Below are 288,358 nucleotides of genomic sequence, written 5' to 3'. Positions count from 1 at the left end.
TTTCCAGAAAAAGCTAGTTGAATAAACTCTTTTTCTGTCAAAAAAAAGAAAGCACCATCATCACTGTCATCATCACCGATAAGTGTTCCCCAAGAAAGCCACCCAACTTTCATTAATGACATTGAATTGCAAAAATCCCTCAAATATGGCAAGTTAACGGCCACTTTGGATTCAAAATATGGGCTTATAAAGAGGAACAGCAAAAGGAAACAACTCTTGGAGCTTTGATGCGAAGCATGCATTAAAAAGGTAATTTATTTTTTAAAATGTCTACTGAATGAACTTCAGGATGAAATAATGAATATTAAATTAGGCTTTTTGAAATATTGAAGGAAACTTCAGAGGAACCAAATACTAACTTTTTTTATTTAAGATTTTCTTCTTTGATATTAGCATTTGTTTTAGAAAAGCCAGTTATCTTTAGCAGGGAATCCAAAATTAAATAAATTGATTTTAAAAGAGAGGGTTTTAATAAAATACCTCTGTTCCTGAGGCATTCATATTTCCATCAACAGTGTCCTTACAGAGTCTAGAAGCTGAAGAGTAATTTAGGATTGTACCCTTTCAGGGCCAGGTGAAATAGCAATAATTAATGTAATGGGGTCAGTAGAGGGCCAAATAGCTTTTCCTGAATTAGCATGTAAAAGGGAATGTGGCAAATTAACTGTGTATGACTAAACTCCATTTTATTTGCTGCTGGGTGCCATACTGCTAGAGCAGGCAAAGGACCTGAATAGACATTTTTCCAAGGAAGGCATACAGATGGCCTACCAGCACATGAAAAGATGCTCAACATCACTGATCGTCTGGGAAATGGAAATCAAAACCACAGTGAGCTATCATCTATACCTGTCAGAATGGCTATTTTCAAAAAGACAAGACGTAACAAGTGTTTGAAGGGCTGTGGAGGAAAGGGAACACTTGTGCACTGTTGGCGGGAATGTAAATTGTTACAACCACTATGGAAACAGTATGGAGTTTCCTCAAAAAATTGACAAAAAACTACCATACAGTTCAGCAGTTTCACTTCTTGGTATTTACCCAAAGAAAACAAAAACACTAATTTGAGAAGATACATGCATCTCTATGTTCACTGCAGTTTTATTTACAACCAAGATACAGAAGCAACCTAAGTGTCCATCAATAGATGAATGGATAAAGAAGATGTGATACATACATACACACACACACACACAATGGAATATTATTCAGCCATAAAAGAATGAACTCTTTCCATTTGTGACAACCTGGATGGATCTATACAGTATTATGCTAAGTGAAACAAGTCAGACAGAGAAATACAAAAACCATATCATCTGACTTAGATGTCCAATCTAAAAAATAAACAAGTAAGCAAAAGAAACTGAAAATGAACTCATAGATACAAAGAACAAACTGGTAGTTGCCAAAGGGGTTAAGGTGGATGGACTAAGTGAAGTGAAGTAAGAGGTACAAACTTCCCATTACAATGTATATGTCATGAAATATTATGCATCATAAAAATATCATCAAAAATATTGTAATAAATTTGTATGGGGACAGATGATTCCTAGACTTTTCATGGTGATCATTTCATAATGTATTTAAATGTGGAATTGCAATGTTGTACACCTGAAATTAACATAATATTGTAGGTCAACTATATTTTACTTTTTAAAATGACTTAAAAATCTCAGTAAGGTAAATCAGGGAAGATTCAGTGCTCTTGTAAAGTATTAAATTATTTCTACCTTTACAAGATGAAATGAAATCCACTTAAACAGGTGTATGCAGAAAAACTCTTGAATTTTGCTTGTAAGAATTTCTAACTATTGATTTGGGTATTATTAGATGCTATTGAAATGATGTTTCAGCCTGCAGAACCAAGAGTATCAAGGGATCCAACCCCAGATGAATACTCATTAATGACTAAATTCAAATCTCAAAATTTACTGCTTAAATGTGATGAGGATCCTCTTCCAGAGACAATGGAATCAGACCTCCAGAGAACAATAGAAAATGTCTTTCATCCATTTGCTAGCCAAGATGTGGTGTGACAGAGACATTGCCAAGTCTTTACCAAGCCCATCTTACTATCTTTCCTCTTACACCCCTTTGTAGTTACGCTGAGGCCATGTGAGTTCTGGCTGATGGAAATTTGGAGGTAGTAATATATAGGATTTGTAGGTCTGGCCACACCTTATGTAATGACCAGGCTCTGTGTTGACAATGGTGGTGTCACAAGATAGAAGGAGCCTGAGCTCCTCTTGAATGACTACCAACCACTTTGGACTGTGATGGGAGCAAACAATACATTTTTATCAAATTAAACCACTGAGATCTAAGACTGTTTGTTACAGCAGTTAAGCTGACTAATACAGCTCACCTACATCTTCTGTTACAGATCTTCTTAACAAAGGCAAAGCCAGATCAAGTAGACTTAGACTGTGGACAGAGGCACACCAAGTTGGATTTTAGGGGAGTATGAAATAGGGTGTTATTCTTTGAAGAGCTAAGTTTCATGACATTTTACTTTCCCTCTTTTCATCAACATCAGACTTTTATTTTCAAAAATTCATTCAGGAGTTGCCCTTTCATTTGCTTTGCTTCTGCTTCTCCATCTAGAGCAGTGAAGCTGGACAGTGTTGGAGAAGGGGGAAAAAAAGAGCTAAATAAGTCAAAGAAAAGGGACATTACTTGTAGATGCTAAACCTTTAAACTCCTTTGATAGTCCCACCCCTGGGAAAAGTAGCCCCTTCCATGTGCTGAAATCAGATCACTGGGATCAGTCCTCCTCTGTCTAGGGTAGAAGCAAGCAGTGTGGAAGGACAGCAGGAAAAGAGGACTCATGCTCACTGTTCTGGGGAGCATTGATGATCACTGGGACAGACTGCACTGGTCAGGATCCCCTTCTGTGCACCAAAAACATATGAATAGGCTAAATCGGATTTCACCTCACTAAGAAGAAAACTCTAAAGCCCTTTAAAAGCACCGTTTATATACAAGTGCAAATATGTTCATTGTGGATCACGTTTAGCTGTTCATTAAACCAAATCCCCTGGGGACATTTTATGCCAGTGCTTTGGAAATTAGTCCTTGTTACTTTATGTAATTGAAAACAATAAAGCTAAGTGCCTGTTATACTCTTCTGTAATTTGAAAGAGGGATTCCCAACCTCGTGTCCTATCTTCAGGGCCCTTGATGGCCTCAGAGGTAATGATGGGAATCTGTGCATTATTTTCATTATATCAGAAAATCTTACAGAAATGGGAAATTGAACTTAAAGCTGGATAAGCTATCTAAAATGTCAAATTTCAGTCTTTTGACTGAGATTACATCAGCTCAGAACAATAACTGATTATCTCAGAGGATGATTGATTGATAATTGACTATCTCATCATGCTATTTGGAAACTCTGAATAACAGTCATTTAATGTCTTTAATATAAATGGGTTAATTACCCAGTAAGACTTCCACAAAGAACAACTTTTAAGAAATAAGCTCCATGTAGGAGAAATTACTATCAGTTTAAGAATCCAGCCCCAAAATGGAAATAACCCAAATGTCCATCAACTCAAATGTTCATAAATAAATAAAATGTGGAATAGCTAGACAATGGAATATTATTCTGCCACAAAAAGAATGAAATACTGATACATACTACAGTGTGAATGATATCAAAGAAAATGCTTAGTGAAAGAAGCCAGTCACAAAAGACCATATACTACAGGATTCCATTTATATGAAATGTGCATCAGACACAAATCTTTCAAGGTAGATTAAAGGTTACTTGGGGCTGGGATGGAGGAGAATAGGGAGTGTCTGTTAATAGATATGAGATTTCTTTTTGGAGTGATAAAAGATTATGGTGATTGTTACGCAACTTTGTATGTATATATTAAAAATCATTTAATTGTGCACTTAAATGGGTGAATTTTATGGTAAATAAATTATATCTCAGTAAAGCTGTTAACATTTTTCAGAATCATGAATTGAACTCCATAATTTTCCATTTGAATTTACCCCAAATTTGTCTGAATTAATGGAATCTTACAGCTGGAGAGTAAATTGGGTTCTGGAGAAAGAACAACCAAAGCAGACAATAACTGTATGTCTTCCCTTAGGGAGAAAATGCTAGAACCATAGCCCTGTCTGCCAACTTGCATTGCACCCTGTTCCTTACTCATGGCAGGAGGCTGTGAGACAAGACTGTAGTCCAGGAGAAGCTGTTTCTTCTAGTGCTCCATCCCCATAAAGAACCCAGGGCTCCACACATCTCTTCTACACAGAGAATAAGGTCTGTGACCCTTCAAACACAGAGGCCAACCCTCCTCCTTGACAACTTCCCTTTTCTCTCTGCAGTCAGTTTTACCTGGTACTAAATCTGCACATATGACACTTTTTCCTTTTCCCCTTTGAGGCATTTACAAATGTCTACCAAAGTCATCAAGATGCACAACAGCATTCTCCTAATTATAAGTCGAAAGTCAACTGTAAAAATTTTAGAAAATAGATAAAAGTAGAAAGAAGAAAATGTAACAATTACCTAGTAATAACCTTCATTAACATTTTGGCATATTTCTTTCTAAAGTTATATAATAGATTTTTACCCAGTTGACATCATACTGTCAATTCATTTTGCTGATTATAGGAATCATGTAACTAGTCACCTTATAGACAGTAACTGCTAAAAAACATAGCATCAAAAGCACGAAGCCTTACAACATTCATGTTGTGGATAAAACTCACTCCAAGCTTAATTTTATGCTTTTCTATTCAGATTTCTTCTGTCCTATTTTCCATGTTCTCTTATTTCTATATTTAATCTTGTTTTATCGTACGTATTTCTATAAAACACTCAAAAGCCTTTCCAAAATGGTTTTTCCATCATAATCATTTAAGTGTATACAGTTCAGTAATATTAAGTAAATTCTCATTGTGATCTTGCAAAACTGAAACTCTAGACCCATTGAGTAATAACGCCAATTGCCCCCTCTCTTTACTCCCTGGTAATCACCATTCTACTTTCTGCTTCTATGAATTTGACTACCACAGATCCCTCATATAAGTGGAATTATACGGTATTTGTCTCTTTGTGACTGGCTTATTTCTTTTAACGTAATATTCTCAAGGTCCATCCATGTTGTAGCATACTGCAGAATTTACTTCCTTTTTAAAGCTGAATAATGTTCATTACATGCATATTTCACATTTTGTTTGTCCATTCATTGTTGATAGACATTGGGTTGCTTCCACTTCTTGGCTACTGTGAATAAAGTGACTATGAATATGGATGTACAAATATCTCTGAGACTCAGCTTTCAACTCTTTTGGATATGTAGCCAGAAGCAGGATTGCTAGGTCCCATGGTATTTCTTTTTTTTAAATTTTGGAGAAATACTATACTGTTTTCCCTCATAATAGCACCATTTTACAGTTCCATCAGTAGTGGACAAGTATTCTGATTTCTCCACATTCTCACCAACATATTATTTTATTATTTTTTATTTCATTTTTTATTTTTTGATTTTTTTCATAGTAGTCATCCCAATCAGAATGAGGTAATATCTCACTGTGGTTTGATTTGCATTTCTCTAACAATTAGTTATGTTGAGCACTTCCATATGCTTGTTTGGTTGTTTATGTATCATTTTTAGAAAAAAATGACTGTTCCAGTCCTTGCCTACTTTTGACTGCGTTATTTTCTTGTTGTTGAGATATAGTAGTTCTGAATATATTCTGGATGTTAAATCTCTATTAGATCTCTGACTTGCAAATAATTTGTCTCATTTCATAGATTGATTTTACACTCTGTTATATCCTCTGATTCACAGAAATTTAGAAGTTTGATGTAGTCTCATTTGTCTATTTTTGCTTTTGTTGCCTGTGCTTTGGTGTCATATCCAAAAAATCATTGCTAAACCCACTGTTGTGAAGCTTTTCTCCAATGTTTTCTTCAAGTTTTAGAGTTTAGGGTCTTATGTTTAGGTCTTTAATCCATTTTGAGTTAATTTTCAGTATGGTGTAAGACAACACTTTGACTTCATTATTTGCATGTGAATATCCAGTTTTCCCAGCACCATTTGTTGAAGAGAAGTTCTTTGTCCCATTGATTGGTCTGGGCATCCTTGTCAAAGGTTATTTGACCATATAAATTAGTGTTTATTTTTGGGCTTTCTATTCCACTGATCTATATGTTTGTCTTTATGCTAGTACCACACTGTTCTTATTACTATAGCTTCATAATATGCTCCATTGTTTATATATGCCACATTTTCTTTACCCATATATCTGTCAAAGGACATATATTTTGTTTGTATGTCATAGCTGCTGTAAATAATACTGCAATGAACATGCAAATGCAAGTATCTAGTTTTTTACATTTCTTTATTGAGTTATAGTCATTTTACAATGGCAAGTATCTTTTCAAGTTAGTTATTTCTTTTCCTTCAGATATATACCTAGAAGTGAAATGCTAAATCACATGGTAGTTCTATTTTTAAGTTTGGGGGAAACTTCATACTCTTTTCCATAGCTGCACCAATTTGCATTCCCACCAGCAAGTGTAGAGTGTTCCCTTTTCTCCACATCCTCACTAGAACTTGTTATCTCTTATCGTTTTATAATAACCATTCTAACACGAGGTGATATCTTATTGTGGTTTTGATTTGCATTTCCCTGATGATCAGTTTTTTTCCCTTTTCATGTACCTGTTGGTCATTTGTATATCTTCTTTGGAAAAATATCTATTCAGTTCTTCTGCTCAGGAAATAGTAGAAATATTTTGTAACATTTGTAATTGCATCTGAGTCCATCCTCTGGATCTGCTGTAATTGGCATGAACAGTCCTCCTCATTCCTCTTTTGTTGGCTATTTAGATTATTTTAAATTTACGTTATGAGGAACAATATTATAATGCATATTTTTATGCATGGTTCTTTGGTAATATTTAATATTTTTTCCTTCTGATAGATTCCTAGAAGTGGCAATACTGAGTTAAAAATTATGACTGTTAAGGCTTTTGACAGATTTTTCTAATTTGTAAAAGTATAACTTTAAAAATATTAATTAAAGATACAACATTTGGGATACATTGCATCTGTCATTTGAGAAGTTACATTACATATCACATTTTTAGACAGCATGAAATACACCATTTATGTAGCTTTAAATAAAAGAATATATGAATTATATTTTTAAATAATGTTGTACTCTTTTGTTGACTTTTAAATGTGTTTCCAAATCCTGCCCCTCCTCACTGGGGTGCCAGACAGTCAGAACCGAAGGGTGGGTTCCAGGGGGCCAGGTTGGGGTAGAGTGGCCTACTCTAGGACGTATCGTGTAGGAAACAACCATGAAACTGGTTTTAGACAAAGATCTTGGGGATGGAGGGCAAGGCTGAGGGTGATTTTTCTGAGGAGACATAGAAAGTGTCTGAAGGGCTTGAGATAGACTGGACGGACTTAAAGTGCGGAGCTGTGGTCTCATCTGGTATAGCAGCTGGGGGACAATTGGAAAGAGGAGTGTTTGGAGTTGTCCCAATGATTGGGAATGTACAAGTGGCATTTAGTAGGACAAGGGTAAGAAATGCTGGAGACATTGCATGGCTTGAGGCTATTCTCTTAAAATAATTTTTCAGCCTCTAATGTCAATATCTCTGCCACTGACACACACTGGGCTGATTTTGTGTTGACATATGAAGGGTCACCCCGTATTCTGTTCCTTTAACCATTAAGGACCATAGAAATGTGGGCATTCAGTGAGTGAATAATTTCAAAGTCCCTAAAGGTTGACTGCTGAATGTTGTAAGCTTTTAAAAATGTACATTTCAGTGATGATTAGTTGAGAATAAAAGGAGAAATTTTATATTTATTAAAAACTTATTAGGTACCACAGACTTTATGTATTAGTTGCCTATGGTTGTTGTAACGAATTGTCACAGTCTGGGTGGCTTAGAGCAACAGAAATGTATTGTCTCACAGTTTTGGAGTCCAGATGTCTGAAATCAAGGTGCCAGCTTTTGGAGGGGCTGCATTCCCTCCACAAGTTCCGAGGGAGAATGCATCCCCTGCCTCTTCCAGCTTCTGGTAGCTGTCAGCGTTCTTCCCCTTGTGGCTACTTTCCTCCAATCTCTGCCTCCAATGGCTTTCTCCTCTTCTGTCATCTCACTCTTTTATAAGGACACTTGTCATTAGATTTAGGGCCCTCCTGGCCAAACCAGGATAATCTCCTCATCTCAAGATTCTTAACTAAATATCAAAGATCCTTTCTCTGAATAGGGTAACATGTACAGACTCTGTGGATCAGAACATGGATATCTTTCCATGGAGGGCACCATTCAGGCCACTACACTTCACTTCTAGAATTGTGTTAAGCAGTAGGATTGTAAATTGGTGCAGCAACTAAGGAAAACAGTATGGAGGTTCCTTAAAAAACTAAAAATAGACTTACCATATAATCTAGCAATCCCACTCCTGGGCATATGTCCAGAGAAAACTCTAATTCGAAAAGACACATGCACCCCAATGTTCATAGCAGCACTATGTACAATAGCCAGTTGTGGAAACACCCTAAATGTTCATCAGCAGATGATTGGATAAAGAAGATTTGGTATATATACAATGGAATACTACTCAGCCATAAAAAGAATGAAATAATGCCGTTTGCAGCAACACAGATGGATCTAGATATGATCATACTAAGTGAAGTAAGTCAGATAAAGACAAATATCATATGATATCACTTATATGTGGAATCTGCAAAAAGATACAAATGAACTTTTTTATGAAACAGAAAGAGACTCACAGACATAGAAAACAAACTTACAATTACGGAAAGGGGGTAGGGGAGGGATAAATTAAGAGTTTGGGATTATTCAGATACAAACTGCTACATATAAAATAGATAACAAGGTCCTAATAGTATAGCACAGGGAATTCTATTCAATATCCTGTAATAAACTGTAATGTAAAAGAATATATATATATAAAACTGAATCACTTTCTGTACACCAGAAACGAACACAACATTGTAAATCAAATATCAATTAAAATTTTTTTAAAATTTTTCCACCAATCTTGTGAAGGGGACATCGTTATCCCTTGTTTGTAAATGGATAAATTGAAATTTAAAAAGAAGTACTTGACCAAAGTGCACTGGCGTGTTCCAGAGCTAAGATTCACCCTGAAGCTCCTAAGGCCTGGATGCCGTGTTGGTAAGATACACGGCACTGTCCTCACTAATGCAAAGGCAACCTCAGACAGTAGTGTTCACAGGTGACCTTGTACACTCCACTGGGCTTGGCCTAAAAGAAGTAAAAGTTCTCTTTGCTAAAAGAGCATTCCACCTAATACGAGAAAATACGTAGTCAAGCAGTTAAATGTATTCTATCACAATCAATTCCAAGTAGGTATCAAACTCACCTAAATTTAGCTATTCATGCAATGTTCCAAAAATGCCTTTTTCCTTTTTCTTTTCCCCTGAAAAAAGACACATTTCTTCAGCTCAGTCTAATTTATTCTTTCCACATTTGTTGAGTACCTACTATAATTTATGGTCTAACCTCCCTTGAAATCCTTCTTCCCCTATTATGGACATTTTTATTTTAGAATAAGAATACATTTGAACTTACAAAAAAAAGTCATACAGATATTCTGGCATTCTTTACGTCCTGGATAATTTTTTAAATCTACTTTATGGAATATTAACTTTTTGTTTTACTCTTTTGCTTTGCTTAAATTTAGGATGTTTTAAATAGCATTAAGATTTTACATAACTGCAACTGGTTACTTCTAAAAAAAATTCTTCTTTAAATACAGCTTTTTTTTACAATTTAGATTTAGGAGTGGTTTGAAACAGGTCCGGGATGCACATTCAACCAGGTCCATCAAAGCAATTGTAAAATAATGAGAATATCATGCTGTTTTCAATGATTGCTTGTCCTTCTATCAAGGATGATTTTTTCAACAGATACGTGTTTTGATGTCTCAGGAGTGAAACAGATCACATATTCAAAAAGTTGATAGTTTAGAATCAGAGCACCTTTTAAGGAAGGGATTAATTTCTTGAGAAGCATGTATGTTTAAGGAAATAACATATTTAATGAGCTCACATACACAAATAACATCTGTTATCACTGATTAGGGAAATTTAGTGGAAATGCAAAAAGTGAAATGACATTAATTTGGCCACATTGGAGAGGATCTGCAGAAGAGATTTGTGTTTAGACGCTTTAAAATGTAAATAGTGTCCATCAAGGGACATAGCCTCACTTCACAATAATGGGTTTGCAGATAAGCAAGTAGGGGAAATTTGCACTAATTCTATTGGGGCATAATTAAAAATAATTAGAAAACAAACTCCACATATTTTATAAAATAACTTCAAGAAAACAGACAGAGATGGATTTTGCATTTTCAGAAAGTGGTGAGCATGAAGCATCAGCTTGGGATCTGAAGTCCCCAGTGACGCAAGCTTCCTTCCTTGTGCAAACCTGCGAATATACTTTTTTAAAAGGAAAAGAAAAAAACACTTACAAAGAACTGTCTCTAGGGAAGACAAGGTATGCGTTTAATGACTCAGTCCTTGGCAACCATCAATAAGTATGCTAGTTAAAAGCAACCAAAGAGTATAATATACCTACAGGAAAATACTGTTGTGGATGGATGGATGGATGGATGGATAGATAGATAGATAGACAGATAGATAGATAGATATGAAATGAAATGAAACAAAATGGAAAGTAAGCAGAATGATGGTCATTCTGGCTTTGCTACAGTAGCAAATAATGGCCAAATCACTGCAACTTTACAGACATACATTTCTTGCTCACATTGCATGAGGACTGTAGGTCAACTGGACTTGTGCTGAACCTGGCTGTGCTCTATATGTCTCCTTATTCTGGGACCCAGATAGAAGCAGCAGTCTCTGTCCGGGGCATGCAGTAATCTTAGTGGAGGGCAGAAGTTGAGAGGCAGAGCCAACCCACACTAGGGCACTGTAATTTTCTGCTGAGACACAGCACACTTCTCCTCCGCTCACCTTATATTGGCCAAAGCAAGTCCAAAGTCAGGAGGGTGAGGAAGTATGTTGCACTACTAGGAAGTGTGGTTAAAGTGGAGAGGAATGAAAAATTGTGAACAAATAACATAGCCTATCACACCTGAGATGTAGAAAACAGCAAAATGATACGACCAACTATATACATTTTAAAGAAAACATTATGATTATTAAACACTATGTAATTCCAGTAGAAACCTCCTCCAGTCAGTGGTGGACTCAATTTTTATGGGGCTTAAACATATGCAGACTTTGTGCTCCTTTTTAGGAAAATGTGATCAAATACTACTATTTCTAAATTGGAGCCTTTGAAGGTTAAACTTAATTATTTTCGAGGTAAATTCGATTTTGCCTTCAGCTTGCATATTATAAAAACTCTAATTCCATTCATCAATAAAATTGTAGCAAAAAACATATATCCTCCACTCCAAAACTTGTATCAGCACAGTTTTTTAAAATTAAAATGCAGTCACTTTGAATTGGCAAATGGTCATTTGTTAATTTAGATTCAAGAACACAATGAAATAATCTCTGTCTTACATGTTACTATATACAAAATAGATGAACAACAAGGACTTACTATACAGCACAGGGAACTATATTCAGTTTATTATAATAACTTATGGAAAAGAATCTGAAAAGAAAAAATATATATATGTATGTATGCGTACTACTGAATCACTTTGCTGTACACCTGAAACTAACATAGTAAATCAACTACAGTTCAATTTTTTTTTTTTAACAGATAATCTCTGTCTTCCTGCTGAGGCCACGTGGGTCACAGACTTAAATGGAGGTGAGAATTCCCTGGAGGTCTTCATCTGAAGAAACATTTTCATTTATTCAAAGAACCCAAATTGGCTGCCATTGTTAAATATATTATGACCTATAATAACCCCAAAAGATAGGTGATTGTAGATGCAAGACTTTTTCCTAAGAATTAATGTATTTTTTCAACACCAAAAGTAATTTATTTCTTATAAATTTTCTACACTCCCAGATATTGTTGAGAATAATGAGGGAAATTATAGATGGTTATCAAGCCAGGTGAGTTAAAACTAAACAGAAAGAAGAGAGTAAGTTTGAAATATATTGGAGTGTATGGTGGTAGTCCCAAATTCAGCCAGTAGATTAAGATTTAAAGGTAAGTTGCAAGGTGGAGAGCAGGAAGACTACACCCCAAGTCTTTATCATCCTACTCTTCACTTGGTGTGGTAGGCAAGTTAATGCCCACCCTCCAAAACCCACGTCCTAATCCTCAGAACCTGTGAGTATGTTACGTACTCTGCAGCTATGGTTAACGATACAGACTAGGAAAGGAGGAAATTATCCTGGAATATCCAGATAGACTCCATCTAATGGGATGAATCCTTAAAAGCAGGGACCCTTTTCCAACTCAGAAAGGGATATGATGATAAAGGGTCCATGAGATGTGTAAGGGAGTCTCGACCTGCCGGGCTGACCTCCAAAAGCAAACACAGCTCTGCTGACACATTGATTTTAGTCCAGGGAGATTCTCACTGGACTTTCGACCTACAGAAGTATACGATAACATTTGTGTTGCTCTAAGCCACTAAATGTGTGGCAATTCATTCCTGTAGCAATAAAAAAACGAATACCCTTGGTGAAGCAGGGAAGGGAGTCAGTCACATGATGACAAGTGCAGACGGTGCCTTTCATTACCTGGTGTGATGCTCCAGGAAGATCAGATCCCCCAAACCTCAGCACCCAGCTTTCTGGACTCTGCCAGCTCCGGACACTGCCACTCAGCCAAGGCCCACCAGGCATTTTTTTCCAGCTCAGAAGTCTCTTCTAGTTTATCTCTTCCAGTTTCCTGGGTTTGTGTTTGTGAAGTGACATTTCAGATCCTCTATGTTTGATTAATTCTGTGTGAGTTAAAGTGGGAAAATACACTTTGGCAACCCCATGGGTCGTGTTCTCCAGCGTGATGGAGCTGTTTACAGTGGATCAGGGAAGCGATTTGGGAAGTATGTTCATTTTCTACTGGTACAGTGTTGGACAATTTGGTTTATTTGTATTGCTGACACAGAGTATATAATGTGAAGTTCCTCTGTGATCCTTGAAATGTTTGAACTGTTAAGCTGCAATTCTGATTATATCCACTTAAACCTGGTTGTGATGCATGTCTGTATTTCTGCTTTCTGCTGGACAGACTGCTGTGCAAAACAAGTGTCTGTCTAGCTCCAAAGGGGATATCCAGGAAGAAACCAGAGAGGAAACTAATTAAACACAAAAAGACAAAAGTGAGTCATTTGAGAGAGTTAGAAAGAAATAACTATAGACTATATACAAAGGCAAGGGAGGGACTGATTCTAAAGCATTGTTTAAAATAGTTTGAATGAAAATGGTCATTGACTGGAGGTAAGAAACAGTCACACATAAGCTCTTATAAGTGGTTTTCTTCACACATAAAATAGACTGGGAAACGGATTCCAGCAGCAGTGAAGATGTGTTAAATAAGTGGACTAACTCCACTGAGGAGAAACTGAAATCCTCCTCAGGAAGACACTGTGAAAGAATAAAGCCATTTGCCAAATAATGGACCAGAATGATGAGCTTTGTATTCATGGACATTATGAAGTTATTATATAAAATTTTAATAGACTTTAATACATATTATTTTTCAACATCAAAGGATTTAATAATGCCAAGAAGAGTGTTCAGCATCCTTACAGAGCTTAATTTCTGGATTTCAGCTCTGCATCACTGAACAAACAGAATGTAATATTAATGGAGCATTGCTTTGCCCAGAATATTGACTATTTATAATATACAGTCATTAAAAAGAAGCACCCACTTACTGATACAATTTAAATACGAGAGATTGGCCAAAGAGACAGTTATTCATGTTCCCAAATTAGAGATATTTATTCATGACAACTTTCTTTCCACTACACTGGGAGTAGAAGCAACAAGGCTGTATGATGTATTTCCCCTTGAGACACAGCTAAGTGGAACAAAGAGCGCTGGACCTGGGGCCAGAGCACCTGGGTTCCAGTCCCTATCCCTCTGGTTCTGGCACCGACAATGTGAGGAGGCTTCCCAGAGCCTGTTGTCAACCTGAAAAACAGAGATAATGTTACCTATTTTTGTCTGACTCACAAAATGAGGTAACATGATATACTGCAATATGAAGGTGCTTTGTGAATTTTACAGGGCCCTACACATCAGGGTCCTTACATTAGGCTTAAAATCTATAAAATAGTATATAAATCATTGAAAGGCCAATTCGGCAAAAATACATATTGTTGTGACTCCTGGAAGAATTTTACAAAAATTTAATCGAATGATGGCTTCATGATCTGGTTCTCTTTAAATTTTTTGTGGGGATTTTTGGTGGGGGGAGGGAGGTAATTAGGGACTTTTATAAATTTATTTTAGTGGAGGTACAGGGGATTGAACCCAGGACCTTGTGCATGCTAAGCACACATTCTACCACTAAGCTCTACCCTCCCCGCAGGATCTGGTTCTTGTCATCAACTAGGCTGTGTGTGTTTACAGTGACTTCCATTACACATGATTATTTGGAAAATAAGCATTGCCTTCTCCTTAGTTTTGCCTCAAGCTAGCCTTTTACCTTTATTTCTGAGTTCCCTTGTATTTGCTGACAGCCAAATCATGTATCCATAAAGGTGCCAGAACAAATGTTAAATTCACTGATTTATTGACCAGCAAATATTAATCACTTATTATGTGCACAGCTCTATACAAGGTACTAGTCAGTAAACCTGGCAAAATGAGCGGTTTTATTTTTTTTTCCCTCTTCTAAACTGACTAGCTTACTGTCTGAATTAATCAAATCAACCAGTGGGTTTTTGGCTTCCTGTAGACACAGCTTAAATGTCACTTTCTATCTTCAAGCTGCTATTTTAAGAATTGGTGATGTGTAGGTGGAAAACACTTTACTATTTAGAAATAGAGTACTATGCAGTAAGGCTTATTAGACAGTTGTGTTCACATTGTAGGTTTTATTTCATTTAACTTCTTATTACGGAAAATTTTAAACACGTGCATAAGCATATGGAATGGTGTAAGAAAGCCCCATATACCTAACCCAGTTTCAACAGTTAACTATTCATGGTCAGTCTTCTTTCATCTGTACCCCCACTCAACCCTCCCCTAATCCATATCATTTTGGAGCAAACATCAGAGATCATATAATTTAATCCTTAAACATTTTTCAATATGTATCTCTAGAAGATAAGGATTTGGGGGGAAAAAATCGAACAAACACCACAATAGCATTACTATACCCCAAAATAAACTTAACAGCAAATCTTTAACATGATCAAAAACATTCAGGGTGTGTTCAAATTTCCAACTATTTTATATTATAATTTTTTTGCAATTTGTTTCATTTAGTATTCAAATGAAGCCGACACATTGTGATTTGTTGAAAAGTCTCTTAATTCTATTTTAATCTTCAACGCTGTCTCTTTATTCCCCCTTACAATTTATTTGTTAAAGAAACTGGGTCATTTGTCCTGTGGTCTTGTCTACCGCTTGGCTTTTACTGAGTGCATCAGGTGGTATAGTTTAATATGTTTTTTAGTCTTATTGTGTTTCCTGAATATCAGTAGTTGAAAATATGATAGCCACACGTAACATCTTTTTTAAAACAGACATTTTATTTTAGAATAGTTTGACTTACGGAAAAATGGGAAGACAGTACAGAAACTTCACCCCAGTTTCTCCTATGATTAACATCTGCAATTACTATGGTATATATGTTATAATTAATAAACAAATATTGATACTATGGTGATCTAATATCCATACTTTAGTCCAATGTCCTTAGTTCTTCCCTAACGTTCTTTTTCTGTTCCAAGATCCCAGTTAGGATACTTTACTGCATTTGGTTGTCATAACTCGTTAGACTCCTTTTAGCTGTGACAGTTTATCAGGCTTTCCTTGGATTTGATGGCTTCACAGTGTTGAGGAGTATCACAGAGGTATTCTGTAGAGTGTCCCTCAGCTGGGATTTTCTGATGTCTTTCTCATGGTTAAACTGGAGTTTAAGGGCTTTGGTGAGGAAGACCACAGATGTGCCATTTTCATCAAAGGGGCAAAGGCTACACATGATTTATCACTGTTGACGTTAACCTAGATCACCTCACTGGGATAGTGTTGGTCAGGTTTCTCCATTCATTATAAAGTTACGCTTCCCCCCCCCCACCCCTTTCCCTGCAGTACCCTTTGGAAAAGGCCCTATTCGAAGCCCCTATTTACAGTGGTTCTCCTTTAGGTAGAATAGCTACATAAATTAGTTAACATTCTTCTATATTGGAGGTTTTTCTATTTGTTTATTCAATCATGTATTTATATCAGTATGGACTCACGGTTATTTATTTTATACTTTGGGTTATAATCCAGCAGTCTGTTACTTATTTTGTTGCTCAAATCGTTCCAGCTTTGGCTCCTGTGTCTCTTGGTCAGACACCCATCACTCTGTGTGTGTGTGTGTGTGTGTGTGTGTGTGTGTGTGTGTGTGTGTGTGTGTGTCTTAAGTACTTCCTTACTTTCTGGGACACAAGATACCACAGGCTTATTATGTATATTTCCTGCCCCCATACTAGATTCAGCTATTTCTTCAGGAAGTCCTGGTATCTTCTATTGGAAAATAAAAGATCTGGGCACCAAGTTTAATAAAATATGTGTTTTTCTTTTTTTACTGAAGTAGAGTCAGTTTACAATGTTGCATCAATTTCTGATGTACAGCATAATGTTTCAGTCATACATATACATGCATATATTCCTTATCATATTCTTTATCAATATAGGTTACTACAAGATATTGAATATAGTTCCCTGTGCTACACAGAAAAACTTGTTGTTTGTCTATTTTATATAATAGATAGTATCTGCAAATCTTCAATTCCCAATTTATCCCTTTCTACCTCGTTTACCCCCAGTAACCATGAATTTGTTCTCTATGTCTGTGAGTCTGTTTTTGTTTTGCAAATAAGTTCATTTGCCGGTTTCACTTGCAAAAATTTTCTCCCATTCCGTAGGTTTTCTTCTTGTTTTACTTCTGGTTTCCTTTGCTGTGCAGAAGCTTGTAAGTTTCATTAGGTCCCATTTGTTTATTCTTGCTTTTATTTCTTCTAGGAGAAAATTTTTGAAATGTATGTCAGATAATGTTTTGCCTATGTTTTCCTCTAGGAGGTTTATTGTATCTTGTCTTATGTTTAAGTCTTTAATCCATTTTGAGTTGATTTTTGTATATGGTGTAAGGGAGTGTCCTAGGTTCATTTGTTTTACATGCTGCTGTCCAGTTTTCCCAACACCATTTGCTGAAGAGACTGTCTTTATTCCATTGTATATTCTTGCCTCCTTTGTTGAAGATGAGTTGACCAAAAGTTTGTGGGTTCATTTCTGGGCTCTCTATTCTGTTCCATTGGTCTATATGTCTGTTTTGGTACCAATACCATGCTGTCTTGATGACTGTAGCTCTATAGTATTGTCTGAAGTCTGGGAGAGTTATTCCTCCAGCCTCTTTCTTTCTCTTCAGTAATGCTTTGGCAATTCTAGGTCTTTGATGGTTCCATATAAATTTTATTATGATTTGTTCTAGTTCTGTGAAATATGTCCTGGGTAATTTGATAGGGATTGCATTAAATCTGTAGATTGCCTTGGGCAGTGTGACCATTTTAACAATATTGATTCTTCCAGTCCAAGAGCATGGAATATCTTTCCATTTTTTAAAGTCTTCTTTAATTTCCTTCATCTCCAGAATATATAAGCAGCTCATATGACTCAATAAGAAAAAAATAAACAACCCAATCCAAAAATGGGCAGAAGACCTAAACAAGCAATTCTCCAAGGAAGACATACAAATGATCAAAAGGCACATGAAAAAATGCTCAATATCACTAATTATCAGAGAAATGCAAATCAAAACTACAATGAGGTATCACCTCACACCAGTCAGAATGGCCGTCATTCAAAAATCCACAAATGACAAATGCTGGAGAGGCTGTGGAGAAAGGGGAACCCTCCTACACTGCTGATGGGAATGCAGTTTGGTGCAGCCACTATGGAAAACAGTGTGGAGATTCCTCAAAAGACTAGAAATAGACTTACCATATGACCCAGGAATCCCACTCCTGGGCTTGTATCCAGAAGGAACCCTACTTCAGGGTGACACGTGCACCCCAATGTTCATAGCAGCACTATTTACAATAGCCAAAACATGGAAACAGCCTAAATGTCCATCAACAGGTGACTGGATAAAGAAGAGGTGGTATATTTATACAATGGAATACTACTCAGCCATAAAAACTGACAACATAATGCCATTTGCAGCAACATGGATGCTCCTGGAGAATGTCATTCTAAGTGAAGTAAGCCAGAAAGAGAAAGAAAAATACCATATGAGATGGCTCATATGTGGAATCTAAAAAACAAAAACAAAAACAAACAAACAAACAAACAAAAACAAAGCGTAAATACAGGACAGAAATACACTCACAGAAAGAAAATACAGACTTGTGGTTGCCAGGAGGGTGGAGGGTGGGAAGGGATAGACTGGGATTTCAAAATTGTAGAATAGATAAACAAGATTACACTGTATAGCACAGGGAAATATACACAAAATGTTATGATAACTCAGAAAGGAAAAAAATGTGACAATGAGTGTGTATTATGTCCATGAATGACTGAAAAATTGTGCTGAACACTGGAATTAGACACAACATTGTAAAATGACTATAAATCAATAAAAAATGTTAAAAAAATAATAAGTTCATTTGCATCTTTTTTTTAGATTCCACATATAAGTGATACCATATGGTATTTTTCTTTCTCTGGCTTACTTCACTTACTATGATAATCTACAGGTCCATCGATGTTGCTGCAAATGGCATTAATTTATTCTTTTTTACAAATGAGTAGTATTCCTATATATATATATATACACACACACACACATACATATACATATACCACAACTTCTTTATCCAGTCATTAGTCAATGGACATTTAGGTTGTTTCCATGTCTTGGCTATTGTAAATAGTGCTGCTATGAACATTGGGGTGCATGTATCTTTTCAAATTAGAGCTCCCTCTGAATATATGCCCAGGAATGGGATTGCTGGATCATATGCTAATCTATTTTTAGGTTTTTTTTTAAGGAATCTCCTTACTGTTTTTCATAACGGCTGCACCAAACTGCATTTCTACCAACAGTGGCAGAGGGTTCCCTTTTCGTCACACCCTGTCCAGCATTTATTGTTTGTGGATTTAAAATATTTTTTAAATCATTCTTTTACTGCTCTTTTGTCTGTTTTGGAAACTTTGAATTATTTTTGTTATAGTTTGTTATAATAAACTTTTGATGTTTTATAGTTCCAATTTTCAAAACTCATTTTTTCCTAAAGTGTTTGCCTATATTGAATATTAAGTCTTATTTTAAGCAAGTAACTTGCACAATTTTGTTTCTATATATTTTACTATTAAACCCTGAATCTGAAGACTTGAAATTTTCTACATTGTGCCAATTCAATCAGTTCAAGTGGCTATTTGGTTAAGTGATGCTAAGAGTCTGTGACCTTTGATGGTTTTTAAAAAATTTTTAGTGAATTGACTAAATATTTTGACATCTTATAATTACAAAGTACCTAGAGAAAGTAGATAAAAGAGCAAATATCATAAGGAAAGATTATATTTAGTCCTGTGGAAATCATCCAGTAAAAATTCATGAAGGCAAACCTTTCTAAGGTGAACTTTCTGCATAGCTAGGTAAATCAGTAGCTAAAATTTTCACTGTAAAATTTATCAAATGTTTCTTGAGAAAATAAACAATGGAAATTTTTGTATCTAATATTAGAGGAATAAAAGAAAACATTTTCAAGGAATATCATTTCTATATCAAATATACTAATTACATTTTTTTCATTTACTGGTTAAACATTTTTAAGAAAATAAACAACAGAAGTTTTTGTATCTAATACAAGAAGAATAAAAGAAAACATTTTTAAGGAGTGTCATTCCTATACCAAATATACTAATTATATTTTTTTCATTTACTGGTTAAAGATTTCTTCATATAATTTATTTTTTAAGTTTTTTCTTTTTTCTTTTTTTTGGAAGGGAGGTAATTAGGTTTCTTTATTTAATTAGTTTTTTAATGGAGGTACCGGGGATTGAACCCAGGATGTTCTGCATGCCAAGCATGTGCTCTACTGCTTGCGCTCTACTCTCCTCACCAAGGATAGATTTATAAAAGTTATCTATTGGGATTCCAAAGTCAGGCTTACCTAGTAAGACAACTTACCAACTATTCTACAGTGAGCAAATCAATCCCTCTATGTTGTTTTCTCCTTTGTAAAATTGGTTGTTAAGATAAACTGGTTCATATATGTAAAGTACTTAACATCTACATCTACATGTATATGTAACATGTATGTGTAGCTGCATATATGTATTATATAGATTGACATACATATATACACAAAATGTGTAGAACCCAGCCCATCCAAATTTTCAATAACAGTCGTTCTCCTCTTAGCTTTAATAATATTTTCTTTTCTTTCTACATACTTTTGTATTACTTTTCTTTAGTACTAGTCAATAGCGTAAACATTTTGCTAATTCAGACTGATTTTACCGTTCAGTCCAAATTAGTGGAATTTTGCTGTAGTTAACATGCTTTCTCCAAATCAATACTGTAATGGGAATGTTTTTATATACATTAATGAGTTTTTCTGTTTTGCATTTCTTAGTGTGTGACCTTTGCTCATTCTGCCCAAGGCGTTAGGATTATGTTATAGCTGGAATGCAAAAATAGAGAGGGTTTCAAAATTCAGCCTTTAATATCCAAAGCAGGGGTTTTGAGTTTGCAGCAAGAAAATAATCCTAAAATCCAGGCTTTGTCAAAAGACTGCAATTTTCTAAATTGTTTTAGCTCCCTGTTGACTGTGTCCGTGGAAGTTACCAAATACTAGGGAGAGACAGAATTCAGGATAAGATCTGAGGGAAGACTTGTAGCGTGGCAAGATCACAGAGAAGAGGAAGGAGAAGTTGAGCAATTTCATTTGTCCCAGGGAAGATCTGCAGCAAGAGGAGACATCAGATAGGAAGGAAGACCCATTCCCCACCATCCCTTTGCAGGCAGAAGCCCTACCAGAAGTGTGGTGCCTTAAAAATGCTGGATTAAAAAAAATACTGGGTTAACAAAAAATGCTCGAGAACTCTGAAAGCAGAGGGCTTTTGCTTTGCTCCCTCTGCAGAACCCTTGGAGGAGACGGGGTAAGTGGCCCCACCATAACACTTGGTGGCGAGAAATTATCTAGACCAAATGATCTGATCTCCCGGCTCCCCTGGCCTGTGTGTGTTGAGCAGGGGAATCTAGAAGTGCCTGTGTGTCCTGTGGGGAAGGCAAGTATCCAGAAAGATCCAGCAGATTGACAAGATACAAGGATGAGGCAAAGAGGCAAATGGTCCACAGGTGAGTATCCACACAGTGATTCACAGGCCAAATGGGACCATCAGCAACCTGCAGTCACAAGTCCAGAGACCAGACCAGGCACTCAACTGCAGAAACCAGTGACAGTCCATGGACGTCACCACCTGAATCCAAAGCCCCTTTGCATCACTGCTCTACACACCCTCGCTCCTCTTACAGGACATCATGACTGTGTCTTGGAGCTGAGTGAGAGGAAGAGAAAAATCTTGAGTAAATTAGCATTTTTCCCCAACGAAACTGAGTAGACCACCAAAATCTCAGAGTGAATCTGTAGATATAAAACACACTCACTATCCAGTAGGCGAGATAGAGTAAATCAGTCAGGAGGGGGAACGCTATTGAATTTGCAACCATGCTACACATAGAAGAGGATTTGGATGCCTACCCTTGGCCGGCTGCTGAGTTCAAATGGACAGCGGGTGGGAAGTGACTTTGAAGAGTGAGGGCATTTACTCCGGGTGATGAGGAGGGCAGCTGTGGGCCCGCCTGGAGCATGCCAGGACTGGGACCAGACAAGCAGCCAGCACAGCTCAGCTCTGGGCCAGGAGGCCCCGGGCACAGACAAGAAGCATCTCAGTCCTATCACAAGGCATCAGGTAGAAGAACTCAAGAGTCAAGAGCAGCAGATTAAGCTGAGAAGTTGTTCAAGGGAAGCCAAGTGGCAGCAGAGGACCAGGTCTGAGCACAACCTCCCTATGCAAGGAGACATGGAGGTACATTCTCCAGGAATGACACCTGGCCTAGCCCTACCCATTGTTGTTCTTAATTAAATATTCAGCAAAAGGCTGGATACCTAAAAGCAGGTTCACTGAAAGGATGCGCTGAATGTGGCTATTAGTCACATGGAGAGAGCCTAGAGTTAAAATTAAGAGGGAAACAGCTTTAGTGGTAGAGCTGCATGCTTAGCATGCAGGAAGTCCTGGGTTCAGTGTCCCCATTTAAAAAAAAATCATCTTGTCTTGACAGAGAAATATGCAACGGTTAAATTGTAAGCTAAGTGAGATTGGGATCATTAATTCATGAGAAATCTTTCTCAAAGTTTCAAACTGAGGAAAGCAACTTTGCAAGAATCTGGCAAAAACGAAAAACCAAGGAACAACAACAAAAAAAACTTCAGGAATTCTGAAGGACCAGGTGCCATAACATGAGTGGGTTAATTTATTCATATTTGTGACACCTGGTAGGTACTAGTTTCCTTGGTAATAAAGGCGTCTTTGCTAACTATCCAGAGGAACACAGACAAGGCAATGGACCTTTAAAAGAAACACACAATAAAGGGGGAGGGATGGGAGGACAAAATAAAAATAGGGGGAAGGGCATATTTTAGTCTGAACCAGCCAGTGTGGTGCCTAGTTGATCAGACATCTCAATACAAATTCACGAAGGACCTGCAGCATGGGAGTCTGGACCGGAGAATAGAGAAGTGAGTGTGGAGTGCCAGAAAGGCTTCCTGTTAACAGCAATATTTAAGTTGAGACCTGAAGGAGCGGGCAGTAGTTAGGTGAGCTAGTGGGGGAAGGTACCCCAGGCCGAAGGAACAGCATGGGCAGAGGCCTGGAAGAGATGGATTGCACACCGGGGAACCGCGCATGTCTGAGCGGAATGAGGCGGTGGGGGGATGAGGCGGCAGAGGGAGCAGGGCGAAGAGGATGGAGGCAAGAGCTATTCGGCAAGTGCAAGTGACAGGGCTTGGGGACTGAGCGGACAGCAGGACAGATGAAGAGGAGCTCAGAACCAGTCCAGCTTCCTGGCTTAAGCAGCTGCTGGTGCCGTTTACCCGGAGACACAGCGAACCGGTGCCCGGGGCAAAGGCACACGGAGTTCAGGTGGTGCTTGCTGAGTTTGAAATTCCGATGAGAAATCCAAATGGAGCCCTGGAGAAGCAATGACTGTTTGGGTCTGGGGCTCTAGAATGAGATCTGGGCTGCAGATGCAAATTTGAAAGTGATTAACACAATTCGAGGTGCCAGACTATTGAAAAATAGTGACCGTATCCTTTTCTTTGCCTCAATAGAGCTGTGTCAAATAGTTTTGTGGGTTTTTTTTAACATTGCAAACCCTTAACACAAATTTTCAAAGTATATTTGAAGTATGAATTAGGAATATCATTCCTAATATTAAATAAGTACTTAGTAATTAAGAAAGAAATCAGTTTACTGATTTAACATGTTGGGAAGCTTTTTTGTATGGCTCGTTTTGTAACAAAATTATGAATGCACGTTTTCTTTAACTTATATGTTGGTCTTGTTAGTCTTACAATTAAAATGCTTTAATTTCCCTAATTTCTTCTTAATATTATTGGAGCCTGGGTATAGTATTTTTAAAACTATGAATCAAATTTTAATCATTTCTTGTAGAATTCAATTAATTTGTGAGGTTATTTCTTTTCCTTTAATGTCTTAATATTTCATTTTTTTTTATTGAGATATAATTGACATATCACCTTGTGTAAGTTTAAGGTGTATGTGAGGTTATTTCTTTACTGTGTACCTTCATCCAGGCATACATGAGCACTACAATTTTGATTCTTTCGTCGTCAGTAAATTGGGAAAATACTAGCATGGAACCACCTTGAATTGTGTGCCTGGGACCTTTCTTATAGCTGTGTAGTAACTTGTGGCTTGAGCCCAGCAAGCTGCCAACTGGAAAAGCCTTTGATTTTAAAATGCTAATCATTGTTCTCTCAACAGAACCAGGTGGGCTGAAGCTCGGGCCCCAAGCCGTGAGCCCTGCTGACCACAACCGCTGCCTTTGCCCAAGGCTGGTGCTGCTTGACTGTGAGCCCAGGATCTACAAGGTCAGGCCTTTACTAAAACCCTGCACAACATGCTCTGTGTTCATTGTGGATTTTTTATTCAATGCAAATGGAATAGTTGGAGCTAGACAGAGAGCTGCCTTATGTAAATACCTTAAGAAGACAATTGTCTTGCCATGTATGAGTTTCTGTTTTATCAGAATGTTACAGAACTTCCAAGGGAATTGTGACATAAACTAAGCATTTGAAATCTGTTTACCAGACATCATGCACACAGAGTTCCTGTTTGCCATACATATTCATCGTCTGGCAAAGTCCCAGAGGGTGAAAATTCTATATGAAGGCCAGTGTGTTTGTCACTTGTGAAAGGTGAGTTTAGGCAGCTGTTAAATGAAAATACTATGAAGGAGGTATGGAAATACTAGTTGGAGTTTCAATTTTTAAATCTGGATGCCAGAGAGACTTTGAAATTGTTAAGCTTTATACAGTTGGCAAAAGTTACCCTTCTAGATCCACCAGCCATGTTCATACAACTCTCTGTAAACCAGGAGAAAGTCCCCAGAGAAAAAGAAGGGGTGGAGTTTAGTGACATATTGAGAATGTGGCTTACTTTCCAAAAAAAGACATTTTGGTTTTACTTTCTTCCATTAGCTAGGGATAACTGATTTTTTTTCTGGCTTCAAATTATTTATGAAAAATAGAATATGAAAAGGAGATGCAGAAATCTGTCAGATGACATTGTGGAAATAATAAAATAGAACATTTTCAGGGCTGTAGTCATATAGATAAACATTCGAAACTCACACAGCACTCATTGGGCTTTTCCTGGAAGTAGGCTGAATGCTAGGAAAAAATACACGAAGGAAATAAAAGGCACAGCTCATGTGTCAACACTGTTTCTACAGTTAAAACAACGTTTGATTTAAATCTGACTTTCCTGATGCATTTAATCAGGTATGTGTGTCGACAGCTAATGTGAAATAGAATTTTGAAATCACCCATTTGATTTAATGTAGACTGGCAGACAGTTTAAATAATGTTGTTGAATGAAATTTTTTAGCCCGAATTATCCAGTGTGGCATCTGGTTGATCAAATATCTCATTAATACATATTTACTGAGGGCCTACCATGTGCTAGATTGTTCTAGAGGATACCAAGAAATGCGAACGACTGTCTCTATCTTGGAAGATTTTATATTCCAGCAAGGTAATAACACTGTGTACATACACAACGTCATTTATCATCCGGGCAGGGTATGATAGGGGCCAAAAAGGTTGAAGAGAGAGTGAAGATCTTCGAAGTTCCGAGGAAGAAAAGATATCTGCAGTCATGAGAGTCTAAAAAGAATTTGGAGAGAAAAACTCAGGCTTTAGAGTGAAGATTTTCATCATTTGATGGAATGTAATTCTGTATAGTGACCAAAGAGTTACCTCTTACATGAGCCCTCAAACTTGTTTGTGTTGTGTGGCTCTATTGTCATATTGTATATGTCGTGCTGTTTAATTTTTGATAATTTTAGTGCCTAAATTCTTTCAGTTACCAATTAAAAAACCAACAAAAACCAAAACAAAATTAATCACCAGACTACATATCTCCAGATAATGTATTTATATAAATTCATAGTTATAAAAACTAGTGGTACTAACAAAAGACCCTGTAATCGGACAAGAAATTTTATAACTCTTAATGATAATATTATAACTTAAATCTGAGGAGAAGGGAAATGTGACCAACTGACCTACAATTGTATATTGATATATTTTCCCTCAGGGTTTCTTCAAATTCACAAGATCTTGTTTTTTAATTAGGAATTAGTATGAGCCAGAATCAGTATTTTTCATACCAACAAAATAATCACACTTTTCAATTTTCAAAAGAAGTTTCCTTTTTTGAACCCAAGAAAACCCAAATAGATCAGATATGTTTTTCCCCCAGTTCTAGTCAAGTGTTAATTTCTGGCCAAAGATTCTGTCATAAAGTCTGGATATGGGAGAGATTTAGCCCTAGGGTAAAAAAATAAAAAAGCAATATAAAGGAAATAATATAGCGTAATTTTAAGAAGAATATTATAGCTATCACTATTAATTTATTCTTTTAAATTGCCTCAGTATCTCAGTATTTAGAGTTGGTCTAAAACAGACCAACCCTCCTGCATTTGTACTGGATGACTGCTCAGCTATCACATTCGTGCAGAGAGGTGGTGTAGCATGGGGATTCAATGCTCAGACCCCAGACCTTAGAGCCCAACTTTTCCAGGTTCAAATCCCAAACCTGCTGCATTCTCACAACATTACCCTGGACAGATTGCTTAAATTCTATCATTTTCTCAGCTGTGAAACAGGACTAATAACTGTACCTGACTCAAAAATAAATTGGTACATGAAAAGCAATTACAAGTGTACCTAGCAGGGGAGACGAGATAGCTCAGTGGCAGAGCGCATGCTCAGCACGCATGAGGTCCTAGTTTGATCCCCAGTATCTCCATTAAATAAATAAGGAAACCTAACTACCAACCCCCCACAAAACTGTACCTAGCAAAGAGCAATCACTAAGTGTCAATGCCCTTCTAGTATTCTTCTGTTTTTCTGCAGTGATAACTGCAGGTATGTGGGTTTTTTACTTTTCTGTCTAAAACTTTTCTTTCCTCTCCTCCTGCCACCCCCACTCCATCTCCTCGACTGTCTGTCTTTCATCACTATGGCCATTTCCAGTGCCTAATCCAGTGTCTTCACAAAGGTGCTCAGTAAAGGTTGAATGAATGAATGAATCAAACTCCTATTTCTGTGTAAGTCCCCTCAGAACCGTTCCTGGCCCCCGACCCTCTCCTGTAGTGGGGAGGGGGCCCTCTGTCTTGCTCCCATAAGCCCTTAGGAACACCAGTCACTACAGTGAGCACTGTAGGTTGGGTTGATCTGTATATGACTCCTTCCCTGTTTCCTTTGGGTTTCTTCAAATTCACCAGAACTTGTTTCTGACTTAGGAATTACTTGAACCAGAATCTGTGAGCTTCTTGAGAGTAGTGACTCTCACTTGAATCACCTAATGGTTGGCAAATGATTGACTGATTGAGTGAGTGACTGAATGAATGGACTTGTCAGAACTCCTCAGCAGGGGCTGGATAATCCCCCACCACTTGTCAACCTCCAGGAACTGTAAGCACAGGCCTGTGGCTGCTCTGTAGAGTGGTCCTACCCTGGGAAAGAGAGCTCTGCCTGCTGCCATCCAACCACAGAATAATATGGTCACCAGAACTTTTGTACCCTAATATTTTTGTTTTATAAATGAAGGCATTAAACCTGAGAAAAGGTTCAGTGAGCCAAGATCTAGCATATTAGAGAAACATCTGGAAATATAGTCTCCTGGCTTGTACTCTATACAGATTCAAGTGCAAAGAGATTTTCCATATATGGCTTTCATGTCCCATTGAAAGCTGAGGAGCAACAAGTGAATGGAAGAGGGAAATTGGATGAATAAGAAATGTCCTTGTTTTTCTTATTCATCGTTCTTAATAAAAATCCTTGCTGATTACAATATCTCCTATATGACTGTTTTAATATTAATGATCAAAGCCATATAGAACAATTACAAATAACTGTCACAGTAACCTACATTTTAGAATCTAAAAACATGTATTGCTTTTGCCTGCCCAGAATCTGGCCCCCTTTTTGATAACCACACCTGAGCTTTCCTTTGGAGATCTATGTCTTCCCAACTGCCGGGTTTCTTTGTGGTAATTTCAGGGAAGATGTCCAGATCACCCTAGTCGAGGTGTGGCCTTGTGAACTGGTTGGACAAATCAGATTCTCTCCCCAGGAACCTGAACCCTGAGTAGTGACACTGAGACAGAAAACGGTGAGTGCAGTTTCATTCTAATGAGCTTTCTAAGGACAATATCCACGGATTGCTCCTCCCTAGATCCCTGGAACTGCTCTAGGATCCAGCTGCTTACCACGGTTGATTCTGTGAGCTAACCTGTGTCCTTCCAACTTATTTAGAGCTTGCAGTCAAACTCTACTGGTGTTTGGACTGTAAGTTGGTTAGTACACAAATGAGAAGAGAAAGAAATAAATGTGGAAAAGGGGTGTGTGTGTGTGTGTGTGTGTGTGGGCACGCATGTGTGTGTGTGATCTGCTATGTATGTAACAGCACAAGAGAAAACACTCTGTGCTACTATATATACAGAGGGAAAACAGGCCAACTATGATTTTACCATGGAAATCTGTCTTAAGATGGTCTTGAATTTTAAGTACTTAAATGAAAACTTTCCTTGCATGTTTAAAGTTGTCATACTCTTTTATAAAAATGTACTATGCGATATTACAGACTTCTCTCTAGAATACATTTTAAATTTAGATTCTTTGTTAACTGACATATATTTCTCTTACAATTTACTATTTTAAATAAGCTGCTTTATTTATGTAGATAATAGTAAAACAATGAAACATATGAAATTCATATAAGTTAGAGAAAATAACATATAATTGTAACTTTACTCACATTTATTACATTGAGCTACAAGTCCATTGCACTTTATGAACACATAGGTACATGCAAAGTTCTGTGTAAATCCTATGTTAATTACTGCTGTGGACTATAACTGTTCTTTAATTTTTAATTCCACTTAATAACTTAAACTAGAAAGTTCATAAAAGGTGTTCATATGAAAAAGCATTTATGAAAAGTCTCCAAGAATTAACCCACAAGAATAATCATCTGTGTTCTCTCTGAAAAATAATTATTTTTTGGAAGAGTGTGACACAAAGGTCTTCAATAAATAACACTCAGGAATTTTTACCATCTCTCCTTTTGATTGTGAAGTTTTAAAAGGTATAATCTATTTAACTCTTTCTTGGGTGAATGTATATTTTGCAGGCAGAATGTTATGTCAAGCACTGAAAATAATTCTGAGGTAGTATTTATAATGGTAGCAAAAAATTACCTAAAAATTTGCCAAGAAGACAAAGGACCCCCCTACACTGTTGGTGGGAATGTAAATTGGTGCAGCCACTATGGAAAAGAGTATGGAGATTCCTTAAAAAACTAAAAATAGGCTTACCATATGATCCTGCAATCCCACTCCTAGGCATATATCTGGAGAAAATTCTAATTTGAAAATATCTATGCACCCCCTATGTTCGTAGCAGCACCATTTACAATAGCCAAGTCATGGAAGCACCTCAAACATCCATCAGCAGATGAATGGATAAAGAAGATGTGGTACACATATATTACCCATAAAAAAGAATGAAATAATGCCATTTGCAGCAACATGGATGGACCTAGAGATTATCATACTAAGTGAAGTAGGTCAGACAAAGACAAATAACATATGATAATCACTTATATGTGGAATCTAAAAAAATGAGACAAATGAACTTACTTACGAAACAGAAATAGACTCAGACATAGAAAGCAATCTTATGGTTACAAAAGGGGAAAGCAAAGTGGGAGGGAGGAAGGAATAAACTAGATATTTGCAATTAATTTATACACATTAATAAATATGAAATAGATAAATAACAATTTTCTACTGCATAGCACAGGGAACTATGTTTAATATCTTGTAATAATATAATGGAAAAGAATCGGAAACAGAATATATATATATAAATGGAAACACTTTGCTGTACACCTGAAACTAACACAACATTGTAGATTAACTATAGTTCAATTTAAAAAATGGTTATAAAAATGCGTATGAGGCAACACTAGTTTTTATTTCTTCCTCAGTGCAGGAACTACCTAGATAATATTTACAACTAAGCAGAAAGATTAGAGACATGAGGCTGGTACCATCTATCTTCCCTGATTTAAGGTTGTTTTCCATCGTCTTTCGCACCCTGACCTGTAGAACAGGCTGAGACACTGGTCTTCAGCAAGAGTTGACATTGAGGTTATGTGTGTATTGTTGTTTAGCACACATTCGCTGATAACACTTAGTAAAATGGTCTTTTGTGAGTTGGCGAAATCTTTAAGAAGACAGTCTTCATTTCCATAAATTCTCTGCTTTGTGATTTGTAGAAACTACTAGAAATATGTGTGTGTCTGTGTGTTCCATTTAGTTACCTGTTTGGTGCTGCTTTTTTGTGCCAGTTTTTAGCTGAGAAAGAACTTAAAAAAAAAACCAAGAAATTACTTTTCTGTTATTGGTGAGATAGAAATCTTTACTTTTAAATGTTAAGTACATTTTAAGGTTTGGAAAAAATATATACCAAACTATGAATTCATGGTTACCCTGGGAGAAGAATGTTTTACGGGAGGAAAGGGCAATGGTCAGGAAGGCGAGAAAAAGGAGATTTTTATTTTTTAACTCAAGATTTTTTCTTTTTCTGGTTCTTCAGTAATTTTTCTTGTTTTCTTTTATTTCTTTTTTTAATTACAGTGTAGTTAACATACAATATTATATTTCTTTCAGGTGAATTATATTACAACGTGGTGATTTGGCATTGATATGCGTTATGAACTGATCACCACGATAGTCTAAAAACAGTCACCATACAACTATATTCCCTCTGCTGTACATTACATACTTAAGTATTTTATAACTGGAAATTTGTACCCTGTAATTCCCTTCACACATTTGGCCCACCTCCACCATCCTTCACAACTCTGGTGATCAGTTTGTTCTTTGTATCTATGAGTTTTTCTGTTTTGTTTTGTTTGTTCATTTGTTTTGTTTTTTTTAGACTCCATATGCAAGTGAAGATATACAGTATTTGTCTTTCTCTGACTAATTTTACTTAGGGTAAAACCATCTAGAGTCATGCATATTGTTGCAACTGGCAAGATTCATCCTTTTCGTGGCTGAGTAACATTCCATTGTATGTATATACCACATCTTATTTATCCATTCATCTATCAGTAAACTCAGTGGATACTTAGGTTGCTTCCACATCTTGGTGATTGTGAATAATGCTGCAATAAACATGAGGGTGCATATATGTTTTTGAACTGGTATTTTTATTTTCTTTGGATAGATACCCAGAAATGGAATTGCTGGATTGTATGGTAATTCTATTTGCAATTTTTTGAGGAACCTTTATAGTGTTTCCATAGAAGCTGTAACAAGTTACATTCCCACCAGCAGTGCACAAGGGTTCCCTTTTTCCGCATTCTGTCCAACCTTTGTTATTTCTTATCTTTTGGATAACAGCCATCAGATAGGAATGAGGTGATATCTTGTTATTTCTATTTGCATTTCCCAGATGATTAAAGATGTTGAACATCTTTTCATATGTCTGTTGCCCATCTGTAAGTCTTCCTTGGAAAAATATCTATCAGATCTTCTCCCCATTTTTTAATCAGCTTGTTTGTTTTTTGATATTGAGATGTATGATTTCTTTATATATTTTAGATTATTAACCCTTTATCAGATCCACCATTTGTAATTATTTTTTTCTCAGATGGTTGCCTTTTCATTTTGTTGATGATTTCCTTTGCTTCCCAAAAGCTTTTTAGTTTGAAGTAGTCTTATTTGTTTATTTTTGTTTTTGTTGCCCTTATGTGAGGAGATAGACCCCCCAAACTTTGCTAAGAATGACACCAAAAAGGTTATTGTTTATGTTTTCTTCTAGAAGTTTTATGGTTACAAGGCTTTACCTTTAAGTCTTCAATACATTTTGAGTTTATTTCTGTATATGGCATAAGAAAGTGGTTCAGTTTAATTCTTTTGCACGTGGCTGACAAGTTTTCCCAACACCGTTTATTGAAGAGGCTCTTTTTACCCCATTGTGTATTCTTGGCTCCTTTATCAAAAATTAATTGACCATAAAAGTGTGGATTTATTTCTGGGCTGTCTATTCTTTCTCATTAATATTTGTGTCTGACTTTGTGCCAGTACCAAACAGTTTTGATTGCAATAATTATGTAGTATAGTTTGAAATCAGGGGGCATAATACCTCCAACTTCTTTCTTTCTTAAGATTGCTTTGGCTATTCAGGGTCTTTTGTTGTTCTATACAAATTTGGGGATTATCTTCTCTTATTCTGTGAAAAATGCTACTTGGTATTTTGACAAGGATTGCATTAAATCTGTAGATGCTTTGGGTACTATGTGCACTTCAACAATAGAAATTCTTCCAGACCATGAGAAGATACATGGAGTATCTTTCTGTTTTGTGTTATCTTCAGTTTCTTTCATCAGTGTGTTATGGTTTTCCTAGTACAGGTCTTTCATCTCCTTGGTTAAATTTATTCCTAGTATTTTATTCTTTTGGATGCAATTGTAAAGGGAACTGTTTCTTAATTTCTCTTTCTGACAGTTTGTTATTATTGCATAGAAATTCAACAGCTTTCTATATATCAATTCTGTATCATGCATCTTTACTGAATTTATTTACTGGTTCTAAAATAGTATTTTGATGGAGTCTTTAGGATTTTATATATATAGTATCATGGCACCTGCAAATATTGACAGTTTTACTTCTTCCTTTACAATTTGGATGCCTTTTATTTATTTTTCGTGTCTGATTGCTTGGACTAGGACTTCCAATACTATATTGAATAAAAGTGGCAAAACTGGACAGCTTTGTCTTATTTCCAATCTTAGAGGAAAAGAATTTAGCTTTTCTTTGTTGAGTAATATATTACCTGTGGGTGTGTCATATATAGTCTTTATGATATTATGTTCCCTCTATACCCACTTTGTTGGAAGTTTTTATCATAAATTGATGCTGAATTTTGTCAAATGCTTTTTCTGCATCTATTGTGATGATCATATGATTTTTATCTTTCATTTTATTAATATGGCACATTACATTGATTGATTTGTGGGTGTTGAATCATCTTGCATCCCTGAAATAACTACCACTTGTTCATGGTTTATGGTCCTTTTAATGTAGTGTTGAATTCAGTTTGCTAGTATTTTGTTGAAGATTTTTGCATCTGTATTCATCAGCGATATTGGCCTATAATTTTTTTGTAATGTCTTTATCTGGTTTTGGTATCAGAGTAATGCTGGACAATAAACTATTCTAGTTCACAACTGATACACTACTGGACTTAATTTGCCAGTTTTTTTGATAATTTTGCATCCATACTCTTAAGTGAAATTGGACTGTTTTCTTCTTCACTCCTGTGCTCTCAGCTCCCCAAGCTCTACCCATTATCTGCGAGTTTCTAAGTCTCTTTAGTTTCCCCACCAAAGCCCAGGGAAACTTTATCTAATCTGGGAGGGGCTGAGAAAACTTCTCCTCTAACACTTTCTGCTTTTTTCCAAATATGTCATCTTTGCCAAGGCCAGAGTTTTTGAAACTCAAAAGCAAAGAATTGATCCCTTTGTTCTCTGTGTTCTGCTCTTTCATCCCTCTGCCAAGACAATGGCAGAGAAGTCTGGGGTAAAGGAATGTGCACGTGGGGGAGGGGACCAATCAAATGTCATCTCCACTGTCAGCACCTGCCCCAAGGTGACACCTTTTCTCCATGACTTCTGGATCTTGGGCTGCACTGCGTTAAATTCCCCTCCATGACTAAAGGTTTTATTCTCCCAGGAGCTAGGAATTTTGCTTAGTGACAGCTATCAGTTTTCAGCTCTCTCTGGGAATTGCCCTCAGCTGTAGAGAGCCTCCTTGTCTGGGTTCAAACCTCTTCCCTTAGACATCTCATATCTACGATAAAGGGTGACCCCTTGTCCTAGCCTAATCCTAGGGATTGACTGAGTCTTGTGTCTACATTACAGCCCATCTTAGTTCTCTCCTTCTCTTCCCCCATTAATGTCCATCCCAAAAGCAGTCCCCCATAAATTTTCTGCACACAAATCTCTACCTCAGAATCATTTTCTGGGGGACTTACTCTGCAACACACACCTTTACACTCCTTCTGTCTGTGATTATACATGTATTTTTTTCATCCGTCTATCTCCCAATTTGAGACATCTAAAAATGGTGGAGAATTTTAGGTTGCTTGGAGTCTTCCATCAAACGAGTCACATGGGAAAAGAATTATAGCTTATTTCCTTTAAGTTTAGATTTGGGATCCAGTCAATGAAATATTGTTGCAAAGAGAGGGAAAAGATAGAGGAGACAAAATTTACATATTTCTTTCTTTCTAGATTGCATTGAGAAGGATTTTATTTGTGTTATGTGTGCGTATGTGTGTATATATGGAGACTTGTAGAATTAAAAATAAGAAAGACGTGTAAATGAAAGCTGCTGACAATTTGTAAATACAAGTTATAAAATCTTACAAAATCCTCTAAAAACCAAATTAACTGAAGTAATCTCGAAGAGTAGAGCTGATGTATATATGCAGATTGGGAAAGACTATATGCCAGGTCTTTGAGTGTCATTTGCTACTCACTGGAAAACTGAAGAAAATCAGGTTGAAGGAAAGGTAATACAAAAGAGAGAACTTTCATTGTGTATTTTTAATGCAAAGGAATGATAATATTATCTTTTCCTGAGAGTTGGAAGGATCTTAGAAGTCATGGTCTAAAATCCTGGCCAGTGCAGGAATATTTTTTTCTGTCAGTTATTTTACTTTTGCTTAGAACATACAAATAAAATATTAATTTTATATTTTCTTGTTTTAAAGTTTAATTAACAATCTTTGCTAAATATTAACTTGAAGCTATATGTACCACATTGCTTTTTCTTGTTCCTTGGTTGAGTTAATATTGATGCGTTTACCTATCTTTTGTTTAATTTTGCCCCGGGATCTATTACATTTAGTTAGCACAGAGTGTAAGGGAGACACATTGATTTACTTTGGTTTATCCTTAGGCTCATTCTCCACCTAACCCACGTTCGCGATAGTTCAGGAGGTTTTCCCTCTTTGCTGAAAAAACCTACAAAACAGTGGTGGACAGTGTCCAAGTAATATAGTATAATAACTGTCTTGAGCATCGCCTCATTATAGATAGATTATGCTCCCAGGAATATATCTGTAATTTGTTCCCCTGTGCATGTGTGCATGTGTATGAGGAACAAGAGCTAGAATGTGCCCTTTGCCATATCGGATTTTTTTTTTTTTGGCTTCTTTATGAACCTAGAGCAATTTTATTCAGAACATGGAAATTAAAACAAAGCAATAATGACAGCCAGTTTTCATAGTCCTTCCTATATTCCAGGCACCATGCTGAGTGTTTTACATACATTTACCCCACTTAAGCCTCATAACCCTGTGAGGTAGGTATTTAATACCCACATTTTAGAAATACCAAAAACCTGAGTCCTCAAAAGAGGTTTAACTAATTTTCATAAATTCACATGGCTGGAAAGTTATCATGAATCTTACCTGATTTTTTTAGCCACTCTTTCAAAACTTTTAAAGATTTTTCCCTTCAGACTTTGACTGACTTCTCAAAAAACAGCCTCTGTGCCCGTAACGTTCCCCCTGGGCGTAAGTAACTCAGCTCCATAGCTTTTCCTCCTCTCCACATAAAATACCCTGTCCGCACTCCTCCCGATAGCCGATAGCCGCTATCTTCCCTTCTCCCCCTCACCTCTCACTACTCAGCGCTTTGTCTCTTTGTTACCTCCTAGACCTTGCTAAGTGGATGACTGGCTGCCAAATAAAATCACAGGAGGAAAAGATAAAGCATCTCATCTTTCTCTCTTAAGCCTTTGCTCTCTCCAACTTCCTTGTCAGTGAGTGTTCAAGTTCTCCAGTTTCCGCAGGCAGGCCCAGGGCTGAAAATAGCTCACTCTGCATGGTGGCCCTGGTGGCATTTCCTGGGTTGTGAGAGTCCAAGTGAAAACAACTGGTGAGACGAGATGACCAAATTCTGAAGCGAGTCTAGGGACACCCTCTACCTTTCCCTGCATCCACTGCTGGGATGCTCAGACTTCTGCGAGAATTGGTTCATAGTCGCTCTTGGACGGATCGGATCAAAAAGAACTGGCATATTTCCTCTTCTCCGATGAGAATGGCATAACTTATCATTGTTTCAAGGGCATAATACAATAAAACAAGTGTAATCATTGAGGTTAAAAATACAATTCAAGCCTGTCAACAGGAGGACCATTGTTTCAACTAAGCAGAGAAGTTTCACGAGAAGTAAATGTTAATTGAACTGCTAATGTTTAACAAACATAATTAAACTCATTGCAAATTGTTGGAGAAAAATGTTTTCTCATACACATAATGTTTGGGGGGACCATTTTTAAAGGAAAATTACATTTTTAAAAAAGACTTGCTGCCAGGACAAAGATGGAAATGAAATGATAAAAAGAAAATGTATATAAATCCATACTCTACCCAGCTCTCTTAATATGAAATACCCTTTTTCCACAAAACATAGCTTTCTCATTTTTTTCTGATTTTAGTAATGATGTATGTTTACTTCTAAAAATTCAATCTGATATTAAAGAAGAGAGTAAAAATTATATATAATCCCCTACACTGAGAAAACCAAATTTTGTGACAATCCTCTTATGCATACACGCTCAGTTCTAAGTCCTTCAATTCATTTCCCTCCCCACGGAGATTCAGAAATGCAGCTAGTTGGGGCCAAGGAGGTATGAAAAGAAACTTGCTGAAAGGTTTTTTTCCCTCACTCTAAGAGTGGACCTTTTTGGAGTGGAGAGGGTATCACTCAAGGGTAGAGTGCATGCTTAACATGCATGAGGTCCTGGGTTCAATCCCTAGTACCTCCACTAAAAATAAATAAACCTAATTACCTCCCCACCCCACCAAAAACAAACAAACAAACAAAACCCAAATGAAATAAAATGCTGGCTTTGGGGGAAAAAAAAAATGGACCATTGGAAGAAATTGGCTCTTTTTCTCCTGGCCATTTTCTAGTTTATAGATGTCACTTCCAGAAAAACTGCTGTAGCCATCTTGATACTAGCCTCGAGAAAGACAATTCGAAAAAGAAGGCAAAGATGGGAGAATCACAGAGATTGATTTTGAGACACCGGGTTAAGCCACTCTTAAAGGCCACCCTGCATCTGGACTTCCAGGCATATGAGCCTATAAATTCCTTTATCGTAGAAGCCTGTATGAGCTGGATTTCTCAGTACTGGAAGCCGAATGAATCCTAACTAACATGGGTATATTTTGCCCTAAGAAAGAGTTTAATACTTATATAGGGTCAGTCATGTATTTCCTTAATAATTTCTAGGTTACTAACTTGCTTTGGAAGGTCTCCCCAACAAACAGGTTATATATGGTTCTAAATTTCATCTTTTAAAAATTGTATTTATTTTTTATTTTTTAACTTTTATGACCAACGCAATGTCTCTGTACATCACATCAACTCTGCCAAAGATGCCCTGATCTCAGACTACTAGCCTCCAGAACTGTGAGAAAATAATTTCCTCTGTTTAAGCCTCCCAGCGGGTGGTACGGCAGTCCTAGCAAATAGATCCACTCTTATTCTGAAGGCCAGGCAGTCAATGATCTAGACAGTATCGTTTTAATTTTAACCTTCCTGGAATTTTATGTAAATAGAACCACACAGTACATAACATTTAGATTTTGCCTCTTTTCACGTATGATGTTTTTGAGATTCATCCATGCTGTTGCTATATTCATATTTTGATCCTTTTCAGTGATGAAAAGTTTTCCAGAGTATGCATTAATTACAATGTCTTTATCCATCTTCTAGTGGATGTGGCTATTATAAAATAATGCCTCTGTGAACATTGATATATGTTCATGTGTGGGCATATTTCATTTAGAAAATTGCCCAGAAGTGGGATTGCTAGATTCTATGATAATATGCTATTAATCTTATAAAATACTGCCAGTCTGTTTTCAGAAGTTGGTATCTGTATCATTTTGCATTTCCACTGCAAGACATAAGAATTATTGCTGCTTCCCATGCTTGTAAACATTGGTAGATCAGATATTTTGTCTTTATTCAGTGGATGTGTTGTGAAGTGTGATTATGATTTGAATTTTTCAGATGAGTAGTGATATTGACCATCATTCCATGTGCTTATTTGCCAGACATATCTTTTATTGTGAAGTGTTCAAATGGTCTGTTCTTTTTAAACTAGGTTATTCATTTTCTTATTAATGAGTTTTGAGATTTCTTTATGTATTCTGTACACAAGCTCTTTATCCAGTATGTTTTTCTTTTTTCTTTCTTTCTTTCCTTCTTTTTTTTTTTGTAAATGAGTCGGAGAGTACAAAAGTAGAAACAGAAATATTACTTGAGGTAAATGCAGCGGCCAAGTTAAAATATCTTCTGTTTGTCTAAGAAAATGGTTAAGGAGATGAAGTGACATGAATTGGATTGAAGGACATTAAGAAGTAAAATCAATAGGATTTGGTGATTAGGAATGTGGTCAGAGGAAAGAAGTAATTGTTGAGGATGCTTTCAATGTAATAATTTGGTTAGTAGCACCAGCTAAATATTGGAGTGTGATTCTTTTGGGAATGGCTGATGGATAGCATAATTACTTTTTGGACATCTGGAGTTGATATCTTAGCGAAAATGTGAAATGGGTGACTGGCTACATATGCCTGGAACTCAGGTGAGAAGTAAGTGGGTATAACATTTTGAGAATTATTGACATATAAAAGCGTAAATAAAACTTTGATGCAATAAAAAAGACTAATGCAATGTTTTTATATATCATATGAGGCAGTGGTCCAATTTTTTTTCAAATGAATAGCTAATTATGCTACTTACTAGTATGAAAATAAAATGTGTTCATTTACACAACCATTCCTTCCCCTGTGAAGTAAAATACTACCCTTGTCCTGTACAATGTTCCCACGGATTCTGAATTTCTTATTTTGGTCTGCTAATCAATTAGTCTATCCCTATGCTAATACCCAACCCTTTTGATTATAACTTTTTCTTCTTTCTTTCTTTTCTTAATTAAAGTATAGTTGATTTACAGTATTGTGTTAATTTCTGGTGTACAGTGTGGTGATTCAGTTTTCTGTAGAGTCTTTTGCTCTATCAGCTTCTTTCTGGCACTAACTTCTTCCTATTTGCATTGAATACTGTTGTCAGTCACTTCAACTGTGCTTTGCCAAGCCTCCCTAATATTTTAGAGATCTCCTCTTCACACCATAACTTATTTTCCAAGCCCTTGTATAAGCATAATCATTACTTTTTACTTGCAGCCTGGAAATCACTGCTGTAGAAAATGACGGACGCATGTTGGCTGACTCCACTATAAATGCACGAGCTACAGACCCAGCCAGACACCTCCCTCTGCACTGCAGTTCTTTCCCTTCTATCTACCCAACTCTCTTTCCCCTTCTGTGTAGTAATTGTGCCCTGGCAACTGCTCAATCATTTTATTTCCCTTAATCTTACCACTCACCTTCTCAGCAGAAGACTTCATTTCTAATATCACAGGAATGTACTGGCCATCATGAATAAACCCCTTTAACTTCCTCTTTTCTACCTCAAATTTTTCTCTGTTTGTCCCTCCCTAAACATTCCTATGTGTTTCAGAGGGAGAATTTGCCCCATTTCTCTCCAGATCTCTTAACTTATAACCTTGAATCCATCTTCTGCCTCCTTTGAATTGTATGCCCCATTAAGTACTAACTTTTATTTTATTTTTATTTAAAAAAATTTATTTAAGTATACTCAGTTACAAAGTGTCAATTTCTGGTGTACAGCATAATGTCCCAGTCATGTATACATATATATACATATATTCATTTTCATACTCTTTTTCATTGAAGGTGATTACAAGATATTGAACATAGTTTCCTATGCTATACAGCAGAAATTTGTTTTTTAATCTATTTTCATATATAGTGGTTAACATTTGCAAATCTGAAACTCCCAGTTTTATCCCTTCCCTTCCCCTTTCCCCTGGTAACCATAAATACTAACTTTTAAATTTGTGTTTTGGTCAGGATTCACTATGCTATGCTGCAGTAACAAAACCCCCTAAATTCAGTGATTTAATTTTAAAAATTTTTATGAATTCCTTCCGTCAGATCTACGGTGGATCTGAGCAACCTTCCAGGGCAATAGTCTTTGATGTGGTAGCTCAGGAATTTAGGCAGCTATGATCCTGTGGTTCCCCACATCAATACGAGGCCTCCTTGGTTTCCATTACAGAGGAAGAGAGGCACTGAAATAACATAGGGGCTTTTCACTCCCTCAGCCTGGAAGTAACACATTAAACTTTTGCTCACAATTTATTAGCCTGAACTTTGCTCATGACCTAGCCTAACAGCCAGGGAGCTGAAAACGGAGTTTTCCTTGTGCACAGGAAGGAAAAATATCAAACAGATTTGAGGGCCATGTAGAATTGTTTCTTTCATGGTTTGTATTCATCTATCTCTGTCATTTTGCCTCTATCACAGGTAGCACCAAGTCTAAACCATCCTGAAAAGTGCCCACCCACCATTTCATCTGCACGCCTTCCCTGAAGTCTTCCCCGCGTTTCAGCCACACTGCACTGCTTGGTGTTACCCACTCACATGCCTCTTTGTCTCTCCTTCTGTGATTCCAGCTTCTGCACATGTAGATGCTCCTTCCTGGACCGTACTCCCTACATACCTTGCTTGTGCAGCATCCCTGCTCATTCTCCAAAGCAAGCTTAAATTGTATCTTCTTTCTGTATCTTTCCTGAAGTCCTGTAGACCAAAGGAAGGCTCTGGTATCTACAATTTATAAATAACTCCATTTTAACCTGTGTCATTGTGTAATATAATTATTTGGATGATTTCTCTTTCCATCTAAACTATGAGATCATGATGAGAATATTCACATTTTTTCACCCATATACTCAGCACCTTGCACAGTGGTACCTGGCATGGAGAAGGCTTTTAGTAAATGTTTCGTGGATAAATGACCAAATAAACCAGTGAATAGTAAAATTTCTGAACACTGATAGTGAAAGGTGGAAGTTGCAATTTTTGAGGTATTTATGTTAGAATGCTGTTTTATTTTTTCAGAGAACACAATGAACAATTATTTTTAAAAACTAGTTGGTAGCAGAAGTAGCATGAGGCAAAGAATTGCTAATAATATTATGATGTATTATTTATGCAACATTAAATAAACATAACATGACACAAAATACATACTAAACAAACTATCCATTTCAGAGTTAAAATATGTCTCAATATTTATGATACGATGCCTCGCAATAAAGGCTGGGGTGCCCTGGCATGTCTCGTGTTGGGTGATGATAATGTTTATAATATAAGTAATATAGAAGTGAATTTTACTTCTATATGAAATATAGATGTTATAAATAAACATGTGCCCTCCAATATATAATATTAATGTTGGGAAAGAGTTGACTAATTAATTCATAATAATAAAAAAAATAACCAAATGTTTAAGGAAAGGTCTTTCTAAATATTCTGAGGAAGATTACAATTATTAGTCAGAATTCTTTCAATTTAAATTTGAAATAGATGATAAGGCTTGGGTTATGAATAAAGCTAAAATATTAGGACATTATTTCAACCATTAATTTCTGTAATGGGATTTCTATAATGCCTGTTCACTTGATTATCATATTCTATCATTTTGTTTGAATTGCAGGACACAAATTATTATCTTCTCACTCTGTCTTTTGTTCTAAATTATAAGCAAATAAACAAGGGGATCATGGCCAAATAAAACACTGTTTTATTCATTCTCTCATTATAAGTCATGCCATGTAGGATTTAGCCAATATGGACCTTGCTTTTGTTAGAAAATACTTTCTAAAACTAAGATTCTTTCATTTATTAAGCTCATCACCAGTCCCAAAATGAAGATGATAGATTATTAAGTATGCCTCCAGCCCTTTTTTCCTTAACATATCCTGGTCCAAACTCTGGAACTGGTTAGGGTAGTTGGGGAGGAGCCAGGAAGCCGTCAGGAGGGGTAGCTGAGTGTGCAAATGTTCTCCAAGAGTTTGCCCTCAAATGGGAGCCAGAAGCCCAAAGGAGTCAAGGTGAAAAGCTGAAGCCAAAGATCAAAGGCAAGTTGGGCCCTAATAGATAGAGATGTTGAAAAGGAAAATGAAAGAGCAAGAGGAGGCTAGGTAACCAATGTACTGAGCAAAAAAAACATAGTAAGAGAGAGAATCAAGGGGTGGGCAGAGTAGTTAGCCAGGAATGAATTAGTGCCAGAAGGATAATTCAAAGAGCATGAGTGCTCGTTTAGAATTCTGCTGGTCATCTCATTCTGCTTCCACTTTTGTTTATTCTTAATCTCCCCATCCTGAGGTTTTTTGATCCCAGGCCTTGAAGGCATGAAGAATGGCTTCTGACATTTCAACTCCTACAAACATTTTCTTTCTCTACAAGAAAAAGTGCAAAGGTCCTCACATTTCAAAATCCAAAGGTAAAGGAATACAACTGAGAATTTTTTCTAACGCTGAGAAATTGTTTAAATTTCATAGAAGCCTTTCCCCCAATATGTTGTTTCAAATTCCATCCTAAAAGAGGAAATACACGTGTGTGTGTGTGTGTGTGTGTGTGTGTGTGTGTGTGTACACACATATATACACACCCTTTTTCCCTGGGAAGACAGTAACCAAATACTTGTCAATCATTCTTTATGCTCTATTCCATCTCACAGATTTATTCATCTTCTACTAAGTTGGAATGAATGCAAAGTATTCAAGTCAATTCTTTGCCATTTTGCTTATTTTATAAAGGATTATATCATGCATTAAGAAAAGAACACATAAATCTACACAACTAATGGTCACATCTTGCAGTTACTAACCCTCTGGCAAAATGAAATTTTCAGATTCATTTCCAGGGGGAAACTTGGGCCAAGAATTCTTGCATGGTGGAGGCTTCATGGAATAGTCCCTCCTTCGATAACAAGCAAAACACATCCCAGATGGTGTCTCTGAATGCCTGTAAGCACTGCTTCTCCAAGAGGCATTAAGGAGTAGTGGCTGAGAGCACAAAGCCTCCATTTCCACATCAGTAAAGTGGGATGGGAATGACAATATCTGGCTCATGGCGTTGTTGTGAGGAATAATTGAGATGATATAAAGGGAGTGTTCAGCCCAGAGCTTGCACATAGTAATCATTCAAAACATGTTATAAATTATTAATACTATTAGTAGTAGTAGTATTCTGGAAAGTTCATACATCATTCTTGGATTAGAATTACCAGATGCATATTCTAAAAATATAAAACTCATAAGTAACTGGAAGTTACCCTCTAAACACAACAGTTTGCATATCCCTAATTTCCTGGAGAATTTTGCTTTGTAATATCGACCTTTCTAAGTAGAGGCCACCCCAGATGGAGGATGATTCTCCCTGCCTTGTACTCAAGGTGCTTGATTCTGAAAACATGATTGGCTAGCTTTTGGGGACATCCATGCATGTTTGTCTGAAAGTGTAGGGATCTCTGAGCTGAGTCTGGGACCAAAGGATGCCATTGTTGGCTTCCATTCCCACTGTTAGCCATTAGCAAACTGGACATACTCACAGAGAGCCCAAGAACCCATATCTTTGACCTGTGCATCATTTTGGTCACAGAGCCATTGCATCTAATGAAGACTATTTTAATGATTAAAGCAAGTTAAACAGAAATAATAGGCAAATGATTTGGTTATAATGTATTAAGAACCACTTAGGCTTTGTCTTCATAATTTAGACTAGGTGAAGATACCCAAAGTGGAAATGTAAAATACAGCATGAAATAGATTTATGATCTTTCCAGGGCTGTGGACCTCTATATGTAAGCCAAATAATTGTTGAATAAAATAACTCATTATTCAGACCTGTGTTCTCATAGAGTGAAAGTCCAGATTATATTGTACATCCACAATTAATAGTGGAATCTCATGGCTTTAATGAATAAGCTAAAGTGAAATATTTTACTATCTCCATGAAGCATTCAAATATCATACTCCTACTCAAATTATTTATTATTATAATGATGCTTTTTATAAAGATCAAGTATGAGTAACCTGAAAAAAAAAAAACCTTAAGCTGTTTCTAAGGGCATAACATTTAGAAACAACATATGGTTCTTGTAGTCAAGAATAGGTTCCTTAAATTAGCCAAAGACATTCACAGAGAGAGGAGCTGGAGGAAATAGGATCATGGGCAAGAGGAAAAAAATTGTCATCTCTCTTCTCTCTGCTCTTCATCTTCTTTGCCTGGCTGAATGTGGTTTTCATTTTCTACCCAATTCTAGATGTAAAAATAAAACAAGTGTTGTTAAGTCTCATAATGCAGGGTCTTTGAATGGACTCACCTTTTGTTTAGTTACTATTTTAAGGGTTATTAAAATAGAAAAGTACACCACATCATAAAATGTGAGTATTACAGTTATTCATTCAATCAGCATGCCTCGATGCCATCTCTGTGCCCAGGGCTGGGCTCTAAGGGGCTGTACCTAGTCTCTATTCACTGCTGAAATCTAGTGGCAGGGGAGAATGCTGACCCAACCTGACTCTTACTTTTTCAGTGTACAGAGAGGATCATCTTCCTTATCTGCTGAAAATCCTTCAGCGGCTTCCTATATCAGTAGAATAAAATCCAGACCAGTTACTTTGTTTCATACAGTTCTGTATGATCACGCCTTCGCCTCTCCAGCGTCAGCTCCTGTCAGTATCATCCACTGGCCAGCCTTCAGCCTCTCACATTTATTTGCCTTGCTTTTTCCCATCTTAGGGCTTCACACATCTCCCTCCTCTGTCTGGAGCATTCACACACACGCACATGCACACACTCCGTAGCTAGCGCCTTCTCGTTCTTCAGATTTCAACTTAAATATCACCTCCTGGAGAGACTTTCCCTGAAACTCACATGTAAAATAAGTCACTTGTCATGCTTTTTCTTATTCCCTGTTATTTCCTTCATTGCAATTACTGCAATTTATAATCATATCATTTATTTATTTGTTTTTATGTGTTTTATATTTATTTATTTATTTATTTATTTATTTATTTATTTATTTATTTATTTATTTATTTTTAAAGCAACATTGAGAGGAAGGTACAGAGATTTCCATTAGGCACCCCTATCCCCACACATGCACAGCCTCCCCCATTATCAGTATCTCCCACCACCCCCAGTGGTATATTTGTTATAACTGATGAACTTACACTGATACATCATATCCACCCCAAAGCCCACAGTTTACATTAGAGTTCACCCTTGGTGTTGCACATACCTGTTCATTTATTATGGTATGTTTCTCCCACTAGGTTATACATTCCACGAGGGCTGCCATGATAAGTAATGTGCAATACCTGGACCATAGTAGGTATTCAGTAAATTTTGTTGAATGTATGACTATTGAATGAATAAAACAGGAAATAATTGCAGGGTAGCACTTCCGTAAGCACATGACAGTATAATACTAATTCTAGATGTATATTCTGGGAAAGGCTTGGTCAGAATAGAATGGAATTTGCAGTTAAGATCTTTTAGGAGAAATGAAATAATCTAGTTTGGTAGGTCATATATTTCCAGAAGAATTTTCTTCACTGAGTTCAATGAAATGTAAAGAAAAAGGAAGATCCTGCATGACCACCAACCTGCTCTCTCTGAGTGTGCAAGGTATGGAGGTGGTCTGGGCTCTGTGGCACGAGCTTCAAGTAGGCAGGGCTTATTTTACATGAGGAGGAAATGGGAATTTTCCTTAAGTGACCCCAGTAGTATACCAGTTGGCTAGAACCTAGAACTCAGACCTTCTTCCACTTGCTTCCTGTCTCACTCCCCATGAACCCTGAGACTAGCAAATCGTAGACACCTCACAGACATTTATCTGTGGACTTTCTCATACTTCTTACTTCTTCTACTTTCAACCAAAAATGATTTCCAGGTATCTGTAACAGGGTGTCTTCTATATAACCAGGAAGGAGGCGATATGATTTTTGCTTCTAAATTGTGCATTTTTTAATCAGTCAGAATTGTATTCAGATCCATCAAGGAGACCACCTGCTTTAAAATCTTGTTACTGAGGGGAATCGAATATGTTGACTTCAGACTCAATTCTGAACTACACATTCCTCTGTCTAGCATGTTAGTAAAAGTTATAAAAGTGGAAACATCTGTGTACTTAAAAGTCCTCACATGTCACTCAAGTAAACCACTATTTTACAGATAAAACACACACAAACTGTACATGGTTGCAAATTATCTGTCCTACATGCTAACAAAATTCTTTTGTCATGGTTACAGATTTCCCAGTAATCAAATTTTATTTCTAATTCTTAGAAGTAAGTAGGTAACACAGTTATAATTAAAAAAAATCATTTGAGTTAACTAGGATATTTGCCTCACACAAAGCTGAATTAAGCCATGCAGGAAGTTCCTTTGCATAATCTCTTCAGGATTTTGCATTTAGTTATTTTCAAGCTAACGTAGCTAACTTCTAATGGTAAAGAAATTGTAGACATTAATTTATTATTTTCCCTTTAGAGAACTTTTTGATAAAAATCAGGTTACTTTACTGTCTATTTTAATCTCTCTATAGCAGTGGTCAGAAGTCCCGGTGAACAGCTCTCTCCAAGGGTTGGAGGTTTGGCATCCACCTTTGTAGGAGTTGATTCACTCTGTTTTTAACTAGTTTCCATGTGAGGAATGTGGGGCTCATTCTCTTCACAAACCTAATAATTCTACAGGCATAATGCTTCTCTGCTAGCCTTATAAGTTCCTCCTCTCCTGTTTTTTGGAAGAGCTTGTGCATCGTTTGTATTATTTCATTTTTAAATACTTCATATAAATTGACAGTGATGTCACCTGGGCCTGGAGTTTTCTTTATATGCAGATTTTTAGCTGTAAATTCATTTTCTTTAATAAACACTGGTTATTCCAGTTATTTCTTCTTGAGTAAGCTTTAATATTTTGTGTCTTTCAAGGAATGTGTCAATTTCACCTCAGTTCCCTAATTGATAGGCGTAAAGGTGTTCATAGGTACTAAATATACTTTTAATATAGATGGGAATCTGTATGATATCTATTTTCGTATTCCTGATATTGTTAGTTTTGTATTTTCTCTCTTCTTGATCTGCCTGGATAGCGATTAATCAATTTCATTAATTTTTTCGAAGAATCAACTTTTGGTTTTATGATTTTTTTTACATTGTTGTTCTGTTTCCCATTTTATTAATTTCTGCTATTAACTATATGATTTCCTTTCTTCTATTTGCTTTGGGTTAAGTTTGCTCTTCTCTTGCTGTTCTCCTCATTTCTTTGCATAGATCTAGGGTTTTGCATGGTATTTTCCTTCTACGTGAAAAATTTCCTTTAACGTTTCTTATAACACGTGTCTCTTGGAAGTAATTTCATTCAGCTTTCATTTTTATGAAAAAAAGCGTTTATTTTGCTTTTATTTTTGAAAGTTTTTTTTCCAGGTAAATGTCCTAGGTTGACAGGTTGTTTGCCTTCATTATTTTAAAGGTGTCACTTCCCTGTCTTCTGGCTTGCATAATGTCTGATGTAAAATCTGCTTTAATTATCATCTTTATTCCCCTGTAGGTAAGGTGTATTTTATCTCCTGATACCCTCAAAAAGATTAATTTTTGTTTTTGTACACTTTGAACATGACGGATGTAGGGGTTCATTTTTTGTATACTTTGGGATTTTTTTTTTGTATGCTCTGAGATTCTTAAATCTATGTTTGTCTACGTTGACAATGTTGGCTGCTAAGCCTAATATTGACTGTTCCATTCTCCTGCAATCTGAGTTAGGCGTGTATTAAATCATTTTTTGGTTGCCCCACAGCTCTTTGATGCTTTGTTACATTCTTTCCACTCTTTTTTTCTCTTTGTGTTTCAGTCTGGATAATGTTTTTATTTGTATATATAAGTACATATGTATATATTTATTGAAGTATAATGAGTTTACAATGTATCAATTTCTGGTGTACAGCACCATGCTTCAGTCATGAACGTACATATATTCATTTTCATATTCTTTTTCACCGTAAGTTACTACAAGATATTGATCATTTTTAATCAACTATTTTCAAGTTTACTGATCACTTTCTGTATCAAGTCAAATGAGGCCCTTCTTTATCTCTTTTGACTTTTTAAAAATTTCTAGCATTTTATTAGACCCTTTCTTGTGATGTTCACCTCTCTTCTAAAATTCCCTTTTGCCCATGTATGTTGCCCACCTTTCCAAGTAGAACCTTTAATTTCATAGTAGTTATTTTAAATTCCCTGCTTGATTTCTAACCTGTATGTCATCTCTACGTCTGATTCTGTTCATTGCTTTGTCTTTTAACAATAGGTTGCCTTTTCTTAACTTTTCATGTGTTTGATAATTTCTATTAAATACTAGACTGTGTATGTAGAGCAGCAGAAATCGAAGTAGATATCATTTATATAGTTGACTGTTGTAAAACACAGAGATTAGGGGCACCAACCCTCCATGCAGTTGAAAATCCACGTATAACTTTATAGTTGGCTCATCATATCTGCAGTTCTGCGTTTACACAGATCCAACCAACTGCAGATTGTGTAATACTGTAGTATTTACTATCGAAAAAAATTCCACGTGTAAGTGGGCCCATACAGTTCAAATCCATGTTGTTCAAGGGCCAACTGTATGTGGAAATAGGTACACCCTTTATTCTAGAAGACCATGAGTTTTGGATGTTGGACCAGTCCAGTAAGCAGTTGAACTGGGTTTTAGTTTTGTTGTTCCTATGATTATAGTTCTCTGTTAGCTTCAATTTCTTCTGCCTTACCTGCGGTTAAGGCTGGAGACTCTGTACTGAATGGGTATTTTTTTCCCCAATGTTCCTGATATGTTCTCAGCTTTCAGGGTTTCCTGTGCGACTATGCCACACGGGAGATCTTTCTCCACAATGCTGCCTCCTCCCAGGTGGTAGGCTGCTATTGTTTATTACTCAATGTTTGCTGTCTGGAGAGAGGGCAGGGAGTTTCTCTGCTGTCCTGGTCCAGCACAGTCTCAGTTACGCTCTGTGTGCCTGGGTCTTTGTGCTGGGGCTCCCTCATGATCCTGCCCCTCTTCCTCATGACAGCCAAACTCTGCCTTGTATCCTTCGTGGGCCTTGTTCAGGTGTTTCCAGATCCCCCTCCCCAGTCCTCCATCTGCCAGCAACAGGTCACCTCTGATGCTATAGCTTGACCTAAGATCTGTGTCCAGGACTGCTTCCTGCCTCTCTCTTATAAGCAGAGGACATTCTTCTTTTACGCATCCACCAGCCACAGTGGCACTTCAGATGTGTCTTGGGAGTATCGGGGTCTGCTGCTTCTGCCTCCACGATTTGGGCTCTTATTTTGTAGGACTAAAAGGCCTGGGAGGTGCTTCGTGGCTTTTCCGCAGCAGCTGCCAGTCCTCTTCAGTGATCCTGTACCGATGAAGGAAGCTCTTTCCCATCTCTTGTCCTGCCCACAGTCTTTCTTGTGAGCACCCAAAGGAAACTCATGGAAAAGGGTTTGTGAGTAGGTACAGACTCCCCTCATTGTTGTGGCTCCCAAGGATCTGTACTGTCATGCTAGTCCACACTCAGCCTTTTTTAAATCAATTTCTTGAATTAAAAAAAAATTTTTTTGTGGAGGGAGGTAATTAGGTTTGCTTATTTATTTATTTTTAGAGGAGGTACTGGGGTTTGAACCCAGGACCTTGTGCATGCTAAGCATGTGTTCTCCCACTTGAGCTGATCCTCCCCCCCAATTTCTTCAACTTTTTGCTGAATTCTTCTTACATTCTTCTAAGGTACATATCGTCCCCTTTTCTTATGCTATGCTGTAGATGAGCCAATTCGCACATTCTCTCTCTCCTTGAAGAGGCCTATTTGGTTTTGGATTTCAGACCTCATGGTTGCTCTGTAATCTTATCTCTCTGATGGATTCAGGAAAATGTATGCATTTGTAACTCACTGTTACAAACTTTTTCTCATTGTTATGAAAAAAAAAAACCAGCACTCTTTCCAGCTTTCTACACATTAAGAGAAAGCAGAAGTTTTCTTCTTCATTAAAAGATTTTCAGAGGGAGGGTATAGCTCAGTGGTAGAGTGCTGCTTAACTTAGCATGCATGAGGTGCTAGGTTCAATCCCCAATAACGCCCATTAAAAAATAGTAATAATAAAATTTAAAAACCTAATTACCTCCCCACCCCAAAAAACAAACAAAGAAAAAACAATTTTTAAAAAGATTTTTTCCAAGTATGAAAAGTAAGTTAAAATTTTTTGTTTTCTTTTGGTTTTATTTATTAAATAAATTCCTTCATTATCTTGGGCCTACGTGGTTTCTGAGGAGAAGTCTGCTATCATTTTTACCTTATTTCTTTGAATATAATGTGTCCTTTATTTCTGAATGCTTTTGAGATACTTATCTTATCACTGATTTTTAGTAATTTGATTATAATATGTTTTGATGTGCTTTTCTTCATATTTAAGCTGATATTTATGCTCATTGAGATTCCTGGATCTCTGGATGTATAATTTTCATAAAATTTGGAGAAATTATGGCCATTGTTTTCTAAAACACATTTTCTGTTTTGCCCTCTGTTTCTGGTACTCCAATTATACATTTATTTTTAGACTACTTGATATTGTCACATAGCTCATTAATCTCATGTTTGTTTCATATTTTTTTTCCTTTCTCTTTATTTCATGTTGGATAGTTTCTCTTGCTGTGTCAAGTTCACTAATCTTATTTTCTGCAGTGTGTAATATACTGTTCATCTCAGATCATGAATTTTTCATATCTAGAAGTTCAACTTGTTTTTTAAATACCTTTCATTTCCCTCATCTTCATATTTTCTTTACCTTCTTGAACATGCAACATATATTCATAACAGCTACTTTGACATCTTTGTCAGCTAATTCTACCCTCTTCTCATCTCTGGGTCTATATCTCTTGATTGATTTTTCTCCTGGTTATGGGTTGCATCCTCTGGTTCTTTGCACTTTTGGAAATGTTTGATTGGATGCAGACGGTATTAATTTTTACGTTGTTCAATGCTGGATTTTGTAGTAGTCACTTGGATATTGTTGGGCTTTGTTACTTAGAATCAGTTTGATCCTTTAGAGATTTGCTGCTAAGCTTTGTAGAGCAGATCTGGAAGAAGCTTTAGTCTAGGCTAGTGTGTGCCCATCACTGAGGCACTATCCTCCTCAGGGCTCTGCTTAACGCTCAGATACTAGGCGGTTGTTTCACCCTGACTGATGGGAACACACACTATTGCCTGCCTGTGTAAGCTTAAGGATTGTGTTACCTATTCCTTCCTGAGAGTATTTTTCATAAGCCTCAAGCAGTTCCTTCTGTACATTCATGGGTCAGTACAGTATCCAGCCTCAAGACTTGTGCAGAACCCTTGAAAGATTTCTGAAGCCCCTCCCCTCCAAAAGCTCTCACTGTGCATCACAAATTCGGGCTACCTCTCTGAACTCCAAATTCTGTCTCTTCAACAGAGCGAGGCTGCCAGGCTGTCTCTCACATTGCTATAGCCGGGAAACTCTTTCCAGACAGTCAGCTGGGGCAATCACAGGGCTCCCTGAATAGTCTTCCTTCTCTTAGGGATCCGTGTCCTGCACTGCCTATTGTCTAAATGTCTAAAAATTGTTTTGTCAGTTTCTAATTGTTTCAAGTGAAAATTAATATATTCTTTTACTCTATTATGTCTGGAAGTGGATGTAGCCAACTTAAAGGTTTTAAGGTATGGAGAACATGGGAAAATTTATAGTTAAGTCACTCTGATGGGCAAATGAAGTCTTAAATTGGAGGAGAGTGAGACTAGACGCCAAATCAAGTTAAGATGCTAATAGTGCAAGGAACAGACCACAAGAGTGTGAATTCTTGGCAGTAGGCCTTGGTATGGATAAGAAGTGATGAATATAATAAATATTTAGAGCAATGAGAACTACTGACTGGTTGAATCTGGGAAAATTAAATAAGATAATGAACACAAAATCATTTTCAAATATCCATTTAAACATTTATTGAATAACTTTTTTTTTTCTTGGTTTGTTTTTGGGGGGGAGGTAATTACGTTTATTTATTTATTTGTTGGATGGAGGTACTGGGGATTGAACCCAGGACCTTGTGCGTGCTAAGCACCCACTCTACCACTGAGCTGTACCCTCCTCCTTTATTGAATAACTCCTGTGTGCCCAGCACTATGGTAGGTTAATAGACTATAAATATACACATGACACAGTACCCAGGTGAAGAGAGTTAACAGACTTATAAATATAACTAGAAAACAATATAAGGACTGCCATAATGAAAGTACAAACAAGGCACTATTTTACATAAATAAGAGAGCAACAACAGCTGAGAGAAGTCAAGGAAACCCTAAAAGAAGAGGTCACTTTTGAGGTGGTTCTCAAAAGGTCGGTGGAAATTTTTCACGCAGATAAGGAAAGAAAGGACATTGCAGGAAAAGAATAGTAAAAGTATAGTGATTTCCAGGAACAAAAACAATTTCACTGTGAATGAAGTATAGAACATGTTGGATAATCAGAGTATAAATATGATAAAAGCAAGATATTATTATTGCATCTCCAAGGATTGATTCTCTAGATATATTCACCATGTGAAATGTGTAAATAACTTTCCGTGATGCCGTGGTACTCAAAGTAGGCTCTGCGTCATCTCTTATATAGAACAGAAGAATTTAACACTTATGCCTACTTCCAATCCAGGATACAGCAAATGCAATTACTTAAAATGTCTGCATTTATGTAACAAAATAATGTTCAAACAATCCATGTACTTTAAAAGAAATAGAAATAAATATTTGAAATGGCTCTGAGAAATACAGAAAATTTTATATAGCATTCATTTTCTTAAAGTTCCCTTTATGTAGGCGAATGCCATTGGCAGTCATTGCTAGACATCAAAATTACGTTCTTTTTGTTATTTGCCTCCGTATCCCTATGAAAGATACAGAGCACCTTCTTGATATTTCAGTTTTAGGCATTCTGATGTTAACTTTGACTTAATCTACCTGTTTCGCATTTGGAATTCCCATCTTCAAGTGTGCCTCTCATTCTCCAGTCAAGACTCTCTCTTTAATCCTCTCCAGAAAACAGGCCTCCAGTCCGTTGCTGTGTCATAGAAGGTTAGCCACCTGCAGTGTGGAGTGGTAAAGGAGCCCTGAGGGTAACAGCTTCTCGAACGGACTTTCAGCCAAGTCTGTTATTGCCCAGCACTTACTTCCTCCATCACAGATGCCAGACACCAATCCCTGAGCCTTGGGGGTGGGGGTGGGGGTGGGGACAGGATTCTGAGTCGTAAATCAGGCTGCTTCTTGGCTTTTCCCCACTGCAGCCTCAACTCTCCTGGGTCTGATAAGTTAGTTGCCGTTCATCTTTCTTCTCCCAGCTTCCTATATTCTGGTGCTCTTGTTTCACTCTTGTTCTCTTTGTCCTTGTGGGTTTAGACCTTTTTTTTTTTTTTTAAATCCATTTATTCTCACTGGAGTGGTCTTCAGGAGGGAGCTGGAAAATGCATGTGTTCAATATAATACCTCCTCTTTCACTGGAAGTCCTTCAGCTCATTCTTTTTTAATATTATGTCTGTGTTTTTTATAATACACAGAATATAGTTGTACAATAATACATATTTAATTTATAAATAAAAATCTACTATCACATTGCTCAATTTCAATTCTGTTTTCTTCTTCTTACAGATAATGGTATGTGATGATAATAGTTGGAGGACCACAGCTCTGTTTGGCTTCTAAACAGAGTGGAGTCCTCCAGGGCTCAGAGCTTGGCATCTTTCCCTTTTCCTGTTCATACTCCCCCAGGTGATCTCACCTTGTCCAAATGTTGATGACTCCAAAATGTATACATTTAGCCTTGACCTCTGCTTTCAGCTCCAGAAATCCAGATTCCCATTTGACATCCTCACCTGGAGGTGTAACAGATACATCATATGTAACATCTAGATCAATGCTCTTGATTGCCACAACCCCACAACGTCCACAAACGGCACCTTGCCTAGATCACCAGCTATTCAGTCCAAAATGTGCGTTAAATATCTATATATTGCAAAGCCTGAGAATACAGCACTAAACCAAATGGAAAAGACTGCTGTCACGTAGCTTACATCCTCCAGGTTGGAGGGGTGAGGGAAGGGGGAGGAGACAACAAAAAATTTTTAAGTAAATATGTATCTTGTGTTTATATCTATTTACATTTATACAGGTTAAGTGCTCTTGAGAAAAATAAAGGTAAGTAAGCAGAATGGATATTCTTGTGTGTGTTTTCTGTGATCGCTTCTTTCCAGCTTCCAAAATGTTGCCATTAGTGTGTCCTCTTTCACTCTCTTTGTCTTTGTGAGTTTGTGGGCTTAAAATTCAGTCACTAACTGCTATTTAGTGGAGTTTGAAGAGAGCTCTGGGGGAAAGGCACGTGTTCAAGCCTCAGCATCTTCACTTAGAATATGAAGCGTGTAGAGGAAATGTCTTTACGAGAAAATCATATTCAAGCAGAAACCTGAAAGCAGTGAGGAAGTAAGCCATGTAGATATCTAAAAAAAGAGCATTCCAGATGGAGGGAGTTGCAAGTGAGAAAGGTCCTAACGTAGGAGTGTGCTCAGTGTGCTCAAGGAATAGCAAGGAGTCTAGTGTTGCTGGAGTGAAGTGGAGAGGTGGGACAGAGAGGGAAGACTATTAGAAAAGGAGGGTAGAGAGGTGGCCAGGGGCCAGATCGTTTACTGGAGGCCCTGGTAAGGATTTTGAATTTTATTCAGGATGAAATGGGAAGACCTTGGAAGATTTTAAGCAGACATTATTAAATTATGTTTTAAATAAATCACTCTGGCTGCTGTGAAATCTCCTATGGGAGATGAAGGCAGAAACAGAGACATCAATTAGGAGTGTATGGGCAAGAGATGATGAAGACTTGAGCTGGAATGGTGGCCATGGATGTGGTGAGACGTGGTAAGATTCTGGGTGTGCTCTGAAGTTGGAGCCAACAGAATTGCACTGATGCATTGGGCAACAGAAGAGTCAGGCATATTCTAAGGTTTCAACTTGAACAAATGCAATTATGATGTTACAGAAATGATGAAGGCTATAGGTGGAGCAGATATTTGGGGGCTGGAGTGTCAGGGGGACAGGAGCTCAGTTGGACATGTTAAATTTGAGATAACTGCTAAACAACCAAATGGTGACGTCAAGTGGTTGCTGGATATATGAGTCTGGGGTTTGAGGGAGCAGTCAGGTGGAAGATACGAATTAAAGCTCATCAGTGTATGAACAGTATTTAAAGCCACAGGACTTGATTAGATCAACAAGGAAGTGAGTGTGGATAGAAAAAGTGTAGAGCTCCAGTGACTGAGATGTAAGGGGTTCCAACATTTACTGACTGTGAAGATGAGGAAGAACCTGCTGAAGAGATGGAGGAAACAGTGTCCAGTGGGGTAGGAGGATGAAGAGAGGATAGTTGGTTCCTGGAGGGAAAATGAAGAATGGTTTCAAGGAGAAGAGAGTGGTGGATTCTGTTAAATCTGCTGTGAAGCTGAGAAATACAAAATCTGAGAAATGATCATTAGATGAACAGTGTGGAGGCCATTGAGGACCTTGACAAGGATAATTTCAGTGGAATGGAGGGAGTGAAAGCTTCACTAGAGTGCTGCACATGCTGACTGATGACTCAGGAGAGACAGGAGTTACCTGTTTGAGCAATGTTCACCATTAGGCGAGAAAGAGGGGATGCGGAGTTCAAGTGGAGATAGTGACTTAGGTCGAGGACCAGACAGTTCATCGATTGTAGTGGAAGGAAGGACAGAAAGGACAGTTTTAAGAAGATTGGCAGAGCTACCAGAGGTATGGAAACTCATTTTTCATTGAAATTGAAAGCAAGGTCATTGTCAGCCATGAAAATGACTAATGGAGAGGTAGTGGAGGTTAAAGGAGAGAGAAGAACATATAAAATAGGGTCTAGGAGAGCAGGATGGCGAATTACCTAGGACTTTACAGTAGGATTGCATGGCCAGACAAAGGCCCACTTGAAATCTGAGGTCCCGAAGAGAGCAGGGAATTGGGAACAACCTCTTTGCCCACCACTAGAGGAAGAAGGCAGTGGCTGCAGACTCCTGAACATGACCCAGCAGTTAGAAACAACACAGCTCTTAAAAACATAATGCTTGGCAAAAACGGAAGAAAAAGAATGAGCTCTAGTTATGTAAACACAAAATACATTCATGCAAAGTGACACTCTATTTCCAAAGATTCATTTAAACCTAAGAATATACATTAAACACATTAGAGTCGTTACCCGTTGGGGAGGGGAGGGTGGGAGCAGGAAGGTGATAATGGGAGGAAATCTATTTGAAATTGCTTTGATCAATTTGATCAATGATGATACTGCGCCATCAACCAAAGGGTTAGATTATCTTAACCTCTGCATCTATCCTGCCCTCCTCTAAAAAAGAAAAGAAAAGAAAACAAAACAAAAAAGAAAACTATATATAAGATGGTAACAAACTTTTTGGACAAGAATAATTAGAAAAATTTGCTACCTACCTATTTTATGATTAATCAGGAAAATTAGCCAGAGAACTGTAGAATTCTTGAGAACTGAAAGAAGATCTCAGCAATTTAGCTTTCTTAGTTCCCTGATGGCAAGTATGTCAGCTCCCTGACCATACCAAGATGATTTGTGTCTATTTTTCTTTAGAATAGTCATCAACAAAGGAGACTCCACATCTTCTTTTAATGGCCTGTTTGAATATTTTACAAACAATCCTATCAGTAAATTCTTTCTTAGGTCTGTACAGTTTTTCTTCACAGTTACTTTCCAGTCATCTCTCAGAGAAGATGGATAAACGTTGGTCTACATTTTTCTTAGGATAATGCCTCATGTGTTAGGAGGCAATTATTGTCTCCAGACTAATTAATTCCGTCTCCTTCTACCTGTCCTCATGGGCCTTATTTATTCACCACTTTAATCATATTAAGCTACTCCGAACTTTTCCACTTCATGGCATCCTCAAGGTGAGGAGACAGAAACTGAATGCAGTACTAACTCCACAGTGGCCTAATGTGTGCCTAATTGAGAGAGAAATGACTTCCAACAATTGCTACCATGAGTCCTTGAAGATAATAACTAGTGGCTGGGAAATCTCATCAGCCTTTTTCTTTCTGCATTTTAATTATAACAATCCCTTCTATGTATAAACGTTATTGTTACAAAGCACTGTCTTATTTGATCTTCCGACAGCTCAGTAATAACAGGAAAGCTGTCATGATTCTCCTTGCACAGATGAGTAGTGAAAAGTGCAGGGAGGTTAAAGTAACTTGCCTGAGGTCACTGAGCTATCAGGTAGAACGTCTGGTTCTAAGCATGAGGGAAGCAAGCTTGATTTCAACCATGTGAGGAACGTGAATGGGAGGCAGTATAGAGTAAGAGAAAGAACATTAATTTGTTGCTGGAGGACTTGGATTGAGACTCTAGCTCTGCCACTGGCAGCTGTGTGACCACACAGGGATAATAACAGGGTTGATGTGAACATTACGGTTAAGGTGCACTGAACTCTATCAACTTTGATTTTCATGTTTTCTTTGTTCTGATGATTTGAATACATCTGACTTTAATAGGTTGTCCAAAATAAATTTCTTTTTCTTCTCTTTAAGAAGTTATTCCAAAATAAATTTCCTTTTCTTCCCTGCTTCCACATAACCAGTTTAATTCTTCTTGAAAATATATTTCGTTTTGATGTGTTGATGTTATTCGTTGTTTGGGTTTTCAAGTCTAATGACTTTTTTTCCCGTTCCACCTGGAGCAACATTCTCTTGCTCCCGTTGTTTTTCAGATATTTATTAACAAAATTGGAAAGTTAGGAAACACATTTGCTCTGATACTTTCATCCTTCCTTAGATTGTATAATCAGTCTCAAAATATTAATAGACTATGGACCAAAAAAATGAAAAGCATTAGATATTTGTGCTCTTTTTTATGTGCGGATTTTGAAGCAGTAAAAGATGGAGCACATGACCACAGGCACTGAGGGGAAAATAATCAGTATCATTGTTATTTATGCAAGTCTAATGACTTTTTTTAAATTGAAGTATAGTCAGTTTACAATGTTATGTCAATTTCTGGTGTACAGCATAATGTTTCAGTCATACATATATATACACATATTTGTTTTGTATTCTTTTTCTATAGTAGTCTACTGTCTTTTTAAATTCTTAAAAGTTAGCATTGGGGAGCAAAATTTTGGAATGTGTCAGTGATCCACTATTGCAATACTTTATTGAACATAACTATAGTACTTATACACCAGATTTTTCCACTTGGAGTGTCAGAAACTCCAGGTTCACAAATTATAAGCAATGTGTAAACTTTATTTTTTGCTACATAGAGGACATCAGGAAGTGTCTGATTAACACCTCTCTTCTAAAAAATGCCCTCTTTTCATCCACATAATTAATATTGGTCCAGGGCCTCTGTTCATGTTTCCAGAGTTTCCTGAGACTCGGTGATTCCTGAGATTTAATTATGATTTAGTTGTTCAGTACTTCCTTGAATTACCTGAGCCAATTTAATTTTTCTTTTGCCTTAATGTGGCAAAACGGATACCTCTTTCACCACCCAACTAATACCTGTTACAACTAAGGTTTATATGGTTAAGGTGATGTCTGTCAGATGGGATACTGAGCTGTGTTGGTCACGTGGAGAAGTGTGGAATAGAAGTAAGCGGCCTTTTGAAAGTAACGGTAAAGTGGCAACAAAGGAAAAATCATACAGCACTGGAAGATGCAAAAACTTTACCTAATGAATTTAAAAGAGTACATAGTCAAGGTATTAGCAACACAGTATTGAAAGAATTGCCAAGTGAACTATCTGATAACTGTCTCTGCTTTTATAGACATTATGAGATGTTATTATACAGTTGCCATCGATTATGTTGTAATTACTGCTCACTTTAGCTTTACTTCAAGTCTTGAACCATCTTAATATGCTGCCATAGCTGTAATATTCAAAAGCATGGCAGGAACAGAGAAGGTTTGAGGATTCAGACTGACATACAAAATAGAAAAGAAAAAAGTTGAGATATATCACATTTTCTCCATTCCAGTCTTCTCTCTTCACAGTTAATGTGTGTAGAGTTGGAATATATTTTACAGTGATATTGTCTTAAAAACCGCCAGCTATCAGGGGAAGGAAAAAAAGAGTATGCTGTCATTGTCTGCACATGTGCAAACCTGCATTTAGCAGGAATCTGCTCAACTTGTTATTTACTATTGAATTTTAAGTAAATGAGGTTCTTGTTTATATGAAGTGAAGGCCTTTCACTAAAGCATCAAACACGTATCTGTCAAAAGCTCCCAGCTGGTTTTTAAGAGAAGTAATTGTTAATTTAAAAAAAAAAACAAAAAAAAATAGTGATTTTACCCAAATAGAAAGTACAGGAAAAACACTAGTATTCCTCAGTATGCTTATAAATTCTTCTGTCAAGCCTTAAGATGTTAAATAAGTAAAGGTTTGAGCCTGAACAATGAAATGTAGGGAGTTACCAATGCAGCAGACCTCTTAGATGTCACACTTGCAGAATATTTAATCTCAAATTCTGATTTGCTGCTGAAAGAAAAAATAGTAAATATATGGATAGAAGAGGGATATTGTTGACAAGTTAAAATAAATTATATTCATTTAATATGTTATTTTCCCCTCTTGAAAGTTCCTGTAAAATGGTTGAGGTGGCAATTTACAATTGAAGGATTTATGTATTTTTTCTTCTGTGCTTCTAACAGATTGCTAGTTGTGACTGTTTTTCAAATATGTGGGTCTGAAAAAAAAATGTGGTTGAAATAAATATATCCAGGTCCAATTTGAATTCCTTAACAAATAACTTTATTCTCTTTATCCTCTAAGAATTCCAGGACAAGATTAGTTAATACACTCTGTAGCTTGAAGGTTTTGTAAATTTCTGCCACCATATTTAAAACATTGTCTTTTTTAGAAACAGTTTTAAAAGTTTTTATGAGAGTTTTTCACCAGGAAGTTTAATGAAAACAGTTGGTAATGATTAAATGAGTTTCTTTGCCGCTTTAGGAATCCTTTTTCAGCTCTCATAGAGATCAGGAATTAATTGCGATTGAAACAAGAAGAAATCTCCAACTTTAAAGCATTTGAATGACCCAGCCCTGAAAAAATTGAAAACTATATTGTTTGAGGCTAGTGAAAATTGAGATGTGGGATCATTAGTAAGGCAAATAGTAAATATAGCCAGCCATGTACTGGTTCTTATATCCCCTTGTTTTTCTTCCAGTTATCAACTGACCTTACGTGATCTTTATTTTAGCTCAGAGCTGCAGTGTCGGGACTTTTTATTTTAGAATAAATCATTTAATTGAATTCTATAGCCTATCTAGAATGTGTGTTGTACGACAACAATACATAGCTTCCTTTGATCTTTCCTATTCTTGTTTCCTGAATAACTGTGTCATGATATGTTAATGTTAGTATGACCTTCGGTCAAGCAAAATTTCATTATGTAAAGATGTTTAGTTTTTTTTTTAAAGTAATCGAATACCTTTGTTTTTCAGGACTCTAGTAAAAAGCAGTGTGGATTATTGTAGCTTGATACTAAGAGATCAGATTCAGTGCCTTTGATCTGCTTTAAGTTTCCACAGGGATAGATCTTAAAATAGTCTCCATATGATGCTAAGATATTGCAACTTGTCGCTTTCACCACCTGTGCCACCAACTGCCCACCATTGTTCAAGGAAAACCACATGCAAGCGTCACCAGACTTTATTATATTTATCAGTGTTCTTCTAGTCCATAAGTTAAGAGAATACATTGAAAGCATTTCCTACAATCGTATGCTACATTTGAGACTACAATCGCTGGTGTTAGATTTAGCTTTGTTTTTCTTGAACACTGACGTTTTATATCAATTTTGCTTAGATAAATGATTATTTCCTTTCAGGGAAAAAAATACTTCACCCAACACAATGGGTACAGTGAGCAAACTTAAATAATGATTTAAATGAATAACTTTAGAAAGAACATGTATGAAGGATGGGTTTTCATTTACAAAAAAAAAAAGGACTTGGTGTTTTTTTTCAAATAATCAACATTCACTCATTATAGTTATAAAATAAAAAACACATGTAGTTCTTACCAAAAAAACAGAAAGAGAGATACTTGGGTAGAAAAACTCAGAATATCTAGCTCAATTTATTATAGTGGATAATTGGCAAGTAAGATACATCCTCTGATATTAATAATGCAACAAAATGCTTCAGTGATCAAAGAAAGCGCCTCCCTCTTGAAATATATTTTACTTTGGTAAATTACTGACTCTGTTATTATGGGTAGACTGCTTTTGTTGATACACACTGCTTAATTCTTGAAGAAATCAAAATGAAAAACTGCTAGAGAGAACTGAGTGTAAGTTGAGTCTGAGACATGGCTTGAAAAACAAAAATGTGAATGGATGATGGAAAATTTTTTAAGGGCTGACTTCTTTGTTACCATTCTTTTCATCAGAGAGAAAAAGATTGTGCTTAATAAGCATTATTCCTAAATAAGGAAATGGACTTTCTCATGAACATAAGCTGTTTCCGAGATTTTGGTTTGTGAGAAATGTCATGGATATAACAACACTTCCCCTTTATCAATCAAGATAAAGTGAATTATAATGGTATGATTAAAATGACTGGTCTACATTCTGAGACCTACTGTTGCTTGACTGGAAAGAGAAAAGTAGCAAAGAAATGGTTTGCTATGAGAAAGGATAATGTGTTTTAAAAAAAATCTTTCAAATCTTGATAGATATTGCAATTAATTTAATCAAACTGACTTTATGATATATCATAGCATTGGTAAACTAACACCTCATTGCTTTCACTTGAAAAGTTGATCATATGGATGGGCAACTTCTTTTTTCTTTTTTGGTGTTAATTTCATGGAAATATTTTATATTCTTAAACAAAACTTCACTTGAATATGTATTTATTTATATATTTTCAACATGACAGAAAAAAATAAAAACCAAATATAAGCCAGTTATATTTTTTAAGGCAGCAAAAGAGCTGGTTAGCCTGGTGTTGAACCACCAGCTATAATTTAGGAAATGGCAAAAAATCATTGGGCTGGAAATGTCCACTCTGAGGCCTGAGTGATCTAGATTCTTAATTTATGCTCAGAGGATAATTTAAGAGGTGTCTTTTACAATGGGTCTGATTGTTCTGTTGTTCTACCCTGCTATAGGATTACATGGAGGACTCTTTAAAAAACTCTTTGTGTATCAAAAGTTATGGATTCCATGTACAGAAAATATGAACACATATACAAACACCTGCATACAGTTTCAAGATGGTCACAGATGTATCTGATCCCAGGTTAAGAAACTGTGTTGCAATATCACATAGGCAACGAACTTGCTGTGAGCACAGTCTTTCCTCTGCCACTGAAGTCTATATAACTGTCATGATATTCTCGCTTGCCAGTAAGTATGATGCTTGCTGGAGGATAGAAGAGCAAAGGAGAGGAGCTCTGTCTGTCAGTAGTAAACCACAGAAGGGTACACACCAGCACACAAAAGGAATGAACAAGTTCTAAGTATTAGACAGTCTGTCATCCCTAACGGCCCCAAAGAAGTCAAAACTCAGCTTTGTCTAAATGCTCAAAGTTTAGTTCTTGATTTTATGGTAGATTTGACAGACAAATGTATGCTTTACGTAAGTAATTGTAGAATAATTTATATTTTTCTTCCTTTAAATGGTTTAAAAAATATGCCTTTATGACATTCCAACTAACTAACCCTAGTGGCAAAAAAAAAAAAAAAAAAAAGACACAAAAGAAGACATGGCTGGTTTCCAAGCTTTCGTGCAAAGAATAGTGCAGTGATGAAGAAGAATTAGGCACAGCAGTTAAATCTTTTGCTTAGACTTTTTTTTCTCACAATTAGAGAATGCATTCATCATACAAAGTCTTACTGTCAAATTGATCCCAATAGCTTATACTGAAGACCTTTTATGAAGCCGATGGGTGAAAATTATATGAGTCGAGCACCGAGATGAATACGAAAGTGAAAAGCCTTTTTCCCCCTTGGGGAAAAGCCACATTTTTTTTTACATTGTCAAAGTTTTAAAATATTACTAAAAAATAAGTATGAAGTAGAGAGATAAGTTAAATCTGGGTGAGATATATTAAAAGTTGAAGAATAGATTTCTGCTTTCAGCCAAGATGGAGTAGCAGGGACCAGATTTGCTTTTCTGCCTATAAGAAATTAAAGAATGAGTAAAATACATGAATCATTGGTTTTTAAAAAATTGAACATTAGGAAATGATTGACAGTGATTCTAAAAAAAAAAACAGAAAACAAATGTCTCAATTTATTGCCTAGAAACAGTTTCTGTATCATGACACAGACTGGAAGAATTCAGGTGAAGATTGGACTGTCTCAGTTCAGGAAGCCAAGGCTATTAGAGTCTGCAGGACACAGAGGAGATAACTGTATAAATGGAGATATTCTACACATATTAACAAGGCTCACTCAAGAATGGATAAAGATGGGTGGATAAAGAAGGTGTGATATATAGATATATATGTATATATACACAATGTATATATATTCAGCCATAAAAAAGAATGAAATTTTGCCACTTGCAGCAACGTGGATGGATTTGGAGGGCATTATGCTAAGTGAGATAAGTCAGACAGAGAAAAACAAATACTGTATGATATCACTTATATATGGAATCTAAAAAATATAATCAACTAATAAACATAACAAAAGAGGAGCAGACTCACAGGTATAGAGAACAAGCTGGTGGTTACCAGTGTAGATGGGAGGGGCAATATAGTGGTGGCAGAGTGAGAGGTGCAAACTGTTGGGTGTAAGATAAGCTAAGATATTGTACAAAACAGCAAATAGCCTATATTTTGTAATAACTGTAAATGGAGTATAATCTTTAAAAATTGTATTAAAATAATTTTAATAAAAAATAAATGAAATAAAAATAAATACATAAAAGAAGAAATATATCATTTTAGTTGTCATCTATCTATTAAAGAAATTCAATTTTTACAGGGAAAACTCCCAAGTCCAGATGGCTCTATTGGTGAATTCTACCAAATGTTTTTTAAAAAAATAGCAATCTTATAAAAGCTCTGCCAGAAAATTAAAAAAAAAAAAAAATTTCCCAACTCATTCTATGAGACCAGCTTTATTCAGATAAAATAATCAGACCAACTTTACAGGAAGAAAACTACAAACTAATATTTTTTATAAATACAGATGCAAAAATTATTAACAAAATTTTAGTAATTTAAATCAAAAAGTCGATTCCAAGTGAGGTTTTTCTCAGGAATGCAAGGTTGGTTTAACTTTTGAAAATCTATTAACAAATTCATCATATTAACAGACTAAAAAGAAAGCCATATGATCATCTTAACTGGTGCAGAAAAAGCATTGAACAAAATCCACATCCACTCCTGATTAAAAAAAAAAAAAAACCTCTCTGCAAACTAGGAAAAAAAAGGAACTTCTTTAATCTGATAAAGGGTATTTATGAAAAGCCCACAGCTACCATCAGACTTAATGGTGAAAGACTGAATGTTTGTCCCCTAATGTCAGCAGCAAGGGGATTATGTCTGCTTTCACCATTTCTATTCACTGGAGGCTAGGGTGAGAAAAAGAAATAAAACATATTAAGATTAGAAAGAAAGTAAAATTGCCTTTATTCATAGGCAACATGATTTTCCTATCAGGAAAATTTTGTGGAATTACTTAAAACCTTTTAGAACTACTAGAACTTAGTGAGTTTGAAGCACACAAGATCATTATACAAAATTCAATTGTTTTTCTGTATACCAGCAATAAAAAATTAAAAATTGAAAAAATTTTGACAAGGAAACAAAGGCAATTCATTGGAGAAAGGATTATCTTTTCAACAAACGATACTAGAAAATTTGGATATGCATATGCAAAAAATAAATTTTGGTCAACATCTCAATCATACACAAAAATTAACTCAAAATGGATTGTAGTACTTAATAAAACCTACAACTATAAAACTTCTAGAAGAAACATACTAGAAAACCTTCGGTTGGGCAAAGATTTTTGTAGATGTAATTCCAAAAGCATGGCCCATGAAAGAAATAATTTATAAATTAAGCTTCATCAAAATTCAAAATTGTTCTTCACAAGATGGTGTTAAGACAATGAAGAGACAAGCCACAGACTAGGAGAAACTGCTTGCAAGTAATTAGTAATTATTATATATATCTGATAAACAAATTTCTATCCAGATATTTAAAATTACACCTCTCAGGTCTCATAAATAAGAAAATAATGCAATCTTGTTAAGAAGATTTTAATAGACACTAAACCAAAAAGAGATTTAAGGATAGAAAATAAGTACATGAATGATGCTCAACGTCACTGTCTTCAGGGAAATGCAAATTAAAATTATAAGATACTACTCTATGCCTGTTCAAAAGGCTAAAACTAAAAATAATGACCGTACCAAGTTTTGTTGAGGATATGGAGCAACTGAAACTCTCATACGCTACTTGTAAGAATGTAAAATGGCACAACCACTTTAGAAAGTAGTTTGGATGTTTCCTAAAATGTTACACATATATCTCTTATGCTGGATATCAATCCAGCCATTTGACTGATAGGTATTTATTCAAGAGAAAAGCAAATATATGTCTATATAGCAGTTTGTACACAAATGTTCATAGAAGATTTCTGTTGTAATACCCTAAACTACAAATGTCCATTAACAGACAGACACACAAATTGTGAAATGTCTATTTACAGTAGTTCCTTTTATCTAGTACATCAAGTGTTAAGTGTAATTAAAGAAAAAATTACAAAACATACTAAAAGTCAAAAAACACAATTTGAAGAGACAGTTCAAGCATCAGTATGAAATATAGCAGAGATGTTGGAACTATCAGGATTCCAGGATCTTAAAGAAATATGGTTAATATGATAAGAGCTGTAAAGAAAAAAGTAGACAGAACACAAGAACAGATGGGTAATGTGGGCAGAGAGACAGAAATTGAATTCTAAGAAAGAACCAAAAAGAAATGCTAGAAAGAAAGAAACACTGTAACAGAAATAAAGAATGTCTTTGATGAGCTTATTAGTAGACTGGATATAGCTGAGGAAGAAAATCTCTGAGCTTGAGGATATATTCATAGAAGTCTCAAAAACTGAAAAGCAAGGGGAATAAAGAATGTTGAAAACATAATAGAACATCCAAGAACTGTGGGACAGCTACAAAATGTGTGACATATGTGTAATGGGAATATGAGAAAGAGAAGAAAGACTAGAGCAGAAGAAATAGTTACAATGGTAATGACTGAGACTTTTTTCCCAAGTTAATTTCAGACATCAATCCACAGATCCAGGAATCTCACAGAACACCAAGCAGGATAAATACAAGCAAATAAACAAACCCTATAGCTAGGCAGTGAAGTTAGAGCACTCCCTCACACCATACACAAAAGCAAACTCAAAATGGCTTCAAGACTTGAACATAAGATAAGACACTATAAACCTCCTAGAAGAAAACATAGGCAAAACATTCTCTGACATATATCTAAGCAATGTTCTCCTAGGGCAATCTACCCAGTCAATAGAAATAAAAGCAAAAATAAACAAATGGGACCTAATGAAACTTATAAGCTTTTGCACAGCAAAGGAAACCATGAGGAAAACAAAATGACAACCTACAGAATGGGAGAAAATTTTTGCAAATGATATGACTGACAAGGACTTAATTTCCAGAATATGCAGACAGCTCATATAAGTCAATAACAACAACAAAAACAACCCAATCAAAAAAATGGGCAGGAGAGCTAAACAAATATTTCTCCAATGAAGACATACAAGTGGCCAATAGACACATGAAAAAAATGCTCAATATCACTGACTATTAGAGAAATGCAAATCAAAACTACAATGAGGTATCACCTTACACCAGTCAGAATGGCCATCATAAAAAAGTCTACAAACAATAAATGCTGGAGAGGGTATGGAGAAAAGGGAATCCTCCTACACTATTGGTGGGAATGAAATGTGGTGCAGCCACTATGGAAAACAGTGTAGAGATTCCTTAAAAAACTAAAAGCAGACTTACCATATGATCCAGCAATCCCACGCCTCGGCATATATTCAGAAGGAACTCTAAGTTCTAGTAGTTATAAAAGGTTTTAAGTGATTCCACAAAATTTTCCTGATAAAAAAATCATGTTGCCTATGAATAAAGACAATTTGACTTTCTTTCTAATCCCAGTATGCTTTTTCTTTTTCATTGATTTACATGCAGCTGTCCAACTTTCCCAACACCACTTGTTGAAGAGGTTGTCTTTTCTCAATTGTATATTCTTGCCTCCATTGTGAAAGATTAATTGACTGTAAGCCTGTGGGTTTAATTCTGCGCTCTCTGTTCTATTCCACTGATCTGTATGTTGTCTGTTATTGTGTTAATACCATGATGTTTTGATTACTGTAGCTCTGTAGTATTGTCTGAAGTCTGGGAGGGTTACTCCTGCTTTGTTCTTCTTTCTTCATTATTGCTTTGCCGATTCTGGGTCTTTTGTGATTCCACATAAATTTTAGGGTTATTTATTCTGGTTCTGTGAAAAATGTCATTGGTAATTTGATAGGGATTGCATTTAATTTGTAGATTGCTTTGGGTAGTATGGCCATGTTAACAATATTAATTATTCCAATCCAAGAGTTTTGCTATCTTTCCATTTCTTTAAATCATCTTTGATTTCTTTAATCGGTATTTTATAGTTTTCCATGTATAAGTCTTACACCTTCTTGGTTAGGTTTATTCCTAAGTATTTTTCTGATACAATTTAAAATTTTTTTAACTTTTATTTTCTTATATTTCATTGTTAGTGTAAAGAAATGCAACAGACTTCTATATGTTAACTTTGTATCCTGCTACCTTGCTGAATTCATTTATCAATTTCAGTCGTTTTTGTGTAGTGTCTTTAGGGTTTTCTATATGTAGTATCCTGTCATCTATGTATATTGACAGTTTTACTGCTTCTTTTCCAATTGGGATCCCTTTTATTTCTTTTTCTTTTGTGATTGCTTATACTGGACTTCCAATACTATATTAAATAGAAGTGTTGAGGGTGGGCATCCTTGTCTTGTTCTAGCCTTCCTACTAAAATCTGGTGATGACTTTTTAGCTACAACAACAAAAGTATGTTCCATGAAACAAACAATTAATAAGCTGGACTTCATTGCAATCATAAGTTGTTTGCTCTGAGAAAAACAATGCTAAGAGAATAAGAAGACAAGCCATAGACTGGGAGAAAATACTTATAAAACACACATCTGATAAAGGATTGTTACCCCTAATATACAAAGAACATCTAAAATCCAATAAGAAAAAAAAACAATTAAAAAATGGACCCAAGTCCCTAACAGACACCTCACCAAAATCTTTTTTTACACAAATGACAGATAAGCATTTGAAAAGATGCTCAACATCATATGTCATCAGATAAATGCAAATTAGAAAAATAATGAGATACCACTGTAAATCTATTAGTATGGCCAAAATCCAGAACACTAATGACATCAAATGCTAGTAAAGATGTGGAAAAACAGGAACTCTCATTCATTGCTGTTGAGAATGCAAAATGGTACAGCCACTTTGGAAGACAGTTTGAAGGTTTCTTACAAATCTAAACATACCCTTATTATATGATCCTATAACTGCACTCAAAATTAACCAAAAATTTGGAAACTTACATCCACACAAAAGCATGCACACAGATGTTTATAGGAGCTCTATTCATAATTGTCAAAACTTGGAAGAAACCAAGATGTCCTTCAGTAGGTGAATAGATAAACTGTGGTACATCTAGATAATGGAATATTATTCAGTGCTTAAAAAAAATGAGATATCAAGCCATGAAAAGATAGGCAGGGACCTTAAGTGCATATTTTACTATGTGAAAGAAGCCAATCTGTAAAGGCTACATACTGTATGACTCTGACTATGTGACAGTCTAGAAAAGGCAAAATTACAGAGGTAGTAAAAGGATCAGTGGTTGCCAGGGGTTAGGGGTAGTGGGGTTGGTGACTGTTCCAGATTAAAGGAGACTTAAGAGTTAATGTCATATAAATACAATGTGAGATGTCCAACTGGACTCAAAAAATAATCAAAAAAAAAGAGAAGAAGGAAGGAAGGAAAGGAGGAAGGGCAAGGAATAAAGGAGTTTTGGGGGACAACTTGAGAAATTTGGATATGTATTATATTTAGATTATAGTACTAGTGTAAAATTTCCTAAGGGTGAGTAATACATGGTGATCCCGTAGGAGATCCCCTTCCTCTTGGGAGATACATTCTGAAGAATCCAAGTGTTAACAAGAACAACAAAGTACTCGCTGTTTCTGGAATTCTAGATTTTGTTGAATCTGTGTTCATCCTACTCATTTTCATCCTAACTTTATTATATCCCTTTTCAGTTTTCAAAGGCATTAATATTTTTAGTCAATTTTCTGGCAGCCAACTTTCTATTATTCTATGCCATTTTAATTATCTTTCTCTAGATGGTTTCTAACCTTATGACTGCATGTCTTCCTTGAAATGTGGTGACTAGAACCACAAAATATTTCTACTGCCAGTGCATAGTACCATGAGATAATGCTTTGTATTTCCAGGACTCTTCCTTGTGGCATTTTGCATTAGTTTGTGGTACAAAAGCTTCTCTGGACAGTGTTTTACAGAGAATAACCTAAGATGACTATAGATCCCTCGTCTAGCAGCTCATCTGAGGATCCTGCCACCTGATATCATCAGCTTGGCCCTTTTCTTGCCACGAAAGCATATGATCAACTGAAAATTAGTAACTTTTAATGGGTATCTGTATGCCCCATCACATTCTAAAAATGAAACTTGACTGGCTCCAGTGTTGACTCTGAGGACAGCAGCCATCAGGTTTGGTTCTTCAGAAACTTCCTCAACTCTTCCTTTGCTATTCTTCATTTCCTCTTTACTAAAATTTACTTACCCATCGGTCAAATAAAACCTCGATATTATGTGCCTATGCATACACCTCAGTGTGCTTTGGGTAGAAGAGGAGTAACAAATAAGAGTGTGAGTTCCAATAAGAGTGAAGGCTGGAATGCAGCAAAATGAACGCGGGTTTTGGAACAAGATCAGTGTGTCCCCTCCCCCGCCCCAATCCCAGCTCTGACCAGTTGAACCATGGCAGCTGTCTGGGTGTCTATGGGTTTCCAGGCTGGTTGTAAAGAAACTGCATTATGCTTAAATCAATCAATATTAGGCCTCCTTTTCTTCTTCCATCTGAGAAAGTATAAAAATAGCCATAACTAAACTTATTAAGCCCTGGTTATGCACCTGGGCTGTGCATATTCACGGCACAAGGGTCAGGAGACCGGCTCTAGAACAAGCCTTCCTGGGTTCAGCTCCTGACTTTACCAGTAGCAGCCTCAGGACTCAGGACAAGTTACTCCTCTTCTCTGTGCCTCAGTTCTCTCATCTTTAAAGTGGTAAGATAATAACAGTATTTTTCTTGTGAGTGCTAAGTGAGATAATGTTTGCTAAACACTTAGAATAGTGTCTGACACTTACTACATACTTCATATATGTTAGCTTTTATTATAAGCAGTATTATTAGCTCATTCAATCCTCACAGTAGCTCAGTGAGTTAAGGGACATCACTTTTCTTATATTATTTATGGGGAAATGATGATAAGTGAGGTGAAATCATTTGCTCCAGGACACTCAGTGAAAAGCAGAATTAGGCATTGATTCTTATCTATCTCTGATATGAACTGACCAAATTTATCCTTATTTCTTTCCTAGCCAATTTCTTATGGGGATTGTTTAAATAGTCTGATAGAGGAACTTGTCAAAAAGCTTTTTGAATGTTTAAATATAAATTTTCTCTCTAACTCCCCCTAGTTATGCTTATTTATCCCCTCAAACAACTCTAGTGAAACCAATAAACATCATTTCTAGGGCAGAAATCATGTTGACGCCTCTATGCTAAATTATTCTCTTTCGGCTTTTCATCAACCCTACCCTTTCGCCTGGAACCTCAGAAAGATTGCAAGGCTGACTGAAGTTTGAAAAGGAGGGTGTGAATTTGGACAAATCATTTAACCTCTTTGAAAAGGGATTTGGACTACATAATCTTGAGGGTCCTTCCAGCTCTGCAGTCCTGTGATTCTACGTGTGGCACTGCTGTTAGTCTGGATGCAGTAACAGATCCTCCTTTCCATTTGCTGTCAGGGCCCTGCTGATGCACCATTCCATTTGTTTGGTAGCTTACTTACATGGCTGTTTGTTTTCCCTCTGATTCTTTAGGGCGCAATAGAAGATGGAGATAAAAGACACGTAAGAAAAATGTACTAAAAAAGACAAGTTAAAGTTGAGTGACAAGGGGGAGAAAGGAGATTTTATATTATTCACTTTAGGTCAGGCTTCCTTTTTTTTTTGATCACTGTTTTGGTATTCTGTGACCTGATAGTGACCATTTCATCCCTTCATTTTATATTGAGATAATAGTGTAATAAAAGCTCTGAAGGCAGAGCCAATATCCAAATGTCACATGATATTCTGGTGTTTCTTTAAATATAATGCATACTTTGTATCCTTTCAGTGGGAAAACTATCAACTGTTCCATGTGCCTCTGCCAGCCCTGTGAGATTATGGCAGACTGGGGTCACTGTTAAGAATCATCCTAATATACCTCCAGAAATGACCATAGTTTGTTTATCTGATGAACATATTACAGGAAGAAAAACCCTACTAAATTTATTAAGTGCCTGTTGTATCTTCTGATTGTTGTGTATACTAGGGGTGCAGAATTCAAAAATTCAGAGACCGTCCTAAAAAAAAAATCTTAGTTTAGTTAGTCAGAACAACAGAAAACTATGATATCCATGATATACATGAAAGCTTCTCTATGTCTGGTAGCTGTGCTACCATAGAGACATACAGAAGGCCTTCAGGAAGTACAGAGGATGAACACCTAGCTGTTTGTTTTCTGGGAGGAGAGGTAAACATAGTTCTCAAAGAAGCAATGATGATGAGTGACTTGAAAACTGCATAAGAATTGGTCTGGTTTTTAGATCAAGATTCCAGAAAGGGGGAACAGCATGTGCCAAAAATAAGAGAAAGGCATATTTGGGAAACTATTTCCATTTAGGAGTTTAAAGTCCTCTCAATCCAGTGGGTAAAAGTGAGTGTGGACAGGTTGAGGGGGCAGATTACGAGCCATCTAATTATGTCACACTAAGGATTGTCCGGGAGTACATGAAGCATCATTGATGGGTTTAATCAGTTCAGTGGTATGATCTAATTTCTTAGCAGTTTATATTTCCAATCACAAGAGAACTTCTTGGAAAGGGTCCCAAATGAACATATCCAGCCAATCAATTTCCACGGCTTGATACAGGGTCTAGAATATGGTAGCTGCTCTACAAATGTTTAATATATGAGTAGTAAATAAATGAATCAATCAATCAATGAAAGAATTAAGCTAGTTAGAATTTGCTTCTGGACTACATACCAAATTATCTACAGGGGTAATGATGACATTTACTTTAAAGCAAGAAAGTGGGTAGCTGGGGGAGAGACAGTGTAAGACTTGTGGATAAGCATGAATGCTGGGAATCTGGTACCTGGGGGATCATTTTGTTATTTTCTTTACTCTTTTTGACTGTTTGATATTTTTCCACAATAAAGAGATTTTTAAAATTTGCTTCTGAGTTAGGAAGATTTGATTTCTAGATTCTAAAAATTAGTATCTTATAGCATAAATATCTTAGTTAAAAAGAACTAAATTTTTAAAGACTGATAATATATGTATATAACTTTAAAAAACTAAAAGGAAAAGAAAAAGCTTTGAACACAAACATTTTTGGAGTCAATGCAATTCTTGACTCTCGATATGTAAATTTTCAATCTAATTTTGGCTAGAGATCTTCTTGACTCAAACCTCTTCATAGTTTATATTGTAGAATTGAAACTAATCCGTTAGAAATTAGTTGTTAAATTTTTTAAAAATAAAAATAACATGCTCATTTCAAAAAGTGCTTTCAAAAAATGCTTTCACATTAATCTATATCACACATTTCACAAAATTTTATGTTATTTTGTAGTTACTAGAAATAACTTAGTGGAATTTACTCCTGCTAGTATTTATGAAATATAAATATTTTGTACTAGAAGCGATTAGGTTAAAACAGTCTGTAAGTGCATCATTGTTTCTAGTTCGAGAATGTGAATTCTGTAGTTAAAATTTGAATGGTATGTATAGCCATTGATTCATATCTCTTGCAGTCCATTCAATAAATTATTATTGCTGCTAAATAAAGTTGGGTTTTAATAACTGATAATTTCTGGAGATGGGCCAGACTAGCACTGAAACCTTTGCTTTCCAGATTTAGTCATCAGAGGGGATTTCAGCTGCTCGAGATCAGCTCTCATCTCTACCATCAGCCTCCAGTGAACAGAGAATCTCCATGTGTTAGGCTAAAGTACACAATGAGGGTCAAGCTGCAAGCCAGTGTTTAAATGATGCTTCTTCAGCTAATGCACAGAATGCTGAGATGAGGATACCATTGCAGTAGGAATGGCATATGGAGACAGGGGACAAGGGTCCTTACGCCAACTCAAAACTTTTTGCCCAGGAAAAAGAAACGTGGCTTCACACTGGAACTTGAGACAGAAGTTCTTATTTACTTTTCTTTTTAATATTTAAAAAATAAATTTCTACTAAAACATTCTCTTAGTAATAAAAAGGAGAAAGAAGAGGCCATATGAGAAACTGGCTGGTTGAAAGGGGAAATGACCTTTGTAATTATTATGCAAATACAAGAAGGCAATGTTAACAGGCATTAGGGGAAAATATCTTACTAATGTGCCATGGAAATTTGCCATTGTGTGTTCATCAAGGATTTCTTTTTAAAACATTTTTTAGGCATGATGGGATCTGGCTCTAAAAATGAAGTCAATTTCCATCCTAAATATTTCAAGGAGGTGAAGTTAAGCAGTACTAACCAGAAAGTGGTTTGAGTCAATATAAGTCCTCTTCAGTCAATATTAGATTGGAAACTTTACAAACTAGAGTCTGAAAGATGCATTAATTATTCCAAAAATAATTTTTAAAAAAATCAGTCATTCCTCTTAGAAAATCTCATGTCTAAAGAGGTCACATTTACCTTGACTTTAGCAAAAATGTCAAAAGAGGAAAATTTTAAGAATACACAATTGTGTATCTACATACTTCACAAACAGAAAATGCTTACTGCTTTGCACTTCATTTCTTTCCTTACGGAAAAGTAGAGGAAGGAAGACTGGTTCTTTTGTTCCTCCTTTTCACACCAGTTGTGTAAATTGTTTCTCTCATCTTTTGTATAATAACCAGGAGGCTGAAAATAAGAGATGTGGAAGATTTTAATGTGTGACATTCTCAACTATTAGAAGCAAAGAATAAATTCATCACTACATGTTTAGATTTCTTAGGAGATACTCAAATTAATTACATATCTTAATTCCCACATTTGGTTTACCATTAGAACTAAAGTTTCAGTGATCGAAGAGAAAGAATATTTTATAGAGAAACACTGTAAAAACTGAAAAGGTTTGGGAAAGATGAAACTCATACATACACTTACCCAAAACCCCAAAACACTTAATGACAAACCCTTTAAAACAAGTATAAAGTGGAACATGTGAAAACCAGAAAGGGAAGGATGGCAAGACAAAAAGGCAACATATTTCTTTCTTCTCATGTGATACCACTTACTCAGTATTCTGAAGAAAGATGTTCCTTAATGATATTCAGTGACACCACTTCTGATAACTGTGGAGAGGAAATAACACATATGTTCTTACCAGGAGATTCCATTTAAAGTTATGTTACTTTTTCTATAAATCATTGTCAGTTGGTAAGTTTTGATAAGCATTAAAAAATCCACTATAACCACTTCATGTGCACATTTATTTGTCTGTGCTTAAAGGTAAGCATGAGAAGGCAGTATAGCTCAAATGGTAGAGCACATGCTTAGCATGTACAAGGTCCTGGGTTCAGTACCCAGTACCCTCTCTAAATAAATAAGTAAGTAAACCTAATTACCTCCCCCTAGAAAAAAACTTTTTAAAATAACAATTTTTTAAAATTAAAAAAAAAGGTAAGCATGAAAACTTTGAATGCAGTGGGATTTGTAGGTGTCCTCTCAAAATTAAATTCTAAGGTTTTCTTTTTTTCTTAAATTTTGAATGCACATAACTCAGTTGAAGAATCTATTTGGCATCAATATTATTTTAAATTTTATAACTGTATAAGAGAACCCATTCTTTCTTTGGGCTAGTTAGCTAATCACCATTTCAACAAATGAATTATGAGTATATCCATTAAAGGGAATAAAGCAACAGAGGCATAAGTCAAGGGGATCTTTGCCGTGTGTGTGTGTGTGTGTGTGTGTGTGTATGAAGAAACATGAAGGCACTTTACAAATAAGGTGGTATAATGAGACATGACTTTCTATAGGAAACAGAAAATGGAAACATCATTTTTGATTACAAAGTCAGTTTAAATCTAAATTGGCTTCATTCTCAATTTTGAGTTGGCTCTTTCTATTAGATGTCCAACTCTCTGAGTCTCAGGTCAGACTTGAGGGCACTCTGGTGGTCAAATCTTCTTCTTCAAAAAGATCATTCTCCTTCTTCACCAAGTGTCTACTTTGGTGTCCTTGATTCTGAGTGTTTTTATTATGTAAAGGTTCCTAACTAACTTGTCAGATAAACCTCTTCCTTTCCAATGAATAAAGTAATTTTTCTTCTTTGGGGTTTTTGAAGTGTATGAATTCAGGTACATATAAAGTCAAGTGACTATATAACTTTTGTCCTCAAATTCTAGGTTAAAAATCACATTGATAATAATATGCTTTATTTAATATACCACCACTAGCAACTTTTGAAGCCTCTGTGTCCCTTCTCCCGAGTCTACCTTCTCTCTTCTTCCACTGTTTTCTGTTCAGTCCAGCCCCTTCTCAGCCCATCAGACATCACCATATAATAGAACATGCCTACAGACTTCTCCTTTAAGTTTCCTGCCATCTGGAACAGCTTTTTCTACTTCACTCTGTTGCTCCAGATCTTGGGGGAATATGTTCTAAAATTGGTTTTCGCCTTTAATCTTTGTTAATTGTACCCTTAACTCATGAAATGATGGTTACGTGTGTGTGTATGTGTGTGTATGTGTATACATATATATTCAGTGAAGATACATATTTCTTCTTAATATGCAAACAAAGACTTGCCAAAAAAATCTAAGCTACTAGAATATTTTAATTTGGAGGGAAAAAAAGTTGAGTGGTGAATTATTAATAACATTTAAATAAGTAAGGGATTATATCATTGTTAGTAACCAGCTTATCTTTGTTACAGATGAAAAGGAATTGTACTGTAACTTAAGTAAAAAGGTTTCCCAGTGAGATATAAGGGAGACAATACAAAGTGTTAAATAATGAGCTGGCTTACTAAAGTTGGTTATCTCTGTTCTTTCTGTAGCAGCCGAATAGTATATCTGCTTGTATGGCTCAAATTTGATATATTTATTCAAGCTTTGTGAAGGAAAAAGAATGTGTGTGTTGAGAGGAAGAAAGTCAGACAGACATGGACACCAACACAATATTGGGGAGACATCCAGAAAGAAGAATGTGGTTTGTAAAACAGGACTTTTGTTTTTAGAGCAGGTGAGGATTAAAAAGGTATTTTTTGAAGAAGAGTGTTTTCTACTTTTCCATTTCCACACTTTATAGGATAAAGTTTTTACAATTTTTTTAAAGCATAATCTCACACACACACACAAGATTTAATGTATAGTATTTAAAGTTGTAATTGCAAAGATTCTTTTGAGGTATGGTTTATTTCCTCCTACTAGTGGAGGCAAACTAAATTTCATAAATGTGGTTGAATCTTTTTATTTATAAACTATCCCATCTTGTTCCAGAGAGAACTTGAATGGCAGCTTTTGATTATTTCATTAGAGTAGTAACTTATCACAATCAAGTCAAACTTTGTGTTAGGTGTTTACCTTGTCTCATGTGATGCCAAGTGAAAAGAGGTGATGAATTTCACAGAAATGTTTATGTATTATGAAGTTTGTAATTCTCCTAGAAACTGTAGTATATAAAAATGCTAGTTGTTGGTTTTCCAAAGTTGTATTATTTTTGTTAGCCACCTTATTAAAAAGGCATGAAAATTTTTGAGGTTGACATTTTATTTTTGAAGTCCATGAAAATGTTAAACAAATAGAAAAAGATGTAAATGGAATCTGTAGTATCCTTATATGCAAGAGTTAGCTGAGAATGCATTGCCCTGGGAACTGAAATATAGGACTTCAAGCTAAGATTTTCTTCCCATTTGGTATGTACAGACTTTTTGTGTAAATATGCAGTTAAGTGATGTAATAAACCCTACAGTTAACTGATGATGTCAGAAGCCAGAAATGTGTTTTATGTTTAAAGAAATTAAAATGTTATAAAGGGATATTTGTTACATTTGAAGGACTTAGTAAAATTCAATTTAACATCTATTATTAAAGACAAACAGTTTACTTGGCTGAAGAGAAGTTTTAATTTTTAGCAGTTAACCTGTATTTTCTTTCAACAGGCATTTATAAATTAGTTCAAAGGCAGGGTTACACTATCTTCAATTTAGGTTTGTGAAAAAGAAATTGTAAACACCGTCAAATGTTAGTCAAAATGACAGGAACATCCTATTCAGAAAATTTAGAAGGGAAACTTTCCTTAAAAAAAATTTAGGAGCTAAGTACCAGTAGCATACTTAGGAAAAGCTTCTAAATGAAAAGCATACATGAGATATTCATAATAGCTTTTCATGTTTACATAACACTCACAAGATATATACGGAAAACTTTGCCCAGAGTAATTTTATATTCCGTGATAATTTGGTTTATTTTCCTCCACAAGGATAAAACATCTATTAGTAAGAATCAGACTAATACAAACATTTTAAAACCACAAGATTCTAACTATAATTTTTAGTTCCTAAACTCTGTTTATTTAAAAAACATCATAATGTAAAATACCAAAATTTGAAGACTATAATTATTTGAAGACTATAATACTTTTTTAAAAGTTAAGATAAAACACAAAGCATAAGTCACGAAAATAAATAGAACTGCAAAAAGGAATATTAAATGTCTGTCTTTTCATACCTAACCATCTAGAATCCAGCCACTTCACCTGTAACAGTTAAAATGAATTAATAGCTTTATAAATGCAAATATTTTCAATACTCGAAGGATCACCATTCAATAAGTAACAGTGACTCTGAAAACTAGGCTGCAATAGGACAAGTCAGGATAACTCTCTCTTTTTTTATTTGATTAAGATAGATATAAAAGGCAATTTTTACATCCTATTATTGCAGAGAGGTTTAGGTGTTTTTTCCCTCTTTCTCACTTATACGGTGATTTCTGGCTGTGTCAGTACAGGGCATCACACCGGTGCCGTCCTGCAGTACAGCCCAAGGCAGCTGCAGCAAGTATTACCCACTAGGAATGTACGGAGCTAGGAGGGTACAAGGGTTGAGGAAGCAATCTAGAAAACCAAAAGGCAGCTTGTTGGTCCTTTCCCCACAAATAACCTTTTTAGACCAGATCCATAAAATGCAGTTTATTATCTAAAAAATTTTAAGGAGGATCTTTTGTTAAATGTTAACAAAAGAACGACTATCCTGATTCCCTTTAAAATGCAACCCTTAAAAAAAAAACACCAACTCTCAAGTCTTTTTGAAAAGTGCTTAAATCATCTGGAGATAAATATCATTTGGTGTCCTGGTTTTCTAACAAATGGCTTTTTCCATTGTTTCCATTAATTTCATCCATATTCGTTTTTTTTTTTAAACAAGGCCCTTATCCTCTATCAGCAAAACACAGATGTATGGTTTAGCATATAAAACCGGTAATTACATACTAATTTACGAAAGATTATTTTTTTCTCTTTTCGTCAGTTTTCAAGAAGTCTTCCCGTGATTAACTGTAAACAGGAATGGTTTACACCTCAAATAAGAAGCCATTAATTAGCATGACGAAGTCAACTGCAAGATATACAGATAATTTAAATTATTTAATCACTAATCACCTTGGCTAAAGTGTAGTATTCTCTTTCATTATCCTTCGGTAGGTTATTGATCTGTCACTACATAACCTCCAGATCGCTTAGAGATAAACATTCGCGTTCTTTCCTTTCTCTCAGGTTTACGTTATTCCTTCTTGTAAACACTTAAAAAAGCTTTAAGGTTCTTTAACCCCAAATCCCTAATTAGCCATTTACCAGCCTTTTTGTCACGAGGAAAAAGAGTATCTGAAGTACAGATCAGGAGTTCGCTTTGCCCATGTAACAATAAAAAACATTTTTAAAATGAACGCTTAAGGAAATGGCAGTAATAAAAGATATATGCAGAGGTGGCTTCAGCAAATAACGGGCTTGCAAACGCAAGTGCTTAACAAAAAGCGCCCGAACCTCTATTGCAATATACAGCACTCCAATAAATTACACAACACTTTGCATAGGCTGCAGAAATAACGCAGGACAAGACTTACACAGATGCCAATCCGCAGCATTTATACACATGCACATGGCAAGAGACAGAAACCAAACACTATCATTCAACTCGGGCAGGGTGGCGCGATTCCGAGTTTGCCCAGCGTGAGAGTGCTCTCTGCGTGTGTGTCTGTGCGCGCGCGTGAGAGTGAGACCCATCCTCGGGGCATTTCCCCTCTTTGGGCAGTTTTGCTTCATTTGTTTCCTATTTCTGCTACACAGAAACTAACTTCCATCTCAGCCCCAGCCAGCGCCGCTGAATAGAGCCTGTGCTGCGGCTCCGTGTGCGTCAGATCCCTCCGCCGAGCCGTCCCCGGCCCCCTCCCTCTCACGATCGGCCTCCACAGAGAAAGAGCCTTCTAGCCAACCGGCGGCTCCGGCTCCGACATCTTCGACTGGAATTAAATAAATAAATCGCATCTTCGGCCGGGGAGGGGCGGGCGGGGGTCTCGCCGCGCCGGGGGCGGGGGCGCCGGGGGCGCGGGGTCGGAGGCACTCCTTTTTCCGCGCCGGGGGGCGGGGGCGCGGGCCGAGGCCGGAGCCGAGCCCGGGGCCGCGAAGGCGGCGGACTCCTTTCTGCGGCGGAGGGATCCGCGGCGGAGGCGACGGCGGCTGTAGCCGCTGCCTGAGAGTTGTTGTTTCCTCCTCCTCCTCCTCCGCCTCCGCCGCCGTTGCTTGAATGGTGGAGCCGAGGCTCGGCTCGTGAACACACAGTGACAGCTATAGGGCAGGCGGCGGCACCATCCCCGCTTCCCCTCGGCGGCGGCGTGTCCCGCCGGCGGCCCTGAAGTGACCCATAAACATGTCTTGTGAGAGGAAAGGCCTCTCGGAGCTGCGATCGGGTAAGTCGGGGGGCTGCCGGGGCCGCTGGCACCGGGCGATTCCGCCCGCGGTCCCCCGCCCCCCGCCGCCCGGCCGCTCAGCCTGTGTGTCTCCCCGTTCCTCTCTCCCGCGCAGAGCTCTACTTCCTTATCGCCCGGTTCCTGGAAGATGGACCCTGTCAGCAGGCGGCTCAGGTACGGCGGCGCGCGGCGCGGGCCGGGCCGGCGCTCGCCGCTCGCGGGCGTGGGGGAGGGTGGCGGCGGCGGCGGGGCCGCGGCCCGGGGCGCGGGGCTCAGCTCTCCCCGCTTTGTTGTTGCAGGTGCTGATCCGGGAGGTGGCCGAGAAGGAGGTAAGGGCGGCGGCGGCCCGTCGCGTCCCGCCGCCGCGCGGCCGCCCCAAGGCCGCTGCGCCGCCGCTGCCGCCGCCGCCGCCGGGGCGCGGGGCGCGGGGCTTGGGGTCCCCGGCGGGGCGCGGGGCGGGCGGGGGAGGGGCGCGGGCGGGCCGGGGCCGGGGGCCGGGCTCACGGGGCGTCCTCTCCCCGCAGCTGCTGCCCCGGCGCACCGACTGGACCGGGAAGGAGCATCCCAGGACCTACCAGAATCTGGTGAGACATTCGCGGCGCGGAGCAAAGAAACTTTTCCCCGAGTCGAATAAAAATTGAATTTCCCGCAATTTTTTACAGAGACAAAAACTTGGCCCCAGAACCTGAAAGCTCCAAAGGCCACAGGGAGGGTCGGGAGGCCGGCGCAGGGGCCGCGGGGGGCAGTGGCCGAGGGGACCCGCACCCCGGGGCCGCAGGGGCTGTCGACAATTTATTTGTGATATTTTGTTAATGTGCTAGAAATAAAGATACGTCATGAGTGCTGTGCAGTGCAAGGCCGGAGGAGGAGGGGCCGGCGCGCGCGTCCGTGCGGGCGCGGGGGCGCGCGCGAGGCGGCGGCGGCGGCGGCGGCGGCGGGAGCGGCGCGAGGAGGAGGGCGCGCTCGCTCGCTCGCTCTCCTGCTCGCTCTGCACGCGCGGTCGGCTCGGCTTTCTCCTGCCCCACACAATAGCTGCTGACTAACTGCTCCGAAGTGCTATTAGCATTTCACAAGCCGGCCATTCAGCCGCAGCGGAACCGTGGCAAGACGTTATTATTACTATTATTATTTTTCTTATTGCGTTTCCTTTGCTTTCCTTACATTGGGAACTGGGTTTTTTGTTGTTGTTGGAGGGGTTCAGATTGTATGTGTCGAGGATGGTCGGCCAGCGGCACATCTTGCATTTACCCGAGCTGATTCGCAGAAGTGTAAAGCCGGGAACACCCTAAAGCCAGAAGTTTAACAAGCTTTTTGTTGTTTTGCTAATTTTCGTGTTAGGCCCCCTCGTTATGTTGAAAGCTGCTGTCGGGGGGGGGGGGCACCGAAGAGTTTTGAATTTCACACATATATACTTGCTGTGGAATGGAAATTGGCAAGTAAAAGCTTTTCGGCTTATATTGGGAGGTAGTTTGTTAGTAGCTTGAAAGATAACCTCTTTTTCTTAATTGTGGGGTTTCCAAGTGAATATTTTAATTATTTATGAAAATCGACTTCTAGAAGTGGACCTATCACTTAAGTGTTATGGATAGAAGAGTAAGGTATTTGTGTTCGGGAGTTTTGTTTTCCGAATTTTCTCCTCCCGAACTGATTTAGGTCGTTAGTATGCCTGTGTGTGTGTGTGTGGGGGCAAATCACACCTTTGAAATCTATGCCGTGCATTGATTTTTCTGAAACATATTTGCAACTGATGTTTTGAGATAGTTATAATGTTACTTCAACAGGGCTTCTGAAAGGATTAGGAAATTTCAGCTAGCTTAGAATTGAATGTCTTCTTGAGTTGAAGGCATGACGTGATTTTTGATGTCTTTTGTTTCATTTGCATATAGAACATCTCGTAACTTCTTGTCTGAATGTGTTACGATTTAACATAAGATGTTGGGAAGTGCTCAGAGCTGTTGAAATAAGCCAAGGGTATTTAGATTTACTCAATTTAATGGAGACTTTTAACACTGCGTTCATTGCCATACTGTTTTCAAGTTATGTAGTGATTTAGGCTAGTTTCATTCAATACTTGGCTGAAATGAATGGAGTTTGAAGCAAACGCCAATTTTCGATAACTGCAGTACTTAATTTTTATGTTTGTAACTATTTGACAATCTTAAGTGGATTTCCATGTTTTTCTTGTTGTAAAATTACCAAAGATTAAAATATTCCATTTTTAAGAATTGGGCAGACAAAACTCATCTTGCATCTCTTTTCAAAACTCATCTTTGAATATCATAAAGATCCACAGCCCCAAACCACTGAAGATTGCTGTGTTGGGTTTTTTTTTTTTTAATATGGATACTATTGGTAAAATACTTTTTAAAATGAAGTGATCAATGGTGTCTGTCCAAATTATGGGAATGTCTAATCCTTGTAGGAGTATCGTTTTATTTTCCAGTAAAAACAGTTACCAATGTTTATCAACTTGTTTTGAGTGAATTTCTCATCTCTCAGATATTAATAAGATGAATTTATATTCTTGGTCTCTTTATCAGACTTAGGATGCAGAAGCAGTGTCTTTATCAGTGGGTTCAGAATCCGCATATTTTGTGTGGAAGTGGTTTTTCTTGCTTAGAGTGTTTTCAAACCTTTTTACTAGAACAGTCATATTGGTACAGTCATGGAACAGTTAAGTATTCTCATTAGACTTGAGTTCTCTGGCCCATTTTCTCATTTCATTCGTTCAGCATATTCTCTTTATAAACTGAATCCGAGGCACCATTTGAGGTACTTTCATATCCATCAAACTAAATATCTAGGTGTGTGGGATTTGGTTTAACTTTGACTTTTTGATTGAGATTTAGTTAGCTCTTAAAACATTTTAGAACACTAGGTATCTGGACACATTTTTGCTTAATAGTAGGATCTTGTTATTTGATGGTGAGCTAGGTGAGCACAAAGTCTCTTGTACATTATTCTCTATTGTCTAATTTTTTTCTTAAGAATGAACAAAGTTTTATTTCCTAGCAAATTGAATTTATGTAATATTGGTTTGAAGATACTTTGATGAGTGAAGCCAAAATAACTATTGTTTACGTCCACCTGTTAATTTGTTGCTACTGCTAACTGGTAGTGTTTTAAATAGGAGAATTTATGTGTCAGATTAAAATGTCCAGAAAACTTCAAATTAACAGATATTTAGGATATTTGTACTTGTGAAATTAAAAATAGGTGTAGATCAGCATTTGCAGTCAGACTGCAGATAAAATCACAGTGATTGAGTTTTGACCAAGTGGAAAGTGGAGTTTTAAAAGCAGTTGAAAAGTTAACAGTAAAAAAAAAAAAAATTCAATGCAGTGTCAGTGTCATTGGTAAAGTTATTATAAAAAAGGATTATTATTATTATCTACCTTATGATTTAAAACATTTTTAATAGTGAATGGAATTTGATAGTTAAAGGGTTTTTTTTTTTTGGCTCTATGGTATATGTTTAATCAGATTTTCTATTTTTAAAAAGTATGAGGTTGCTTTTAAAACAAAAGGGCATTTTTTTAAGCTTTCATCAGAATTTTTATTTTTTAAATTGGGTCAAGCATAGGTGGCAAACTTTACATAACAAGAAAACAACTAAGTTTTGAACAAAGAGAAAGCTTTGTCATTTACTGATTTCTTAGTTTGAATAGTGAAATTAGTTGGTTTATTAAGTTTTGTTCTCTAGGTGTCACTTTAAGTAGTGGCATTGCATATTTATGAGATCTTGAGGTGGAATTTTTAAGCATTTTTACTGGATTTGGGACTCTGATTACATTTCTTGCTTTTATAAGATACTATTTTCCAAAACTGTGTTCTTGTTTTGCTAATTTGTTATGTTTATATATTTTGATAGTGGTTTTTGCTTTTTCAAAAGTGATTCTACTTTATTAGAAATCTTCCTATTTGTGGGAAAGGATTGGGAATCAGAAGCTTGTGGATTGTGATTTTAGCCCTGCAGAGTAACCTCTCGCAAGTCTGAAATTTCTCTAGGCCCCTATTATCTCATTGTAGAATAAGTGAATTGAAATTTTTCTGATCTGAAAATCTGATGTTTAACTAGAAGTAGCAATGCATTGTCTTTAAGAGCTCACCTTTTTCATTGTGGAATTTGATTATTCAAAATACTGAAAAGCAGATCTAGAGAAAGCATGCAAATAGAAAAATAGTACAAATGCTTTTTATAGTGCCATTCTTAGGTTGTGAAAAGATGAAGATTTTTGAGACACTAACCAGTTTGTGGAGTACCTCTTTAATTAGTATGTTTTTCACCATGATTTAAGTACTAGTTTTCATGAATTATTGGTGGTCTTAAATTCAGAGATGAATAGGAACCATGCATAAGATTTACTTAAGTGTGTATCTTAAGTATGCATTTATTTAGAATATGATGGTTAATGTGAAAGTTAAGGTATAAAATCTAAGAGACCAGTTTTAGGGAAAAAATAGGTACATTTAAATGTTTTTGAATCAGAGATTCTCCTTCTGTTTTACAGATAATATAGTACTCTGAAAACTGAACCAGTATGATTTTAGACAGGGGTGGTCTGGGTAGTACACTTACCATTTCCTTTTTTAATAATATCAGTGAAATAGTAAGCTATGCTCACTAGTCTCAATAGCAGGGTTTTAAGGTCTCATAATCATTATACTGAAGAAAATGTTAGATGTGAGGGGAATAGAACGTGTTGAAGGGCTTAAGTGGGCAAACTATTCTTTCTTCCACGTGTAATTACTGTGTTGATACTTGTACCAGTATTTTATACAGTTTGAGGCATTTGCAAAAATTTTTAAATACCTGTTAAATTCAGTGCTCTTGAATAATTGTGAAGTGGCATGAATAATACAGGGAGAGTTGGATTATCCCCTCCCTAACTGTGCAGCACTGTTTTATGGTTGTTATGAGGCAGAATAGTACTGATGGAGTCTGTTACCAGTCTGTACTATGGGTTAATAGTAGTTCCTACTTTGTAAGATTTTATCATCACTGACGGGTACAAATCAAGTAAGGGTTTCTGTTTGCTGTTATCATCAGAACTTTAGTAGTAGTAGTAAAGGTTATTCCACTTACAGCTTTATAATGTTGTATAACATTTAAGAAAAACATTATTATTTCAGAAACAAGTATGCATAATTTTCTGAATATAGTGGCTACAGTCTAAAATTAACTTTAAAATTTTAGAAGATACTATTAGTACAGTTACTTTGTAGATTTCAAGGATGAAATAATTAAGCCTAAGATATAAAGTTCAGTAAATATCAAAAAATAAGTCATTTTTAAAGCAATGTGGGTAGACTTCTAGAAAATTTTTGTTGGTCTGTATAGTGATTCTAACTGATTCTATTTGTGAAACAGTTAACATTAAATATTTGGATGGTTGAAATTTTCAAAATTGATTAGAGGGTATATGAAGCTCTTTTGGTAATAATCAGATAGCATTTAGGAATACATGAAGGGAGCTTGGCTGTTGGATCTGGTTCCTTCTGTACAGAGATTTTGTAATTTAAAATCACAATAGTTTGTATTCTTTTTGGAAATTGTCAGAGAAGAGAGACTTTGTTTTATAAATCTTGCTTAAAGATACGTAGTTTTAAGCAGAGTTTAATAAAGACCTTTTTATATGAATTTATCCGTAAGTGAGCATTAAGTTAAATAAATCCTAAGAATGTCAATTGTTTAGTCCATACAGAATTTCTTTGTCAGATAGACCAGAAGTTTTTGTTTCTCTCATCTAGAAACTTCTCACCTACTGCAACCATTTTTCTTTTTCCTAAATTTTGTGGTTATCATGTCACTACAGAATTGTAGCAAATAAAATTGTATCCGAAACAACTTACTTTGTACAATACCAGACAGGTTAATTTCTTTCTTATTAGTAGTTTCCACATATAAATTTTAGAATTCGTAATTTTCTATGAAGGTATTTCTATACAGATATTCTTATATCTGTAATGCTAGGCAGAGTGGCCATTAGTTAACAGAGTACTAAGCATATAAATTTAGAATAATTTCCTATCTTAACATGCTTTTAATTGATTTCAGGAAAGTCAAGCATTAAATTAGTGTATTAGAGAAAAAAATTTTGACAGTAAATTTGTTTAGAATATTTAAGTTGTTTTTTTAATTCTATCTAAAAATGGTGAGGCAATTATATAATAGGAACCAAATAGAAAATTCTAGGAATTCTAAATGTGTAAAGTTTCTGTTTTGTTTATGAGAAGCTATGTTGGTGACATGAATAATTTGTGAAAATAAATTATTTTGGGATTAAGAAATATGTTATTGGAGCATATGGAATATAGAGGAGTGTAAGTATTTTATAACAGATTGGGAAAATGATAATTTTTTTTTCATTATGACATTTTAGAATTCAAGGTACTGAAAAATCAAAAATTGTGATATTGAACAGTGAAACATGATTGAGAACCTTTGGTCAAAACAAGAGAAAACTGATGTGAAGCAGGTTCACCTTTAGTTACTTGTCTTACACACACACGTATACATATACATGCACACACACACACAAGCAGCTTTATTTGAGCTCAGGGATCACAGATAAGAAAAAGGATGATTGGATGAGAAGTTTTTGATACTAAGAAAATTTGGGTAGCAACATGGTCTGATGCACCTTCTAAAGTTAAAACTAAGTTGTGAGAGGAATGAGATTTGTGTATAAGACTTAGGTTATTCATGGCAGCATGGATGGCGGCAGCCTGTTGCGAAGGAAGCACATAAAGAATCCATGTATTCTGGACTCCAGATGGCCCATGGTCACGGTACATGACCCATTTAGTATCTATCTGGATAGAGAACAGGCACGTACCCTGTCTCAGCAGAGGTTATAGTATAAATGGAAGATATATTTACCTTTACTTGTGTCATTTGATTCTGATTTAGTTTTGGGGTGTGAAAGTACTAAATTCTAGTCAACTTGGAGAAATAGACGTTTTCTGAAACAATTTTATACTGTCATTATATGTGTCATGTTAGTTATTTTGAGTTCAGGGTTTGAAACTGAAACATTACTAAAAATGAAACTGGTTGTTCTCTTAAGATTATTTACATTGGCATTTTAAGAATAAATAGTTAAAGAAATTTCAGTCTTTAAATTAATGGACAATAACTTTTTCTACAGAACCATAGATTTGAATTTTTAATTATACTTCACCGAGTAAGTAATATTTTAAAGAATATTTCTTATTGCACAAATTTTGCTTAGCAAATATGACTTGATTTTAAAACAAAACTTCAGAATGTTATTTTTTAAAGTTAAAGTTTGTCATTTTGTTGTATTTTAAATTAATTTTTATATAGCATCCTTTTTGGTTTGTGGAAACCTCAATTTTGGATAATTTTGTTCTGTATTTTTTTTTAACAAAATATAGTTAGATTGTAGTGAATAAAATTTGGAAGAGCAGTATTGCATTTTATTTAAATGACAAATGTATATTGATAGTTGTATTGATTATACTACCTTAATTATTACCTAAATGAATTCGTAGGTGGTTGACTAAGTTGTGAATATGACAGTCTTTCAAGCATGTTAGTAAATAGACCAACAAGATTAATTTTGACACTTAGTAAGATTCTATATTAATTTTACTCTACTCTTAATTACAAAGAAATCATAAGCATATAAGAGTTCTAAGATTAGTTACTCAGCTTAGAGCATTTGTCTTGAAAAATGGTTACATGGGTTCTATTAAGTTTATAATCATAAAACGTATGTGATAATGGTGGGAGGGAAAGTTTTGAGAAGGAAACTATAATATAATAAAAATAACATTGAACTTGGAATCAGGAGACCTGGGTTTGATTACTGTTTCTCCTACTTTCTAAATATGTGACCCTAACCTTTGAGCCTCAGTTTTCTTTATCTGTGAAATGAGGAAAATTTGCTTGTGAAGATAAATAGATTTTGAGGATACTTGGCACAAAATAAATGTTCCATATATTATGTGGAGCTTATTACAGTGAGGGAAAAAATACTCAGAAAAGGTAAACTTGCTTTAAAGAATGTAGGTGTAATTTAACCTACACTTTGTAATAATGGTAACAGATTCGTAATTATGAGTTTAGAAGTTTTGAGTTTTAGGGGTTGGGTTTTGGCTTTATTTAATTTTTTTGGTGGGGAGGTAATTAAGTTTATTTATTTATTTTAAAGGACGTACTGGGGACTGAACCCAGAACATGCTGAGCACACACTCTACCACTGAGCTGTACCCTCCCCCTGGGGCTGGGTTTTAGTAATATGCCTTATAGAGTGATTAAATACTGAATAGAATTTTTAAAACATTTTTGGTCCTGTCTATACCAAAATAGGCCTAAAAATAAGAACTATATTGTATTAAGCTGACCTTTTAGAACTAAGAACTATAGTAGAAAACAGAAGCAACTAGCCTTTCAGATCTAAAAAAATTGTAAGTAAACAGGTGTGAGAAGATCTGAAAAACTGTTTTAGAACCAATCAGGTGTTCAAAATATAGGGATACTGTGAAGAGCCTAGTCAAATCAGATCTTATTGGGTGCCAAACATTAGGTGGATCTTATTTTCATAAGTACGTCCTAATTACATGCTAGAGGAAGGACTGTCATTTCTAGGTTTCACAGGTAGTTCAGGTAGTTGGTATGAATGTGTTTAACTTCACTTTGAAAAAGATCCTTAAAAAGATACCCAATTTTTTTTCCTGTTTAGTTCTAGAAGGATTTTTCCCAACATGAAAGGTTAACATGTAATACGTAATGAGGAGTGTTACTCAGATAACAGTAAACTCTTTTGTCAGGTACTGTGACCAGCTCCCAAGGTGGTGGCTACTGCAGTCCCAAGTCTTGCAGATGAGGACAGTCAAGACTTAGAGTAAATGTTTCCCCACACTCGGTTAGCAAGTTTAAACCTAGGCTCTTTACTTCAGAGCTCTTAACCCAAACTACTGACCTTTTCTTGAAAAATTGGGTAGAGAAGTTCTTAATCACAGTGTGGCTGGTGGCTTCCAGGTTCTTTATGTTCTCTTCCTACTAATAACGCTTACCCTTTAACTGGTAGTGGCAAAATTCTCTTGGCTAAAACAGGATGGCCATTTGTATGCAGTAACATACCAAGCAGAAGCAGGCTGGTGTAGCCAAAGATGCAGGAAAATAAACCCAAAGAGCTCAGTTTCTTTCCTGGTTCCTTTTTTGCTGTAATACACAGTTGCAGAAAATGATCCTTTTGTTCAAATTGTAATTGATAATTCTAGAAATATTTTACATTTGTAATCTGAAAAAGAATGATAACAGGTTCATGATTTGGGCCAGGAGGGACAAGGCAAGGGCAGAATTGCCTTTGTTTCACAGAATTCTGTTACCCCTACTGCTGGAAACTATGGATCATTCTTTAGATCAGGGGTGGGTAGATTATGGCTGCTGTGGGTAAATTGTGCAGGAGACCTGTTTTTGCAAGGCCCCTGACCTAAAGTTACTACATTTTTAAAGAGTTGTTAAATACACATGTATACATATATACATATACACACATACACACACACGTGACAGAAATAGTATCCCCCAAAGGCTAAAATATTTACTGTCTGACTCTTTACAGAAAATGATTGCTGACCTGTGCTCCAGATAGTATAACATGATTTTTATAAAAAAGGATATATTTGTTTAACGCTGGTTTTAACTATTAATTATGGACGGTTAATCAAAGATTGTTGTTACCATATCAAGTGATTTTCAATTGGAATTGGAGGTGGGGTGGAGATATGAGAAGTCTGAAAAAGCTCTGACTAGCCCCCTGATTTAGGAGTAAATTTCAGTAGGGTGGCATTAGGGTTTATATCCATATAGCAGGCTTTTGTATTTTAGTGGGAAAGTAGATGAAATATTTATTCAAAAGAGACATAGATTTTAAGAAGTGGAGCACTACTGATAAATGTGCATTAAAATTTTTTTAAAATAATAATTATACATTTTATGATAACTCGTTGTTTAATCTGTTTATACCTTGCTTCTAACTTTAAGAGTTTAAAATTTTAATCTTAGAAATACTGAGAAAAGAAGGGTTGGTCACTTTGATTTCCTTTAATCATTTTGGGAGAGAGTATTTAGGGTTGTCATTATTGTATAATTGTAGTTTTATCTTATATTCTTAGATTTTTAAGTATTCCACTTTATAGGAATTTATGCTTTTGTGCAAGTTTGCTTTGTAGTGAAAGTGTATTTTTAAAACATTTCTTTCTGGCTCAGTTTAATGTGTGTGTTGAAAACTATTCAAAATGGTAGCCTATAGCTTTCTCACACATTGATATATGCATACATTTGAGGCAATAGGTACTTTGCAGAGTGTGCAGTATGACTGTGGCTCTGGAGTTAGACTGCCTTGGTTTGACTCATCTCTACCATCCACTAACTGTGTGTGACCTTGTGAAGGTTGTTTTATCTTTTTGTACCATCATTTCTTTATTAATGGGAATAATAGTAGAACATATCTCTTAGGGTTATTAAAATCATTAACTCAGCTTTTACATGTAAAACAATTACCACAAGGCCTAGCATTTAGTGTGCAGCCAATGTGTGTTAGCTGTGTTAGTATTATTAGTATTTACCACACTTAACCTTACAACTTGGTCATACTTTTTATGTGCTCAATATCTTTGAGAGCTTGAAAGCAGCTCTGGTCATGAAAAATAATGGGTACGTTAGAATTGAGAATGCAAAGTTTTGCTTTGTTTTGTTTTCCCAAATAATAGTGTGCTGACAATTACTGAGAATTTGAATATAGACACTTTGGATATGGGGTTTTATTACAATAACATTTCAAGTTTTTCTTTTAATTACTGGTAAACTAAAATAGAAGTTCATTCAAACTAAAAAGCCTAAATTAATGTTAGAGATAAAAGGTTCTTATTTGAAAAGTAAAAATCAAATATGTATAGCCATAAATGAGCTATTTTAATTAAAAATTAAAAAACATTTTAAATATTGACCATATGATGTGAATTAATATCCACGAAGAAGAATATTGAGAAAAGGTGGCAAAAATAATTTTTATTTATTTTTTAAAATATGTTTTGGGTATGTGTATATGTGATGTATTTGGCAACAAAAAGTTCCCTGTTCTCCTATAGTTTATGGTGAAGCTGAGAAGAAAAGCATTAAATTGTTCTGTCATTAAATGTATGATCATGAACTGGTACATGAGTTAAGGAAAAGTCAGGGAGAATGTACAACCAAGATAACATACTGAGACTGAATAGGGTGAAGGAAAACAAAGGAAGTTACATTGAAGGGAAGATCTGAAACAAATAGAAGAGTTGTCTGGGCAAGGGGATGTGGAGAAATGCAGAGTGTACTGCATGGGAAAAGCCTGACAGGCAAAAGTGCAGGTAAAGAATTTGAAAGAAAGCCTACACGTTTGAATGTGGAAAGTAGAGGCTGGAGGTTGTAAGCCTGGGAATGTGCCCAGAGAAATAGTAATGGAATTCAGTGCTCGTAGACCATGTGAAGGATTTGGAGCTCCAAAGAGCATACCTATGAATTGTTTTAGGTAGATGTGACTTGACCAGATCTGTTTTGGGTTTTTTTTGTGTTTTTTTGGAAAGAGCATTCTGACCCAATTCAGGGAATAGATTTGAATGAGGTAGAAGGCATAAGTGGATGTGGGAAAGATGAGAGTTTATTGCAAAGATGATTTGAACTTGGATTGTTATTAGAGAGATAGAGATAGGTACATAGGTTTAAGGATAGGAAGGAAAAAAATTGATTGGACTTGGTGCCTGCTTGGATATTTGGAATGAGGTGGGAGCGGGGAATGAGAAGTGTGAAAAATAATGGCTTTTTGGCTATTGTAAATAGTGCTGCTATGAACATTGGAATGCATGTATCAACTATACTTCAATTAAAAAAATAATTCTAAGAGCCTCTTACTAAAAGTTTATGTTTCCCATTTGGTGTGTACTCTGCCTCATTGCAATGACTATTAAAGTCCAAATTGTTCAACTCCAGAAAAACATAAAAGGGACTCTTTGATTTGAGGTTGGATAGGTGGTGGTGCCAGTCACCAAGGTAGGGTCCTTTTTTTTGTTGGAGGAGGGGGTTTGGCTTGAGTATCACGAGTTCAGTTTTGGATATGTTGAGTTGAGGAGGCCTTGGGACTCCAAGGAAAGGTGTCTTTTAAGAAAGTGTGATATACAAGCCTAGGCTGTAGATACAAATTTGGAAATTTTTGGCATAAAGACGGTCCAAGGAGAGAGTATAGAGTGAGAAGGAAAGAGAGTCTAGAACTGGGCTCTGGGATCTCAGACCATAAGGAACCTCACTATTTAATGGCTAGATAAAGGAGAAATCAGTTTTTTTCTACATATTTTTATATATTCATTTATCTAATAATTAAGCACTTAACTGTAAGTACTGCGTTACTTACTAGCTGGACAGGTAAACAAGATCTAATCCCTTGTGTTCTTAGGTAGGACATGGACAAAGTAAATTGGCAATTTTAGTATCATGCAGAGTCTTATGAATGCCCTAAGCAGGGCAAGATAGTGGTAGGACCTGTAAGTGTTTGCAGAGGAAGAGGATCCTAGCTATCATTAGATTTCTCCTGAGGTCTAGGTATAAAAAAACGTTAAGAACAATTAATGTGGTATGATAAGTACTACAGAGTGCTGGGAAGTGAGGTAAAGGAGTGTTTGGAAGGGAGTTTAATGTGCTGTGGAAACACAAAGAGAATGTCCAGAAAGAACGGGCAGAGGTCGTGTAACAGGTAATGGAAGGCAGTGAGGCATAAACTAAGACCTAAAGGAGAACGAGGTGTGGAGATGTGTGTGCCAGTAACAATTTCCAGCAGAGGCTCAGCTTGTGTAAGGTTTCAAAGTCAGGAAGCATGAAGAGTTTAAGAACCAAAAGTATCTCTTCTAACTTTAAAATGAAAGTTGATTTTGGAAAGTTGAAATATGCTAAATCATTAAGGAAAAATTTAGTTGGAAAAAGTGGAATCATAATATTTTATTAAAAAGATACAGTTCTGCAATAAGAATTTTCAGGTTTACTACCTGAAATGTATTTTGCAAGAAGACCCTAAAGCAAGATCATCTCAAAACTGAAGTTAATAAATAATGAACTTTCTTGATAAAGTAAACACTTTTAAATAAATTTTGATCAGTTAAAGAAGTCACATTAGAATAGTTACCATATACAAGTTTAAAACTAGAAAGGACCTTAATAGTCTAGACTTTTACTAAATTTTTAAGTAAATTATTTTAGGGAATATTAAAGTATAAATACAGCCTAAAATTTTATATTTTGGTATATTCTGAATGCTTTTTCATGCTAGTGCTTGAAAAAGTATGTTTTGAGTCAAGATGATATTAGGGAAAAAAGGATTCTACAGCTAAAGGACTTTGGGAAATTGTGTGTTAAAATTAAATAGATTTATATCAGGATTTTTCAGAGGCTTTAATGTCATTGTGCTTTTGTGAATCTCCAAAGTAGAAATGTCGTATGTATAATTTGTATTAGAACTTCTTTTCTAGAAGTATTCATTCTGCCGATATTTACTGACCATCTACTGTTTGCCACAGTCTGTACTGTTTTAAATGATCAGAGTGTGATGATAGGGCTCCATGTTGTCTATATGACAGTGTATTATGATAAAAAGTAAGGTAGGTTCCTTATAATTGGCTTCAGCCTAGGAGAATGAATATCAGCTTACTTTTGAAAAATGTCATTCATGGTCTTCTGTAGTTAAGAGTGTAACAGACATGGCAAGATAGAATGAAATGATTTAATCCCTCACTTCCTCCCAAATCTATCTTATCATAAGGAGTTCATATTAAAATCGCCATTACTGAGTGAACTTTTTAAAGTTGTCATGTCTTTTTAGGCCCTTCTTGGCTATGACAGTTTCTCAGACTTTACTGGGGGTTTTTTTGTTTGTTTTTAAATTGAGATGAAATTGACGTACATTATTTTAGTTTCAGGTGTACAACTTAATGATTCAGTATTTGTATATATTGCGAAATGTAGACCACAGTAAGTCGTTAACGTTGTCACCATACATAGAATAAAGCATTTTTTTCTTGTGATGAGAACTTAAAATCTCTCTTTGCAACTTTCAATTACGCAGTACAGTATTATTAACTACAGTCACACTACTATTTCTTATGTCCTCGTGACTTATTTACTTTGTAACTGGGAAGGTTTTACCTTTTGACTCTTTTCATCCATGGGAGCGGACAAAGTGGGTAAAAGGAGTCGAAAGGTACAGCCTTCCAGTTATCAAAAACCAAAAAAAGAAACCTAAGTGACCTTCAGTAGCAATTGTCAAACTTCATCACCTCAGCACCTCTTTACATTAATACAAATTATTGAAGTTCCTTTTGTTCATGTGGATTATAATCTATTCATATTTACCATTTTAAAATTAAATTTTAAAATATTTAAATATAATAAACTCATTTCATGTTAATGTGAGTGAAATTTTTTTTATAAAATAATTATTTCCAGAACAAAACAAATTTGTAAGAAGATGGCATTGTTTTACACTTTTGGGAATGTTTAATGTCTGGCTTAATGGAAGACAGATTCTTAGATATGGTATATTCAGTCTTCTGGAACATCATATCATGTGTCTGGAAAACTCACAGTACACTCATGAGAAATTGAGAGTGAAAAAGCAAATAATGATAAAAATATTAATATTTCATATTTTGGTTTTAAATGCTACATAAATTAAGCAATATTTTGAAGTTGTTCCAAAAAGTGCTCAGACTTTTTGTGATTGATACATTTATTTTATAGTCAAACTTGTTTAACCGTTGGAATTTGGCCTTTCTGTCTATAAGGTTTTTGGTAAATAAATTCTAAAATTCAGCATAGAAATTATCTAAATGTTTTTAAATTTTGTAATGAGAACATGAACTATCAAGTTTCTTTAATCCTGAACTATTTTGGAGTTGTTTTCTTTTTAATAATACCAAAGATACAAAACATTTATTATATTTGTAGTTGGATGATTTTTTTGTTTGAAGTTTTTGAAAATTAAAGTGTTAAACTGAAACATAACCATTTTAGGTTATAATGCTGTATATTTTTTCATTGTTCAATATTTGCATTGACTAACATCTTTTAATTTGTAACTTGCTGTATTTAGGTTACATTAATTCTTTAACATTTTCCTCAGTGGGTTAAATGATGGTTGGGTGGCTATTTTATTCTGTGGGTGAAGTGGTTTCACAGAATAAATGTGAATTTCTACCCCAAGTAGAATGAAATGTTGACTAGCCAGAACAAATCACTGTTTTTTAAAGTATATTTTATTTACTATAAAGAATTACATTACTTTATTTAGCAAATATTTTGTGTCTTTCACCTAATAGGTGAAGTATTACAGACATTTAGCACCTGATCACTTGCTACAAATATGTCATCGACTAGGACCTCTTCTTGAGCAAGAAATTCCACAAAGCGTTCCTGGAGTACAGACTTTATTAGGAGCTGGAAGACAGTCCTTGCTACGCACAAATAAGAGTATGAAAATTTTCTTACAAAACTCGACATTCTTTTTTTCACTTTTTGTCTTTGTGTCCTATCTTTGTATCCATTAAAAATACATGTGTTTAATAGGCTGCAAGCATGTTGTGTGGAAAGGATCAGCTCTGGCTGCATTGCATTGTGGAAGACCACCAGAGTCACCAATTAACTATGGTAGCCCACCCAGCATTGGTGAGTTGTTTGAGTTCATTACCAAGCTGATATCCTCTTGGTAAAGAGATTTTGAAAATAAAAATATTTTTTACTTACTGTGAAGTCAGAGAATTTCATATTATGTACATTAACATTCAAGAGGAAAAAGCTGTCAGATTTTTTTCTTATATGAGTAATCTATAGTGAAGAAGTCATATTAATGTGTAATTGTGGATTATATTTACTGTACCTATCTAGGCTGATTAGCTCATTGGTATTTTATTTTTACAAAAACTGTTTACTATGGGATATATCATTAGGTTGATTTAGTGGACAACTGTATCATAGTATAGATTAGTTATAATGGTGGAAAAGAAATAGTTTGGTTATTTTTATAAAGCATAGTACTTTTTTTTTTTTTTTTTTTTTTGCCTTTAAAGTTTCAAAGAAGGAGAACTGATGCAGTTAGGTCTTCCTCTTGAAATGTCTCCTAGATTCATCCCTTTCACTTCTGCTATCAGGCCCTTGTCTTACTGTAGCATCCTTGAAACTAGTCTTCTTCCTCCCGGTGTCTTTTCCCTCTCTTCTTTTCAAGTCCAACTGTGTAACACTAATATTAATCTTACTTATTTCTACCTTTGCTATGTTGTTCTTCCGCTCAAGGCAATATAAGAGGTGATTTAAAATATTTTAATGGTGTCTATACGTTTGATTTTCAGAGACTTTCATATTTTAATCATCGCCTCTTCTCTTAGTCCCACCCTCCTGCCTAGCCAGGAATGTTATTCTTTGTCTTTCTTCTGCCTGTCCAAATTCTGCTTATTTCTTCCTTTTCTGGATACTTAGACTGATTGTCAGTATTACAGTTTTATATAACTTTTGTTTAATGTTTATATAGTACATTTTTGTCCATTGTTTTACTTTTTATATCGTTTTATTTTCTGTATCACTTAGAAATAGCACAGAAGTAGCTTTTAAAAAATATAACAATTTTTATGTTTTGTCTGGGGCATTTTGTCCTTTATGTATAATTTTTGATATATTTGGGTTTAAATCTAACTTGCTCCTGGAAAGATGATCTCTTTCTGGTTGCTTTTTTAAGATTTTGTCCCATTGGTTTTCTGCAGTTTGACTTTGATATATCTTAGTATCAATTTTTTCTGTTTATCAAGCTCGAGATTTATTAGGCTTCTTGAATCTGTAATTTTTTTATTGGCATTGGAAAATCCTCAACCATTATCTTTTATTTAAAATATCATCTCTGCTCCATTCTCTTTCCTCTCCTCTGGGATTCAGTTAAACAGATGCTAAACTTTCTCACTTTATCTTCTTTCTTACTCTCTCTTTTATGATTTACATCTTTTTGTCTCTGATGCATTCTGAATTGTTTTCTCTGACCTGTTTTCCAAAGGTATGGTAATGATGGATGCTGATTTTTTAACATATGATTGTCCTGGTTAAATAGTGATTTCTGTATATTCTTACTAGAATGAACAGCTATTAAAACAACAAAGGATTTGAGACACTAGAGTATATTTGCGTTTAGAAAATTATACTAGCGGGTAAAACAGTTTACTTGAAAGAAGGAGAGGGTAAATGTAATAGGAGCTTCCCCTCTAGGGAAAGGCTTATCCTCTCTTTGGAAAAGATGCAGATCCATATAGTAAGGGCGCTATGTTATGTTGTTCTTTCAACACACTGTCAGGCAACCCTGTGATAGGCAGTGAAAGTGCAAAAATGATTGGTAATAAATAGCTTTACTCTTAATATTGGCTATGTGAGTAATGACTATGTTCCTGGCACTACTTTAAGCATTTTCCATTTATTTTCTCCTTTTAAAACTTAAATGGTCTGTATGTAGGAAGTATTCTTAATTTACAGAGAAGGAAATTCAGGCATGAAAAAGTTTGGTGACTTGACCAAGGTTACACATTTAGTGAATTGTGAAGCCAGGCTGACTCCCATTATGCTATGCCTTATTCTCTTTTTTTTTATGTTTTCTAGGTGACTTTATTTAGTTTTTTGGGGGGGAGGTTAATTAGAGGAGGTACTGGGGATTGAACTCAGGACGCTGTGCACGCTAAGCATGCACTCTACCACTTGAGCTATATACCCTCCCCCTTATGCCTTATTCTCAATAAGCTAAACTTTCAAATGGTAAAACGGCTACTCAAGAAAGTTGATATTAGTCACTTGTTACAAAAGGATATCAAATATTTATAAAATCAGATAAAGTATTTTAGGCCAGGTCATTAATGGTCAGATAAGTAAATATTGTGACATGGGTGTAGGGGATGTAAATATGGCAAAAATACTATGAGTTTTGTGTCTCATCAGAGAAATGCAATGGGTACGTATTCAGGTTAATAGAATTAATTACCAAGCATGTAACTGTTTTCTGAAAGACTTTTATTTCATTTTTAGGGTTTAAGATAAATTATTTTTCTTTTATTAAAATTTTCAGGAAAATATTAGTTCTTTATTTAAAAAAAAAAGCTGTACTATAATAATGCCAATTTTACCTGCTTTCTTTTTTTTTTTGTATTTACATATAGGTTTTGAAATCTCTATAAAGAGAAGCTGGACTAACCAAAATGACTCTGCTTATTAATAGTCATAGTTCAGTGTCATGTCTCATCAGTTCACCTTGATGACAGTCTTGAATGTCTTGTCATTGCTGTAAAATTGTGACTAGGATGGTAATGGAAAGAAAAAAATCATTAGGTTTTTGGCAGAATAGTTTGCCTGCATAGTGATGCAGTGTATCATTTCGAGTTATCACAGAGTATGAGTCAGATTTCTTTTAAAAATATGAATGTTTGTAGTACTTGACTTATTTCTTCTTTTGTTGATTCCTCTGCCATTTTCTGTCTGGCTGCCTCTAAAGATTTTCTTTGCTCTTTTCCTTGGGCAATGTGGTATTACCAAATATGAATGTAAGAAAAAAAAAAGCTTAGCATTTTAGCTTTTCTTAAAATATAGATTGAAATGATTAATCTGTAGAATCCGATATTTAAGTTTTGATACATTTGGGAAATACTTTAAAAAAACAAACTTTCAATTTTGAAATAAGAGATTACTTATTGAAAAGTTGCACAAAGTGCTCCTGTATACCCCTTACGCAGCTTTCCCTAATGTTACAATCCTACATTATTTGTTATATTTCTCAAAACTACTCTACCAACATTGGTACATTATTATTAACTAAACACCAGACCTTATTCATATCTCACCACATTTTCCCACTAATTACCTTGTCCTGTTGCAGAATCCATTCCAAAATACCATACTGCACTTAAGGTTTGTTTATGTTTTTAATTGAGCTTCTTGCTGTAACTCAGAAGATCATTTAAGATCAGGGTGATGGTAAATTGGATTTTTCTTTCCTAGATTTTTTCAGTGAGGCCTGTGTATTCTGTTCTAGTCTTTTGAATCTGTTTTCCTTTACCATTGTCATAGCTGCATGTTGGGCCTTGGTACTTTTGCCTGGAGCTCATTCATTCATTTACCAAGTAAATATTGAGTCCCTATGTTATATCTGACACTAGGGTAGATGTGGAGTTGCAGGATAAAGGAGAACATGGCCTCTGCTCTTTTAGAACTTACAAGTTGTCTGATCTGCCTCCAGTCTTATTCCTCTACCCTAGGATTTGGCTGTAAACCAGGGTTTCTTAACCTCAGCACTGTTTACATTTTGGACCAGACAATTCTTTGAAGGTAGCTGTCCTGTTCATTGTAGAATGCATACCAGCATCACTGCCTGTACCCATTAAATGCTAGGAGCATCTCCTCTCCTGCAATTGTGACAATCAAGAATGTCTCCAGACATTTCCAAATGCCCCTGGGGTAAAATTGCCTCCCATTGAGAACCACTGCTCTGAACTTTCTCAAATGTAGATGTGATCACATCATGCCTTTTCTTCCCTGTGACTTTGAATAGTCTCAACCCTGTAATGTACAAATCTGACCTTTTCCCACCTTTTCCTCATCTGTACCTTGTGCTACCATTTGGTAGTTCTTAAAATCAGTCTGAGTCTTCATTCCTTTGTCTGCACCTATTTTATTTCTCTCTGCAGTGTCCCTCTCTTTTTTGTCCCTTCTGTGAACATTTATCTATTCATCTTTTAAAACCTAAATGTAACTGGGTAGAATCAAGTGCTTGTATTTGTCTCTACTATAGCTTTTATCACATAGTCATGGCTATTTATTTACTTTTGTTTTTTCTACTATACTGTTAGATCCTGGAGGTTAGAACTTATGTTTTAGTGCTCACTATAAATCCAACTCCTCATCACTAGTAAATATGAAATAAAAAGGCAGTAGGTAATTGATGTAATTGATGTACTGCCGTGGGACAAGAAAAATTTAGAAGTGGGTAGAGAGTGAAAAACAGAACAGATGATTAGAAGAAGAGACTTGTTCCAAGGATAGCTTTGAGGTAAGGAAAAACCCCAGGAACTGATTTTTAGGAGATTAAGATGTATCAGTGAACCGGGTTATCAATACATTATACTTGGAATATTAAAACCCATACCTGTATACCTGTATAATTTCAAAACCAAGTCTTGAGTTTATCTCAGTGCTTTCTTATCCTGTTTTATTTTGTCATCTGCTTGTAAATCCTGACAACTTTGTACCTCCTATTAGTTGATGTAAATTGTGAAAATTGAACTAGAATTCAGTCTCAGGGCAGGAGAACCAAAGTGGTCAGCTTCTTTCCAGCCCTTTAATAATGTTTTCAAGAGCAAAAACCCTGAAAGAGCCCACTAATCTGTTGTTATCACTAGCTTCTAACTAATTTTCTAAAAGTTACGAATATGTACTTCGCATGGCAGTATTTACTTTCAAAGATATTAGCAAATCTCTGATACTGTCCTTTCTCTTTTACTCACATTATGCCTGTTTCCAGATACAGTTTATTCTGTACTTATTTGCCTATGATAAACAACCCTACTTCAGTAGTAAGTGACATAGACAGGGGCAGAAAATAGGAAAGGAAATACTTAGATACATACATTAAGGCTGCTTTTAAAGTTAAATTTGGAGATTCATTTAATGCATATTTATCCTGTGAAAAGATTATATTAAATTAAAGCAATCTTTTGCTAATTGTCTTGTTTGCATTTTTCTTAGACTTACCATGTTAGCAAAGTAGATGTTTTATCTCTAGGTTTTCCATTTTTCATCTTTTTTGTTGTTTTGCCTAGGTACTTCCATGTCTTTGTTGTTTTGCTTCTGCATCAAGGTTGCAGTTTTGGTAGGTGTAGATAAGAAGTATTGGGGAACCCAATTGTTAAAAATACGATTGTAAAGAAACAGTTTTGCCTTGAAAAACAGCTTTACTACACAAATATCCAAGTTAATGACCAAAAAATCTTATACAGTGGTTCCCCCTTATTCATGGTGGATACATTCTAGGACCTCCAGTAGATACCTGAAACCACAGGTGGTACTGAAACCCTGTATACACTATGTCTTTTCCTGTACGTACATACCTGTGATAAAGTTTAATTTACAAATTTGGCACAGTAAGAGAATAACAATAATAACTAATAATGAAATAAAACAATTATAACAGTATGCAGTTGACCTTTGAACTGTACAGAGGTTACGGGCACTGGTTCCCCGATCCTCTCAATTGTGTAGAACTGTAGAAAGTATTTATTGAAAAAAATCCTAGTGTAAGTGGATCCATGTTCATGGGTTGTCAGCTGTACTGTAATAAAAGTTAAGTGAATGTGGTCTCCATTTCTCTTCTCTCTCAAAATATCTTATTTTACAGATATAATGTCTTTTTGTTTTTACCTTAACTAAACACTTAAATGCAATGTGATAGTAAGTTTTGAAGTTTGAAGTGCAACAGCAAAACTGGCACAAATTCTTTTTCTTCTTCACAATTTCACTGATAGAATATTCATTCTTCCCATAGATTGTAGGAGCATCAGCATAGGATTTTTTTCCTTTATCAGTTGAGAACTTTCACCTCTTCACTTAAAGGAAGCACTTTACAGCTTCTCTTTGCCTTATCAGAATTGCCCGCATCACTACTCTTGTGCTTTGGGATCACTATTAAGTAAAATTAGGGTTACTTGAACACAAGCACTGCATTACCAGGGACAGTCAGTCTGATAACCCACTTGATCTGATAACCCAGACAGCTACTAAGTGACTAATGAACAGGATGTGCTAGACAAAAGGGTGATTACATCCTGGGTCGCTTGGAGTTGGAGGGCACAAAATTTCGTCATGCTGCTCAGAATGGTGTGCAATTTAAAACTTAGGAATTGTTTATTTCAGGAATTTTCCATTTAATGTTTTTGGACCGTGGTTGACCATAGGTAACTAAAACCTAGGAAAGAGAAACCATGGATTAGGGGGGACTCATGTACATTAAAAGATGTCTTAGATCTTGTCCACATTTCTAGTTTTCTCTGAGGAAACTAGCTTGAACAAAGGCAGCAAGTACTCGCTTAAAATTAGATATAAATCTTGACTCTGCTTTTGTCTAGATGTATGCTCTTAGGCAAATTGTTTAATTTCTCAGCCTCAGCATCATCATCTGTAAAATGGGGATAGTACCTACTATATCCAGTTATTTGGAGGCTTAAATCAGATAGCAAAATGAGACACAAAATAGACAACAATAAATGTTACTTTCTCCGCTTTCTTCCTGTAATTATCATTTAATGAATTACGTTGCTAATAAATCTTGACTATGTTTTTAAAGAGAAGGTTCCTTTCCCTTCTCATTTTCACTGTTATATTTTGCCATATTTTTAAAACTATTTGACTTACTCTGCAATTGGTAATTTCTTAACATTATCTGGCACTGGGCTAGGATCTGGAGTTGTAGGGTTAATTTTTTCCTTATGTGATTATATTTCTCACATAAATTATTAGATTGTTTAATATTATAAATCTTTGAGGTTTGACATGTAATGTCTAATTTAACATTTTGCATATAATTCAGTAAGTTACAATGTTGTAATAATCTGCCTTCTTTACTGTTCATTTATTCTTTCCCTAATATTTCTCTATTCAGTCTTCTACTTCTTCCTGCCTTCTACTCAGTCCATACTTAATCCTTAATGAGGTATCTACTCATCACTTATTTGAATATGTTTATTTTCATCTATCATTTTCTCAGTAACCATTTTTTCTTTGAGAACTCATTTTCTTCTGCTGGTTTAGTCTTCTGCTTTTCTAGTTACGTAGTTTTATAATTTGTGTTGTTCTTTAACCATTTCTGACTTAATGTGTGTGCATATATGTATATATATATATTTTTGGTTTTGAATTTTGTTTTTTAATCTGTCCCCTGAATGCTATCCATTTATTTACATTTGTTTTCTCTACTATATTGTTAGGGCCTGAAGGTTAGAGGTTATGTTTTATTGTTCTTTATAGACCCACCTCCTCAACAGTAGTAAATATTAAATGAAGAGACAGCATATAATTGATGAACTGGGGTGGAACAAGAAGAGTTCAGAATGATATTCATATTTTCACTTGTCATAGATTTTTATTTTTTTAAACCTCTCTTCTCCCTGCCCTCTCCTCTGCCGCCCCTTCCTTCTTTTTTTTTTTCTTCCTAAGAACAGGTAGCTGTGAGAGACTACTAAAATATATTTGCATTTTTGTTTTTTAAGGGAAATAAAGCTAATATTCATTATGCCGAAGTACCGAATATATAAAATAGACATTATTATTTACATTTTTTCTTTTGCTTAAATTTCTTTTCAAATTATGGTTGACCAAAAAAAGGGAGGCACTTTGAAGAATGACAGTTTCCTTGGGTGAGTTTAAATTGTTGCTCTTTTAGCTGTATTTTCATTTCTTTTGTAAATCATAAGATGAAATTTGTTTTTAGGTTTTAGATGTAATGAGAGGTCTTCTCCCCCCGCCCCCCCCAGCCCCTTGTGCTGTGTCTGGCAAGCAATTTCAGTAGTAATTAGGGAGCACTAAGCATTCTGTTTTTAGTTTGCATTGTATATTTTTCCTGATTGATTCTTGGGTTTGATGTTAAATTTCTTAGCTCTGTTAAGTGAAGCAAATTATCATGTTTTCTTTGTAAAGTCTCTGACTTTTTATTTTGAATTTCTTCAGGGAACCTTTGAAGTTAAGGATTAAACATATTCCTAGACATCTTGAAACTGGGAAGTCCGTGATCAGGCTGAGTCGATATTTATAAAAACAGAACAGCAATTTGTTCAGCTCATTAAGGAAGATGCAAGGGAAAAGTGATCTCCCACAAAGTTTTTAAAAAAGTAAAAGAAGAGCTGTTCAGTAAGATTTACTTTTATAACATACGACAATTTGACTGCTTAAGGACAGTCAATAGATATTAGTACATAATACTTTTGAGTTTACAAACATTTTGTTTCATTTGCTTTTCAGTGTAATTCTGGGAGACCCCCTACTTTATTAATGAAAACACTGAAACTTAGGTAGTAACTAACTCAATTATGTCCCTGGTTATTTTGTTTCTGATCTTATACATTTAACTTTATATCACATTTATATAGCACCTTTTTGCCTTCTCTGTGAAATTCTTTATCCATTAGTTTTGTACCACATGTGTCCATTTATTGATTTGGGTATAGGAGCCTTTTGAATTATGCCCCAGTATATGAACTCCGGAAACAAAACATGATGTGTTCTTTCAAGTTTATATCTTGCCAAATAGATACTTAAATTTGAGAGAAAATATTCAGTTCCTTGTGGAAGCCTTAGTAATCTTGTTGGCACACTGATTAATTTTTTCTAAAATGAAATTTTATTTTTTGAACCCTCTGATTTCTTTTGTAAAATTAGCTTTTGCTTTTCTTTATATATCTTTGATCTATTCTCATTGTAATTAAGAGGTAAAACTTCAGTTATCCCAAAACAAATCTTTTATTATATTACCCCTGATTCTTTTCCCTAAAAAATTTCAGCTTATTGTCCTTGGGAAATAGCCCAAAATATATGACATAGCTTAGAAAGAAAGCACTCTGCAGTCTGCCCTGTACCTTCTCGGTCTCTCCTTTTGACACTTGCTTCTTGTGCTCTGTGTGCTAGCCGTACCTTTGTTGCTTGAATGTTACGCTCTTTCCAGCCTCAGACCATTGCACATGCTCTTCCCTCAGCCTAGATAGAATATGCTTCCCTCTCACCTACATTCTTTGGCTGTTTGTTTTTTAGGACTTAAACAGTGTTAATTTTTTAGAGAAGTCTGCCTGACTCCCTGATATCCCCCCACCCCATATGTTTAGGACCCTCTGCTGTATATTTCAAGATTGTCCTGTACCTTTTATTTGATGCACTTATCCTTGTAAGTCCTTGTTTCCTGTCTGTCTTTCCTGCTAAACTGCATTCTCCACGAGGGTAAGTACTATGTCTTTTCTTTTTCTCTGTTATATCCTTTAGCCCATACTTGGCCCATATAGGTGCTCTATAAATGTTTGTTGGCTCACAATTGAATGATTAAAATGCTTGAAATAAAACTAACTTTAAAAAAATTAATTTTCATTGAATTATAAAGATATTTTAAAATATTTAAAATTGAAAATATTATATCATTGTAGTATTTTTTGTATCTGCACACTAGTTTCAAGGAAAGAAAAGAGGAGAAAGAATAATACAAATCAAGTAATTATATATTTGTAAAAAATTACAATCCTAGTAATTGTAATGTCTTTTTTTTTGTTTGGTTTGGGTTTTTTTTGATGGTTATTTATGTATTTGGTTCATGATATTTTTTGCTTAACTCTTGAAATCACTTTTTCACTTTTCTACATTTTATTTCAGCTAGTATTTAAATTCTTTTCAGACATTATTCATATTTATAGTATCTGCTAAATCTTAAAAAACATGGTGTCTTTCAAACAGGAGTTACAACTAAACATCAAAATTGAGTATGTAGAGAGATTTGGAGGGCAGCTACTGTACATACTAATTATTTTAGTTGCAATTGTAAAATAAAGAGAGAAGCTCTCATGGGCATTGTGTCATCCAGGTAATTTTTTGCCTTTTCTGTTCTCTCTTGCCTCCCCCTCAACCCACTCGGTGGGTTTTTTTTTTGTTTTTTTTTGTTTTTTTTGGTGGACAAAAAAATGTTAATTACAGGATTACCTTTCTAATGTTTTAGCCCCCTCCTTCTTTAACTAAAGTGGAACTTTTGTTCATTATGGTTACTATTACAGCATTTTATTTGTCTTGTTCCTATATTGGTCTATTGCTTGTTACGGATACAGGATGATAGAGAGACCAGATGACCAGATGATGCTGTAGAAATAAACCAACCTATGTTGAATTATTTCCCAAATTACCTCTGGCCCCCAAATTACGAATTTTAGGCTGTGATTTCCTACTAATATCTATATTAGTAACCTCAGAAGAATTATTGTGGCAAGCTTTTTAATTGTGGCTCTATAGAGAGTTAAAAAGTTCTTTATATGATTCCTTTCCCAAATAAAATTGAACCTAGGCTGTCTTTGACATCTTTAAAAACTTAATGGGAAAGATTGTATAAATAAAACTTATAAAAAAATTGATGGCACTTTGTATTTTATGGCTTTCTAATCAAACTAGATGTGAATTCTTTGTAGCATATCATTCAATCCATTGTGAAATAGGCAGTGGTTATTCTGTAGTATAGTATACATTCAAATACTTTAATACACATAGTCTTTAGGATTTTTTTTTTAATGATTAAATAAATTTTAATTCCTTGCTTCTTTATCCCTGGACCTGTTTTTATCCATCTTTGAATTTAAATTAATCTCTTTAGACAGTTCAGGTTTTTTTCTAGTTCTCTTTGGAGCTCCTCGAGGTAGTTTGAGCTACACTTTATTTAATAAAAATTAATCAGGAGATATATATGCACAATGGAGAAAATTTAGAAAAGAGAATAGGTCAAAAATTAACCAGTTTCCATGATTATCTTTTATTAATACTTTGGCATGTTTCCTCTCAGCTTTTTTCTCTAATGTTTGTCTACCTAACCAGCATGGTAAGAGTGCACTCTTTGGAAACAAACTGCCTATATTCAAACCTGGGCTTCACTTCTGGGAAAGTTACATTTTGTCCTTCAGTTTCCTTACTGGTAAGGAATATCCCCTTATCGGGGATAATAGTAATACCCACTTTAAAAGATTGGTGAGGATTAAATGAGAATACATGTGAAGTGTCTTGAACAGTGCCTAGCACATAATAAAGCACTCAGTAAATATTAGCCATTATTTTCCAAATCTGCTGCATATCATAATAGAGTTCTATAGCCTTTTTTCTACCCACAGTTGCAGCAGATAAGAGTTTTTCCATCAGATTCTTGAAGTCCAGTAAGAACCTCTCTATAGCTTCATTCTCTAGTGACTTGCCTCTTTATAGCCATTTTCTTAAGGGTATTTGACTCCTGGCTTTAGCATAACTTCTCTTTTAGAGAATTATTTAGCTTTTTTTTTTTTGTGACCCACATAGTCATGTCATCTCCTTTTCATTTGAACATTTTTGTGATTCTTTAAAACAAAAAAAATTTTTATGTAACTTTAGCAAATACCTTATACCACACAGTACTTTGTTTGATGGAAATCGCCAACACCATATAAAGATGACTTTTTGGATTTGTAGTGAATTTGAAAGGTTGTTTCTGTACAAATTGCCCTCTGAGTGCCTTGTCATGGATATAGCATTATTTTGTTGGGAAGACTAATTATTGTCTAAAGGGGTAAATCAGTTTAAAGTTTGTTTTCATGTGGTCTTGCTTACATGTTTATCATTATTTTGTACAGGCATACTTCAGAGATAGTGCGGGTTGGGTTCCAGACCACCGCAGTAAAGTGAATATTGCAATAAAGCAAATCATGCCAATTTTTTTGTTTCCCAGTGCATATATAAAAGTTACGTTTACACTGTACTATAGTCTATTAAGTGTGCAATAATAGCATTATGTCAGAAAAAATGTACATGCCTTAGAAAGTAATACTGTTGAAAAAAAGGCACCAATAGACTTGCTTAATGCAGGGTTGCCACAAACCTTCAGTGTGTAAAAAACAAACAAAACACTTTAGTATCTGCAAATTGCAGTAAAATGAGGTATGTTTGTAGTTTACTCAAGTTTAGTTCTGTAGGTTTCCAAACTCTTGTTTTATAGTTATGGGTTATTAATCATACATTTGGAAAGCCATTATTAACACAAATAGTGGAGATTAAAATGAAATCTAGGTACTGATTATCCAGAATACATTTTTTTGTACTTTAATTTAGGAACTGTTTATGTGGTTAGTTATTATAAATTATTACTACTTTTGTATTTTATTTTCAGAAACTCTGGGAGCTTTCCAAGTGTTTTGATCAGAATCACAGAATAAAATTAGTCAAAATATAGTATAAAAATGAATCTAATAAAAAATTAGTTTAAATCTTCCAGTAAAATACTTTGATGTTTTTTATCTGAGTACACTTTTTTCTGTATCAGAAAAGGGCCTAGGTTGTACCTTCTGAATTACATGTTCTTTCTTCTCTTTATCTCTTCATCTAATTCTACTGCTACAAAAAATTAGCTCTCCAGGTTTTGGAATCTGTAGCCACATGCTGCTCCTTGCATTCATTACACTGCCAACAAGGCTCTGCTTTCATGATCTGGCAGAAGTTGTAAGCACTAGTTCTAGGCCCTCCAATTCTGACTGTTAAGGAGCAACATCTTTCCTACACTGGAGTAGACATAGTATAGCATACTATGTTGTTCATAAAAGTTAAAATAACAGCAACAAAAAGCCGAACTTCTGCATTTTTGTTAATTCATAGTAATTTAAGTTTTTTCCAGTTCGTCTTTTTAACTAGCCAATTTTGATTTTGGATAATTCATTGCAGTTGTACCATGTGTCCTTGCCTTGTCCATTTTTTAAAGAACTTAGCAGGATGGTCTTAGAGGGTATTATGCTAAGTGAAATAAGTCAGGCAGAGAAAGACAAATACCGTATGATATCACTTATATGTGGAATCTAAAAAACTACCACAAACCAGTGAATATAACAAAAAAGAAGCAGACTCATAAATACAGAGAATAAACTAGTGGTTACCAGTAGGGAGAAGAGAGGGGAAAGGGCAGCATAGAAGTAGGGGATTAAAAAGTACAAACTTCTGTATAAAATAAGCTACAAGGATGTTTTGTATAGCATGGGGAATATAGCCAATATTTTATAATAGCTATAAATGGAGTATAATCTTTAAAAATTGTAAATCACTATATTGTACACCTGTAACTTACATAATATTGTATAACAATAATACTTCAATTTAAAAAAATGGAAAAAAGTACTTAGCAGAAGGAGAAAACCTTTAGGAGGGAGGTGATGGTATTTATGCTTCAGTTCTTATTTGTAGAGATTTTATCATGTATTTTTCTAATGTCCTCCAGAATATAGTCACTAAGGTTATTGCAAATGCTTTTTTTCTGGCATCTACTGATTTTTTTCCCCATGAAACTTGATTCAGATGGTACAGATTTGTATACAGATTTCCCATGAACTTAGTTCAGGCAGTAAAGATTTGTATAATGAGAAAAACTGATATCAATTTGCTTATGTTTATCTTTTTCTAAAATCATCTACATTGAAAACTTGGGCCCAGCTATAGACTAAAGTACCATGTTTCTGAATAGACAGATGTCAGTTGTTTATAAGTGAATGAAATTAAACTTAGATTTCCAGTGAATTAATTATTTAAAACTTTTCAGTCATCTTCAAATTAGATAATAATAAATCAAGAATAAGTCATTTTTGAAAGGATACGTCATGAAGGAGAATAACCAGATAAATATTAAAACATCATTAATTATAAATTTAAAATTTTGGTACTGGCAATATACATAGACATGCCATCAGCGGCCTAGCACAGAAATACATATAAGACAATTTAATGGAATAGAGAAGGATTAGTTAATGAAAAGATTGGAACAAATGGTTGATTATTTGAGGGAAAAAAATATCTTTAGAGACTCACCCAATAATGTGTACTAAAACTCAAAATATATTAAGAAGTTAAGTGAATTTAAACCACAGGAAAGTAAATGGAGATGTAAGTGGGTATTTATTGTACTGTTGGCTGGCAGGAGGACCCTTCATATGAAAGCAGTAAAAAAAAATTATAAAAGAAACATACTGATAGAATTGGCAGTGTAAAATTTGTGAAATTCTGAGATGTCACAGAACAGCGTAATAGGAAAACCAAGTATGTGGTGGAAGATGTTTCTGGAAGTATAACTTGAGAAATTGAAGTTGAGAGAGCGTACCTTGCTTAAAATCTCCAGTGTCAAGTTTAAACACAAGTCTGTCAGACTTAAAGCCTAGCTTTTATTTCATTAAGGAATATATCATAGATGTTAAAATGCTGCTTATGAGGGAAGCTTTTGCAAAATCTTATGTCATTGCTTTAGGTGATAGAATTATGTAAAATCTTTTCTTCATTTATGTTCTTACTTTCTGCATTGAGTATGTATTAGTATTATGATAAAAGAAATCAATTCTTGAAAAATGACTTGGTGTGAGCTAGGAAAAAGTGACTTTTGGGGAAATTTTATTTCTCATTTTGTTATCTAGACTGTACCCACAGAAACAATAGTTAAGGCCCTACTAGTTAGATATATCTAGTTATATAAGTAGTTATGTCTAACTTTAAGAAATTGTTGGTCTTTTATCTCTAGTAATTAGTTCTGTAGACTTGTGCACATAGACTGTTTCAAAGACTGTTCGGAATGATTTGCTGCAAATGACACTTTTCACTATTTTGCTTTTTCTCTCTTAATACTTGAAAGAGACTGGTATTTCAAATGGATGACAGTGATTTCTGGAAGTTTCATTTCACTTTACTGGTCTGTTCACTCAGAAAATTGAGTAAATATTTTTACTTATTTCTTTCTCTCCAAATGAAATACATTTAGCAGGACAGTTGAAATGAACTGTTTAGAGATATTTTGAATCTAAAATCTGTCCAATGAAGAAATTCATTTTTGTTTTATTTCTCAACCTAATTGTTTTATTGATGTGTAATTAATTTATTAAATCCACCAAATATGTATTTATCATCTACTAAGTGCCAGCCATTGTCAGTTTTAGGCTAACCAAAGAGCAAAACAGATGAGAAGTCCTGCCCATATGGGCTTATTGTGTTATACTTGAGGGAGGCAGGAAATAAACAGTGAACATGATTAGCCAATAAAAGTTGGTAAGTCATGGAAACAGAACAAATACTAAGCTACATAGAGGAGGATCAGGAGTTATGAGTGATGGCAGGGGATAGGATATAATTTTCAGGGGGCTGATCAGGTTAAGCTTCATTGAGAGGGTGACAGACATCTGAGGAAAGACCTGAAGGAAGTCAAGGAACTAGCCATGTGTGGGGAAAGTATTCTGGCCAGAAGGAACAGCCAATGCAAAGACCCCCAAGTTAGGTACATACCTGATGTGTTGGAAGAATGAGGAAGATAAGAATGACTGAAGCAGACCAAGTAAACAGCGAGAAGTAACAGGTAAGGTCAGAGAGGTAATGGGAGATAAGATTATGCAGGGTCTTGGTAGGCTGATGTATAAGGAATTTGGTGTTTATTCTGGATGAAATGAAGAACGTTGCAGTTTTGAACAGAGGAGTGATATTATAGGACAACAGTTAGGTTGCATTTAAAATGTGCTACTGACTTACTGGAGGAGGTGACATTTTGACTGGCCCTGGAGAGTAAGAAAGAATTTGCCAAGAGAAGAAGATAGAGATTTGCTTTGGCAGGCTTAATTTAAGAGTATTTCCCATCACCATACTTACGAAAATAGATGTACTTTTAAACCAAAGTCATATATGCCACTTGATTTAAGGTTTAAACTATAATAATGTCATATAAAGAACTTACTCCTTTGTGACCTCTTATATCTGTTTAACCATGCTCATTTTAAAAATTGATGTTCTGGTTTAATAAAATTTAAAGAGTTCCTATAATCTAAGAGACATTTCCTTTTTACTCAGAAATCCAATTAGTCTATTAACAATTTCTTTAGAAAGTGAATGATTGCCATTTGCCTATTCCTTCATAAAACTATAAATTTAATTGAACCATCTTGTGTTTCTTATTATTACCTAAGATTCATTTATATACTTTTTTATTTAAAAGGCTCTACACTCAGTTGTAGGAAACATGAATAAGACAGAATTTCTGTCCTTAAGGTTTCTGAGATCTGGTAGGGAAGATAGGACATTACGCAAATGGTATATAGTAAAAGAAAATGTGAGTTCATTGAATGAGAATCTTACAACAGCCTCCTCTCTACCTTTATAAAAATTCTCTGCCTGTTTGATCTGGTCAGGACGTCTTCAAATTCAACCTCCTCATTTGAACTTTTAACTATGAACCATACTTACATTTTTTTCTCTAACTCCCTGTATCAAGTTTGAACCACCAGCTTATTACTTGGGAACTCTACATACTGTTTTCTGTGTATGTGATACCTTTTAGTTCTGTTGTACAAGTTTGTAAATTGGTTGAGGGCAGGGACTCTGTTAGGTACCTTCTCACTTAGGATGCAGTCATAGTATCGCTATTCAGTACTTAATTGGTAGCTAAGCATAACATAGGGTAGCGTGGAAAATAGTTTTAACTGTAATATGTTTTACTTAGTGCTGTTTCTGGAAATATTTACTTGAAATGTTGACTTTAACTTTTTGAATGGGGTATTTTTTATCAATTGACTCTCAAAATGAAAATAAAAATTTCATCCCAGTTTAGGTAAAGATTCACTAAAAACTGTTTAAGAGAGTAGTAACTTTCTCTTAAGGGAAGTATTTTTTGCTTTATCAACTCTGAATTATAAATAGTCTTTATAACAAATTCATCGTTAAAAATTCTGACATATATAAAAGTGCTTGATCGTCATTAAAATAATAGTTTTGATATTGTGATTATCTCCAACAGTGTTTTTATATCTGAACACTGTTAAATATTTTAATCAAATTTGACATTTTGAGAATTTTGTAAATTTTGGATGGAGAGAATTAAACCACGTCTTGGTTACACAGCACTGTCAACATTTGTGTTGTATGCCATCACTTATTTTCTTTTAGAACAGACAGTAAGTCTGAAATGTCATTGATTCTTAGTGTTTGGGTAAGATCATATGAGTTCTCGTTTGGCAGGGCAGTTGATGACTTGTGTTTTTGTGTGATCTTTGCTCCAAATGTAATATAAAATGATTGATGTAGTAAAAGAACATATAAGCATAATGTAGTTACTGCTTGACATACTATTGCTTTAGAACCTGCAAAATATTCTTCTGTCTCCTCACCAGTTCCCAAGAGTTTGTTTTTTGTTTGCAAATGTAGTGTAAGCCAAACATTTATTATATGTGAATAAAATAATAAGTACTGAGATTCTTTACAATACACCTGAGGTGTTTGTATTTCACCAATTTTAGGGCATAATTTTAGGCTCTAAACCTGGGTTATGTAGTACTTTATACATATATTTAACTTTTTGTGGGACAAAACTTAAGTGAAAACCTGTAATGCTTACTATCCAATGTAGGTGGCAGTCACAGTTAGGAAAAAAAAGCCTTATATTAAAAGATAATCTATAGGTGAATACTGTGCCTGCAGATCAGTCAGCATTTATTCATTGAGCACCCTCTCTGTCTATAATTATCAGTATAGAAAGTAAGTACAGAGGTAATTTAGAGGGAAAAGAACATTTTGGGCTGGAGTCAGCACATCAGGCTTTGGAACAGAAGACAAATTTCAGTTATATCTTGATGGTTAAAATGGATGAGGTGAAAAAGAACTTATAGGTTCTAGAAAAGGAGTCATTACACAGGTCTTGGGCAAGACCCTCAGTTAATTTTTTTTTTTTTATAAATAATGCAACAGATTGTTCCTCGGTCTCCATTTCTTGCAGAGGTTTTAAAAACATTACTCAATATGTCATATTTAGAATGTTCAAAAATTGCTGGTTGATGAAAAGTAAAAATCACTGGGTTCAGTTTTAACTGCTTTTGTAAGAAAAGCTATGTCATAGAGGCCTTTTAAAGACATAATGTCATATAAAGTGATTTTGGTTTTTAAAGAGCACTAGCCAGAGAGTAAAGAAGTCTGTTTTAATCCTTGCTTCATGCTTTACTTTGTGACTTTAGACAGGTCATTTAACTGAATTTACTTGCTTGTAAAATGAGGATGACAGTATATGACTTAACTACTTATTTCAAGTGAAATAATGGGCTCTTATTGACTGTTTTGAAGACTTTTTAACTAGGAGCCATATACATTAAAAAGCATCTTTATTTTTACCAACATATGAGAAATTGAAATATGTGAATTCTTAAAAGATAATAAGAAAATTAATTTTCTGAATTATACTTATTTCCTTCCCCTCTTTTCTTGGTAGCGGATACCTTGTTTTCAAGAAAGCTGAATGGGAAATACAGGCTTGAGCGACTTGTTCCAACTGCAGTGTATCAGCACATGAAAATGCATAAAAGAATTCTTGGACATTTGTCGTCTGTGTACTGTGTAACTTTTGATCGAACGGGCAGACGGATATTTACTGTAAGTAGTTTTTAAAGTATTATCTTAATTCAGAAATGAAATTGGAGAAACATTGCTTATAGTTGAACTGGAAATAAAATCTTTGTTTTCCTTTTAATGGAAAACTAGAAATTCAGGTAATTAAGCTTACTATAATAGAAAGTTTCACTTACAGTTGGACTTAAAGTTTGGAATATTCTTGAAAGACATGTTGTGGCCTTGTTACAGTTGTATTATGGTCCTACATCATGGGTAAGTGTAATTTCCAGCATTATATCAAATAATGCAGTTTGACATTTTGTAAAATGTCATACAATAGTTTTAATTCTAAACCACGGACGTTTCACCCAAAGTATGTTAAGCAGACTTAGAAGAGTCTGAGAAGTTTCTCTTAAAATAGTGATAGAAAAAATTCCAGGCGTATGTAATGTATTTCTGCTTATTACTTTTTATCCTTAGCACCTCATTCTTCAATGTATCTCATCTGTTGAGTCTCTTTGGGTTTGTTACTGTTTCTTTTAACTTGCTGAATGGAGAAAAGCAGAGCTTTTTAACTTTAAGTGAGAAAATTACTTTTGGAAATATTTCTGTTTATTTTTAGGTACCTCAACTATTATATCCACTAAGAGTAATACTTATTACCCTATTATGTTTGTACTTATAACTAAATACTACCCTGTGGGCTGAAGGTATGCACTCATTCACAGGGTTCCCAATTTTTAAATGGGAAATGGAATTTAAAGATAGGAAGTCTATCTTTGTGTTTGAAGAGAGCAGCTGTGAATTTTATACAGTCACAACAATTATAGATTTCTCTTTTAAGTAAATATGCTTGTAAACGGAGATTTATTTCTATCTACTTAATCTCCCTTACCCATACACACAGTCATCTGTAAAACAGCTAAACAGCAGGATGTGGGGAAGGACTTCATACATATCTTTTTCCTGGTTCTGGAATCCAGTTTAGGCATTTGCAGATCGTTTCCTACATTAATATTCTCCATTTCACCTTCTCTTTTACCTCTGCTGTTCTCTGTGAAGCACAATAAAAGTGAAATTTTAAAATTTTTCCAACAGGTTATTATTTTTAGGGTGAGAAACAGGTATCCCCATATTCGCTGAAGTCCTTGATATACTACAGCAGTAATTTGCTCTCAAACAGTAATGGAAATTACTTTTAGCCTCTTTGAGTTCAATATATTAATATTTAAATTTAGCCCTAAAAACAGAAAGTAAATTTGACATTTCTAATGCTTAAAATAATTCTTTCAAAAATAGTAATAAACTGAAAGAATGACAAAGAAATGTTACATTGTGTTTATACTTCATTTTGGTGAGTTATTGCACTGAGATTATAAAACATACATAACTTCATACTTAATTTTTGATGTTAGTTAAGTACCTTTATTTTTGATGTTAGTTAAGTACCTTTTGTGAATTCTTTTTTGGAAAATGATAGGGATAGTAAATATTTGTTTGTTATACTTTATGAAGTTAGTGTGTGTTTTGATCTGAATTAGACATACAGTCTCCTACAACTTTCTGAGGGAAAATGCGGTGAGATAATGTGCTGTTGCTGTCTCGTGAGTTTAGTCGGGTAATAGATGCAGAGCTGAAGAGCGCTCTGAACTAGGGGTTAACAAACCACTACCCGTGGGGCAAATCCAGTCTGTACCTGCTTTTGTACGTGCAGTTTTACTCAGAATGCAGGCACTCTCAGCTGCTTGCTTGGGCCCCTGCTCGCTCTGCGCTGCCTCGGCAGAGGCTGGGTAGCTGTGCGGAGTCTGTAGCGTTACCATTTGGCCCTGTGCAGAGAGAAATTACAGCCCCGGTTCTGGGCATTTAGTTCCTGCTTTTAAGAGCATTTGATTTGGGGAACAGGAATGATGTGTGAAGAGGAAGCTGCTTTTTGATTATTTTCCTTTAGTTGAAGATAAAGGGAGGAAAATTATCACGGTAGTATTTTATATGGTCTTATCAAGAGTCTAAAAATGTTGATGTTTTATGTATGTGATGTAATTTGCTACTTGTGCCAAACTTATAGTCTCTTTGTAATTTTTTATTGGTGATTTGCAGTTACAGATTCCAAAACGTTACCTTGTGATAAGAAATGCAAAGATATGAGATCACTATTATTTAAAGCTTCCTTGTATGATTATCACCTCAAGTGGAGTTAGGGTACACATGTGCTCACTGTTACATAACTTCATTCCACTGGGAACACACTAGTTACTAACTAATGCTTTGAAAACCAGTCTTAAAAAATGATAGGGTAAGACTTTAGGATAGAAGATTATGATTGACCAATGAAAGAGTCCTGTGAGAGAGCAGCACACTGTTGTTATTAACTAGAATAACAATTCAGTAATGGGCCACTCAGTATTTCCTTTTTATGTATATGGTATCTTAAGACCTTGCACATTTATTATTAGGTTCTAGTGTAGATATCTTTGAAAGCTTATTCCAAGGTACTTGAGTCTCTTCTGAGTAGGCACAGCAAGAGGCAGTATAGCACTGTGGTTCAGAGTGTCAGTTTTGGCATTAGGGGCTCTTAGTTCCACTCACAGCTCTGCTACTTCCTAACAGTGTGATTTATGAAAGATTACTTTACCCTTCTAATCTCCAGTTTTCTCACCTCTTAAAAAAAGAGGGAAATAGATGATGATGATGATGATGATGATGATAATAATAATAATAATAATAATAATAATACCAACCAGACAGGATTTTTGTGGGATTACATGGAATAATGCATGTAATCAGCATAGAACAAGATATATAGGAAGCAGCCATTAAGTTTTACCTCCTGCTTTTAATTTTATAGCTAGATTGAAATAAGTTTTATCCATTTAATTTCTTACCTAATTAAAATCCTATATATAAATGCCATACAAGATTTAAACTGAAATCCTTGTAATTGATAAGTGAAATTCTATATTAGGAAAATTAACCAAAATTTTGTACTAGAATATTTTAATAATGGATGCTCCCCTTCCCAGTAGTATAATGAGAAGAACCCAGAGTGGGAGGTAGCATAATTCACCCTACTTCTCTCTTAGTTTTTAAGTTTTTTTTACATGGTTTCAGAATCATTGCCTCAAATAATATTTACTAAAGAAAAGCAGAACTAATGAATTCTCTCAGGAGTAAGCCATTCACTCATAATAAAAGTGTGTGTTGAAGACCATATAAAAAGATTTTCCCAACTTTTTAAGAAACATAAAATATATCTCTCCAAATTTTGGCAGAAGAGCATAAACTATTTGCATAAATTCAATAATTTATAATAAAGCTTATGAGTTTACGCATTCCTTTAATGAGCTTTAGTCTTTTAGGAGTCAGATACCATTTTAAATGCTTAGGATATAGAGATGACAAAGTATCTGTCCCTGGAGAGCTCACAGATAGTCAACACAATATTGGTGCAATATGATAAGAAGCTTGATAGGAGAAGCACAAGATGCTGAAGTGTCATAGGGGAGAGGTACCTAGTTCAGTGTGTGTAGGAGATAGTAAGAGAAACTTACTAGAGAAGTGACACTTCAACTGAGTTGAACAGGATATTGCAGACTTACAGAAAGGCATTTACAAAGTGGGAGAATGTAACTGCAATTGTATATTACTGGAATAAATATGGACCATTGTTAAGGGCTAGAGATGTTGTTGGGGGACAAAATCATCAAGATTCTTTTGTGATGTATGAAGGGATTTCTTTCCTGAAGGCAGTGGAGCAGAAATGATGGCTTTAGAAGAGTGAGTAGAAGGTTGGGACACATAGAATTTGAGATACTTCTTAGATTGCCAAATAGAATTGCTCAGCAGGAGATGGGAGCTCGGAAGAGAGATCTAGGCTAGAAGATTCAACTTGGAAATCATTGAATATGGAAATTGATTATTTTACTTGATATGTATGTAACATAAGAAGGCTAGAACTTCATCTTTTAAAGCAGACTGAAGAAAAGGAGAGGAGTCAGTAATTAAGACTGAGAAAGAGCTAGCTGCCTGAGAGGCCAGAGAAATATTTAAAAAGAAGTGGTGTCTTAAAATCCAAAGGATTAGTATTTTATGAAAGATGGAAACCTAGAGTAAAACTTGAACTGAAGGACATCTTTTGGATTTGGCAAGGCCATTAATGACCTTAAGAAAACATGTTTCAGTTTTAGGGATGGGAATGAGGTTGCAGTGCACTAAAGGTGGATTGGGAATTGAAAAACTAAAAAGACAACATAGATTAATCTTTCAAAGAACTTGACAACTTAAAGAAAAGGCTATTTTCTGAATGTGGAGTACTACCACTGAACTTTATACTTTTATAGTGTTATTCCTCCAGTGCTGCAATGAATTTGTTTAGAGATCTGTCTCTATTAACTTCTGAGCTTCTTAACAAAAAAGCCTTTTTCTTAAACCCTTTTAGATCTGTAGTGCCTTACAGAGTATCTGGTGCATACAGTAGGCATACAACAAAAGATGAATGAGTTAACCAGTCAGTTAGAGATACAAAAATGAATAATGAATGTCCTTTCTTGTAAGAAACTTCTGTTCAGGGAGATATATACAAAAATAACTAAGACATATTGCCTTCTACTGTGCTTTTCTGTGTTTCAGACTTGCAAAGCCCATTTATGGTTTAGAGCCTTTTACTAGTTACTCCCTTTGCCTGGTATTGTCCTCTCCAAAATACTCCTGTAACTGAGTCTCTTTTTAGCAGCTCCGGTCAAACACTGCTTTTTTAGAGACTCTTTTCTGATGACCTTCCTTCCTCATATTCCGCTATTGTCTATCACATTACCTTACTGTATTTTTCTTGCAATATCTATCACTGTCTGGAATTCTTATTTTTAAAATTTGGGTCTTATGATATATATATATATTTTTTTTTTGTACTAATAAGTTCCATGAGGACAGATGGGACCTTGACTGAGTTGTTTGTGATTACTGACTACAGTAGGAATCCATGAGTCTATACTGATGTAAATAAGTAAAGAAATAAGTGAGAGAGAAGGGAAAACTGTTATTTACAGTAGAATGCCAACTGATAATTGTAGAAAGAATGATGGCTTGGCAACTGTCATAGTGGTGGTTGATTCATTTGTGTGTCATCAATGGAGACTAAGGCTGGTAGATACTGATTTGAAGATCTTAGCATAGTCTTGGGTATGTTCTCACAAAACACTAATTTAATTACTCAAAAGGGGGAAATTTGCAACTTGAGAGGGAAGAAACATTGGAAACACTAACATGACAAAGTTATTTACTTTACTAGTGGTGGGATGGGTTGACATTGTGGATCCTCTGAAGTGGTGCACTGAGAAAAACACAGCATCGTGTCTGTGGGATTCCTACCAAGACAGTATGATCTGGGTCTGGTCATGAATAAACGTTAGAGAGATTTAGGTTCATGGTCATCCTGTAGAATGTAAGGTCTGTATTCTTTATAGACTTCTGAAGATGTGAAACACAGAGAAAGCCTGAGGAAATACTCCAGATTGAAGAGGCTGAAGTGACAATAACTAAAATTTAACTGTTTGGGACCTCTGGGATCCCAAAAATAAAAATAAAAAATAAAAAATACGCCAAAAATAAAAAAGGAACATTGTCAGGATATTTGACAAAATTTGAATGGGGTTTGTGGATTGGATGATTTCCCTATTTAAATAAATGTGTGTCCTTGTTATAGGGAAATACATTGGGATATTTAGAAGGAATGGGACATCAGGTCTGCAGGCTACTCTTAAATGGTGCAGATAAGACTAATGCTAGTGTGTGTATCTGTGTCTGTGTGTGTTACATGGAGAGAAAGGGAAAAAGTGGTGATGGAGCAAATACAGTAAGTTGTTAATAGTTGGTGAATATGAGTGATGGAAGACATTGGTATGTTTCTTGAAACGTCTGTAAACTTGAAATTCAAAATTACTTTTTAAAAGTACATGGGAGGTAGTGTAGGGTTGATACTGTATATTCAGTAAGTGTGGTAGTAATAGAAGGGAGAGTTCGAGAGTATAGTAATTTATAGGAAGATAAATTTTGAAAAACAAGATCAAGAGAAGGAACTAGAAGAGCAGTAATATGAGGAGATAATTGATGTACAGTGGTCTTAGGATAGATAAATGAATAAATAGGTGAAGATGGGATATATAAAGAGCAGTTTATTTGGACTATTTAGAAAGTAAATAATTAGGTTCACAATGAACAGATTCTGTTTTTCGATGTGGAATATTTTGTCTGATAAGAGTCTAGGTTAGGGAATGGGACTGGTTTCTAGAGGTGAGTGATAAAACCTGGGTAATAGGGGAAGAGAGATGATGAATACGTGGGAAAAATGGATTGCTATTTATTTGGGAGCCTTAGCCTCTCAAAGAAACGGAGGAGTCATGAATTTGCAGCACTGCAGATTTAGTGTGCTTATCTTCTTTTCCATAATGGTACTTGGCATCTGGGAGGCAGCATAACAAGTGATGATTACATTGATACAAGATTAGTCATTGGTGATTTAGGTGGACAGGGAGTGAGAAAATTTGGCATGTGTTAAAACAGTTGACCCTGAAGTTTAGGGTAATTTGTAAGGGAAATGAAAAAAGGTCCTAGATAGATTGGTAAGAAAGAAAATCAGTGGCCTCTTCTTGAAAAAAAAACATTGAACTAAATTTAAATTATAAGAATTGTTAGCTGCCTGGGGAATAGGTTACTTTTTAGCTTGAAAAGAAAATGACATTGTAATGTGCATGAACAGATACATGATGTTTTTAACATTTAATTTTGTTTGTTCCAATGACATCAAGAGGTTGAGTCTGACTCATAAGCTCAGTAGCAGTAGCGGGAGAAATTAGGAATTCTTTTTGTTGATTCTGCCAAGGGATGTGAAATTGCCAAAATACTGTAAGTAGAAATAACATAATTTCTCTTCATGTCAAACTAGTAATCTTTGGTTGGTCTGTACAGTTGATGTTTCTCTTTTAGCAGAGAAAAGTTTATAGATCTGCTTTTTAATTTTGAGATCATCTGAGCAGAATCACCCTGCTGTACTGTTGCCAGATGTGTGCAGTTTTCTGCTTGCAAAAGTCAGCCATTCTTGTCATTTACTGCTCCATCTTGTACTTTTCTTCATCATTGAATAGGTCACATAGTTGTCACCGCTAATCTTCTAGCTTTTAGTTTAAATAAATAAATACATGTATACATAAATAGTTCACTTAAGCCCTTTAAAACTTGCCTTCCAGAAACTTTAAATTTGACTTCAGATTCTCCTTTAGTTTTTACATGATTGAAGGCTTTGTATCTGAAGCTGTGTCATAGTTTTCGTATCAGTAGGTAGGATATTTTTTATAGATTTTAAGGAGAATTTTAGTACTGAGATGTATGACGAAGTAGAAAGCCATGTCACAGAAACCTTTGAAGTAACTTTCCTTTACCAGAATACCAAAAGCAGATGTGTGCTAGACATTGATTGCCTGGGCTTTCCCTATGGAGAATGTCAGCATTTGTTTTTATTTATCTGAATTTTGACTCCCAGACTTTTTATTTTAAAGAAACTTTGTAGTTTCCAAGAAGGATTTGCAAAATAAGAACTTCTTTTGGGTAGACAAAAAAATAGGAATTACCTGCTGTGTTTAAGAGATCCAGTTGTATACTAGAAGGAAAGGGGCCACCATCTTCATAGTCTACTTAAAAGTTTTGTAAAAAAATAAACATAATTCCAGAGTAAATGTCTGATTCAGTTTCCTTCCTCTGTCCTAAGCTGCAGAGCATGTTGATAGTTTTAAAGGCATGTGGCTTTATCATTTTGTGTATGTGGTTTTAGGTATAGCTGGGGAAAAAAGAAAATTTATAGGGTACTTTAAATTCTTATGGTTAGGCAAATCTAATCTAAATTTTAAGTTCCACTCTTTCTTTATCAAGTCTTTTCACAAATAATATCTACACTGATTTTTCAAGATAGAGATAAGGTACTCTTTAAGCTTTCTTAGCAATCTTTGCGTTGACAAGTTGTCTTGACATTTAAAAGAAAGCACTGTAAGTTTGGTATATCACCTTTTATTTTGAGGATTTATGTAAGCTAAGTTACATATTGTTTTTGTTACACTGCTATCCACTGCTAAGTGATCCACTGCTGTCTTATATTTGCTTGGCATCAAACACTAGCTTATTATAATTTGATTGAAAAGTGAATTCCAAAAAGCATCTTCATTTCTCAGCTAGCTTATGGATTCCTTAAAACTTACTGTTGGTAAAATATTATGGTGACTATGTTTTGTCTGCTTGAAATTCTTCAGTAGGTTCTTCACCAGGTTAAATTCAAACTCCTTAACAAACTTTTCATACCCTCTATAATCTTTGTCAGATAAAACCTTTGTAGCTTAATTTTTTTTCTAAATTTCCCCCTTATACTTTGTACTCTAAATTTTTCTCATCTTGCCAAATCCCCAGTCCTAGCAGCAACATTTAGATGTTATTGAAAAATAAATGAATACTTTGTTTTCTCCTGGGCATTGGAACTTTGCTGAAAAAACCTGACAGTTGAGGTTTTTCTAAAATCATGCTGATTTTAGCAGGAAGTTGACTGTTGCTTTCAGGTTTTTCCCTTTTCTTACTGCTCTTATTCTACCACATTTTCAAACTTTCCTCACTTTTTTTCTGTTACTTCTTTTGTTTCACCCCTTCTCCACTTTTAGGAAATAATCCTCAGGTATTTGTCTTACTTCCTAAAGTTAGAGTCATCTAATTTCTGTCCTGCTTGCTTTAAAATTGCTATCTCCATTACACCTCTTCTTCCTTCATAAGACTTAGAAGCGTTTGTATTCCTCCTAGCCCAAGGCCAGCCCCTGTGTTGTTGATCTCTTTCCTTTCACCATTTAAATAACATTGCTTTTATTTTAATGTTCATAACTCTCTTTTAACATTCTGATTGAAAGACTATGTTTTACTCTTTAGTTTATTGTTGACCTTACTAACATTTGAGGTAGGCTTGTGGAAAGAAAGATTCATCTGTTCAAATTCTGCTCTACATTTTGGTCTTTGATGAAACTATGCTTTCTAAAATTTTTAATCCATCCTTCCACATTCAACTGAAACACATGGTACTTTTAAAAATGTTTTCTCAGTAAATTTGATTTCTCTTCTTGTCTGCAGTCCTTTTCAAGCAATTATTTATGTGTATTTGCATTTCTGATTGTCATTTTGAAAGAGCTTAGTTGAATTTGTCAGATCATACATAGTTTCACATTTCCATAAAAATAAATTAATGATCACAAGTAATGATTCATGAGATATAAACTGCCAAAGGATGCTTTAGAGTTCTGTTTGAAATTCTGCCAGGAGTTCTGGGGAGCAGGGGTGTAAGGATGGGAATAGTACACTATTCTGTAGGTCATGGAAGAGGTTAGTGAAGTACGATGAAAAATTTCTCTCCTGCAAGTTAATGGAAGAAAAGAAAGGTTAATTGGGATAATACACACTCAGGAGGAATTGTTTATAGTGGTTTGGGTTTTTTTCAATTTTGTGGGGTTTTTTTTTAAGCATTTGTCTAAATAGAGAAGAATTACGAAGCAATATTAAGTTGATGAACTTAATAAACTCAATAGGAATATAGTCAGACTTTTTGTTCAATTTTAATTGATGAAAAGTCGCTGGAATTTGATTTTAGATAACAGGTTGCCCCTATCCTTTTCATTTAAAGCTGGCATTTTGGTCAAAAAGATGCGGTTTTTTGTTTTTTATTTTTTTTTGTTTGTTAACATGGAAAATGTGTGAACTGCTTTCTATCGTAGAATATAAAGCAGACTCTTATTCAGATACATAAGAAATAAGGAGGTGACATAATTTTCACTCTTTTTATATCTTCTGCCTGTATTAGCATACATAAAATTTAATTTTTGTTAGAAATGTAGGCCAGAGCCAAATACTGCCTTAGTTTTTACAGGATAAGCAAATGAAGTTAATAAATTGACTTAATTGTGGAATTTAGAGAAATTGAGAGTTGAATAAATGTTTTAAAGCCTGTTTTTGTTTTTGTTTTTGTTTAGCAAATACCTAGTGCATTTCTGTGTGCGGGGTGGTTTTGTAGAGCAGCCGTCTGGAAGTCAGTCTCCTACAGCTCCTTCATTTCCTCCAGATGGCAGTGATGTGATCCTCATCCCTCTTACTCCCCGAACACCTGTTGTAGCTATGTCTTCTGATCCTTCTCTTCTGTAATTAAGCTCAGTTCTATCACACGTTCTCCTCTGCCTGTACTATTGTAACGACTTTCAACTGGTCTCCTACTTCTAGCTCAACTCATACCGCTGCCAGGATGGTCTTTGGAAAGCATAAATCTCGTCATGATAATTACTGACTTGATCACCTTAGTGATCGTACCATATTCCTCAGTTTTCCATAGAAAGTCCTTCACAGGTTTTCCCTGACTTCATCCTCTTGCCTTCACCTCACGCTCTCACTTGGCTTGCAGACTACTTGCAATTTCCTGAACTCCTCACATTTTCATGCCTTTTGTCATACTTTTCTCTTTGGATGCTATATGCAATATTTGTTTTTTTTTAAATAAGAATATTATTGAAATAAGAATAGTGTACTGCCACAAACAAAAGCAGCAGCAGTAGATAGTCCATAAAGATAGCTTTTACTGTGTACAAGGCAGTCCACCTTCATTTACTCATTTAGTCTTTGCAATAAACCCTACAAGGTAGGTATAGATAAGAAAAATGAGGCAAAGAAAGCATAAATCACTTTCCTGAGGTCAAACATCTAGAAAGTGGTCTCACCGGGTCGTGAATGCAGATGTTCGATCCCTAGGGTCTGTGCTCTTACACTGCGGTGCCTCTCCAGCAGAAGACCATACAAGCATCACTGCTGCTGGATTCCTTTCCAGATGGTGGCTCTCCATATTTGAGGAAAGACAGATTACTGTCCTTTGGATCTCTGCTGATTAACAGTATAGCACTTAGGACATGTTATTGCATTTATAGTCTTCTGCCTTGCTTTATAAGGACAGGAATTTGTCTTTGTACCTCATCACTGAATCTCCAGTGTTTGGTACATATTTAATCACAAGGCAGACGGATAAATGAATGCATGAATCACTGAGTTTTCAAAGGGAACCTAGGAGATCATCCAATTTAACCTCCTTATTTTATAGATAAGGAGCCCGAGATTAAGTGAATACAATGGGAATACCAGATTTTAATGTAAATAATTCACCAAAGTTAAGTTTTATTACTAATCTTCAGTGGTTGGTAACACATTTAACTTGCTTCAAAGGTCAATCAGAAAAACTGGTTTTATAGTTAATTGAGAATGCTCTGGGTAGTGTTGGCAGAGTCTGCTTTAGGGTAAAGCATTGAACATGTTTTGTTAATACTGCGTGTGATCATTTATATGTCTTATCTATTACCAGTATGAAGCAGATACTTGTCTATATCATTTGTTTTTGTAGATCCTATAAGTACTTTCTAATGCCAGATAAAATTGTGTATGTGTGTATATTTTTTAATGAATTAGATTGGAAGATTGTAAAGAATTGTGACCTACAGTCTTTGAAATCTTTTAATAAATATTGTATATTGGGGAATGGATATATGTGGTTAATGATAATACTCTGTACTTTTTTATGTATTTAAAATTTTTAATAATAAAAATTAGGGGGAAATAGGGAGAGGTTGGTGAACTTCAAGCCATAGAGGAAAACAAAAATAAAATACAAATAAAGCCTAGAAGTTCTTATCTCTACTTTGGCTGAGTGAAATTGAAATGTTTATTTGTAAATACAGGTATTCCTAGGCAGCTGTGTTCTTCACATTTTCTTCCTGAGCTTATGCTGCTGCAGCAGAGTAAACAAGTAATTTATGTACTTTTATTGACTTCGTGTAGATAAAATTAACTTTTTTCTTACAGCCAACATTAGGTGATTTTATATATAATGTATTTAGCTGAAGGTCAGTAATGGGAAACTCATTATATATTATGGATTTTGGCTTCTTAGGAGAGAAAGCCCCCAAATAATCATCCTTTCACTTCCATATTATCATACATAGGATTAGTCACTATTATATAGTACATTCATTTTGCAGTTATAGTTTTGTTACTTTAGAAGTACAAGTTCTTTTACAAGATACCAGGTAGAGGCTACCATGGGTGGTGGGTAGACCATGGGTAGATGAAAGTTATTGCCAATATTCTACTTTTCCTGTTAGACGGTGGGCATATGAGTATTCTTTATAAGTGAATAATTTAACGAAATAAAAGCCTCGTGTAGGGGAAAATTCCTAACACATGTATTTAACACTTCTTAGTACCTAAAAATATAATTGTTGAGATGTGGATATAACAGATATGATTTCTGTATCTGTATTAAGAATTTGAATTAAAATTTATAGAGTTAATTTTGTTAATGTCTATTTTAATTTTAAGGGTTCTGATGACTGTCTTGTGAAAATCTGGGCAACAGATGATGGGAGATTGTTAGCTACTTTAAGAGGACATGCTGCTGAAATATCAGACATGGCTGTAAACTATGAGAATACCATGATAGCAGCTGGAAGTTGTGATAAAATGATCCGAGTCTGGTGTCTTCGAACATGTGCACCTTTAGCTGTTCTTCAGGGCCACAGTGCATCTATAACATCACTACAGGTAATCATTTTAATCCCTGCAAAATCCTATTTGGTTATAGTTTAAAGTAAATTTTAAGAAGTCACTTTTGTAATCTATTGTATAAAGCCAACTAAAATGAAGAAAGGAATATTTCTCTTTTCTTTATAAACGTATGAACTTTAAATAACATGGTAACCATGACCTTCATCACGTCTGAGTGTTCTCTAACCATTATTGTTGGTTGCTATTTGTAGTGTAAAAATTGGTTTATTATTTGGATTGTGTCACTCTTGTAAAAAATTTTTTTTTGTTTTTCAGTTCTCACCGTTGTGCAGTGGCTCAAAGAGATACCTGTCTTCTACTGGGGCAGATGGCACTATTTGTTTTTGGCTGTGGGATGCTGGAACCCTTAAAATAAAGTTAGTTGCTCTTTTATTTTATGGAATAAATGTGTTTAAGGGTTGAAACTGCAAAAGTATAAAGTAGTCAACAATAGGAATAATTATACTTTTTCGCCTTGAGTAAACAACAGAAATTAATTTTGGCTCTTCACTAATCCCTTCATTTTTATGCTTTCCTTTTTGTTTTCTTGCTTTGAAGACAGTTTTCTCATGTTAACATATTGATTTCTTTTTTATCTTTTTCCCTAGCCCTACCTCTTTCAGAATACACCTATCTTACTACTGCTTCTTTTTATGTGCTGCAGTTACATCTCAGTAACTCATTCTGGTGTTGAAAACATAATTTAAGAGTTCCAAATTCTTTGGAAGAATTGTAATTATTTACATTATCGCCTCTATAGACTTTAGATTTTATTTTAGATCTAGGGGAACTTAGGAAAATAGAATCATTAAATTTTTGCTAAACTACATCAAAGTAGATAGATACATCCTTACCTCTGCCCCATAATAGCATTTAGCATTCGTGCTTTCACCTGTATTAATATATTGGATTATTGAAATAAGTTGGCTGCACATTATGTTTTGATTAAGGACATTGAGGCAAAGAATGGCCAAATGACCTTCCCACAGTTAAAACAGTTTTTAAAAATGGCAAAGCTGGGACTGTAACATGTCCCTGCCGTCTGGTTTTGTGCTGTTTCATGCTACCTCTCAAGTGGGAATATTGGGGAGAAGTGCTGTACTTATCCCATAGACAATCTGTGAATGAGGAGGTGGTGCCTACAGTGATTCTCCAGTGTTGGCATGGCCATCTCTGCTCTCAGGGCAGAAAGTCCTTCAGATTAGATACATACTTGCATAATTGTCTCTGACTTCTATTTATAAATTATCAACCCAAATTGAGTTACTTATCAAATAATTTGCATACATCTCTTATTTTGAAACAGTAGTGTTTAGATAAACTTCATGTGTATGAACATTCCTGAAGATTGCCTCCTGGGTCAGGGCATTAGGGGCTGTGGCAGTTTGAGTAGCATAATAAAGCAAATTATACTTCATTTGAAAAAAAGGATTGTGGTCAAAGGCATGGCTCTTTGGAGAAAGCAAATTGATTTCACTGCAGTTGCATTCTAATACTTAGAATAGTAAAGGCTTTCTATATACATTCAGATAAAAGTTGAAATATTTCACTGATGTGTATGGACAGTAGCAATAGTTAATTGTTGTTTTCCTTTGAGTATGTTATACCACCTATCTGATTGGGATACCTTTGTCTATTCTTGTCTTATTTTTGAAGAAAAAGTGATGAGCAAGCTTCACATCAGCCCAGGAACAAAAGTGTGTTTACAGAATTAAACTCACTTTGTGTTTCTGGAGAATTACATTGCTAAGTACAATAAAGTTTATTCAGATCCTTGAGAAGTGAGTTATTCCATATAAATGATTTTTTTTCGGAACCTTTATGTTTGCCTATTAACCCACTACCCTAACAGTTTTTTCCTATATACATTTTTTTTTATGTAGACATAAATAAGAAAATGTATACAAGTGACTCTTGAACAAGGCAGGGATTGGGATGCTGACCCCCAAGCAGTCAGTCTGCATGTAGCTTTACAAGTTGGCCCTCCCTATCTGCACTTTCTGCATCTGTGGATTTAGCCAACTGTGGATCCTAAAGTCCTGTAGCATGTATTTACTGGGAATAATCCATGTATAAGTAGGCCCACACATTTCAGACCCATGTTGTTCAAGGGTCAACTGTGTAATTTTCTGCTGTTTTTTCCTTAGCATTTTATTATAGGCATTTATAATAATTTTAATGGCTGCATTATATTCCATTGAGTTATTCCATGGAATAACTATATAATAATAATGCAGTTAGTGGTTTTCCTATTTTTGGACATAAAAGTTTTTTTCTAGTGATTTATAAGTAGTGTTCTTTTCTGTTTGTTATTACAATTGTCCTGTGAAAACTGAAGTTGAAATCAGGCATAAAAGTAAGAGTAATTTCCCTTAGATGTAGTCTTTTGAGATACCTATTTTCCTTTCTTTATACATACATGGTTCATAAGTGCCAGTAAATGTGGCATATAGGCTTTAATTACTAATCAGAGGCAAAAATTGTTGTGCTGTAATGCTTTTGTATAATTTTTTGGGGTAAGTGACTTCAGCGACCCAGTCTTCATTAATTGAAAGAATCAGTTCTATCAGTAAATGAAACCTGATATGGAAACCCAAATCTCCTGATAAATTCACTTTTATACAGGGATTATGTATATGGTAACAACTCCCACTAATAAAGATGCTGCTGCTTAGATGAGTAATCTGAGTGACTGGTTGACTCAGAAGCTAGCCCAAAAGATCTCTGAGTAGGACGAAGGTGTCCAAGCATATTTAGATTAGATGTGAGGAAAGAATTAGAATCCTGAAATACACAAATGGTAATAATGATTACAAAATTTTATTAAGCACTTAGTTTGTCAAGCCTAGTATTAAGCACAATATGTTTGTTATGCCATTAATTATTATGACAACTCTGTGAGGATGGTGCAGTTATTACCTTCAGGACAAACAGGGGAGAAAACTGAGGCAGATACTGGAAATACAGTGTCAGGACCTCCTCTTAGCCACTGCTAGACCAAATAGCAGTTATTTACTGATGGACTATCTTCAACTGGTTGAACCTAATGAAAATACTAATAATACTGCTAATAATTTACTGGGCACAGAACTAAGCACTTTATGTACATTAAATTCAGCGACTCAGATATGTTCACATGTTGACCCCCATTTTACAGATGAGGAGGCTGAGGTACAGAAATGTTAACTTGTCTAAGGTCACACCTGCTAAGTGTTAGAACTGAGAACTGAACTCAGAGGATATGAGTCCTAGTCTTGAAATTTTCCTCAAATGTGCATTTGAAAATAAATTATATATACCTGCTTATCTGACTTTTTCTCTTTAAAAAAATATTATTAACATTTGTTTAAAATGACAATCTATGTGCTTATTTGTGTATTCTGATTATGAGTTCTAACTGGTTGTTTGGCACTTAAAAGCAGTTGAGCCAAAAATTAATAAAAATGAAGCACTACAGTCTGTCAGATATTAATGAAAGAAGTGCATTTAATTAATTCCCTTTATAGTTGCAGATAAGTTTACTTAAATTACAGTTAGTTTAATTTTTACTCTGATCAAATATTCAGGTTTTAAGAATTTTTAATAACTCTGTCTTTCTCTAAACAGTATCAGCTATGTTCAGCCGTATCAGAGCCTGTGACTATAATGAAAAATTGTTATAAATGTCAATTTAAAAAAATTTATTTACAAATTTATTTTTTAAAATTTTAGCAAATACTTTTTATTGTGTTCTGTATCAGTAAGAAAGATTATTCTTATTGTTCAAAATATATAACTGATAGATCAGAAATATTTTGAACTTTTTTCCCTAAATGATCACAAGACTGAAACCATTCTGTGTTCGATAGCTATGGATTGTGAAAGTTAGGCAGTGTACTCTGGTTGAAGGCTCTAATTATTTTTTAATTATCTCCCCTAATCTGAGAAAAACTAAGTCAGAATATATATTAAGAAGAGCTTTAAATATAGTCACTGTATTGGAGCATTATATGTATATTGTAACTGGTATTGGTAAAATCTGTAATTTAATTTTTATTTAATATGGTTGATTTTAACACTAACCATTTAATGTCAATAGTGTAAGACATATAATCTATAATGCAATTATACAGTTAATGTAAATATGTTGAGTGTGACCTATTTTCTATAGATCACTTTTAAATGAGCATTATAGTTGATGTAAGAGTCAAACAGTCTACAGATTTTCACTAGGATGTAAGATTACTTATTGGATTCTTAAAAGGCATATTTTATAGAAGGTAAAGAGAGGGAGATGTTTACTTAACAATGTCTAATATTGAAAAAGTGTAGTTATTGTTGGTAGACATACACCACAGAGACAGCACCTATTTTGCTAGTTTGTTCGTGTTAACAAATGACTTGTGTTTCCTTATGTATTTGTGCATTGCTTTTCTACTGTATGAAACTGAGAACCTGCTAAATTTGATTAGAAGTGAATGTAACTACATGTCTGGTATGACATTTGCTCTGAAATTGTTTCATGTGTGGACTGTTGTATAATCAGGAGCTCCTACAAAATCTGTATTTAGAATTTCCACAAGATCCTGCTGATATGACATGTAATGATTTTGAGCTTGTTTTTAGGAAGGGAGCCATCTGCTGCTTCTTATTAAATTTTGTCCTTCTGTAATTATTTTTTAAGACCGCTGAGTTCTGGTGTTGCTGGTCCTGTTGGGATGTTTTTAATTGGCTATTTTTTTGTACTACAGTCCAAGACCTGCAAAATTTACTGAGCGCCCTCGGCCTGGAGTTCAAATGATCTGTTCTTCTTTTAGTGCTGGTAGGATTTTTTTTCTTCCTAATTTTCCACTTAAAGATATATTAGAAAGTTTCTAGTGGAACACATAAAACTTTGGAAAATTCTTCCTGTTGTAATATAAATTATATTCTCATGCATATACTGGGGATAATCATAAATTAACTTATAAATATTTGAACTTTTAACACCATCATTCTTTGGGAGGAGAGAATAAATAGTTTCAAAATTGACTATTAGAGAATAAATCTTTGAATAGTTATCTTACTAGAAGAAAAGTTTTGAATGTGTTTTATATTTCCATGGATTTTGTAGGTATTCATAGCTAAGTAAATTTGATAGATATTTGTTCATCTTTATTAATTACTTTGCTCCAGATTGTTTTTATTTGCTCTTAAAAAGTAGCTATATTAACAATGCTAAAATTCTAATTATGTTTCGAGTTTATGTAGCAGCATTTTGAATGGCTATTCAAATAGATCTTTTTAAGCAAATTATGATCTGGAGATTTAAAATGAATTGATAGGAAAATGAAACAGAAATTAATGTTCCTCATACCCATTACTTTCACATTTATTTCTAGTTTTACTTTTTCTTTTCCTTTCATAATTGTGAATAGCAGCAGTAGTACTGAAATAAGTGATTGCAAACTGACAGCATGAATCTATTTTTGCCATGCTCTTATCTAAACATCTTCAATTTCTAACTTTAAGATTTCCACTGCTACTGCCATGAAGACAGTTTTACTTCTAGTAATAACACAGATATTCTGAAAAATTGTGCTGAACACTGGAATTTGACACAACACTGTAAAATGATTATGAATCAATAAAAAATGTAAAAAAAAATAAGAAAAAAAAATAACACAGATATAGGCACTATATATGCTTCAGAGTACTCTGAATGCAATTATATATAGCACTGCTTTCAACACTATGGGGGGGTGTTGTTTCCAAGAGAGAGTAAATTGCATATACAAAAAAGTGTAATGCAAAGTAGAACGTATGTGCTATAAGACAGAGTCTTAATGAGAGTTCTGAAGAGAGCATGCTCATTTGATTGCAAGTTTGTTAAGTGTATACTGAAGGAGTTGGGCCCTAAAAATTTGATAGGATTTTAACAGTTGGGAAAAGGGGCAAGAGAGAGATTTCAGCAGAATTAAATGGCATGTTGCCACTGATAATACTTACTGAAACCATTTGTAGGAGAAAATAAATACTGAAAAAGTCTTCCTAGTCAAAGCTTATGTGTTAGTAAACTTTCTTAATTTCAAATTAGATGTATAATACTTAAGATATATACATATATGTACATAATACTTAAGATAAATATGAGTAGTTTTAGAATGAAGTATTTGTCATTCAGTATATATTGTGATTATGTTGCTTGCATTATCTAATTGTCAGAGATTTTGAAATTGTATTTTACTCATAAATGTTCACTGTTATTCCCTAGGTGGAATGTTTCTGGCCACAGGAAGCACAGATCATATTATTAGGGTTTATTTTTTTGGATCAGGTCAGCCAGAGAAAGTATCAGAATTGGAGTTTCATACTGTAAGTATTGCTGAAAAGAGTTAGATGAGTACAATTTAAATGAGTCTAACAGTTTATATTCAGGATCTTCTTTTTTGTTCATCTGTTTATCTATAGGACAAAGTGGACAGTATCCAGTTTTCCAACACTAGTAACAGGTAAAATAATTATTTCTGTATGTCAAATTTAAGTTGACTTTTAAAATTACAAAATAAAGACAATTCTTGTGATTAGGTTTTTAGTTAGATTTGTATATTAGCCACCTAAAATAAAGATCTTCACCAGTTACAATGAAAAATCAGGATAGCCTTCACATGCATATGAACATACCTTCATGTTTTATCTGTAATAATGTTAGTTTATTTGACCACTTTTAATAATAGGGACTTTTACTCACCCTATGTATTTTCTATACATATCAAAGTGTAGAGAAACTTTCAGTAGAGATTGGGAATGTATCATAATGTAATATTTGAGGCCAAGCTGTTTATTGATGATAAACTTAGATGATATTTTATAAATTTTCTCACATTCTTGCTTTAAATTAAAGAAAGATATTTCTTCACTTTGAGTAGAATGATCAGTTCTCTTTCTAAGATAGTAAATAGTGGCCTTTAATCACTTTATATATATATATTTTTGTTATTTATTTATTATTGTATTATTTAATTATTTTTATTTTGGCCGAGGGTAGGTAATTAGGTTTATTTATTTTTAGAGGAGGTACTGGGGATTGAACCCAGGACCTCGTGCATGCTAAGCATGCACTCTTATCTACCACTGGAGCTATTCCCTCCCCACCTTGAATCACTTTTGAATGCTATTTTTGAGACCTTACCATGAACATTAGGATGTGTGTGTATAAAATTTTTAAAGCCCGGGAAGATTCAGAAGTTCTTAGATTTGCAAAGAATATCAAATAGAATAATCTCTATTATATTAGAATACTGTGTAAGTGAAGATGAGTGCTGTCTTTTTTTTTTTATAGCATTTTTTAAAACAACTCTATTGGAAGGTGCATTTTGGTAAAATACATGTGATTTTTCTTTGGGTGATGGCCTCCTTTTACAGGTTTGTAAGTGGCAGTCGTGATGGGACAGCACGTATTTGGCAATTTAAAAGAAGAGAATGGAAGAGTATTTTGTTAGATATGGCTACTCGCCCAGCAGGGTAAGAGATCAAATTTGAAGTATTACATAGATATAGCTAGATCATTTAAAGTTGTAAAGCTGTATTACAGGTTGGTGTGACTCTCAGTCTATAAAAAGCCTGTATCATAATCTATGTTAAAATGACTACTTTTCTGTAATAACTAGAGGTGCTTTTGGAGATGAAGATGTTGATTTTAATACAGTGATTTTTTGCCCTGTGTGAGAAGACCTGTTGCATTAATGATTTCTTTCAGTTCAGTGTTGTTAAGGGGATGATAGTACTGTAAGAATAGCTGCAAGTTTTACTAGTTTTTTCAGAAAGCAGAATATATTATAATGTTCATTCTGTCACAGGGATGATGTGATATATCCACTGCTTATCTCCAGCCAAGAGAAAATACACTACACTTTGTTAATTGTTATTTTGGTTTTAATATTGTATCATTTTTCTATATTTGTATTTGTGTGTAGTAATCTCGGATGGATGGGAGAGCAAAGTAGTCATTAGCAGGGCATGACAGCAGCAGTAAGAGATGGAGAGTGACAGCATGGCACAGAGTTCCTGGATCCAGAGAGTGTTAAAGCCAGTGATATTTATTCAAGGTCATCTGTTAGTAGGGGCTTAAGAGTGCTGGAATCCTGATTCTGCTACTCCTTGCAGTGATTTTTGCCATCGTTCTGTGTTGGTTCAAACTATTCTTAATTACTGTGTTAAGCAATAGTTATTCATGTTAATGAATATAAACTATATGAAAATGTATTTAGGTTTTTGTCATACTGATATTTTAATAAATAATATCAGTGTAAACAAATACTGCCTCCATCACTTTCAGCCAAAACCTTCAAGGGATAGAAGATAAAATCACAAAAATGAAAGTAACTATGGTAGCATGGGATCGACATGACAATACAGTTATAACTGCAGTTAATAACATGACTCTGAAAGTTTGGAATTCTTACACCGGTCAACTAATTCATGTCCTAATGGTGAGAAAAAAAGACTAATTTTTATTTGGTATAACTAAAGCTGATTATACAATAGAATACTTTCATCAGGGAATAAAGTTTTTTATGTTATCTAGAAACTCTTACTTGCTAGATGGTCTTTGTGGGAGAATGGAAATAATTTTAAAATGCAGTTAAATAGGTTTAGTTTAGAAATAGAGATCCTTGCTGTTTTTAGTATGGAGGGCTGGATCAATAAATAGTGTTGTCAGGTTTTACCAAATGATGGCAAATCCCTAGACAGTGAAACTAGCTCAGCTTCATTATTATACATCAATAAATTTGAAGATTTTTTTACCACTTTAATATTTCTTAAAAGTCATATTTTAGAAATAATTGCAAATATTAATGTTTGTTTGCATTTTCTTTTTATCTTTTAATATTTATAATTCTTTACCACTTAAAAAATATTTCAGGGTCATGAAGATGAGGTATTTGTTCTTGAGCCACACCCATTCGATCCGAGAGTTCTCTTTTCTGCTGGTCATGATGGAAACGTGATAGTGTGGGATCTGGCAAGAGGAGTCAAAATTCGATCTTATTTCAATATGGTAATTAGCAGTCTCTTCATTTTATAGTTGCTACAGATTTGGGGAGTTCTTGACACTGGTACCCTGCATATCACAAAGGAAATCCATCTAAGAATTGATTTAGACATTATTTTCACTTTAAGTTTCAAAAAAGAGTTATTTATTAGACACTTTTATTGAGATAACTAAATTTAAAAGAAAATTGATTGTACATATTACAGTACCTGTATATTGGTGATAACTAGTTTTTAAAATAGTTTTAATACTGACACTTTGATGAGAAACTCACAAGTATGAAAAGATGATATAGATAAGAAAAATGTTTGGAATACCATGTGAGGAAACTATAAATAAATATTTTTATTGTGTTACTGTATTTAATCAGCAACAGTTTTCCAGTGCAGAAGAATTTGATTCAAATATAGATAGCCATTTTAAAATTAAAGCCAAAGAATCAGGTATTCTTGCCGTTTATCAAGCTTTGATATGTTAGATATTTATTTGGGCTTAAGCCCTTTTCCTTCCGCATTCTGTTTCTTATATAGATTTTTCACATATTTTGCTGAGTATCTGCAATGGTTTAGCACATACAGCTGGTTGTGCAGTGTTTCCACTCTAACCACTGTATGAAGGAAAAAGTGCTCCTCAGATGGTGCTCTTGTGTGTCTAGTGACATTTTTTTAGTGTACTTTCTGTATATCAGGGATGCCTTTCAATAAGGAAAACAAGTGAAAGCATGTGTTTCTACTATTTCAGCAATTTAATTTTTTTAAAAAATTAATTTTAACATCTAGTAATAAACTATAAAATAATGCAATAAATAGTGTGTTATTAGAATTATTTTGCAAAACAAAACTTTCACAAAAAAGTCATTTGTAAAATACAGTGGCTTGTGAAATTTTTCATGAAAATGGCACCATACTTGATTTATAATCACAGTAAAGTTGGTTACTTCTCTGCAGTAAGCAGAATAAAGAAGGAATTTTTATTAGTGAAGGAATTAACTTTAGCTGTTGTGGATATGCCTTAGTGTACATAAGGTAAGATATAAAATTGGTCCAGTATTTTTTCTAAAAAGATCATGTTAATTGTATAATTGTCAGTGATAGATGGATTTCCTTAGTGATTATGTGTATAGAGAATTTTTAAAAAGCAGGTCCTTAAATATGCTGGTAAAGAATTTTTTTCTTTTCTCCTTTTCTGTCCTTGTGTTTCTGATTTGCTTCTTTTTGGAACGTCTTTGTTGAATTAGGAAATACATCGTATCTGAGTTTGTCTTTATAGCTTCTAAAGAAAAGAATTTGTGGGCTATACATGTTAATTTCATGTTTTCAAATGTCACTGATGTATTAGTAGAGGGAAGGGAAAGCTTTCTCTTATACTTGAATATTGCTTTCACCTTTAAGTTATATAAAGGTGAATTTTCCCTCATCAGGTAAGTTGATGACACTAATATTCCACATTATGATTAAGTATGATAATTGCAGCACCTTGAGACTGAAGTAATTTGCTCTTAGACCATTACAAATTAGGGATATGACCAGGAGTGGGAGTCAGCCATGTTATATTGTATAGTATTTAAAAATAGCTAAGGAATTAGTTACATTTTTGCCTTAAAAGTTATTTTTTGCTTTATAAGTGCTTTAGATAAAGATATTTTTCCTGTTCTTTCTATGAATAAGAGATGGAAAAGCCTCTTAAGGGTGGAAGAAACATATTTATGTAATAAGTAGAAATGATGTATGGTAGCCATACAATCTTCATACTATGAGGAAAACAAAACAGACTAAAAAGGATTAAATATATATCTTGCTTTTAAAAAACCAGAACATGGACTACCCCTCACCTCATTAAAATACAGATACTCCCTTTACGTTTTTGCGTGATTTTTAATAGCTTCCAAAATACTTCTACTTCCAAAATACACAGTACCTCATTTGAGTCTCATGAATACGTCGTAATATAATCAGGGTAGATTTTTGTTGTTACTCATTTTGTGAATGGAGAAACTGTACAGAAATGAAGTGCTTTGCCCAGGTTTACCTGCATCACAGAGCTATCATATGGGTACTTGGGGTTTAAACCCATATATTTCATCTGTTGCTAATATGTTCTTAATGCTAACTTTAATTATGGCTGGTCATTACAAAGCTAACTTCCAGCTATATTGAGTTAGTGAAATGTCCAGGAAAAAAATGTTTTCATAATGATACTGACTTTGAGTGGATCTTTTGATTATTTAGCTTGATGATTTTCTTTCTGTCTCTTAATTTATAAGTTATCTAAGTGCCCTACTTTTTGTTCTTCACTCCTTTTGTTCATTTCATTGTTCTTTTTTAATCTGTAGGCAGATAGAAGATAAAGCATCCAGCATTGCTATTAAGAAAATAACAACCATTTGAGGGAGAAGTAGAAGCTTGTGTTCACTGTCTGCTATTCATGATTGTTGAATTTTGGCTATAGTTGTAACTATTTGGCTGTGTGTAGCTAATCAGTAAGTTTGAGTTACTAAAATAACATAAACATTGATCAGGTACAAATTCAATTCATGATATTAAACTGTACTAGTAACCATAAGTTCAACTTTAGTAAATATTTTTTTGAGCACCATGCAGAGGGACTACTTACAGTGTCTTAGAGGATTTAAGGATTAATAATTCTAGTGGAATATACCCCATTTTTAGACAAGAAATTGAAAAATGTTTACACAAAGTATCGAGATGAAGTAATATTTCATGTGAGTTTTAAAATCGAAGCTTATGAAAGTAAATTCACCATAAAACTATGGCCAGAAAATAAGGAATGAAAAGAGTATCTTTAAAAGAACAAAAATTCTATTTGCAAATTCTTAAAAATACAGATTTTATCAAGTATATTTTGAGAATATTGCTTTAATATTGGTCCTTTTCATCATAATTGAATTTTCTACTTGAAGTTTATAATAAAACCTTTGCAAAAGGTAATGAAATCATGTAACAAGGCATTTTTTTGTATTAAGCATTTTTACTGTACTTTTCTCACCTATTACAGAAATTAAAAATCTTTTTAAAAATTTCTGAAAGAATAAAAATTCTTATATTTTCTAAAATGAAAGACACTGAATTTTTAAAGCCTGTGTTTGATATATAGTAATTATGTTTTAATAAATACATTTATTAATAAGGTTAATAAATTTTAAAATATTATGAAACAATATTTTAATATTATACCTGATTTCATCATTCAGATAAATATTCTAATTCCTTTTTTCCTGTATCAAGCAGTTTTTAAAATTTTTTTTGTTTTAAGAATAAAGCCTAAATCTATAAACAGATTAAAAGATTTGAGATTGAGAATTGAGAGAAAGATACATTAATTAACTCATTGTATGCTTGCGTAATCCCCTAATTTATTTCATTTCAAAATCTTATAAAGAGATTCTCAACTTGGTGGTGATATTGTCTAGAAAAACTGATGGGGTTATTTTTCTCATTTTCATTGCTAACTTTTTTCTTAATAGAGGATCTGCGTGATAAAAGCAGCTGGGGAGCGGCTGTTGGGTTTGATTTTGTTACTTAGAAGAAGTGTATGACGAATTAGGTAGTATAACACAGGGCATGATATAGGATAGATAATACATCCTCCTTGCATTCCCTCGTCCCCATGTTGTCTCATCTTTAAAAATAAAATAAAGTAATCTCTACATAAACATTTAAAAGCATTTGTTGGAAGGCCTGACCCTCTCTTTTGTTTTTTTAATGAACTAGGGAAAGAAGCTAAAGAGAACATTGTAGAGAAGACTGTGAACAGAAGATAACTTTATTCTTTAAAAAAAAAACCAAAACCTAAATTCTAGACCTTAAGTTTTGACTTATATTTACATTCATATAAAAACTGTCAGTTACTCATATTTCAGCTGAACAGACCTTGTATATAACTTGAGTGTCAGGGCAAAAGTGAAATACTTTAGGATATTTTATTGAAAGTTGATAGTGTATGATAAGAATATTTCAAACTATTTGTGTATAGTTGAGCAAGCCCATGTTTTGTCTTAGGCAGTGGCAGGAGGTAAACATCAGTATACCTTGTTTTGACAAGAGTTCTAAATTTTAGTTAAACAGTTCTAAACTCCTATTAAATGCTAAGAGGCAGATAAATTATTCCCCAAAATAACTAAAAAATGTCTGCAAACTGTCTAAACTGAAATTGAGTGCTTTTGTAATATGCCCCATTCCTTGAAAGGGGTAGGCAAATTTAGAAGTTTAATACAACCATAAATGTTCCTAAATACAAAGTTGTTTTATAGCCTTTTTTCCCTTTAAATTATCACAGTACAGCCAAGTTTTAACTACAGGTTTAACAAAATAAATATTAAATTAATTTGAAAAGATATGAAAAGAGACTGAAATGTCTTAGTTTTAGGCCACTGATTATTAGATAGTAAATAAAAGATGTTTGGAGTGGGATTAGAAGGCCCCCACATTAGTAGCTTCCCTCACGTCTCTGGCACTTTTGCTTTATCTTTTCTGTTCTCTTTTCTCTGTTTCCATTGTTCTAGCTGTGTCTATGTCTGTCTGTCTGTCTTTCTCTCCATATCTATTTCTGTAATGTTACTCAGAGCTATGGTTTGTTGCCTTTTGTCTGGTTTTGATTTTAATTGAAGAGTACAATATGTCTGGCTAGAAAGCAATTTTACTGAATTTGATTTTTGCTTTGCTTTTGTTGTTTCATGGGTAAATTCCAAATAACAATTTTTATTTATTTAATTAAATTTTCCTTATTTTTATAATTGTTAACCTTTCTTTTACTTAAGAGATTTTTTAAAAAATGTTCCAGTGTCCACTAATCCAGAACAATATATTTCTCCTTGCAACGTTCCAAACAAGCAGAGGCTGCCAATCCACCACTCAGAATTTTTGCACATGCATACTTCTGACATTAACATGTTCTCAGTGTGACCTCTATTTTAGTTTTGGAGAATGGACCTGCGTGTATAGGAAAGGGAGAAGGAGAAGGTCAAAATAGGCGTATCTCATATCATGTTCTGTTGTGAATCAAGCTTTCAAGATCTTTCATTCTCTTCCTTTCTCTCTTTTCTTTTTTCTTCTTCTCTTTCTCTTCTTCCTTCCTTCCCTTTATCTCATTTGCTGTCTATCATCATCTAACAGGATGTCATATACTTGCACTCTGTTTGTTAAAAGGATTCTTTGATGCTTCTCCAGTCCTTATTTCAGTCTCTCTAGGTATAAAATTACCTTCAGTCTTTTGATTATAAACTTGAGTTATTGTCATTTTCTTTCAGGTTTCTGGGGTTCTTTAGATTCTGTCTCTTTCTCACCTGTATCTTGGTATCAAAGACATACCTTAAGATTTTTTGCCATGAATGTAAGTTTGTCTCTAGCTTGTCATACTATATTTGGTAAGTTACTTTTATGTAGTAATTCTTTGATATGGTCTGTGAGTCACTATTTGAGACTTAATAGTTGTATAGAAAATTACACAGAATGTAAAAATGTATACAGTTGAAAAAAGTTTTGATTAGCAAATATTTGAGTGCTTATTTTGTACGTAAGCACAAAATATGGAGACCATGTGGAAGAATAAGATGTAGTCTTTCTTTTTTTCCAGCTTGCAGTTAAGTTAGGGAGATAAAATATACCTGAAAAGATAGGTGTTGATAGTTTGAAATGGTAGCATGGCATATGAGAAAAGATCATTGCTATATCTAAAGACGTTAAGTATTACTTCCAGATGGATGATTAGCGGAGAAAGAATTAGAATTATGCCTTGGAAGATAAAATTGTGTCAGAAGAAAAATAATTATAAGTAAGAGGACTATTATGTTTAAGTAGCCAAATAAGAAATGTTAAGACATGTTCATAGAGTAATTTAGAAAGTTTTTCTGAAGTAGATTTTGAAAAATGAGTAATAAAATGAAAAGCATAAATTGTAGTGGCTTGTTGGTGGCCTCAAATTATCTTGTAAGCATAAAGAATAGTTCACATAGTGGGGGTTTCGGCAAATTACTTTATATTCCAGAAACTTAAGAGAAAAATAATTTGGTTGCTAGTGGTAATATTTCAGGTATGAAATTGGATAGGTGGGGGAGATCTACTTTTTTAGTGAAATTATAATGAAACATTATAGGGACAGGTGGTAAACTTGTGAAAGAAAAATATGTAGGACTTGTTTTGTGACTCATTAGGGCTAGAGAGTGACAGAAAATTTTAACATATGTATTGAGAGTATTGAGCATAGGTGATCTTAATGATACTATTAACGGACATATGAAAGATGTGAAAGAAGAATGGGTTTTTTTATATGCTTATTGTGGTATAGTATTGGACTACTTTTGTGGAAATGGCCAGCCGGCACTTGAAGGTATAGACTACCTGGTGGGGCTAGGAGTAGAAAGAAAGAAATGTTAGAATGATGTTTACCTCCTCATGGAGATACAGAAGGTAGTGTAGAGGGTTTAAAACTAAACTTAGAAATACAATTGACCCTCAAACAACATGGGTTTGAACTGTGCAGGTCCACTTACATGTTTTTTTCAATAGTAAATACTACAGTACTACCCAGTCTGTGATTGGTTGAATTCACAGATGCAGACCGGATACAGAGGAACTGTATATAATGGAGGGCTAACTATAAGTTACATGCGAATTTTTGACCGTGCAGAGGGTCCATCTCTATCCCTCTTCATTGTTCAAGGGGTCAGCTTTAGTCATATTTAGCAGTGGAGAAGAGAGATCTCTGGGAAAGAGATCACAGTCTCTGAAAAGTGTGTTAGAGAGACACCATGCTATTATTATGTCAGAGAGGCCAAGAAGAAGAATAAATTTCAAGGAGGGCTTGATTAATAGTATTATTTCCCTCAGAGAAATCAGAACTTGGGTAAACAAGATGCTGTTAAATTTGAAGATTTGAGTTTTTTTGATAATATATTTTTCTTCTGATGAACATTAAAGCTGATTCTTCAAAATCATTTTTATGTATCTACTGGTTTTATCAAACCAGTTATAACAGTTTCCTTTTTAATATTAACTTCCTTATCTTGGCACCACTTATTTTAAATAGCTATCTTTAATTCATATGTAATAATGTTACCATTAATAAAAGAATTTTCAGTATTAAAGGAAACATTTACTTAGGAATGATCTTTTAATTTGATGACACTTGGACTATTGCAGTGTGGATATCTTCCCTTAAGATCTATTCTGTGTTTACACTTGTAACTGTAGTAGTAATTAGAAGGTGACCAGAGCATATTTGCATCACAAGAATGACAGTGTCTGTCTCCAGTATCTAGTGTACATGTTTAATTAAGTTTATTTTCCCCCAGGTTGATAAGCTTTAAAGGTTCTTTATAAATAAGGAAGGACTTTCAAGGGTAATTCTCAGCATAAATTTAGTTTCTCAGCTCTTTTATTCTTGGGATATGAGTCTGTCTCATAAAATTATTAGAGTATTTTAAAAGATTCATAATTTAAAATTGTGGAGTATTTTCTGGGTAAGATGCTCCCTTCTAATCAGTGATGTATTTTAAAAGATGAAAGAGACCCCAGAATTGACACTGATCATAGACTTGGAATAAGTCCCTAAGGGGATGATTCTACCTAAGAAAGTCCATATTTTTGACCTTCCTGATTTGTGTTGAGTTACACTAGGAGTGCATACTTCTCGTAATCAGTTTAATGTATAGTTCCTCTTGATTAATATAATTTAGACTCTATAATTGTAGTTTGCATTCTGGTGCTTTTAACATACCTCATTTCCAGATTGTCCAGTTCTTCTAAAAAGCCTTCTCAGATATTTTGTGTTAGGATTTTAGTGGACTTTAGTCATTTAAATTATCTCTATAATTTCCCAGAGATACTACATGATTTATCCATTACTGGAGAAGAAGTCTCTTTAGTCTTAGGCCTCATTTCTCTGTCTCCTTTAATTATTCATCTTTCTGCTTTACAAAAATTATACTAGAAGTTGTGGATTTTATTCTGCCTTGAAAAAGGTACTAGTATTCTTCATTAACTATGACAATTCTGTCATCATTAGCATTCTTAATTCATAAGTCTTTGTACTGATTTAATTTTTCCAAGTTAAGTATATAAACCTCTAAGATTGTGCTGCTTGTTTCTTGGAAGTATTTCTAGAACTCTTCAGTCAGTATGAGAATTTTCCTACAAAGGAATCATTATATTAACTTGTGTGGTCTTTTCATCTCTTTAAAAAACAAAATAACTATAATCACTGAATACATTTTTCTATTTTCTTTTAACTCCTATTCTTGAAATTATTGCACTTACTAGTAAATATTATCTCATGCGTTTTCTCAGCTTTCCTTATTGTGATTTAATTTGTATGAGTTTTATTATGTGGTCTTCATTAACATATGTCGCAAATAATGTTGAGCAAGCATACTTGATTTTATCAGGGGAGTAGTTCATCTATAATTCACTTATTTTGCAAATTTGTTATTATTCATTTCTTTCTGTTTTTAAACTTAGTGTGGCATGCTATAAGTACTAGCATAAGTAATATACAGTATTAAATTTTATGTTGACTTATTCTCTTATTGAGCAGTAATTTTATGATAGGTTCACACAACTTTTTTTAATTGAAGTATAGTTGATACACAATATTGGTTCATATAACTTTAATATTAGAATAGAAAAGATATTTTTCTTCCTTTTAGTTTTTGAGTGTCAACCTCATTGCTTTCTAATTGAACAAGCATATTCAAATAGTGCCTTCATTAAATTTTTTCTTTAAGAATTCTTAATCGTAAATACTATGACCCTGGTTGAAGTAGATGAAATCCTTTTCAGAGAGAAATATTTAACTTTGTTGGGGGGCTTAGTTAATCAGCATAAATTATAAAAATAGCTAGGGTATATTTAGTTATATAGGAAAGTAAAATATTTTCCTACTTTGTATCAGCTGGAATGCCTAGATAGTATTTTGTAATTAGGGCTGTTTATTATCTAAGGAGCTTTTTCTAAAGATAAATTTGACATTTTAGATAATACGGTTATGGTTACCTTTTCTAATTGGTTCATAAGTAAAGCAGATCCATTGTCTTCTTTAATGGATAGTTAATCCAAATAAGGTACCTTTGAAGTAAGTATACTTTCATTTTCTCCACATAGAGAGTCACTTTGGAGTTACACAGTTGGCTTATACCAAGAAAATGGGTGCCATCCTGCCACATTCACAGTGGCATGTGTTACTAGGATTGCTATTGTTTCTTTGCTTTTTTTAGAGCTTTGTAAGTTCCACCTCTGCTATGTATTCTTTTCGAGATCTTCTACTAACTGTAAATATGGCAACATTGATAGCGCAGGTATAGGGTTGATTAATCCTCACCACCATGCAAAAAATGTAGAGGGGGATTGCCTAAGCATTATGAAGGATGCCACACTTACGAACATGTATCAAATTTCCTTCGGTGTTGCTGAGTCAGATTTTTAGATCTCTTCCTCTGTTCTACTATGTAGTTAGAATTGTAAACTTAGACTTATAGTATTAGAGTTCAGGAAGCATTTATTATGTTAGATTTTTTAAGTGGTTGGGGTTTTTTGTTTTCTCTTTGTCTTTTGTGAAATTTTGAGTGAATTGAGATAAATAAAACACTTAACAGTGCATCCAAGAGACCTTAAATTCTTTGGTCTTGTTCATTATGTAAAATTCTGTGTAGAGATAAACTTTGTTCATGTAATTCATTATTTACTTATAACAGTTCATGTAACTTTTTATTTGCCTAGAAAACACTGAAAAATAGAGGTTTGAATCCTGACATTTCTACTTGCCTTTCATTGTTGGCAAATACGAAGCTATATGGCTGCTAATTCCCCTACGTTAACCTGGAAAAGGACTGAAGTATACTTGGAATCAGTTCCCTTCCTCTGTTGTCTTATCTTCCAGCTTTCTTCACAAGCAAGAGATGATCCTGTTTGACTTACTCAGTTTCTTGCTTTTGTGGTAAATCTTTAAATGTATCAGACATTACTTTCATATTAAATTTTAGGGAAAGTTATTCTTACTTCTTTTCCATCATTATTACCATTCAGAATAGCATTAATAAACACCAGTCTGCTTATTCCTTCTTTTCAACAAGCCAAAGGAAAAACTAGTTTTCTTTTTTAGGCAGACCCATTTGTGGTATTATATACATTTGTTAGGCAGAGCCCTTCCTTGTAGAGCAGTATTTTCTCTTGACAAAATGCAAACCTTCCTTAAGAAGTCAACTATTCTTCTAAATTTTAATTTCACTTCTGTACTTGGTGAACTATGCATTCATCCCTATGCCATATTTTTAACACTAAAGAAAGAAAATTACCACTTCTCTCTTTTCTAAGCATTTCCTGAGATCCTGGGATATTACTAATAAAACTCAATTTGTTCTAGATCAGTGGATACCGGAACAGAGAGGAGGCATTTCTTACCTGATAATGTGTGTGTGTTCCGATTCTGCTAATCCAGAAATCCAGTCACATTTGTTGAAAATCATCCTTAGTTGTTATTTGTTAGGGAGTCAACTCCCTATTTTAGTTGTTTTCTGAAATTCAGTCCCTAGATGTGCTTTAGATAGGCTAGAATTTTTACCTCTTTCAGAACACTGCTAAAGAAGTTTTCAACTGGGACATAGTCTGAAGAAGCACTGAGAGCAAAAAAATTCAGAGTGGTGATTGGCCACCTCTGTTTGATTGACAGGTTGCAGGGAGAAACCCATTCGTTCTGGATTAATGGAACTGGAAAACAGAAAACAATTATCAGGTAAAAAAAACCTTTTCTTTAACCTTTGAAATTCGCCATTTAAAAAATGAGTCAGAACATCAAGGGAATTTATTACCAAAAGAAAAACTGGTTTGTGAGCAGTGATCTCTGGATATTACTTCAAGAGTTAGAAAAAAAATCACTATGGTTACTTCACACTGTCAGCCTTTCCCGAAAGGGCTTGATTTAAATGCAGATAAGATGGACTGTAAGGTGCAATTACATTTGAAATCTGGGTTAAAGACATGAAGCAGAATACTATGGGCGGGGGAGAATGGTGTGTTTTATTTCCTGAATTGTGTCTGGTCTAAGGATAAAGAGAGTATGCTTGGTTCTTCAAGGCTTTTAATCTGGCACTTTTCATGCATATTCACAAATTTTGTTACTATACTGTGTTTGCTATACTTAATCTTCACTTCATTAGGACATATACTTATATATCTTTCATTATACAATTCTAGTAACAATAGTGATCAACCAGCTCTTCATATTTTAATGGCAGTTTTCTGACTGTTGGTTAAATACATTTCAGATTGAAGGCCAAGGACATGGTGCAGTATTTGACTGCAAATGCTCTCCTGATGGTCAGCATTTTGCATGCACAGACTCTCATGGACATCTTTTAATTTTTGGCTTTGGCTCCAGTAGCAAATACGACAAGGTAGAGTATGATGACCTGTGTATCTTCTTCTTATAGTTGTTTGTTTTGGTGGTTCTTTTTTTTTTTTTTAAATCCATGCATTATGTTTAGGGGTTGTATTTGAGGGGGTGTGTGTGATAATAATCTTTTTTACATTTCAAAAGAAATAACTTTTTACTTAGCCCACTAGAGCTAGATGGTAGTTCTTAAGTTGGGGTATATAAGGTGGGTGTGGGAAGTGTCTGTGGAGAGATTTCTTGAAATTATGTAAAATCGATAATATGCATTTATCTGGGGTACAATTCTTTCGCTTTCATGTGGTTCTCAGAAATGTATGGTCTACTCTTAATATTTTTAAATATTAAGGACCATATCTGAGATTAGTGACTAAAAGATTTAAATTGCTTATTTGTGGTAGAGTGGTATAAAAGGTTATCACAGTAAAAATTGAATAGTTCAAATTTAATAAATTCCACATTACCCAATGAAATTTTAAGTAACAGGTGTGTCAGGTATGAGTTCTTACTAATTTTATATTATTTCAGAAATTTTGGAGAAAAAGCTTATTAACTCTTAGAAAAGCATGTCATGTTAATTTTTTACATTATTATATAAACCATGCTTACTGTATACTTAAGGATTTCCTTAAATTTTGTAAGTGATTTCCTTAAAGAGTTAAATTCAAAGAGTAGATTTGTTGATTTCCCATTGCAAAATGCTAAAACAAATAATTACCATATTTAATAATTTTAAAAATAAGATAAAGCATGATAGTTCTGTGAAAGTAAAAGTACTGCTTGAAAGATTTATACCTAGATTTAATTTTACCATTTAATTTGGAATTATATAACTTACTTTTAATGTTTTTTATGTATACAATCTCTTCCTTTTCTAGAGAAAATTCAAAACAGCTACTTTTCTGGTCATAAAATTTAATGTGGAAAATATAGACTTATTTACAATTAATTCAAGAAAATAGTATTCTTTTATATTATTGCTTAATACTATGATATATATTAAGGTGTTTGCCTTTCATTAGAAATCTGTAACGATAAATTCTTCTTTGTTCAATCTTTTATGGGCCTTTCTTTTTATAGATAGCAGATCAGATGTTCTTTCATAGTGATTATCGGCCCCTTATCCGTGATGCCAACAATTTTGTGTTAGATGAGCAGACTCAGCAAGCACCTCATCTCATGCCACCCCCTTTTTTGGTTGATGTCGATGGTAACCCTCATCCATCAAGATATCAGAGATTAGTTCCCGGTCGTGAAAATTGTAGGGAAGAACAACTTATCCCTCAGATGGGAGTAACTTCCTCAGGTAAATGCTTATTTTCAGAGACAACCAGATTGTCCTTTTTCTACTGAAGTCTTACAAAATTGCTAATTGGGTAGAACTGGTGTTTTTACTTAGGTTGAACTAATGAGAAGTAAAATGATTTTTTATGCTTCTTTAAATTTCTTTGAATAATGCTTAAGTATTACAAGACCATTAAGGGGCATTGGAGCTTTAGAGCAATAATTTTGGTCTATATTTATAACCTTTTGGGTACTAATAGATTAAGTCTGTATTTTTGGTATGAGATGAGTCAGTTTATTCACTCATTCAGCATCATACATTGTGAATCTCCTCTGGCCCTGACACTTGCTAAGCTGTGATACTCAGTAGTGAGTTAAACAGATGTGATCCTTGCTCTCATGGAGTGAGTTAGATTAGTAAACAGTTATGAACAAATACATAGTTAAAAATTATGTTATTAAAGCAAATAATATAGTATGATGGCAGAGAGAATAAGACTAGATAGCCTATTCACACTGAAGATTGTTTTAAGAAGTGATCAACTATTAAAAGATTATAAGTAAGATAGGAATGAAAAATATTGCTGTTTTTGAGGGCGTAGTAAGGGAGGGTGAAAGTCAGGTTAGTCGAATTGAATGGGAGTTGAAATGAAGACAGGGTCTGCAGACTTCTTGCCTGCTTTTCACAAAATAGCACTAACTTATTAAGTGAAAATAATGGAGAGACTGTAAAGAAGGTTAAACCAGTTTTACAGTTATGAATCTTTGTTATATTTTAGACTAGAAAAATGTTTATGAGAATAGTTTAAGTTCTTGACTCTAGAATAATGGACAAAATTTTAAGTTGGTATAAAGGACATTTGTGGGATATAATATATAATAAGTAACTTCTAAATAATGAATTTAGATTCTGTAAGCAGCACAGAAGAAAATCAATTTCATTACATTATAGCAAACCCATCTCTTGTTTATCTTAAAAGATTGGGCATGAAATTGTAATGAAGATGGACATATTGGATAGGCGGGGCTGCTCTTGGAACTAGACATGCCAGCTAAGCATGGAGGGTGAGGACAAATATTAGAGGAAGAGTCCCCACTGCTAATTGTTGAGAGTGGTACAGGCCAGCCGACCTGAGGATCTAGAGTATGAGAAACTGAAATGTTTCAGTATGTGAACACAGCGTGAACTCAACCCAAGAACAGGCAGGATTCAAGAAGTCTGGGCAGGCATTCAGATGAGAGAGTTCTCAATTATTAGAGAAGTCTTGATCATAGGACTGAAATTAAGATAAATGTCTTTATTCCCTTACTAGGGAACTGGCAAGAATCAGGTCTTGCCCAGGTGTCACATAGGTACCTAGACAGGGATTTCAGGCACAACGAAATAAGGAAAGGACTTGCTTATTAAAATATCAGTGCTGCTTAATTATTATGATTGTTGTTTTTCCCCTCCATTTGACAGTTTATAAAGGGCTTTCATGAATAATGTCTCATTTAATCCTTGTGTCTGTAACCCTAAAAATTAAGCAAAAATATAAACATAGAACAAAAGAAAAATACTTCCTGGGAAAGCTTTAGCATCATTTCTAATTATATTTCTATTTACAAACCTAGATCTATAGTAAAATTTATTTGGGGCAATCCCTTAGAGTTAGGTAAAAATAGATATTGGCCATTGTAATAAATTGGTTTCAATGTGGTTTTGTTATATCTACACTGAACAGTACATTTTTAATGTTCCCTCAGTTGTAAATTTGAGTTATATCAGATTATTCATCAGTGTTCAAACATGAGATGTTTTCTCAGCACATTGGGAAAGAGGCACCCACAGGCATTTAAATTTTTAACTCTGTCTACTTTTACCACTTTCTAGCTTTGTGACCTTGGTCAAGTTATTTTATCCCATTGAATTTTAGTTTTCTCTTAATAAAATGAAATAACATTATATGCTTAATACATGTCATTTCCCTTTTTCTTATACTTTCCTTAGTGCTTCTTCATTTCAGAATGTCCTTTGTATCTTACCTTAGCAGTGCACTCTAAAAGTCTGATCTCATCAAGTCCTCACTTACATACCCACACACCTAATATTAATTGCTCTCTAGTCTGATGGCATATATCTCATGGTACATTTTCTTACTCATTCAGTAGGACTGAGCATCTTTATATTCCTAGCATTGCGCTAGATTTAGAATCAGAAAATTAAGATAGATAAGACAAATCATGCTTTTGAGGAAGTAACTTATCTTTCTGTATTGGGCAGAGTAGTAAGATAGGTGCACAATAGGTCTTCTCTATTCCCGGGTTCCGTATCCATGGAATCAACTGCGCGTAGAAAATATTCAGAAAAAAAAAACTTCAGAAAGTTCCCAAAAGCAATTGGATTTGCCACTTGTGGACAACTGTTAACATAGTATTTACATTGTATTTACAAGAATTTACATAGTATTTCATTCTATTAGGTATTTCAGGGATAGTTCAGAAAGATTTTACATAGGACATGTCATAGAGATGACATTTTAGTTGGTGATTGAATGGTGTTAGTGTTTATCACATTTGTACTTGAAGTGGTTAAAAGCTCCCAAACATAAAGATCTGTATCCTGTTGGAAGACTAGAAGAGTCAGATAGTCTTATATGACTGATATGGTTGAGAGTTGATGCTGGAAAAGTAGGATGAGTTAAAATCACCAAGTGCCTCATACCTCAGAGCTTTTGTACCAGCTCGTACCTTCTGTTCAGAGTGTATTCTAGCTCTTCACATGGATAACTGATTTTTCTTTTTCTTGAAGTCTCAACTCAAATGCTTTGTTCTCAAAGTGGGCTTCTTTGACTTTTCTGATTCACCATAGGTAGTTCCCTTTTCTTTCTCATCACCTTCTTTATGTTAGCAACATTTTTCACAGTCTGCAACTATGTATGGGTTTATTGTTCAGTTTCCACATTAGAACGTTAACTCTCTGGTCAGGGACCTAGATGTTTCTTATTCCCACTGGGTCCTCAGTTCCTTGGCATAGTTCTTAATACATAGTGGTCTGGACACTCAAGAATTTGTTGAATGAAGCAGTAAAGCTTTTTGAGAAAGTCGGTAATCAGATTTGCCTTTTTTTGAAAAAAACGGTGATCTAAGATGAAATCCTTCCTTTGCCACATACTCAGTATATGACTCTGAATAGTTATTTTGGTTTTCTCATCTGTAAAGTAAAATTAATACATACATGATTGTGTTATTGTTAGGATTGTGTGAGTGCCTGGATCATGGTAAGCACTTAGTAAAATCATCATCGTTATCTTTAGTTAAGATTGAGGGGGGCATGTTTCCTTTTTTTTTTCCCTTTTTCCTCCCATCATTTACAGTTGCTCATCTAGGTCTTTTACTCAAGCAAAATTTATGTTTAATTCTGGACTCAAAGTGAGGTTGATGAATAAAATAGTTTGAGTAGTTGACTGAAGCATTCTCAGTGTTGTTGTGGTTTTACACAGGACTGAACCAGGTTTTAAGTCAGCAAGCAAACCAGGAGATCAGCCCACTGGACACTATGATTCAAAGACTACAACAGGAGCAAGACCTGAGACGTTCTGGTGAAGCAGGTATCAGCAATACCAGCCGTTTAAGTAGAGGTAAGCAGTGGTTCTTTTAAGTGAAATATTTAAAAACCTGATACCGTCTATAAACATACAACATAGAGAAGTGATTAAACAAATTATGATAAATCCATAATATGAAATATTAGGCTACCAAAATAATCATGTTTTTGAAGAATATTTAATGACCTAAGGAAATACTCAAAATGTAAGGTTTCAGATTATGGATAATGAATGAGTTTTTGGTATGTATATTCTTCCAGATTTCCTATAATGAGCACTTAGAATTTAGAAAAACTTTAAAAATAAATTTATTCAGTAATTTATGAAATGACATTCAAAGTCACATTCTCAAACATCTCATCACCCTTATTGTTGTATATTATTATACTTTAAGAGAAAATTTAAAACAAACTTATGAACCATAAATTCCTTGGATTTGTCTTTCTTTGCTTCTTATATAGTTTCCCAAAAATACACAGTGGGCGTTTTTAAGTAATGATTTTACATCTTTGGGGCTTAACAGTCAATAGTTATGATTCATTAACTTATGTAATCAACTGAATAATGTTTTGTTTTCATTAAGCTTTGCTTGTGGTTTAGTTCCTAATTTGGTAATTTAATTACTTGCCACGGTATGAAATTTCATGTGGAGGACAGTGTGGAATTTTTTTTTTCCTGGGGTTTTTTCCTCCCTGTTACAAGCTAATGGAGAAGTGTCTCTAAATAGAACTTACTGTATTAATTTTTTCACTTAGGCTCTGCAAGTTCTACCTCAGAGGTCCATTCACCACCTAATGTAGGACTGAGGCGTAGTGGACAAATTGAAGGTGTACGGCAAATGCATAGTAATGCACCAAGAAGTGAAATAGCCACAGAGCGGGATCTTGTGGCTTGGAGTCGAAGGGTGGTAGTACCTGAGCTTTCAGCTGGTGTAGCCAGGTAAGAGGAATTGTGAATTTTTATGTAGCACAGTTGTTTGTATTCATTTTGAATTATATAGTCTTTGGAGTAATCTGAAGAGCTAGTGTTTTAAATTATTCATGACTCTCGAGAAAAAGTTAGATTTAAGTATATGTCCTTTTCTAGGATGATTCATATAAATAATATGAGGAGGGGTATGTTAAGGTGAGTTGGCAGAATTACAAATTTGGTTTGAACAAATAAGATATCTTATTGAGTACATATTTAAATCTTAGTTTATCTTGTTTAACTGTATCTTAAAATGTTTTATAAAGTTTGTTATTAAGTTTTTTATGGATTTTGCTAATCATTCATACTATATCATTCATTATAGTGAAAATACATTATTTATTGGTAATAGGTTATATAAATATTTTTATATATTAAAATGATTATTTTTTATATTTAAAAGTATACATATATAAGTTTAAAAGCATTGATTTAATGTAATCCTATTAAGGTCATTGCTATGAGGGAACTTTATATTCAATTTCTTTTTATTCTTTAGTAATGAAATATTCATGAATGAGGTCCATATGAACCCCAACTAATACCAACTATACATTATAATACTATACTGTAGTTTTAAAAGGTGAGGAGGATCAAATGTGGCTTTAGGATTTTCTGGTTCTTAAAAGATAAGAGTAATTATGTAATTTAAAATATTTTTAATCTGAATGTTTATATATATTATGCTTTTTAGATTAGACAATACTTCAAATTTGTGTTAGATTTTAGGATTATACACCTAAACTTTAAAGTTGAATCATAACTTTATCTGATGACAAACATACCAGATATTCTTAATAAAAACATTAACTCTTTATTTTTAGCTGAGTTCATGTCTACTTCCTAATTCTAAGGTTAAGGTTTGAAGAGGGTGCAATAAATAACGCCCATCATTTGAACAATAGTTCTGAAGTTTTGAAAAATAACACAAAATCATAAGATAGGAAATCAGAATATTACTTTTATTATTGATACACCTGTGAAGAATGTGACTTTCATCTGCATAATGCTTCCTAATACTGAACCCCAACACAGGTAGCACTGGGCCATGGTATTTCTCCCCATGTGAGGCAGCTGGTTTGTTTCTTTAAAATGCAGAGCAAAATAAATACATTGCCAGCAGAGCATAGGACTGGGCCATGCTTATTAGCTGGTTTTCCTTCTGGAGCATACCAGTTAATTAGTTCACTCTTGCTCCCCTGGAGGAGAATGAGTAAGGAGGGGAAAAGAGGCCAGAAGTGGTTTGCTAGTTGGTGGTAGAGGCCCCTATTTGTTTCTCTCTAAGTATTCTTCGCCTTTTTATCTCTTTTTCATTGGGTTTAACCATTGAGCCTCTGGTCCAGCAAGGCTATGGCCATTACTTCAAAGGCTATTTGGCTTCCCTGGAGCTTTGCCCCCAAAGCTTAGCATTCTTCCTTTGAGAATCTTTCTGGGATATACCTCCTGGTGGGTAATTAAAGGTTTGTCCCTAGAAGGCTCCTAAATTGGTCAGGCTAGTATATTAATTAAAATTAAACCCAATCACATAGCCAACAAAGAGCTAATATTTATTACCTATAAAGAACTCAAGAACTCTTGAAACTCAAAGTAAACAAAACAATCCATTTAGAAATGGGCAAAAGTATGAACAGATATTTTAAGCACTTTCTTTTAAACATAAGAATATCATATGATCTACTGATTGCACTCTTGGGGATTTATCCTAAAGAAATGAAACTTATTTTCACACAAAAACCTGTGCACAAACATATATATTAGCATTATTCGTAATAATCAAAACCTAGAAACAACCCGGCTGTCCTTCCATCAGTACATGATTAAACATACTGCAGTATACCCACACCATAGAATACTGCTGCATTAAACAGGAGAAACCTGTTGATATACAACTTGATTGGATCTTGAAGGAATTATGCTGAGAAGCCAGACTCAAAGGTTATGTATTACCCGATTCCATTTATGGACTATTCTTGAAATGACAAAAGTATAGCTATGGAGAGCCAGATTAGTGGTTACTAGACATTGTTGGGAGGAAGGGCTGAGGAAGAGGAGAGAAAAGTGGATATGGTAATTGAAAGGACACTGCAAACGATCTTTGTGGTAATGGAAATGTTCTGTATCTTGACCAGGGTGATAGATATACAAACCTACACATGTGATAAACTTGGATGGAACTAAATACACATAAGCACACACACAAGTAGAAGTAAAACTCGAGAATTCTGAATATTAGTGGGTTGTGTCAGTGTCTAGATGTTATGATACTGCATGGTAGTTTTGTAAGAAATTCCCACTGGGGGAAGCCAGTTGAAAGATACAAGGGGTCTCTTTGTATTATTTCTTAGAACTATGTGAATCTACAATTTTCTCAAGAAGTTTTATTTAAAATACCAGAATAAAAAAATTAAAAACAAACAAAATTAAATCCAAGTCCATTCTTTTCACAAGATTTAAGTTCACTCATTTCCATTCAGAATTATGAGTATCTGCATTAGATTCTGCAGTTAAGTATAAGGTGACGACAATAATATACCCTAGTAATAAAATGTCACATTATAGAGCTCTTCCATCTCTGAATGTTACTCCCCCTTCCAACTGTGGTATATCTCCAAGGAAAAATTAAAAGTTTGAAGTCTTAAGGAATTAAAATTTAAAAATTCTCTTTTCCTTGTTAATTTTGTTTCCATGAAATTAAAGTTTGCAATTAAAGTTCCTCAGAGCTTCTGTTGCTCAGTTTCAGGTTGATGCCTGGATAGAGCTGAAGTATTTTCAGTAGCTGAAGCCTGACCTGCCTTTCACTGGAGAGTTTAGTTCTTTCAGGGCTTCAGGAGTTAATATTAGCTCTACCTGAAGGTTCTGTTGTGCCTTATTTTTTTAAGATTCCAGCTATCTATATGGCACATAAGATCCCAGCATAAGCCCAACACTGACACAATTTGAAAAGAATAAGTAAATTCTGTTTCTAACCCTTGGAGCAGTTATCTTAAGAATAACCACGTTTCCAGATCTTAAAACTTTATTTGCCAAAACCGTAGCAGAAACAGTAATATCAAGTTCAAGTGGACAGGGTCTCTCTTTCCAGTATTCTAGTCATTTAATGCCAAATTTCCAGAGCTCACAATCTGTGAATTTAAACTCGGAAGTCTTTATCACATGCCTTTATCTGAAAAGAAAACATCAGGAATATCATTCCTTCTCTGGTACCGAATATTCCCTTTGGGGAGAAATCAGTTATAAAAATTATAGATTAAGATTCGTGGCTTTTAATTTCTTTTCCAGTAGGCAAGAAGAATGGAGAACTGCAAAGGGAGAAGAAGAAATAAAGACTTACAGATCAGAAGAGAAAAGAAAACACTTCGCTGTTCCAAAAGAGAATAAAATGCCCACTGTCTCAAAGGTAAATAGTGCTTCTTAAGCATAGTGACCACTTTAAGGCTTTTTCATAATTAAACATGTTGACATTATAGATGTATATTTAATTAATAAAAAGTTAATATAGATAATTTTTTATTATCTTTGGATTATCCTTAAGTTTTTAATACTATATCTCTTGCTTTCTAGCATACCTTTTCCCCAGATGCCAGTTGCAGTATGCCTATTGAATTTAATAAATTATATCATAAGGCTAATAAGCAAGATCTTTTTTTAGTTCTGCCATTGGTGGTACACTCTAAAACAGTGTTTGGTTTTGTTTTTGTCCTATGCATTATTTGGCTGTTTTGCACCTATTTGTTACTGCAGATAATGAAGTCACCTGCTGCTATAAATAATAGTTCTTTTTTTCTCCATTAAGAGAGGTAAATTGTCTCTACTACTGTTCCTTGTTGGTTTTTCTGTCATTCTGCCTTGGAAAAGTTTTTCAGTCCAGTGGATTTCAACTGATTATGCCCTAATCTGAAAGAGATATGTACTTACCTCCTTGAGTGTCAAGGGATAACAATGACCCATTCTTTATTCCTTTTTTCTTTTTTAAACCATCTTAGCTTGAAAGCTTCAGAGCCTTGGGGCTGAAATTGAGAAAACCTTTATGGAACTTCTTTCCAGTTCCAAGTCACCATCTAAGCAATGATCTAAACAAAGAAGAGATGACTGGTCTCTTGACCTAGCTTGTGCTCCTTATTTGAGCTCCTCGGCCCTTCTCAAATAGTCCTTATTATTACTCTTTTCTGTTTTGTGACTCTTTAAAGATACTCAAGTATCCTTTGCTACTTTATGTTTTGCTTTACTAAGGGTATCATACCCTGGGGATCAGTAGGACCCCAACACTAGAATTTCTGTTAGTATAATCTGAAATGATCTTTTCTTTTTTAGATTTGTTGTTGTTGTTGTTGTTGTTGGTTTTTGGTTTTGTTTTTTTTCCCCATAGTGGCTGGAAAGCATCCCATTTTTTGTGTCCTTTGCTCTGAATCCAGGGATATGGGGACATAAATTCATATAATGATCATGAGAGTTTATAATGCTACCGCTTTTATGGATGGAATATGGTAATTAATATCTTAAAATTAAAAGGATGTGATTACCTTTTAATCCAATAGTGGTTCAAAGACCACTTCAAAGAAAGAAAAGGATTGATAAGAATGTATACATGTGTGTGCATGCACACAGATATTTATAGTGTCTTTGGTGGCAAAAACTGAAATAACCTTTAGTGTCCATTGTAGAAGAAAGGTAGAATGTCATGACATCTATATATCCATGGAATATTATACAGCTTTTTAAAGAAATGAATTAGAGTTCACTCCATTGCCTTGGAGAAATGTTCATGATGTATTATTAAATGAAAAAAACAAGTGGAACAGTAGTGTTTATAAAATGACCTCTTTTTTGTTTTTCAAATGTTATGTGAATAGAGATTTTGAAAGCACACCTACTAGGCTATCAATAACATTGATAATTACAGATGTACAAATTTTGAGGTGCCACCTTTTATCTCAGTTATTTTTTTCTTCTAATAATAGAGGGACACTTAATGTGCAGGTGAGTAGTATAAATTAATATAAAAACTATTTAGAAAGCAGTTATAAAGTTGATTTTGGCAGTAGATTTGGTCCCCAAATTATAGTACCTTAAATTGACTTACTTCCCTTAAATATTTATTTATTTTTCTTTAGGGAAATGTATTTCTCTGTGATATAAAAGCCTTGGTAGGTGGTCAAAGTGTGGTATGATGCCCTCTGTGTTGATAACTGAAGCTCTTTCAACTTTTCTGATTCTCTTGTGTGTGAATTTGTGACTTCATGCCTCAAGATATCAGCATTCTAACTTAAGGCTACCGAGTGGAAGATCATATTGGTGAGGAAAGTACAGACGGGGTACATATGTTCTCCTGAGGAAGGCTTTTTGAAGTTGTTTTGCAACATTGTGCCAGATACCCTATTGGCCAGAATTTAGTCACATGAAATTCTGACAGCGAAAATTTAGATTTTTGTGCAAGAAGAGGGGAACTGATGTTGGTTGACAACCAGCTTTCCTGTCTGCGTTATGTATTAAGGCATTAAAAACATGGTTTTTTGACTTGGAATTTGTCCTAAAAAAATATAAAATTTTGGGTAAAGTTTTATAAAATGAAACAACTAGCAATTTTTAATGAAATGGGTTTGAGTAGGTAAATAATATTTATGTTAAATGAAAGAAGCAAGATCTATTACATTCTTAACAATAAATTACTCAAAGCTTAAGAGATTATAGTTGAACGTTATTTCCTTTTTTATATCTTTTACATAGTTTCCCAAATTGTTATAAAGTTACAAAACCCTTCACTAATCCTTTTAGAGACAATCTGTGTGGAATAAATCTTGTATCCTTGTATGTGAATATGTCTTTAATTTCCCTTGGCTTTTACAAGTGACAGCCCCTACAAGGGTAGCTAAAGTGCAGGGAAGAAGTGACAAGACTGATTGTGGTGAGGGAACTGGAGAGTGGAGATGGAGGGAAGGGAATGGTTGAACTCAAGTTTGTAATATTACAAGTCTTGAGGTTACCCACCCTTCCCGCCCCTTACACGTACAGAATCTTTTTTGGGAGTACAGAGCAAGACCTAAATTTTTGCTTTTTTCTTTCCTTCCCAAGTGCAGTATTACCACCCAACACACTTAGGAAACCAGAGCCAAACATAATTCAGGTATTCAAAGTAGCATATTATTCTGAGAGTGGTAAGAGGTTATTGGAAACGTGATGTAGCAACAAGCTGTTTTGAAGAGGGTTCTGTTTGAGAAATTGGGATGAAACATATTGTCATTGAAATAGAGAACTCAGTGGATGGATTTAATAGAAGATTATAGAGCACTGAGAAGTGAGTAGTAAGCTGGAAAGAGCTCTTCCAGAATGCATCAACAAGGGATAAAATGATAGAGAGAATGAGGGAAATGTAAAAAAATATATGTGTGTTTATGTCATATATGTGTATATACACACATACACAGATTACATGGTAAAATAAGCATTATTAAGTAAGAGTCTTCAAAGAAGAGAAAATACATAGAAGGAGAAAAGAGTTGAAAAATAATGAACCGGAATTTCTTGGAATTAACCTCAAGCTGAGCAGATGCATAGTGTGCCAGTTAGAATAAATAAGGGAAAAATAATATAAAGTTTAAAATCTCAGTTAAGCACATTATAGTGAGATTTGGAAAATATCTAAAACAGAGGATATTCTGAAAGTCTCTGGAGAGAAAAAGAGAATCACCTTAAAATGAATATGGTCTTGACTAACATTAGACTTTTTGTTTGGTGTTAACAAAATGGATTCCATTGAGTCACCCTGCAGCCAGGAGAGTTAAGGGGAAATTAAGGAATCAGCACCTACATTAAGAAAATGTCTACAACCCCAGCACAGTAGTGTTTATGCCAGTTTCTTGTTGGTATGATGACAACATGCTGGAGCCAGGTGCTGACATGCCTTGGTTTAAGGGTTGGAAAGTCACCTGTAAAGATGGCAATGCCAGTGGAACCATGTGGCTTAAAACTCTGAATGGCCTCTTGCCGCCAATTCATCTCACAAGCCCTTGGTGCCTCTCCCTCCAGGTGGTATTGATACTGTCCCTGTGGGACCACCTAGAGCCAAACCTGGCATGGTGGTCACCTTTGTTCCAAGTGTCATTACAACTGAAGTAAATAGAGCCTGTTGAAGTGCACCATTGAAGCTTTGAGTGAAGCTCTTGGTGGGGACATTGTGGACGTCATTGTCAAGAACATGTTTGTCAAAGATGTTCGCCATGGCATTGTGGCTAATGACCGCAAAAATAACCCATTAATGGAAGCAACTGGCTTCACATCTCAAGTGATTATCCTGAGCCATCCAGGCCAAGTCAGTGCTGTGTACCTGTTCTGGATTGTCCCACAGCACACATTGCTTGCAAGTTTGCTGAGCTGAAAGAGAAGATTGATATCTGTTCTGGGAAGAAGCTTCTGAAAGATGGCCCCAAATTCTTGAAAGGTGGTGATGCTGTCTGCCACTGTTGATGAGGTTCCTGGCAAGCCCCCATGTGTGTTGAGAGCTCCTCTGACTTTCCTCCCCTGGGTCGTTTTGTGTTTGTGACATGAGACAGACGGTTGCTGTGGGTATCATCAAAGCAGTGGACTAGAAGGCAGCTGGAGCTGGCAAGTCACCAAGTCTGCCCAGAGAGCTAAATGAATATTATCCCCAGTACCTGCCTGCCACCCCAGTCTTAATCAATGGTGAAAGAACCATCTCAGGACTATTTGTCTTAAGTTGGCTATTTTTAAGTTGAAGTAAAAGACTAATTAATAATAATGATGCATCATAAAACCTTGAAGGAAAGGATATTTTGTGGACCGTGTTTTTTTCCTTTATGTGGCAGTTTTAGTTTTTAAATCAGTAATTTTTGATGGAAACAACTTGACCAGAAATCTGTCACAGAATTTTGAGATCCAGTAAAACAGAATTTAATGAGAAAAGAAGGAAAAAAAGTGAGGATGTAATTATAGGTTCGAAGGAGTGAAGATATAAATATAGGTTCAGAGTTATTTTCTGTAGTGCTTTAAAGATAGTGCTCCTTTTTCTTATTGTATGATTTATTGTATGCTACATTGTATAATTCTAATAGCAGTCTCATTCTATTTTTGAAGATAAATTTTAGTATTTTCCCCTTATTTTTTATATTTGCAAGTTGGGATTCTTTTTTCAGGTGTAAATTCTTGTGTTTGTTGAATTTATTCATCTCTGTAATCGTGTTGGACTTTCGGTTATTTTGATCATTGTTAGTTGTTTTCTCATCTGCTGTGGAAAACTTCCCACAGTGATCTGTAGCAGAAGAAAGATAGCCAGTCACCTGGCGTCTGAGCCTCATAGTGGTAGGTTAGTTTTGTGATAACCATTTTGTTTTCTAGTTTGCCTCTGCCTGTTACGCATGCATCACAGTCTGTGGTCCTCTTTCTTACGTCTGTTGTATAAGTCTCATGTGGGTACAGGAGAGTTCAGTGTTAGGCTTGGTCTGTTATTATGAATCCTTAAGTCGTTATCACTTAGATTATAAAAACTTTTTTTGTCTGATTATCAATCAGCAAGTGAGTTTCAACTATCACAAACCTGTGATTTAGTTTGATATAATGTTAAAATATTTGAGCTGGTACTGTAATCTAGTCTACGTATGTGATACCTTAAATATGAATGGATTTTTTATAATTAAAAAATATATAACTTTTAAAGTAAAAAAAGTATGCTCTTTGAGTATACTGTAAGTAAGTTTAATTTACTTTTTTCCAGAATCATGCTCATGAACATTTCCTGGATCTTGGAGAATCCAAAAAGCAGCAGGCAAATCAACACAATTATCGTACGAGATCTGCACTGGAAGAGACTCCTAGACCTTCAGAAGAGATAGAAAATGGCACTAGTTCTTCAGATGTAAGAGCTCAGCACATTCATAAATTTCTGTTCCTGTTTTAAATACGACTTTTATTCTTTGCATTCACTGATATGTTTATAGATGTAGCTCAAACATAGTGTTTCTAGGTCTTAAAATGATAATAATAGCTGAAGACCTGCTGTGTATGTTCTGAGCATGGAACACACATTTATAATCTCAAGTCCACAAACAAATGCATATGAATTAATTATTCCATCATGAGGGCTCTGAGGTTCAAAGATGTTTAGATTACATATTTACCTAACTTTAGGTAGTAGAGTGGGATTAAACCCAGGTTCTTTTTACTCTAAATCCAGACTTTTAAAATGGTACCATGAGCCTCTAGTCTGTAACTATAATCAACAGATTTGACTGTTTGGGTTAGTTTTTAGTCTCTGTATAGCTTTCTTAGTTTATAGCTTTCTAAATGTAATTTTAAAAATATTCCTTATGTATAGTTATTTCAATAAATACCGTTGTCACTACTAAATTGTATATTCTTTCAGCAAAGGCTATCAATTTGCAGTCACAGATCAATCTTACTTAGCACTTCAACTGTTTTCCTTCCCCTGCCCCACTCTCACTGTCACCCCTTTACCCGCAGTTAGGTCAAAGACTATGATCTGAAATAAGGACAGCTATACATTTTTGAAGTCATACTATGTTTTACAGTGTTAGACATATATGGAGATTATTCACCTATATTCTCTATGGATAAGGTACCATTAACTCAAACTGAGAATATTCTAACCATAATTTAAAAGTTAGTCTCCAATGGCTTTATGTCCTAGTATGGCCAGGTCAAAATATATCCAATCTGGCAAAAAGATAAGTAAGTTAATTACAAAAACAAGATACATGACAATTTAGCTATGCCACAAAATGTAAAATATGTATGTGTGCCAATTATTTGTATTATAAAATACTTATTATTGTAAGATTTATAGTATTATTCTTTTATAGTACCTCTTGTTTTGTATTTGGAATAGAAGGAAGTTTCTGTTGTTCCCCTTTAAAGAAATATACTAAGAGTATATTTAGATCATGTGTTTAGATATTTTTCAGTTATATTGAGCAGAGATTAAATTTGCTAAAAAAACATTTACTGTTGAATTTTGATCTTTTCATATTTGCTTAGTTTTCAAAGCTCTGTGGAATAGTTACATAATACATTGTTCATTTTTAAGACATCAAAAAGGGAAAATTTTTCTCCCAGAATATAATATTTAATTAGTAAAAGAATGTATCCCATTATCCTCATGAAAAATTATCTGAATTTGCCCAGCAGTTAATAACACTGAACCATTCTTACGTAGAGTGGGTCTGAGCTTTGAAGTAAAATGACCTGAGTTCAAAATAGGTTTTGTTGCTTATTGTGCTGCCGTGAATAAATTTCTTAACCTTTTTAAGCTTTAGTTTCTTTCACTTAGTATAACTGTTTCCTATCACTAGCATTGTTTTGTCTAGATCAAATGGGATGATGTATACAAAGAACTTAGAATGGTTTCTGACATGTGGTAAAAGCTTAATTAATGTGAGCTGCTATTTTTACTAGAGCAAGATTTTGTGACCCCCCAAAAAACAATTTTTATAAAGAAAATAGCTTCACAGGTTGTATCCTTTGTTGACCAGTGAATATTTACTGAAGAGAAACAGAATGTTTGGGTAGTTTTTAATCTCTTATCATTTGTACAAAATAATCCTAGCATTGGAATATCCATTTTTATGTGATAAAGCTATTTTAATAGTAATAAATAAAACATAAAAATACCTAAATTTACGCTTCTCAAAGCACCTACAGGAAAAGAAAACTTTAAAAAAAAAAAGCCCAAGAAGTAAAATTGATTTCAAATGTTAATTTGATGTCATCCAATCTAGAAGATATGTTATGAGGCTTTAAAAAAAAAGTATGTTAATTCATCCAAGAGATTGCTCTAAATCCAATATTAGTAAATATTGTATCTTTGAATACAGTAATATTTGGATACATTTAATAATTTTTGTATAAAAATATGAGACCTGTGTTTTATAAGTAAATCTATCTTTAAATACCTTATATGATTGATACTATTGGATATCACTGATACTTTCTATAGTCATAGAATGTTACTTTATAAAATTATACAATAAAATACATCTTCAATATCTCCTAGGAAGGTGAAGTTGTTGCTGTCAGTGGTGGAACGTCTGAAGAAGAAGAGAGAGCATGGCACAGTGATGGCAGTTCTAGGTAATTTAATGAATTTAATGAATTTTTATTCTTCCAAATGTAATGTAAAATCTTTAGAAAGCTGAAGATTCTTTTCTACCAGAACTAGATTTCATAGTCTTTTGGGGATTGTAGTTGGTCCTTCCTCAGAGAGTTTTTGTAGTTGTCTAAAATATAGATTTTCTTTCTGACACGTTTCCTCTAGCAAAAAAAACTTTTGGTCATTGTAACTAGATCTGCAAAATTATGCTTTTAACTTTTTCTTAGTGGATATTTTATCTTCTGAATGGTATTATATTTGTAATATTGAACCACAAGCTAGTTTCATTACTAGTTTTGAGAAATATTTAAGCATTAAATTATGAAAGTAATGAGATTTTGTAGAATTAACTGTCTTTTGCAGTGGAATTTGTTGAATGCTTATAATATTTTCTTTCAGCAATGAGAATTAACTTTTTCCTGTTAACCCCACCCCGTTTGATCATAAGTGAGGATTCCTTCAGCTCCTTACACTGGTGATTCACATTGTCACAGGGCCTGATGGCCTTGGCTGACCTTGCGAGAAGCAAGAAGGAGCAAAGCCTTTGGGAATGATAATTATGTTTAGCCCCCATACTTATTCCCTGGCAGCACTAGCTCTTAAAATTGCCAAAGAAAGTAAGAAGTTATAAGAATTCGTCACCTCTTGTTATCATGAACTTTCCTGTTTCCATAACATTGACTCCCAGTAATGATATGCAAGTGTTGTTATGACTGGTAGTTTTCTGTATTTGAAACAGGGCAGTAAAGGAAAAATTCACTTTCATTTGGCTCAGCGGTGGAAACAAGAGTATAGGCATACATTGGAGATACCATGGATTTGGTTCCAAACCACCACAGTAAAGTAAATATTGCAATAAAGCAAGTCACATAATTTTTGTTTTCCCAATGCATATGAAAGTTATGTTGATGCTATACTGTAGTCTCTTAGATGTACAATAGCATTATGTCTTAAAAGATAAACATTAAAAAACAGTATTAATTTAAAAATAATGCCATTGAGAAAGTGGCACCGATAGACTTGCTCCATGAAGGTTTGTCTCAAACCTTCAACTAAAAAAAAAAAAAAACACAATATCGTGTGAAGCACAATCAAACAAGGTATGCCTGTATTTCAAAGCATGAGACAGCATAGAGGTTCATGTATTAAAAACACAGTGTTGGCTTCAGCTGTTGGGGTAATTATTGTTAAAAAAAAAAAATGGCCCTCTGGAATTTATAGTCTGTGCTGGCAGCAGCAGATTTTCTGTAAGAGCTGAGTATTCCAGAGAGTAGCATCTGTGAATATTTGGCAGATGCCATTTACAGTGATCATGGCTGGGGTTAGTGTAAATAAATGCTCCTAAGTTAAAGATACTCTGTTCTTGGATAGATGTTTGCTTTGCAGATGTATCCAGAATAAAGTCTGAAAATATTTTTTATATAAGTTCTTTAAAATCATTTTAAATTTTAAAATGAAGTCATGAAATTATACTAGAAAACACCTTAGTTATTTGATTTTTAATCTGCAATGATGATTCTTGGGGAGATAACCGGTAAATGCCCATAAAGGACATTTGAGCTAGAGGGATGAGGTATTAGAATGAAACTCGAGAAAAATACACCTTCAGTGTTATCAGCAGTATTTTTAGAGGAGTTGAGGATATACATCAGTAAATCTAAGCAACCTAATTATTGATTTTAACACAGTATAATTTAGTTTCCACTAAGGCAATTACATTTATAAAAGTCCAAAATCAAGTAATTAAATATTCTGTTATACTAAAATTGAAACAGAAGATACCATAATTGGATTCTTTATTTTGCAACATCAGTTTAGTAAAACCTAGGTCTGTTGAAGGTAAACTGAAAAGAAATGGCAAACATAATTGGTAGTGATCCATAAAATAGTAAGACCTGTATTTTTCTGAATCATCATGCAGTGAAGCATAAGATATACCTAGGGTGTATGTAGATGCTCAGTGAAGTTTACAAGCATGATCTTCTCCCTGGGCAGGAACACTTCTGACTCTGCCAGTTCAATATCTACCTGCTGCTGAAAGCATGAATGCTATACCGGGGGAGTTCCCCCTGTAAAGAGCTCTCACCACCCCTCAAAAAAGGAAACCCTGTGCTTCTTTCTCAGTGTTGATAACTTCCTGTGCTATCCAGGGCTATCTTTCTACTCTTGCTGGAATTGAGGAAAGTGACCCTCTGCTTCTTATTTTTGCATAACCCACAATATTTTGAACATACTCTGACTCAAAAATCTGTATTTTTCTTAAAATCATAGATGACACTAAATTCATTGTTTAATTACAGCTGCGACCTTATTTATCTTAAAATTTTTTGGAAGTATTTAAGTAAGTTAAGCCTATAGGGTTTTAAGAAATTGTTTAGAAGATGATGAGTTAGAAGTTAGGAAATATTTTTAGTTCATCTAGTGTATACTCTTTTGTCATTACTTTTTATTATGATTTTTCTTTATATTTTCGTAAGTCAGAGTTTTTAAGTATATATTGTCTGTGTATTTTTAAATCCCTCTTTCCTTCTAGTGACTACTCCAGTGATTATTCTGACTGGACAGCAGATGCAGGAATTAATCTGCAGCCGCCAAAGAAAATTCCTAAGCATAAAACCAAGAAAGCAGAGAGTAGTTCAGATGAAGAAGAAGAATCTGAAAAACAGAAGCAAAAACAGATTAAAAAGGAAAGAAAAAAAGGAAATGAAGAAAAAGATGGACCAGTATCACCAAAGAAAAAGAAGCCCAAAGAAAGAAAACAAAAGGTTGATATATACAGATATATGAATGTAAAAATAAATGTTTTCTAAGAAAACAAAGCACTCATTTTGGAAGTGTAGTTGATCAACATAAACGTTGTTCAGGTGTATCAGCAAGTAGTAATAGAAAAAAACTTAAAAGTACATGGTTTTAAAATAAAATATATTAAGATATGTTTACTCAAGTTTTTTAATGTTTAGCTTGTGAGAATATTTACTTGTAGCATCATATTCTGAATATCGAGCATTTAATCTTATAACATGAGCAGATTTTTCTTGACAATTTAATGGGATTTATTTATTTATGTAGAAAATAATGCTACAAAACGTAAAGTTTATTGGTTTTTTCATTGCCTTTAGCTTTTAGCCATCCTTATTAACTATTATTGCTGAAAATAAATGGAAAGAATTGGGAAACATGACCTGGAATAAGAATGGCAGATAAGAATCTTAAGTAGGATGCTACTGTAGTAACAGGCCTTCATTAATTTACAGAGCATTTGAGCCATTGTAGATAGTCCTTAGGTCAGTAGTATTGGTTTGATTACTACATACTTTTTCTGTGGATTATTTGAGACAGATTAGAGAAAGCAAGAGATGAATGTTATAGAAATAAGATCTGTTAGCTCTAACGGAGTTGGCATTCTTTAAAAACAAGAGCTACTTAACTTTTGCTCTGAAGTAAATGAAATACAGGGGATATGTTTTCTATCCCCCAAAAGACTAAGTTAGAAGCATGTTTGTTTAAACAAATGGAAGATTTTGTTTAACCTTTGCCATTTTTAGAATTAAATAGAAGTTGTTATTTATAGAATTAAATACTAGGGAGACTGTAGGGTCTTTATCTTCAGAGAGCTTTGAAAAGTTTTAAAAATACATGTCTTAAGTTTATTTTACTTGTATCAGTTGAGCTCTTGTTTGTTTCAGCTTTATAATTATGAATTACTTTAATTTGAATATCATAGCCTACCATCCTTTTTGTCACTTCCTTTGCTTTTGTCTGGGGAATATTTACCAAAGAAGAATACCACACATTAGCGCACAATATTTCTCTTCTTCCTCATCAGTGATGATAAATGTAGGCTGACCCATTATTTTATATAGTAGACAAATTAAAGAACATTGATTTCGCTTTGTATCTGGCTAATGAGGTAAAATTTTTTTTTCATCTCTGGGCACTTTTGATGAACTTCTGAAGTTTGCAGTGTTACATTACATAATCTTTTCGTACCAAGACTACAGTTTACTTCACCTGGTCACTTTTTATTTGATAATTTTCCATAAACTAATACCTCAGGCTCCTTCATATAGTACCACATTTGTATCCACTGTTACTGTTTGGCGTATTTTAATTTCACTGTTCTGCTTGAAATATTACAACAGGGTCTGCCTGCCACTAAATTCATATGGGACAGATCTTAAATAGCATAAAGTTAGGATATTACAAGCTACTCATTTTAATTTGAGTTTTGTTCACATGGTTTGTTTTTAGCCTATCAGTGAATCCAACAGTAGATAGAATTGTTTTTATGCCTTAGTTTTCTTATCTCAAGTAAGCACTGTAAACACTGTATTTCCCTTCTCATGCATAGTGTTACAGAGCCAGAAAGTAACTGAAATATCGTTGATGTTTATTGCATCTATGAAAAAATGGAAATATTTTCCATATGATTAGTTCTGTTTGAATTAATTAAATAAAATAAAAAGTAAGGCACATATAGAAAATGCTTATTGAAAAACAATTCTTCAGAGATATAGTAAAGTTATCTCAGATAGTATCTGATATATATCTCTTATGCTGTTAGGAGCTCTGGAAACCAGGCAGTGAATTTTTATCTAATGTTTACAGTTTATAAAGTAGTACAATGGATAAAAAGAAGTATAAGGCATAGTACTTATTCCAGAAAACAATGTGATGAACAAGTTGTTTGAATCCCCTAAAAATAGGAGAAAAAAGTCACATGATATAATATGTTTAATTGGCAAATTACTTTTAAAGATAATAACTCAGGAATCAAATGGGGGACATCTTATCTTAGAGTTTCACATACATCTTCCAGAAGAAATAAGATTTGAGGTGGGCCTGGAAGAATTTCCATGGATAGAAAGGAAAAGTTAATTACCTATATCTCCAAAATTACAAAATCTCAATTCATGAGACTAGAAATTTAGAGAAACATCAGTGCATTTTATTTCCTAAGTGGTTGTAAGTAAGAACTAAGTGACAGAGATCTAATTTAACTAAAAATTCTAGGTTCCTCAATTATTAGGAATAAGATTCATTATTATAATGATTCTTGGCTATGCCACAGTCTTACAGTATAAGTATGATTATTTCTCTTTAATATTTAACTTAACTTGGCTTCATGTAAAGTTGTTAGCTATCCCAGTTGATATTCTGGGAAGAAATACTTGCCTAGTGTAATTAATAGTTCATATCAAGGCTGGAATTATTAGACTTTTTTTTTTAAGTCAAAGGAAACCTTTTTCAAACACTTTAGCTGAAAACCTCAATGTATATAAGGCTGATGAAATCTGTGAATCTCAGTCTGATGTGCTCATATAACAACAATAGCTACTTACTAACTATTTGTAGATAAAATAATAATACTTCATATTGTTCTAAACTCTTAGAGATTGGCTGTAGGAGAACTGACAGAAAATGGTTTGACATTAGAAGAATGGTTACCTTCAACATGGATTACAGATACTATTCCCCGAAGATGTCCATTTGTGCCACAGATGGGTGATGAGGTACTTTTAAACTTTTAAAAAACATCCTTTGTTCTATTGATGCAACTTTATATAATTTTTGTAGCTTTTGAAACAGAACTCTAGAAAATTACAGCAGTTTTATGAAGTATTTCATGTCTGTAGCTATGAATGAAAAAGGTAAAATTAGGAAGAAAGCTTTAATGATAATCTTTTAGGAGGCTACTGTAAATATTGCAGTAGTAAATTAAGTATTGTAAGAAAATAGAAATTTTGTTGATATTTTAAAACTTAATATGTACTTTTTAATAAGAGGATTTTATTGCCAGTTTTCTTTGCCTAGATTAAAATATATTTATATGATAAAGGAAAAATAAAATTCAGCATTTTGTTTAGTTTTATTTCATAAAAGTATTTCATTTAACTAACTGATATTCATAATTTATTTCTTAGATCTTTAAAAAAAATCTATTATCTTAGAAACATTTCATTTTTAAGAAAATATGATTGGCCACCATTTTGAATTATGTTCTTGTGAATTTGAAATGAAATTTTTGTGTGATATTAGACCAAAATTTTCCAACCAGGGGTTCATATCTCCCTATTTTGTGCATAAATGTTAAGAGGCAGGGTTATCTGGTATCCAAATGATTTGTAGTAATAAATTAGGAATTAAAATAGGGGCTTCCATAACAAATAAATCATTGAGAGATCCTACTGCCTAAGAAGACTTGAAAAGCACGAAGCGCTACCACACTGTTGTAATGTAGAATAGTAATAGCACCTAACAGACCCTGCATCATCAAGAAGATGCTTAATTAAATTATATTTAATATATTATTTCAAGATGACCAGAAAGTATGTAATTCTTGGTTGAATAATCCCATTTCAAAATGTTTCTGTTGTCTTTTTAATTGTTGGTGCTTAAACAGGTAAGTCCTCATTATTCAGCACCTATACTTCATATGAAATTCCAGGCAACTGGGGCAGTAATAATATTAATGAATAGAATGAATGTGTATAGGCTAGTGGATATCCCAGAATGTTGCTAAAAACTTAATAGCAGTTTTTGAGGCTTTAGTAACATTTTTAACAAGCTTAGCAATTTTTCAATTGTGGGAAGAACACTTGGTGTCAGACTACTGTGTTCAGTTAGCCGTTCTGCAGGATGGTAGTCAGAAGTCACTTAAATTTGACCTTCATAAAATAAGGATAAATACATGCCTTGCTCTCTTTATAAGAATAAAATGAATGTGAAAATGTATTTTTCGTTTTACAGTTTTCTGCATATGTATGAACAGTTGCCACAAAAGTAGGTGAACAATAAGCTAAACGACTCCTAGTTACAGCTTACTTTATTATGCAACATATACTAACTTATTTTGAACTCAGAAATAAAATAGTGAAACTGAAAAGCCAAAAAACTACTTAACTTAAGCTCTTAATGTTATTTAGAACATTTCAGTTATGATTAAGTGACAGTAGCACAACTTGAGGAAAAGAGGAGAAAAATATCGTAATATTAGAATTTCTTTTAGTTTAAAGGACATTAAATTCTCTGCATGTTTAGCTGATACTTTGCATCTTGGGTTAAAGGAAACACATTCAGGTTTTTAAATTGTGACTTTATTTACTTTTTAGGTTTATTATTTCCGACAAGGACATGAAGCATATGTTGAAATGGCCCGGAAAAATAAAATTTATAGTATCAATCCCAAAAAACAACCATGGCATAAAATGGAACTACGGGTATGGTGTTTATAACTTAATAGCCCAAAAAGATGCGATTATGGAAAAAATTGCATTGACTGTTACTATTTTCAGTATAAGAAACTATATCATGAAAATACTTTTTTTAAATTAAAACAATTCTGGGGAGTAAAAGGTGTTTAATTTTCAAAGAAACATAAGATTGACTGAATTTGTATGTTCCAGTAGTTTATGAGCTTGGTACAAAATGTAATTACAGTGATAGTTGGACTACATTAATGTCTAAGGCAAACTTCATCTTTGTAAATTAAAAGTATCTAGATTTATCAGCAGTCGTTTAAAATTATTTACAAGTCTTTGGAACTGTTTGGGAAAATTCTTATTTCAGTGAAGTTTTCCTTTTTCTTGTTTTCTCTTCATTTGATTGAGATGTAACTTGCATATTGTAAAGTGCAAAGATCTTAAGTACACAGCTCAATGGATTTTTACACATACACACAGAGTAATAATCACCTAGATCAAAATTTAAGTGGAGAAATGTCTTTGTTATGTTTAGCAGTTTGAGATTTATTTTGTGAAGGTGGTTTTTTATTTTGTGTCTTTCTCAGGAACAAGAACTGATGAAAATAGTGGGCATAAAGTATGAAGTGGGATTGCCTACGCTTTGCTGCCTTAAACTTGCTTTTCTAGATCCTGATACTGGTAAACTGACTGGTGGATCATTTACCATGAAGTAAGGACTGTTGAAAGGCAGTGGTTTCTTAGTATTGTAGATTGTTCTTCAAGAATTAGATAAATTTGAATGTCTTTTAGATAATCTGTAGGTATGTGACCTAATAAGTTTGTTTCTTTTTGTAATTAGGTACCATGATATGCCTGATGTTATAGATTTCCTAGTCTTGAGACAACAGTTTGACGATGCAAAATACAGGCGGTGGAATATAGGTGGGTAACTTATTTAGAAGCCGTAGATGTGGTGTTTGTTTAATAAGTGATTTGCTGTTTTTCATAATTTGGATAAAGATAATCAGAGAAATCTTCTTTCCATCTGTGGGAATGTTACTAGCAAAGCAAGGTATTGTGTCAGGAATTTTTTTGTTTTGTTTTTTTTTTAAAGAATAAAAATACTTTTATTAATCTATGTAGTTGATGCTGAAATTCCAAACATTTTCTCTCTTACATTTTGTAATTGTTATAAGATTGTTTATAGCTATTCCTTTAGCTGTTATATGTGTTAAATTAAATTTTAATCCAAAAATATTAATGACAGAATTCGAACTTGAAACAAAAGAATTATTCCAGTTCAAAATGTTTAATAATTTGGACTGGGATAAAACAAAACTGACATTTTTCTTTCACTGATTAACTCTTTTTAAAATTAAAATTGATATTATAATCAAGACTCATAAAAACCTAAAAATCCTTAAAAGTTTCCAGGCATTTAAAGAGGCATTAATTTCTGTATGTATGGATGCGCTATTCATTAGAATATTTCTTTTAAAAGTTTCAGACAGGGCCACTCTGTCATCTTGGAGTGGAGTGTGGTATCTATATGGCATATTTGATTTGAAAAAGCACATCAGTTGATGTGGCATTTCATCCCTCCTCCCGTTCCATTGAAAGGCACTGGTGTGGTGATGTGTCATTTCTTGTTTGGTCTTGGTAAACTTAGAAATTTACATGTGTGTTTTAAAGAGAAAAGTTAGGGATGTGGGAGTTATCAAAATGTACAGCTGATGTACCATTTCTCTGGAAGCTTTTTGAAAGATGTGTTCCATCAAATAAGGAAGTAAAACCAAGAAAGAAAAAGACATGGAATCTCTGTAGGAAACAGGAAATTTAGAACAAGAAAGAACCAAAAGAATTCCCAAATAACAGTCAGCAGAAGTTTCAGGATAGCATCTGTCTAGCAAGCCTATAAAACAACCAGTCCGGAAGACGTTGTCCTCCAAGAGTGAAATCTTCAGGGAGGAAAAAAAAAGAAACTGATTAATTACCTAATATGTTTGATTTTGTGGGAAATTATATTTTGAAAATTATTTTATAGTTTGAGCTATTAAAGAAGTTGGGAAACTTAATCATAAATTCAAAGAAAACCATAAGAAAATGAAGTGATTATACAAAATTATACAGGAAAGGAATTGTTTGCCATTTGGCTCATTAGTAAACAATATTTATATAGTCATGATAAAGGAAACTGAATATGGATTAAATAAAATACACATACCTTTTATATACAATTATGGGGAGAGAGGCCGATACTTAATGTCTAAAACAGGCAAGTAAAATAATGAGGCTATGTACTCATTATTTAGAAAACTAAATAAATTCAAGAAGAAATAGTTAAAAGTTAAATTTTTTTTCTTGGTTTTGGTTATAAGCCTTTGGTACATATGATTTTTAAGATTATTTATACATGTGTTGCTTGATAAGATAAATTTATCTTTTATTTTTAAGGACATTCATCTGTCAATAAATTGGTAGAACAAATATTAGCCGTCAAAGTCCAGGAATATTCCAGAAGTGAGCTGATAATCTAAGCAAAGAAACATGGCAAGCATTGGACAAATCAAAGAGATATTTCAAGTGGATGTACATGATAGTGTTTTCATTTGAATCTTATAATTCTACCCCCCTCCCCAATTTATAGATTATTATTTCTTCTAAAGTTAGTACTAGCTGATCTTCTACTTCTGAAGTTACATGCATGTACCTAGCAACCGCTGTCTAAAATTACATCAATAATAGTTACTTCAGCCTGCACTCAGAAATGTTTGTTTACTCTAAATGGTAGACTCTGTTCCTTGTTTAACTTCATTGTCATTATCCTACATATAGTTCATTGTGGTTCGGCTCACATAATCCAGTTCTTCCTCTTTAGCATAATGCTGTCATTATGTAGAATCGTAAGAAATAACTCTGTGAAACTCATCACTATGTTTACTGTAAGGTTGCGGTGATGTCAGTAATACTGTTTATTAAATTATATGCATCTGAGGAGCAATTATGGACTCTCAGTCTAGTAGCAGATCATATTTTCCTCTTAACATTGGCTGTTAGAATGTTTGAATTTGAATCTAAATTTGGATCTCAGTGCATACCCACTCAAAATATATATATAAGTCAGCAACATGCATGTGTGTTCTATTAACTTAGCCTGGCTCCAGCTTTCTTTTTTGTCATTAAATTTCTTCTTTTTATTTTTTTAAATAAATTTTATGCCATACAGTTAGCCCTCCATATCCATGGGTTCTACATCTGTAGATTCAGCTAACCCTGGATCAGAAATATTTTGGGGGGGAAAATTCCAAAAGTTCCAAAAAGCAGAACTTGAATTTGTCTTGTGGTGGCCAACTATTTACATAGTATTTACAGCTGTTTCCATAGCAGTGACATTGTATTAGGTATTACAGATAATCTAGAGATGATTCAGAGTACATAGGAAGAAGGGCATAGGTTTTATATATATGCAAATACACATCATTTTATATATGGAAATTGAGCATCCACAGATTATGGTATCTGCAGGAATCCAGTCCCACAGATACTGAGGGACTGTATGTCTTTATAAATTTTTTAGCCCCTTTTGGTAAAAAATGAGAACATAAACACTTTTTCTTTATGGATTTGAAAATGAAACTGATTCAGATGAAATTAATTTGTTTAAAGTCCCTTGGGGAACTTATTTGAACTCAAGATTTTTAGACCCTAATCTGCACTTGCCAGGAGGAAATCACTAAGTACTATGAAAGCCAAGAAAGGGGAAAACATGGCGAAAAAAGGAAGGAAGTCGTTTACAGTTTTCATATGACATGAAGGGAAGCTGAGAAGATAGCTTATTAGGGTCTTTGAGGAAAACAGTTTCAGTAATAGGACAGTAGCTGAATGCGACTGGGTAAGGAAAGGGATATAAGGATTGCTGTCTGTTTTATAAAAATTCGTTGTTTTTGTTTCTGTAGGAAAGGGAAAGTGAGTGTATAGATGAGTAAGTTAAGGGTGATTTTGAGATGAAGGCAGGTAGGATTTTTTTGTTCTATTTTTAGACTGGAATCTTAATTGCTACAGAAATAAGAAATTCAAGATAGACTGTAGATATTTGTTGAAAAGAAATTGTCTAACTGTATTTTGATTTGAATGAAGAATTTGGGCATAATCTTAATGATGAATTTAAAATGCTAGATTGGTGAAAATGCTTAATAGTGAATTTCTCCTTACCCTAATAAAATGTAAAAAATGATACTGAAAAAAGTGATGTCACACTTCAGGTATGTTTATTAAGTAACTTTTTCTTCAGTATTGCTGGTTTTATTTATTTACTTGTTTATTTTGGAGTGTACAGGACATTTTTCATATGTCTTCTGAAATCATGCAGGCAGCTTAAATACCTGAAAGGTGTACTTTGGGAAGAAGGAGCACAAGAGCAGCATTTCATTGCAGAGTAATAAGGTGGCTTTTATTCTTGTCCAGGTGACCGCTTCAGATCAGTCATAGATGATGCCTGGTGGTTTGGAACAATTGAAAGCCAGGAACCTCTTCAGCCTGAGTACCCTGATAGTTTGTTTCAGTGTTATAATGTTTGGTAAGGAAGTATTGTATTTTGGTTCAGCCTGACTTGCTTTGAATGTTTTCCCCATCTATTAATAAAATGATGAAGATACTGCTTTTAAACACTGAAGTAATTATTTTTACAGTGTGATTTCATAAAAATTGCAGTACAATATTTAGATTTTTTTGATATAAAGATTTTCCTTCCTTTAAGCTGGGACAATGGAGATACAGAAAAGATGAGTCCTTGGGATATGGAGCTTATACCTAATAATGGTAAGTGTATGTTAGGCTTTTTGTGTCTGTATTACAGAATTCATTTCTTAAATAAAAATCTACTTTGCTGATAACTTGCAGCTACAAAGATTTCTTAATGAAGACAAAGTAGAAAATACTCACTCTGCAAATATTTATTACACACCTATTATTGACCCTAGAGGTAGGGGACAGCGAACAAGATAGACATAATCCTTACCCCACTTAGAATTTGTAGTTTAACAGGGAAGATTAAAATTAATTACAGCAAAATACAATACTCTTTTGTAATTACATCCACTCTGGAAGATAAGCACTTGGGAGCAAAGATATTTTTGTAACTCCAGCAGAATACTTAGAGTACATTATAATACTGAGAGTTAAGGTTTTTGAGTGAGACATCAGTTCATATCCGGAGCTCTGCTGTCTTCTATCTGTGTCAGCTTGGCAAGTTCCTTTAAGTCTCAAAACTGCAGATTCTTAGGATTCAGCCTTTGAAATTATATAAACTAATACTTTCCTTACAGGGTTGCCATGAGGATTAAATTATACATGTAAAGTGCTTATTATAGAGCCTGACACATGTAAGGGCTCAATGAGTAGGTAATTACAATTACCAATAATAATAGTAGTAAATAACAACAACAACAACTGTCCTTTTGCAAACGGTCTGACACATTGCCTTAGGATTTGGGAGTTAGCCTTAGGCAGTGAGTATGACATTTTCCTCAAACTGAGAAAAGGCCAGTGTGACTGAAGCCTAGAGATTGCATTTTCTTTCTGTTTCATTGCCCATTTTTGTTTTAATTAAAAAAAATACAACACACACAAGTGTATATGCCTTAAGAGTTTTTTGTTTTAATATACCAGACTAAAAAGGGTGGGGGATATGATGACTTACACAAATTATCTTTATTATTATTATTCTGTATTCTGTATTGTTTGGGGTTTTTTTAACAATGTGTTACTTTTACTGTCAGATAAGAATAAAGATTTTAAAAAACAAAAGGAAAAAAATCTAACTTGTAACATAGTAGAAATAGTCGTTTATAAATGGAATTGCTCGCTGGTTATTGTATTCTAAAAAGTCAGAGAAAAGATAATTTGGAAAACCTGGTAAACCTTAGAAATGAGAAAATAGTCATGCTGATATTGTCCAAGGCTAGTTCTTTCTAGAAATTATCACTTTGAAATACCAATAATGTATTTTTCATCTCATTGCTAAATTAGAGCTGTTTAAAACTATAAAATATCTTAATCAACTTATCTTTTCTGGTTTTGCTTCTCTCCTTTGTGAAGATTTGAATTTGAAGTCACATCAGACCGTTGTGACTATGAGAGAAGTGAAGCTAATTGGAGTTGTAATGCCTGGAAGTGATTTCTTGAAATGAATTAGTGACAGTAATACAGTACTTATTTCCTAACTAAATATATCACTGTATGGAGGGGGTGATTTTTGTTGTTTTTTTCTGTTTGGATACACATAAATACACACTACACACTCATAGAGTTTAGTTACATTTGGAGAGGAGGAAGAATTTTGTAAACAAATTTCATATTTCCAAATGTTTCTCTTATGAAGTCTAGTTCAAAGAAAAAAATTGCTTGGCAGATTTGTAGATTTTGTCACCAGTACCCTCTAATGATTCTCCTAAGATTCAGGCAGAAAGCATACCTTCATCATTTAAGAGCATCATGCATAAGAACTGTCTGTCAGTATGCATAGTTCTCTGTTCCTACACTTTAAAAAACTGAGGCTTTGACTGAAGTATTTCTGAAAAATACCAGTTTTGTTCAGTTTCACCTGGTGTGTTTTATCAAAGTAAATATGGAGATTATATTATGAAATGACAGAGAACTTTTAAATTTGTATCATTTTATAGAAATACTTTTTTCTTCACCTGTAACTAATAATAGAGCAAGTTGTCAGGTATAATTTTGGAGAAGTAATTATATGCTCATCTAGGGGATTATTTATGAAATTAATGTTTTAAAGAATAAATGTTATTGACCCTTGAACATACTTACCTTTAATGAAAATAAAGTATATATGTATCAAACCTTTACAAAATTATACTTTAATTTTATGACAGTATTAACTCTACTAACCTAAATAGTAAATTACCACATATTTTCAGTAAATCTGCTTTTCTTTCTCTGCATTTCAGCTGTGTTTCCTGAAGAACTAGGTACCAGTGTTCCGTTAACTGATCTTGAATGCAGATCATTGATCTATAAGCCTCTTGATGGAGAATGGGGCTCCAATCTGAGGGATGAAGAATGTGAAAGAATTGTTACAGGAATAAACCAGTTGATGACACTAGGTAAATAATAATAGTAACACATTAATACAGTTAGAAAATTTGCCAGAAAGCAAAGGAAAGGAAAAAGGCTATTATTTAATGAAGCAATTTTTTTCCCCATGATATCATCAGTCAGTGGTTTTCAGATTTTTTTAGTGGACTTTTTTTTTTTTTTTTAATGAGATCCTCCACAGAACTCAAATATCTAAAATATTTACAAATGGGGTTGCTCCAGGTGAATTTCAGAGTGAGGGCTCTCAGAAGTGCCAGGGGATACTGCTGAAAAATCTAGATCCACCAAACCTAATTAAAAAACCCCTGACATATTCCAGCTGTATTCCAGCTGACGTAATGTGAATTGGAAGAGGAGAGCTGAAAGCTGAATTATAATTGTACAGGTAGCTATACCAGTTTTCCTCTTAACTTGATGTGCATATACACAACAGAATAATTGTAAAAGGAAGGGAGAGGATATAGGAACCGCTTTTACTTCATTTAAAGAAAAAAAAGGACATTGACTACAAAACTTGATTATCTTAACTGTGGGCTTGCAAAGGACCTGTAAACTCACGTGGCGGTTTATACTAACCTACTCTTTCAGTAAGGAATCAGCTTCAGAGAGTCTAGGAGAGAAATTAACATGAGTAAGAGCTGAAGGCATTGGAGACACGTATTGAACATTTTCATCTGAAGTCTTTTATAAAATGGCAGCACTTTATAAATTATTGTTTCAAATATTCTCTTAAATAATTTTAGTAATTATGTCAAAACAGTAATGTCAAACACATAACATTCAGGAATGGCCAGGTTTTAATGATAGAAATACATGTGGTTGTTCTTTAATAGGTCAGATATATATATTATCTGTCATCTGTTTTCTTCTAAGGAATCTATGAATAACAAATATTCCTAGAATTTTGCAGTGTAAATGTAGACATAATACAAAGTGAGACTGTTGGCTAAACTGTGTATTTACTGTCAAAAGGTAGTGATAGACTAATGGTTATGTGGATTAGAACTTAAGTATTAATTCAAGCAGAATTGTGAAGTATTTTAAGCAATACATTAATAAATTTATAAACCTACTTGTTTGTTTATTTTAGATATTGCTACAGCATTTGTGGCGCCTGTGGATCTGCAAGCCTATCCCATGTATTGCACTGTAGTGGCATATCCAACGGATTTAAGCACAATTAAACAAAGACTGGAAAACAGGTTTTACAGGTTAGAGCCATTTGCAGTAGCTACTGCCAAAAGAAAGCTGAATGATTCTTTCACCTATTTACTGATTTTCTGTAGCAGTGTCTCTCAAACTTCAATGCGCGTACAAATCACCTTTGGGGATCTTGTTAAAATGCAGAATCTGGTTTGGTAGGTTTGGAGTAGGACCTGAGATTCTGCATTTCTAAGTATAGACCACACTTAGAATATAATTCCTAGATACAGTTTTTCCTAGTTACAAATATGAATTGATGGTCACTGTCTTCATTTTATATTTTATGAAGCAATCCAACGTATTTCATTTTCTCCTCGATATCACATTGAAATATTTGTTCATTGATTTTTCATAGAATAACTTTAAAACTGTGTGTTTTCTTATTTATTCAGCTTACGAATATTTCTGAAAAATGAAATCAGGAAAATTTGGGATACTTTTCAGAGTTATAACTTAGCTTAAAATATAACTAGAGTCTAAAAAAGATGTAATTTCAATTAATTTGCATCTCCTGGTTTTGATAAACACTGAGTTCTAATCTTAGGCAGGCTTTGTAAGTTTATTGCCTAAAATGTCTTACCAGAAAGTCAAATTAAGTCTGTTGTTCTCACATAATGAAGTCAGACTTCTAGTTTTCACATTTTTATGACTTTTGTCTATTTAGCAGGCAAACAACACTTTAACTTAATATTGCATAAAATTTTTATTTTTGTGACCAGTTTTTTATTACTACAGTTCTTTACACTATTATTCTGACTTAGGGAAATTTTAAAAAATTTAGAATAAATTTTATTGAAGTACAGTTGATTTACAGTGTTAGTTTCTGGTGTATAGCAAAGTGATTCAGTTATATATATGTTCTTTCCATATTCTTTTTTGTTGTGGTTTATTATAAAATATTGAAAATAGTTCCTTGTGCTCTAGAGTAAGACTTTGTTGTTTATTTTATATCTTAGAAAAGCTTTTAAATCATATTTTGTATTCATATTTTTCTATGTAAAATGTGCCTTTGGTTCTTTTTATTACTTAAATTATAATTATAATTTGAGTACTTTGTATACCTGGCACTGAAAACACCATTTGTTATTCCTTACTGCCTAAAGTAGGGTTTCTCAGCAAAAGCATTACTGATGTTTAGGGCTGGAAAATTCTTCAGGGCCTGTCCTGTGCCTCTACCCTTTAAGTGCCAATAGCAGCCCCTTGATCTAAAAACCAAAAATGCCTCCAGACATTGCCAATGTCTGCTGCTGGGCAGAATCACTTGACTGAGAACCCTTGGAATAAAGAAAACTAAAGTATTAGACTAGGTTCTGAAGATTTTTCTGATCTTGTTAGGTATTTCTGCTGCTGCTTCATTAATATTTGCCAAAAGCATTGAGATGAGGAGGAAATCACCTGGGGTATGTGCCTCCCAGCCATCCTCCCGTCAAATCACACTTCTTTAAATAAATCTTTTTCAACATCACATGGTAAAACTTTGAGAGAGAAAATGGAGAAGAAATTCTTAACTATATCCTTCTTTCTCCCTAGACCCCTAAATTGTTAAACCTTAGGAGTTACACTTAGTGCTTCAGAGATGGAAAAAGACATGGGAGGATAACAGGGAGAGAAAGAATTGTTTCTACATACCAGTTGTTGGACTACATGTACTTTCTCATAGAAATACTGCTCAACATGATAATTGTTTCAGTATATATCAGCTTAAATAGGCTTTTAGCTTGGTAACCAGTTTAGAAAAAAATCTTTTGGAGGACGATCCCTATATAAATTAGAAATTGCCTGTTTTCAACCAAATAATGTAGTTATAGACCCGAGGTACGTTCTTATTTCATAATAATGATGATCTCATGTGCGATTTCACTGTTTCAGGCTTTGTTGTTTCTCTTTTACTCGTTGGCTTCAGACTTCTTACAGTTTATAATTTTCCTCTGTAATACTTCTAGTTCAGTCTTTTACTAAACACCACTATTAGCTTGCCCTACTGGTATTAATCCTAATGCCTTATTTTACACAGTTTCTATAGGGTACCCTGAAAATGCCTGTGATTCTGTTATTAGAATGAGCCTTGTAAATGCTATTTGAAATGCACAGAAGCTTTTCTGTATCCTTCTGTATCCACAATTTTATATAAATTTTTCTAATTCCTTATAATTGTTTTCCTGCTCACACGTCAGTAAGGTTTTCTGTGTGTTTTCTTCCTTATTATTTTAAGTGGGACCATATATTGGATGATACTCTAGAAGTTGTCTTTGGACTTTTTTTAGTTACAGAAATAAAATAATAAAACATCAGAATTTTAGTACAGTTGATTCTTGAACGAACAACATGGGTTTGAACTGCACAGGTCCACTTGTGCTCTGATTTTTTTTCCCAGTAAATGCGTACCTATAGTACTACATGATCCATGGTTGGTTGAATCCCTGGATGCAGAGCTACAGATATGGAGGGCCATATATTGTGCTCAGATTTTAGACTTCGAGGACGATGGGTGCCCCTAACTCCCCCATTGTTCAAGGGTCAACTGTATTGTGAATTCAGTGTAAAAAAAATAATAATTTTCACATAGTTGTCTGTAAACTAGCATGTTCATCATGTTTTTATATTTTTGTATCTCATAAGCAGGCTATCAATTAGCTTTTCATATTTATAGGTCATTTGATTACCACTAATATAATTAGATTGAAATTGCGTGTTTCCTTTTTTATATAAAAGTCATATATGTTTATTACTGAAAAAGGTCACTGTACATGAAAGGAATATGTGAAGCAAAAATTAAAAGCACTGCTGTTTCTCTTCTCCTGCTACTCTTTTTATTAAAGTCCCTCTCCTGAAAAGACGGTCCTGTTGGGAGTGTGGTGTGTTAATCCAGACGTTTCCTGTGCAAATGCATAATGTTGCTACTCTTTTTATTTTTTCCCCGTAAGACAAATGAGCTACTTTTTGAAAACAGCTTTTTAAGGTATGAGTTTTGTAATTAATTTAAGACTACAGTTGAAAAGTCAGGATGTCTTAGTTTTAAGATATATGCACGTATTTCTAAATGTAATAAGGTTAACGTGCATTTTGTTTTGTTTAAAGGCGGGTTTCTTCCCTAATGTGGGAAGTTCGATATATAGAGCATAATACACGAACGTTTAATGAGCCTGGAAGCCCTATTGTGAAATCTGCTAAATTTGTGACTGATCTTCTTCTACATTTTATAAAGTGAGTTATTTTTCCATACTTAATTATATTACTGTAATAATTAATGTCAATATTTTAAAATATAAAATGTCAAAACATAGAATACAATCGCTTGTTACATACATCATGTTATACGCTGTGCTGTAAACTTAGTTCCACTCAAAATAGGAAGCATATAATGTTTGTGTCTAAAGAAGTGACATTTACTTCACTGGCTGATAATAATTATGAAATCTTAGAGGTCGTGTTCTACAGTTAACATAAGAAATTATGAATCTTTCTCTAAATCCATTGTTGGCTAGTAATAGTAAGCTTTTATTGATCATGTAGTGTTTTACCTAAATTAGCTCTTAAGTCAAATAATAATTATATAGGTGGGAAAAGTCATTATCTAGAATCTACAGTTAAGGAAATCAAACCTTTTAGAGATTACCTTGTTTAGTTTTCATTATAATTGACTGTCTGCCATTTCATTTGAGAACCTTTCACCTTAAGAGTATATTGCCCCTGTCAAGTTTATGAAAAAGTATTTAAATAGGTCAGCAGGAAACTGAATTTAACATTCAAAACTCTTCTTCAGAGTCAAGTTTGCTTCCAGATTCATTAATCCCATACCAAGAGTGGTAACTACAATTTTTTAAGGCAGCAGGACTTTTACTTCCTTGTCTTACAGATTTATGTATTCATAGAATGAATTGAGCCTTCTAAATTGAAGCAGAGGAATTAATCATATGTTTTGTATAAAATACAGCTCTCAATTCATACTAGGATTATTTATATTATTTTCTTTTTAAGAGGAGAATAGGATTTTTTATAATTTAAGTGTAAATATTCAGCTGTTATCAGCTTACATTGTTAGATGAGGGGACTGCTGAGGCTCCCCACCCCCCCAGACTCCAGGTTCATTCTCATTACTCAGCATAATCATAGGGTCCCTTTTCTTGGTATTAGGTGGGTTTGTTTTTGTTTGTTTTGCTAAGGAATGTAGGTAATTTCAACACACACACACAAAAAGAAAATTAGTGAGATAAACTTTATGCCCTTTCTCTACCTTGTTCTCTAAAGAAGTTTATTGCCTTGCAAGTAGTTTTAGAGATTGTTATGGCTATGTTTTTGCTTTTTTTCAGTAAAATTGATAATCAAGATTATAAAAATTAGTTATCCTTAGAAAACTATTTATACAACTTGGTTATAAAAGTTTATAATAAAGTTGTTAATCTATAATTTTGTGTTTTATGTATGTTATATACATCTGTTTTTCCAAAGAGATGTAAATCAATGGAATCACATGATATATTGTAAATTCGTATTTTAGTGAAATAATTTAGATGAAACAATTTTTTTGTATTTGGAATAGTCTGAGAAATTGTATTTCTTTTAAATAGTTATTTTGAAATGCCTTATAAGAACACCTTAAAGTAAAATAATAAAGCATTTATATTGTATATGTCTAAAAGTAAATCCCTAGCACTTTTTAGAGATATATAATTTGTTAAAAACCATTTTTAGCTGGGAGCACTTTTCAAGATGTTTGATATGTCTTAAAATTTTGATTATTCTACTTTTTAATTGAGTTATTGGGCCAAATTTCAAGCAATAAATATATACAAAGTGACGTAATAAATATTTAAAGATAGAAATGCTTAATTACCCTCTTAATACAGTTTTGTAGGAGGATAAATCTGTAAGTAACTATGGTATGAGGAAGAAGTAAAAAGAGAATGTGTGAATGTTTAGATGAGGGATAGTGTCACTTTTGGCTATGAGAGTGGGATTTCAGGTACACGTGAGAAGTATGTTAAGATGCTGTGGACAAGGTAGATACTGATTCAGGAGAAGTTAGATGAAAGGAAAGCCATTCCAGGAATAAGGAATGGCATGAAGGAGGGAAAAAAAGAGTTGTTAAGGAAATTGAGTAATTGAAATTGGGTGAAGTAGAGAGGACATGAGCAGAAGTAATAACAGTGCTGTAAACTCGAGTTTGGACTATATCATGGAGGGCCCTGAATGCTGATCTAAGGAACCATACTTAAAATACGAGCACTGGGAGCAAGGGGCTGTTGAAAATATTTTTACGTGAGAATAACATGATGCATTCTCTTCCTTAAAAGCATTAGCCTGACTGCAGTGTCTAATGTTAACTGATAGGAAAAAGGCTAAAAGCAAGGGGCTTTTGAAATGATTTTAACATGAGAATAACATGATGCAAACTATGCCTTAAAAATATTAATATGACTGCAGATTGACTGCTGTATCTTAAGTAGTAAGAGGTGATGGAGGCTTAATTTATGGAAGTGAGAAAGAGACAGATGCCAAGAGATTTTGAACATAGAATCACATAACTTGGCCAATGATTGGGTTTATAAGGAGCTGGCAAGGGAAGGAATAGTGAAAAACCATGCATTCCTGTGAGAATGGTTAAAAAAGGTTTTTAAAAAGGGAGGAAGACTGGGGAATGACAATTAGGTTTAGGCATGCAGAATTTTAGATGGTGGCAAGAATCTCAGAAGAGTCAGACCAAATTATAGAAATTTGGAGTTCGTTAACAAAGATAAACTGCAGGTATGTAAGATTATCCAGGCGAATGTTACAGTGTCGAGAGAAGATGGCTAAGGACAAAATTTTAGGGAGTGCCTACATTTAAGAATGAAAGGAATAAGGAGTTAGAAGACAGGAGAGATACATTAGCTATCCCTTTTAGGCAGGCATTCTGGGCACAGCAGTCACCTGAGCAAAGCCTGGGAGGTGGGAATTGGGTTTGGTGTAATGAAATAGGCCTGAGTGGAGGCTCCAAGTAGAGTGGAGAAGCAGGGGCAGATGTGTGCATAGGGTTTTGGATCTTAAAATCTAGTTTTAGTAACAGATTTGAAGAAAAAAATAACTCTAATTCTTGTATCCTAACATTTTCTTGTTATTTAGGGATCAGACTTGTTATAACATAATTCCACTCTACAATTCAATGAAGAAGAAAGTTTTGTCTGACTCTGAGGTATTTAATATTTCATTATGATTACTACATTGGTTTTGACCGATATATAAAAAGAAATTTACACATGGTAGTTTTCAGATAAATGCTGTTATGAAAGTTATTTTTGCCTAATACTGTAGTTAACTTTTAAAAAAAATGATTCAAAAATTTTTTTAAGTGGTGGGTGGAGGGAGACTTTCAGTGAGTCAATGAAGTGTTCCAGTGTCATGTACATTATGAGTTTTCAAAAGGGTAAAGGAGATAATTGGTATTAAACAGCTACAGGATATAGTGAAACCAACAGTATTTTCTGAATCTGGTAAATTCTTGCTTCAAAGGAAGAAGAGAAAGAAGATGCTGATGTGCCAGGAACTTCCACCCGAAAAAGAAAGGTAGTAACTTTTTTGTTTTAATAGAGGTACTTCATATGACCTAAAATGTATTGAGCACTTTTTTACTCTAGTGTTTTTAAAGACAGATTAAGTATTACAAATCAGTTTGCATCACAGAAGTGCATGGTGTTTAGAACTAAGTAAAAGATATTTCTTTTATTTGAATTACTGTGTATTACTTAATTATCAAAGATAAGAAATAAAAATTTTATTATGTAAGTGTTATTTTATTAATACATTTGAACGTTTTTATTTTAGGACCATCAGCCTAGAAGAAGATTACGAAACAGAGCTCAGTCTTACGATATTCAAGCGTGGAAGAAACAATGCCAGGAGTTGTTAAATCTCATATTTCAATGTGAAGATTCCGAGCCTTTCCGCCAGCCAGTAGACCTCCTTGAATACCCAGTAAGTAGTTTTAAAAAGACTCTTTACTTGTCACTTTGCTATTTATGTATCTTATACGTGATAATTTGGTATTTATTTTTATAATTAGTTTATGTTTCATGTGTATTCTCATTATATATTTGGTTATATAGAGCATCTAAATTGAACAGCGGTAAAACAGAAGTAACCCCAAACTAAGACTCCAAAGAACTGGGTATGGCCCCAGCTCTGCCTCTTACCAATTGTACAACTTTGAGCAAGTCATGCAGTTTTCATATCTGAATCTATTTTTGTTATACTCTTCACCATGCTTATTCCATGAATTTATTATGGAAATTATTTAGGAAACAAAAATAACAGTACTTACCTAACCCTCCTTACCAAATTATAGAAATGGAATGAGAATATTATTATTATTAAACATTAAGATAGTTTTTTAACTGAAGTGCTATATATATAAATGTAAGGTGACATTATTTTATGTATATAGGTTATGCCAATTTATGATCTTTATGGAATCATTGTAAGAAGTTTGAGTAAACATGTTTCAAGTATTTATTTTTTGCATGCAGTCTTGGCAATCTAAATTTACCTTAAGTGATTTTTTTTATTCCATTTTATTAAAGGTTTTATGGTTCTGATAACATTCATGGTTTCAAATGAAAATAAAAATTAAATGTTTTATAAAAGGTCATGACCTGGATCTGATTACATTATCTGTGGGGGTTTTTTTTGATGTATGTGTTCTAACTTGCGATGATGAAAATAGAGAAATTTCATCAATAGATAAGTATCATAAAAGACTTTTTTCTTGTCATTTAGAAATCAAGAAATATATAATCTTAAATGCAAAAGATACATCTTTAATTCCAGCAATGTGATAAACTAGGCTAATTCAAAACCTTACCAAAAAAAAAAAAAAAAAAAAACCTCTTATAAGAACCAGATTAATTGCTCTGGTTTTCATTTCTCTTTGATTTTGGAACCTGTGGAGTTCCCTTTGTTTCTTGCAAGCCCAAGTATGTATTTTAGAAAATAAGTTATAGTTTATCCAGTGCTTGCAGGTGTTTGTATTCCAGACATTTCCCCCGGTTGGGGGTGTAGATAGAGAGACAGAAATAAGCTTTAATGTCTAGATTCTAGTGGTATAAATATTAACACTATGCAGAGACAGATGGGGCCATGCAAGCCATGGGGAGGAAGAAAATTGAAACTGAGATCCCACCAGGACTGTTGAAAAACTTCAGTTCACCCTCAGTGGAAAGAACAGATAATTCCTTACACAAGGAAGAATGTCTCTTTAGTGCTCTGATGTCAGAGGAGAGAAATCTCCCTTAGCTTGTGCTATGCATGGATTTAGAGTCCAAATATACACTACCCTTGTGATATAAAAATTCACCAGGGGAAAAAAATCAATTCTCACTGAAGATAAACTAATGATAAAAAGAAATCACAAATTATACAAGGGAGTAATCCATCATATATACAACAGAAACAACAGATTGAAATGTTAGCACTCTCTCCCCTAAAATGTGGGATGATAGATTATTCTGAAATAGCATACTTCATCAAACTTAAAACACCATTCATTCTGTTATTTTATATACCACCAAGAAAAGAGAAGGATGCTGCTAATTAAACTTTGATGTGTCATTTTGGTTTGAGAGATAAATGGAGGGTTAAGCATAAGGAAAAAACACATTATTTGAGGGATATTTTTTAAAATTTAAGCTAAATAGAACTTCTTAAAATGAAATGTAAAAATCATTGAAATTAAACTGAAAGATTAGGGGATATGTTGAATAGGATGAGAAGGTCTAAAATATACCTTATAGGAGTTTCAGTGGGAGAGAGTAAACAGAATGAGAGAGAAGCAATATTTGAGGAGTTAATGGCTGAGAAGTTTCTAGCGTTGATAAAACATTTGACAAAGCATGACTTCTGAGCAGGATATATAAGAAAACAAAAATCTTTACCTGGAATAACAGTGAAAAGTCAAAAGTACAGGAAGAAAAAAAAATTTTTAAAGCAACCATACTGAAAATATGGAGGAGCCTTGAGACTGGTCTGACTCATTTTACTGATGTTGAGCAGAGGCTCAAATTAAGCAGCTGTCCAAGATATGTAGCTATTTATTGACAAAGCAAGAATAAAAAGCCCCTATCTCCTGTATCTGGTGTACCATAAGTATATCTAATATTCTTAGAGAAAAAGCAATATATAAGAGTGCAGGCTTTTTTCAATATTCAAAATGGTGAGAAGGAAATATAGAACCCTTCTTTCCACCAGCGAAACATGTTAACAGACAAAAAGGAGCTGAAATAAGAAAAAATTTTTAATTTGATCTCTTATCTCTTGTGGTACTCATTGATGGAGGTGTGAAGACTTATGGCTATTCACTGTTTTTTTATTACTGTCACAGGGGAGAAAACTGGATGATCAGCTTTTTCTACTTCAGAATTAAGTATTTAAGTTAACTATCAGCATTACTCTAGCAGTCTATTTAAGGTAGATCATGCTCTTCATACTTCATACTTGTATTAAAATGTTGGTCGACATTTTGTGTTTAAATACTCAAAGCAAGATTTAAAAAATTAAACGTTGATGGGAATTAGCATTCTAAGTATTCTACCCCACCCATTTATTCAACAGAGGTGTATTGAGTGACTGCCATGTACTGTACTGAATGATGGAAACTCAGATATGAACCAAGAAAAATGAAGTGTTCTATGTAGATGAATTTGACATTTTAACCAAAATTTTGCAAAACATTTAAAATTTTTTGTATCATTTTTGTAACATTTCCCTCAAATCTTCAAAGTTTATAAAACCAATGTGTCATAATATTCATTATCCATATAATTATAGACTATCAAAGTGGCTAGCTGCCCTTAACAATGTAGAGAGGTTGGACACTTCTTAGGTGATGTTACCATTGTATAAAGCAGTTTTGTAGGTTTTGTTTTAACTACTCCCCGCACCCCACCTCACAGCTGTCTTAAGAGTGAGGAGTTCAGTCTTTGGAATATTCTTTTTTTTCCCCCCTAATGACAGTCTTCCATTAATGATGAATTTAATTTCTGTAAACGGCTAAGTCATTTAGACCAGGTTTGGTACATAAGGTAGACTGTAGTACACTGTTTTTACCAAAATCAGGATTTTACTAAAAGGTACTAAGTCCAGTTTTATTGTGTGGCTTTATAAAGTGGTTCTGAAGCCACTTTTATGTGAGCCATTTCAAAACATTTTGGTCAAAGATAGTATAGTTGGACTTCTGCTTCAGCAAAGAAGGAGCAGACATAGACATAATTTCCCCTATTCTTCCCACTAAGTAGAACTAAAAATCATGGATGTTATGTATAAAACAAACATAAGAAGATTCTCAGAGATGGAGAGAAGAAGCCAGACAGGCTAGGGACCTCAGGACTTGAGGAATGACACAGTAGTCAGTTCCCTGGGTAGGTTTTCATATATTTGATTCTAGATGCTAGAAAAATCAGTATTCTAGAAATGCCAGTATGCTGTGACCAGAAAAGCCTGCTCTCTCTAGCCAAAGGACTAGGAAAGGAGGACCATAGCAACACAAAAACTTACAGACAGTAACTGCTCTACCTCAGCCAAAAACCATAGAAAAAATTGTGGCCTTACCCCTTTTCCACCAGCAAAGGCCAGTGGAGAGCCATTTCCATGCTTCCCAAATACCAGCCTGGACTTCTGCTCCCACCTGGCAGTAATGAGTACTCCTGACCTCCTTCACTGGGTAGTGTCAGTGGAGGCCTAGAGGGGAATCAGGACTTTTACCACCAGTCAGTGATAAGGCCACCCCCCATAGTGTCAGCGGAGGCCATGCAGTAACAAAGCCACTCCCCCTCCAGTGGAAGCTTAGTAAGGACCTTGAACTCCTTTCTCTACCCAGGAGTTTCAGGGAGCTCCTCCTCAATCTTCAGATGGCCAGGTAAAACCTAGACTTCTGCCTCCACCTGCCAGTAACGAACGAGACGGTGCCCCCTCTTTGCCCACAGAGTGTTGTCAGAATAGGCCCACTGAAACAAGATCTAAAAAATATCCAGTGTTACTCCTAGAATATCCAGGTTTCAAGTCAAAAGTCACTTGTCATACCAAGAAAGTCTCAACAAAGAATTAGAAAAACCAAATGGACATAGTAGAATTAAAAAATAATTACTGAAATAAAAAACTCACTGGAGAGAACAGAGAAAAGAATCAGTGAAGATAAAACAAGGGTAGGGGAGGTTTCCATACTTCACTTGAACTGATAAAATGTGGTTGACACCAGTGTTTTGATAATTATGTATGTATTGTTAAATACCTGAACAAACAGGTGCAGTCAAAAACTACAGTGAAATCAAATGGAATTCTAAAACTTGTTCAGGTGACCCACAAGAAAATTGGAAAAAAGTAAGGAAAGAGCAGAACTAACAGAAAAAATGACAGGAGTAATTAAAGCCATACAGTGTGTTTTCCAACCACAGTGAAGTGAAACTAGAAATCAGTAACACGAAAATCTCCAAACATGTGATAACTCAACAATATGCTTTTAAATAATCCATGAGTAAGGGAAGTCTTACGGGAAATAAAAAATAAATAAATTGAACTCAGTGAAATTGCATACATACAATTTGTGGGATGCAGCTAAAGCAGTGGAGGGAAATTTAGAACACTAAATTAAACACTAGTACATTAGAAAAGGAAAAGTCTCAAATCAATAATCCAAGCTCTTTCCTGAAGAACCTAGAAAAAGAAGAATGAAATTAGCCCAAAGTGAGCAGAAGAAAGGAAATAAAGATAAATCAATGAAACTGAAAGCAAAAAAAAGAGATAATCCATAAGACCAAAAGCTGATTCTTTGAAAAGATCAGTAACATTGACAAACCTCTACTAAGACTTTGAAGTTAAAAAGAGAAAAGACACAAATTGCTAATATCAGGAATACAACAGGAGAGATCACTTACAGACCCTGTAGATATCAAAAGGGTAATAAAGGAATACTGCAGATACCTCTCTACACATAGGAATCTGACACCTTAAATGAACCAGTTCTCAAAGGACAAACTACCACAACTCACCCAATATGAAGTATTATTTGAATAACCCTATAACTAGTAAGAAAACTTGGCTTGTAAATAAAAGCTTTCAAGAAAGAAAACTCTAAGCCCTGGTGTCTTCACTGGAAAATTCTACCAAATGTTTCAAGAATTAATACAAATTCTACATAGTCTTTTCCACAGGATAACACTTCTACACTCATTCTATGAAGCCAGTATTATTCTGATATCAAAACCAAACGAAAACAGTACAAAGGGAGAAAATGCAAAAATTCTTAATAAAATATCAGCAAGTAGAATTCAGCAGTGTATAGAAATGATTTTGTACCCTAACCAAGTGAGTTTTTCCCTCAGGGATATAAGGCTGATTGAGCATTCAAAAAATCAGTCAATGTAATTCAGACTAAAGGGTAAAAATCACATGATCATATCGAGGCAGAAAAGGCGTTTGACAAAAATTCAATACTTACTTGCCCTGAGAAGGTACGTGTTGGATATGATATCATATGGTGGCCACAGGAGTAAACAAGAATGAGTCTTGGAAGGAAGAAGTTTATGATACTCACAGGTCCCAGAGAGGGTTTCACCAAATGCTACTTAGGGTGACAGAGGAAACGCAAGTTTTTAGTTAGGTTGCAGAAGATGGGAGCAAAGGAAAAGCTTAGGCCAGACTCTTTATTGAGGTTGCCATGAGACAGGCAAGGCAGGGCATAGTGAACAGTTTAAGATTGGCTACTTTGAATAACTCCAGTGGGCATTGTCTGTAGTCATCTGATACCTGACACTGGGATGATTCAGGACAGGAAGTATTGGCTTAGTGTGTGTGTGTTATTAAGGGCATGATTGGTTTGCATATGCAAGATGTGTTCCCAGCACAACTCTTTGCTATCTCTAAGAATTACCTAGACCTTGGGAGGGGGCAGTTTCCCGTTAGGTCTGCACAACTCTCGAAGTGCCAGAGTATAAGGAATATAGAAAATAAGAAAATGTAGTTAATATAGTCAGCCTGTGATGAATGATAGCCAAATGGACAAGTATATAATCTAAGAAAACAGAACACCATTAATGATAAAAACAAACTCTCAAGAAAACCAGGAATAAAGGGGAACTTCCATAACTTGATAAAGAACATCTGTTTAAGCATGATGTAAGCTGTAGGTTTTTAATCATGACAAACTGAATGCTTACCCTCTAAGACTGGGAATGAAGCAAGGATATTGGTTCTTACCACTGTTATTCAAATAGCCAATAAGGCAAGAAAGGAAATAAAAGGCATTGCAGATTATTAAGAAAGAAATAAAACTGTCTCTATTTGTAAAAGGCAATAATGCTGTGTGCTTTATGGTCAAACATATTTGATCATAATTTAAACTTGATAGTGCAAAGTCAAGTTATATTTCAAAAACTATAGTTGCATACTCTGGGGCTTTGGAAGAGGTATAGTAGTATTTGTTCCTATTAAAAGATACCATATTTAGATCACTGTATACTATTCTATATACTATTCTGTTGCTTTTTTTCTCCTTCCATTTGTCTGTTTTTAATTGCTTCTAATTTGTTGCTTTATTTTATACACAATTTACTAGGTGGAGACTTTGAGTTTTTGCATTTCTCTGTGGAATGAAGTGCAAAAGGCTTTGTGACAGATATTTACATTAATAATTCTTGATTACTGCAAAGTTTCCGATTGTAGTAATTATAGTACCGAAGTTGAGGTTACTAGAACTCAGGCCTCTCCATAAGTAAGATGTTAGCATATCTTCATTGTTTCTATCTCCTAATTTTAAAGTTACTATTACGTTTCAATGAATCAGCAGCCTTTAGAATTTATGGGTGTATAAAGTTGGGGGTGTTTAACTTCAAACTTGTAGAGCTGAGTTTTTTTCAATATTCTTTTCATCTCCTTTTTCCAACACAACTCTACTTCTTTCCAAAGGGAAAAAAGCAGAACTTACAGGTTCTTGAATAAAAAAAATCCTGTGTTGATTGCAATAAAATGTAGAGAGCATGAAAAAAATAAAAATTACTAAAAAAAAAAAAAAAAAGGAGCCTTAATGAGGGAAGCAAGTTATGATTATTAATAGTTCTAGGACTTGTAGTCATCACAGAAATTGTATGTGAATCCCTGTTATGAGAAGTAATACTTTGTGGTAGTAATTATAATAATAATAATGTGACCCGTTTTCCCTCTTTTAGGACTACAGAGACATCATTGACACGCCAATGGATTTTGCTACTGTTAGAGAGACTTTAGAGGCTGGGAATTATGAGTCACCAATGGAGTTATGTAAAGATGTCAGACTTATTTTTAGTAATTCCAAAGCATATACACCAAGCAAAAGATCAAGGGTATATAATTACACTGTTTACTTTTTATATTTAAGTTAAATAAATGAAATTAGTAGAAAAGTATGGTGACTACCTACATTCTGCTTATATTTAAAATTAAGAGCGAAATTGGCTAACTTTTTAGGTTCTTAATGGTATTCTAGTAGAAAAAAAAATTTGCATCTTTCTGCTTTATTTCTTCTGTGAAATTACATAACACTGATGTCACTAATGTTTGGGATTGGTTGCTTTTTTTGAAGTAGTGTAATTGAATACATATCATATATGTATTGTCCTAGTATGTATTAGAGCTACCTGTGCTTGACTTTTCCAGCTGTTTTCTGTGTTAGTGGGAAGGAATGTTTTTGTGAATGATTCATAAAAATGAGTCAAATTGTAACTATCATTTACCTTTCTTTGGCCAGACAAGAAATACAAAAATAATATAAGTGTAATAATACTTAATGCAAAAATAATTTAATTGTAATAATGCTTCAGTTTTAGTCTTTGTCAGAAGAGATTGGGAAAAAGCAATGTTTTAAATTCTGAAAACTTTTTACTAGAAAAATATTTAAATGTTAATATTTACTGAATAGGCATTTCCTTTGAAGGATAATTTGAACAGGTTTTTTTTTCCCCTCCATAGATTTACAGCATGAGTCTGCGCCTGTCTGCTTTCTTTGAAGAACACATTAGTTCAGTTTTATCAGATTATAAATCTGCCCTTCGTTTTCATAAAAGAAATACAATAACTAAAAGGAGGAAGAAAAGAAACAGAAGCAGCTCTGTTTCCAGCAGTGCTGCATCAAGGTATTTGATTTCTTTTAAATATCATCAACTGATCTATAACTTTGTCATCTAAATGATAGAACTTGGTGTTTTTTAATACTTCCTTTACTATTCCCTATATTGCAGAATGATATATTTGACATGCAAGCTCCTATGATGTGGAGGATTTTTAATCTTTTAACTAAAGCTATACTAGTGTAAGTGCTTAAATTCAAATGCTAAATCTGTACAGTAAAACAGCATTTTAGGATAGTGATGGCATCATGCTTTCTGTCATATAACTATAGCATTTACAGCGATCCTTCACTAAATATTCACTTTTCAAAGGCTCACAACCATGTGAAATCCACTACAAATCTCATATTTTAACATATGTCATAATAGTACAAATATTGAATCCAACAGTGTTATAAAACTTTTATTCATCAATATAGAACTATAAGAATGACAATGATACTGTTTTACTTACAGCCCAGAAAGGAAAAAAAGGATCTTAAAACCCCAGCTAAAGTCAGATATCGCTACCTCTCCATTCTCTGCGCCTACACGATCAATACCGCCAAGGCACAATGCTGCTCAGATAAATGGTAAAACAGAATCCAGTTCTGTCGTTCGAACTAGAAGCAATCGAGTGATTGTAGATCCAGTTACCACTGAGCAACCATCTACTTCTTCAGCAGCAAAGACATTTATTTCGAAAGCTAATACATCTGCAATGCCAGGAAAAACAAGTAAGAATCAGCTGCAGTTTCTAAATTGTAGTATATGTGACTTCTTAAATGTGTTTACTTTGATGAATGAAATATACTGGATTTTAGTAAATTCCAGTAGACAGTGTTGGTTTTGCTTTTATTGGTTTTGGGTTTTTTTGTTTGTTTGTTTTTTAACTTTTTTGGTAAAGAAGGTACTGAGGTTTAGTAATACCAAGATAGAATAATGCTTGAAAACGGCAACTCTGATCCAAACTGCCTGAATTTAAATCCTACTACCCAGACTTCCTAGCTGTTTGCCAAGACTTGCCTTCATAATCTTGTAGTGACTGCACAGCCTCTAAAAGGTCTGAAACTATTAAGAGTTTCTTACTTGGGTATGCCTTTGTCGTTTTTCAAAGTAGATTTGTTATGGAAGCTGTAAGCACACCCCAGGTTCTGTACTATAGGCTAATTCAAGGAATTCACGTTAGAAGTAATCCCAACCTTCTTGCTATTGTAACATTAAATAATTTAACTCTTCCAGATTTTAATCTTTTGTGTGTATGTGTTTTAGTTCTAGAGAATTCTGTGAAACATTCCAAAACTTTGAATACTCTTTCAAGTCCTGGTCAATCCAATTTTAGTCATGGCACTAGGAATAATTCTTCAAAAGAAAACATGGAAAAGGAAAAGCCAGCCAAACGTAAAATGAAGTCATCTGTGCTCTCAAAGACATCTACTCTCTCTAAGTCGTCAACTGTCATTGAGCAAGGTAAGGTGTTGTCTGTATCTTGCAGGCTACAGTAGTTCTTACAAATGATACTTCCATTGGAGATAGCATTTATATCCACCTTTTAGGTTGCTCCTTTAAAAGTCACATGTTCTTTATTAGTTGATAAATTTAGTGAGACATCTTTTGATTTGCAGCTTTGTGCCAAAAGCAAACTGTATTGCTATTAAATTTTAAAAGCCAAAGAAACTTGCTGTGTAGAAATAAAAGCATATTCTAAAATGAAAGGCTTTTAATGATAATTTGTTTTTAAATTCATTATTAAAAAAAAAACCTAAAACACCGTATCTGAGAAGTTTGAATAAGTTGAATTTAGTTAATCCAATGTAGCACCTTTTTAGAAAAAAATTTTGTTTTTTTTGTGATGTAAAATGTGTTTTTACATCACAAAATTCAATACACTGACCTTTAAATAATAATTCATCAGGATTGTCCATAGCCAGACATCTATTCAAGTGTGCAAGTGTCATGGCTTCTTGGCAGCAGACAGCTCAAGAATAAGCATTTTGGGTCATGACTTCAAAAGTGTGCCTAGTTCCCACCAGAAACCTCTCACACTTTTAATTTTTCCACTGAAGTGTCCTCATTTTGATTAGTGACGTTGGAATCTATCCACCTTTATAAGCCTAAAATCAGGGAGTCATCCCAGCCTTCTCTTCAGCAACCAAATCTGCTTGTTTCTTTCTGCCTCCTTACATCTCTAGAGTCCATTTCCTCCCTCCATTCTCACCTCCATGTACTGTTCTAGTGTCCTAACTGGTCTCCCTGCCTTACTTCTCAACCCTTCCTTACCTGGTCCATCTGCCACGTTGCAGCAAAGTGACCTTTCTGACAGTGTGCACACAGACACACGAAGAGAAATAAAATCCTTCCCTGCCTTTCAAATCATACATGGAATCAGATTTCAAAGTTTTTGCTTATTATACAAGACTCCTTCCTCATTGCTTGGCTGTTGTCTAATATTCCAGTTTTCTTCTCTTTCTCCTCTTTCTCCCTTTTATGTCCCAGCCATCCTAAACCACTTGGAAATCCCTAAATATTGTCCTTTTCTTCCATATTTGGAATTTCTTTTTTCCTCCCAGTTTTCTGTTCCCTTTCAAGTCTCACTTTGGAGTGTTCTCTTCTCCAAGAAGCTTTCTCCTGGGTTCTTTAGACATAATCACGCACTTCTTTATGTTCCCAGAACACTGCCCATCGCCTTTTGTGGCCCTCATAATGGTGATAGAAAAATGCGTCTTTACATGGTCTGTCTCCAGTAGAATCTGAACTCGTGTTTGTTCATTTTTAAATTGCCTGTATTTACTGTAGTCTGTACTTAGTGTATAGTGGACAATAAGTATTTGAATAAATAAGCAAATGACTTTGTATATAGGTTTTACATTTTTATATTTGCTTCCTTTCTGAACTGAATTCAAAGTTTTGGATAGTATATTGTCCTTGATTCTCTCAGTCCTGAATCCTAGAGAAATAAAATGTATGTAGAATATTGGTTCTAGCATTACAATAAGGAAGGTCTAATAACCAATCTGATTTATAGTTTTTGAGTATTACAAATATACAAGAATACCAGTACAGTATAGAAATACAGTAAGCTACTACATAACTAATGACTTAACACAAAAATATTGGCACCTGAATTAACTATTAAAAACAAGAGCAGTGTTGTGCAACTGAAATATAATACAAGCCACATAATGTAATTTTAAATTTTCTAGTAGCTATGTGTAGTAACAGCAAACAGGTTGATATTATAAATTTTAATAATATATTTTATTTAAACCATTATGCCCAAAATATTACCATTTTAACATGTAATCAGTATTTGAAAATGTACTCTGCTTCAATATTCACATTTAAATTTAATTAAAAATTCAGTTCCTCAGTTACATAGTTACATTTTCTGTGCTCAGTAGCCAGCCACATGGTTAGTGGTTACCTCATTGGATAGTACAGGTCTAGATCAGTGACTTTAGAAACTTTAAGCTCTTGAATTCCTTTTTAAAAGAGCTACATTGGTTCTTGACCATTTAGGGTTATACACTGCTTTGTAAAGTTGACAAAACCTGTAGTATTTTCCCCTGAAAATACACATAAGCATATCTACACAAAATTTGGACCATTTCAGGGAGTTCGTGGAGTCTTCGAAGCCAATTTGCAGAACTTTTATAGGGTACATGAACGGAATATTGTCAGTAGTCTAAATATAAAACAAATAGAAAGATATACAGACTCTTAGAGAATCTTCAAGCAGGTTAAGTGTAATTGCTTGATAGAAAATACTTAGATACTTCATGCAAACGCACACACATTACTCCCCTCTGCCCATCGTTAGGGAAAATCACGTCTAAGAAAATCATTTGAACTGTGGGATCAGTAAATGAGGGCTTTGCTTTCTTCCTGTGCTAGTGAGTGTCTCGACTGTTGTTTCTTGAAATTTATGAAGTACTGTACAATTCAAACTCATGACAAAAATTACCATTTTGAAGAAGCATTCTCTTTCACAGCTGTTTTCATCTCTTTATGGATTTCCTTTAAAATACTGCATTTCAGATCACCCACCACAACCAAATAAAAAACTTCAGAATTTTGGAAGAAAAAAAGTTAGTAGTAGTACATGTTTGTCATCTCCTCCCGTCACCTGAAAGGGAAATAGCATTTTTTTAACCATAAAAAGGCAGAAGGCAGTTTATCATGATCTCTAGATCACACAGATTTAGAATTTTTTTTTTTAAGGAGGAGAATAGGAAAGGAGTTTATAGGTAATGCTGCCATGGACAACAGCAGGCCACACAGACAAGAGGTGCCTGTGTGAGCCCAGATTTAGAATTTGATTTCCAGTATTTTTATTTTTCAATACAGCGTAATGGCCTTTATCATGGAGTTTGTTACAGTGGGATTTTTAATCATGATAATAGTGGCGCAGAGTGAATTTGATCGATACGTGTAGTCAGTATTGCTTATGATTATAAATCAGTCATTTGCCATTCAATTACATAAGAAGATTGGAATGTTCCAAAAAGAGCCTATGAAGAAAACTGCCATTTAGTTGTTTTTTTAACCTTCTTTTTAAAATTCTGAGAACAAAGTCTATGATCAAGAGTTTCTACTCTTGTAGAAAGGATAGATGAAGAATGTCAAAGCCATGGTAGTGTTTATGGAGAATAACTGATACGAATTATTCCAGCAGATGTACTCTGAAACCTCTTGCATAGGAGTTACTAGGAGATGAGATCCTTTTTACTTCTGAGGAAAATAGGGAAATATTTAGTCTATAGACTCTTATCTGATGTCAGGTTATGATCAGCATATCCAAAAGAGCATCAAATAAGAGGTAGAATCATTCCAGTCTTGATAGTCCCTTTTTCCTCCATCCCTAATAGAAAAAGTGATTAAAGGAGAGTAGAGGGGAATGATACACTTATTTATTCAGATTACCAAGGGTAAAAGGTCATGGATTTTACGTGGAGATTATTTTCCATATTGAGCTGCTTAAAGGTAACATTCTGTATTAATGAGGTAAACAATAAAATGCTTTGTGGTTAGTAAGTGCCATACAAGTAAACAGGGTCATTTTGTGTCATGAAAACAATGCTTATACATTAGGATGTGTAGTAGAGGTAGTAGGAATAAGAAACCATGGCTAATCCCTGCTTCATCATAATTTACAGTATTACCTTAGACAAGTCATTTATTTGCCCTGAGTTTCATTTCCCTCATGTCATCAATGACTTCATTAAGGATCTTTCTTATCTGTGAGTTTTAAGTAGAAAATAAATAATAACATTAAACTATTAGCCTTCTGTCAGTTCTTTTTCTCATATTAGTAAAAAAGCAAATAGGATTATGTCATTATGTATAGCAGTGGCCCTACTGACTAGTTTGAGGGTCAGATAAAAAAGCAGTTCCATATGTTAAGTGCGCTCTTGTTCCCTTCCAGCAGACTGTAAGAACAATGCTCTTGTACCAGGAAGCATTCAAGTAAATGGCCATGGAGGGCAGCCGTCTAAACTTGTGAAGAGGGGGCCGGGAAGGAAACCTAAGGTGGAAGTTACTATCAGTAGTGGTGAAGTTATACACAAGAAGAGGGGCAGAAAGCCCAAAAAGCTGCAGTATGCAAAGCCTGAAGATTTGGAGCAAAATAGTGTGCATCCTATCAGAGATGAAGTAGTTCCTTCTTCAACCTGCAATTTTCTTTCTGAAACTAATATTGTAAAGGAGGATTTGTTACAGAAAAAGAGTCGTGGAGGCAGAAAACCCAAAAGGAAGATGAAGACACAAAAACTAGACTCAGATCTCATAGTTCCTACAAGTGTTAAAATGCTAAGAAGAAGTAACCGAAAAAAGACAGATGATCCCATGGATGAGGAAGAAGAGTTTGAGGAACTTAAAGGCTCTGAACCTCACATGAGAACTCGAAACCAAGGTCGAAGGACAGCCTTCTATAATGAGGATGACTCCGAAGAGGAGCAAAGGCAGCTGTTGTTTGAAGACACTTCTTTGACTTTTGGAACTTCTAGCAGAGGACGAGTCCGAAAGTTGACTGAAAAAGCAAAAGCTAATTTAATTGGTTGGTAACTTGCACCAAAATATTTTACTTCAAAATCTATAAAGCAGGTACAGTTAAGGAATATGTAGAACTAAGGCTTCTGCTTCCTTGCTGCTATGGTAGATTAGGGAATGTTATGATTTGATTTGCAAAAAAACAAACTTACAAGACACTTCACTTCTTTAAATGAATATATATATATATATAAATATATACATATATATTTTAAATGTTTGCTATTTATTGCCCTTAGATAGGTTATGCATTTCAACATTCATTTAATTTACTGTTGAAAACAAAAGAAGTTGAGGCTCTATAATGAATTCCCAATTTATTTCTGGAAAAGGCAGTTCTGCTACACTCTTATGGAGCATAACATTTCTAGTGATAGAGCATTTCATGTTAAAATGGATTATTTTTGACCAAGCCAGGTACATTTCTGTTGATACAGAAGTCATGCCCCTAGGAGGACAGATGTTACCAGAGTAGCAGTAAATTAAGAAATGTGTTTCCTCTAAAGATACATACAAAACTCCCACCACTTGATACCCCAAAAAGCTTAATTTTAATTACAGAATGTTCATCTACAAAGAATCTAGAGGAGGCTTTTGCTGTATTCCATTTCTGCCAAACTTAAGAGAAAATGTACTGATGGAAAGGAAACATATCCACATTGGAAAACATTTGACTGTCTAATTTTTCAGACCTTGATTCTTATATCAATCACTCAATCTCTGTTTATTGTGCCAAAGACTGAGAATCAGTGCAGTGGAAAGCCTGTTTTTGACTGTCAGGACAGCATACACTTTTCAATATTGGAAAGGCTATATATTATTCTAAAGAGCAAGTTATTAAAGAGTTATGCTGGGTTGTATCTTTTTTGGTACTAATAGTAGAAAATAATGCACTGGTGGGTCCTTTGACAGAGATGTTTTAGAGAAAATGTTTAAGTGGTTAAAGGATTCAAGGAAAATACAGGAAAAAGGTATGGGATTTGATGTTTACTTGTTAATCTGGATTAATGTCATTTCTAAATCTTAGACATATCTAATAGGCTAAAATGACTTACAAAGAAATGTGTCTGTGTGTGTATGTGTATATATTGATAAATGGGTATAATTAAATATATATACAAACACATACTTATATACTATTACCCAGGTATAAATTCTTTTTTCAGGATTTTTTAGATAGTGGTAGAATAAAAATAATTTTAAAATGTCATACTTTATAGTTTAATTTTAAGGGGAAGATTGGTTATTTTCAATTATTAAAGGTTAAAATAGGCCAAATCACTTTTTATGCAATCATGTTTTATACAGTGGTCTCATTGCACATTGTGTTTTTTCTGCACTTTTTACGGTATCCTTATCACGCTGGTATGTCAATATACACCCTAAAGAGAAATTCCATTTAATGATTGTGCCTTGTATTCTATTATTTTTTGCATCATTAGTAAAATTAAGTTGTCTATTGTAAATGATAACTATATGACTTAGGAGAATGTATTGCTATATGTACTGCTATGGAAAAGGAAAGCAGTTATTTATTTGTTTATGGTACAGTTAGTTATTTTATACCTTAAAAACCAACATAAATACCATTTCTATTGTTTAAAGATTATTGTCCATTTTTTAAAAAGCTTAAAGAATGTAGTATTTTCTGAGGACTGGTATGGTACAAAAATGTAACCAAAATTTTCAGATACTACATTTTTAAAAAGCAAGGATGGGGGAAAAAATATGTATCAGCATGACCCTGATGTAGAAAATAAAGTCTTTAACTGAACCTTGGCAAAATACATTACAGAATTATTTCTTTACGTATTTCTGGTAGGGATAAATGTTAGTTGTCATTTGATTGTCTTGAAGAATGGAAAAGTGACACATCTGGGCTTTTTAGATCGTTTTTAACTAAATTTGTACAGAAATCCTCCTGTGAAATTAAGTAAACCATTTTCCAGATCTTAACTGGATTGCTGTGATTTTGCAGTTGAAAAATAATTTCAAAATTTTCAGGTTTTTTGTATATTTATTTTTTTCTAACAAATATATTTAACTATATAATTAAAATTCAGTAGTTAAACTCTTCATAATGCAGAAATGGATGGCTTGGTTGTATAGTAAAAGGAGTCTCGGTTACACCATTACTGAAAATAGTGTGTATGTTTGAAATTTAAGTCATTAAAAAGTAATTTGTTGCTTTTGAAGGCAATCTATTTGAAATATGTGATTTCCTGATGTTATCTGCATTGTGCTAGAAAAAATAAGACTATAAAGTCCATTTTTGTAAAAAAAAATGTACAGTTTTGAGGTGTGTACAGAAAAAGCATACAGTCTTTAAGAGTGGAATATACCTCTAGTATGGTGTATGAATTCTAACTCTTGAGCAAAGAAATGAGTATTTACCATCTTACCTGCAGCAAGTAAATGTATTATTGCTGTTCTAAAGACACTGTATATGTATGACCTTATTTGGATATTATTAGACACTGGTTTCTTAATAAGGCAAAAATGACTTGGATCAGATTCTTTGTAATTGAAACACCTAAAAATCTATTAGTAATAACCAGATATATCTAGGTTTTATATTTTTATGATTTAGCTTCCATACATTGGAAAAGTTGAATTGAGAAACTTAAGTCATCACCATAGTTTTGACCACTTGGAAAGTATGTTCTTTGAGACAGTACACCATATATGTACTGCTTATAGGTCAAAAGGAAATGTTGGCAGTTGTCTTAGGTGAGCAATAAAAAAATTTTGTGAAAGTTTCAGAAATAAAACTTGTGACATATGAAAAAATGTAAAACAATGTATTTTTAAGTACCCTAACCCTAATAACCGTAATATTCTCTCCCTCCACCCCAACATTCTCAAGTCCCAATCAAATCTTAAAAATTATAAAATGTTGCAAATTAGCCGTTTAAACAGTTCAGTCTAATTACAATCTCATAACTCTGGGCAATAGACATATACCTTCTTAAAGTTTTTTTCTTTGCAATCTGCATTGGATTATTTTCTGTGCGTATTTATGAACTAAAGACTTGCTGGCTTCACTATCATTGTTTCTATTATTACACAGCTTCCCCACATATACGAAGACTATTTGATAGCATTGTAACAAAACTATCTTCCTCCTTAAATTTAATTAGACTAATTGTATAGCATATTTGTGAGCTTGTTTAGGTCACATTTGAGACATGAAGTTTGGCTGAAATCTAGTATCCCTTGGAAATGAATTACGTAAGATACACTGACAGCAAGGAGCTCCTTGTGCAGCATGTACAGTAACATCTAGAACTGTCCCTCATCTGCAGTGCAGTAGATCAATCAGGCATTTTAACAGAAGTATTCAGATAACATTTTTAGCATATATGATACTATCAACATTCACACATTTTGAAGTGTGATTTATAATGTAAATTAGTTCCTCCAGTTTATAGTGTTTACTTTTAAATTCTAGCATTCCATTTTATACATGCAAACACACCTACATCTCTCTCCGAAGGCAACTGGAAGCAGTTTTGATTTTCTGTTTTCTACCTAATGAAAACAAATTGTTACTCTGAATGTTTTTGTTCACCTGAAATTTATTTTTGACTAGGTTGAAAGGACCAAGATACTTGAGTGTTTAAAGGGCTATAAGTGTTCTCCTTATATGCAGGAAATAAATGATTTTAAAAGTCATAATAGGGGAAGTACTTTCATGTTCTGTGAATTACCCCCCTATTTAGTATTTTTTACAAGTTGAAAGTGGTTAAATTTAGGTGACAATTTAATTTTCCTATTGAAATTGGAAAATACATCTTTTCCTCACTTCCCTCTTTGCACTTCCCCTCAATCAAATTTCCAACTGATTTGAACTAAACTAATACTGCATTTACTAAGAAGCTGTGTTCTTAATTACATAGAGCTGAGCACTCCAGATGTAAAGTCATTTTGTACTATGTACAACACCCAAGAAGAGGTCACACTAAGTCAGAAGACTGTAAGTACTGCTTTTGACACTCCAGATATAAACCCTGTACACACTGTAGTTAAAATAATTAGAAAGTATTATGAGCTATAATATATATATATATATTATTTTTAGTTTTGATAGCTCTGTGTTGAAATACTTTTTTAATGCAGATAAAATCATCAGGAAATTAACCTTATATGGCACAAACCAAATACATAATAGTGGGTGGCTATGAGTTTCTACATTTAAGGAGCTAAGAAAATAGGTTTGAGATGATACATAGTACACACACCTAAGATGCAGATGCACACATGCTCATTACTTGTAAGATTGTGCGTGTTGATTGATCACAATGAAAAGCTACAAATTGAGACAAAATACAAAGTTACATTTTTGGACCATATTAAAACTGCAAGATGTGGTCTTACTAAAGATCTTTTAGAAAACTGTTAAATCCTGTCACACGATATTTAGACGTGTAGAATGTAGCTCAATTTTTAAGAAGTAACTGACCTAGAGGGTTAAAGTTGAAACTGACACATTTTCAAATTAAAATTATGCTTATTTTGTACAGAAAACAATGTTAAACACAAGCAAATCTGTTGTATGTAATAAGTAACAGTTTAAAAACAAAATTATTTAGCTTTATTGAGGTTTTTGGGTTTTTTTCTTTCTGGAAACCTGGAGTATTATGTTATAAACAGCAGTCTCACACCAGAATAGCAGTGCCCTTTCTTTTTGTACATATTGATTGGACCTTTCTTTACTGTTACGTGGACACTTTCTATGTTAGTTTTGATGCATAATTCTTTGAATCCTTTTATACAAACTAGAATGTATGTGTAAGAATTCCTGTCCCTGCAATGTAGTAACTACAAACTTATTTTTAAATAAATAGAAAACTTGTTTTTCTAAGCTATTTTGTAGAGCCTCATGATTTCTTTTTTATTTTTTGTAACACTCAGCGCTCAGCACATAACTTCAGAAGGCACTTTACCAAAGAAGCTGTTATGTAAAATGCTGGTACATAAATGTTTCCAATGCCCTGTCTACTTAGCAAAATGTTAAAATATACTAGCTAATTAAAGGATTGTGGGTACCCTAATGTAATTTAATTCCAAAATAACCAAAGTTTAAAAATAAGTCATTTGCTTTTCAATGTGTATACTTAAAACTGTATGGATTTATTACTATGCATAAGTTACTATACTGGGTATAATATTAGACTTTTTTGTAAAGAGATTTATTTCAAAGGAACAGTTCAACAGTTCACATAAGTGTTTTCTCAAAAATGTGAAGTGAAGTTTATGGGAAAAGTAGATGGAGGAACGATGAAGACTTTTTGCTTGTTAAGCAGTTACACAAAATGAGATTCATAAAGCTAGTGCTGCTTTTCTAGAAATGTGTTCAGATTGGCATACATATTTATTGACATCCCAAGAGTCTAAATTTTACTTTTTTATTCTTTTACATATTTTTATTCATTTATTTTTATTGGTAGGGAAAGGTAGGTAGTTTTACTTACTTATAGAGGAGGTACTGGGGGTTGAACCCAGGACCTTTTGTATGCTAAGCATGTGCTCTACCACTTGAGCTATACCCTACCCTGAACATGAGTCCAAATTTTAGTATAGAGTACATAAGGCTATAATAAATGGCAACTCCAATTAAGCACATGAGATGATTTGTGAATTTGGGCTATTAAGATCATTTTTCCTTAAGAAACTTTGTTTAAATGACTTTGTATAAAATAAATTTCTAAGTTGACAAAATCAGATAAACATTCCCAGCAGCCTTTTTCTTTCTAAAGTATGCTGATTCTAATGCCTAGGTTATACTTAGGAGGACCAGCTAAGAAAAAAATCATTTTTAGCAACCAGTTTTTACTGGTTTCTCTTTTGTAGTAACATTGACTATGTTCTAGGCTAAGCTTCTCCATTAAGACCAATAAGATTAAAAACCAAAGCTCAAAATTTCTGTTCTTTGCAAGATAGTATCTTGTGTTCGTAATCTTTTTGCATTTAACACATGTAACACATTTACCATATGTTGATTACCCTTTTTGGTTTTGTTTGGAGGAAAAAATAGAAATTATTCAAGAAAGTACCTTTCTGCGTGATTCATTAGACATGCTGACAACACAGTGTAACTGGATGAGCTGGGCTTGGAGTTGAGTCGTTTCATCTCTGAGCTTCATTTTCCTCATCTGTAAAGTAAAAAAAAATTTGATAATCTGCAAGGTCCAATTTAATTCAAATAGCTTATGATTATTACTCATATGCATATAGTCTTGTGTACTCAAGGCTCAATCTTGGCTTTTCTATTTAATCCCCAAATAAAATATCCCATTTAATGTAGCTTCCAGGCAACCTGTGTCTCGTAGCCATGATCTCATCGTAATGAGAGCTTTCGAACCCTGAGTTTTAAGTGTCCTGTTGCAACACACTATAAATTGTGCGTTGAGTTGAAATATTTGCTTACTAATAATAAAAAGTACTAAAGTCGGTGGGAATGTAGTTTGGTGCAGTCATTATGGAAAACAGTATGGAGATTCCTCAAAAAACTAAAAATAGACTTACCATATGATCCAGCAGCCCCACTCCTGGGCATATATCCAGAGGAAGCTCTAATTCAAAAAGACATAAGCACTCCAATATTCATAGAGCACCATTTACAATAGCCAAGACATGGAAACAACCTAAATGTCCATCAACAGGTGACTAGATAAAGAAGTTGTGCTATATATATATATGCAATGAAATACTATTCATCCATAAAAAAGAATAAAATAATACCACTTGCAGCAACTTGGATGGACCTGGAGATCATCATACCAAGTGAAGGAAGCCAGAAAGAAAGAAAAATACCATATATCACTTTAATGTGGAATCTAAAAAAAATGACACAAATGAACTTATTTACAAAACAGACTCATAGACATAGAAAACAAACTTATGGTTACCAGCGGGGAAAGGAAGTGGGAAAGGATAAATTGGGAGATTGAGATTTGTAGATACTGATTATACAAAATAGACAACAAAGTTCTACTGTAGAGCACAGGGAACTATATTCAATGTCGTGAATAATGAAACAGAATATGAAAAGGAATATATGTATATATATATATGTGTATATATATATATGACTGAAACATTATGCTGTACACCAGGAACTGACACAATATTGTAAACTGACTATACTTCAATAAAAAAAAAAACACTTTTACCTCTATAAACCAATCAGAAAGGAGTTCCTTTAATTTAAAATCCTTCAAGAGATGTTATGGTCCCATTATTAATACTCTCTGGTAGTAGGAAAACATTTCATACTTAACAATTGGGTAAAGGCTTTTCAACTTTAGTTACAGACACAAACAGAAACCTTGTAGCATCATTTCTACAACGTTAGTCACAAGCCAAACATAAACACAAAAATCTCACCAGTGCAGATTTTAAAAAGGTAGTCTTCTTAACTGATTGGAGCTTCACGAAAAGAAAAAGAGAAAACAATGAGATAAGATTTTTAAAACCACCTCTCACCCAACAGAAGTTAGATCCTCATTGTATCTCAGACCATAAAATAAAACTCCCAATCATAAGTGTCCCCAGTGAGGAATAACTTATCAATCATGAACAAACCAAAAGCAAAAACAAAACATGACATATAAAAGGAACCTATAGCTTCCAAGGTTCCTTAAGTCACTTAAAACTCTGGACTAATATGAAATTGAATTAATAATCATTGGATCCCTTTAAATTGTAAGATTCAGTACTGAAATATTGTCCACTAGGCATATTAAATGTTTTATTCTACTCACTTAATAAGAGAATGGTAAGATGTTAAGACCACTTGAAAAAGCATTTGAAGAGGCAGGTATTTACAGAAGATTTAGTATTATGTTAAGATTGCCAGAGGAGTTATGCCACCAAAAATGGTAGAGTAGGGAATTTCAATACTCAGCCTTCCAGTTTAGTGAATCAATTTTTTCAGAACATGAGGGTAACTCATGGTCTGAATCTCACAAGGGGAGTGTTTAATAAAGAAAGCAGCCATTGAATTTCAGCAAGAGGGTGTTACAGTGTTCTCGCCTACCTGCCTCCCCTCGCTGACTTCTCAACTGGCATTGGCGGCTGGGGCTGTGAACGTGGCTGCTTGGATTCCTGGTACAAGCATGGGAAGCCATATGGCCCTTGTTCTGCAAGAACTGTACTTATGTGTTTTGACCTGTCTAGTGGCTGCCGGGGCGGTGGGGGGGGGGGGTCAGCTCGGGGACTCGCCTTTGTTTCAGCCACCTCTGAACTTTCTCAGGGCTAAAGTGGACCCCTGGGTGGGGTTTGTCAAAAGCATTTAAAGACAAATGTACTAGCCACAGCTGCCAGGCAGACTGAAAAGCTTGGAAGGGAGTAAAGGCTTTGGAAAGCTTCCGTGTATCCTGGATGGTCTGGAAGGCCACATACATGTCCGGGGCTAGACGTGTGCTCAGAAAAGACTTGAAGATGCTAAGCTTTCACCTCTGTCTGACCTGTAGGCTCCTCACAACGGGAGAAAAAAAGACTAAGGCAGGGTTGTAAACAATCTACCTAAACCTAAAGCAGTGTCACGACACAGAGCCAGTCTGGGGGGACCTGAGAGGGGTATTTTCGGGGGACTCTAATCGTTTAAGGAATCCTGTCGGATCACTAGCTGATCCCCAAACTAATGGAACAGAGACTTCAGTGGCCACACACGACAAAGAATGCAGTCTTCACAAAAACAGCTTAGAAAATTCACTAAACAAACAACTATACATACAACGAACAGCAACAACAACAACAAAAAAAACCATGGGTTGGAAGTATCATCTGATTTCAAGTTACCATGGAAGAATATTCAAAACGAGTCCTGCGTACAGCCTGGAGGGAACAAGGACCTGAGCATCAGCTGACTGCAAGGCGGACAGGACCACACGTGGTATTACTCACCACACACTCGTCTGTCAGGTTAGCGGGGGTAGAGCCATGCATCAGAGCAGCACCACTGCCATCAGAAAATGACCCCGTTCCTGGGAGGCCTGGAGGACAATGGGTTTCTGAACCCTTAGACATAAGGTCGCACTTTAAGAAAAAAGGTACTGAGATTGTACCTTTATTGTAGCTGGAGATGGGTCAACCTATTCAATTTTGCCCAAATAGCACAGAAATTTAGTATATGTATTGGGAAGTGGAACCAAAATGTCCAATTTTCAACAAAAATCTGAGGCATGAAAAGAAGTAAGAAACCATGGCCCATTCACAGGAAAATAAGGTATCCAGGTTGGCAAGGATGTCAGGCTACGTCAGTAGCACAGGCAGACCTGTTGGAGGCAACTCATGAACGGAGGTCAGTACGGCGCTCAAAGTTGTAACATAATTGGCAGGTGCTAGGTCTTTTAGAGCATTTATAGGTTCTCCCACCTGGGCAGAATCCTCGGATGGCCTACCACGCAGCATTTCAAAGGGGCTTACATTAAACCTGCTGCTGGGAGCCAGCAAGGCGTTGTCCCAGGTTAAGTTAGTCTCAGCATATTTTAGCAATATTCCTTTTTAGTGCGTGATTCACTATCTCGGTTTTTTCCTGTCGGTTGTGGGTCTCCAGGATGAATGCAGTTTCAATGCCTTAATCCAGATCAGGGGATCACTTCTTTAAGGACGGCTTTAACCACTTCAGAGACTTGTTTCTGTCCAGGTGGGATGTGCTTCCACCCATCCTGAAAAAGCATCCATATCTGAGCCATTTGAGTAACTACTTGCCAGTCCTCGGTGGGGCAGGCTCGTTTGTGTTGGGTTCCCACCCAGGGAGGTCTGACAACAGTCTCTGGGTTATTTTTAGCCCTAGAACTTAAATACCTTGAGACTTACGCTTTGTCTTTCATGGACATACAATTTGAAGGGTTTCTTTCAATCTGGAGTCCCAAGCCGGGGCGGAGACTAACTTTGTGTAGTTTTGGAAGGTGTTTGGCACTCTTCAGTCCAAGTGAGGGGCTCAAGGGCATGTCCCTGCACAGCCTTGTTAGGAGGGCTTTCCTACAAGACCACAGTTTGGGATCCAAATCCAATAGAACCCTGTCATTCCCAGGAACCCCCTCCGTTGTCTGTGGGTCTTAGTTGTTCAAGCCTGCAGTTAGCTGCTTGTTTTCTATCAGGCAAAAATCCCACCGTCCTTGGGACCAGACAATGCCCAGATGCATGACTTGCCACTTACTATCTGGGCCCTTTTCTAGAAGACCCTATATCCACAACCGGCCAAATGGTTCAGGGTTCTGACGGTATCTTGTAGATATCTTGTAGGGCTTGCGATGAGCAAATCCTCCACATATTGGAGTTAAAGTCCTTCACCCAATATTAAGTTTCCAAGGTCCCTTAGCCAACATTTCCTTGAATAGGAGAGAGGAATTCTTAAATCTTTGAGGCAGGACTGTCCAACAATACCACTGGACTACCTGTGTTTCTGGGTCCTACCATTCAAAAGCAAGTTGCTGGGATTCTTCTGCAACAGGAAGGCAGAAAAAAAAAAAGCATCTTTTAAGTCCAAAACTGAGAACCAGATGTATTCTCCCACGGTAGTTGTGAGCAGAGCGTATGGATTAGACACCACAGGGTGCAAGTCTTGGACGACTTCATTAATAGCCCTCAAGTTTTGGACAAAGCGATACTGTGCTGAGTTTGGCTTTTTTTATTGGGAGAATAGGGATGTTGCACGGGGACCTGCAGGTTTCAATCAGTCCTGTTTTAACCTGTTTCAGAGCACATGGTTTTGGATTCAGTGTCCCAGCGTCCCTTTTTAATGGGATCTGTAGTGACCACGTGTATTTGGCCTTCCCTGGGGTGCCGTCAGCCCACACCTCTGGTCTTACCTATTCATAGAGCTGCGGCGGAAATGGGGAGGTGGCCGTGGGAAGAGCTCTGTCTCCTTCTCTAGGGTTTCCATGAGCATCGTCTGCAGGTTTAGAGCATCTTCTGGTGGGACTCTGATGTCAAGCCGTTGTAGTGAAAAAGTTTCCCTCACATTTAATTTACAAGGAGATTTGTGCCGAAAAGAGGGATGAGACATGCTGGCATATAGAAGCTGCTTTAGGTGAGGGCTGTCAGGAGGGTAATCAGCTCTTTAACCCGGGGCGCCTTTGCGGAGATTGGAATTGGGTGTCTCAAGTCCAAGTGAGCCCCGGGCCTCTTTATTCATCAGAATCCTCTCTTTTTACCATACGAGATGCTCTCATTTTTTTCATTTACTGCTTTCCTTCTTTTACTTTAGCCTTGGGCACTCTGTTTCCCAGTGTTCTTCCTCCTTTTGGTAAGCACAAGGCTTCTTCCCGAGTGGTGGCTTCCCTCCTCTCCAGTGACTTGCCTTCTGGGAATCCAGTGCTGCTCCCGGGAAAGTGGTGTTTCATTTTGCAGCTTCTTTCTCCTGTCCTTGTTTCAGCTGAACACTTTAAAAGCAACATCTACCAACTGAGAAGGGTTCATTCCAAATGCACCATCCAATTTTTGCCAATTTCTCCTGATATCTGAGGCACTTTGCTACCAAAAGTGTCAAATTTACCATGCTAGTATTTTCAGGGACTTTGGGATCTGCCTTAGTATAACAACATCTGTAGGCCTGATAAGTTCTTTCCAAAAATTCAGAGGGGTCTTTTTTTTTTTTATTTGGCCGAATTTCTTGACCTTTATTCAAGCTCTTTTGCTTTGGCTCCCCCTTTCAAAGCTCTGCCAAGCAGCACCTACAGGAGTGCTTTAATAAGGTCCTTCCTCCCTCATCGGGGTCCCAACTGAGTTCAGCTGTGGGTCCCGCCAAGGGGGCTTCAGAGCTGTGACCTTTCCAGTTAAACAAGTCTGAGAAACCCAGCGGGCCATTTGTTTGCATTAGGGCCCCTATGAGATAAGGACCTAATGGAAATTGTCCTGCCTGGGGAGGGGCTCCTGGCCCAAAGTGGGGGGCCTATAGGGTCTTAGATGGTGATATCAGACAAGGTCCCTGTGCCCCAGGAACTAATACAGGATTTTCTAGTTGACCCCTGTAAGGAGGGGTAATCCTGAGCCCCAGTGTCAGGAATCGGGGCTGGATCAGAACCGGAGGTGGTGGAAGGGCTGGATTATGGGCATGATGGCCAGAGAGGCCGGGACAGCACAGCTGGAGGAGTTAAGATTTGAAGCAACAAATCCTCACTCTCTTTCCCTTCCTTTTCTAATTTTCCATGATGTAAGAGCACAAATGCACACAGGGAATTTCATCTTCTTCACAGAATAGCTAGAGAGCCATTCAAAAGCCACCATGAAACCATAAATAGCAATTGATCATCCCTAACCGTTCAAAGCATGCCGTTTCGCTTTGGCATCAACCAAACAGGCTGAATTCTGGGCTGGGGCTTTTGGTGATTTAAAAAAAAAAATTTTTTTTTGAGGGGGAAGGTAATTAGGTTTATTTATTTACTTTTTTTTTGATGGAGGTACTGGGGATTGAACCCAGGACCTCATACATGCTAGGCTAGCACTCTCCCACTGAGCTACAGCCTCCCCCCTTTTGGTGATTTTAGAAACCAAGTGAAACCTTTCTCTTCTCCCCGGGAATGCCCCACTCTTAGGTAAGGACAGACAAGGTTTGTTTTTGTTTTTTTCCTGTTGCTTTCCTCCATTTGGTATCAGTAAAAGTTTTAAGTATCACAAAACTGATTTGGCTGTCAATAGAGAAATAGAACCACGACAAAATGAAAACCCCGAAGGGCAAACAGAAAACAGAAAAACAGAAAATAAACCCCCAAGTCTGGTCTTGGGGTTTTACAGATACCGACAACACAGGAGACCACAAACGACATAATGAACACAGCAGGGGTGACAGGACGAGGTGCGCAGGGTCCCCAGATAAACTTGCCTAAACCCCTTGTGGAGATCCTAACAGGGACCGGGGCCACGTGTTGTTACAATGAAACATCCTCTTCCTCTGACTTGTGGGTTCAGAGCTGTAATCAGATCACGAATCCAAAATGCTCCTCAGAGGAATTTCTTTAGGGACAGTTGCAACATTCCCCATTTTTTAAAGACAGAAATATAAAACAAGCAAAACAAACAACACACAGAAACAAACCCGTTCACAAATCAGGTAAAAGTCCAGCAACTATTTCCTCTCTCCAGAAGGGAACCCCACGCAAATACAAAACAAATTGGCTTAATCTGGAGAAAAAAGCGCAGAGAGGAGTAAAATTTCTGGGTTTACACACGGGAGAGTGTTTCCCTACTGTGCGGAGCCCATCGGCTCCCAAATGTCCATTCCTTGCTCCAGCTGCCAAGTGCTGGGGCGGCCTGTGTCGCTTCGGGGAATTTTGAAGGGAAGCCCCTCAGGACAAGCGGTCCCGGCAGCTGCTGGTTCCTTCCCCGAAAATTCTCCAGCTGGGGCCGGCTGGCCGTGAGCAGCAAGGCTCCGGTCTGGCTTTGCCAAAATTTGCTACCAAGTCCAAGCTCATACTGCTCTCCACATGACAGGCCAATCAAAGTGGAAGACAAGCTCCTGGGCAAGGAGCAGCTCTTTACTGGAGAAGATGATGGACTAACCCCTCCCCCAAAAGCCATCTTTCCTGAGTTAGAATTCAGGCTTCTTTTATACTAAAGGGCGATGGAGTGAAGTCAAACACTTCCTGTTTCCTGTCAGCCTCCGGAGGGGATGTGTTCATTGCTTCCCTCCTGCAGTCATACACAGGCGGGGCCTGGTCAGGATGTTTCCTCTGAGCTAAACAAAGGTATTTTAGCTTAACACTCATTACCTGGGAGGCAGGGTCACTGAGATGGGCCATTATGTGTGATTTAAGCTTGTCGGCCACATCCCTTTAGTGATTAACTTGTAATAAGATGCAAATGTTCTTCCCTATTACACATTTTATTGAATACCCAACAGATATTTCTAGACAAATGTGTTAGTCCAGGTCCTCCAAGAAGTAGATGACAAGATGGGATTAAACATGCAAAGATTTGAATCAAGAAAATGCTATGAAAGGAAAATGGGAGGGAGCCCGGAAAGCCTGGGCCGTCTGTCAGATTGGAAAGCAAGCCCAACCCCAAGCGGAGGAGAAAGGGGAGCGCGGTTGGGTGAAACCATCCCGACGGCTGTGTGAAGACATTCCGCGGGACAAGTCGGGAGTCCTTGAGTCAACGCTGACCATCACAGGTAACCCCATCTCCCAGGGACTGCTTGAGCATCCCTCGGGGAGGTGTGAATCCACAGCACAAGTGCAGTGATGGAATTCAGAGGGCAGCTGCCCGGGTTCCAGGTCTACTGAGCTCCCTGTGGATGGAGATGGAGTTCTTCGGGGCACAGTCTTGTGGTAATGACAACATGCTTAAGAGTCTGGCTTTATTTCAGTCATGAGGTCCGGGTAACTTTTCTGCTTACAGTATTGCCATTGCTTCTAACCCCTTGATGTATTTATTACATCGTTTAGGAATGCTGACTTGCAGTCCTGGAATAAATTTCTCTGCCTGTTTCAGCTGTTCATAATTTAATGCATGTTACGCAACCCAGCATACAAGAATCCAGGTGATGCGGCCAGAAGTATATGTGTGAAGCATGATGACAATTCTGTGAATAATAATTAAGATGTAAAAACTGTAACTTGTTAGTATTAATTGTATTAATTAGTAATGTATTCAGCGTATTAAGCCAAATGTCATAACCACCTAACAAGCGAGCTGCTCCTTCATTACATCTAGGCAATGGGTGATTCACTGAAAATCTTAAAAGCAATTCTATATATGCCATATTTCACAGCAAGCTTTGAAATTGTTTAGGGGTGTTGCCTTGGATTAATTTTTTACATGAAAGAGGTCATTGGCCAGAAGACTGCAGACGTGCAATTTAGGCAAAACAGCTCCACTGAACGTAACGCAGAGGTATCAGATTCTAGCTGCATGAATGGAGCTTTGCAGGTGGAGAAACATTCCTTTTCTCATACAGTTTAAGTGCATGTCCACCAATAGCCCTGCTGTGCGAAAGCCAGACATTTTATATTGGAAGCATGAAGTATTATAATAAATAATTTTAATGTGCTGGATATTGTGATCCCAAAGCTCAGATAATGTCTTCTCTATTAAATTAAGATTCATTTCAGTCCAGACTTTAAAAGAAGTTACCCTCTGGGTTAGCCTTTTCATAATTCTTATTAGGTGAGAGGAAAGTTAGGAGACACACAATTTTCCTTGAATTTTGAGAAAAAAACTTTCTCTTAGAAGTTATTAAAATTACCTGGGAGTTGGCTTACAAATGTATTAATTGGTTGATCTCTAGTTAAATCAAGTTTCTTTACATTTAGAAACTTGTAATATAGAAACTTGTAATGTAGACCATATATTACAAATCTATATTACAAATAAAATTTTATTTTGGAACACTTCATATGACTCAGGCATTTTGGCTTAGTATATATAATACTGCGGTAATTACAAATGTAGATTGTAAATTTTGTCATCTTGCAGTTATGAAGGAGCAGCCAATGTCACAAGACATAATATTATATCATCTCCTGACTCCCTGTTTACTTCCCCCTATTTTACTTACTACTTTACCTAATATCAGTGTTTTTCCAAGAAATCTAAGAAATGCTAAAGTTTTTTAGTCCTTTGACAGAAATAGTTGAAATATTGCTAGAGAAAAAAAAGTAGAAGTTTCATTTTAAACATGTTACTTAGTCATTCTCATCACTTTTTGGTCTAAACTCTATTTTATTTTTTCCCCGGACTTATTAAGATACAATTGACAAATAAAAATTGTATATATTTAAGGTGTACAACATGATGGCTTGATCTATATACTGTGAAATAATTACCACAATCAAGCTAATTCATACATCCATCACTTCACATAGTTATCTTTTTTCTTTTTTGGGGGAATGATGAGGACACTTAAGATCTACTTTTTTAGCAAACTTCTTTTATACCATGCAGTATTATTAAGTATTGTCAGCATGCTGTACATTAGAGCCCCAGAACTTACTCATCTCATAACTGAAAGTTTGCATCCTTTGACCAAATTCTCCCCATTCCCACCTCCTCCCCATCTCCTGAAAACCGACATTCTGCTATCTGGCTCTGAGTCTGACTCTGTTAGATTCCACAGGTAATAAGTGAGGTCATACCATATTAGCCTTTCTCTGTCTGGCTTATTTCACTTTGCATAATGTCCCCCAAGTTCAACCATGTTGTCACTCATGGTAGGATTTCCTTCTTTTTGGTGGCTGAGTAATATCCCATTGTGCATATGCACCATATTTGCTTTATCCATTCATCCACTGATGGACCCAGGTTGTTTCCATATCTTGGTTATTGTGAATAATACTGCAATAAACATGGGGGTACAGACATCTCTTTGAGATGATAACTTCATTTCCTTTGGATATACACCCAGAAGTGAGATGTCTGAATCCTATGGTAGTTCTATTTTTAAACTTTTGAGGAAACTCCACACTGCTAAACTCTAAGATGAAATCATCTCTGCAGGAGTAACATTTCTGCCATCAATCGTGCTTTCACCATTCATTTTATACCATTTGCATAATGTGTTTATCCAGGCCTTGTGAGTTATAAACATTCAAATACTTGTGAAATAAATTGCATGTATTGTGCACACGTGTATATGGGGAAATCACATTTCTCTTTAACAAATATGGAGCCTGAGTGCTCGCTAATTATCTTTTCTCCTACATTTTTGGCGGCTTACTCTTTTGACTGTCTCTTCACATGGCTCTAATTTTGTAATATTTCCAAGCCTTATTCATGTTTTTACACAAGGTATAATTCGTTCACTTTCATTTCTGTATAATATTTATTGTGTAAACATATCACAGTGGAACCATTCTGTTGCCAGGAGACATGGTGGCTGTTTTCAGTCTTTTGCTAGTATTAACAACCCCGCTATGGACATCACTTCCTGCGTTTGCTTTGTCCCACCACAAACCATCCCCTGCACTGTTGCTGGTGGTGAATGTGTGTGTGTTCATTAAATCCAATTCCGATCATGTTACTTTTGCTTAACAATCCTTCAACCTGGTGTCTTAGCATAACCACCTGAAGTGATCTGGCCCTAATTCCAGTAGTAACGGAAGGAATCCTTGGACGGACATACAGCCAACTAGCACTGGCGCTCATGGAGGTGGCTGCTTCTCTCTTTGTCAGCAGAACCTACGCTGTGCTTTTCTACTCTGTACTCAGCACTATAAATCCGATGTGAAAATGAATCTCTTGTCACCATAGTTTTCCAGGAAGAATCAAAAGGAAACCTTCCTCTGGGGAGGTTGTCCCAGAAAAAGCTACGATGTGAAAAGAGCACGGGGTGGAGGGGGAAGCCAGATGTCCCTGCCCTTCAACATGCACTACCATTTACAAACTTAGCTCTCTGGATCTCTTGGCACATCTTAAAAAAAAAAGCAGTTATGATTTCACAATGGCCTGCCTTCTAGATTGGTATAGAGGATCAAATATAACCTCCATTTATTCCACCAATTCCTACTGCGTCCAAGTCACTCGGTCCAGAGCTGAAGCAGGTGGTCTCTTGTCCTAAAGGAGCTCAAAGGCCACAGCAGTGGTTCTCACCCTGGTGGCACATGGGAATCACCCTGGAAGATGATTTTAAAAAACATGTGGGTGCCTGAGTTCCCTGCATCTGGCCTTGTGAGATTAGACATATTTCTTAATTTCTTAACCTATTCTACCTAAGTGCGATGGGAATAATGGAAGCTACTTCATAGAGTGGTTTTAAGTATTAAATAATTCATAACAGCTGCTTAGCCCTATGCCTGGTACAGAGTAGCAGGTGCTAAGGTGCTGGGAGTGGAGTGGGAAAAACAGGTAACTACGTGGCCAGAGTAGTGATGTTTGCTACTGTCGAGGGAAACATGCAGGTTCTATGAAGACCCCAGAGCGTCATCTTATTCTGCTGGGATGGACCTCCCAGGAGCATGTGATGTCAGAGCCAAGTTTTTAACTCAAAGGTGAGTAAATTAGCCAGACAAGCGGGGCAGGTAATGGAGGTGAGGAACATCCCAGAGAAGGGAGTCAGGAATTTTCCTGGAGCCCGCGAGAAGGAATGAGACGGCTCAGAGCACAGGGGCTAGATAGATCGTGAGGGGCCTTAAAACCACCCAAAGGATTTCATCCCCTCTATGCTGCTGGCATAGGAGCCACCAAAATGTTTTAAGCTGAGTAGAACGCGATCAGAGTCGCGTTTGAGTTGGGTCACTGCATCCTGGCCTGGATTAGCGGTGATCATATTTTGAGACTGGAGGAGGGTGATCAGTGGGGCACGTGGCCTGGTCTCAGTTGCAATAGGGACAGATTAAGAGGTCTGTGGAAAAAAGGGCTAAAAAGAGGTACAATCTACAGCCTTTGTCGGCATAAGGAAGGTGAAGGATGCAGAGGACACGAAGGCCATCCTGACCCTTGGCACTAACAGTGGGCAAAGCAGGGCAATGCCACGGCCTTGGGATCGGGGTCAGGGCACGAGCTGGAGCTCCTCCGGGTGGACTGCGGTGGATCCCGCCGTGGGCGGGTGAGTCTGAAATGCCGGAGGCCACAGGCCGGGGCTGCGCGGTCCGGGGTCGGTGCGGCGGCGCCTGGGAGCGCCAACGCCCGGGCGGAGCGCGCGCGGGTCCCGAGAGCAGGGCGCCCCCAGCGGCGATGCCCGCCGAGTGCCCGCCCAGAGGAGCGCCGGGCTCGGCTCTGCGTCCGCGCAGCCGCCAGCGGCGCGCCAGTCCGGGCACAGGAGCCGCGGGGAGCCGACCGCGCGGGCGGAGTGCGGGCTTCCCGGTGGCCGATCCCAGGTCCTCTGCCTTCCCGCCTCCAGCCCGGGAGGCTCCGCCCGGCGCGCCGGCCCGGATCCCGGCTTCCACCCGGGACAGGTCCACGCCGCTGCGTGTAGATCGAGACCCCGTGTCGCAGCGCGGGGACACCGGGGACAGAGTGCGGGCCAGGCCGGGGCCTCCGCTCCCGGACTGCTTGACCGTAACGGGATCGAGGGGGGACCCGGCGAGGGCGCCTCCTTCTCTCTAACCTTGCGTCAGTTTAGATATTTTGGAGCAAGGAAGAAAGCGACATGTATAATTTTTACTCCTTTTTGGGCCCGGGGCAGGGCTAGTGTTTGTAAAGGCTAGTTTTGATTTGATGTATTCGTTGTCGTCTGCACCTTTCTCTCGCTTTTGGTTGATGGTATGTTTCCTCCCGTTCGTTGCTATAACCCATTCGTCAATTTGGGATCTTGTAGCGATTACACAACCTAAGTCTACTCTGTATATTTATCTGTTTTCGAACAGTAACTACTGACTACCAGAAATGGAGTTTTCTGTCAAATGTTACCACCAGCCTAACTACTTTACATGAATTGTTTGCTGAGGAGATTATGTTCTGATGCTGATTTCTGAGCTGTATTCTGGCATTTATATATCTCCTGAATATTCCATAATGCCCAGGAGTATGGTAGGCACATGGTAGGTAGACTTTCAATATATTCTTGGTAGTCTATCACGTTTTTACGCGGAGGGAATCCAGTATCCTCTTCTCATTCCTCCTGTGACCCAATCAGACCCCCCACCCTACCCCCAAGCACACCCTCATCCACTCTGGCAGATCCTGCACCAGCACCCCAACCAGGAACTCCAGTTTCTCCCATGATAGTCCACCAACCCCCTCTCCCATGAAATTCCTTAGGCTTGTCTTTAGTATCACATGGATAAATGTCCAGGCGTGGGCACCTGGCTTCAGCCTGCCTTTCAGACTCTGCGTGTCCATCTCTGTGACCCAGCCAAGTCTTTTCATGCTTTTCCTTCCATCCTTTTCTTGTGTTCTTACTGGAAATGACATACTGTCATGGGAAGATGCCATTTTTAATGACCAAACCGTGAAAAAGAACAAACATATAGAAATAACATCATCACACATCTGGTCTGGATTTAAATTCCCAATGTCTCCTGCTATAAATATTTTTGTTTAGTCTGTTTGAATCAGGATCCAAAAAAGCTCCAAATAATTGGTTAACATATCTTAATTAAGAAATCTGTAAGTTCCCCCTCCATCTGGACTTCATCTCAGCCTCTGTACAGCTTTCTACTGATACTGGAGTAAATTGCTATTTTTTTAGGACCTTCTCCCACATAGCGGGACTCACTACAGTAATGTTCAGATTTAGAGTTGTGGAATTCCTCTTTTTTTTCTATGAAGCTCAGAATTTTGTCTTGGAATCAGGAAGTGAAAAAGAGGGTACAAAGGCAAGTCTCATTCAGGGGGATCCTTGATGTACTTTAAAAATACACACAAGTACATACAGTAGATTTGCTGAGAGAAGCCAGGTTAAAATCTTTACATTCATGGATGTGAGACCCTTCAGGTCAACCTGTTATTTGCCTGCTTTCCCTTCTTAAATCAGTTCTTTTCCTTCTCTTCAATATACATTCTTCTTTCTTTTTATATTTTCTCTCTCATCCCAAGACTGTCCTTTCATGCTATCATCCTTTATAATTTTATTTTACCAGTGATCGGATGTCAAAGGCTGGGCGCCCACTCATCCAAGATGCTGTAGAAGAAATTTGGGTTTAGGTAGAAGGCAGGCCCAGAGCTGACCTCTATGGTCCTTCCGCTCAAGACTGCATGTAAATCAAGATACATACCAATAGGCACATGAAAAAATGCTCAATATCACTAATTATCAGAGAAATTCTAATCAAATCTACAATGAGGTATCACCTTACACCAATCAGAATGGTCATCACTAAAAAGTCCGTGAATGATAGAGAGGGTGTGGAGAAAGGGAACCGTCCTACACTGTTGGTGGGAGTGTAGTTTGGTGCAACGTTATGGAAAAGAGTATGGAGAGTCCTCAAAAGACTAAAAATAGACTTACTATATGATCTAGCAATCCTATTCCTGGGCATATATCCAGAGGGAACCGTAATTCAAAAAGATACATGCACTCCAATGTTCACAGAAGCACTATTTACAACAGCCAAGACATGGAAACAACCTAAATGTCCATCAACAGATGACTGGATAAAGAAGTTTGGTATATTTATACAATGGAATACTACTCAGCCATAAAAAAGAATAAAATAATACCAGTTGCAGCAACTTGGATGGACCTGGAGATTATCATTCTAAGTGAAGTAAGCCAGAAAGATAAGGAAAAATACCATATGATATCACTTAAATGTGGAATCTGAAAAAAATGACACAAATGAACTTATTTACCAAACAGAAACAGACTCACAGACATAGAAAACAAACTTATGGTTACTGGGGTGGGTGGGAAGGGATAAATTGGGAGTTCAAGATTTGCAGTTACTAATATATATATAAAATATATAAACAACAAGTTCATACTGTATAGCACAGGAAACTATGTTCAATACCTTGTAGTAATTTATGGTGAAAAAGAATATGAAATGAATATATGTATGTTCATGAATGACTGAAGCATTATGCTGTTCATCAGAAATTGACACAAATTGTAAAGTGACTGTAATTTAATAAAAATATATATAAAAATATTGAAAACAATCCATTTCAGAAGAATAAGAATATAGTAAAATAAATTTTAGTGCATTTAACAAAAAAGTGAGATAATCAATTCTCTATTTCTTATTCAAACAAAAGTACTAAACAACTGAGTTTTAATGAATTTTAAATGAATGTAATGCTTAAGAGTAAATTATCTGACAATATTGTGAGGTCTTAATAGTCTCCCAAAATGAAACAAATAGTTATTCCTCAAATATATGCTGACTTTTGTGGTTTGCGAATAAAATTTTCAAAGGTTTCAGCTGCATATTCATATTGGCTTCTCTGCAGAACATATTAATCTGTATCACTGCATCTTCATCATTTTGGGAATAGATACAATGAAATCTATGTTCACCCCGTTGGTATTGAGCTAGTGAACATTTGATATATTAAGATGATTTTGTATTTTGATTTTATTTTATTTGATTAGTATTTAATTTTGTATCAATTTATTCAACTTTAATTATACTTCATTCCCTACTCCAATATAGAACGTAATACTTAAGAATTTTCATAATTAGTTTAGCATAAACCAAGAGAAATTTTCTTTTGATGCTATTTACTTACTTGGGTTAGGGTTGATTTATTTGAATCATTTCATTCCTTTAAAATGGAATTACAAAAAAAAATGACTGACTCAGTAAAAATAAAAGCATAAAAACTGTTTTTGTAGGAGGTACAAATTCATTATTGCTATACCAAGTGCAAATATGATCTTTCTAAAATAGGTTTTGAAAGTAAAATTAATGGTAATGGAAACATTCACTTTGAGCATCTGTTTATTAGAAGCTGTAAGTTAACTGAATTTATTAGACACGGTTTTATGTGGCTGCAGTCAGAATTTCCATAGCAGCTTGCCCTGAGAGTGTGTTACAGCCTTTTGGTGAGCAATGTGCGGCACAGGGATAATCACTCACTGGAGGTACGAGGTTAAGGGCCAAGGTGCTCACTTAGAGCTGAGCCGGTGAGCTTAAAAGGAACATAGGTTCTGAAACAATTTAAGAGACTAGTTTAGACAAAAGTACGTCTGGCGTTGGTGTTGCATAGCAACAGACCTCTCTTCTGAGAAAGCTAAGCTTTGGAGAAATAAAAGCCTATTAGAGAAAATGTGCAAGCACAGCATGAACTCAGCTGGCTACTGAGAAGAATCTCTGCAAAAGAAAATTGAATAGGATGGTCACCAGCAAGGTATCTTTGCCTTGTGTTCTGCTAATGTTGCTTGTTTGGGAAAAAGGTGGTTATGTAAAGAAAAAGTGAACTAGAGCCAAAAGAAAAAAAAAAATAGGCCATAACACACTGCTCAGGGAAAGTTGTTTTTGACATTCTGACTGCAATGACTATAAAACTCCATCTAATAAATTCAGTTAACTTATAATTTTTTATAAACAGATGTTTAAATTGAATTTGTTTCCATTACCATTAATTTAACTTTCAAAGCCTATTTTAGAAAATTATATTTGTACTTGATTCTGGAATCAGTGCCCTGCATTTGCCCTCTCTACTTCTATGTGTACAAACGCTCAGGTGCACGGCTGTAAATGCTATTCTGATTTGGGAATGAAGCAGAATAACTGACAGCCAGCTTTTCCTCCTCTTAGCCTTTTATTAGCCAGGTGTAAGGAAGTGTTTAAGACACAGCCCTCCTCTTGAGAAGTTTATCATAGTCTTGTGCAGAGACAGATAAGAAAGTAATTAGGAGATGATTAATGTGATCAGTGTAAATTTTTATGTTTGAAGTACTGGAACTATTTATCTGTTTTTTCTCTTTTGCACAAAATTGTTTGTAGAAGGGAGGGAGCAGAGGGTAGTGACAGAATCTCTATAGTTTAAAAAATGGCCACACACACACCCCTGCACTGCCGCCAGATGGTAAGTAACATGCTATTTGGAGGACTTTTTAAAATTCAGGGATCACTACTTTGTTTTAGGATCATTTAGGTTAATATTTTCTCCTGCCACCGAGGCTTTAATCTCTTAGTGTGGAAACTAATTTTAGTTTTTTTGGTTCACTAATATTGCTTCTTATTAATTGTACTGAACATATGAAACTGATAAATCATCAACTCTGCGTAGCAACTAACATGTTTTTGATTAGTCTTTTTGTTTTTTCACTGTTATAACAGAACCAACTCACATCCGAAGTCCAAAGCCAGCATGTGCTCCTGTGAGGTGGGACTGGTGCTCACCCACAGAGACACGGCTATCTAGGGCTCGTTGTTGGTGGGGTGCTGAAGCCAGAGCTCTAAAAGAGCACCTGACACAGAAATTTCCTCCTGCTAAACAGCTTACAGCAGGATCTTACTCTTTTAACAAAGCAGTACAAATAATCCCTCCTGAAGTGTCTATTAACTCACCCTGAGGACAGTGTTCGACCTGGATTAGCCACAGTGAATTCTAGTCTTTTAACACAGCTAAACAGGTTGAAGTGGTTTAGGCCACAATAGATTATGTGTAGAAACTGTTTTGTTACAAATATAATATGAATAAGATAATAAGTGCCACTTTGATTAAACTAATTTACATAGTTTTTTCTGGAATGAGTAATAAAGCATTTGTCTCCCATATAATTTTATAATGTAGATAATAAATATGTTAACTCCCCATTTTGACTTCATAATTCATGTTTTTATTTTTATTTTTTTAGGCCAGTGAGAATTTCTCACTATCACATTTTCATCAAGCCTGACAGAGTTGGGATATCCTCAACCTACACTTCCAAGGAGGACATAACAATATTTATGGAATATGAGGTATAGAATCGTAAATGAAAAATTATTTTTCTAGGTCTTATTTATTTACATTGAAAGTAGATGGGAATGGAAACTACATACTTTTGTAGAAATATGTTATAGGAAAGAAATATTGGGAAATTGGGTATCAAGATATATCAAAGGAAAAACCCTAGGACCCAGCTGTATGGTGGGGAAAGGAAAGCCTGTGCTGCGTTAACAGGTGGCTTTCAGACAACACCTGCCAACGGGGTGTAGTGCAGCAGCAGTGACAGGCACTTGCTGTCACATCGCAAACAGTCCTAAGGATCAGTACGCTCTCAGTGCAGAAACCTGCACTGTCCATCACAGCAGCCGTTTAGCCATTCATGGCTTTCAAGTCCCTGAAATGTGGCTAGTGCAACCAAGAAACTGAATTTCAAATTTTTACAAATTTTAATTTAAAAACTGACACTTGATCCAGTTACTAGGTTTTTCAAGCATGTCTGGAACAACCTGGGTGGGTGAATCTTTTTTCAACTACATTTGAGGAAACTTAAACACAGATCAAGTATTTCTGATGAAAATGTAATATCTGAATTGAGATGTAATATAATTATAACGTAATATAATATAGATGCTGTAATATAAAATATACACTAGATTTTGAAAAATTAGTATAAAAAGAATATAAAAATCCATTAATTATTTTTAAATATTGACTACATGCTGAAATGATAATATTTTGGATATACTGGATTAAATAAAACAGTATTAAAATTAGTTTCAACTGTTTTTTACTTTTTAAAAAAATGTGTCTACTAGGAAATTTTAAATTACATATATGGCTTGCATTATATTTGTACCAGAGAGTGCTGGTATAATCAAAGGAGTCCTGGAGAAACAGGCTTGTTCCTATATTGTCTTTTATGTCTGGCATCAAAATATTTTCTTAGTATATCTCATTATCCTTTAATCAAAAGTTACGTATTGCTCATTAATTTTTTTTATTAAATGTTAAGAATCGTGTTAATAACTGTGTATTTCTTCCTGTGGTAGAAATATAAAATTATTAACACATGCACTTATATGAACTGTCAGTATACAAGTGTGTACGTATAACACATTTATTTCCAAAGAGTATTTCCCATAGTAAGTTTGTGAGAATAGAAATTAAACGTAAGTATTCTGTGGAACTATATTCAAGGGTTGACAGATTCAGAAGAGAAACACTTTTATATACTGTACAATATATATATTCTGAAAAAAGCAAACATTATAAAAAGTATAAAAATAGACAAAGATATGAATACAATGTATTTTGGTCAGAATTTCAGATATGTTTTTTTTTCTTCTCTTTCCCCTTTACTTCAAAAGTTACAAATACTCTGGAAGCAGCATGTATTGTTGCACTTTTGATTTTCTGTTGTACAGTTGGAGAGCTTGAGAGTCTGGGTGACTGGTGATCGTCTATTTGGCCTTCCCATTCTTTTGTTTCTTCTTCTTTGATTAATAAAGGTTTTCCTAGAGTCTGGCCAACAAGGTTACAGACTCCTTGAGCTTTGCGCCATGCATTCTCCACAGCAACAAGACAGGCTTGCCGTCTTAGGAATTAAATGCAAAGATTATTAATACGATATTCAAAGAACAGCAGCACTGAATAGTTCTGTTTAATTAATTGATAATTTAGTTAAAGATGTGCTTAACTTACCGAAGATTCTCAACAGAACCTGGAGTATGATAGAACTGGGGCTGGCTGATGACAACAGAGCTATCTAGCTTTTCAACCAGAAAGTTACAAATATTTTGCATTTTTCCAAATTCAGTAAATGTAATGCAGACCTGTAAGTGAAATGACACTTGAAGTTATTTTCATGTCTGATGCATCATTTCAAATTTTGCTCTAAACGTGAATTAAAAAAAGTAGAGCCACATTACAATGAGGTCATTTTATAGTACATAATAGGTAAGAAAAGCCTACTTAGTACTTACAACTATTTTGTCATTAAATTTATTTTTGCTTATGAATTTTATACTTTATCTAATATTGACTTGAATATTTTAAAATTAATTTTAAGCCAGTCAGGGAGTTTTTACGAAAGTGAATGGAGGGTTTCCCCTTCAACTTTTTTATTTGGCTAAATTCTAACTCTGATAAATGTTTCACGACTCCTTTGTCATCTTTGCCATTAGGAAGCTTCCTGATTAGCAGTAATTACTTCATAATTCTCTGCTGTCACTGAGGTATGTTTCTTCTTCCAATAGTTATTTTCAGATCTCTTTGAGGAAGCTCATTTATTTCACTATGTCCTCTACCTTTAAATACACGAAAGCAGTTCTTATAAGACAGCAATACTTTAAACCTGTAATCTTAAAACTTTTTATAGAAGAAAACTAAATCTTTTCTTCTAAGGTAACTTTACACAAGCTCAGTATGTAAAACAAAGGACAGGTACTGGAGAGCACGCTGGAGTAGCAAAGAGAAAGAGGGGTGAGATGACCCCCTGAGTCACCTTGTACAACACAGAACAGTTGCCATTTATCACGTTATCCAGTGAAGACTCATGTTGTTCTACCTGGTTTCAATATTAAGTAAATAACGTCTTTTATAATCAGTTTGTCAATTTCTATTTTTTAAAAAGCTGACTGGGATTTTGACTGTGATTGCACTGAATCTAAATACACATCAATTAAGGAAGAACTGATACCTTAATGATACCGAGTCTTTTAAATCAGGAACAAGGTGTGCTTCTCCTTCTATTTAGGTCTTTAATTTCTTAGCAGTGGTTTGAGTTTTTAGTCTACAAGTTTTTATATATTTTAAAAATCAGATTTGTCCCTAGGTATTTTGTATTTTTGATGTTTACTAGTTCTGATAGATTTCTGGAGGTTCCATTAAGATTTTACAGCAATGATCACGTCCATGATAAAAGACACTTTTACTTCTTACTTTCCAGTCTGGATGTATATTTATTTCTTTTTCTGCCTCACTGCACTGGCTAGCACTTCAAGTACAATGCTGAATAGAAGTCATGGAGTAGATACCCTTGTCTTGTTCCTGATTTTAGGCACAAAGCAATCAGTGCTTCATCGATAAGCATGATGTTAGTCGTAGATTTTTTCATACATTCCCCTTTATCAGTTTGAGGGAGTTCCCGGCTATTCCTAGTTTGCTGAGAATTTTTATTAGGAATGATTGTTGGATTTTGTTTTATGTTTTTCCTTCATGTATTGAGATGATCATATGGTATCTTTTTTACTTTGTTAATATGATAAATTAGACTGACCAATTTTTGATTCTGGCCATTCTAGTAAGTGTGTAGTGACATTTCATTTTTGTTTTAATTTGCATTTGCCCAATAACATATGATGTGGAACATCTTTTTCATATGCTTACTTGCCATCTATGTATCTTCTTTAGTGAGGCATGTGTTAGGGTCTTTGGCTTATTCAAATATTTTTTTCTTACTGTTGCGTTTTAAGAGTTCTTTATATACTTTGGACAACAGCCCTTTAAAGTGAGTGTGTTTTGCAAATATTTTCTCTCAGTTTGTGACTTTCTTATCCTTCTTCTGATATTGTCTTTCACAGAGCAGAAGTTTTTAATTGTAATGAAGTGCAGCTTACCAATTATTTCTTTCATAGATCATGCCTTTGGTGTTGTGTCTAAAGAGTCATTGTGATACTCAAGGTCTTCTATGTTTTCTTCTGTTATTTTCTAGGAGTTTTATAGTTTTGTGTTTTACTTTTAGGTCTACAATAAGGTCTGTGTTAATGTTTCTGAAGGGTGGGAGGGTGTAGATTTGTTTTTGTATGTGGATGTTCAGTTGTTCCACCACCAACTAGTGAAAAGACGATTTTGCCCCATTACACTGCCTCTGCTCCTTTCTCAGAGATCGGCTGATTATACGGAGTCTTCCTTCGCACTCCATTCTGTTCCACTGATACGTCTGTCTAGTCCTCAAACACTATTACCTTGTATTGTTTATTGTAGCTTTAGAGTAAGTCCTGAAGTCAGGTAGTGTCGTTTCTCCAACTGTGTTCTTTTCCTTCAGTATTGTGCTGGCTATTCTGGGACCTCTGCCTCTCCATATAAACTTGAGACATTTTTTTCAATATCCTCAAAATAACTTACTGGGATTTTGATTGCGACTGCATCAAATCTATAGATCTAGTTTGGAAGAAATGACATCTTGACCATATTGAATCTTTCTATCCATGAACATGGAATATTCTTTAGGGGGAGGGGTATAGAATGGTAGAGCTCATGTTTAGCATGCACAGGGTCCTGGGTTCAATCTCCAGGACCTCCATTAAAAATAATAATAATAAAAGAAGTTCTTTAGAAAGAAAGAAAATAATATAGATCAGAAACTTAGATCTACATAAAGAAAGGAAGAACATCAAAGAAGGAATAAGTGAAGGTAAAATACTTTTATTGTTCTCATTCTTAATTGATCTAATGGATAACAGTTTGTTCAAAGTAACAGCAACAATCTATTCAATTATGTCTGCTTATGTATATTTCTTACATATACACATGTATGCTAGTGTGTGAGTGAGATGAATGACAGTAATGACACAAGAGATGGGAGGGAGGAATTAGAATTATTTTGTTATTATAAGGTACTTACAAAACCCATGAAAAGGTACAGTGTTATTTAAAAGTAGACTTCAATTAGTAGTAAATATGTATTGCATAGTTTAGGGAAATCACTAAAAAAGCTTTAAAAAATACAACTGATATGCTAAGAAAGGAGAAACACAGGAATCATGAAATACTCAATTAAAATCACAAAAGGCAGAAAAAAGAGTGGAAGACCAAACTAAGAAAAAAGAGTAAGGGCAACAAATATAACAGTAAAGAATGTGGTGGATATTAATCTAATTATATCAGTAATGCTTTGAATGTTTGATCAACAGTCTAAACATATCAATTAAATGACAGAGACTGTCAGAGTGGATCAAAAAACACTGCCCAACTACACGCTGTCTATGAAATAGCCACTTTAGATATAAAGACATATATAGCTTAAAAGTGAATCCACAGAAAAAAAAAATCATACTAACGCTAATCAGAAGAAACTAAGAGTCACTACTGTAATTTCAGACAGAGCAGACCTCACAGCAAGAAGTTATTCGGGGTAAAGAAGGGTTATTATGTAATGATAATGGGGGCAATTCTCCAAGAGACATAACAATCCTTCACATGTATGCCCCTAACAACAGAGTGTCAAACTGCATAAAGCAGAAACTAGTAGAACTGCTAGGACAAACAGATGAATCCACTGTCACAGCTGGAGTCTCAAAGCCCCCTATCAGAAATAGATCCAGCAGGCAAAAAATCACTAGGGACATGGCTGAACTCAACAATACCATCAACTGACTGGATAATGGACATCTATAGGTTACTTCCTCCAAAAACAGAATTCTTTCAAGCTCTAATAGAACCTTCACCAAGATAGAACACATTCAGGGTTTGGGTCTTTTGAGCATGAGCCACCTGTCCCACTTGCTTGGCCCACTTCTCTGCTAAAAAGAAAATCTAGGGCAAAACATACATTAACTAAAGAACTTTTAATATTTGTTGCAAGGCAGTCCTAATGGCAACAAATTCCCTCAATTTCTGTTCGTGTGAGAAAAATCTTTATTTCTCCTTCAATTTTGAAGCATCATCTCACACTGTAGAGAATTCTAGGTTGGGTATTTTTTTCCTTTCAACACTTTAAATATTTTACTCCATTCTCTCCTTCCTTGCATGGTTTCTGAAGAAAATTCAGACATAGTTCTTATTTTTCTTCCTCTGCAAGTAAGGTGTTTTTTCCCTCTTGTTTCTTTCCCAATTTTTTCTTTATCATTGATTTTCCACAGTTTGAAAATAATATGCCCAGCTATAGAGTTCTTTTTTGGGCATTTATTGAGGAAATTCTCAGTCATTACTGTTTCAAATATTTCTTCTATTCCTCCCTCTCTTTTCCTTTTGGTACTCCCAGTATGTGTATGTTACACTTTCTACAGTTGTTCTACAGTCCTTGGATATTCTCGGCTTTCTTTCTTTGTTTCTTTCTTCTTTTTTTTTTTTTTCCAGTGTTTGTTCTTTTTGCTTTTCAGTTTTTGAGGGTTTTTTTCCTTCTTCAGTTTTTGAGGTTTCTATTGTGACCCTCAAGCCTAGGGATTCTTTCCTCAGCTGCCATAAAACGTCTACCATAAAAAGCTCATCAGAATCATTCTTCTGATCTGTTACAGTGATTCTGATTTCTAGTATTTCTTTTTGGGTCTGAGGATTTCAATGTCTCTCCTTATGTTGCCCATGTGTTCTTGCATAGTGTCTACTTATCCGTTAGAGCTCTAAGCATATTAATCATATTTGTTTTAAATTCTCAGTCTGACAATTCCAACATCCCTGAGGCTGTATCATTCATTTGTAATAAGAGTTAGGTTAATCTGTTACAGTCTGGATTCTATTCTGGATTTTCTTTCTTTTTTCTTTCTTTTTTTTTTTTTTTGATGTCTTTTGGTTCATTCTGCTCCCTTGCCATATCCCTCAAGGACTTTGCATGCTTTGTTTTTCTCTTTGATATTGCCACAACCTATTCTTTTTTGACCTCTTAAGTCTCCCTGGCTTCTTTGTTCCTGTCTCTGAAGAAAAGTGTACAGGGCTTTCTCACTTTAATGGTCCTTCAGGAAGGCATTCAGGGAATAACCAAATAAGGACACAGGAATTTAAGACTAAAATTTTGTAACATCCCTGGAATCATACATTCAGACTCTAGTTATAATGAGTTTCTTTGCTGAGATGTTAAGTAGAAAACCTAACTGATTTCTAACTTTGCTCGATTCCTGAGAGTGAAGTTCACCAATTCTATACTCTCCTTCTAATCTCTACTTTCTGAAACTCTGACAAATTATTTCTATCCAAAGGCCAGTCTATTGAGCATGTAAATCTGAGATCATTAAAAGCTAGTCATGATATCCTTAACTTGACTTCCTGGTTGGTAAGTTACCAGAGAAATACTGTAGCCATATGGGGTTTATATTTTACATAAATAATTAGACAAGTCTTAGGATATACTGACATACAGTTTAATGGCAACATTGTTGGTTAAGGTCATAGCTGATTAATGCTACTGAATATTTCTGTGAATTACATAGGTGGATACACTGATGATCAAATCAGAAGGTGACATAAAGCTGACAGGACTAAGAATAAACAATGTTTGATAAAATCAAGATCTAAAAAGATCCTAACAGGCTGGAAATATAGATCAAATCTTGTGGGTAAAATTTTATGGAGATAAATGTAAAATCCCACACTTCATTTTTAAACAGCAATAACAGAGTATAAGGTAGGAGAAATATGATTTAAAAGCCACAAGTGAGAAAGACACTTTTTGTTTTAATCATTAATTATGACTGTAAACTCAACAGAAGGGAACAATGTGATGCAAGTGCCAAAAAGTTAGTTCAGACTTTTGTGTGTTATTACAAATAAACATTCCAGAATAAGGAAGATAATCATCTTTCTTTAATATGGAACCACAGTTAGGACACCATAGTTGTAGATGCCTTAGGAGGAAACCGGTTAACTAAAGAAAGAGTTTGCTATATAAGAAATGGCCAAAGAAACCGGAGATTCTTACACTTGGTGAAGAAAAAAGTAGCATCAATATGATACAGCTTAAAGTATGTATTTCAAGGAAGAAATATTAGTATTGTTTTGTTCTTGGAGAGGTACACTATTATAATGGATGAGTACTCATGAGTCAATTCTGATTTAATGTTAGAAAAGTTTGTATAGATTAGATGTCTGAAAATGGAATTGGCTTTTTATGCTCATATCTATTGACATATAAAATATTTCACAACAAAAATGAAGAGTTAAAAAAAGATTAAACACCTGACACATGGAAACATGCAAGGAAAAGGGGGGGGAAAACTACATGAGTGGTTATACTTCTTTCTCCATTTAACAGACTTCTAATTGAATGCCTATATTACCCCAGGCTTTTAAAAATCCCTCCAAACACTGAGATTGTAACAAAAAAAACACGGGAAGTGAAAAGAACAGAGATACAGGAATGGCAAAGTCAAGGTTTTAATCCAGCTCCCTCTCCCCAGACATACCACTTACCCACCCTTAAAGAAGTCATTCAGATAATTTCTAACTTTCAATATTCTTACCTTTAAAATAAGGAGAAGCAGCAGGGTAGGTGGGAGGTTAGAAAGAGAATCTCTAAAGTGCCTTTCAGGATGAAAATTTCAGATACTATGTGAAAAGCAGTGTTTTACCATCTAATCTTATTCTATATATTTAACTATCCATGAGAATATTGCTATAAGTTAGACATTAGGATTTAATGTTCACTACAGCTATAGCCACAAAGCCACAAGTTGTTCTTTATGCAGAGGTTGACATACTTTGTACCTTGTGACCCTCCTGTCCTGGCCTCTAGCGGTGCTGACTTAAGAGCAATGATGTTCTGGACTGCATTATGTAAGAGGTCTGGCTACCAAGGAGCCCTATATAAAACATAATTAGTTTCTCTCCTAAAAATTTGAATACAAGACATTAGAAAGGTAAGCACAGAAAAGGAAGAGGAGCAGAGTTCAGCCAAGTCCTCATGTAAGCCATGTCTTACAACAAGCACACATTGTGTAGCTGGTGGGTCAGTCCCTAGAACAACCCAGTCTAAAGAAACATTTCAGTTTTCCATGAAGCCTGGCTGTGTGTTTGCTGGGACTGTTTCTTTTCCTCCTTACTTCCTGGTGCACCCCCACAGCAAACCCCACTGACACATGACCTGAGCCCACCTGTGTTCACTACATCCTGAAGTCCCAACAGGTAGTAACTACTGGGAGTGCTAGACCAACTCCCAGCCTGTGACCTCCATAATATCAAATTTTACCAGACCACTCTCCATGCTGTTTGGAAAGGTACTTTTTGGTCCCCCATGCTACAGAATGACATTTGCCAAATGGTTCCCTAAAATCCTCGTGAGTATTTTTAAAAATGCCTTCAGATAGTTAAATTTTAATTGGAGAAATCACAAAACTAGGTAAGTAAGTATTGGGACAATAGTGTGTTGTGGAAGAGGTAAGAAGCCAGGATTCTAATTTCCACTCTAAGTCTTGTAATACGATCTTTGAGAAGTCTGAGCCTAAGCGATCTAAGCCTATGGTCACATCCTTAACGTTAGAAAAGTAATACATTGTCTGCCTGAAGGTAGGACTAGGTGATTTTCTGAGGTATTTTCTACCTCTAAAGATTCCCTGATTAGACAAACAAGATTCCACTACTCTAACCCCATTTCTGTTTGCTTCCTGTGGCAAAAAAGCAGCATGGACTAAGCACAGACCCCAAGATGCTTGGAATCAGAAACAGACAGCAGTCTTGTAACTAACCACAACTACGTGTAACATACTCTGATTTCATAAAATCCTGATAATAAAATCTTGAAGAATAAGCAAAAGGCTTGGCAGTTGTAGGAACTGAATGCTGTCATTAATTGACTGTATGAAAGTATTTTATTCTTTTTAATTTATGCAAAGGTTGAGGAATTTTTATTTTTAAATAAGCCTTAACATAACACAATAAAATTGCATTGTGAAACAAAAGAATGTTGAAAAGTGTTTCAATTCTTTATGCTATCACTTTATTAGTTTGCTTTTTATTAGGAGAAGAAATCTCTCTCCTATAGTGTTTCCTGCACACTAGGTGTTAACATTACTAAAATTTTATTCAAGTGGCAATTAGATGCTACTTCCCCCTTGCTATTTTTAATCCATTTCAAAACAATTTCTCTTAAATCTCATTAAATTTATTCTGAAAGCTCACCCAGCTATGTTAACACCAAAAAATGATTTTGAGAAAAATGATCTTTTTTCAATACCATGAGAAGCATTTCTCCTATACATTGAGTTTAAGAGTAAAAATAAATGCAAATTGTCCCCACAAAGTCATGCTGTTTCCAATTATTTGTTAAGGTAAGTACATACCTCTGCTTCCATGTGATAAGCACTTTCTACTCTTTTAAAATCCTTTGTCACAGTTACATTTTCTGACTGAAACAGAAAGTACAAGAGTATGATTACTAAACGTTTGGCCACTAAAGACAATTACGCTAAAACATAAAGTAGAAACCTGAACTTGTTAAAATCAGAATGACAAAGTACAAAGAAAGAACTGGTTTGCCTGGTTTTTAAGCCTTAAAAGTAACATAAAATAAATTCAGAAATCTACAAATATTTGCTGAAAATTTCATCATAATTGTCACTCCATTTGTAGTAATTTTTGCCTTAGTTTATACAAAAAGTATGAACTTAGGGTGGTATATATACGAGGAATTATTTGTACATAAAGGATTCTGAATGTTGTAGGAGTATTAGAGTTTTTAAAAATGTTTAATTTACAAATAATACAAATTTACTGAATATCTGTAGTATGCAACTTTGGGCAAGTTACTCAAGTTTTTTGAGGCTTGGCTTCCACATTTATAAAATTAAGTTATACTACATAAAATTACTTTGACGATTTAATGAGATGTTGTAAATAAAGTGACGTGGAAGGCACTCAGCAACGTAGGTCTATACTATTATGATGTTTCCTGAAATACTGGACCCAAGCCAGTCTATTCTTAGAAAAGGAATATTAATGCTCTTTGAGTCTCTGGGTAAATAATACAGGGTACATAATTCTGGCAAAAAAGTTAAATTTCTCATTTATTTTTCAAAACTGTTTTAAAATTTATTGCAATGAATTATTGACCTACTTTCATCCTTGAGGACAGGCAGAACTTCTGTTTTATAAATTTTTATCTTTTAAAATATATATACTAAATAAAGATTATTATACACACTAATGATTTAATTATAAGTTTTTTTTAGGGTATGTAGCTGCACCTGAATTTAAGATATAAATTAATTTCAAGTCATTTTTATGATCTGGGAAACTTTAAAGAGCTTTAACCTGAAATTTTAAACTTAAGTTCCAATTATAGTTCTGATGTCTGTCACTAACATGAAAATATTAATGCATCTTTTTAATGGTAAAGGTAATACCTGTTCATTGTAGAAAATTTAGAATACAGATAAATATAAAAGAGTAATGTATATACTGCTTGAATTTGAAAACATGAAACTTGAACTTTTCTGTCATTTAATATTCTTTTATGCATATAAACATATCTTCTATTTCCTTGGATATCTCATTTCATATTTTTCCCCTCACTTCACTTGATAAATACATATAAAACTTCTGACTGAAAAATTATTAGAGAAATAATATTAGGAAGGGTAGCTGAAAAGAAAATATCTTTTATTGTTGCAGTTAACAGTGCTACTGTTTTTATAAAAATAACATAGGCTAATTAAGGAAAATCTAATACTAGAGAAAAGAGCAAGGAAAGTAATTATTGTCTCCAAACCTTTTTCAGTAAACATTTAATTAAATCATCTATCAATGCATATAAACATATCTAGATCTATGTACAGACTTTTTCATAAATGAAATTGTATTATACATTCTGTTCTGTAACCTTTTAGTAAACTTTTTAAAGAAAATTTTAAAATCTACAGCAGAGTCATCAAGACAGTACAGAGTTCTGTATACCCCAGTTTCAGGTTTCTCTGATGTTGTCATCTTACATTACCATGGTACATCTGTCAAAACTAAAAAAACAACACTGGTACATACCATTAACTAAACTCCAAACTTCACTTGCATTTCATCAATTTTTCTATTAATGTTCTTTTACTATTCCAGGATCCAATCCATGACACCACATTGCATTAATTCATGTCTCCTTAGCTTCCTCTAATCTAAGAGAATTTCTTAGTCTTTTCATGTTTTTCATAACCTTGAAAGATTTGCTCAGGTATTTTGCAGGATATCTCTCAATTTGGGTTTGTCTGATGGTTCTTTCTTATGATCAGACCAGGCTTATAGGTTTTAGGAAAGAATACCACAGAGGTGAACTGTCCTTCTCATCACAACGTATCAGGGGGTACACGATATCCACGTGACATCACTCGTAACGTTAACCACGATCACTTGGTTAAGGTAATGCCTGCCAGTTTTCTTCACTGCAGTTACTGTTTTTCCCTTTCCACACTTTAACTATCGAAGACAAGTCACTAAGTCCAGCCCATATTCACTCAATATATACTACATTATTTTTTTTTTGCTTAAATTATTCTAGCTTTGGCTATTGAGGTTTCTTTCAGGTTGGCTCCTATATCCCCTTGACATACTACTATCTTTTAATTTTTTCAGTACTTCCTTACTTTGTGGTGCAAGATCCTACAGGCTCACGTGGTGGTCTCCCTGCCCAGCCCTAGAGTCAGCGACTTTACTAAGAAGCCTAGCATCTTTTCTTTGAGACTGGTATTTGGAACCAAGACCTGGGTGTTTAGAATGTGCATCACTACTCAAGTGTCATTCCTTATAGGTCCTCTCAGTGGACAGAGTTTGATAATGTATATACATGTTCAAACTCACATATACACAAATATCTGCAACTGTTTCTCTATCCAGCTGTACATGTACTAAGCTAAACATGAGTTCACACTGGTGTTTCCAACTCTAATTAAGAACCACAGAGTTCATTCTAACCTTCCTCCCTTACCTATAATTTTCCTCTCCAACAGTGAGAAATCTGGCTCCGATAACCCACCAACCACTTATATTTCAAGCCTAGAATACATATAAAGCAGTTTCAGAACTGTTAACCAGTAACCTGTTGGAAAACAAATTTACCAACAAGAGTATAGTATTTATGAATCGTTCATCTTTATCCTTAGTTTCTAGTAAAACATAATTTTCCAGACTTACTTAGGATATACCTCTCACCTCCCACCCCCACGTTCAGTGCAGTTACATCATTATTTATAATAAAGTGAGGTTCATTTGTCACAATCTGGATTCTGTCCTGGAATTGAACCTTTTTTTCAATTTGCATATATTAATGTTCACTCTTTGTGATTTATAGTTCTATGGGTTTTGACAGATGTATTCACCACTCTAGTACCACACAGAATAGTTCTTTTGCTTGAAACGTTCCTCTGTGCATCTCCTTGATATGACTACTTGATATGACACTTTCCCATCCAACAACCCCTGTTAACCACTGATTCATCAGTTTTTCCTTTCCAGAATGTCACATGAATGGATCATAAAATAGAAACCTTTTTGGATCTGGCTTCTTTCACTTATAATATGTATCTAAGATTCATCCACATTGTTCTGTGAATCAATAACTTGTACCTTTTTGTTGTTGAGTAATATTCCAATGCACGGATGTACTAGTCATCCAGTCCCCTGCTGAAGACATCTTGATTGTTTCCAAGTTCTAAAGTTTTAGTTTTAGCAATGAATAAAACCGCCATAAACATTTGTGTGCAAATTTATACGTGAACATAAGTTCTCAAATAATGTTGAGGATCTGTTCATGTGTTTACTTGCCATCTGCATATATTCTTTAGTGAAGTATATGTTCAGATATTTTGTGCTTTTTAACTGAGCTACTTGTTTTCTTATCATTGAATTGAGTTCTTTATATATTCTTGATGCAAGTCCTTTATCAGATATGTAATTTACAAATATTTTCCCCCAGTCTGTGGACTGTCTTTTTAAAAAAGACTTTATTTTTTCAGAGAACTTTTAGGCTCACAGCAAATTTAAGTGGAAAGCACAGAGAGAGATTTGCCATTTGCTTCCTGCACCCACACATGCACAGCCTCCACCATTATCAACATCCCCCACCAGAGTGGCACAATGGTTACAGCTAATGAACCTATGACACATCATGATCAACCAAAGTCCACGGTTTACATTAGGGCTCATTCTTGGTGCTGTATATTCTGAGGGTTTGGACAAATATATAATGATATGTACCCACCATTACTGTAGCACACAGAGTATTTTCAGCACCCTAAAAATCCCCTGTGCTTTATCTCTTTATTTCTCCTTCTGCCCCAACCCCTGATCTTTTTAATGTCTCTATAGTTGGCCTTTTCCAGAATGTCATATAGTTGAAACAGTTCAGTATGTAGCCTTTTCAGATTGGCTTCTTTCACTCAGTAACTTCCATTTAAATTTTTCCATTTTTTATCATGGCAGGATAGCTCATTTCATTTTGACATTGAATAACATTCTGTTGTCTGGATGTATAACAGTGTCTTTATCCATTCATCTTCTGAAGGACATCTTGGTTGCTTCCAAGTTTTGGCAACTAGATTGTCTTTTCATTTTCTTAATGATTACTTTCACAAAGTAAAAGTTTTTTTAAGTTTGATCAAGTCCAATTTATTTTTTTGTTTTCCATGGATTGTGCTTTTGGTAATGTGTCTAAAAAGTCATTTTCAAACCCAAGGTCACACAGATTTTCGCCTTTACTTTCTTCTTTCTTTATGTTTTACATTTAGGTCTACGATCCATTTTGAACACATTTTTGTATGAGGTGTGACGTACACGCTGAGGTTCACATTTTGCACATGGACATTCAACTGTTATGGCACCAACTGTTGAAAAGGTTTTCCTGTCTCTACTGAATTGCATGTATATCCCTAGTGCTGTTCTCTCTGAAGAAGAAAAAATTCTCAGAAGTAATAAAATACTTCTTTAGTTTATCCTAGTGATTCTTAGAGCAAATTAGTGTAGTTTGAAAGCAATATATGCAAGACAGTTACCTTGCTTATAAATGTAGTCACATAGTTGGTAAACACTGAAATTCCAAATAATATTAAAGGGATTGGGGAAATAAAAACTGCCTGTTGGCAATCAGACTGAGAAGTTTTAAGCAGAATATAAATGCTTTTCAACAGGACACAGACAGAAACAAAGTTTCTAACAAAAACTAACTGAACTGCAACAACAAAAGTGATTAACATTCTTTCTCTACTTGATTGCTGCCTTTATGTAAGCCAACTCTAGCCCAACTTTAATCCTCTGGGTTTCCTATGAAAAAAATGAATACAATAGCCAATCACCAAACTGCCCCTACTTCACTGTTCCTTCCTTAGAACCACTCACAGCACAAGTCCAAAACCCTAAGAGGTCCCTCCTTATTCCTCCTTTCTGAAACACTCCTAAGGTTTTTTGAGATGCATTCTTTGCCACATCATGCTAAATAAACCTCAATTTGTTTCACTGTAGATACATTCCTGGTTGTGTTTAGCTAGTGGCATCCTACATAAAGTATGTGATTTTTATTTACCTATAAAGCAGTGGTTCTCGACCAGAGGGTGCTTTTCCCCCTCACAGGACATTTACTAATGTCCGGAGATAGATTTGTCACAGTGGGGTAGGGAGAGTACACTGCTATGATGTAGTGATTGGACAAGATGAACAAATGTCCCGGTTTACCAGGAAATGACGGAGGTTCCTAAGACATGGGGGTTTCAGTTGTAAAGTTGGTACAGTCCCAGGTAAACTGGGACAAGCTGGTCACCTGATGAGCAGGGCTGAGGAATGCAGCTAAATATTCTACAATGCACAGGACAGTCCCTCACAAGGAATTTTTTAGTCCAGGATGTCAATAATAGTGCTGAGACAGGGAAATCCTGCCATACTGGGTATGCACTGAAAAACATTAAAATATACCAGCCTAGTCTATTAAGTTTTCCCGAGTAAGCTACTAAAAAGCTACTTTATATTTAAATGTAAAGGACAGTTTTAAAAGACAGAATGGTCAATACAAGAATAACTATATTAAATCTATGAAAGGAGCAAAGTAACATTTTAAAATAGCCATAAAAACCATGTTATTGTAGAAAGAGCCTTACAGAGAGAGGCTAAACAAAAGAAACCATAAAAGGTTACAGAAAAAAGGTTTGAATAAATGGACTAGAACAAACAGTGTAAAATCAGCAATTCTCCTGAAATTAATGTATGAACAATGCAAAATATGAACAGATCTTTAACTTGTAGAATAAAATGTAGACTTTTCCACTGTCTGGATTTTCTGATTGTATCCTCATGATGTCACTGAACATGCCCCTTGCAAACAGGAAACCTTTTCAGTAGAAGAGCAATGAGGGGAGAACTTGCCCTACAAGTGTTTTACAAAGATATAATAATTTAATGTTGTACTAATACAGGTACAAAACAAGGTGATCAAAAGAACTAGAATTCTGAATAAAGAATGTCTGAATATTGCAAATATAATACTGGTAACATTTCAAAACAACAGGCACAACAAATACTATGAAGTCCTCACGTCATACATTCTGCCCCTATTCTCTGTGCAGTAACTCTGTGGTTCAGGGTAAGCCCTGACAGGTCTAAACCATTCAGGATTATCACATCTAACTTGCCACAGGGTTAGGTTAAAAAAAAAAAAAAGCAATCCAAATCTAATCTAATTAGTACGTGACATTTCCCTGGCCACAAAGACAAGTTTTGGTTGTCCATTTAGAGTGAACATAGGAGTTTTTATTTTTATGTGGTTGCAGGAAATGAGACCTATGAAGGGTCCCTAAAAAATTCAGGAAATATTAGTCAATGGCTACACAGCCTCAGACTTCGGAAGGACCCAATATGCATTACACCAAAGGCAGAAAACATACAGAAAAGATGAATGAATTTGGCTAAAAAAAAATCTTTAAAATTCTGAACATTTAATACGGTAAACAAAGTTACATGGCAAATATGAAATTGGGAAAATTTCTGCAGTATATGAGAGAGGTAGAGTTATTGATAATCTTAATTTTTATAAAGTTCCCATAAATTAATAAAGAAAAGACAACAGAAAAATGGACAAAGTATTGTGAACTGGCAGTTTACATGAAAAAATGTTTAACCTCAAATGTAAAGAAAAAAAGCATAAGAAATAACAGTAACTTTTTTTGATTATTGAATTGGCAAAGTTAAAAATTCACTGTGCCAAGGATGTATTTCTAGTGAAGATGTAAATGCATCTTCCTAATTTTTCATGAGCCTTAAAAATATCCATAAGCCATGAATTAATATCAAAAGAACATAATTAAGAACATGTAAAAATACCTAACAACAAGAATATTAATTTTGTCATCATTTTTAATAATGGAAAACTGAAGCCAACTCATACATGTTCAATCTGTTCCTACTACTCCCCATCTTAATTTGGATGTACTCAGGAACAGATTCTGAGACAAGGATTTGAATACAAGCACTTAATTTTTAAGTTGATGCCAAGAAACACCAAAGCAGCGGAGGAAGAGAAACAGAGAGCAAAAGAAAGCCATTAAAGGGTATGTTGTCAAGCAGTCCCCACTGTGGGCAACTGCAACTCATTCCTGCAGAGAAACTCTGGGTGCTGGGGTAAAACACATGCCTCAGAGTTATCCTGCCCAAGGGTGAGGAATCTGGGGTCTCTGTCCACACACTCCCTTCAGCTGTTAGTTGAAGGCTGCTGGAGCAGGGGGAGGGGATGTTAATTTTCTGGCACTACTGGCTGGCCGACCTGTAGGTGGAGTGAATTCCTGCAGCCAGGGAAAGTTGTCAAAGAATTCACAAGTGTTGGAGGATGAAAGCTGGGCCTGCATGCACACAAACGTGAAGTGCCAAGGGATACAAAAGTGGGGTATCGACAGCATCTGCTATGTTCTCCACCTGAAACTCGATTACCTGCTGCCAACACAATAAAGCAGCAACGTGTTATGGTGGTTAAAGAGCATGGGCTTTGAGGTCAAAGTTCTTGACTGGACTCTAAACTCTGTCACTTCCTACTTGTATGACCTTGGGCAAGCTACCTGCCAATAATCACTGCGGTCCTGAGAGTTCTCATCTGTAAAACAGCAACTGAAATACCACACTCATACAGTGGGAGGGGGTATCAAATGAGATAACATTTGTAAAAGGTCTAGCAATAGTAAGCAGTTTTTAATTATCCATAATACCCAGCCCCTCAGTACGGCACACAAGGCCTTCCTCCATGCTCTGCCTACAGCTTTCTTCTTCAGTTCTGTCTCTTCATCCCTGTCCATTTTCTCCAGGCACGCGTGTGTCCTAGTCCTACTGAACTGCATCGAGTGCTCTGAACACACATACGTGCTGCGTTCTGGTGTGGAACTGGAATGCTTTCCCTTCAGTCACTGTTTAAGATTTGACACAAATGTCACTTCCATTATGAAATCTTTCTGGAATTCCTCATGTAAAATGTGCATAATTTCCTTTCTTAATCTGCTGTATTATAACACGTACATACTTTCATCACAACACTACACATTAATCTATTCCTATAATGAGACTCCTTCAGCACAGTGCCAAAGTTTTACTCATTCTCTGTTTCTGATGCCTAGCAACATGCCTGAGGCATTCATTACACATCTATCAAAAAATCAATTATGAACAGACAAATATTGGCGTTTACAGCCTATGAGGGGAACACAGAAACCAGAAAACAGAATAATTACACATTATGTTCAAGCTATTTAAAAAAGAACAGTGATAGGGAATGTTTAATAAATGTTTGATGGTTGAATAAGTAAATACTACTTAGAACTTTAAACTATTTTTCCATAGAAACAACACTAAAAATGAGAGTTATGCCTTCTCATGTAAAATTATATATGACTGTAAAACTATACATGATCGGTAAGAGAGCTGAACTAATAGTTTATTCATCTAGTTCTTCGTTCATTTTTTTCTTTCATTCATTTCAAAACCATTTTCTAAGTATACATTATGTGATGTGTATGAAACATAACCCATGAATGCAAAGCAAACAAGAGATAAAATGGTCTCTGCTCCAGAGAGGTTTAGAATATGGAGGAGAGACAAGTTAAGTGATAAACACAGAGTGGTATGTTTTATTAAAGGTGGGGAAAGGAGTGTGGGATGGCAGGGAGTGGTATTATGTTAGGAAAGGCATGCCAAACTACTGCAGCAAATATCGCCGAAAAACTCCCACTCAATCTGCATTCTTTTATTGTATAAATCACGGCGGCAAATAATTGCTTTCCTCTAGAAGGACGGGCCAGAGAGTCACTCTGCCAGGTCCTTGAGCCGAGCCCTGTTACGCCGATGGGACAAAGGTGCCCCAGACGTTCAATACCCTGCACGCCCCCAACCCCCGCCCCAGGGGCGCGTCCCGGTCAGCACCCCGGTCTCCGCGTTTCTGCAGTCCGGCTCCAAACACCTCCCCGGCGGAGCTCTCACCTGCACGCCTTGCTGCTGGAGGGTCTGCGTGATGTAGTCCAGGCGGCGGCAAACGCTCTTCTTGGCCTCGGCCGCCGCCTCCTTGGTGCTGCTCACCCGCACCGCCACCTGCGCCCGGTCGGGGCTGGCAGACACCTCGGCGGTGCCGCTTACGTGCACCTCCCGGCTGGAAGTTTGGGCCTGTGCTGAGGACAGAGGGCGGCGGAGGGCGGGTAGCGTCTCCCCGCCCGAGACTAGATTGTTCTCTCGGCCCCGATCAGTCCAGGGAACCAGTTCGACAAACACCCGCGACTGACGGGCTTCTTGTAACGACATAGTGATGGAAGCTGGGTTTCCATAGCAACTCAGAGCCGACGGTGGCCGAAGGGGCCCAAGCAAGGCAGGGCTTTCTCCCGCGCGGCGCAAAGAATGCTGGGACGGGCTTGCCGGCCCGCGAGCTTCTTGAGGACACGAGCTAGACTGTGTGGAGGATTTTGCTGCATCTCCTTTACAAGTTGTTGGCCGAGCGCGTTGTTCTGGTTCCTAACTTATTTACTTTACGGCCTTCAAAAATCGTAGCGAGTTTTCTCTGCGGCCTCCCTCTTGGTGAACCCCACCTTTCCATGCCCTCCGTGTTTGCACCTTGCCCACCTCGGAAGTTTCTAGAGGCCCGGCGGACTCTTTCGTGTTTTCCAGACGCCGGTCTGCGATTGTGTTTATTTTTGTCTGACTTTACCGGTACATTGGGCACAGCTTTTTGGACCCCACAGCGCCATAGATAACGAGAAATTTCTATTGGAATGAACTCTTACCAGTTTTACCTTGGGAGTTTGTGATTCCTGGAATCTCAGTTTCATGGTCTCTACAGCCGTATTGATGATATGTTTCACATGTGCAATGTGGTTATAAAGTGCTTGCCGTGTGGAGAACGGAAAATAATGGATAGCAAATAGTAATAATAGCTAAAGCTTTGGCGTCATTTCCAACCCTCTCGAATTTTCTGTACAATTGCTGGAATGGTTCTGGCCTTGACTGTGGACAGGAGAAACTCAAGCGGCATCAAACCACATTCTACGTGGTCATTGCAGGCCCTGTACAACTTAGGTCTTGTCTGTGCCCTTCTTCAACCCAGTGATCCCCCCGTTGAGTAGATTTTTTTCTTACCACTGGAATAATGGAATAATGATCCATAAAGTTAGCCCTACTGTCTGTCCGTGAAGAAAAAAATCTTTTTGGATAACTAATTTAAAAAAAAAAAAAGGACAACTGTTCTCTTGAAAGGAGTCTGAAAAAGCCAACTGCAACCCTCAGGTAGTTTAACGTTTTTCTTTTATTTTTAATTAGTGAGATCATTCAACTAAAACAGATGGTAACCCCTCCCTCTTTCATTTGGCTCATTATTGGGTAGTTTTGTATATGTTTATCTTGATGTTTATTGTTGACAAAATAATTCTATGTTAATTGTTCTTTAATTTATTATTTTAATTTAAAAGCTTTTAAAGCTTTCCCGCTATAATTTTTTTTTTAAATTTGAGTCACCCGAAATAATGTTACTTAAATTTGGTGGAAAATTTTTTTCCCTAAATGATAAATGTGGAACAGTTTAGTCTCCAAAATGCACTATTGAGTGAATGCACGTTATAAGTAAAACAAAACAAAACAGTAAGAGCTTTAAGTGCATATGAGTACTTAGGATTTGATAAAAATAGATTTCAAATAAATGGAAAAATGAGTAAGTGGTACAAGGATAATTCGTTGGCTGTGTGAAAAAAAGCATTGCTCTGGATCTTATATCATGCATTAAAAATAAAATTCAAATGAGACAAAAAAAGAATAGGAAGGAAACATGGGTGAATATAAATATAATTCTGGGAATGGGAAGGACTTTAAGCACAGTTTTAAATGCAGCAATCATAAGGAAAGGTCTGAACTAAAACAACTTAAGTATATAAAGCAAAAAAAAGTGTGTGTGTGTGGGAGCAAATAAATTGTGAAAATATTTGCATGACAAGCTAATAGGTTTAATGTTCTGAGAAATGTTACCAGAAAAGAAAAATGGATAATGAACACAGAGGCAAATCATTGTCAGCCAGGGCTGCTGTAACAAAAGACTACAGACTGGGTGGTTGAACAGAAACTTGTTTTCTCAGCTCTGGAGACTGTAAATCCAAGATCACCGTGTTGCCAGGTTTAGTGTCTCTTGAGGTCTCTTTCCTTGATTTGCAGACAGCCTTCTCACATGGCCTTTCCTATGTGTGCAAGCATCCCTGGTGTTTCTTCCTCTTATAAGAATATCAGTTCCATTGAATAAGAGCTCTGCCCTAATGACCTAATTTAACCTTAGTCGTCTGTTTAAAGGCCCTATCTCTAAATAGTCATATTGGGGGTTAGCACTTTAACCTATGAATTTGGATCATTCAGCCCATAACACAAGCCAAGAAAACAGAACTATTAATAGTCTATAAAACGAGAAAAAATTTTTATCCTTACTTAATAGTTGAAAATACAAATTTGACCATAATGAAATATCCTTTTTATGAATTACCACTTTTGGAAAATGATAAAGGCAATAGGAAGGAGATGGAATAGATGAAAGTAATTTTGGAAGAAAAATGGAATAATTAGTTCATGGTAACAGAACTGTACAGTAGATAAAAGAGAAGTGATAAACCAAAGCTGACTGAAGTTTCCAGTCTGCGTAACTGGGAAAATGAAAGAGAATGATAGAGTGTATCTATTTTTTCCCAGCTCACAATGACCTAATTCTCCCTCGGAGTCAGCGCTAAGCCTTTAGCAACCATTTTTGAATAGCATGACTCTTTTTTTTTACACTTTTATTTATTAAACATTTTTTATTGAATTATACTCATTTTACAATGTTGTGTCAAATTTCAGTGTAGAGCACAAATCCATGAACATACATACATTCATTGTCACATTTTTTTTTCACTGTGAGCTACCACAAGATCTTGTATATATTTCCCTGTGCTGTACCATGTAATCTTGTTTATCTAGTCTACATTTGCCTGTCAGTATCTACAAATTTTGAACTCCCAGTCTATCCCTCCCCCCCCTTCAGCTGGCAACCACAATTGACTCTATACTTTATGCAATTTGATTGGACCCAGAGTAGGCATCTGATTCAAGCTGGGCCAGTTAGAGATGTTTTTGTTTTTGTTTTTTATTCATAGGAATCTATACACCAAATTTTAAAAATTCAGTCTCTCAGGTGTTAGACCATGACATACATTCATATATATATATATATATATATATGAATATGTACATTTTATTGTGTATATAAATATATATATATATATATATATATATAAACTGGACAGATACAGATTTGCCATTTTTCACATACCATTTCTAGTAGAGAAGCAAAATATGTCAATGTGTCAGTGTATAGAGAAAAGGAAAGAAAATGAGAGAATGAGAGAGAGAAAGGAAATCATACATTCTGAGAGGAACAGAGATGAGATTGAGTCCAAATGCAATTCCAATCTAAGTTTATAGATTTCCTTAGGCCTGGTTTCAGGATCATAAATATAATCAGGAGTTCTATAAGATATTCCTGTATCCTTATCATAACATCTCCCCCACCTTTTTCTAATGTGTTAGTAGGCTGACTGATAATAGAGGAGAATTCAAAGCTGACCTGCATGGCTTTCAGCCTTAAGGAATTTATAGAGCTCCACACAAAGTGGATCATCAGGTGCACAGGTCAAAGTTTCACACTTTGAGAAAATTTTACTTTTCACTGTCATTCAATTGAATGATTTTGTCATGCAGCTGCTTTGCATTTCCAACTGAAATCTGTTTACTGAACCAATCTACCCATGCACCTACCCATAAAACCTCAGGCTTTTTCCTTCTCCTTTAGCTCTTCGTGTAACTACTTCCATATAACCATTGGTGTAAGCTGAGAATGGTGGTCTAGTGCAGCTTTCGTGGGTGGTGTGGAAGTATAGGATAACCTCATTCAGCTTGCTTATGCCCTCTGGGTCTGCTCTTCTTCCTTTTGTTAATGTGGTGTATCATGCTGATTGATTTGCAGGTATAGAACCATCCTTGCGTCCCTGAAATAAATCCAAGCTGATTATAGTGTATGATCCTTTTTATATATTGCTGAATTCAGTTTGCTAATATTTTGTTAAGGATTTTTGCATCTTTATTCATAAGAGAAACTGGCCTGTAATTTTCTTTGTATTGTCTTTATTTGGTCTTGAAAGAGTGTGTTTCTAGAAATTTATAATTTATCCATTTTTTCTAGGTGGTTTTTTTTTTGGCATATAACTGTTCATAGTATTCATGATTCTTTGTATCTCTGTGATATCAATTGTTATTTCTTCCTTTTTATTTCTTATTTTATTTGAGTTTTCTCTTTTTTCTTGATGAGCTTGGCTAAAGATTTGTCAATTTTGTTTATGTTTTTGAAAAACCATCTCTGGTTTCACTAATTTTTTTCAGTTGGTTGGTTGGTTCTCTATTCTGTTGATTTTCTCTCTGATCTTATTATTTCCTTCCTTCTGTTGACTTTGGACTTTGCTCTTTTTCTCATTCCCTTAGATAGTAAGTTAGGTTGTTTATTTGAGATTTTTCTTATTTCTTGAGGTAGGCCTGTATCACTATAAAATTATCTCTTAGAACTGCTTTTGCTGCATTTGATAGATTTTGGAAAATTGTGTTTCTATTTTCATTTGTTTAGAGGTATTTTCTGATTTCCTCTTTGGATTCTTCATTGACCAATTGGTTTTTTAGTACCTTGTTGCTTAGACTCCTTGTGTTTGTGTTTTTTCCCATTTTCCTTCCTGTAAATGATTTGTAGTTTCATACCATTGTGGTTAGAAAAATATGCTTGATATACTTTCTATCTTCTTAAATTTGTTGAGAATTGTTTTGTGGCCTGTCTTGTGGTCTATGCTGAAGAACATTCCATGTGTACTAGAAAAGAATGTGTATTCTGCTGGATGGAATGTCCAGTAGATACTTATTAACTCCAATTTGTCTAATATGTCATTTAAGACTGTTTTCTTATTAATTTTCTGTTTGGATGATCTGTCCATTGATGTAAGTGGGGTGTTAAAGTCTACTACTATAATTGCGTTACTGTCAATTTCTCCCTTTATGTCTAGTAATATTTGCTTTATATATCTAGGTGCTTCTATATTAGGTGCACACATATTAACAAGTGGTATAATCTCTTCTTTTATTGATCTCTTTATCATTATGTATTGCCTTTGTCTTTTTTATAGACTTTGTTTTAAAGTCTTTTTTTGTCTGAAATGAGTATTGCTACCCCTACTTTCTTGTCATTTCCACTTGCATGAAATACCATTTTCTGTTCTCTTACTTTCAGTCTATGTGTGCCATTAGCTCTGAAGTGACTTTTTTTAAAACATTTTTATTGATCTATAATCATTTTACAATGTTGTGTCAAGTTCCAGTGTTCAGCACAATTTTTCAGTCATACATGGACATATACACACTCATTGTCACATTTTTTTCTCTGTCAGTTACCGTAAGATTTTGTGTATATTTCCCTGTGCTATACAGTATAATCTTGTTTATCTATTCTACAATTTTGAAATCCCAGTCTAGGTGACTCTCTTAAAAGCAGTGTGTAAATGGGTCATTTTAAAAAAAATCCAATTAGCCACCCTATGTCTTTTGATTGGAACATTTGGTCCATTGATATCTGAAGTTATTGTTGATAGATACATGTACATGTTGCCATTTTGTTAACTTGTTTTCTGATTGCTTTTGTAGTTCTCTCTTCTTTTCTTCTTTTAGGTTCTTGTGGTTTGATGATTTTCTTTAGTGATATTCTTGTGCTCCTTTCTGTCTTGTTTTTGTGTGTCTGTTGTGGTTTTTGATTTATTATGATTACCATGGGGTTCATATATGTTGACTTGTAAATATATCTGCTTGTTTTAAATTGGTAGTCATTTAAGTTCAAACACATTCTAAAAGATCTACCATTTTTACTCTCCTTCCCTACATCTTTGAGCCTTTCTCAAAGAGAGCACAAGGTTCCAGTTGACAAATCAGATAACTGGATACACAGGATGATTATGGGAAGGTGTACAGCACACTGCTTGAGACATAGTAGTAAAAATTTAAGTAAGCACTCAACTTCCAATGGTCTTGTATAGTCCTGCAACACTTTTGGAGCTGAGACAGCCTTGGCTTTGAGGATTATCTCTAAATAAGTAGTAGGGAAGCTCTGATGGAATAAAACTCTTACATGGTATCTAACAGAGCATAGGGGAAAACTGCTTACCTGAAACTGCCATTCACCCAGATAAGGGACAGTACCTGGTAGAGGAAAAGGTTTAAGTCAAGTCATGTCTCCATAAGAATGGAGTTAAGACATGTAATCTTTTTCCCCCCAAACTTTTAGAAACATGTTCAAGTCACATTAAACTTAGAAATTATCATATATTGTGAGAACATTAAAGATTGTCCAAGGAAGGTTGTCAGATAAAAAATATTCTGAGAATGGTAATAGAACTGAAAAAGAAAACAAATTATATTTTCTCAGAAACATGTTCATAAAATTTAGTAGTCAGGAATACTAACTAACATGATATGGAAGTTCTCCTGAGATACAATGAATAGAATGAATATAAAAATAGGGAAAAAAAATAGCAAATGACTAGCATCATTGGATCTGCCCCTTTTCACTATCATAGTTACCATCCTTCTAGATAGCTTTCCTGTCTGTTTGCTTCTAGACTTCCCTACTGAAACCTACAAGAAATTTGATCATTTGCATCAGCAATTTAGAGCCCAAGGTGATCTTTCATATAAAATTAAAGCTTCTAATCCGTGAACCTCACGGTTTCTTATAAGTTGTTCCAGAACTTTTTACCTATCTCTTGATGTGTCTTGATTTCTATCTCATTTACAGCCAAATTAGCTTAATGATTTTCATGTACACCTAACAATTTTATCTACACTGTCAGCCATCTCACTAGTCGTCTGCCTATGAGGAAAATGTTCCACTTTCATCTTAATCACTTTACATAACATACTAGTTTCAGGTATATAGTGTAATGATTCAATATTTGTATATATTGGGAATCACCACAAGACATCTAGTCAATATCCAGTTACAGATTTTGATATCACATATTTAATCCATTTATTGGCCTATTAATTTTACCCTCTGTCATTGTAACATGTGATACCCCTAACTTAAGTCACATGTTTGTTACCTATACTTGTGTAACCATTTAGGATCCAAGAGAAAGAGACTAGACCAGTGCTGTTCAACAGAAATATAATGCAAGCCACAAACGTAATTTTAAACTCTCTAGTAGTTACATTAAAAAAGTTTAAAAAAAACCCAGGTGCAATTAATTTTAATAATTATTTAACCTAGTCAACCCAAAACATTAAAATTTCAACATGTAATCAGTATTATTTACATTCTTTCCTTCATGTTGATTCTTTGAAATTAGTGTGTATTTTACGTTGACAGCATATTTTGATTCAGACTAACCTAATTTCAAGTGTTGAACAGCCAAATTTATATAATGGCTACCATACTACACAGCTCAGGAAGGGGCAAATCAGAAAAAACCTGTCACAACTTCTGAAGAAAAATCTTCAAAGTCATGTGCTACATTTTCTTTGTAGATGGAGGGTAGCATTATTATTATTGTTTAGGGAGAATAGACATGGGGGGGGCAAACATTCACATCACCAGGTTAAGGAGACAAATATTGCACTTATGAGAGATCATTTAGCTGGAGATACAAGTCTGGAATCTTCTTTGCAGCTTCACCTTCGGTGGTACTTTGTATATAGAAGGCTCTTACTGAGAGTCTTCAATGGCAAAGATCAATATTCATGTAATTACATATTCAACATTTATAAACTTGTAATAAAATATTTATAATTCTTATCAGAAAACTAACATTTTGAACTCATGTGCTAAGGGAAGCCATTCAAGAGCCTGAAATACAGTGACCCCAAACTAAGTTAGCAATAAAAGGTTTATTTTTCTTAAGGAAATCTAATTATTCCTGGTCTCAGTTTTTAAAGGAAATTTAACTTTTTTTGTATAGAATATAGACTTCAGAAATCCACTATAGTATGTTGAAATGCACATCTATCCTTGTTTATTGAAAACATAGGAATCAGTCACTTTCCAGTATGTAAAACAAAAACAGAGACATTGTTCAAAGACATTGGATTTACCAAAGTAAACAATATTTGAATACTATGGTTACTTTAAAGATGATGGGCAGTCACTCCCAGGAAGGAAATAATATGTTGCAAGTTTGAAAGAAAATGGATTATTCAAGATGTCATTTCGTGAAAAGGAAATAATGTCCTTTATATTCAAAGCACCAAAAGAGAATTTAGCACACTGCGCTAGAGAAACCAGAGATAACATTTGATGGTTAGAAAACATAGGGTTTTAAGAAAAGAAAAATGTTACCTTGTTTTCCACTTCCATCATAGAAAGGAGATTAGATACATGAGGCAGATTGGGGGGAATTCAGGGGGAAAGTATACAAATCAGATGATATAAGGAAAAATTAATAAAGCTAAATACAGATTGTTAAGTGATAATAGAGACAGATCATGTTTAACATAACCATATTTTTAAAAACTATAGTCATCATGTTGTATATTATATCCCCAGACCTTGTTTATCTTATAAACATACTGAATATTAAAATTAGAATGCACTGTGGTGGGAATGTAAAATGGTGTAGCTGTTATGGAAGTTCCTCAAAAAGTTAAAAATAGAGGTACTATTTGATCCAGCAATTGCACTTCTCCCCTGTCATTTCTCCACTCTACCCTTTACCCACCATGCTACACAGAACTGAAGACTAGGCTTGCTCTTAATGCAAATGGCATAGCTTTAGGGTCACAAATTAGGAGTAGAGAACTAGCTCAACTATTTTATTTTTGGTAGAAGAGAGATGGGCTTTAGATGAACTATTCAAAACAAAGCCATCATTTTGGAGAAATGTTCCCTGTTCTTTAACTTGCTTGTAACTATCAACCTATTTAATAGCTGATGCACTAGGTGACTTAGAATATATTTTGCAATTTTTTATTCTTGGAAGATTTACCAAAAAATTACATTATTAAAATTAAACATTCTATGGTTGTTATGCTAATGACATTCTTAAGGCCAAGGTGGATATTAGGTGATTCTGACCTTAGGGAAAAAATCCCTGATTAATTATTACAGTCTTGATTTATATCATAGAATTGTTTGGTTTCAAAATTGGTTCTCTCTCTCCCTCCCTCTCTCTCTCTGTTTTTGAAGGAACAGGAAAAGAGTTTTGGGTAAGAAAGATTAAAAAAAAAGTTTTTCATTGAGTAAATGTAGGCCTTAAGCACTGTAGCTATAGTGTCTGATGGATAAAATTGCCTTGTCTTTTAGGTAGAGTCATAATACTTAAAAAAATTAACCCTTCTAAGAAAATTTCAACATAAATTGAACCAATGAAAAACTCAGTTCTTTAATTCATCTCTTTGTATCCTTCCATATAGGCTTTAACTAAATAATAATACAGATATGTAGAAAATAAAGCAATATAGTTTCTCAGAAAGATAGTTTCTTTTACTTTCATTATCAAAATAAGTACTTTTCTTAAGTAGGATGAAAATAGTGACTCACTTCTGTAAAATTGCAATCACTATAGGGGTGACTCCTCCTGTTGATTTGCTGTAGGTCTCTTAGAAGCTGAACTATAATGGCCCCTTGACACAAAGAGCAGCAGACTGCAAGTCTCCTGACAGAATAGGGAAAGCAATGAGAAATCCTGATTTCTAAGGATGGGATGGGCAAATGGTATTATACTGTGTAAGCTTTTAAAATGTATGAAATGGAATAAAAATATGAAGTGGAAAATGGGAAATAAAATCTATCAGCTGTGAAATGGGAAGTGTGAAATAGTATAAATGTCAAATGTAAAAACAATAAAGTATGATATATTAAAGATGGAAAAAAAGAAACCTTGATTTCTAGAGAGAAGACGTAGCAGTGGAACTGTTTCTTAACTTTTGTGGCTGTTTGCCACAACTCTTCAAAGTTTAAATTTAGAGTCAGAACATTTATTCATAATGCATGAAATATGCAATCATGCCTTTTGCTACTAATTGAAGATACCTAAATTGTGCATTTTTGGCCTATTGTTCTATGGTCAATTTGGAAGAGAATGGTTTCATTATATAATATCATCTACAGACTCCTTGGACCAATCTAGAATTATAAGACATATGATTACAAGATTTTTATGACACCTAAATATTGATATTCTCCATGGTATTCAAAACTAATCATAACCTCCTAAATTCACATTTTAATGAAGCAGAAAAAAATGATTAGGTTCAAGTGCATAAAGCTATGCTACAAGAAATATTGTTTTAAAAATTCCTCCATTTGCTAAAAAAATTAAAAATGGCTCTCTTAAGGAGCCATCTGTGCACTGAGTATGGAAAGGCATAGATACTGTATTAAAATTTAGGAAAATACATATATTTATAGCTCATTGTACACAAAACATTTTTGAATTGGCTAGTTCGTGTATGAAAAACATGAGTTCCTATCCCATCATGCTGACTAAAAACTTCTTCAGATTGTTTAGTGACTTAAGAGACCTTAAAGTAATATTTTTAAGCAGTAGTTCCCCAAATTGCATGTTACTTTATAAGTTACATACTTAAAAAGTGTGGTTTTTCACATGATTTTAATAGATTTGTTTTAAAAGACTTGCTCCTCCCTAGTCCCTGTTCTAGGTTGTATTATTTTTCCCAAGTATTCATGGTCTTTCCTATAGAAGGGTTATGCTTCCCTGCCCCAGTTTGGCCATGTGCTTTTCTTTGGCTAATGTGAGTATGATCTATCGATTGATCGATCGATTGATCTATCTAGCTATCTAGCTAGCAGATAGATAGAACTTTAGCAAAAGATAGAACTTTACCTGCCATCAATTGTTCCATCGTTGTTTTTCCTCTGTCACAAGAAGGGTAAGTCACAGACAGGGGCTGTTCCTTTAGTTTGGATCCTGGAAAAAAGATGTGTGGGACAGAGTCACAGTCAATCTGCAGTCAGTTTATGATGTGATGTGGACCAGAGATAAACCTTCATTCTTGTAAAGAACAGGATTTGGGGGTTGCTTTTTAACCACAGCAGAAACTAGCAAAGGCTGACTTTTCATGTTACTGGAGAGTAGGTTCTTGTCTCATTGCAGGAAGCCAAGAAAAATGCCCTTATTCATCTGCTTTTAGTGTTACTCTCCATTATAGGTATCCTAAAGCAATACTGCTTGTTTCTTAGTATTTTACCAGATTTTAGTGAAATGACTCATTTTTAATATATTTTTAATATTTTATTTGTTATATATCTGTAATAAAATGATGACCACATTGATTTCACACATCCATCTCATCACACATTACTCAAAACAGATTTTCAAGAAGTATGATGCAGTTTTACTTTCGGGGACTATGTTTTTATAGAAATCAAAATAGACTATGATCTAATTTGAAAGGCCTATAATAACATTGCTGAAACTTACATTCTTTGCTGAACACTGATGAATGAGACTTTTAAACATATTTACTCGTAAGAAGTCAATGTGTTCAAGAGATACGTGAAGTGATATTAATAACAAACGTATTAACTGTTTATTATATGCCAGGCATTGTGCCAGATTCTTTCCATATATAAACTCTTTTCATCCTCACACAACTATTTAAGATAGATATTAATGTCCTAATTTTAAAGATGAGAAGAGTAAGGCTGAGAAAGGTTAAGTGACTTGCCTTGGTCATATATCTAGGTATTATCTGAGTGAAATTCTCACCCTCAAGTTTAAGCTTCTAATCAGTATTCTACACAGATTTTGGTGCAGGGCAAAATTGAGAATTCACTGCATTGTCACTTTTTCCTCCTTCAGAGACCTCATTCTTACCCTTCAGGTACACATATTCTTCCTGATACCTAGTCAATTATCTCTATCAAGAGATTTCATTTTTCATTTGTGTGTGAGAACACTCACACTAATGTGTTAACTATGGCCTTTTAATCTTGTCTTCTCTGTTAAAGTTTCTATTTCCTATTGAAGAAAATTTAGGCAATGTTATGCAGGAGACTTATTTGAACAAAGAAACATTCTTATCTCTGAAATCATACAATTCTTGAGGTTAAGTCTATATTGCCAACCTGCTTGTGTTATATTAGGATTCTTTGGAGTCTGGGAAAGAAACAGTGGAATTCTTGGTCCTGTTGCATTCTTCCTTCTGAATCTGCTCCTGATGAGCTCTTTGAAATTGGACAAGTCACCCATCTCACTTAATCTGATTCCTCATCTACCTTTTATTCTAGGTGTGTTTAGCCTTCATATTTTGATACCTCTATAGCGTGATCTTCCCTCTGAATACAGTATTTAAAAGTGAAAGAGCTAATGCTTTAATCATCAGACTTTCTTTAAAAAGCAGAGGGACAGTATTGAGAACTCGAGTTTCATTTCATGCATCTTATGCATACCTCTGACTTACTTTAGAGCCTAATTTATTGTATTTATTCCTTATTATAGCAAGGTAGCTTTTGTAAGAAATATTCTGTTCTGGCTTTTCCTTTTTTTATCTCACCAAGCATTATATGAACATTACTCTTGAAATGCTTGATCTGACCTAAGTTGACAAGTACTTATTTTCCTTCCTGAAGCAAAACTTTAACATTAACACTTCAAAAGGTTTCAAACCATAAGATTCCCGTTACTCCAAATATTTTCTCCAGTTCAGATTGACGGGTTACCACTCCATCAAATGTTTGGTAAAAGAGCACGATCATCCATGTATTCAGAAAAATGTGACACAGAAGGTGTAAAGCAGTATTTGTATATATAATTTTTACTTCCAGACTAGCAAAAACCCAAAAAACAAGGAACATTACATTATATGTTCTTTTAGTAATCTACTTATGAATTAAACATTTATTGAGGGCCCACTATGGATGAGACACTGATGATGCAAGATTCAGACCATCTTTTATAACATTTGAATGTACATGATTTTTACCTTGTATTTCTTTGTAGCTATACGGTTTTTTTGATCAGGATAAAATGAAAAATGTATTAAAGTTGTCTGAGATAATACTTTCCTTATATTGTAGTCTCCTTCTATACCTCACTCTCAAGGTCTCACCTTCAACCCTCATGGAATTTTACCAAGACATTTTCCTAAATGAAGAAAGTTCCCTAAGTGAAACTCTAGTACCAGTGGTTAATAATATTTTCTGAAACGTATCTTTCATTTAAAAAAATAAAGCAACTAAGCCTCAGAAGACATAAATTTCATAGCTCATATCTTGAAAGTAAATGTCATTTTACTCTAAATACCTTTGACTTAAAACTACAATGCTGTATTAAAATTTTAATTAATAAACTATATTTTCAGAGCAGTTTGAGGCACACAGAAAATCAAGCAGAAAGTACAGAGTTTCTGTGTACTTCCTGTACCCGCTGTTCTACAATCTCCCCATTATTGACATCCCGTATCACAGTGGTGTATTCATTAAATTGATGAACCTACATTGATCTGCCATAATCACACAAAATCCTTACAGTTATATTAGGATTCACTCTCTGTGTTGTATATTCTATGGGTTTGGATAATGTATAATGACGTGTATCTATTATTGTAGTATCATACAGAATAGTTTGACTGCCCTAAAGACCTATTCATCCCTTGCTCCACTCAATCCCTGGCAACTACTGATCTTTTTACTGTCTCCACAGTTTTGCCTTTTCCGGAATGTCATATAGTTGTAATCGTATGGTAAGTAGCCTTTTCAGATCAGCTTCTTTCACTTAGTAAAAGAATATCCATTTAGATGTCTTCTTTTTTTTTTTTTTTGGCTTCGATAGCTCATTTTATTTTAGTGCTGAATAATACTACATTGTCTGGATGTACCACAGTTTATTTTTCCATTCATCTACTGAAGAACATCTTGGTTGCTTTCAAATTTGGACAACTACAAATAAAGTTACTATAAACATTTGTGTGCAGGTTTCAGTGTGGACTTAAGTTTCCAGCTCCTTTGGTAAATACCAAGTAGTGAGTTGCTGGATTGTATTGTAAGAGTGTATTTAGTTTTGTTAGAAACTACCAAACTGTATTCCAGAGTGGCTGTACAATATTATATTTCCACTAGCAATGAGTGAGACTTCCCTTTGCTCCACATTCTTGCCAGAATTTGGTGTTGTCAGAGTTTTGGATTTTGGGCATTCCAATAGATATATATAGTGGCATTTCATTGTCACTTTAATTTGCATTTCCCTGATGACTTATGATGCTGAGCATCTTTTTGTATGCTTATTTGCCATCTGAGTATCTTTTCTGGTGAACTCTCTATTAAGGTCTTTGAGCTGTTTTTAAAATTGAATTGTTTGTTTTCTTATTGTTGAGTTTTAAAAGTTCTTTGTATATTTTGGATTAGTCTTTATCAGATGCATCTTTTGCAAAGATTTTCTCCCAGCCTGTGGCTTGTCCTCTTGTTGCCTTGACATTGTCTTTAGCAGAGAAGAAGTTTTTAATTGTAATGAAGTCCGGGCTCATCAGTTAGGTTTTTCACAGATCGTGTCTTTGGTGTGTATTTAAAAAGTCATCTCCATATCCAAGGTCATCTAGGTTTTCTCCTGTGTCATTTTTTAAGAATTTTGTAGCTTTACATTTTGCACTTATGTCTACGATTCATTTTGAGTTAATTTTAATAAAAGGTGTAAGGTCTGCATCTAGATTCATTTTTTTGGTATATAAATGTCCAGTTGTTCTAATACCATTTATTGAAAAGATTAGGTACTATACTTTTGGCTTTATGGTCCCTGAAGCTTAAATACTTATGAGTTCTTCACAAAAGTGGACATGGTAGCATGGATGGTAATGATAATGATAAAAAATATCAATACAAATAATTAGAACAGTCAACATTAACAAAAATGGTAGGAATAATTATAGTAATAGTAATACCCAATACTATTATAATGGCTAATATTAATGTCATTAATAATCAGACCTTGGTATTAATAATGAAATAGCTACTATCAATAGCCCTTACCATATGCTAGGCAATATTCTGTGCATTAAACATGCATTTGGTCATATGGCTCAAAAGCAAAATGCAAGAGAAGCCAGATGGAGAAATCTTGAGAGGCATACTGAGAAGTCGTAATGCGTGTTTTTTACTTTTTAAATAAAGCACTGATGATGAGCACTTGTGAATTTTTGAAAATGAAAGGTTTATTTTAAACTTTTATTTTTATACTTAGGTTCTATAGATTTAGCTTTGGTATCAACTAAATATCATCCCAAATGGCAGTAAACCAGGTTGTTGTCACGTTTGATTCCTTTTTAGCAATAAAATGTCAAGAAAATAGTGAGGGAATATATGGTACATTCATCAGTAAATCATATTCACCTTTAACTTACTGATTTTCTGAAAGCTTAGCTTAGGAAAATATTAAGTATTTTAATTTAGATTTCACTTGGAGGCTTGAAGAACTGTCACTCTCCAAAATCAAAGTTGTTGCATCAAATCATTTTCTTAGATTAAGTTTATCTACTATATAAAAAGCGATTTGTAATATATTCTTTTAAAACTACTTTTAACACAATATTATATTGTTTAATAGCATTTAATTGTTAAAATATACATTGTGTAAGAAAGAATTTATAGTACAATAAAATTTTTTCCTATTTTCTTCTCTAATTTTTTTTCAGGTGAATCTTCTGTCTTATATCTTTACCATAAGCACTGTTGCGGATCTTACGCTTTATTGGTAATTGAACACCTGCTCATGTGTGAATGCTGGCAATATGCTTGCGTTAGCTACCTAAGTGTTAGTGTTAGGTAGGGACTCAGGAGTCCAGCGGTAAATCATTTGAGTCATTTACAGCTGTGTGCATATGTGCTTATCATATCCTTCCGTCAAAGGTTTTAATAAGGGAAAGAGGAAGAAGATCCTAGATATCTTTAAGGGTAGATACATGATAGTGGAAATGGTGGCTGGAGCCGAAGACAGATTTAAGCTTTGTAATTTTGTTTAGGACTCATTATACTAGAATGCTAGTTTTGATTGAGTCTGCCTTTAAACCATTAGGTAACAAAGTGATTCACAAATTCTGAATTTTCAGAAAGAATATCTTTAAAACGTAGTTTTGATTATTTTGAATTCAGTGTCTCTGCCTAGCTTAGTCTGCATCTGCTACCTTGATGTTTTGAATAGTCAATCCATTGCCTCTCTGATTATTTAAATATATAACTGTGGTTTATGTCTAATAGCATCGTAACCAGGGTTCTTGTCATTCATGCTATTTTTTTTTGGCTTTCAGCATTCTTTACTGTAGATTTTTCTTCAGAAATTTTTTGAAAGTACTTTCAAGGTAAAAAACTGAATTCTTTTGCTTTAACTTTTTATTTTGGAAATTTTAATACAGTGCAAAAGTAGATAGTGTATATCCATGTACCATTACCCAGTTTCAACAGTTAACAACTCGTGCCAATATTATTTTGTTTCTACCTGCACCAACTTCCTCTGTCGTATTATTTGTAGGCAGAAGCTAGGTATAATATAGTTTCATCCACAAATGTTTCTCCAGTAGTGACCAAGTGGTTTTTAAAATCCTGATGAAGTCATGATGTAAATATATTTGATAACTTTAAGTCCACTACAGTTAGTATCTTTATTGATGCTTAAATTTTTCTATATTTGACAGATGGGTGCCTCTCTTTGGGTTGGTTTCCAAGCTCCTTTGGTTAGTTGTCCCCCTTTTCAGAGGTTTTGATCACTTCCTTGTTGTCTGTTATGACAAAATGTCCCAGAGTCATCTTGTGTATTTCCTACTCCATACTTTTGGTCAGTCTTTCCTCCGTTGAGTCCTGATTCTTTCTAGTGGAGAATAGAATTTCAAGACAAGAATCGGGGTACAAAGGGTGCTCATTGTTCAGAAATGACTTTCTTTTTGATACTTACAAGCTTTACTTATATTCTGTTTTGTATTCTCTATTTTATTCAGTTTATTGTATATATTTATGTGTAAATGAATTACTGTATTTATTCCATTATGTGAAGCCATAATGCATACTATAAACTACTGAATTAATGACAGTTTTTTAAAAAAAATTTACCTAAAAATATTAAGTGTCTGTAGGATAGAATATCCATTTAAAATATTCATGATTTTTTCTTCAGTATTCCAATGAAAATTTGAATCACTGGAGTCTTCACATTTAGATGCTAAAGATTCTTTTAAATTAATTTTTCCTGTTAGCAGTTATGCATAGCTTTGTGCTGTCACACTGCTCTTCATAATTTCTGTTTAAGATCTTGACATCTTTATTATCTTGCCCCTTTTCCAGCACTCAGAATTTTGAAGAACTGATATGAAGCTCAGCTGGGCAAGTCTGTCAGTCTGAGTGGAGGAAAAAAGGGAGGTAGAGGCAGAGCTGGTGACAGGATCTAGGGCTGCTGATCAGCTGATCTGGTGTCTGAGCAACATCAGGAAGGACTCTTTGCATCTCCTTCTCTTTGCCATATCCTGTCCTGTGCTAAATGAGATGTAGAGGTAAGTAAACAGCAAATGTAAATAGATGATGTAGTAGAAAAAGCATGAGATGCAAGTCAGAGCAGCACTGCGCTCTGGCTCTGTGGCTTGGTAAGTTCATTAGTCTCTCCAAGTCTTAATTGCATTCTTTATCCCATTACTCTGTAATATTTTCTTTATAACACTTATACTATATGAAACCATCTTTTAAAAAAAGGTATTTGCGTTGTATCTTCTTTTTCTAAAATTCTATGAGACCAGAAACTTTTTCCACTACTGACCCAGTGCTTTGCATTGTCCCTGGCACAGGGTAAGTGCTCAATAAACATTTGGTGAATTATTGCTGAGTTTTTGAGAAGATAAAATAATGAATGAAAAACTTTAGCACTCTGCCTGCCAACTGGTGAGAGCTCAGTAAATATTAAAAAAGACTCTGGAGGACATAATGCTATTCTGATTCATCATCATAGCTCTATAAATCTAGCTTGTGACAAAACATAAAATAATTAATAAATGTTTTTACTAAATGAATGAAAGAATGAAATAAACAATACTTTTATTGCCATTGGAGCTGATTTTTTGAAATAAGCAAATTATAAATAAAAATAGAGAAAGATGTCCCATTGATCTAAGTATCTGATAGTTGTCATTTTTTAAATATAATCAGTAGGCCATTATAAATAATAGGAGAAATCCCTTTATAGTAGACATATTTCTCCCTATATAATAGTGACTTTTTCATATAAATATTTCAGAAGTTTAAAAAAATTATAGTCTGACTTGTGTAACTTCCACTTGTTTGCTATTTATACTTACTAATTTTTCCTTATGGATTGCATTATTTAATGGATAGAGGACCAGCTCAATTAGAACCTGCATTTTAACAAGATCCTCAAGTGATTTATTTGCACTTTAAAGTTTGAGAAGCACTGTCTGGAGAAATTTCTGCTATTCAGGAGTCATGTATGAGAGTATATATTTCAATTTGTTGTGTAGTAGTGTGACAGTGGAAAAACTGTGGTACTATTTAACTAGTATATACAACAGTTAAAATGAATTACTATGTGTATGAACATGTATAAACCTTGTACTAATACAGCACTGAATGAAAAGAAAATGTATATATGAGAAAGATACATATATTATGATACTATTTTTTATGAAATTTTAACATAAAAGAAACCTGACTATATATTGTTTGGAGATTTATACATATATGGTTAAATTGTAAAAATGTTCATGGAAATGATAAACATCAAATTTAGGATAGTTCCATTCATTTAGAGAGGGTTAGCAGGGGTGGGAGAGGTAATGGGAGAGGAAGAATGCCAAAGACTTCAATTATATTTTTAATGTTTTATTTCTTAAGGTAGGTAATGGGTTTGTGTTCGTTATTCTATACACCTTGCAAAACAGAATTAGAGAATGACTCAGTTTATTTAGCTCTAGGAAACTAGGGGAACCTTATGTGGCTTTAGGCCTAATTTGTTTAAATTGACTAGATAATTAAAATTGATTTAACAGTGATTTGTGTAGGCACTTTTATCTTCAGAAACCAGGCTGAAAACTGATCTGTTATGTGTAAGTGTTCCTGTATATGTCATTGTCTTAGGAAGAAGGGTTATAAATCACTATGATTGAACTTTGTTCCATTTCTATGTGATCTATTGCTATTTCTAGAAGAATGATTTTATTTATGTTCCTGTGTAATTTTTTGATCAATTTGTATAGTTCTACTGTATAATGAAGCAGAACATGGTTGTTACTGAAGCTCGACCTCCTTACCCTGATTACCAAATTGAGACTCAAGGACAGAGTTTTGGATGAAGCAGAAAAGGCAGCTTTATTTCTTTGCCAGGCAGAGGAGGTCACAGTGGGCTAATGCCTCCAAGACTGTGAGCCTGCTGGGGCGGGAAGAGGGGAATTTTATAGTAGAAGTTCAAGAGTTCAGGGGATGGTGCTGGTTTCCACAGAGATCATGTACAGGGTAAAAAACTGTTGCAAAATTGTTCTTGGTTTTGCAGATGCAATGGTCCTCTTCCTTTCTTCTGCATATGGTATTTCCTCTGGCTGTGGGAATCTCCTAATATTCCTGTGCCTAACAAAGGGTGCTTAGGAAGTGGGTGCAGGGGTCTGTGGAAAAGTGCTCTAGGGAAAACCTTGTGCAATGTAAAGTTAGGTTGATATAATGCCTTTAGCATTTAAGACAAGATGAGGCCTGGGATCTCTTGCCGTGATGTTTACACAGGCTGGGACCTGCACCTTGCACAACAGAATACCAAGAAACTATGAGGGACTACAAATCTAACTGTGTACATGCACAGTTGTGGCAAATTATGAACAACAAGATACCGAAAACAGAAACCCAACTGCCATTTCTGAGGTGTTGGGAGCAAAAGCAGGGTACTGGGGTTAAAAGCAGGGCACTGAGCATGATCCCCGCATGCAGCACTGTGAGAGGTTTGAGTGGACCACCTAAGCCTCCCTCCATTCCAGCCTAACCTTGGTTGGCAAGAGCATGAGAAAAGCCATTTAAACTATTATGCAATTAAGCAGTTACAAATACCATATGGTCACTGATGACATTAGGGTCCTGCCTGATTACAATGTCATTGTTCAGAATCTATTCCTCTATGTTCACTGTCATACTTATTTCTCTATATAAAGGAAACTAAAAACCTGGAAGGTGAGTAGGTGGGACAATTGTCATTATTTTCCTTTCCTTTTCTTCTTTTCTTTCTTTTTTCTGAGATGATCAATACAATGTGGTCTTTTCTCTATTACATTTTTGAAAATTTTTATTTTGGAAGGGAACTTGCAACTCCCCACCACCTCCACCATCCATAATTTTTACCAAAGAAGTTAGATAACTAACCATCAAGTGATTGAAAAGTTAAGATCTAAATAATTATTACTAAGATATTGAAGAACTGATTGAATATATTAATATTATTAGATTTTATATTAAGAATAATTAATACTAACAAAAAAAGAGCAATTCATGCTTTAACAAAAAATACTGACACAGAACGTAATTTGTGGAAGGACTTTTTCCTTATAGAATAAGAGACCTAGAGGGACTTCCACATCTCTCCACCCTCCTTTTTCAGGCAACTGATGATCTGAACTAAGTTACCATTTCAATTTTTATTTTTTGATATTATTTTAGTATAAAAGGTAATACTCACTTAGACAATCCAGCAATATACAGAGAAGAAAATGAAAATCACTCATCATCTCATCAGGGTTGACTCTTAATAAATGTCTAGAAATGGAAGTTAGTTCCTGACCTGATTTCAGGGGTTATTGTCTTGAAAGTCATAGATTGTTCTTTTTGTGTATCATTCCTGTTCCAATTTTGATCATTTTTTTTCTCTCTGAGAACAATAACTTAATTTTCTCATGAAACACCTGGAATACTTTGAAAGAAAAATTTAAACAGAGCACTCATGTATCTTCTATGTGAAATGAAATAAATCCTTTCAATCCTTCTCCTAATACTGATATTCCCCATTTACTAGACAAATTTGCACATCTTTTAGATCTTTCCAGTTTCTCTAAAACTCATTTAAATTTGTTATTTAATGAAATTAGGACTGGAAACAAGCCTGTGGATATAGAAAGAAGAGTCGGCAGTATTCTGATAATTTGTGTCTCTTTCCCCACCCCACAGCTCTTTCAAAATTCAGCTAAAATTTCACCCTGTTGGGGATGCTTTCCTTAGCTGATGCCCTCACTGGATCTACTACATTCATCTTTGTGAGGATGGTTTGGAGACCCACAGGGCCAGGGAGTTTGTCTTTGCAATTTTCAGTTGTATGATCTTTGCCTTATATCCCTTAGCTCTCTTAAATTCAGTTGGTTTTATATTGATTTATTCGTATAAATGACTCTGTGTCCTTTAGTCCTTTCATTTGTTTTCTTCAAATGACATCTAAGCTCATTTTAGGGTCATGTGAGGAAAGGGCGAGTCAGATTTTCTGTTTCTTTAATATTTTTTCTTGATCCCCTTTTGTAAATCCCCAGGAGCAAGTATGGATTATGTTTTTGGTTCTTGTTTATTAAAGTTGAAAGAGTCTGACAAAGACTAACTTTGGAAAAGACCCTTTGAGATTGCTCTATTATCGGTGGCTTCTTGGGCATGATTTCTGCCATTCATTGTGTTTTTCCTTATTTGCCAGCAACTTTATCTTTTGCATCAATAATCTTCTGTGTGCTCTGGGTTATGGAAGTGTCCCTTTGAAGAAGTTTCATGGTTGTCAGTTACAGTGTACAGGGTTTACCCTTTCTAGACCACTTCCATCAGTTCTCTTCTTGGGATTTTATTCTGGGTGGCTTGTTTGAGAACTCGGGCTCTACCTCTGCATGCAGTGCAGGCCAAGTGCTCTGATTTCTTATAAAAGATTCCAGTTTGGCCCAGATCTGGGGTACCATGCCCATATCTGTATGGGTCTTTACATTGGTGGGAGGTGTTCTCCTGGCCAGGCCTCCTCTTCCAGGTCAGTGCCAGCTCTTGCCTGTACATTGGATCTGGCATCTCCACTTCTGTCTTCTGGGTTACCTCTTCCAGTTACCTCTGTAAGATGCTCCCAAACTTTATCATTGGTTCCCTTTGTCTCTGACATTTAAAAATTTCCCTTACTTGCTTCAAGCTCAGCTCTGTATTTTTTTCTCTAACATTTTATCTAGCATTATTGTGTGTTTGGAAAGAGAAGGAAGCTTACTCCTTCAGCTTAATCCACTGTCTGGACTCAAAGTCTTAATTATGTATCAATTTTTAAAATTGAAGTATAGTTAATTTACAATGTTGTGTTAATGTCAGGGGTACAGCATGGTGATTCAGTTATACATATATATTCTTTTTCATTACAGGTTACTGCAAGATATTGAATATAGTGCTCTGTGCTATATACAGTAGGAACTTTAAAAAAATCTATTTTATATTTAGTAGTTTGTATCTACTAACCCCAAAGTAGATCAAGTTAATCTCATTCTTTGTGGCAGACATTGTTTCTTTTTAGTATCCATTCCTCCCTTATATCTTGCTAATTTTGTTCACAGTGACTGTGCTGAACTAAAACCTCTTTTGCCCAGCTTCCCTTGCAGCTAGAAAAGGCCAGGTGACATATTTCTGACCATGAGACTAATGAGAATATAACAATAGATGCATCTAGCACTCTCTATTTTCACTTTGTTCCAATACTGACTAATTTATTGTTTTGAACTATAGCAATGATTTTCTGACTATGAGGTGACAAGCATGAGGACAAAGGTGAATGTCCTAAGGATGGTGAAATGGAAAGCTAGAAAGAACTTTAGGAACAGATGACATTGTTGGGAAATAGAATCAAAGGCAATATATCCTGCTTGTGTAGACCAACTTTTAATTGTGTAAGTCATGATTAATTAGCATTTTTATTGTTACTTGTGGTATAAGCACATTTCTAATTGTTATATTTTCTAATGTATAGAAAATATATATTTCTGTTGATATTAGACAGCCAAATAGAAGTGGGGGGACTCTAAGTGCCAGCTTTCTAAATTGTATTGGACTATATGGTTTTTTGAATGATAATTTATTAGTGATATATCAAAAAATTGCTAGAATTTATAGAAAAATCAATACAAATTTGCCTATTTACGTTGTTATTTTTAGAATAAAGTGCTGGCATATCTTTACAATTGGTACATTAAACTAAAATTCTTCATATACAGTTAGTGGTTCATGACTTGGCTGGTTTCAGAATACACTTTTTTTATTGAGTTATAGTCAGTTTATGATGCTGTGTCAATTTCTGGTGTACAGCATAATTTTTCAGTCATACATGAATATACATATATTCATTTTCATATTCTTTTTCACTAGGAGCTACTATAAGATCTTGTGTATATTTCTTTGTGCAGTACAGTGTAAACTTATTTATCTATTCTATATATACCTGTCAGTATCTACAAATCTTGAATTCCCAGTCTGTCCCCAGAATAAACTTTTTAAAGAAAGTCTATTGACTTCTGTTGCTTTAAAGAATAGAACTGTGCTTTGTTTTTGCTTTATTTATACATTTTAATTTCTGGCTTTTGCATTACTCATGCATCTGAATAATATATAATATTACATTGCATTTTACATTATAATAAACTATTTAGAAGAGATAATAAATATGACCAGAGCAGAAAATTTAAAATATTAATAGGAAAGGAATTAGAAGTAATTTGCTAAGTGACCAAACTTAAAAAAAATGCTATTATAAATAGATGGGGAATAGAACAATAGATATTAGATTTTTATGTGGAAAATGGGTTGATAAGCAACTTCCAGAAAGTGCTTTTGTTTTTCCTTAATGTATATTCCTCTTTTTGTGCAGTGACAAGACATTACATAAGATGGCAGTAGGAGATTATAAATGTTCCCTCTCAGAGTGACACATTCCAATGAATCGGCCAGTGAAGTATAATAAGCACAGTTATATAATAGCTATTTTGGATTGCCAGATTTCTCACAGTGATTATTTTCTTTGTCTATCCATCTCCCTGTTTAATGGAAAGAAGAAATCTTCTAATTTTGAGTTCATACACATTTTCAAAGGAATCACATACAATGTTATACTTCAGTTTACTTCTCTCTGCCTAATTCTCTAAAAATTAAAATTTTGCTTAATTTTATGAAGCTGTGACTTACTAGAGTAAACCAAGATTTCTTAGAATATTTTAGCATCTTAAAAATATAAGTATTTTATTGTCCACTGTAAAACCCCATTAAAATGGTATATTTTCAGAGCTTAACCATTTCCTTGTTGTTTTTTTCCCCCAAGGGTTACTGGATTATTTTTTAGACTATACCGTTATTTTAAATCTTAGAAAATTAATCTGAGATGAGCTAGGTTTTCCAGGATGTCGTTAGATGGAAGAGATTGACAGTAAGCTTGATGATGTCCTTTGCTGCTTCCTAAAAGGATGAAGAAATTGTTTTTTGTGCCTCTCTGTATTTGAGAAGCCTGTACATGAAGATAACCCATCATGATTGTATATTGCTAAAGAGTGAAGAAAATTTTCTGTATTATATTTGTGCTTGTCTTTTCTGAAGTAACTTCAGTGTTCTCAACATCAATCTATAAGCACCAGGGGATCATCCAAATGTGGAAAACAGTGCACATCTGTCAGTTAAGTTGGGAATGGAAACATTGAATCTATCTATATAGAATCTATATATGGATTTGTTATTATCCCTGGAGAACTGATTTCCACAAACCAGTGAATAAGTTACCATGGGAGAAACATTTCATAGATGGCAAATGTGATCTTGTTCAACGATTACTTTTTAGATTAAGAAAACTGCACTTTAATTCTCCATGTTAACTTTCTAGAATACTAAGGGGCATGGCATTTCTTCTAAAATAATAAATACTGAGAATTTGGGATTTGGCAGGCTTTATCTTCTGAGATAAAGGTGTGTAGCTTTTGTCTTACAATATCATGTATCTTAAGCCCGATAAAATGTGTTGACCGAAAATACAATTAAATGTATATGAATTTATAGGCATAGTATAAACCTATTATATAACTAGATTTTTTTGTAGACTTACTTTTCTTAGAGCAGTTTTAGGTTCACAGCAAAACTGAAAAGAAAGTAGAGTGTTCCAGTTATCCCCTGGCCTCATGCACATGACCTCCCCCACTAACAATATCCTGGACCTCAATGGTATATTTGTTACAACTGATAAATCTGTATTGTCTTGTCACAATCACCCAAAATCTATAGTTCACATTAGGATTCACTCTTGGTGTTGTATGGGGTTTTTCCGTTGTTGTTCTATGGATTTTGACATTGTGTAAGGTATAATAATGTGTACCTGCTATTACATTATCATACAGAGTAGCTTCACTGCCCTAACAATCCTCCGTACTCCACTTGTTCACCCCTCCCACTTCCTCTACCCCAGCAATCACTGATCTTTTTTAATGTCTCCGTAGTTTTGCCTCTCCCAGAATGTAATGGAGTTGGAATCCTATACTCTGTAGCCTTTACAGATTGACTTTTCTCACTTCAACAATAGGCATTTAAGTTTCCTCCATGTCTTTTCATGGCCTGATGGCTCATTTCTTTTTAGTGCTGAATAATATTCAATTGTCTGAATGTACCACAGTTTATTTTTCCATTCACCTACTGAAGGGTATCTTGGTTGCTTTCAAGTTTTGGCGGGTATAAATAAAGATGATGTAAACATCTGTGTGTAGGTTTTTGTATGGACTTAAGTTTTCTTTTTTTTTCCAACTCCTTTGAGTAAATGCCACGGAATGCAATTGCTGAGTCATTTGTTAAAAGTTTGTTTCATTTTGGAAGAAGTCACTAAACTTTCTTCCAAAATGGCTGTACAACTTTGTGTTCCCACCAGCAGTAAGAGTCCCTGTTGCTCCACATGCTTGTCAGAATTTGGTGTCAGTTTCTGATATTTTTGTCATTCTAACAGTGGTCAAACTGAACTTTGATACCTGCAAATTGGTAGTTACAAGCCACAATGTAAGATGAAATTGTAGGATATGATTGCTATTATTATTTTAAATTTGAATTTAGAAATTTTATGTTTGTTACTTTCTGACCATTTAAATTTTATTGTTAATCACTTTTAAAATATAATAGAGTTTACTTCTATTCATTGCATGTTTATTATTTCAAGTTTATGTATTAACATTTTTTATCTTTTATTTCCCTAGTTACTTAATACTCATTTAAATATTTCATAGTGCTACAACAAAATTTATTTTAAATTTAATAGTATTAATATTTTACAAGATTTTGTTAAAGAGTTAGCAATAAAATATTCTTGAATAGGAGGTTTTAAAATTTTTATTTTTTAAAAGAAACTGCATTATTTCTGCTTGTGGTCCTAGCTTCACAATCTTTATATTCACACCCTTGTCTTTTTATATTCGACATACCCACTGTACCAATTCTTACCCATGCAGCCTGAATGAGTGATGCGGTTCCACTCACAGTTCCCCAGCAAACTTCCATAGTGAATATCCTTCAGTATCATTTATAGTTCTTTTCTGGGCAGCTCTTCACAGTGGAGGAATCTATCAATACTGCCCTTTACTTCAGGGTCTTAAGCTATTTCCACAAATTCTTAACTAAATCACTGATATTGAACAGTTTCAGCAAACTAATTTTGCTTCCCTCTTTCTAACTTAAAAAAAAAAAGCAATTTCTCATACAACTAAAATCTAAAAATCAGTTTTTTGAGGTCTGAAACTCAAACTCAGCCAGTACCATATCAATCCTGAAAATATGTGAAATGATAAATGCGGCGTTTCCACAGAGTTTGCCTGGGAAGTAATTAGCATTAGGATGCGCCATCGGAAAAGGGGCAATGATAAGTTGGTGGTTTGGGGAAACGGCACAGAGGGTGTTAATGCCAGGTCCTGATGTGGACCCTGGGGTGCAGAAAATTCCTCAGGGTTTTGGAACTATGAGGAATTAGGGATACCTGCCCCCCTGCTTCCTCAGTCCCCTATTAAGGAAATTTCACTTTTCTTATGAGAGGGACCCAACTTAACAGTAACGTTGGGAGCTGTTTTATTAAGATCACGGGAGTCCTTTCTTGGGGTATTGATCCTTAGCAGACAGTTTTCTCTTTAGCTTCTGGTTACTTTGCTATACCGACTTCCCCCACTAATTTGAGTTTCACCAAAGGAAAAACCAGTGTAATCAAAAGGCTTTGATTAAATTTAACTCATATTTGGGTACTTGGCCTTGGAGGAGAAGGAGGTGTTTTCAGGCACAGAAAGTAGCCTAAGGAAAAATTTGGAGACTTGAAAGAACATTCTGTTTGGGGAATGGAAAATAGTCTGGTTTGTTAATAATATTGGTGCTGAGGCCTTGGAGGGAGGCCAGTAAAAGGGGAAAGATGGACTTTTAGATCTCTAGAATGAAAGTGTCTTTCAAGTAAAAGACACCTCCAACTCAAAGGCCCTCTCAGCTGTGTACACGTTGCTTTTCTTTTTCTTCACAATTTCTCCGTGTCAGTTCTGTGCAGTTGGTAACTGAATTTCGCTGGTAACGCTGGCCTTGATAGACAGTCTTAACATGGCCAGAGCCCTGTAAATCATGCCCCCACTGCCTGCTTTCCTACTCCTGTTCTTCTGTCTTTCTTTCACTCTTTTGCTTGAGACTCTCTTGATTGAATCCCACTTTTGCTTCTCAGATGCTTTGATTTCTTCTGGCTTGCGCCCTAATGCCCTTCTGTTTGTTCACTAATTTCTGATTGTTTATATGGGATGGAATTTCTTTCCCTGACTTTCAGCCCTGTCTGGACCAGATTCCATCTCCACTCTACCTGCACCTCACCTAGTGTTCTAGCCATATCTCCCAGGCAAAACTAATTCCTCACATAACTTGCTATTGACTTCAGCTCCCTGTATCCCATCTTGGAGTATGATATCCCCCTCTCCTTCTCTTTCTTAATTTTTTTCTCTTTCCATTTTCTCCAAGTAAGTTTCTCTATGGTAAGGTCTAATTTATCTTCACACTTTAAGGGATTGCTTATAAAAATATTCAATAAGTGTTTATAGAGTTGAATTCTGTTTAAGAGTTGAAATTTTAATTTCCTGTTCTATACAGTAACTCAAATTACTGCATTGCTTTTTTCTCCTCAGATTACTGAGGTATAATTTACAAAAAAATTGTGTATATTTAAGGCATACAGCTTCATGATTTGATATACATATTCATTGTTAAGTCACCACAATCACGCTAATTAACAGATCTTTCACTTCATATAGTTCCGTTTTTTGGGGGTGATGATACTTAAGGTCTATCCTCTCAGTTAATTTCAGGTATACAACACAGTATTGTTAACTATAGTCACATTGCTGTACATTCGATCTTTACAACTTATTCACCTTGCATAGCTAAAACTTTGTGCCTTTGAGACATCTCTGCATTTTCCCACCCACCAGCCTCTGGAGTATCATTCTACTCTCTACTTCTATGAGTTTGACCATTTTATATTTCACATATAAGTGAGATCATAGAGTATTTGTCATTCTACGTCTGGCTTATTTCACTTAGCAGAATGTCCTCGAGGTTCATCTATATTGTTGCAAATGGCAGGATTTCCTCCTTTTTAAAGGCTGACTAATATTCCATATTATGTGTATATACCACATTTTCTTTTTCTTCTTTCCCAATTTTATTGAAATATAATTGACCTATAATACTGTATTATTTTAAGGTGCACAACATAATGATTACCACAATAAGTCTGGTTAATGTCCACCACCTTATGAAGTTACAAATTTTTTCTTGAATTGAGAGCTTTTAAGACATACTCTCCACAACTTCCAAATATACAATACAGTATTTTTAACTATGGTTACCATGTTGTACATTATATCCCCAGAACTTAATTATAAGTGGAAGTTTGTACCTTTTGATCACCTTCACCCATTTCCCCCACACACCACCCCATTCTGACAACCACCAATCTATTCTCTGTTTCTATGAGTTCATTTTTTTAGATTCCACATATAAGTGAGGTCATACAGTATTTGCTTTTTCTGTCTGACTTATTTAACTTGGCATAATGTCCTCAAGATCCACCCATGTTGTTGCAAATGGCAGGATTTCCTTCTATTTTATGGCTGACTGAAATTCCATTATGCATATCACATCTTCTTTGTCAATTCATACATCATGAATAATTAGGTTGTTTCCATGTCTTGGCTATTGTAAATGATGCTTCAGTGAACACGGGATGAAGGTATCTCTTCAACACAGTGATTTTATTTCCTTTGAATATATACCCAGAAGTAGAATTGCTGGATTATTTGGTAGTTCTATTTTTAATTTTTTGAGGAAACTTCATACTGTTTACCTAGTTGCCATTCCCACGTACATTCCCACCAACAGTGCACAAGAGTTTCCTTTTCTCCATATCCTTGCTGACATTTGTTATCTCTTGTCTTTTGGATGATAGCCATAGTCTCATTGTGGTTTTGATTTGTATTCACCTGATGGTTAGTGATGTTGCACATGTTTTCAAGACATTCATATGTCTTCTTTGGAAAAATGTCTATTCAGTTTTTCTGCCCATTTTTAAATGAAATTGTTTGTTTTTTTGCTATTGAGTTGTATAAGTTCTTTATATTTTGGATATTACCCCTTTATCAGATAAATAATTTGCAAATATTTTCTCCCATTTGGTAGGTTGCTTTTTCATTTTGTTGATACTTTCCTTTGCTGTGCAGAAGCTTTTAAGTTTTATGTAATCCCACTTGTTTATCTTTTGCTTTTGTTGCCTTTGCTTTTGGTGTCAAATCTAAAAAATCATTTTGGTGTCAAATGCCAAGACCTATGTCAAGGAGCTTACTCCCCATGTTTTCTTCTAGGAGTTTTATGATTTTAGGTCTTATGTTCGAGTCTTTAATTCATTTTCAGTTGATTTTTGTGTATGGTGTAAGATAGTGGTTCAGTTTCATTCTTTTACATGTGACTGTCCAGTTTTTCCAACACAATGTATTGAAGAGATTATCCTTTCCCCATGGTATATTCTTGGCTCCTTTGTTATAAATTAATTAACCATATATATGTGGGTTTATTTCTGGGCTCCATGTTCTATTCCACTGTTCTATATGTCTGTTTTTATGCCAGTACCATACTATTTTGATTACTATAGCTTTAAAATATAGTTGAAATTTGGAAGTGTGATGCTTTTAGCTTTGTTCTTCTTTTTCCAGATTGCTTTTGCTATTCTGGGTCTTTTGTAGTTTCATACAAATTTGAGGATTGTTTTCCCTATTTCTGTGAAAAATGCCATTGGAATTTTGATAGGGGTTGATTTGAATCTGTAGATTATTAAAATGGCTATTTTAACAATATGAATTCTTCCAATCTTGCTAACTTCTTATTGTGTGTTCATATGCATGGTTTGGTTCAACATATACCACTGAATCATTCTGTTAGCCATCTAAACTGGGACCTAGATCCTCTAAAAAGCCCTCTTTCAGCCTCCTTGTTTCAGCTAGTCATGCTCAAAAATGCCATTTTTATGCTCCATTATGAATATTTGTCTAATTGTTTTGCAATGATTTGTGCACACAGCCACCACTGGACTTCTGAGGCAGGAGTCACAAACATCCTGTCCATCTTTGGCCATCAATAACTGTTAGTTGTCTGATGTGTTGTTATCTGCTGATTTTTTATTATCTGGGAAAGCTGATAGCTCCTGCAGGTCCCCCATGATCAGTTTTTGGTGCTCAGAGGGTATGAACCAATATAAACACCTATATATGCTACACTTGATAAAGTGATTCTTTTGGGAATCTTAGGCACAGTACTTCTAGCCGTATGTAAATAATATCTAACTTGTTTATTTTAATCACTTTATTTCTGCTGTTCCTTTATTATTCTGAAAAGGAAAGTGTAGATCTTTATGTGAAATTATAAATATATTTCCTTCTTGGCTTAGATTGAATGAAAGGAATAGGGATTTTTTACCAATGAACTATAACCACCTTTGAGTTCTCAAGTAACATAAAGTGACACAAGGTTTCCCTAGAATAGTGGGCTTGAAATTTTGTTGATTTCATTCACATATCTGTAAAAATAATTAAGCATATACCCCAATATATAAATTTCCTAAAATATTAAGGTTTTAATTTAATGTAATGATACTTATGTAGAATTTACTATGTGCAAGGCACTGTTGTTAGAGCTTTACAAATAGATTTTATCTGATTTTTCTTCATGACAACCTGTGACATAGGTACTGTTATTTTATTACCATTTTACATATAAAGAAATTGAAGCAAAGAGAGATTAAATAAATTGTCTTTGTTAAAACAGTAGTAAGTAGCAGAGGTTGGCAGTCCGGTTCCATGTTCCTGCTACTAATCAATCCAGTAACTTGCCTTTATAATAAATAAAAAATAACTATAATGAATAAACTTCTATATATTATAAAAAACCAAAATGTTAATATAAAAGGATAAGGGAAAGGGGAATGAAACAGTATTTTAAAATGTGAGGTTAATTTTATAAGAGCTGCATGTTATCAATGACTGAATATCATAAGAAAGAATATATACATAAAAACATTCATAATTGAATGATTGTGGACATAAAGTAACTCAAATTTTTTGACCAACTCTTTATCTGATCTAATTAGATCATCTTTTTAATCTCATAATATGGCCAATAAAGAACTTTACTGGGAGTAGAATTCTCCATGATGCCATTTTCTTGTTCACTTAAATCTTTGCATCACCAGTATTACCTTTAACACGTGGAACATCTGTGGTAATATTTTAAAGTAATTGGTCCTTCTTATGAAGGTTTTTTAGATAAAACTCTACAATATAGTATGCAAATCCTCTTAACTGTTCTCTTGTAAACTGCTCTAAAGTGTAACTGAGTAAAATCAGAGAATGAATGCATGAAGATACCAACATTTACCCCTCTGTGCCTGGATTGTTCACACTTCCTTCAGGATATTTTGCTCACTGTATGAAATATGAGGTCTCTGATCCATGTATTAAATATACACTCATATTATTTTTTATTTTTAGAAAAAACAGAAATGGGAATTCTAATATTTTTTCTTTACATATACCCAAAAGGATCATCTTGAGCTTTTCCTGGGAGTATGCACATCTTCCTTTTGATTAGGAAACACTTTAATGTAGCTGAAGAAGTCACCTGAATGTAAGGACTCAAATGTGAAGTCATCTGAACATAAGGATCAAAGATGAAAATACTATCATAGCTCAGAGAGACAACGGAGGGCTTGTATACCTGAAGTACAGTTGCAGCAGAAATTTGGCCTACAAATTAGGAGAGATATTGTTAACCTACTTAAAAAAGTGGGAAAAGTTTAAGTTGCTCTAGCTCTTTCTGTTAAAATATTCTTTCTTTTTTCCTCCCTCCCTCCTTCCTTTCCTCCTTCCCCCCTTTCTTCCCGCCTCTCTTTCTCTCTCTCCTTCCTTTCTTTCTCTCTCCCTCTCTTCTTCCTTCCTTCCTTTTCTTCTTTTTTCCTTTTCTTTTCCTTTCTTTCTTTCTTTCTTTCTTTCTTTCTTTTCTTTCTTTCTTTCTTTCTTTCTTTCTTTCTTTCTTTCTTTCTTTCTTTCTTTCTTTCTTTCTTTCTTTCTTTCTTTCTTCCTTCCTTCCTTCCTTCCTTCCTTCCTTCCTTCCTTCCTTCCTTCCTTCCTTCCTTCCTTCCTTCCTCCTTTCCTTTCCTTTCCTTTTCTTTTTCTTTCTTCCTGTCTTTCTTTCTTCCTATCTTCCTTCCTTCCTTTCTCTCTCTCTTTCTTTTCTTCCTTCCTTCTCTCTCTCTCTCTTTCTTTCATCAATTGCTTTGTGGTTATGTTTAATCCTTAATTCATATCTTTTGGTTGAGGCCTATAGGCACATTGTGGAGTTAACAAAATTGGACACACCCCATTGCTTCTCTCTTCACAGTACTGGGCTGGGACCCATTACTTGATTCCATGAACTGATGAGCCGTGAAATGTTATTCTTCTGCTAATTTAACTCAGAGAGGTCATTGGAGATTTGTCTTAACAATTGAGAGAGGGATGGAATACTTAGCTTACCAATTAGTTCACTGAATATATGAGATTTTTCTTTGAGAAAAAAAAACCAACAGTCAAGAAAGTTATATGACAAAAAATAATTGCATAGTTTAAACAAATAATTTTAAGATAAGTATTATATTATTTAGCCACTATTTAGCTATGTAAAGAAGACGCCTGTTTTATAAAATAATAAAATGCTATTTTTCTCTATAAATTGCATGGTCTTTATAGTTTTTCCCTTTCTAACCAATCTGAGCCAAAAAATTTCACCTTAACAGTTTGATGTTTTTCACTTTCCTAATTTAAGATTTTATTTTACCTTTTTGTATTTCAGGAAGTTTAGCTAAGAGAAATTAATAGGTCTGTCATTATACAAATGTAAACATATTTACATAAACATATTTGCCAATATATTTGGATAAATAAAAAATGAAAATATCACAGGGAAAGATAAAACTCCATTTTGTTTGTTTAAATTTAAATATAAGATAAATAATAATTTCAAGAAAAACACTTCCTTAAATCTGAAGTGTTATTACATCCTCTATAATGCAAAATTATTTTTAATAGATGTTGATCAACACAGAATGAGTGGCACAGCTGAATAAGTTAAATTCATAAATTACATTATTTTTATAAAATGTGTTCATCCTCCATTTTTACTAAATTAAAATTTTGATTTTCATGCAAAGAGCAAATAGCAAAAATATTCTTTAAAACTACAATTTGACTGTTTAATTCATTCTCACATATTTTTCAAAATAATTCCTGCATGTGAAAAATAAAATAATATCACAGTGAAAAACTGTTGTCCTCTGCCTGCCCCCTCCAAATCTCTAGTCCCCTTTTCCAGAGGCAAACATTTTTATTTCTTTCTGCTGTTTCTTCTGTTATTCTCCTCCATATTATCTGTTTTTTTTTTATTTGAAATACAGTCAGTTTACAATGCTGTGTCAATTTCTGGTGTGCAGCATAATGTTTCAGTCATACATGAACATACATATATTCATTTTCACATTCTTTTTCATTGTAGGTTACTACAAGATACTGAGTATAGTTGCCTGTGCTGTACAGTATAAGCTTGTTATTTATCTATTTTGTATATAATAGTACCTGCAAACATATTATCTGTTGATTTCCCATCAAAGTAGGGCTCTTTGAACTGCTATCTTATCTTTTCCCTCACACTTCATTTTCCTGCCTGACTGTCCTTCTGATATAATAATATAATAATTTGAGAGGCAAGTTAATACTCAGTTTTTACTTTCTTATGTCTGAAAATATTGTTCACTAAAGCAAATTGGTAGTCTATGATTGTTTTTTTCATTAAACCTTTTTATTTGTAGATAATAATTTCCTTTTTTCTTTTCACTTTCATTGGTTTTCAGTGTACCTGCCGTCAGTTTTTTAGGGCTCCATCGAATGCTTATCAATATGAATTTCCAAGTATGCAACATTTCAAATAGTCTATCAATTTCATGAAGTTTTAGACTTCCTTCCCAGATACTTCCATACTTCTTTCTGCATCTGGATTGGTGTTCCCTTGGCCTGCTGAATTCCTATCATCCTAGGACCTCCTTTTGCAGCTCTATCCTATGTTGGCTCTCCTGTTTGCTGGATTCTGTGTCTTCATCTTTTTTCCCCCACCTTTTTATGAGGCACATCTTCCCTGCACCTCCTAGGAAGGGACAGCTTTTAAAATTTATTGCATATCCAAAATTCACTTACTTTCTCCTCATATTTGATTAATACTTTTGTTAGTTTTTTTTTAAGTTAAAATAATTTTTCTTTAACATTTTGAATGCATCAAATTTCGTTCTAAATATAGGTCTTTGGTATGTGACCAGACTTCTACTCTGGAAGATTTTAGATTCTTATCTTTGTCTCTGGTACTTTAAAAATGTCATCAAGATGTGTCATGAATAGGTCTTTTCTCCTTCATTGTATTGAGTATTCAATGAGACTGTTTACTTTGTAAACTCATGTCTTTCAGTCCTTGTACAATTCTTTTTCTTTTTCTTTTCGTGTGTGTTTAAGTTTTTAAAATGTATTTTTATTGAAGTATAGTCAGTTTACAATGTGTCAATTTCTGGTGTACAGCACAATACTTCAGTCATATAGGAACATACATATATTCACTTCCTTGTATAGTTCTTTTTGATGAATTTCTCCTTTCCAGTTATTTCTGTTTTATCTTTCTGTTACTCCTGTTATTCAGATGTTAGATCTGATGAGCTAATCCCTTAAGTCCCTTTTCTCAAATAGTTCCTAACTCTTTGTCTAATTATTTTTATTTTTGAGAGATTTCCTTTACTGTATCTTCTAGATTTTTAATTGAATTTTTTTTCTGGCTTTGATATTTTAATTTCCAAGTAACTTTTCTTATTTTGGGGTCATTCTCTTTCATAGTGGCTTTGTAATTTATCTTTCTGCTGATAATAAATGTTTCTCTAAATTTTCTACCTTATTCCATGTTTCCTTCTTTCTGTTTAGATCACTCTCTTTCAGTGTGGTGGCTTTTCTCAAATGTTTAGTGATCCTTTGCTGTCTGTTCATATTTAAGAGCCTAGCAGGAAGGAACTGATTAGAAATGGCATATGAGTAGGTGGGGCTGGATTATTAAATGGAGCTTTAGGCTTTTGAAAAGGGGATCCTGAAGTGTAAGTGTTGGTAGGTCTTTTATTTTGGTTGATTGGTTTCTCTGGAGAAAGATCCTCCAGCCTGGTACTTGGGGAAATGCTAGGCTGCTTGTTCTGGAGTTGGATAGAAGAAGACAACTCTGGATGGGGTCACATCTCTGCCCTTTGTTGCATTTGAATTGCCCAAGTCTACAGGCTTTTTAGTTCACAATTTCCAGGGAATTAATCTCTACTGTACTTCCTAGGGTAGACATGTGGTGGCAGTGGGAATGGAGGGTTTGCCTGGTTAAACAAGATGATGGAGGGGACCAGTATATAGACTCAACGAGTGTTTGTATTCAGCCTGTGTGTTCCTTCTACCTTCTGATTCTTCTGGAGTATCAAGTATCTCTAAGTCTTTAGTGTCTCATGAGTCCTACAGACTAATTCACTCACCTCACTCTTGTCAACAGCCATGTCTGCAGAGACTTTAGTTTGGGTCTTCTCTTTCCCTGTTGGGTCAATCACCAGTCTCCATCTGCTTTCTACTGGCAATATATTTATTAAAATCCCTCATCCCTTGATGAATCTCATGCTGTTCTCTTTGTCCTTGTGCTATTTACCCTTTTAATTCCTTTGTTCTTTTTTCAGAGGTGTCTCAGGAGGTAGAGAAGAGTTGTGTGTGTGGTCATTCCATTCTGTTTAATTAGACTGACTTTTTCAAAGGCCCTGAATGCCCCCCTCCTGCACTATTACTGTACTTGTTAGAGCCAAAAGTAGCACCATTTTTTAGGCTGTGAGCTCTCCCTCAGTGGTCTCACCCAGAAAGTTCTTTATTCTATTTTTAAAATCCCTCAGGGTTTGGTACTGTACATGCAGTGCATTAGTAAGCTCTTTGAAGCCAGGAATACAGTTTCCAGTTCTGCAAGATATTATTATTAAGAGCTCCCTAACTGGTATGCTGGGACATATTGATGTACCAAAAATGAATATGAGTACAACGTTGATCCTCTTAGTCCTTGGGAGGCCAGGCTGGTTCTGGGCCTGTGGCCTCATGCATTCCAGTTACTGCAGTTTGTTTTACAAACAGTACCATTTTCTGTGTGAAGTACGATGTGAAAAAGGTTGGGAACACTGCTGTAAAGCAATGATATTTTAATTTTAGGATTTGACATTTTGGACTGTTCAATCTATTTTTTTATTTAAGTATAGTCAGTTGACAATGTATCATTTCTGGTGTACAGCATAATAATTCAGTCATACATATACATATATATTCATTTTCATATTATTTTTCACCATAAATTACTACAAGATATTGAACATAGTTCCCTGTCCTATACAGTATGAACTTGTTGTTTATCTATTTTATATACATTAGTTAGTATCTGCAAATCTCAAACTCTCAATTTACCCCTTCCCACTCTCTTCCCCTCTGGTAACCATAAGTTTGTTTTCTATGTCTGTAAGTCTGTTTCTGTTTTATAAACAAATTCATTTGTCTTATTTATTTAATTTTTTTAGACTCCACATATAAGTGGATTGATTTACTCTATAATCTATATACAAGTGACTATATATTTCTGGAATAATTTGAATTAAAAAAACTATAGGAAATTTGGAGTAGGTGGTGATGATTTAATAGAAGCTGGTATGAATTTAATGAGAAGAAAATACTCCAGTTTTCTGTAAACATCTCAAATATTGAAAGCTAACTCTTTTATTGAGAAGCTATTGAATTGCTTTTGGTCAAATTTTGTTCCCCTTCCCCATTTCTTTTTCTTCTTTTCCTTTTTTTTCCCCCTAGATCTTGGTAAATGGACAAGGGGAAATTTTTGTCTTTCCCTTTAGCTTTTATTTTCTTTTGATGACTTTTTGCTTCTTTTGGGTCTCTTTCTAGTCTAGCTTTTAAATGAATACTATGATACTGTATTCTTTGATAAACATTCTGTTTTTCACAAATATTAACTTCCTCAAAGTTATTCAGAAAAGGGAAGTTTGATCTCTTACAGGTTTAGTGAATTCCTTTTACCACAACACTGTTTGCTACACTTAGTGTATTAGTCAAGATTCTCCAGAGAAGCAGAACCAGTAGGATATATTTATGTTTATATCTATATCCTAAAACATATATAATAAGGAATTAGTTCACGTGATCATGGAGGCTAAGTCCCCAGATCTGTAATTGGCAAGCTGGAGACCCAGGAGAGCCAATGGGTAAGTCTAGTCTAAAAGCCAGTAGGCTTGAAACTCAAGAGGAGCTGATGTTCTAGTCAAAGACCACAGGACAGAAAGGACCAATGTCTCAGTTCTGTCAGGCAGGAGAAATTCCCTGTTATTTGAGGGAGGATCCATCTTTTTGTTTTATTCAGACTTTCAGCTGACTGAATGAAGGCCATCCACATTAAGGAGGGTCATCAGCCTTAGTCAGTCTACCAATTAAAGTGTTAACCTCATCTAGAAATGCCTCACAAACACACCTAGAATAATGTTTGACTCAAACCTCTGGGCACCCTGTGGTCCAGTCAAGTTGACACATAAAATCAAGTGTTAACGCTTGTAGGGAATGGTGACTAAAACTGTAACTTAGTAGATCCTTGATTATTATCCTAGCTCTCTGCTCAAGATACAGTATAAAATTTCTCATCCTTTGAGATTATTTAAAGATGTTTATTACCTAAAAACAAGTATCTGAAACAAATATGCTAGGTTCAGTTCTCTTTCGGTATTCATTTTCTTATAATATTTCATATATCATTCTGAGTTGGGCATTTTTAAGATGTCTACATTATTCAATAAGCTTTTTATAGTTAAATTGTTATTATACATATTTAATAACTATAAGCTTCTATTTTGTTAAGTAAAATTAGCTTTCCAAGGGGAGATAGGTTACAATATTGTAGATACAAAGATGCAAAATATTATATATTTTATTTTTAGTATATTTAAAAAAAAGACTCCTTGACATGTGAATTTTTTATTTAATCCTAGTAATTAAAACTCTAATTTTATATAGTTTACCAAAATTTGTAATTATATTAGATTAGATCTACCCCTAAATTTTACATGGGTGGTGACAGAAATATATTATTTAACCTCATGTGTTTTTCAATGAAGCTCAGAATCTTTTATAAATGTTCTCCAGTGACAAAAACCTAATCAAAAATTTCCATTTTGCAAATATTAATTAACACCAGAGGGCATTCAAGGTAGAAATCCAACGTACTGATCACAGCTAGTGTTAGATGTAGTCAAATGCAGTCAACTGCAAGGTTTATTTTGAAGAATGCTGACAAAAAGCCCCTCTAGTCTTAAATGCCTGCTGTTAGGAGAATGAAGGGATAGTTATCTACCAATTGGCGACTGATCTTGCTTAACAAGAGTGTTTATGGGAGAAACTTCCATTGAGAAGTTTAAGCATATAACTTTCTATTTAATGCCAAATTAATCAAAATAACAAGTCACTTTGGTGTCTGGGAGGAGAATAAGCAGGATTTTAAATTCCTTTTACTACGAACAGGTTGTTACTGACCAAGAAACACTGGGACATCCTATACCAATTCTAGCTGCCACTCTTTTACATAACATGTCCTCTCGTGTAACTGTGTAAGTTTCAGCTAAGCTTTGATGAATCTTCTGCTGGAACAATTATACAAAAAAAACAGATGTCTAGGTACAGTTAAACATTTCCTTTGTACATTCAGCACTGATTTTCCCTGATGTTCTCACATCTTACTTACAACTCCCTTTGAAGCTACTTTGGAGATTCAGCCTTACAAGCATGCAGCCAGTATTTTTTCAGACATCTCTCTAATGGGTCTGCAGGGAAGATGTTAGATCTTTGATGTTTAGCATAATTAGCTGGGGATGATCACATGCAGAGCCAAGGAAGCCAAGGAAGTCAAGTCCCCATTTGGTTGGCATTTACATGCACATCTTCCCTCCCCACCCCCAAAAGCCCTTGCTGTGTACGCAGCCTTGTTGCATGGGCACCCTGTCTTCCTTTCTTTAGCATTGGGCATCTCTGGTAGTGTAATGCAGTCGTGTACATGCTCACCTTCAAGGATCAGTCTCTGCTGTTACAGGTCAAGGGCCAGCAGGCCTCAAGCTGTGTTGTTTGTAGGAGACTTCAAGCCCTGTATTTCCTCAGTGTGAGGCCTGAAATGCCCCTCTCTTGACTTGCCAATCTTCAGTTACATACTTCTATTGTCCCAACATCACTCCAAGAAATTTACCTTTTTTGTGCTTCCTTTTGTTCTTAAACTAAAAAAAAGTTGCCAAACAATGAGGTCAAAACAAGTGATCAAATGGATTTAGTAAAAAAAAAAAGAGTCTAACGTCTTTTTCTGAAACATTGAGATTATTCTCTAATTTTTATTAGAGAATAAAATTTTTATTCTCTAATAAAAAAAACTGGATTTCACATCCTGTATGCACAGCTGTGTCACTCATATCTTGGAGATGTCAAGATTAATCTGATGTCTCAGAATATCAAATGTTTGTGTGTAGCCAAATCATTCATCAGATCATCCAGATTTGGTTGTGGTTGAAATGAGACTAAGAATATTCTTTTAGGTTTTATGGTTTCCTGTTTCTACTATGAGTAGGAACACTTTGAACAGCCTTTTCCTTCTGTGTTTCTGGATCTTTTGTCTTCTGTTTATTGTATTTCTCAGAATGAGACACATAAGGAAGAAAAAGACAAAGTAATATGTTGAAACCCCACTCCTACACCAAGCATCTAACTTGGAACCCTCAAAGCTGAAATTTTGTCTTCTTTGTTAAAGAAAGAGTTTCTGGCTACAAAAATAAAAGTGTAGATTGTGCTCAGCATAATCTCTAGTATAAAGCAGTGTGGGTATCATAAATATTCATTTAAAAAATTCAACTGACACCTATTCAGTGCCCATTATATGTTGCAACAGGCTCTCTATTTTGCCATTGGAATAACAGCAATGACTCCAGTATCCTCGGTGCTGAAGCCACGTTTAACAGCTTTAATAGAGTTGGTATAAATAACAAAGAGAATTACAGCCCTTGGGAGTGAAGGGCCTCTCATAGATATTGATATTTTCACTAGTTTGGTGCTATCTAGATAGTCAGCTAACTAGCGAACATACCAAAATCAGGAATTTATGTCTGAAATCTATAACTATAATGACCTCTATGAGATTTATTGACTATATAATTTAAAGTCTGTAATTTCAAAACGGGAGAGAGAAGAGATAGGGCATCAGGATCCTTCCTTATTCTTCATTACACACTGTGCCACTGGCATGAACTCATTTTGAAGAACAACTTGACGATTAAAAGATAGAATTCCTTCTACAGTTAGCAGTGTGGGTTTTATTTTTTAAGTATTATTCTTATTGAAAGAGGTCAAAGAGTTCTTCTAGAAACCATGACCTAATTTGTACTTATAATTTGTAGATTACAAGATTGATATAATAACTCCACTTTTTTTTTCTTCCATTTTTCTGGCTCATAGTAAGTACTAAACAAAAAGTTAATGGTTGTGCTCTTTAATATAATAGATTCTACACAAAAGAGTGATGGGCAACTGTCATTTGCTGGGTGTGTACTTCCTGCCATGTTTTAGAATAGTTGCTGCTTCAATTAGGATTTCTTGGTTGCTAATAACAAATACCACTTGAGCTAGTCTTTCAAGAAGGTTTATTAAGTTACATTGGCTTAAGAAGTGATATTAACTGAAATCCATTGCTGGATTGTTCTAGGGCAATCCTGTCGGCCCTGCTGCAGGGTACAGGCTACAGCTCATACTGCCAACACTGGGCATGCTCGCTAGGAGGGGCATATAACCAGGGAGGAAGCTGGGGTCACGTGTCTGCACCCTACGTATAAACAGCATTGGAATTCTTGGCTTCTACTTTCAAGAGAAGGGGCAATAAGGCTGGAAATTTCCCAGACTTTGGAAGGGTGTTCAAAAAGTGCTGGAGAATCAGAAAACATAATAATAAACACTATAGGCCCTTTACATAAATTATCTGTTTTAATCTTCACAGCTACCTGGTAAAATGTCATTATAATTGCCCTTTTCTAGACAATGCAGAGACTGAGATATAGTAGGACTTTTTCAAAGCTCTCTGCTAGTAAATCTCCGCTAGTAAATCCGCTTGTAGATCTGGGATAGGCTATCTGTCTGCAAACCTTATACTTTTTCCTTGACATCATTTTGCCTCCTCATGCAGCAGATGAGGATGAGGATTGTACATTCTACCCTGGCATCCTTAGCCAGTAACCAAACAAAGTAAATTAAAATACAGGGTTTTAAACAGATAGGATCAATATGTAATAGGAATTTCCTTCAGAAAGCCAGCTTCAGTACAGTCCAAGCCAAGTAAATTTTTATTTATTAGTTATTATTTGATCTAAAATGATTTCAGACTTGGTATATTAATTGAAACATGTTGATTCTTCAGGTATAGTTAAGGTATTTTGGAAGATGGAATTTTTGATGTAGAAGAAAGGCCTGCTCTGCCTACAGGCTTTGGGTAAGGGTGTGAGAGTGATTACTGAGCACACATGGTAGATTTAAAAACTATGGTCTTTCATATTTCTTTGTGTTTCTAGAAGCACTTTTTAAATACTTAAAGGACCTGCTCATTAATTCGCTTTTCTGCTTACTCAACGAACAAAGAGAACTAAGGAACTGATTTAAGACTCCTTCAGTGAATGACCTAGGATTCTCCAACAGAATGTGTTGATTTGGCCATTACTGTTTAACTGTCTCAATGTTTTCAAAAAATTTTACTACTATTCAAATCAGAAGAATTATCCCGAGAACTGAATGTCGAATTGCCATGAGTAGCACTTACAAAGGAGGAAGTCTTTTCTTACTTTACTGTTTCCTTTCGCCCAGTTTCTGGCTGTTGCTGCTGTTGTAACCCAAAGATGACCAAATCCCTGGTATTGTAATCCAAGATATATGGAGTGAGTGTTCCATTTATTGTTAGTTTAAAGAAAAACCCTGTGTCCCAAGCCAATAAGGGCACAATCCTTAATAACTTGTCCTTTTTTTAGTTTTTTGTTGTTGTTGAGGGAGGCCAAATTTGACTTTTAATATTGCCTTCAAGGGCAAGTCCAAACCGGGACTGAACATGTAAAGACCAAGTTCTGAAAGGAAGGTGCCAAGAATGAAATTACTAAAATAATGGGAGAAAAGTATTTTCATATTAATAACAAGGAAATAACAGTTTAAAATCTTGCTATGAGCTAAGTACTCCCTTAAGACCTTATCTAATTTTTACAACATCCTTCTAAGGAAGGTATTATCCCTGCTTACAGATGAGGCAACTGAGTCTAATAAACATCAAATAGTTTACCCAAGTTCACATAGTTAGTAAGTGTTGGAGTTGTGATGCAAACTCAGGCAGCGTGAATCTAGAGCTTGCTCTTTCCACCACCTGCCAGCCTCCAGTAAATACATAACCACCATCTGCCAAGCTACGAAAAGTTAGTTATGCAATGTCTTGCCAAAAGCCTAAGATTTTGCATGGCAGTTTTGGTAGCTGTTGTTAGTTATTCCTGGATATCTTATTTGCAGATCTATATCAGAGTTTTGTTACCAAATAAGACTCAATTAAAATGATACAGACCCAGCAGGCTTTTTGGGTATCCAGAGAAACGTGCTCATAGAAGAAGCAGCAGTCTTTGCAGATTTGGTCCTTGACAATGCAGTTTTATTTTAGCAATTACTTATTGAGCATTTGCTATGCCAAGCATTGGGGAAATGTCTTTTTTCCAGGACTACTTAGTGACTTGACTGTGTCTTCTAAGAAATAAAGACTGTGTCATACCTGCATCGTTGTATGTAGTTTCTCCACACTTTTGGAGACCAAGGGAAAAGGTTTGGTCCAGAAAGCTGGAAAACAAAAGG

General features: G+C 35.0%; 2 protein-coding genes, 3 long non-coding RNA genes and 1 pseudogene across 7 annotated transcripts; 3 read left to right on the top strand and 3 right to left on the bottom strand.

Annotated features, from left to right (window-relative positions):
- Positions 1-74,344: 74,344 nt before the first annotated feature.
- On the bottom strand, positions 74,345-79,993 carry LOC140697639 (uncharacterized). Its single transcript, XR_012074792.1, has 3 exons — positions 79,673-79,993; positions 74,846-74,902; positions 74,345-74,468 (listed from the first exon to the last, which is right to left on the bottom strand). It is a non-coding gene; the product is annotated as an uncharacterized lncRNA (long non-coding RNA).
- A 262-nt stretch (positions 79,994-80,255) lies between these two features.
- Positions 80,256-203,165, top strand: PHIP (PHIP subunit of CUL4-Ring ligase complex). 3 transcript variants are annotated; one of them, XM_072965524.1, is made up of 40 exons: positions 80,256-80,515; positions 80,631-80,689; positions 80,815-80,844; positions 81,040-81,099; positions 95,888-96,038; positions 96,135-96,233; positions 114,592-114,752; positions 127,131-127,352; positions 127,632-127,732; positions 132,086-132,156; positions 133,588-133,688; positions 133,785-133,825; positions 134,739-134,837; positions 135,652-135,805; positions 136,240-136,374; positions 147,644-147,772; positions 148,849-149,074; positions 152,535-152,672; positions 153,395-153,578; positions 156,891-157,005; positions 162,334-162,474; positions 164,629-164,705; positions 167,258-167,489; positions 170,118-170,237; positions 171,837-171,944; positions 172,514-172,638; positions 172,768-172,850; positions 176,373-176,484; positions 176,665-176,726; positions 178,874-179,029; positions 180,112-180,232; positions 183,303-183,428; positions 186,327-186,396; positions 186,714-186,767; positions 187,026-187,175; positions 194,414-194,566; positions 195,192-195,355; positions 195,806-196,065; positions 196,601-196,798; positions 200,754-203,165. In XM_072965524.1, the coding sequence occupies exons 1-40, from the start codon at positions 80,476-80,478 to the stop codon at positions 201,389-201,391; spliced, it is 5,466 nt and encodes a 1,821-aa protein (XP_072821625.1). In that variant the 5' UTR covers positions 80,256-80,475; the 3' UTR covers positions 201,392-203,165. The 3 variants fall into 3 exon arrangements, with proteins under 3 accessions (XP_072821625.1, XP_072821624.1, XP_072821623.1); XM_072965523.1 differs by having other exon boundaries at positions 156,888-157,005; positions 200,757-203,165; XM_072965522.1 differs by having other exon boundaries at positions 156,888-157,005.
- LOC140697890 (elongation factor 1-alpha 1 pseudogene) lies at positions 158,578-161,338 on the top strand (annotated as a pseudogene).
- Positions 178,884-207,522, bottom strand: LOC140697638 (uncharacterized). Its single transcript, XR_012074791.1, has 3 exons — positions 207,433-207,522; positions 179,598-179,631; positions 178,884-178,971 (listed from the first exon to the last, which is right to left on the bottom strand). It is a non-coding gene; the product is annotated as an uncharacterized lncRNA (long non-coding RNA).
- Positions 207,523-226,686: 19,164 nt separating this feature from the next.
- IRAK1BP1 (interleukin 1 receptor associated kinase 1 binding protein 1) lies at positions 226,687-245,078 on the bottom strand. Its single transcript, XM_006214347.4, has 4 exons — positions 244,709-245,078; positions 235,570-235,635; positions 227,285-227,415; positions 226,687-227,177 (listed from the first exon to the last, which is right to left on the bottom strand). The coding sequence occupies exons 1-4, from the start codon at positions 245,021-245,023 to the stop codon at positions 226,907-226,909; spliced, it is 783 nt and encodes a 260-aa protein (XP_006214409.4). The 5' UTR covers positions 245,024-245,078; the 3' UTR covers positions 226,687-226,906.
- Positions 245,079-260,448: 15,370 nt separating this feature from the next.
- On the top strand, positions 260,449-262,287 carry LOC140697637 (uncharacterized). Its single transcript, XR_012074789.1, has 3 exons — positions 260,449-260,508; positions 261,062-261,112; positions 262,089-262,287. It is a non-coding gene; the product is annotated as an uncharacterized lncRNA (long non-coding RNA).
- Positions 262,288-288,358: the final 26,071 nt, after the last annotated feature.

Source organism: Vicugna pacos, chromosome 8, assembly GCF_048564905.1.
Source record: "Vicugna pacos chromosome 8, VicPac4, whole genome shotgun sequence".
Taxonomy (NCBI): Eukaryota; Metazoa; Chordata; class Mammalia; order Artiodactyla; family Camelidae; genus Vicugna; species Vicugna pacos.
This window is presented reverse-complemented; position numbering and strand designations above follow the sequence as displayed.

Coding starts and splice junctions, on each gene's coding strand:
- PHIP (XM_072965522.1), top strand. CDS start 80,476: ATGTCTTGTGAGAGGAAAGGCCTCTCGGAGCTGCGATCGG. Junction 171,945..172,513: donor GGCATAAAATGGAACTACGG/GTATGGTGTTTA, acceptor TGTCTTTCTCAG/GAACAAGAACTGATGAAAAT. Junction 186,397..186,713: donor AAGTTTTGTCTGACTCTGAG/GTATTTAATATT, acceptor CTTGCTTCAAAG/GAAGAAGAGAAAGAAGATGC.
- IRAK1BP1 (XM_006214347.4), bottom strand. CDS start 245,023: ATGTCGTTACAAGAAGCCCGTCAGTCGCGGGTGTTTGTCGAACTGGTT. Junction 235,636..244,708: donor TCCAGCAGCAAGGCGTGCAG/GTGAGAGCTCCG, acceptor TTTCTGTTTCAG/TCAGAAAATGTAACTGTGAC. Junction 227,178..227,284: donor GGTTCTGTTGAGAATCTTCG/GTAAGTTAAGCA, acceptor TTAATTCCTAAG/ACGGCAAGCCTGTCTTGTTG.